Raw genomic sequence first — 230,616 nt, 5'->3', positions numbered from 1 at the left:
GTTTATTCACTCATGTTTATAAAAATAGTAATCCTCTGATCAACGCAGCTCAATCTGAAGCTTTAAACTAACTTCTGGTTAGCCCCATCTGGCCTTAGTTGCCCGACTGTACAAAGAACATTTTGCAGGATTGTTTTAACTTCCTGCTGCTACAAAATGCAAAATGCATCTAGGAGGCGCCAACTGTAGAACATTTAGGGAAACTGTCGCAGCAAAAAAGTACGACACATCAAACAAATCATGCAAATATATGCTGTGTACCAAATTTGGGGAATTTTGGAAGAGGAGGGATTCAAAAAACTATTTTGTAGGAGTTTAAAGTCGCTGCTGAGCTGGTTGAAAACCTCCTGGTCACAAGCTTAGAGCTGCTTTGTGCTTGAAGGCAACAAACACAGTCACCCAACACCAGAACACACACAAACAAAATGAAACAGGACACATCACGACTTGTTCAACTGGGACTCTAACAACATGTTGTGTAACAGGCTAAGATGTGTGTTCATTCAGTCTTTGTGCAGACGATCACAAGTTATATATTGAACCAGGTCAACTAAGTGATAGTCATGCTGACTATAGATAGTTCACATTTTCAAAAGCTCGGGATTTCTTTGAACAGATAAAATGTGTATTCAGTTGCAGGTCAGGCGGTTTGTCTTGCAGCAATGCTCAGGAAACTCCACGACATCAGTGTGTGAAGACATCGACTGGTTAATAAAAGCCGGCGTCACTCCTCGGTGAGACCAGAGAAGCGGCTCTGTGGTCCGGAGGGAGTTAAAACACTTTATTTGCTGAGTCAGAGCAGCCGCCTGCTCGCTGCAGCGTGATAGCAGAGCTTTGTACTGCGTGGTAGGAAACAGGCCTATGGGCAGCAGACCGCCCTGACCTCAGTTTACACTGCATGAATCAGCCGGCCTTTTTACATGAACACCACAAACAAGACGGAGATTACCTCCAGCAGAGACTAACAGCATGCTGAGGGTGTTTCTTTGTGCCTGGCAACCTGACTGTTGAAACAAATGGCAGGTTACAGCTCGACGACTCGGGACTCAGACGGGAGCGGCTGAAATTTAACTTACCTCAGTATCACCCAAACATGTTGTAACCGACTACAAACTTATCTATAGCTGAGCTGCCCACAATAAATCATTTCTGCTTAACATCCATACATTTTGTCAGTTTCATAGTAAATGTTGGAACAACTCTGTGTTTGTGTGAGCTAATCTTGAGTTTGTCAGAAGGCTGTGAAAAAACAACCAGGCCATCGTGGACATCACGGGATCTTTGAACCGACCTCGACCACCAGGGTTGTTTAAGGTCAGTCTGAGGCTCGGTCATAGATGAATCTCTGATAAAACTACTGAACAATTACACGAAGAGATAAAATAACTTAGTGGGTTTTAAGAACGGCTCTCACTGAGTCACACTGGACCCTCCGTGCAGATGAGAGCGCAGAGGAGGGCGTGGGCCACATCTGGATCAGAAAACATGAAGGAGAAAAGCAGCTAAAGGCAGAAATCAGGATATAATATATGAGGAAAACACAGGAGGCTGTAACAACTTAGAGAGATACACATGTACTGTCCACACACACACACAGAGATATTCACCTGATAATAAACTTTTTGTTGTCAAAAGCCAAACAAAGACAAATGTCTCTTTCAGTTAAAGAACTTTAATTTGGATAAAAATCTTTAAAGAATCTGATCTGAAACATAAAAATGTCTTTAAACAACTTTTCGTCAAACAGATATGGTGATTACAAGTAAACTAAGAACTTAAGAAATTATGTGTTTATCGAGTAACTGAAGCTTGTGATAAACATTGATGGAAAAAGTTTCATAAATACCTTAACTTCAGTAAAAGTACTGCGGGGAAAAGAAACAGCTACAAGTAAAAGTCCTGCATTCAAAACTTTGTTTGAGTAAAAGGAAGTAAGTAAAATCAGCAACAGTAGAAGCAGTCAATGTGCAGAGAAGTGGAGAGAAACTGGATAAAATGTGTAACTCAAGTAACTACAGCTGTCAGGCAGATGTAGAGGAGCACAAGTATAAAACACGCTTTTTCCAGGAACCAGGACACACTTCAGGACTCAGAGCTGAACACACCCTCCTGGTCCGACTGTGGGAGGAGGATGCGTTGACGAGGAGGGTTCAAGTTCAATTGGGACGGCCCCCCAAAAAAAGTCCCCACACAGGGAGGAAAAGAAAAGAAAGCAGGCAGAGAGAGAAACTCCGGCCGGTCAGCAGCTCCACTGATGTTCATCCACGACTAAAAACAAGACATGCATTCTGTAGGCAGGTCGTGGCTGCTGCTGACGGGCTTCATCCTCTTTTATATCATCTACCTGCTGTTCGGAGCGCTGGTTTTCTCCAGCATCGAGCGGCCGGTGGAGGACAAGCTGCGCCAAGACATGGAGGACCTGAAGCAGGAGTTTCTGAACCAGAGCTGCGTCAACGCCGCGTCCCTCGAACTGTTTCTGGTCAAAGTGCTGACGGCCAACAAGTACGGCGTGTCCGTCCTCAAGAACTCCACCGTTACTACGAACTGGGACCTGGCATCCTCCATGTTCTTCGCCAACACTCTGGTCACCACAGTCGGTGAGTTCACACCAAAGTGCGACAGAAGTTTTAGCGAGAGAAAGTCACCTGGTGGCGTCTTTACGCACGACGCAAAGCTCGCCTCAGCTCACCTCCTGCTCAACAATAACTTCTACATCACGCTTCTTTCTCTGTAACATCACAACTGGGAACGATGAACGAAACAAGTTTGACTTTTATTTAAGATAAAACGCTACAATGGTCGAACGCTGTCTGTCATTTTATTGGTTATTTGGTGCCACGTGTCACAGACTTGAAGTCAGTTTGGATCAAAACGCAAACAGATGCCTCAAAAAGACCCGCAGCCTCGGGGGGGAACTCAGAGTTACCTCATTTCCTGCTCATTAATCTGAGAAATCCCCCAAACATGTTCCACAGTCCAACATGGAGGATTCTGTAGCACTTTTTAACTTCAGGTTCGGGGGCTTTTATTTTGAAGTTATAAGACAAACGTTAAAGAGAGCAGAGAAGCTCACTGACAGTCACTGAGACTCTGCAGCGTCTGCTTCAGTCATGGTGTGTGTGTGTGTGTGTGTGTGTGTGTGTGTGTGTGTGTGTGTGTGTGTGTGTGTGTGTGTGTGTGTGTGGTTTGATCTGAACTGTTCAGCATACAGACACCTGACCTGGATGTGACAGGAAGTGAAGTGTGCAGCTTGGGTAAGCGCACGGCTTTCATGCATAACAACAGGGTTTTGTGGTTTGGTTATTTACAATAAAGCTCAGCAGACATGCAGAAGAAGAAGAAGAAGAAACTTTATTTGTATCACATATTCTACAATGTACAACCCAGTGAAACTCTTAATGTCACCCGTCCTGAGGGAGCCGGGGGAAGCACACAGCCCGGGCACCGACTGGAGCGTTGATCTAGTGTACATGTGTTGATGCTGGAGAGGAAAACCATGCAACCACAACACAAACACACTGTAGTCCTGACCTGTTCACTCACCTCCATATCTGCACACCAGGCTTCACACTCATCTTCTTAATCTGACGACGAAGGGTGCAGGAAAAAAGTCTGCGCTCATTCATCTTGTGCAGACTTCTGTACGAGACGTCTGTGCTGAGCAGGATCAAACTTTCTCACTCTTACAAGCACCGTGTGGGCGAAAGTGTAGCGATCCAAGATGAAGACCGGATCGATATTTTAAGACTTCTTTGTTCAAACGTCAGCAGTAAAATGTTGCACTGGTGGAACAACACAGTGACCGAGACACTTACAGCAGGTCTGTTGTCAGTTTCACTCTTGAATGCTCAGTAGTAGGATGAGGGATGCACCGTCTTTAGTCTTTGCCCAAAGTGACGTCTTTGAATTGCTTCTTTTGTCCAACAAACAGTCCAAAACCCAAAAAGACTCTTCATTTACTGTCATGAATGACACAGACAGGCTGTCAGCTGGTCTGCTTTGCTTTGATTTGAAAATGGTTGATTGCTCCTTTTCAAGTAATCATTGCCGCTGTGATTACGGTGCGATATCTCAGTAAAATCCCGCAGAGGAATGACGGACTCATCAGATGCAAAATGTCCTTTTTGTTGCTGTGGAAGCAGCTTCCTAAAGTCTGGAGAAAATAACCCTGCGGATGTCACCACGCTTATTTCAGTTTGGGGAGTTGGGTTTGAAAGACGTGGGTTGCACTGTGGGAGATGTAGGATCCAGTGTCTCTAGAGTTTAATCCAAATGTTGGTTGCTGTGCAGCTGATTTCAGTATTCCAGTGAATCAGAGTCGATGGCCGTGTCTTCAGTGTGCAGACTGACGTCCTGAGGGTCGGTGGTGTGATCATGAGATGAAGAGTTTATTTTTTGTGTTTCCATCGTCTTTTTCATCGTCTCTTACGTAACAGTGTAGGACATATTCCCAGATATTATCCATACCTAATAAGCAACAACACTCACATATTTTCAGATCATGAGACAGTGAACACACCGTCTTAAACGACTTCCTGCTTCACATTTAATCCCACAAATTAATTTGTGGGAACCGTCCAGTACAACAAATTCTCCTTGCAGAATTTCCCAGCTGATTAAATTTGCTCAGATGATGTTTTGACAAAAAAAAAAAAATGCATCTATGGCAACATGAACTAATATCCTGCATCCCTCAGTGAATGTTTCTTGCAAAACATCTTGTCAGGGAATAAAGGCGGACACAGACTCACTTATCTTCTGACCAACAGCAAAAACATTTTAAAAAAAAGTAAAAATCACGCTTTGTTTAGGCTCTTTTTGCTTGATGTAAGAACAATTAAAAGCCTCTTGTTCTGGGACGGCTGCTTTGTCTGGTAGAATGGAAACAAACATTTTGTGAAAGAATGACAAACACCTGAAAATTTAAGGATTTTGCCTTTGAAATATATAAGAAGGAAAGATCAGAACGTACAGGAACATGATTAGAGGATGGAGAGAAAAGACCAACAAGGTCATAAAGGCCTGAAGTTGTTTAATTGATGGACTCGTTAGTCTTAAGAATGAACTCCTATTGAACGTGGTGTTTGTCTTTAAATGCTGTGTCAGTTTATTGGCCCGCAGTCAGAAACCAAGAAGACGTAACCTGAGCTGGACTTTTCTCAAAACTAAGTAGTAAAATCCTGCAGCATCATCATCACTTTAACACCACAGAGAGAAGCTGGCCAGTCGCTCACATGGGCACTGAGGAAATGCAAATGCGTGCATGAAGCGGAACAGAAGTGACCCTTGTGTTCAGGAGAAGTTTGCGATGCATCAATTTCCTTCACAATGCGGCATGTGTTTCCTTACGTGACACTTCCTCAAACGCTTTAATATGTTCAGTCCAGGTCGACGAGCGCGCGAGAGAGAACAAGAGAAAGGGCACAAACAGTCAGATGATCACAGGATTATTATCTCAAACTTCAATCTGGCAGTAAAACAAGAAGTGCACTCACATGTCAGTTCTGTGTCATGTTATAATTCCTCATCGTGCAGAATAACGGAACATTTAAACTGGAACCATGAAGTTGTTCTGCAGAACTAGGCTGTGACAGTTTAAACTGATGGGTCGGGAAGGAAGTGTGAAAGTGAGTTTGTTCACAGCCGTTTTACTATGTCGCAGACTGATGCTTCAGCAAAGCTTCATATTCAGTTCGTCACAGTTTATTTCCTCAGAGATTTGTGCTGTAGAGTTTTCAGAAATTCAGCATTTGAAACTCAAAACTAGGGCTGCAGGATATGGGACTATTTTAGCGGATGATTGTAACATGATTCCAATTAGTTGGAATTTTCATTTCCCCTTTAAAAATGATGTGACATGTGTCTGGGTCTGTACCAGACAACTGTCACTTGAATTAAAAGGGAAAGTTTCCTTGGAAATTAGTTCTTTAGCTTTCGCTTTTGATTTGATTTTCCAGTTTATTTCAGAGATGAATGAGAGAACTGAACTTGCAGTCATTACTCACTTTGACGATTTGAGTTACATCCATCTGTCAGTGTCTCTGCTGCTGAATGTTGGTGATGATGAACTAGAACCAGTTGGCCGACTGACAAAGAGATTTTTGTACTGATCAAATGACATGAAGTCCTTTTTCTCTTCTCTGGCTCCAATGACAACCAGGCTAAATGTTATATATTGAAGCTGTTTTCAAGCGTTTGTCGAACCTGCCGGGTGAAAGCAGCCAGCTCGAAGCAATTTAACTCTTCAACTCACCAAATTAAACACGTCTACAACTCTGCTAACATTACAGTGTTTGCACGGATGTTGTTTGCCAGCTCTCTGTGGAGCCGTGACTTCTCGTGCAGACTGGATGGACGGATCTATGCGACATCTCAGTTGACTGGGACGTTTCTTTACTCTGACATTTTAATAGTGTGTTGTTACACAAAAACACTTTCAGTCTGAGGAGATGAGCTGAGATCTGGTGCAGCCAGAGGCTCATTTCAGTCACGATAGTTTCAGTGCTACCTGGTGAGAATGCCTCCCTGTTGGCAGATATTCAGTGAGCAGTTTGTGTTGTGAGATGAGGATGTGTTTTCTGCCTCTCTGCATCAGTTCCCTGATACTGACCACAACTGCTGTTTTTCGGTGCTTTTGAGCTGAAGAGGTTGGCTGCAGACCAACTTCAAGAGCTCATCATGTTGCTGTTGCCGCTGGTCTTACAGGAACAACACCTGGGACTACTTCCACTAATTCTTTATCCATTGTACTCATGATCACATTGGTTATTTGTATGTTAAGCTTTGAGGAAATGTTTCAGCTTCTGTGCGGTCACCATGATTCAGATAAGGGAAACTCCTCAGACTTGCCAGAAACTGTCCCTGTGTGCACACAGTGCAAAGCTTAAATGACAGAAACATGTTCTCACTAAGCTCCCATAGTATCTAGCTCGAGTTTTTCCTACCAGGCAGCACTTCTTCTTAGGCTGTGAAGACCCATCTGTCAATGGGGCTTTGTTACAGGGAAATACAGTTGAATAGAAAACAGCTATATTGTCCAGATGAGTGGAAACTTCTATTTATCCCACCAAAGCAAGAAAACAGAAAGCAAGACATGTAGAACAAATGTGTTTTTAAAAAGAAAGAAGAAACTTTTTAATAAATCTTCGTCCTTTCTGCTCCTCATCTATCTCCTTCTGTCCTCTTCCTCGATCTCCAGGTTATGGTCACACCACTCCTCTGTCTGACACTGGAAAAGCCTTCTCCATCCTCTATGCTCTGATCGGCGTCCCCTTCACCATGCTGGTGCTCACCGCCTGCGTCCAGAGGCTCATGTACCCGCTGGTCCTCGCTCCCGTCAGCCTCCTGCACCGTTCGGGGATGGAGCCTCGTCCGGCCACCATCGTCCACTTTGTGCTGCTGGTGGTTCTGGTGTTGTTGCTGTTCTTTGTTGCGCCGGCGGCCGTGTTCAGCGCAGTGGAGGTGTCCTGGTCGTTCTTGGATGGCATCTACTTCTGTTTCATCTCGCTGTGCACCATCGGACTGGGGGATTTTGTTCCGGGGACGCAGCCTGGGCAGACGTACAGGGCGCTGTACCAGGTGGCCGTCATGGGTGAGTGCAGCTGTTGTTACGTTCATCATCTTTTTGTGTACTTTCAACTTGTTTCCAAAAAACTGCTGTAACTTTTCCTGATCACGTGGTAGTTCATGTGTCTGCTTGAGCCTCATTACTCTGTTTGTCTTTGTCCCTGTCACATTTGCCTCTTCATACCTGCATTTGGATCGTAAACAGTCTCTCAGTCACAGTGCTCGGCACACACACTTCCTCCTTTTTAAGGCTCGGTCATCTGCAGTATGTGTTTAATAAGAAGGTGGTGTCTCATTATGGTCTGGGACACAGTGACGGATGTACACAAGTACATATTTACTGAGCCTGGAGTCAGACCAATTAGTTTTACTGCAGATGAGTCTCACTCACACTTGAAATTTAACATGGCCGTGTTGAAAACTTCTGACGCGTGCTGCCTTTTAAAAGTTCTCACTTTCACTACCTTCCCACTTATGAGTCAATGCACACAAACTGATGAGAGTAAATGGAAACCAGTGACAGTTCACAAGAGGCTGGCTAACTAAGCTACCTCAGCTAGCTAATATTTACATCCTGCACATCACAAGCGCGAGTCTCTCGTCCATCTGCACGCTGACAAAACAAGGGAAAATATGTATGATGGGAATACACAAAATGTAAATAACATGTGCTGGTTTACAGGTAAACTCTGCGGGGCACCTGAAGCAGGATACTCGGCAGCTAACCAAACGTTGAGCAGCTGGAGCTAAACTGAAACACTTGTAATCTAAAATAATATACAGATAAGCAGTAAGACTGTACCTTCTGGTGCAATAAGGAACTTTTTCTGGATTAAAATAAAATCCAGCTAAATATCGCAGCTGGTTTTCATCTTTTTGAGGTGGAGAATTAGGAATTTGTAGGAATTTGTAGGAATCGTATTTATTCAGACAGTTTATCACTTTAAATTGGATCATATATTCATCATTGTGTATACGATGATGATGATGATCCACAAACCTACTACACATGGGAGTCACATGATTGAGTCTAGTGTGGTTTTTCTCCTGTGAGGGTCACACGCAGCTGCCACATGCCTGCAGCGCTGTACATGAGAGCAAGTCCACCACAATACTTCTGTCTGAGTCGGCAGCGTGTTGACCTGCAGCGTGTTGACCTGCAGCGTGGTGACCTGCAGCGTGGTGACCTGCAGCGCGTTGACCTGCAGCGTGTTGACCTGCAGCGCGTTGACCTGCAGCGTGGTGACCTGCAGCGCGTTGACCTGCAGCGTGGTGACCTGCAGCGCGTTGACCTGCAGCGTGGTGACCTGCAGCGTGTTGACCTGCAGCGTGTTGACCTGCAGCGTGTTGACCTGCAGCGTGTTGACCTGCAGCGTGTTGACCTGCAGCGCGGTGGCCTGCAGCGTGTTGACCTGCAGCGCGTTGACCTGCAGCGTGGTGACCTGCAGCGCGTTGACCTGCAGCGTGGTGACCTGCAGCGCGTTGACCTGCAGCGTGTTGACCTGCAGCGCGGTGGCCTGCAGCAGGGTGACCTGCAGCGCGGTGACCTGCAGCGTGTTGACCTGCAGCGTGGTGACCTGCAGAGGTGCAGCGCTGAGAGACAATCTCACAAATCTAATCGGAAGATTCTCGTCTCTCTGCTGCAGTAACTTTTCCTCACCATCTTTTGAAGAGAAGGAAGACGATGCAGTTTTTGTGTCTACGTAAAGAAAGCATCCCTGCTGATGGCTACCAGGAAAAAAAAAAAACTGTAGTTCCTTTGAAATGATTTCTTGAGGGAATGTAATAGAAAATAACCCTCATATATCCAGGATGACTGTTCAGCTGTCCTGCTGTGAGGGGAGAAGCTGACCTGTCCAGGCCTCATCCTCACCTCTGATGTGAGAAGTCACACCTCTCACTGCTTCTCCTCTCTCAGTAGCACATCTAGGTTGACACATCAGCTCTTTGTAAACAGAGCTGCTCCCTGAATGCATCTGTTAGCTGTGAGGAAATTTAAACTCCCTCTTCTGTGTTGCTCATTGTTTGTTGGTCCGACATTGTGGAGAGTTCCTTTTTAAAACAGAAGTAAAATTATCTTCAGAGCGTTCGTTAGATAGAAGTCTGCTTTTTGATGAGCTTTAGTGGAACAGCAGCCCGACTGTAAGGTCAGGTTCAGTGTGTGTGTGTGTGTGTGTGTGAAGAGGTCGATGGTTTAGATGAGAGAGCAGTTACCATCTTTTTTCTTTATTTATGTCGGTCTGTTAGTTCAGTCAGTCCAGGACCCTGGTCCACATCTGACACCGACTTGGACTGTTATTTTCCTTAATGATTAATCTGCAGATGGTTGTAGGTCGTAGATTTACACGAAAAAAGAAAAACACTTGACATATTCTTCGAGATTATAAAGTCATACATTTGCAAGAAAAGAACTCTAAAAACAGTGTGTTTTATTGTTTTTTTTCGTGCATGTGTCACATCACAGACCAGATGAGCATGTTGACATCTTTACATTTCTCCTTTTCTTCACCTACAAGTCCAAAACCCAGAGATGATCAGTTCAGAATGATTTATGAGGGAGAAAAGAAGCAGATGTTGCCACATAAAAACATGGAACAGGAGATTATTTGGTATTTTTTTTCACTGTTTTGGCAGAAAAAAATGACTGAAACGTATTATTTTGATTATCAGAATAGTTGCCTGTGATATTTATAGTCTGTATCTCCCATACAAGAAAATTAGTTTTGGGCAACAAAATCTTGTGAGTCATCTTTCATCTTTTACCCGGTGACTCGTGGTGTTATTTCACTTAAGTTCATTTCTGCTGCAAAGCTACATCTAGAAATTTAAATGAATGTGTGTGTGCTGTTATCAGTAAACTACTGGGAGCCTCTAAAGAAGTTTGTTTAATAAGAAATATATCTGTTTGACTATGACACTTGTTTTTGTGTGATCTCTAAAACCATAAAACAAGCAAGAGAATAACTATGTTGCACCTGCAGCTGTACTGCGGTTATCAGAGGTGCGTCGGCTTGGCAGCTCGGACAGGAAAACCATTTGGGATCATTCCCAATAATGTGAGTCAGCTTCTCCATAAAGCCTCAGACTGGATCCCAGTGTGTCTTTGTTCTTGTTCAGCCGGAGACGCCGCTGTCACATGACGGAGGTTATTTTCATAGTCATGCTCTTGTTTTTCACTTTCTGCGCGGCTGTTTTCTCTGTAATTGAATCAGTGCTGGAATGACCTTTTTGTCTAAAAGTAGTCACGCTGTTGTTTTGTTCCGTCGCGGTCTCAGTCAGAGACTCTGCAGTGAATATCTGAATAACACTCAGAGCAGCTTGTTGAGATAAATGTGGTCTGCTGCATTCAGGAGTGAAACACTGGTGAATGTTGTATTTTCATGCACTCTTATTTAGTTTTCGTCGTTTCCCCTGCAAGAAAAAATCCCCTTAAATTACTTCACGGGCTTTTTTTTTTTTTTTTTTTAGAACAGCTGCTGGTAATTAACATATAGATAACCACCAAACCCAAGGTTAAGTATCTTTCTGTGTAACGGTTACTGTTACTGGACCCATGTGGACACTCTTGACTTCAGCCCAGCAGCTCGTACGGAGCAGCCGAGTTGTTTCCTCGTCCCACAGGCTGCATTATATAATGATGATGTAGGTCGAGTCAGATTAACCCAAACAGTCCCTGCAGGTCCTGAGGAGGATTAGTGACCCACTGCAGGATGTGGCCCGTTCTCACAGCCCGATGATTTCACTTGAAACTGGTGCTTTAGTGCTGCATGTTTAAAATATGTAAATGTGTGTTTATAAATAGACACCAAGCTGCAGTGCTAAATGAAGACGAGGGCCAGATACTAGACAGGGTTTTTCTTTTTGTGTCACAGTATTTCCTGTTGAGGTGTGACATTGTTTCCTGAGACGGAAGATTTTACCATCTAACTTTATTAATTGCATTCTGTTAGTCAGGGTTACTTCTGAATGTGCACAGTAGAGTTTCTCCCTCTCGAGGTCCAGCTCTGCAGTCCAGCTCTGCCCGCAGATTCTGAAATCTCCTTTACAAAGATAAAAGCTGCATGTACCAAATATCCTGAATAGAAAGAGTCGTGATTGACCTTATTTGCAGTTAAAGGTCTCCAGTCAACATTTCTACAGACGGAGCAGAATTTTTCACTGCGTTACTGCAAGTGGCCAAACGGCAGAATCACCCCGATCCTCTGCAGATCTGTCACACTGTGGGGTTTGCAAACTAGAGAATACATCCGGCTGAGTGGCCAACATCCAGTTTCATCTCGGGCTAATTCGCATGAGGATGAGAGGATTTACTCGTACTACTTGTCTCCACTTTTCAAATACTATCGGACAGAATGGATTAAAATCTCGTAATGAAACAGTATATTGCACGGGTTGTTCACATGATGTAGTAACAAGTTTCAGTTAATGGACCTTCTGTATTTGCAAGTAATCTTTACATTATCATCATATACAGTGTCGTCTGATTGTGCAATGCAAAGGTCCCAAACACGGTGCAGCTCCCTCAACATATTGTTGACCGTGCAAAGTTCAAAACTGCTGCCTCAGGTCTTTTCCACAACAACAACACAGCATTTCCAGAGCAAATATTTTTGGAAGGCGCTTCAGAGTTTGGACAGTCGAAGTCCATTAACTCATCACCTGCGTGTTTTCACCTGATGAGTGCTTCTTCACTGGTGTACAGTGTTATACAGGAGCAGTGTGACATTAAGAGAACGACAAGTTGGCAAGTTCACTGATTCAAGTCCAGTTATTTATTAATCAGTTTATTCATCATATGTTGTTCTTTGAATCTATTTTGGTTAGTTTGCATTAAGCAGTCCTACATGTTCTTCCTGTAACCTGAAGGCAGTAAAACATTCAGGACCAAAGCTAATAACATGCACCCAGCAGGTGCTGACCTGTGTGCATTAGGCTCCACTCGCTGTATTTTCCCACAGTAACAGTGAAGTTACTGAGGCCTCTGTAATCCCACACTGTTTTTCTCCTGGTGTTGGCCTACTTGTACAGTGAGAGACCATTGTCCAGGACTTGAACTCTGTGGTTATGTGAGGCACTTCAGCGCCCACATGTGACAGAAGAAAAGCACATGTCTTTTCTTTAAGGCAAACACAACAATCAACACATTTCATTTTTCACCTTCACCACCAACTTCAGGGCATGTTTGTCTGTTCAGCTGAAGTGGATTCACTAACATGGTTTCCTCTGTCCACGGTCCAGAGTGTGTCAGATTGCACGTCACTGTTAATTCCTCGGCTCTTTACTGGCCACATTTTCAGAGGTGGAGTCGACTGTGAGAACTAGCTTGTCTACGATCATCTCTTTGTTTTTTGGTCCTATTAAAAGTAACCTGTCACCGGGCTGAGAAGCGTTGATCAGGTTATAACCTCACATCACAGCTGGCTGTGGTCAGAGGGGCTCTGTGGGTGCACATCTGTCTGACACTGTGCTGCTTTGAACCAGATGTGGGCAGTTTCCTCTACATGGTACATAAAATGGCACACATCATTGAAATGATGTCTCTGTGCACATCACATGAACCGACAGCATCGTGACCACAGACTGTTCATCACCTGGCTTTCTGTGGCTGAATTCAAACGGGGAAAGTCTCTGCGACAGTAATAGCTGTTAATCACAGATTCTCTGTAATCTGCTGCCGTTTGATTATCACCTGATGGAGATTTAACGTCTGTGCTGCATCCTGGTTCTAGCTGCTACAGAACAGGGACACCAGCACCACTAAAAGGAGCACAGTTTGTTCCATGTTCAACACACTGATTGTCTGTTGCACTTGTGTGAGACTGTAGTCGTTGTTGAACACCAGAAACTCTTATTATCACGACAACCATATCCTATTAATATATTCCCAGTCTTATTATCTGGTCTACATCCATGAATAGTGAAAGGTCAGCTGCAGCTCATGACCTCTGACCCCTGTCTCTCTGCCCTCCTGCAGTCTACCTGTTCGTGGGTCTGATGATGATGTACCTCCTGCTGCGCACCTTCCACAAAATGGCCGACTTGCACGGCTTGACCACCTTCCTGCAGCTGCCTCGCTGCGAGGAGTCCGACCTGGACGAAGACAGGGAGCCCATCGTGGATGACCAACGTGAAGATCAGATGCCTTCTTGCCAAACACAAAAAGGAGCCAGCAAGCCCCTGGAGCCGGGATCCCAGCCCTCGTACAACACCATCAACAAGGGCTGAGCTGTGGGGAGGGAGAGAAGAAAACAAAGCTCTACCTCTGGTGGCCCCCTTGTGGTAAAACCTCCAGCCCGGTGGGCTGAATCTGAATTCTTGTCTTGATTTTTGTCATTTTGTCCTCTCTCGTCTCCTTTGTTACAAACATCCAGAGGATGATACTGGTGAGGAATCCAGATGAGTGTTGAGATTCAGCCTTTATGAGAGGACCGCCAAACTGTTTGTGAATGCTCTCTGCTTTCACATACAGACGAAGAACTAATTTTACCTGACTACGACAACCCACCTGGGCTAAAAGACATAGATGTTCCTTTTCCTCCTCCGCACCGGTGTTGTAGCTGTGGTGTGTTCACTGTTCGGGCTCGGCTACTGCACACACTCTACAGCCTCAGGATGACACATGAAGGGCTCAGACTTGTGAAATACAGTTAGTTGTTTTTAGAGAACTTTTTTTGTATATTTTTTTCATGCATTGTCACATTGTGCGACAGGTTTGGAGTTGCTAGTTGGGGACTAACACTTATTGTAAAGCCTATAATTGTGCTGAAACTTAAATCAGGTGGCAAGCACGACCTGTGGATGACCCTCCCATGTCTACTTCACAAAGATCTTTTTACACCTTTAACCACATTTGTTTTTTATTTGGGTGTTTTGTTCAGCCCCTGTTTATACTTCACATCAAGGCCAAAAACACCTCCAGACTTTTGACCAGAACGTCCAGTCATATTTGTAGCCTCGACTTACTTGTACCTCGATTTAATGCATTCTCCTGAGTGATCACGACTGCAGTGAAAGGACGAATTAATCTATTGGACCTTTTACATCACCTCCTCAAATAAGGTCGAATGTGGTCGAGCATTTAACACACTGGGGACATCAAGTGGAACGTGTTCAGTCAGATTTCCTGTGTGAAATGGTAATTTTCCTGTGTCTGGGTCAACCTAGAAGAGTTTAGACGAGCTGTGTGTTTGCCCCAGGAACACAGGTTGTCCTACTTTATGGTGCCTCCCCCTGGTGTCCACATGTATGTAGCACGTTACTACACCTCCAGAACGGCAATAAATAGGGTCAAAGGGTTGGAATAGAGGGAACGAGGAAAGGAAAACATTTAGAGTGTTTTATGGTGGTGACTGAGAAGTGATGTTTTTCAGTGGAAAACCAAATGTTACTTGTCAAACTTGTTCTGTTTAATCCATCATAATGAACATTTAAAACGCACTTTAATGTTCACATCATTTGTCTTTTACCATGACAGTTGTAGTTGAATGAACAGTTTCATTATATCCTGATACTGTAAGACAAGTTGCGTGTATGTTGTTGAGTAATGTGTTTAATGTATTCACTTTGGATAACTGTAAATTAAAGGATTATTCTGTATTATTTAGTCATTTGTTAACCATGTCATCTCCTCCTCTTCAACTCCAAAATCAAAACTTAATTCTGCCGGTTTCGTGTAGTTTTGAAGCCCTTTCAATCCTGAAATGTTAAAGATAGACATGCAGGTAGAGCTGCACGGTATAGTTTCATCCTTAGGACTGTCGTTCATCTGTCCATTTATTTTTTTATGAACTGATTAGCTGTTTGGTCTATAAACTGTAAAGAAAAAGGTGAAAAAATCTGATCATTGTTTCCCAAAACTGAAGATGATGATCTCAAATGTCTTGTTTATGTCCACAACCCAGAAATATTTGGTTTATGATCAGAGAAGAGGAAAGAAACCACTCTAGTGGTGACGCTTTTGGACTGTAACATGAATCATGTTTAAAAATGAAAACACAATGATTTATTTTCATATTTTATTAAAAACTTCAGTGTAAGTAAACAGATATTTGCATTTTGAGGGGAAAAAAACAACTAAATTCATAGTATCTGGACATTCTGCCCACAAATTCAAAACAAACATTTAAAATCTTTGTAGCGATAATGAGTAAATAAAATAACTGCCATGATGGTACATTAATATACCATTAGTGAATGGACAAATGTTATGACATAAATTACACAAACAAAATGTCATTTATAAATAGTTTGAGACTGTAGCCCAGCTATTCACAAAGGACCTTTGCATAGAAAGCATCTGGATCCATGAACAGGACAGAATAAACAAACACCTAACAAACAGGCATCATGTGCTTCCTCGAAAAGTTTATCTCAGCGTTTCCCCAACACACATTTACATTTACAGTTTAAACACCTAACAAGTGTTTTTCTTTTTAACAATACATTAAAAGAACATTTAACAGAACTCAGGGGTTCAAAGAGAATCATTTGGCCACATCTCACCTGTAAAACCACTGCTTACTAAACAGTCAAACACAAACCACATGTGACTGAGACTTTAAAATGCATATGATAAACAAAAGTGCAATAATTCAGATGTGAACCACACAAAACAAGCAGAAACTGACAGACTGATGAATCAACTGTTCACAGGGTGGAAGTCAGCTCCATCTGGACTCCATCAGCCAATATGGCTGAAAGCGTGATGCTGAACTCCCACCAGGACTGATCAATATTACACACACACACAACAGAAGCTGTTGCTGTAGGTTGTGGTCGTGACTTTAGCTAATGTGACACCTACAGTGGTTTGAACTGTCACATGAGGATGGTCGGTATATAATCACAGTACTGTAAAGGCTCTCTGAATAAAAGCATCTTTTAGAAGACAGTAAATGCTCTTTCTGAGCTGGACTGTATGTCCTGATCTACAGCTGCACTCGGACGTCTCCGTGAGGAAACGTTTCAGAGAATCATAGTTTAAAGTCCAGCCGGCTGAGAGGCATTAAGAGTTTTTTTTTGTCTTGCTGATACAAGATGCATTCATGAAATGTATAATATTACTTATGATAAACTGAGGAATATACACAAGAATCACTCTTCTGGTCAAATCAACCTGATATAAATATGCAAATGTTTCAATGACTAGAAAGATAATTTTCCTGTTTGAAATCCTGATTTGATCTCTTAGCACCTGATGTCATGCCCCTGCTGTAACTCATTGATAAATATGAGGGTAAAAGATTTCTTCACAGAAGATTTGACCTATAGTATTAGTGTTTCAACCGTCCTCCTTCCAACACCAGCCAAATCACATTCTCTCAGAACTCTCATTAATCTTGTACACTTGATTTATCTCATGTCCCACCTAATGTTGCATCAATCAACACCAGTGCATGACTGTCTGCTGCTCTCCTTTCTCCAAATAAACCAGGATGTTCAATGTGAACGCAGGATTACTTGAAGCTGTGACACATCTGACAGCCTTTAGGACAACACTGCCGAAGCCTTTTTCTCTCCATCAACAGTAAATACGTGTCATGGAGCATTTTCTGTCTTAGACAGCAACCATTTTTACATTTCTAGAGCATTCTTACTACTTTCTAAAGCCCATAATACACTATATTTAGCAACATATAATAATAACAAAGTGAATATTCAATGTGTTTGACAACCCAGCCCTTGGCTCTGGGAAGTCAGTTTTTTGTCCACTAAGTGAAAACTGTTCAGGTTACTTCCTGCTGAAATGGAGTTCTTACAGTGTGATGTCTTTAGGCTATCAGGACTCCACCAGGATCTCCATCAGATGGTCCAGCTCAAGTCCCTCTCTCATATGGTTCTGACTAGAGAAGGGTGGTGAGGAAAGAGATGGCAAAGAAGAAGATGATGAAGACAATGGGCTGAATGAGGAGAATGAAGGCAGGCACTTCTGGTTAAGAGAGAGGGAGAAAGGGAGCAGTGGGGAGGAGGAGGAAGAGGAGAGAGGAGGTAGGTACCGTAAAAGGTCATCCCCAGCCGGATACCCACCTCCACTGCCCCTGAGCCCCAGCACACCCATTTCCTTTTCAAGCAGGGACGTGTCTATATCCTGGAACAGATCCTCCACAGTGACATCACTGAGGTAGCTTGACCTCATCACCTCCATGCTGTTCTCTTGCTGCTCCCAGCTTCCCCCAGAACCTCTGACTCCTTGTTTCATCCACGCCACAGCTCCCTCAGCGGGCCCAGATAGGTTCTCCAGGGACCTGAGAGGTGTCCTCTGAGTTGCCTGTGGACTCCCGTCAATGGTAGAGTCCAGTGCCGTTAGAATGGATGAGATGGCAGCTGAAAGGGAGAAATCAGGATCCATGGACATTGATTCCCAGTCCTCATCTTCATTTTTTGCAGACTGAGGGACATTTGATGCACTTGAATGGCAACTTACTGGTGACCTACTCACAGCACAATTTGACAAATAATTTGATGAAACCAGAGGGCAGCTGGAAACAGCGGCTGAGTGGCTGTTGGTAATGTTCTCCTGGAGGGCAGGTGAAGAGCTACAAGGTGGCTGTAACACCTCCATGTCCACAGAGGGCGCCACACCACCCTCCAGGCTGACCTGCCGCAGTGTGTTGGCTATGAGAACAGACCGCCGCAGGCTGGGTTCAGGTAGCTCCTGACCCCGTTGATACTTGTTCAGGGAAACTGAGAACACAAACTGTCGCTGGCTCTCCCAGAAAGGGCTGGTCCTGTCAGAAACCTCCACCTCCTCTGGTGGGAGTTTGCGCTTCTGCCCCTTCATGATCATCTTTAAACTGTGGAGGAAGGCACAAACCATTAATTTGACTTGCCTGGGGCTAAGAGAATATCTACTGTTGACATTTTGTAGATGATGAGTTTCCAAGTTTTGTCTTTATTCAAGCAAAGAAAGGTTTTGTTGTTTTTTTTTCAAAGGCTCATACTACAGAAGAAGAATGGACTAATGTCAACATGCTGATGTGATTAAACAACTAGCCCTGTAACTAACAACTATTTTCCTTATCAGTTTATCTATTGATTATCTTCACAAACAAACACTTAATCATTTAATCTATTAAATGTCAGAGGCTGTGAAAAAAGCTTGTCACAGTTCACAGAGCCCAAAGTGATGTCTTCAAACTTGCTGTCTCACTCTTACTGTGTGCAACATTTGTCTTGTGTAATATATCTTCTCATCAGTAATACAACATATTGAATGCTGTTGTCACAGTCTGAAACTGAGGGTAGAAGTACATATTAAGCTGCTGGTGGTAATAAGTGAACATCAAATGTTTTTTTTTTAGTAATGAACAATTGAGGAAATGGCTGATCAGACTGGTCATTAGAACCTAAGTTGATTTTCAGGGTGGCTAAATTGATTTACAACTTATGTTGATTATTACAATCAACACAACACAAGAAAACAATTTATAACGCATTAATAGAGACTGAATTTGCTTTGGATAACTGTTTAAGTACGAGTGTGAAACCTTTAAAATTAAACCAACCGTGTTAGCTAAAACTGCCAATAAAACTGCCCTTTCTTAAAGTTGTTAGTCAGTCAGTTAGCTAGCTGAGTTAGCCTGAATGTGCGTTGGGGGTTGTATGATTCATCGTGTAGGAGGGAAAAAGAAAAACTTCACGAAGGAGGCCATTAAACTGCAACGTGATGCATTTTAAACCGACTTGAATCAGCTCCTTTAAGAGAGAAAAAAACCTCAACTTACCGTGTTTGAACCACTAACATGTATAGTAAACTTTTAACACAGTTTAAAAGCAAGAATACCGACCTGTTGAATCACTTCCCGTCTCTACTTCGGTTAGTTCTGTCGATTACGTTGCCGTTGGTCCGTTATCTTGTCTTCTCTTCGACCCTAAGAAACAAATGCAACGTCTAAGTTTTTTACTCAACTCATTCAGAAATAAATCGGCGATTAAAATCAATTAAAAACAACTCATTCTGTTCGAAGCTTACGGCTCAGTCTCGCTAACCGACTGACTCGGTCTGAGCCCGCCTGTGATTTGAGTTTCACGCCAAAACGTTTACTGTTGGGGGGTTGGAGGGTCGAAAGGCATTATGGGTAGTGAAGTTTTTTGTGATACATACCATCACATCAACTTGGCGTTACAACACCGCATCAAACACGCTTTAAACTATTTATATGGCGATTATAATGATAAACTCATGATCCGGATGAGACATAGCCATGTAAATCTACTCCCGGCCTGCTTATTAACGCCTGGACCGGGTAGACAGGCTCGTTATTATGTAATTTGCATAGCACTAATTCCTAAATGATTACATCACCGACAGAAGAGGGAAGCCCATCCACACAATGTCTGCGAATACAAAGTACGTCAATGTGTTACTAAGTTGGGTGTCCGGTCAACATGTCTTATCTAATGTAAAGTTACTGTATGAAAATACCAAACTTCTGAAATTATATTAACCCAGGCGACTGAAGCGATCAATAAATCAAAACAGTCAGCGGGATTTAAAAATGCACGCATTTCACTGATAATGTCTATACAATAACGACAGAGCATAAAGAAAGTGAAAGAAAAGAAAAGGCCTGGGCTCTACACACGTCCAAGAAAGTCAAATTTCAATGTAATAAAAGGTAGACTTGGTTTATTTCCGGCAGAGACTGAATTATTTACCTGATTCGTCAAGAGTAAAGCAGTCAGTGCACACAGTGTCTACTGTTGTAAGCCACCAGCAGGTCAGAGTTTACGGTTTCGATTTAAATTCCATCACTCGACTTTTCGCCACATGAAGAACCAGCGAGTCATCTTTAAAAAACAGCTTCAGCTCCTCTCAGCCACCGTACAGCAGACACAAACACCAAGGTACCGGAACATAGTACAACTTCCTGTGGTGCCTTTCAAAATAAAAAGATAAATAATCACTACTGTTGGAAGTATAATGTAATATAACTCTGACTGATGTGTTATTTTCCACAGGATTGCTCAATTGCTCCTAAACTTAAATATCTATCTTCCCTCGTAAAAAAAAAGATAAAATCAGAATCGACGAATTTGTGATTTACTTTTCATTTCAAAAGTATAAACCACCTGACAGACGATGGTTCCTCCTTGATTTTGAAGTTTAATTGTAGATTACGAGCACTAGATATTTTCAAATTGCATGTGGGACCATGACATTTGTTGTGATATTATACATCTGTTGGTATATACATTTGTCTTAAATTCATTTGTATTTCTGCAGATGCAATGTGAAAACAATCTCCTAGTGTCAAACTTTGCACATACACCATTCTGCACAGGGAAGGTCCAGGTAAAGTCACAATAGTCAAAACACTTTTCTTACTGGCTTTCAGAGATAAAAGAAATGTGCAGTAAGTCATAGGAACAAAGACTGGAGATGCTTTATTTAAGTGTACTGAGGAATTACAGACTGACTGAGGGGGAAAAAAACATTATTAAACTGTTGAAGTGGTAGCAACTTAATCGGATAGTTGGACCTGGTCTCTACTATTTATTTTTCTATAAACCCTTTTATTCTGAAGGAACACATGTTAACTTCCGGGATCTTGCTGCCTGCCCTTCTACACTTGCCCTTTCTTTTTTAGCGGGAGTTGTGCAACAGCTACACATGCCACTCATCTGACTGACTGCTTGTCCTTCTCACAGGACACATTCACATGACGTAAACTGCAGGAGACCGACAGACTTGACGAATTGATCTAAAATATTAATGTAATTTCTATTCTATGTATCTTTTAAACCAAAATGTACAAAATGTCCCAAATCCTCCATACCTGTTAGATAATGTACAGAATGTTCTTTACCATCACAAACGGTCACCTATATTTAGATTCACATCTAAGGACAGATATAACTTCTGTTCATGAATTACCTGGGAACACTACTTTTACATGCTTGAGCTTAAGTGAACGTTTTGATAAATTTGTCAGGTTGAGAAATGTAGTCAACAAGACAAACTCATTCACAACATGTATGATGGTAAACACACCTCTAAAACTGAATCCAATAATATTCATAGCTACACTGTGACCTTGCTGATTATCTTGTCTGAATATATTATTTCAAAATAAAGGCACTCTTATCAAAATGTCTAAAACATTTTTCCCCACGTGCCCTTTTCTTTATTCCTACAATCATTCAAACTTTCATGAAAGGTCTTTTTTTAAATTAAGTACTCAAATGCTTCCAGTCCAGTTAGTTTAAGATGCAGCCTGCAGCATTGCTCAGTCACATGACAATTCACTTTTTCAGCACATTTTTTGTTTTACAATAAGGTCTTTTATTTTCCACAGCTATAAAAATGGGCCAACTGTAAAACACAGCAGCAACCAACAGCATCACATGACAAAAAGTAGGAAATAAATCATCCATTATGTAAGCGCTGTTCATGTAGAAAAGATAGAACTGATGCAAAGTGATATAACTAGCTAAAACTAAAGCAGCTGTTCAGGTTTGGCTTAAAATGCATCCTGGTGGCGATAACAGTGAAATTAGTATAAAAATATAACAGCGGCGATTAAAGCTGGTCAGTTATGATCATAAAGGAGAGCAAAGGAAAGCATTTTTGTTTTTTCACGGCATACTTGTAGTTAAAACAAACATACAGATATTTTTTTTCTCTTCATTGTATTTGGAGGAAATAAAAAATAGTGATCAGCGACAGAAAGACATTTAAACTCCTTCACTTGCTGGATGTGGTGATTCGTTCAGGATCATTTATAGTCTCCCCACACTCCGACAGCCTTGCCGTCCCATTCTGTAGTGGACAAACATTTGACAAAGAAGTGTCCCAGGTCGTGTTTAGAGATGGCTCTTCCTTTCAGCATGTTCTCAGCCGCCATGTAACTCTCCGTCAGAGGAAGATCATCTGCAGGAGGCCAGACAGAGACAGAAAATATGAGACGGTAAAACAAAAAGGGAGAATTGAGCCTAATCCCAACTTAAACTGCTTGGAATAAAGCTCTTAGTTTCTACTTTCTACTGACCAGCGATGTGAGGAGGCATGACGGCCACGTAGTCCAGCCCAGATGTTTTCAGCACTGTGTACATCCTGTCGTGGTCTTCGGTCACAGGAATCATACGAGCCGGGACTTTAGAGCGGTCCCACAGCAGGAAGGCTGGAAGGGATGAGAATGAAGATGAAGATAATGAGTAGCGGGTTTTTAAAAAAAAAAAGGAAAATGTATTCACTAATTAACAGAATGAGTGGAGGAAGATCTAATTAAGGTTTCAAGAAGAAAAAATAAGTGCAGAATGAAGAGAAAAGTTGACGAATTTTCTCTGCATAGAAGTGTGTCAGATTTAATCTTCATTAACTTACTTTTCCTTCTATTTCTAAACAAGCTTGCATCGTCACGCTCATCAAAAAAGAGCAATTAAATAAGTGACAGGTATTTGGATATATCTGATTTTCAGCTTTCTGATTGCACTGCTCATCTGAAGCTGACAGAAGCTTAAACAAGGCGAGATAAAGTGTCTATTTCAAGGTACTAAAAAAAAGAAAAAGATCAGTCTCTGACCACTTCATCCACTCTGTTATCTTTTGACCGTGAACTGTACCTGACATGCAGCCGACCACCTTGCGGATCCCACGAGCCTTCATGGATTCAACGATGTTCTTGGTGCCTTCAGACATCAAGGTGGTCGGGCCTGAAGAGCACAGATCAGATCAGTCACACTGTGGTGTAGAGTTAATAAATCTTACAGCACTGTATTTAATTATAGTTTTGAGATGCTTTACTAAACAACAGCATTCATACTATAAAACTTGAGAATCTTTTTATTTTAGTAAATGGAGAATTTAGAGCACAAGTAAATAGTTAACTGAAAGGAAGTGCTCTGTTACTGAGACATTTTATTTATTTTGTATAACTTACAATATTTCCATTTATTTGTGAGGCCCAACATGTTTTCCTGTTGCCAGCAAGTTGCTTTTTGCATACAATGATGTCACTTATGGTTGTGTGTTATATGTTGTAAAAACTCTATGGTGACCTCTAGTGAATGTTTCATGGTATTACACCATTAAACTACAATCCTCCTTGTGGAAGGTTAACAGGGACAGTTATGTAAGGAAACGTGATTTTACCAATCAGTGCAAAGAATTATCAGATATGTTCCAACACCCATACTATCATACTATCAAGTATACCAGAAACAGATTTATAGATACCAGGATGCCAAACTGCATTCAGTTGTATTTTACAGTATGCAAGCCACCATGCTTTTCTTACAGTTCTGACCCACAATCCTCTGTGTAGCAGCAGCTACGTCACGTTGACTGAGCCACCGAGAGAGTACAGACAGATGACAGCTCATTGACAGATGACGGAAGATGAAATGACAGCTGACAGCAAGAGGGTCAAAGTTCAAGGCTCGATGTTGTGACTGGTAGGATGTCCCAAAAGTATGCATACTGCATTACGTGCTTTTTTTTTTTATGCCAGCTGCCGTACTTACTAAATGTAAAAAGAAAAAAAATGTAATTTGGAGTTCACAACTGTCAAATGACCAGTCTGTGCGAACATGTGAGAAACTAAACTGTGAATTTGATTAATGACATTAGTCTAGGTCTACATCCAGGTTGAAACTATGAAATGTGGATTTTTCTTTCTTGTAATGTTTGCTTGGTTGTGTGTCTGTCTTCAAACTGTGGAGCCTTACTGAGGCTGTTATTGGTGCCTAGGATGATGATGACAGCGTCCTGGCCTTCCAAGGTCTTCTTCACGTCCTCTTTGTTCAGAACGTCTCCCACCACCACTCTGGACGCCTTGTGGTCGTCAGGCAGCCTGGCAGGGTCCCGCACCAGCACGGTCACATTGTACCCTGAGGAAGAAAATGAAACAGGTCAGCAGCAGAAACAGATGTTCATTAAGATCAAACTAGTTGTGTGTTGCATCTATAATGACATGCAGCCTCATGTCATCTCAGGCAACATGCATCAGCGTAACCCTGTGTTTCTATTTCCTAAATTCACAGGATTTCTCTTTTATATCCTGCAGGATCTTGTTACATTTTCCATCAAGGTCATGAAAAGTGGAAGGAGAAGTGGGCGAATGATGAGTGTTGCTGACATGTGACCATTTCAGCTGGTTGGCAACCTTTGTACTCAAACTGTCACTTGGCTGTAGTGTTGTCATGTTGTATACGTGGCAAGATGTATATTTATATTCAACAGGATGACAAACTGGAGTTAAAATGAAAGAGTCTCCTCCAGAAGCTGCTGAAATTACTTAGGGTGATCCCACCCCTCCTGTGAAGACCAGATAGTGAACATATTCTACTATCAGCTGTGTGTCACAGGCAGCTGTGACTCAGCAAATGCTGAACTGTAACGTCTAACATGACTCAACAGTTTCTCCCCGTGGTGAGAAGGAAGAACATACATGCTGATAAATAAAATTACACATATGATCAACGTGTTTGATTTATTCGTGCGTATCAGTCTGTCTGTAGTTCGTGTCTAATGCATTTGATAATTACAGCAGGGACTAATGTTTAAGCTTTATTCCAATGTGAATAAGAGAAATGTATTTAAATCAGATTACATTTGCTAAAAGATTCTAATGTGTAAAATAAAATAGGGCTGGAGAATTTTGACAAAATCAAATATCACCATAATATTTAACAGATATCTTGATAGCGGACCACCAGTGTTTACAAAAGACATTTACACAAAAGGAATGCTTTGAGATAAAATAGTCTTGTGATCACTAAGCAAAATATTAATCAAATATTTGGTACTATGTTGATTTACTTCACATTTAAAGTCATAGCAGACGTAATGTGTCAGCTTCACTCTGAAGCCTAAACTTAAGGGCATTATGAATAATTCAGGTTATCATCAAACAACCCAATGTGAAGCTTTTTGGTTATTAGAGCTTCAAATGACACGGATCTCATGAACTTGTATAAGTTTATGGCTTCTTTTAACCTCCATGAGGCAGCAGAGGCGCAGATCAAAGTCAAAACAAAACAGAAAGTAATTCTCCTCTCTGCGCTGAATTAACACTGTAATGTCAGTACACACATGGGGACAATCAGGGGTCACTGTGTGTCCCTGCCACACAGTAAAACTACTGATATTTAATTTTATTCTGTTATATTCGGTTGTCAGTCCTCACCTGCAGCCACCGCGAGCGGAAGAGTCGCCTTCCCGGTCATTCCCGTGGCGCCAAATATCGCGACGTTTTTGATAGTGTCCGACATAACTCTTAATATCCCTGATGCTCGATACAGCAACAGCCTGACGACAAACTGGGACCCTTACAGAGAATACTTTCACTTAAATGTTCACTTTGACATATGTAGAAACGCCTTCTGCGGGCTACAGGAAGTCAGAGCTGACAGGCCCCTCCCCCCACAGCGACACCTAAAGGAGCCCGGCTGATCTCAGATCTGTGTGAAGTGCAGAGAGGTGAGAATAATTCTAGGCGTTCATTTTACATCTGTTTACACCCCTATCATCTATAATTCTCATCTTTTCACTAGAATTATATCAGCCCTTGAAAATGTTTGAAAGTGTTACTAGAACTAAGTCTAACTGACTGTTGTCAATATGCTTAAATCCAAGGCCGGACCAGGACCCCCACCGTGTGATTCACTTTTTATTGCTGTTGTTTTGTTGTTGTTGTTGTTTTTTTGTTTTTTTTAAATAATAATAATATTAATAATTATAACAATAATGCATTTTATTTAAAGGCGCCTTTCAAAACACTCAAGGACACCGCACATAAGAACAACAGTACAACAAAAACAGGAGACAATTTAGTGCAGATGAGGATAAATGAATAATAAGAAGAAGCAGTTACATAGTGCCAGGAGCTCGGCACAGAATTCATCCAGGAAGTCAACCGGGCCAGGTTAGGCAGGGTTGAGCTTCCAGGGTGAGAACAGTGTAATAGAGTGGAATAAAGAATAGGCAAGAGTGTGTTTGTATGATTAGTCTTATACAGAGTAAGCCACTATATATTAGACTAACTGTTTTATTGTTTGTGTGTGTGTGCTGATGTCTAACAGTGTACTGAAGTCAAATTTTTTTAGGCTACTAAGTGTCTGTAAAATGGTGGATACATTTTTTGAGTGCAAAATGACTTGTTTCACAGCTATTAAGATTTGCAACACACAACTGAAATATTATTTTATCGCCATTGAACTTAGCTTGGCGCTTAACTGTATGTTAGCCTGCTCGATCGGCAGAAGTCTCTAGAGTGCACACTCTATAGGCCCCACAATGAGGAAGCTATGTGAAAGACATTCAAGTCATTTTGGCAGCTTTCAATAAAATGAATGAGACTTCAAGGTAGGTCAAGGTATAATTATAACATCCTTGCTTCAGACACTGTACAGATATGTCCCTTTACAGAAAACGACAGTCCTGTTTTGATGAAAATATGAAGATACTCACATTAAGTGTTTGAATTCAGGCCTATATCTGAGATCAGCATACACGCAGTTTATGTGTTTGTCCATTATTTATCCAGGCTGAATATCACTGGAGGAAATGGGAGTGAGAGTTGATTCAGGGCAGAACTATGGCGGATGTGTCTTGAGCAGCAAATGGAGAAAAAGGTCAAACCTATTCTTTACTATGAACAAGTGCTGCTTGTAATCTGGTGAACACACAGAGGATGCTGACATGCTTTTATACTTCTGTTTTTTTAATACGTGTCCTCAGAGATTCCAAAAAAGAATCACTTAGAGAGGCCTCAAGTGTACTCAGCTCTTCTGCTCCCTTTTTCTATTGAAAACATTGGAGCACACTGGAGCAGGGCTGTGAGGTGCCTGCTGTTTCTGGTTAAACTTTCTGTTCACTTATTTTACTAACAAAAACACCTATAAACATTATTTTTTCATATAAAGATGTCACACTAAATCCTGCTGTGCTTCTAATGTAGAAGTTAGGATTTAAATAACAACACTGTTTCCAAGCTCATCCTAACCAATTCATAATAAAACATTACCAACAAGAAATGAACAATTCATTGATTTTGGAAGCACAAACAGATGTTAACAATATAAAAAAATAAAAAGAAAACAGGTAAAGGAAAATATTCTTTAACCAGTGGATGTGTGTCTGATGACAATAAGTGGTCCTGAATACTCGAAAATATGAATACTGTAGTAGAAATGTGTCTATTTAGGCCTTTTTATCATTAATATAATATAAATGTAATGGTGTAATTATGATACATTTATCATAATTACAACTTTACACCACTAAAGATTTTTGGGATAGCATGGGGTGACCAGTCAAATCCCCCCTGCCACCCTAATGGATCAAGACCATACATTTCTCCTAATCTGCAGTCTGTACCTGGAAAAATGTAAATTGCTTTGGACACTGTCTGCCACATGGTGCAATCTGATAAAACACTGTTTAGTCATTATTTTATAACCTCCTGACCACTTTTAATATTAAGGAGAAGAAAGTCTGGGTTGAAGCAAGATTTGTAAAAAAGGGCATATGCTGTTTGTTTCTATTAATCAAATCAATAAACCTTATATATGGGATTCTGTCTGTGTGCATGTGATTTTTATATTATAATCTATAAAGTGTGGAGAGACTCTCAGGGTGTTTTTTTCTTGGTATCTGGCGGTTTTAGCAAAATGATGGTAATTGGACTTTTTATATACTGGTATTTAAATTTGACTAAAATTAAATCAATGAACACAAACACCATTTAGATGTTAATGCTGAGAAAATAGTAATATTTTCTTTTGAGAAACCATGAATTAAGAGAGACAGCGCAGTACCTGCCAATGCCACTGGGAGGATCTTGGTGCTGCTGTGAATTAAAGTGACCTAATTTTTAAAGCGATGACCACATTAGTAAGAATATATTAGCATACATAAAACACACCTGTGATCACATTACACGATTTTTTTGTTTTGTTTTTGTTTGTTTGTTTGTTTTTCAGTAGTAATTGGAAAGAAATTGCCAGAAATCAGTGGATTTTGATTGGCTTGACAACCGTAGCCCCGCCCACTTCTTCTTCGTGGATCAGAAGCTGAAAAAGATGGAGGACGAGACTTTAGCTAATTATCTCCCCAATTTAACGTAAATCACCAAGAGATATTTAGTGAGTAATAAGTCAGATAGGTAGTTAGTTGGTGAATTGCTACACGTCTTTAAGGACAATGTATAAGGTATGCTAAACTCTTGTCACGACAACTACAAGGTAGTTACTTTAGTTAGCCGTAGTTGTAGACTAACATCTTTGCTAGCCAAAAGTTAGCTAGCAGTTAACGTTAAATAAGTTACGGCTCAAAATGATTTACAAACAATTAAAAACGGAAAACTGGTCAAACACATTATATATCTTTTTGTTAATGATTTCTTTTTCTAGCACTTGGCTTTAACATTTTAGAAGATTTGATTTCTGTTGCCTCCAAACCGCGTCTGCTGCTGTAAAATAACCGTAAAACACGTCCTCTTGTGGCTTCTTAAATGTACCGCTGACAGTCTCTCTCTCTCTCTCTCTCTCTCTCTCTCTCTCTCTCTCTCTCTCTCTCTCTCTCTCTCTGCTCGCCGCACTAATGCTGATATTTCTCTCCAGCATCACCAGCGGAGAGGAAGAGGAGGAGGAGGAGGAGGAAGGAGAGGTTGTGTCAGGTGGAAACGGGGACCTCTATGGATATCATCATCTCCCTCCACCGGCTCGCATCCTCAGCACCGACAGCATCTCCCGGCCGGCGGTCACCGCTGCAGGCTCCCAGCGCCTTTTTCGTGCGTCAAGGCGTTGTATTTCCACGGTAGAGACTCGCCGGGCTGCTTCTGTAATTACCCTGACAAACCGCTTCTTCCTGTTAAAAGGACTTACCGAGGGAAGACCCTGCTGGAATAAAAGCGGAGCGTCAGTCTCCTCCATTGATAAACCGCTCTTCTCATCGATTTAGCCCAACGACGTCTTGGTATAAGAGGAGGACAAAACCAATCCAACAAACTGACAGCGAAGCTGAAGGTAAGGCCGATAGAAGGACGACAGAATGATTGCTTTCTCCGTGGGATGTCGTTTTATTTTGTCGTTCCGTGTGTGAACGCAAGAAGCCGAGGTGCACGGTGTTTTTTTTTCCTTTTTTTTTTTGCAGAGACGCCGGCCTGCATTTGGGTGCAGGGTACCGCAGTGATCGGACTGGAGGACGCGCTGTTTCATGTCTTTTTTCACCTGCATGTGTTACATGATGCATGCCTGGAAAAGTGTTTGTGATGTCCGCATAGCCGGTTGTCTATTTTGAAAGGAGGAATCTAATAAGAAGCAGAATAGCGGCCTAGTGTTTGGGTTATACATGTTGTTGCATGTTATACCGGATCAGTTTAGACTTCTTCATAACCAATAACTTTAAATTGCAGATGGTTACGTTGGGCTCCGTCGCTTTCTGGCAAACTGCGCCTCAATGCATATAGCAGCATAACTTCCCAAGCGATACATCTCTTCAGTAATACCACACATCCCTGCAGGAAGTTATCGTGTGTCTCTGGTCGCACGGTGTGACCTCACATTACTTTTTCTGCTTTTCTGCCCCTTGTGGTATCACTTCTTCCTGAATCCGGGGGGGATTTTGCTTTTCTGTATGGGGTGAAAAGATTCTGATTATTCTTATGCTTTAGTGAGATAAGGCCAATAGCACCATCGCTTGCTGTAGCAACTCAAGAAGCCTGTCAAGTCGTAATGTGGTGTGTTTGATCACAGCTGCAGTGAAAAGTGACTACATCCTCAGTTTTGCATCGACACTATCATTGCCTGCTCAGTATGGTCGCTACTAGCAGTAAATGTAGAGCTACTGCAGGAAGCTAATACAGGGCTGAGCAGGCAGGTGTAGGCTAGTTGGTTAGCTTTGGTTTGTTGGTGCAAGGTGTGTGTGTGTGTGTGTGTGTGTGTGTGTGTGTGTGTGTGTGTGTGTGTGTGGATGGTGCTGTTGGAGGGGGGTGAACAGGAGAGGAATGAGGAAGACAGGCAGAATTAACAGCAGTCACAGTGAGCAAAGGCTGTAGTCATATTCAGTAATTTCATCACTGATCAAATCAAACAGCTACAACGCTGCCGGTAAGTTATGTGACATTGAGATGGTTTGATCCCCTCACTCTGATACTCCTCACAGTAGCAGTAGTTCATAGAAGCCTGTGGTACATTACAGAATAGTGGGGGTTTTTGGTTGTTTTTTGTTTTGTTTTTTTACATTTTGAATCCTATATTGTCACTAATCCACTTCTATAATACATCTACAGGGGTTGTATTGAGTTTGTAGTGCTCAGCAGCAGTTTACTATATAGTGAATTTATTACACACTATGACATTACATTGTGTGTTATTGTACATGATGTTACTAATACTAGTTATATAATATATAGTTATACATATACTTATATGATAAAGGTTTTTGGAAGACTTAGGTGCACATACTCAGTGGGTTTGGGGAGTTCATCCCCGAAAATATTTTATTTTTCCAATGTTATATACGCAATTTCACATTGGTATGGACAGTTATTATTACAATAATAGTGTACCAAAAGTCGAAAAAGCTAGAACAGATAACCCAAAAAACAATAGAAGTTTGCTGGACTAACTACTTCTATTAGATCAAGAAAAGGTAATTTAGTTAGTTTTGATGCTCTTCACATTGGTTATACATTATTCATCTTAGGTATTGCCCAAAACAGTTTGGGTGCTGAGCCTAAGCCTTATTATGGCATGGAAAACCTTGACAAAAATAAATGCAATTATTGATATTAGTGTTATTTTAAGATCATTTTATGCCACTGATAAAATGATGATATAATAGCACAACAATGAATAACATCTTTTGAAAGAGCGGTGACCTTTGATTGAAGGAAATTAAGACTAAGTCTTTAAAGTTCAGACATTTGTGACCACAACACAACCAAACCAAAACAATAGGGGCCCTGTTAACAAAAAATTACATTTAGTCATCTAGGACAAGGGTATAGTATTTCATTCCTTAACAGGAAATATTCTGACAATAACATAATTAAAGTGACACGCCAAACATTGACTCCTTGTCCTCAAAGGAAAATTAAAGATGTCCACATCATAATGCTATAATATATGTTACTATATTTGGTGCTTACTATATACATAAAACTAAGAGTATAGCAATCATAGTAGCATTTACAGTGCTTTATACTATCTTATAGCATATACTGTACCTACATACAAAATCTGTATATAGACCTGTAAATTCATATTACCAGATTATTGAGGTCAACATTAAGAAAAAAACAGTGGTATATCAAATTATTTATTGGTGTGTCTCAGTTTACAACATATTGCCCAGCTCTGTTACAAGATGAAGTTCTTTTTGTTACCCTTCTTGTTGTCCGGTCCTGGTGATAGACAGCCTCTCTGGGACACTGAAGCTCTCTGCTGCTGCTCTGCTGTTTATCGGACCACAAGGTGACTGTTTTGATTAAGACTCATGGTCTTGCAGACTCAGAGCTGGGCGTCGGCTGCAGCTCCTGCTTGCAGATGTTGTTTCACTCTGCTGAGGTGAAATGAGTGGAAGTGACTCAGTGCAGTGTGTAAAGTGCGTACTGCGTGACGTCACAGTGAAGGATCCAGTGTGAATGTGAGAGAGGGAGGGAGAGAGTGTGTGTTCATCCCTGTAAGAACAATCTAGGTTTCAGATATTTTTGGAAAGTGAGATCATTCTGGACAAAGATTATAATAGATGCTATAGGTTAGATTTGGGTCAGAATAATGGTTACATAAAATTCAGTGTTGTATTCAGTTGGCACTGCAGAGCATTCAATGTACATTTCACTCTTTGGGCTAATGGCTACATCTAAATTTGAACAGTTTTTTGCTGTTTTCTTGTTGACGTATTAGCCATAATTGGCACAGGAGGACCAAACTTCAGCACAGCTTTAATAGTGAGATGAACAGTAAGAGCAGAAAACATAGATACATAGCAAAGCTGTTAACAAAAGTGTATTCCATCATGCTAGGCAGTGTTTCTCAAGAGTTTATCACCACATGTAGCGTAGTAACACCCTGAAGGTTTACTATCTAGGAATTGTCGGTTACTGTTTGTAAAGACAACATTCAAACTTGTCACCTACCTCTACACCACCAGAAGCCCACTTGCAATGCTAGATTTACAGTTGAAACATATATGTACAAATTTAAAAAAACTGCTGCGAGCACTGACTCCAACCTGGTAAATTTGGTATTGGTTTGCAGGGTTCTCCCCAGAAATTTTTTGTATAGTGGCGCACCGCTATCCCGGGACCGGGGGACAGGTGGAGAGACGGTCGCAATCATCAGACCAGGGGCGGTGGACGGACGCTCACTCATCACCCTCACCCGCTACAAAGCAGCTAACATTGAAAATTAGTACAGTGGTGCTGAGCTAGCAGTATAGCGGCGCTGCACCACCGTTCCATTGTCTGGGGAGAACCCTGGTTTGGACTTGTTGTGGTTACTGATTTGGCTTGTGTGTCGACCTGAAGTAATTTTCACTTGCTTAGGACTTAGTGTCTGCTTATACTCATATACATACAGTGCAAGCTTCTAGTTTAGGAACCTTGCAGTTGTTGTAATGGAAAAGCCAATAATTTAGCAAACTAACTAGGCTAACATGCCTTACAGAAAGTCAACCATCTCCATGATGCTCTTCATCCAACCCCAGATTATTTCTATAAGGTATTTAAATGTATCACAATAATGCAGTTTGTTTGCTGGCCTCAGTCTCACCAAAGCAAATAAAATAGATACCTGATCATGAAATCTGAAGTCGAGCATGCGCCTTACACTTACCCACAGGCAGATGCAGAGATAGATAGCAGAGGTCATCAGAAATGTCCCCCAGACTTTTTGATCTGCATGTGACAATATCGATTAAGACTGGTGTGTGCGTGTGTGTGTGTGTGTGTGTTTGTATAGGAGGAAAGTACACTGAGGGTCTGGTCCCCATTAAGCCTGAGAGAAACAGAGACACAGAGCTGCTGCCACTGACTGATTAACTCTGGCAGCTGTCTCTCTCTTTCCTTCTCTGGCTTTCTTCATCTTTCTGGCGATATGCTCTCCTGTCTCTCTTGCTCCTTCGATTTCTTTCTTTTCCCCTAATTCTTTCTATCTCACCTCTTCACTTCCACGCCAGCTTTACTGTTTATTTGTAACATCTCTCTTCTATAATGTCAACCATTATTTTTCTCACTTTATGTAGGCTAGCTTTCTTTGCTACAGTTCTCCTCTACTCTATTTTCTTGATTATGAATACCTGCCACTCTCAATCACTCAGTCTCTTTGCCTCTAAATCGAACCTCTACATCAAAACAGATGGACAGTCAGCCATCGGTTATCTGCATTTGGCATTAAATCTGTAGTATTATGAAGTTTACAACTATTACAAACATCAGTTAGAACTTTTCAATAAACAATTACTTAATAAAGTGATAATACAAAATAGATAAATGCATTTTCACCATATACAGTAGGAAACAATATGAAAGAAAATAAGTAATAGGCAATGCAATAATGGAATCTTGGTTTATATTTCATCAGCACTGCCAAGTAGTTTAGGAGTCTTTTTTTTTTTCCTGTCAAAGCAGCACAAGATCATTGACACGCATATTCAGTTCTGGAACATGACATATTTTCTATTTACAAACTACTGCTAAGGTGAGTTGTTCAAAAACTTTCTTTTTAGTAAACTCTGTACACAAACAATGTTCTCAATGCTGGTGTTCATGTGTAGAAACCCTGGTGATACTACGAGCAAAGTTTGTGTTGAGCCTTCTTACTAGTTTAAAAATAGAGATTTTGATGCTATCGTAAAAGTGCCCGTAGCACTCCCATTGAAAATGAGCTTGACCCGAGAACGAAAACACAGTAAATCTTAAAAGTGGCTCTTTCGTTGTAATTATGCTTTTACACGAAGGTTTGACTCGGGTACATTCACAAAAAAAGCCTAGGTGGCATTTTGGCGAGAGTTTCGCTTTAAGTGCTTGTTTCAAGGGCACATGATGTTTGGCATCCCATGTACTGAAAAGATTAGAGTATTGTCAGTCTTTGGTAGTATCAAGGCATCATGCCAAATGCTAATAGCCAAAACAGAGGTTGCGGAGGCCAGACAGAGGGGACTGGAGGTTAGGACAGGGGGATGAGTGGGAATAGAGGGAGAGGACAGTTGAAAAAGTGTGAAGGATAATAAAAGGAGAGAGCAGGGAGGCGGGGGGCTGACGCTTTCATTACACCATTGGTGTAACGTGATTTATTGTGGTTACCAACAGCGACAGCGTAGCTGGGGAGAGGGGGCAATAATAACACTGAGTGGTTTAGAGGAGAAAGCATAACGACTAACTGCACACACACACACACACACACACACACGTATACAATAGTGCTGACACTACTAGGTCACTGATTGAATAATGAATCAATAGAAAATTAATCTGTGGTAATTTTTATAATCGATTAACTATTTGTTTAAATAATTTATCATGCAAAAAATGCCAAATATCTCTGGTTGCTCCCTTTGCTGCTTCTCTCTTCTTTTAAGTCATTATTGAATGTCTTTGGGTTTTAGACTGTTGGTTCAATACTATTTTCTGATGTAAATAGATGAAAAATTGATTAGTTAAATGAGCAAATAATTGAGAGATGAAAGGGTGATGACAATTACAATTTGCAGCCCTTAATAAACCCGGAAAATCATGCTGTGTAATTCAAATGCTTATTTTTAAATCTTACTGTAAGACTACATCTATCAAAACACACAGTAATGTACAAGGAAAGCTGAACTGCAGTCTCACTACTTACAACTGTGTCACTAAAACAGACAGGTTAGAGTCTGGCTTATGGAACTTCAAAGTAAAGAGAATAACTGCTGAAGAGCAGTGACAGAGCTGAAGTAGACTCACAAACACTCTCTAACCACCTGGGGAAAAAAAACAAAGATGGCCACTCTGAATATAGAACATTTCTTTTTAGATGCTGTCCTATAAACCATGGTGAGGTTGTGGTTTCAAGTCTACCTGGATAAAAACAGGGTTGTCTCAGATGATCTAGATTCTGTCCTAAACATGAGCGATAGGAACACATTCGTGGTGCAAAGTGTTCATTATTGCCATCCTTTCTTTAGTAGAATTCAACTGTCAATCAAACAGTGTGGGTGCGACTGTTTCCTTTATTTTTTACAGTTTAAAGTCCTGCTCATCATTTGTTTTAAGGGCTGCAACAATTATTGATTTATCTGCTGATTAATTAACATTTTTGTTTGAGAAATTATCACTTTGGCAAAAAACTATGATACCTACCAAAAAGGAGTGTTTATAAATTATTGAAATAAAAATCATAATGGTAATTTTCAATGTTATCATATCATCATATGTATCTTTAGGTGAAGCAGCTGTTTTTTTTTACTGCACTGTGTGTGTTTAAATGTTTTTTCACTGGGGTCAAACAATGTATGACTTAAGCTAGCTCAAGGGATGTTCACACACAGACACAAACATGAGCACATACTTGTACATACACATGCACACACACACACACACACACACACACACACACACACACACGCATACAAAAGTGATACTGCTCTTTCTCTCAGCTCCATGGAGAGTTCAGAGAGGCTGCTGCTGTTTAAACGTTTGATCCTTCAGTGGTGCATCAGTCAACTCTGTATCCTGGACTGACTGAAACATACAAACTCTGTAACCCCGTGGAGTCTAACTCTACACACCTCAGAACCAGAACTAGATCTCTCTCTCCAGGTCTTGGAAATAACAAAAAGACCCAAAACCTTTAACTAAATCCACACCTCTTCATGGTATAGTTCCCCCTACTTTTGTGCTTCAGGTTTAGTGTTTGAAAACTATTTTTTAGTGCTAAGATGCTCTTTTTAACGCCGTGAAGAGTGTCCTTTGAATTTACAGATCTCAGCAGATTTAATGAATGTAGCGTGAAACAAGACACTGCACTGCACTGTCATCATTTTGTGATAATAAACAATATTCATGGATCAGATTCACTGAAGACATCTTAGTGCATTGCATTTATTAGCAGTATAAAGGAAGCTGGGAAATGTAAGCATTCTGCAGTTGATGTACTCTAATTACTTGCATTTGAGTGCAGCTTTGTGGTTTAAGGTGTCACTTACTGTTCAACTTCCCATACTAGCTGATATGAGAGCAGCAGCATTACTCAGCACTTTATTTTGACACCGATGTTTCCAGTCCAGTCTCTTTTGGAGCCTTTATGAAAGTAATTTCTGCCTGCAATTAATTTGTGTGGAATTCTTCTGATAATAAATCCTCAGTTTAGCTTATGATCCAAGTTGATTCTGCCTTAAATCCACGATAGGTGTTGTACTAAAATAAAGTGTGTAGAGCCCAAAACTAAAACTTTTTAGGTTGGACAACATGAAGCACATCATTCTGTCAGCCATTCATATTCTGAAGCACAAAGAGTAGCATTGTCTGAGCTTTTAAATAGATATTCTAACAATGTTAATGGCGTAGGCTGATACTTGTCAGTCATGTGTAAATAGCTTTTTAGCATCCTCAATGTTATTATTATTATTTAGAAACATTGTTTTCTTCATAGAAAAACAGATATTAGGAGAACTTTTTTAACCCTTAACTTCTGTGTAAAATGTACCTTTTATTTCTAGAGAGAAGTTTGCCACTGATTTAAATATTCTCAGTGTTATTCAATCATGCATTGATCAGATATTTGAGGAAATGCAACTTAAAGGAGTACTCCCACTTTTACACATCGAGTTAAGTCTACACATCACAAGGAACACTATTACAGCCTGTAATAGAAGTTGTTAAATGTCTTGTGTTTCACTAGAAAGAGTCTTTTAAAAGACTGAAAAATAAGAGTTTATAAATAAGATGTCATCAGGGTTGTTTTGGTTTGGGCTTTAAATTTAGTTTTGAAACATAAAGCATACATGCGTTGTAAATGGGGGTGATACGAAATACTGGGATCCAGCATTTTTGGATCTCAACTATTCCTAGAGATGAAAAGTCCAGACATTGCAGCCTCTGCTCCTCAGATTTCTACCATTCATTTGAGCGTTAGCAATACTCAAACAGTCTAATATGAAAATTGCTGGAATATGCCTTCAAGGTACTTTCATATGGACCACAGCATTTGGTGATGGCTGCTGATGTTCATGTGAGACAGAAGATCCCAACTAAAATATCAGACTGAATCTACTAACATTGAAACATGCAGGTTCTGCATTCATACTAGTCTGAATGCAGATGAAATAATTGTGAGCTCAATGTGTGGTCATCTTTTCCTTTGTTTTTATCTCCACCTTCTGATATTTCCTGCAGGCTGCGTTCAGTCTCTGGAGGCAGAGCATGAAACATCTCACTGCTGCTGTTACATATAGAGCAGAAAATGGATAGCCAGAAGCGTGTGTGTGTGTGTGTGTGTGTGTGTGTGTGTGTGTGTGTGTGTGTGTGTGTGTGTGTGTGTGTGTGTGTGTGTGAGAGAGAGAGAGAGAGAGAGAGAGAGAGAGAGAGAGAGAGAGAGAGAGAGAGAGAGAGAGAGATTGCCAGACATAGTATCCACTCTCTTGCCTGGGGCTGGCTGGTTCCTCAACAGCTGAGTCTGGTTATTAGAATAAAGGTGATGATAACACACACACACACGCATACACACACACATAAATACACATGATTGATTGAAAGACACCAGGTGGTTGAGGTTAGGCAAGGATCACGGCAAGGATAACATAGGACACCACAAACACACGTACTGTTTTGACAGACATGACAGTCGGGGCAGTTTGACTGATGTAGACTTGCTGTTGTGGTACAGCTATTGTTTCTGCTCTTTAATCCAATGATAGGTGTTGGTACGTTTGTTTAGTTTATTGTGAATTAAATGTCTCTTATAATATCTGTCAGCATCCCTTGTTTTATTCTTTTGTTCTTGTTGTTATTTTTCACTATTTTCTGTCAGGGATTAATTGAGAAAGTATTTGGCAGATTATTCTTGAATGAAATCATGTATTTAACATTTTATTAATTCAGAAGAACTGATATCTGTAGGTTTCACTTCTGTTGAGTTATGAGCAATACTCTGTCTGCTTCATCTCCACAAAGCACTGTAATGTTTTGCTGCTATCCTCTCAAGGGAGAACAGCTAAGTGCACAAATACCCCTCCTCTCTCTGGCTTGCAGGGCAGGCTGACATTTACTCGATATGGCTACGTAGTTTTCCAGTGGTTTAGGTATAGTGACAACTGTGAGCTTAGGCTTTTGTTGCAGGGGAGCGGGAGGGAGAGGCCAGAAAAGTGGTGGGGTGAGGAGAAGACAAAGAGAGTTACAGCAAAAAGGTCAAGGAACAAAATGAAAGAGAAACCCTCAATTGCACCTCAAACTTTTAATATTTTACATCATAAATAATAAGTTAGTCATTCACATAATATTAAAAAATCTTGAATGCAGTTGCACTTGATGCGCAGCACTTTAAGCAACTTTGGAGAAACAAATGGTATGTTCTTTGTCCTTTGGGCACATCTGCTCTTTACTGGAGGAAGCCATTGCATCTGTAACACAAAGAACGATGGGGGAGGAGCAGGTTAAAACTAATATGACAGTGTATTCATCAGGACTCAGGTAATAGATATTTTTTACGACCTTGACCTATTAGGACTGACAAACATCTAATGTGTCTGTTTTCAGTGCTCGACATAAACGCAATCTAGGCTTTAATGTTGTCCTAAAATTGTCATCCATCAGTGGGAACAGATAGTGCCTGTGGTCAGCTAGAATTCACTTCTGTTTCACTGGATTCTGGTACTGAGCTTTTGCTGTGGGGAAAATGGTATCAAAATGTTCTCAGCATATACTGCCTTTCCAGTGTTCACACTCTGCTCTGAGTATTCACATTTGATGCTAAACAAAATCTGTCAATGTAGTTTGGAAACTATAGTTACCATCTACATACAATGAGCAGTCAACATACAATAAATTAACATTGAATTTGAGGATAGAATGACTAAATCATTGTCAAATTATCTGACCATGAAGTTATTTTTACCTTAAAAAAGATATCTTAAAATAAGTTGGTTCAGTCCAGAAATAAGTAGGCGCTCTGATGGAGTTTAAATGTTTGAAATAGATGACAAATGCTTTTAGATTAAATGACTTGAGCTCAGATTTGCTAAAGCACAGTGATAAGTAAATTACATTTAATAATGGCAAATCCAGTTTTTGAAAAGCACAGAACTATTTGCAGTATGAAGCTTTTGGAGTTTCACCTATTTAGGAGAAACTTTCATCCTTAGGTTGTTTTGCAAATACGGCTTCAGGTGGACTTCATCAAATGTATACTACTGATATTGATTAATCAGAAATATTGATCAGAAAATGTATCTGCCTCCGAGTCTTTTCATTATCATTCTGATGTTTTGAACATTTCTGTTCCTTACCTCTAACCCTGTGTTGTGTGATTTCATGGTGAAGTTTCGAAGTTATTTTTATCCTCTGGTTTCCAGCTGTCAGCGGGAGAGATAAGAGAGATGAGAGAGCCAAATAATTTCTACTCCCTGTCTCCCACCATCCTTTGAATCATCAGAGAGATTTTATTTTGAGCTTCTCTTCTGTAAAATGTTCTGATACCAAAGACAGGTACTGCATCTTTCATGAATGGAAAGGAACTGTTATTTATGGAGTTTATGGAGCTGCAAGTCTTGTAAATACTCATAGTTAAACTGGGACGGTGTAGTGACTTGTAGTTTCATATGTTCCCCCGTGTGAATCTGAATCTGTTGCGGTCAAAATCTGTGTGGTTAACTAGGGGTTAAAGACGTGAGATGAGGTGTGTGAAGTTAGTCAGAGTTTAATTATGAAGTGTGATCTGCCTTTCACCTGTCAAGATGTGTTCGATGGTTATATCGGACAAGAGCACGAAAGCAGAGATTGCACCTGTCTGCATCACCTTTCTCACTTCCCTTTTCGTATGTGTGTGTGGGGGTCTTTACTGTGTGAGTCATTAATATGCGTGCATGTTTCAGGGCGTCGGGCGCGATGGCTAATGCCTCCCCAGACCTGGACAACGCGGAAGCCCAGCGCCAGCTCAACAACAACAACCGACCGATTGGCTCGGGGTTCTGGGAGACGGAGTGTACCAGCTCCAAGCTGTTCGAGTGCTCCCGCATCAAGGCCTTGGCAGGTCAGAGGTCACAACACACATTCTGTCTCACACGGGCAAAGACACTTGCATCAGTAGATGCTGTTAAAGCAATTTGATTTACTGCAAGAGTTAACTAATGCTGTTTAGGACAATGTTTTATTTAATACTGTCTCGTCTCATTTGAGAGAAACCAGTGTGTTTAACCAGGCACTAGATTATTCTTCCAATTCCCCTTCCCCTTTGAAGTAAAGCTGATTTTTCTATTTTCCTCAGACGAACGTGATGCGGTGCAGAAGAAGACTTTTACCAAATGGGTTAACTCCCATCTGTCCAGAGTGTCCTGTCGCATATCTGACCTGTACAACGACCTGAGGGATGGATACATGCTCACCAGACTGCTGGAGGTCCTCAGTGGAGAGCTGCTGGTGAGAACACATGCAGATAACAGCAATTTTTAATGGGCAATGTATCCATTTCTCCTCATTGTTCCATAGGACGTGGAGTGTTAATACTGCTGTTTGCAGCATCTCTGAACATTATTATATTTTTGTAAAATTTGCCCTGTTACCTAGCTAACTGACTCCGTAGCTAGTCATTAAATGTTGCTAGTTGCTGCTTCAGTGAAAAGGTTTGTATGTTACAGATATTTAGTAATTTTATTAGGAGTTGGGATTTGAATTGATTTTCAGAGAAAATCTTTCCCCCAGTGCATTTTTCTACAGTACTCGACAGAATGGAACTGGATGTTCTGATACACTCCTTTTTTCTTTTTCTGTTTTTTGCGTTGTTTTGCTGAGGAAAATAAATATGAAAATGTTTTCATCCCAAAAACAGCTCTAATCCTTTTTTTAATATTTAAACTTGAATTATAGTAATACAGTGATGGCTGCATATGTTTGAATTATGCTACACAATGCCGCACGTTGTATTTTTATTGATCTTATATCAAAAATACTAGTCAATCCCTCTAATTTCCCCTCAGCCGAGGCCTACACGGGGTCGTATGAGGATCCACTGCCTGGAGAACGTCGACAAAGCCCTCCAGTTTCTTAAAGAACAGAGGGTCCACCTGGAAAATGTTGGTTCCCATGATATCGTGGATGGAAACCACCGCCTTACCCTGGGCCTTATCTGGACCATCATCCTACGCTTCCAGGTAAATACACTTATAAAACACAGATGAAGTGTTAAGATATTGTATGACATTTTATTACAGCTCAATGTTGTGGTGGCCTGGTGTGGGAGTCGCCTATTGGAGTGTTACAATTAGTGGAGTCATTATTTTCTTTGGCAGTGAGCAAATGATTTTTGTGGTTTTAGAATTAAACGTGACATTTGTTTTCAGCATCGACGTTGAGGAAATATGTCTGACGATAAATAATGCTTAAGATTTGAGTCCTTGAGTCCTGATTTGACTTAATCTGCGGTTTCAGTGGTAACAGCAAGTGAGTTTTAATACTGCAGCTGACACTCCTTGAGAAGCTAGTTTGTCAGAAATACAACAGTGGAGCAGCTGGTGTATATGGTTACAGTGCAGCCAGAAAACTCTTGTTGTCATAGTCAGTCAAAAATAATTGCATGGTGTGAGGAGTTTTTCATGCAACTGGAGGACGTGGTAAAGTTGGTGACCTTGCTGAGGGGTCCAAGGTGTGCAGCTTGTTGCAGTGTTTTATCTGACAGCTCACTGTATTAGATCATTGTTATTGCATTAATCTATGGTATATTTTAAATGGAGTACCTCTCAAAAAATCCTGTAACCAACTAAGTCTTTTTTAGTTTGATAGATGTATTTTTTGATGAATTGCAGTCTGCAATAACTTCTGTGACAAACATTGGGTTTCTTGTGTCTGTTTAACAAAAAAAAGAACCTTTAATTTGAAGCAGCAGCAGAAAGAATGCACCAGCAGTAACGTATTGCTCTGATGTGGCAGCAGGGGAGTGAGAGCTGGATTACTTGCCACTGTATATTGTTTCCTGTGAGTGCTGGTGGTGTGGAATGGCAGACTACACTACATATAAGATGTGATTATTGAACGTAAAAATATTAAATGGCTTTTGATTGAAAAAATGTGAACCGTAGATACGATCGAAAAACAGAATTTGATTTCATGATAAGACTTAATGATTGTAACTCAAAGCCTGTCTGATATCAGCACTATCTCAGGGGTGCGTCAAACTAATGAAAGTACATTAGCCAGAAAGCAAAATTATCAACTGACTGTCAAATATTTGATTCTTCCCGTGGGACACTGAGGCTTAAATCTGAGCTTCTTTGTTGCACTGAGATGCTGGCACGTGTTCCTATGCTACCTACTGAAGCGCAAGGATGCTGTAATCAGCAGTGGCTTCGTGGAGGATGAGCTGCCAGCGGTTCTTTTTGGGAGAGGCTGTCACAGCTGCAGCATCATCAGTGTGCGACAGCGACAGCAGTGTTTGGTGGAGAAAGCCTGAATGTCACTTAGGGCTCGGCAGCCCAGAGGTAGCAGTCGCCTCCCAGTCTGCTCTTGCACAAGGACGCAGACACACTCATACCCACACTGCACCCGCTCTCACTCAGTCCATCCATCAAGTCACGCACACACCTACATACTCACATCCTCACATGCACATTTTACCAGAAATACACATACACAGGTTTCCAGGCCTTAGCTGCAGTGATACAGGATCAGTTCCTGCCATGTAAGTACAGCAGAAGCCCACGGCTCCTCTTTATTACGCTTCAGTGCTACAGTGAGGCTTTGGCACACAATGCTTGTTTAGCATTATTCAGACCCTTCTGTAACATTCGCGCTGCACAGTCGCCTTGTAGCTGTCTCCTGGGACTCAGTATTGTCATGCTAGGCCTGGCTACCTCCACAAAGCACATTTAACTGCACGGCCAACAGACTGAGGTGTAGTATGTTGAGTTATGCTCTGCAAGCCAGGCTAGTGAGACATAGCAAAGGATTGTTCTGAGTGTGCCATACTGATGGACTCATAATTTCAATGTAAATGTTGAAATGCATTAATATTTCCTGGGTAGTTACTATTGAAAACTAGTTCTTAATGAATATTATTGATGATTAAGTCTTCTTTGCAAAAAGTGTTTTTTTTTGTTTGTTTGTTTTGTTTTGTTTTGTTTTGTTTTTTTGCAGCGACGTGTTTTTCTTGTCTTTGCAAACTAAATTTCCCCAAATTGGATTTTACCTAATTCAAAGTCACGTTTCACAGTTTAATCTGTACGACGTGTTGCAGAATAAAAAAAAAAAAGATTTTAAATGATTTAATGGCTGCAGTAAACGCTAAATAAACAGAATGGGTAGTATGTCAAATTCAGCAGTGCCTGCTTTGTGTTTTTGCTCGTGTTTTGAACAAAACCAAGCAGCTCTAACTGTAAAGTTTAGAATACAGTGGTGTTAGCTGACTACTAGCTTTGCCACCATTAACTGTGAGTTTGGCTGTCATCCCGCTCGCCTGCTCCCAAGAGCCACCAGACGATGGCCTCTTCAATTTTGCATGTGCTGAGAAAGGAGTGTGTGTGTGTGTGTGTGTGTGTGTGTGTGTGTGTGTGTGTGTGTGTGTGTGTGTGTGTGTGTGTGTGTGTGTGTGTGTGTGTGTGTGTGTGTGTGTGTGTGCAGGAGATAGAGGGTAATTATGAAAGAAGTGGGGATGGCGGAAAGGATTTTTGGCTGATGGGAAACAACAAGCAAAAACAAATGGGTGGGGCCTAACTATGACCTTCAGTCAAGTTTCTGATGATTAGGTTAAATTTAAAATCAATTATTGGGTCTACACACATTATAGCACTCTCTTTCCTCCTGTCTTTATTATTTGGCCCTGTTGATAAACCTTTTATAATCTTTAACGCTTCTGTCATTCCTACTGGAAGTTATCTTGTCAGCCTTTTTACACACCTACTTTATTACTTTATTCTTATTTACACAGGCAGTTAAGTTGATAAAAAAAAGGTCTGTTTTAGAATGATAATCTGGCAAAAACAAGCCTTTTGAGGTTAGGAGACAAAACAGAAATGAAAACAAATTAAGTACAATATTAAGGGACCATGTTGAAAGATTAAATATTTGAGTTTGAACTGAGAAAAGGCAAAAAAATAAATACATTGATAAAACGGAGCTGCTCAGCACACACAAAACTAATCAGTACTAAATGTATTAATCAGATTAATTTTGCTGATGTTTCAAACTAGCAATGGTGCCTATGCAAATCAAAGTTAACGTATTTGAATGTTAGGACTAAACAATTTACAAAAATCGGAATATGGCCAAGTGAAATATTCCAGGCGCTTAATTTTTTGATGAAGGTAAAATGTGTCACAACATATTGACATAAGATAAAAATTGTGGTTCCGCTACCTACAAATCATATTCTCCAGATGTTAGGAACATGCTTTATACGTAGTTTGCCAGTGATCCTAACTGTGGGCCATAACTGAATCCAAATTTGAACACATGTACATATTAGGTCAGTAACTTTATTTAGCTAAACATTTAAAATCTAAAAAATGATGTCAGCAGGGTGGAGCATCCTCCTTGGTTTACTGAGATTTATGTTTTCTGACTTGCTTCCAGTTAGCTTTCCTTCTTGCACTTTGTCTCTCCTCGTCTCCGCCTCTTTTCCTCTTTCCTCTCTGGTGAAAGTGAGAGTTTGCTCTGTCCAGTCAGCAGGTAGGGCCAAACCACTGCAGTAACTGCACACGGGCAGAAAGACATAGAGAGAGAGGGAAAGAGAGAGAGAGAGAGAGAGAGAGAGAGAGGAGACAAGGGGGAGGCTTGACAGGCAGAGGACGAGGTAACCCTTATGTATTTACAGAAACATATACAAATAATAACATATTGTTATTATTTGCAGGGACTTAAATTACAGTCTTGTATCTGGTTAGCTGAGTGTCCTTGTGTGACGTGTGTGTGCGTTTGCTTACTGTGCCTGACAAACTGCCGGCTCACTTGCTGTTTACAGTGAATCTGGATCGAGACACATTGATGCAGTTTAACTCTATGTTTGGCAAGATATACCAATTAAAAGTTTAACGGGATGCATATGGTATTGTTTTTCACTTTTTTACAGGGTAAGATGTAGATTGTGTATTCATTATGGATGTTCACAACATTTTCTTCATCTTTTGTTTGGCAAATTGTCTACTCCGAAGCATCACAATGTTGTCTTTTCTTGCACTTTTTTAGTATGTTGACAGTAAAGAAAAAGCAGTTAAGTTAGAACAGACACATTTTACATTATAACATTCAAACTAATCATGTTGAAATGTGAATCCTACTCATAAGTACAAATTTAGGTGAACATGCAGACCCCCACAACAAGAGTTTATTTGTGTCTCCTCATATTCTCACTCGCAACAACAGTTCTCTGGTAGAAGTGATTTTTAATGATTACCAGTTACCAATTTTTTAAATCAGTATTTTGTTTAAGTAAATTTAATTGTTCAATCATGATAAAATTGGATTTATAGTTTATTATTAAAATATTTTCTGTTAACTAACAATCAAATACATTTAGATAGATCTTCACACAGCTTTTTTATTGACATTTATTACTAAAACCTGTACAGTCAGTGTGATCTGTATATACATGTGTTAATCTTCAGTCATGTTCATAAATAGGCAATGTGTCTGTTTGTGTGTTTTTATATTCAAGACTGTGCCTGTGTGAGTGTGTGAGTGTGTGCGTGTGTGCGATGTTGTGCCTAACAACATGGGTAGCAGCTGATTCCAGGGTGTCATGTCCCCAATTACCTTGGATCATGTCACTGTGATGTGATTGGCTGAACGGCTGTCACTGTCACCTATCATCAGGCGTTGTAATGGCTCTGAACTTTCTTGCACTAAAATTCTCCTTCGTGGGGCATGTGTTGAGGGTTCAGGAATAATGTCAGGGCCATATGACACTGACCTTTGTTAAAGACTATTTATTTTACAAGTGACTCAAATAGGGCTGTTGGTCTCATGGCTGAATCAATTAGAGCTTTTGTGGGAAGGACTGAAGTCAGTGACACAGAGTTTGAAGTTCAATACTTCGTTCTACAAAGTTATACAGATATAGGTAGCTAATGAATTAGCTAACTGTGCTAGCTAGCTTGAAAATAATAGCCAGGCAGCCTCTGACACTCTGCGTCTTAAATCACTTCTTCATTCACTTATTCACTACACCCACAATACTGTTACAGACTATAGTCACTATAACTCTGTAGTTAAATGTAAAGGTTAGAGTTTTGGATACTGAACAATCATCATTTTCTGTGTAAAAAAAACACAATTGTGTGAATTGTAAGCAGAAAGGAGCGACCTTGGCCAACATTTTTTCACCATCCAGTGTGGAAATTTATAAGGGCACCATATTAGAGCTGAGAAAAGATCAATTAGTTGATTAATTGAGGAATCAGATGAAAGACAGACAGTGCTAAAAGATGTGATAATTAATTACTGAAGACAGTTTTCAAGTAAAAAAATGAAACATTTGATGGTTCCAGCTTGTTAAAGGATTTGCTGCCTGTTTTTGTCACTTGTGACAGTAAATGAAGAGTTGAGAGGTTTTGGGGATTCTTGGTTGGATAAAATTTGAAGATGTGACTTTGGCCTGAAGGAAATTGTGATTAGCATCTTTCAACATTTTTTGATATTTTATAGACTGAACAAATAATCGATTAATTAATCAAGTATTCTGCAGATTTACTCGGATCTTACTCGGGCTGTGCCGCAATATTTCTCCAAACACTGAACTGTTGCCTTGCTGTGTTCTTTTTCAGATCCAGGTGATCAAAATAGAGACGGAAGACAACCGAGAAACTCGCTCTGCCAAGGATGCCCTGCTGCTCTGGTGCCAGATGAAGACCGCAGGGTGAGCAATGAATAAAGAATACAAGAAACTGTCAACTACAGCAGTGAAATTCATGATCATTTCTGTACCAAGAAGGAATGAGTGTTAGTGATTTGGTGCCCATTGGTTTACATTTAAAGTTAAAAAAGGTTTCTCCATGCTCCAGGTACTCTGAGGTCAACATCCAGAATTTTACCACCTGCTGGAGAGACGGCCTCGCCTTCAATGCCCTCATACACAGACACAGGTAGGTAGTTTTTTTTCGAACAATTCTCCATAGCATATTACCATGTTTAGATTGCAAAATTGTACAGGTCAGCTGCAGCTCGAAATAAAGTTTTTAATTACACCAGAAATCTTTTTGTAGTTTTCCTAGATTTAAAGTTATGTGATTTCGATGTGATAACATGACCAAAAAACAATTGCAACAACAAAAAAATCATCATGTGCCCTCCAGACCTGACTTGATAGAGTTCCACAAGCTGACACGATCCAATGCAACTCACAACCTCCAGCAAGCCTTCAACATCGCTGAGCAGCACCTGGGTCTCACCAAACTCCTTGACCCTGAAGGTGAGAATGGTTTTGGATTAATGTCAATCAAACCACATTACAAACAGAAATATCCTAAATAAAAGTGGCCTGTTTTTTTTCACCTAAAGTCAAGCAGATGTTAACTTCTCTGATTTCTGTCTCTGCCACCTCTCTCTGATACAGATGTAAACACAGAAAACCCAGACGAAAAGTCCATCATCACTTATGTGGTCTCTTACTACCACTATTTCTCGAAGATGAAGGCACTTATTGTGGAGGGCAAGAGGGTTGGCAAGGTAACAGTTACACATGTGCAGACTGTTTATAACAGTTGAAGGAATAGCAGTGTTAGGAAGTTGAAAGACAAGTCACAATTCATCAAAATATGGTGCTTAAGATAAAATTAAAATAATGTATCCCTCATTTCCTGTTTCTGCTCAATTCCTCCTGTCTGAATCTGCTCTGAACCTTCCTCCATCTGTCTGACTCAGGTACTGGACAACTGTATTGAGGCAGAAAACATCATCAACCGCTATGAGGGTCTGGCGTCTGACCTGTTGGACTGGATAGAAAAGACAATCGCGGTCATCAGCAACCAGAAGTTCGCCAACTCATTGACGGGCGTTCAGCAGCAGCTGCAGGCCTTCACAACATACTGCACTATAGAGAAGCCCATCAAGTGCGTTTTTTGAGATTCCAAATGACGTTTTGATTTTTTAGCACTAATTTACCTTCTCATGCAAGTGCATATGTATTTAAAATGCATGTTACAATATCTAGACTTTGCCAGTTGTTTGGGTTTCCACAGCTCAGGTTTATATAGAAGTTCCACCTTGATCTTTGAAGGCAAGAGTCCTGATTTGTGTTCTTAAAGCTAGAATGGACTGCCCATTTTTATTATTTGTCAAACTAAGTCTCATCGTAGGTGAAAGGTGTGCAAGTTGATAATGTCTTGCTGTTTGTATATGCAAACATGCATGAGACATGCTGGAGCACAGAGCCACAGAGCCTTGAGCCTTTTGTCCAGCATCATCAGGATCAGCATCAGCATCAGGCCAGTGCTACACTCACAGCGCCACAGTCACTGCAAGTACACTGACAGCTACTTTGAATTCTCAGGTTCCAGCCTCTTTAATGTGAGGATGCACAGTTTTTTGTTGTTGTCATAAATGTATATACTAAGTGTATCTTGAGGATTTGGACTGTTGTACAGAAAGAAAGTCATCCCCTTGGATGTCAATGTTATGCAGAGAAACCAACTGAAGTTAATCAGCTAGCTCCAGCTCATCCTGCCTCCAAATAATACTTTTAAGCTTAAATTACACCAAGACTCCCCTAGTGCTCCGAGCTACCAGCCCGGGCAGAGTCAGCAGATTGTATGACTCTCTCTAACTGCATGGTTAACAGAGCTAAGCAGCTAACAGCAGCTGTAGCTGGCAGCAGTCAGCAGTTACTCTGGTGATAGGCTGCTATATTTGTTTGGAATCTGAATTGAATAGGTTGCTTATTCTTACTTATCTGCTCTTTGATAAGAACTCATTCCAGCCATAGATGACATGCTTCGACACAAAAGCCAATGTGAACATTTGTATTTTCACGAATTAAGGTCTTAAAAGTCTTTCAACCTGCACTTTTAGAAAATAAACATATCTGGTAGAAAAAACATATTGGTTTGAAGTAGTAGTAGAAATAACCAGCTGTTCATGCAGTAGATTCCCCTACATTGATGGATGGCCATGACACTGGACAGCAGGGAAGCAGAGTGAGAAGGGAAATTGCCCTTTACCAGGAGTCCTCAGACCTCCTGTCAGCAAACATTCATGCTGCGAGTGTCCTTCAGCAAGACACTGAAGCCCTGACCAACTTCTGGCTGCAGCTTGAGTGTTTCCTTTGACCCCAATTTTTTTTAGCTTATCTTTGAACAAAGTTGAAACTACCTTGAGTGTGTCCTACACTGGAGGGTACAGTTGAAAGAGAAGAGGCTGTTCTTGGGAACAGGATCCCTTTGTAAAGTTTTCTGTTTCGTGCTCAGGTTTCAGGAGAAAGGGAATCTCGAGGTCCTTCTCTTCACCATCCAAAGCAAACTCAGAGCCAACAACCAGAAACCCTACGTGCCTCATGATGGGAAACTCATCTCAGACATCAACAAGGTCACACTTCCTTCAACTGTGTTGTTTTTATTTGATAATCTATTTCACCTTTAACTTAACGGTTAAGTGCCAACTTTTAGTTACTGATAAGATTTGAGTTAAATGTCACCATCACCCTTTAAGAAAACCTGTAGTCAAGCAATGTTTTTGAAGTTCACTCCTTGCTATTTGACCAGTTTTGTTATTCATTACTTTTATTTTTTTAATATTAAACAGTGTGTTGTCCTTTTCTGTCCAGGCCTGGGAGAAGCTAGAAAAGGCGGAACATGAGCGGGGTGTGGCTCTGCGCAAGGAGCTGATTCGTCAGGAGAAGCTGGAGCTGCTGGCTCAGCGTTTTGACCACAAAACCACCATGAGACAAGCGTGGCTCAATGAGAACCAGAGACTTGTATCGCAGGTAGGGATACACTACGTTTAAACTCATTTAACCGTATGTAATATAAATGTGCTTGTAAGTGTGGCAGGCTAGTTTGTTCCAGCTTATATTGTTTTCCTTTTTCCATGGACGCAATGGTCAATGGTGCTGATAACCACTGACATCATGATAAATAGGTGAATTTTTAAAAATGTAAAAGTAAAACAATGAATTTATATTTTACCTGAGGAAGGAGTGCAATTTAAGGTTCTTTGGTTATCAGTGGTTAATCTTCCTTCAATTAGTGCTCTCTTCCTCTTTGTCTCCCCCACACACTGATACCCTTTTCTTTTTTATGTTTTTATGTCATCTTCACCCACCCACAGGACAATTTTGGCTATGACCTACCAGCAGTCGAAGCAGCAATGAAGAAACACGAGGCCATTGAGGCGGACATTGCGTCATATGAAGAGCGAATCGGTGTGGTGGTGGAGCTTTCCGCAGAGATGGAGGCAGAAGGATACTATGACATCCGGCGCATCTTGGCACGGAAGGAGAACATCTTAGGCCAGTGGAGTCTGCTGAAGGAGCTGGTGGCTGGGAGGAGGACCCGGCTGGAGAAGAATCTGGCCCTGCAAAAGACTTTTCAGGACATGGTCTACATGATCGACTGGATGGAGGACACACAGGTACTGGAGAGAGAGAATTAGGGAGTAGGAGAAAAAAGTTGAACTTTGAAAAAGGAAGACACCCTGATGTATGATGACATCGCCCTGTCTACCCCCTCCTTTCATCTCCTGCTCTCTCTCAGGTCCAGCTCTTGTCAAAGGACTTTGGGAAACATCTTCTGGAGGTGGATGACCTGCTGCAGAAACACAGCCTGCAGGAAGCTGACATTACAGTGCAGGCTGAGAGGGTCGAGACACTCAACACTGCTGCACTCAAATTCACTACAATAGAAGGTATATACACACTCACATGTGTATTATGTTGTATTTATATAGTTTCCACAGTAATATTGGTACATATTAGCAAATTATGAGAGACATTTGGATTGTAAAGAAGATGCAGCATTTTTTTCTGAACATTTGTGTGTTTCTGTCATTATCACAGACTAAATGAACTAAGGTGTAAGCAATGGTCCAGTATTGATTTTATTTAGTCAAGTGAAGATGTATTTGACCTTGACACAAGTGGAAAAATAGATTTTTGGAACTTGATATTAGTAAGGTGATCTGTTCTGTGCACTCTGCATGTCTTTTTTGTTTGTTTTTCTATGGTATACTACTGAAATGACCGAGGCACTGTATCTCTTGCGTTTTTTGTTTTTCATGGTCATAAATCTCATTCTGTTGACTTTCAGGTTACCAACCGTGTGACCCACAGGTGATCTGTAACCGTGTCAACCATGTCTCTTCCTGTCTGGAGGAGCTGAAACAACTGGCAGCTAAAAGACGCTCTGAGCTTGAGGAGTCGAGACAACTGTGGGCTTTCTTTCAGGTAGGATGGTTGATGGGATGTGACAATATCAGGATTATGTCCTCAGAATTATGTTATTTTATGTTATGATCCACCAAGTGCTGATTGGATGCTTCAAAATGCTGCATAAACCAGCTCCCACCGCATATTTTTGATGTCATAATTGGGGGGGGGATCTTTCCTTCAGTTTCTGTTATTTTCTAAAACCTTCAATCTGACATTCACAACTACTTCATACAGTGACTGGCCAGTTTTGTGGAGGTATAAAGGAAGGAGAATACGAATTTGACCATGAGAAACAAGCAGCTTTCAAGATATAAAAAAACAAAGATTCTTAGATTTGTGTTAATTCAGGACCTCAGTGTGTCTCACAAACATCACTGGCCCATATTTTAAATATACATTAATGAATAATTTATACTATAATCAACCTCTGTTTCTAGCCAAGGCTTTACAACAACTGTACCAGGTTGTAAGCAGACTTAAAGGTTTCCACATATTATTACAGCTGAGTAAGAGAGCTAATTAGAGGAGAGCTGTAACAGAAATGCCTGCTGAAAAGATAATAAATCACAGAGCAAAACTGTAATAATAGTAGCACTTTGTTCTTTGCTCCTTTCCATGAGAACAAAATGTTTAGCAGTCCTGGTTCCTCCACATCTGAGCAGATTATATTGTGTTTTACAGCATATCTGTACCACAGCATTAATTAATAAAACAGCTGTTTCTCTTGTAGTAAGGGAGTTATTCATATACAAAAAGAATGCAGAGTCAAATCAAAGTCAAATTATCCTTTGGAAGAATGACAAGTACAGAATTGGCACATCATTTTTTCATTTCTTGACCTTTGTCTGTCTCCTGACTCAAGCTGTCACTTTGATAACAGCGAGGTGATGAACCAGTTGTTAATGTTAGTGAATAAGCTTGTAAAATGAACCTTGAAAGTAATGAGTTTATAATGAGAATAGCGGATTACTTTGTCCAATGACTCCTTGGTTCATATTGTGGAATCATTAATGACCTCACAATACTGATTAATTTGACTAATTCCCCTTCTGTCTTTTGGGACGCTCTCAGAAACAGACTGCGATCAGTGTTAGATGAACTGTAGGGATTACAGACAAGGGCTGTTCTACATTTATGAACTTTTTTCTGCACACATTTTTTTCTCATCTCTTTTTTTGTCCAATAAATGTATCTTGTGTTTTTCCAAATTATCAACAGCTTCACCTCTTTAAATCTTGTTTGCCTGTTTGTTCTTCTGTTAGGAGCTGGAGGAGTCGGAGGGCTGGATCAGAGAGAAGAGCTCCATCTTGGGAGCTCAGGGTTATGGGAAGGACCTGAGCAGTGTGCTTAAGTTACTACAAAAACACAAGACTCTGGCTGGAGAACTGCTGGCTCACCGGTCACTGCTGCAGGTGTGTGTGCATGTCTGTTTTTTTATCTGTGTGTGTGTGAGAATCAGCACCTGGGACACCTATACCTACAGTACTTCAAGTTCCTGTTCTGAACTTTGTGTACTTACGAATTTATGCAATAGCATTTATAAATTAGTTTTTCAGCTCGATGACAAAAAAACTTAAACTTGAGTCATTTTGAGTAGTGCAACACAGTGTTCTGTAGAAAATTGTACCATTCAGCCTGTTTTCAGTACGTTTCATTTGTAGAATTCAAACTATTTTACAATTTGAAGTAACAGTGTTATGGTTCCATCCTGCCCTGCTCCTCCAGAACACCATGAAGAGAGGAAAGCAGATCCTGAGTGAGAAGAGCTTTGGCACGGCAGGTATCCAGGAGCACATCATGGAGGTGAAGGGGGAGTGGAAGAGGCTGGAGGACCAGGCCGCGCAGCGTCTCGGCCACCTGCAGGAGGCACTAAACTTTTTTCAGTTCTCCACCGAGACCGACGACTTGGTGGCATGGCTGCAGGACGCTTACCGCCTGGTATCCAGCGAAGACTTCGGACATGATGAGTACTCCACCCAGTCCCTGCTGAAAAAACACAGAGGGGTCAGCGAGGCCATCGACAAACATCGTCTGCATGTAGTGGCACTGCGCAAACACATGGTGGCGTTGCCTTTGCAGTACCGTGAACAGGAGGTGGGTAGTGGGAGCAGAGACGGGATGAATAACTTTTTGATAGTATGTGCTCGACCATTTTTTATTTTCTGTGTCCTTTCTTTTCATCATTGCTCTCCCCCTGTCTGTCTGTGTCCTCTCATGTCTTCTGCCCTCCATTCTCTGCAGGAGGTACAGATGCGCATGGGAGAGGTGGAGCAGCTTTATACCGAGGTGATTGAGGTGGCTGTGCTCAGACAGCAGTGGCTTCATGATGCTCTCGCCGTCTACCGCATGTTCAGTGAGGTCAATGCCTGTGAGCTGTGGATTGATGAGAAGGAACAGTGGCTGGACAAGATGGAGATCCCTGAGAGACTGGAGGACGTGGAGGTGGTGGCTCACAGGTGAGGAAAAGGGAGAGGAGAGGAAGGGGACCGAGGTGTAGTGGCCAATTCCAAAAAACTCATAATGAACTGACTGTATCATCACATCCCACAATGCCCTTTCTTGCAGGTTTGAGAGCCTTGACCAGGAAATGAACAGCCTGATGGGAAGGATTTTGGACGTTAACCAGATAGTTCAGCAGCTCCTGGATGGAGGTCATCCTTCTTCTACAGAAGTCAGAGGCTGTCAGGACCACCTCAACTCCAGGTACTGAAGCAAAGCTGACCTCCCACTGCTAAAACAAGCTACAACCACTGTTCCTGCTACCAAAATGTGAATACCACTACTGCTATTAATACTCTGACAAGGATGCTATTCTATTATTAGAGTTTGTTTGTTTAGCACCTTTCAAAAGCAGATGCAATTCAAAGTGCCTCATCTGAGAAACAGAAATGCATTAGAATTCCATTTAAAACACAAAGAAGGATAATCTATTGAATCAGACTAAGATAAAGGTAATTGACATTTTGGAGTGCCTTGATAACTGAATCGTTACAGCACATGGTCAAAATTGTTGCTGGTTTGATTTTAGCCAGAGAGTTTTTCTGCATGTTTTACCCCTCTCTCTCCTGGTTCTCCTGCCCTGACACACGTTTCAGTGCAATGACTCTGCAGTAGTTTCCCAATCATAATTAAAAATCTAATCTGTTGATCATCGTTTCAATTACTTGACCACTTTTCAGGGAGTCCCATCGAAATCTCATTATATTGTTGTCTCTCACAGCCGTACAGTGAAAATAACGTTATTATTGACTTATAGCTACGCCTATTGATAATAACAGTGTCCACAAAGCGCTGGATTGTAATACTAACCTACATCTACTTACCCCGTACAGACAGCGATATGATATGCTTTAACAGACTAATGCGAAATCACTAAGCACTGTTCTTCATGTCAGTGACAGGCTAGTAACAAGTGATTACTGCTGTCAAAGTGTTGATAAGCAAGGCACTGAAACACTTAAAGAGTAGTGCTGAAGGACAAGTTTCAGCAAATACATTTTTTCAAATATATTATCAGAAATTCACTTAATAATGTTCATATGCTTTACTCTATGGGTAGAGCAGCCTGTGAGCAGACAGCCCCCTGTCTGTTAAATAGTGCATTGGCTTTTTGGAGCACTGTCCTATTTACTCCCAGGAGGGGGGGAGGAGCAGGTGGGAGGAGAGGGAGGCGGACTGACATGCAGAAGAGAGATGGCAAGGAAGAGAAATATCGTGGGCTCATTATTCAGAGGAATTCATACTCAAGCAGTGTTTTGTAATTGTCTTTTGACAAGCGCCTTGTGTCCTGTCAGTCGCTGTCTTCATAACAGGATGAACTCCTTCCTGCTCTTATCTTTGCAGAATGAAATAAAAGCAGACATGGCCGACATGTTTATTTATACTAACATGCCGGCAGGTTGACCCTGTGATGGGATTGTTTTTTTTTTATCGTGCCATGTTCACCGACCACTGTTCTGTCTGGCAGCAGAGTCCATGATGGTTGGGTGTCCATGAATCTTGTGACCTTGGCACACGGTGTCGGTCTCAGGGTGGCCATCTGTGCTGGCTGCCTCAGCTAAGAGGAGGCCGGCCGAGAACAAAAATATAACATCAAGCATAACAAATAAACACTTATTCTGTGTCAGTTTTAAGACCATAACTGCATAATGTCTTACCTGCTTTTCTCAGATATTGACCGTGCCTACAGTATCAGGGTTATTGTGTGCGAATCCCCTTTAACTTAGTTACACTGATACTGAAAGAGATTTCATCCGCATTTGAACAAAATACATTAATGTAGTTTAAATGGCCATTTCAAATTATTTTTAACAATATTTTAATATTTTATTTGGTTAAGTTAAGACAACATGTATAACATTAGTACATAAATACTACATTTTGCATGTCTACCCAGATTGTCTGCAAAAATTCAATATCTTATGGACCCAAAAAAGACTGTGAACTATTACCCACGTTGCTCTTGAAATCAGACCAGCATGTATCAAAGAGATGTGATTTTCTTTTGCAATTGAACATAATTTTTCTGATCCCATGTGCAGGCAAATCTTTTTAAGCCACATGGATACAGGGGGAGGATCAGCACTCTTGTTACTGTTTCCTAAAGAAAGCTATTAAGCACTTAAATCAAGACTATAATCAACATTTAATAACATTTTAGATACAGGAAATCCGAGAAAAGGTTTTACTGAGATGAAAGACGCCTTACTTAAGTATTTTTACTTAAAGTCAGGATTTATGTTAGCATATATTCATGTTTCTTTTGAGATGTATAAGTAAATACACTTATTATGTTTCATTTTCGTTTTTGTGAAGCAGCGACCTCAATCACACACACACACACCCCTCAACAATCACCATGACCACATTTCACCTGTAAGACTTTAGCAGCTCTGAGGTCAGTCAGTGTCACTGTGCTGTTTTCCTGCCTGCCTGCTGAGCGCTCTGTCTCTCTCTTAGCGACTCTGCCATTACCTCATTACAGTCACAAGGATCTCTGTGTGTGTGCATGTGTGTGTAAGTGCGTGTTTCTTGGCTGAATGGGTGTGTATTGAGACCTGCTGGTCTGGAACAGAATCAGGAGGTCATATTGTATGACGATATGGTAAGCAGACGAGGCCTGAAGAACCACAGCAGAGCAATAGAAACAATTCATATCAGGTCATATCAGGTCATCATAATAAGGAGTTTAACATGTCTGGTAATGATAATGCAGCTCAGGTCTTCATAAGATTAATATTGATGTTAACCATTCATGTTACAGACATTCAGCTGTCACAGCTCAGTATTTCCCCAAATAGAGCTTTGGATGATCTTTACTATTCCACATTTCACCTTCACTCTACTATACTCTCCTCTCATACACTTTGATTATGACCGTCTTGTCTGTCACATGGTACCAGGTGGAACAGCATCGTGGAGCTAGTGGAGCAGAAGAAAGATCAGCTGGACTCGATGTTACGCTTGCAGAACTACCTGCTGGAGTGTGCTGAGATCAAGTCCCAGATCCAGGACAAGAGAAAAGCCATCGATGCCACTCAGTACATGGGCAGCGACCTGGGAGGAGTCCTGGCTCTGCAGAGACGCCTCTCCACAATGGAGGGAGCCCTATCCGTCCTGGAGCCCAAACTACTACATCTACAGGTAAGGAATTATTGGTGTTAACATTGACCTAACAAATGTAATACGAAAAAACATGTGTTAAGATAATGTGTAGGAAAATAAACAATCAATAAGAGTTTAGTGTTTCAAGTCTTGTTAATGTGAACTTATTGTTTTTCTTAACCATTTTTTTACAGTATTTATACATGTTTTTCTACTCATGGAGAATAAACTTGGTGCTTCAGGAAATGTATAATCTATAAGAAACACCTAGTTGGCATTTATTTCGAGAAAAATATCACAAATGTAAGGAGCTACAAAAAAATACAATTATGTGGAGGTAAAGATGATTTAATATTGCCATCTGTGCCTATGTAGGAAGAGGCGGAGCATCTGGCCACTGTCCACCAAGGTCGGGCCATGGAGGTTCTTGTGCCGTTCGATGGCATCAGTTTGGAGTGGGAAGAGCTGAAACGCACCCTGCAGGGCTGTGAGGACTCGCTAATGGTAGCAAGCAGGCTGCAGAGCTTTATACAGGTATACAGGGATAATCCATGCATCAGGAAGAAATCTATCACTCTGATTATAACTGATGATCAATAGAAATTGAGAGGGCCAACAGATAGCATAAAAGTTCATGAAAAGTGTGAACCTCAGGTAAAAAAAGAATTCTGTAGTTGAAGAAACAATTTGAGTATTTTAACATAAAAAGATTAATGTGAAATGTCTCTTCTTTGTGAAAAGTTAAGAAAGGTTCAACCTAAAGAAGAGCAAGGGGACATCAAAATTTTAATCTTATCAGCCAGCAAACCACAATGTCTGTGAGGCTACATTCCTACTTTTCACAAAAAGGACACAATCCTGGTGGAGAAATTTGTTGTTTTAAGAATTACATTTTATCTACTAAATGTTTCTGCTGCAAGCCAAGCTAATTTAATTTAATTGCAAATATTTCAACTGCTGTCTGATTGAACTTCTGTAGTAACGGACCAACAGAGGATCTAATCAAATGTGAGTGCATCATTCTGCTCTCCCTGTCCTGTCAGGACCTAGACTCGTTTCTCACCTGGTTGGTCCAGACTCAGACAGCGGCCGCCTCAGACCAGCTGCCCAACGACCTAGAGGAGGCTGAGAAACTCATCAACAAACATGCTGCCCTAAAGGAGGAGATCGGACGGTGGGTTACCAATAGCCAAGAAAAGGCTTCTCTTGTTTATACATCATGATCTTATCTTTAAAAAATCTTCCCAAAAGATCTTAAAAGACACACCAGGTGTTCAGAGAATATTGAATAGGTTACTGTTGTTTTCCATGCAGGTATGAAGAGGACTATGAGCGCCTCCAGGCCATGAACGAGCTGCTGGAGTCTGAGGAGGCTCCTCTCCCTCAGGCTGCCCTGCAGCAGTGGCTCCAGAAGCTTGATGTCGGCTGGAACAAGCTGCTGGAGATGTGGGAGAGCAGGAGAGAGGTTCTGGTCCAGGCTCACATTTTCCACTTGTTTCTGCGAGATGTCAAACAGGCCGAGTCCTTCCTCAACAACCAGGTGAGACAATGACAGTGACTCTCGGTTTATCAGTCCTAAAACCTTGGTTCAAATCTGGCCAACACCAGGTGACATGACACTGCTGTGTAGATGACCATACATTATTCTTGATTACTTTGCTACCTTTAATCATCATCTGACAGTCTTTCTATGTCACTAATGTATTCCATCATCTGGGAGCAAGCATTCTTTTTTTGCTCAAACCCCGTTGCATCATACAAATCTGCTTGACTTAAACATCTGAACAGTTTTTTTATGCAACACTAGAGAAGCTAAATGCCAAATGAAAGCAGCTGCTGTATGCAACATGCATGATGTGCTTTTATGTTGCAGTTTCACCTTTTAGGTGACTTTTCTTTGAGCTTGTCTGTGGCTGAGGCAGAGACAAATCCTGCCTCTCTGTGCTCATTTTTCCCTTTTCATCTTATCTTTTCCTCTGATGGTGGCAGACCAGAGGGAGCAATATACTGCACACAAAATCAGAAGGAAAAAAAATATGCAGCTAAAACAGCTGTCAATTAGATTTCACTTTATATTTAGATGGTTTTCTTTTGTATATATACATATACAAATACATGGGGATAAAACTTGTCCTGCTTTTGTCCTGTAGTCGGATCACATGATAATGATGGTGACAAAGGATGAGTCCTATTACATCATATAAACATCCTGGTGACTTCATGAGCATCTGAACTGGTCAAATGCTGCTTTCTGACTGCAGCAGAGCATCAACTGGACTGGGTGTGGTCGGCTTAGCCCGGCCAAAGTCAGCTCTGAGATACGGAGAGAGGGAGACAGAGAGAAACAAAGAGTGAGAGAGTGAGAGAGAGAGAGAGAGAGAGAGAGAGAGAGTGTGTGTGTGTGTGTGTGTGTGTGTGTGTGTCAGCAGGAGACTTTTTGCAGAGTGTCCCTATGTTATTTGATATTAGAGCAGGAGCTGTCAAGGCAGCAGCATCCAGTAACTTTCGATCTACATTGTGGAGGAGGAATTGTTGGCAGCCTCCTGATACTCAAGTCTGTGTGTGTGTGTGTGTGTGTGTGTGTGTGTGTGTGTGTGTGTGTGTGTGTGTGTGTGTACATCATGATGGTATTTATAGGCTTGTGTAAATTATACTAGCCTCTTATTGACTAATTTTTTTCCGTGATTCTTAAGTTACTGTGCAAGTATTTGATCTGCAAAGATCAAACCTCAGATCTTATCTTGATTTGAAGAATGCAGCAGTGTAATTAATTAACATTTTAGTGCCATGAATAATAAGATGATTAAATCCAGTTTTTAAAGGAGTATCCCATCTAATTTTCAAGTTAGGAACACTATTCAGTAACTTTTCAAAACAAATTTAGATATTGTCAGTAGTTTTACCTGGAGTGATTATTATAAGCAGTATGAATCTTCACTGGCCCCACAATTTGATTTGATTGTGATCTCAGTGGATGGCATCCTAAATTCCTGTCCTCCACCGTCAAACATGACGAACAGGATCGTTGCACACATCTCACTCAGAGATGGATGACTGAGTTGACCACGCCTCTTCTATTCTTGCTGACTTGCTGGGCTCGCTGTATTCTTTATAGCTGCAGATGTTAAAGTAAAAATGGCTAGCATGGTCAGTAAACGTTGTGAGGCAGATATTACACACGGTGTGTCTCCTCTTTGCTCACTCACTGCTGATCTCTGCCTCCCTCAGAAATATCTTCTAACATAAGTACTGGAAGCTTAATGTCCGCCCCCAATTCAAAGCCTGAAATTAACGTTGCAATGAAACTTCATTGTCCAGCCGAGGCCAGAAAATCAACCATCAACACAGACTGCAATCTCCCAATTATGCTCTGCATGATTATACTTTTTATTTGATAATGTATTAAAGTATTTCTCTTTTTATTTTCTCTTTCCCATTATACATGCTTTGGAATTTACTATCAGCGTCTTTCATATTGCCATATAAATACGATTGCAGCACATTTCCAGCTCTACAGTTTACTCTCTGTCAGACCCTGATCTTGTAGTCTGCATTGCTTTATTAAATCTCAGTATCACATGTGCAGAGGTTTGTTATTCCTATCTGAAATGTCACAGGCAGAGCTGCCCTCGACTCCTGTGTGTGCGTGTGTGTTGACCAAAAGGTCCCTTTGAGTTTGATATTAGATCTTTACCAGGGACAGGCTCTCCTTAGCAGCCTGGGGCTTGATTTAGAGAGAGCAGCATTTCTTCTTCAATAAGCATCAAAGACGATGCAGGCCGTAGACCTCTGTCTGCCTCTCCCTGTTGTTTCTCACTGATTTTAATTCATTTTCTATCTATCCAGAGGCCATATACATTTGTAATTCTATTACTGGTTTCGGTAGTTTTGTTTTAAAACATCATCATTTCACGTTTTCTGGTCTCAAGATATTTATAGATTTTTTTTCTGGAATACTGCTGCTACCTTCCCATAAAAGGGCAAATGCAAAATAATAATTTAACAGAAAAATTGATTAATAATTTTGTCTATTAAAAGAGAGACAATTGTGAAACTTCCCCTGGTAATCTTCTAAAGATCAAGGTAATGTGTTAAAAGCAGATTTGCTGTTTAATATGGTTTAATAGATGAACTAACCAATATCAGGCTTAAATTTCAAGAGTTGTCTTAATCTATTCAGATATCTTGTTGTCAATTGTTGCTCCTTTTTTTTTTAAATTACCTTACTGTATCCCATGTTCGTTCTTTAGGAGTCAGCCCTGGCTCACGTGGAGCTGCCCACCACGGTGGAAACAGTCGAAGCCGCCATCAAGAAGCACAAGGACTTCACCACCACAATGGAGCTGAACCTGCACAGGATCAAAGCGGTGATCGAGGCCGGAGAGAGTCTGATCAGCCAGAGTAACATCTACTCTGAACGCATCAAGGAGCGTATCGACACCCTCGCCAAAAGGTACCTCATACAAACAGAAAAACAAAAAGGTATACAAAGAGAAACAAAGGAAATTACTTAGAGCACAAATTAGCTTGAGGCCGATCACATTGACAATTGTGAAAAAGTAGTTTTTCTTCTCCTTTATGAATTTTATTTAGAGGACATTTATTCAGTGTAAGCATATGCCATGTAGAGGTTATGACAAAAATAGTATGTGCTTAGTAATAATGGAAATTTCTTATTTACATAAGACACAATTCACCTTGCTAAATACAGTTTGACCACATCATAGATCAGCCTGTCTGACCTTCAGTAATCTCACCTCCCTTTATTAAATGTCGTATATCTTCATTTAAGATTTAGTTTAGTCTCTGTTCAAACAGAGTACAAACTGAAGCATTCTGCACTGTGCTAGCTGTACGTTGAACTGATTTTAAAGCACAACAGTCTAGGCAGCTGCTTCCCAAATACAATACAACAATAATAAAAAAGAATACTGAAAGCTACACAATTCAGAGCAGAGGGAACCCCAAGTGTAAATGAAACAAAACACTGAAAACAGAGCTCGGTCTGCTAAGTCCAGAAGTGACATCTGACCATGAAATCTGTGTGATAGCTGAGCTGGTGGTGTGTATGTGTGTGTTTGGAGGGGGGTGGGTTATTGTGTGTGTATGTTTCCAACAATAGCCATGTGAAGACCCATATGGTTTTTAGATTTAATTTACATGAATTAACTCATTGGACATTTATTTTCCATCCATGGGGACACATTATTCTTAATTATTATTTTGATATATTACATTCTGGTTCTGTAGTAAACCAAACAAATGAAATGACTCCATCCATCACTCTTTCAGGGGAAACCAGAACCGAGAGCTAGCACATCAGTGGCTTGAAAAACTGAACGACCAGTGGGAACTTCAGCGGTTTCTTCAGGACTGTCACGAGGTAGGAGGCCAACGGACTGCTTGTACTTGTTGGTTGAACTCTTAGAGACTTGAGAGGGTCTCATGTGGGAGAGGATTAAATCGGTTCAAGAGAAAAATAAGGATGGTAATCTCTTTGTTCCTTTATGTTACCGTAGCCAATTTCACATTTTGGTGGCCTCTAGTGGCAGCACAAGATAACTGTTGTCATCCCTCTGAACTTCAATACCCAGAAGCCATCGTAGCTGCGTCACTGAAGTTTGACCTCCCTTTCATGCTCTTTGTTGCTGATGAGAGAAAAAAGTTTGTCAGTAGTATTTTAATGTTCTCAAGTCTATTTTTTAAAACTTTTATTTTTAAAGATTTAAATGTCTCAAGGCTTAATTTGGACTGGACTTTGAAGTTAAAGGCTTGACTGCAGACATGATGATTGAAATGACTTTTTCTGTGTTTTTATGTTCTCAGTTTAGTTTTTTAGTTTTTTTTAGTCTGGCTGTCTATTTCACTGTTTAAAAGTAATGGGGAAACAAAACTGCAGTTACAGCTGCCTCAAATTTGTTCTTGACTCAACACAACCTGTGATTTGATCTGACTTAATTTACTCAAGAAGAAGTGACTTCGGACTTGCATGACATTTGGACCAAACTATGACTACTTATATACTTATATTTATACATACCGTTTTGCTCACGTGATTGCATGATCTCTGAGACGTTCTGTATTATGAGGCTCACCACTTTCCTTGTTGGAACTATCATTGATGTGGTCCACAGCTCATGCGTGTCCAACCGTGTTGCACGTGGCTCACCTCTGATCGCTCCTGCAGTTATTGCTCTCTCACCCTGCGGAGTCTCGGGCTTCTTTCTGGGCCAAAACCTTGTTTAGTTTCAGCAACTTTCTCTCTTTGGCTTTACTGAATAATTCAGCAGCACAGCTCCTCATTACTTATTCAAAGGAGGAAGAGCGTATCTGACTGTGTACGAGTGTCTGCATGTGTAGGTGTGTGTGTGTGTCAGCCATATCCATCTATCTGTCTGCTCATACTGTACGTTGTGCGTGTCTGTAGAAATACAGTATGCATGAGGAGTTTTCCCCTCGCTGTGTATGTGTGTGTGTGTTATGTGTGTGTATGTGTGCGTGTGTGTAGCCTTCAGTGGGCGAGTGACACTGCGTCAGTCTGTAGGAACCTGAGCTCGCAGCTCTCAGGGTGTGTTCTTGCGTTCAGTCCATGCTGCATCCTCGTGTTTCCTGCTACTAACTGCTGCTCTCCATTCACTCGCCAACTGTTTTACACTGAGATTTATGCTGCCAAATAATTTTGTTGAACACAAATGATCACATCTAGAGTTTATATTCTTTCGGCTGATCTTTATGGGTAGAATTATAGCACACTTTTTAAAAGAAGTTCTGTATTTCAAATACAAATTCATGTTACCCTGATTTAAAATGTCCATTTTATGCAACTTGATACTTCTGCTCCATCAAACCTCAAACTGCAGATTTTTTAAAACTTTTTACTCCACTACATTTAATTAACTGCTTAAGTTGCTAGTGACTTTTATATTAAAATGGTTCATTCCTGTCTGGTCTAAAAACCCCTTTATCTACAAATTGATGATTTTTAATGTTAATGTTTTGTAATATATTGAGAGATGAAGTCTTTGTTTATGTGTTAAGAAAATTCTCCTGCTACCAATATACTTACCTTACTCATATAGCATTATTTCTGTTAAAATAGACTCATTAGCAGATCAGTGTTGCTTATTACCAAATACGAAACCACATTTCTGGATGGGTAAACAGACTCATGGCCTCTCAGTTGACTTGGTGATTGGACACAGTTTCTTCACAAACTTTAATCTTCAAGCAATTCTATCTACTGGTGTTTTGAAAAAATAAAAAAGGTCTTTTTTTCCCTCTCTTGTATAATCTTCATAGTCCTTCTTCAGCATGTCGCCATCTCAGTACAACTCCATCTTCAGGACCAAAGGGCACTGAACAGGTGAACTCAGTTAGAGATCATATTGTAGCTTTTTACCCGGATTTACCTCCTGGTCTGTTTCAGGAAAAGAGCAGGTGTATGCCCAGAGGCTGCTTGGCTAAACCCAGTGTGTCTTTATATAAAAGATGTAACACATGCAAAGTCCCTCTGTATGAATTAATCACAGTTTTAAGCCCGTTTGTGCTTTTCTTCTGTCTGGTCAGACATCACAGAGGGTAAACAGTGTTAAGACCATTTTCTTTTTTTGGATATAGAGTCAAATGATAAGTCTACTTTTTAAACCATTTTTTTTTACCATGTAGCAGAATAACACTTTTCATGAACTCAACAGGTCACTTAATTTAATCATTTGTGTGTACATTCATGTTGAAGCTGGTTTAACAGCTTTATGAATGGTAGCTTGTGAGCTTGTGTTCCCCTTCAGGGTATCAATACAGTTTTATCTTAATGTACAATATTAAATCAAAATGTATTGTTTGTATCATATTGTGTAGTAAATTAAATCTGCAAAATATCAAGCACCTTAATTTGTCATAAAAATGTAGTGGAGTAAAACGCACAATAATTGCACTTGAATAAATGTACGTAGTTACTTTCCATCATAATTGATTAATCAATTAAATTATGTTTTGATTTACTACTTGAAGATTTAGTTAATCAAATGTCAGAATTATCCATCGTAATTTTGCAGATTTCAGTGTGATATATTGATTTATAGTAATATGAAATAAAAAAGAAGAAGACAAAGCTTGTCAATACATTTTCAGTTATTTGACTAAATGATTGGATACAGTTCCCTAGTTCCACACATTCACCACAACTTTACTGAATCTTGGAGCTTTCTTCAGCACATGCAGGGTTTTCCAGCGACGTGCTCTGAAACCATTGGCTCAAATACATGAGGTCTGATGACGTGATGATGAGGCTACAAATCCTCCCTTCTCCCTCTTTCATTGTCCTCTTCTTCCCTACCCACGTCAGACAAACTTCTCTATCTCCTCCTCCCCCTCCCTCACTCATCTTCATTCATTCTCCACCACCCCTCAGCCCCCCAACACACCCTCCCTCCCTCCTCCTTTCCCCCCCTCATTCAATTCATTTACAGTCTCAAGGGGGGCATCAGGCTGTGACCCTTCATGACCTCTGCAGTCATCAGACCTGTGTGTAATGTATGTGTGAGAGTGAACTCGTGTATTTCTGCACATGTTTTTATAAAAATCCTGATAAGTGTGAGCGTACTCACCGCTGATTCTTGTTGGCCTCTGCATGTAGGTGTGTGTGAATGTGTGAGGCATGTTTGCTCATGTTAGCCGGCATGTCCTTACCCGTCTGTGATGGTGTGTGATAGCTTCGGGAAGAGGTGACAAGGTGACAAACGGGGGGCGGGGGGGCTTTGGAGAGAAATCCAACTGCAGTCCTTTAAGGGAAAGAGGAGCAGTAAATCTATCAAACTACAAATACATCATTCAGGATAAATCACTGCGCTGTCCAATCCTCTACTGTCTGTCTTCCCACTGTCGCCCCTCCTCTGTTCTTTCTCTTTTGCTCTTTCCAAACCTCTTCTGTCTCCCTCTCTCTCTCTCTCTCTCTCTCTCTCTCTGCTTTACCACTGCAGCAGCGTCAGGCAAGCTGGAGACAGAGAGTACAGCTGCCTGGGACTGCTGCAGAGAGGAAGAGAAGGATGGTAGAGGGGGTTGGTGTGTGTGTGGTGCAGGAGGGGAAGGATGAAACAAAAGCAGCTGTAGAGGAGTCGGGAGCTTGGCTGTTGGTAGAGAACGGCATGCTTCAATCCCCCCCCCCCCAAAAAAAAATATCTGATGTTTTTCAGCCTTTCTTTCCCTTCACACTCATTTTGACACCATTTTAAGCCCACCTCCCCCCTCCAACTCCTCCAGCTCAGCATCATTAGCCGTGACCGGTGAGCCTGGAGGCGCTGCCTGAATCCCCTGCCCCCAAAATCCGAGTCTTTCGCTCCTCCCTCTCCTCTCCTCTCCTCCTCCTCCACTTCATCTCTCCTCCAACCAGCCAGGCTGCCTGCTCACCCACTTGCTTGCCCACTCGCTGAAGGTGTGAAGCAGGGGAGGGGCATCCATGCACCGGCTCGGCTACCAGCCATTTTATTGTTTTAGGGAGCATGATTTTTTTCTTCTTCTACTTGTTCTTCTCTCACTCATCCTCATTCTTGCCCTCTTGCTCTTCACTGATCCGCCCCTGCCCCTCCTCTCTTTCCTGGTTGAGTGTACAGCGAGTCCTCGGCAACACAAGGAGGGAGAGAGAGAGAGAGAGAGAGAGAGAGAGAGAGAGAGAGAGAGAGAGAGAGCGCAGCCTCAGTTTGAAGTCTCCAGTCTGTCTCCTCAGCCTTCTGTATTGTTGTTATTTACCCTCCTGCTTGGCGTTTTCCTTTCAGCAAACCTTTTGTTGCACTGTCTCCAGAAGGCGCTTCTCTTTCTGTCTAGCTCTCTTTTAGCTTCCTTTCCTCATTCTCCCTCTCTCTCCATCTGACTCTGCGGTGAAGAGCGTCTTTGCATGTGTGTGACGGCAAACCAGCGAGGATGCGGATACCAGCGGCTGCCTGCAGCTGCTACAATCCCGCGGGCTGTTCCAGTTAAACGCCGCCGGTAAACGGGTTACTCGCTTTCAGTTGGGTTAGGAGAGAGGGACGGAGGTGCAGGTGGAAACGTTGCATGCAGGTGTGAGGATGATGATGATAACGGAGAAACTAGGGTGCTGATGCTGACCTGAATTTGTTGGTGATGCTGTCAGCGCAGGCGTGAGGTGTTTCACTGTGTGTTTGCCTCACACAGACAGATTTTACTCTTTGATGGATAGTGGAGGTGTGTGTGTGGGGTGGGGTGGGGGGGCTCTCTACTGTGTGGGTATGTGTTAATGCTGAGGACACTGATCTGTTGTGTTGTGTGTACATGTGAATTCTTGCGGCCATGCTTGTTGGTACACGTGTGTCTGCCTACATGTGCCTGCTGTGCGTCATTAAATATTCATGTCTGTGTGTTTGACCTTGCATTTCCCACTGTATGTGTCACTGGTGTGTTTATCTACAGTATTTCTATCCTATCAGCTTAGCTTTTCCTCATCACAGAAGCTAAAGAAAATGTTCATGTATGAATTATGATAATGTAATGTGAGTGTGTGTGTGTGTCTCTTATGCAATCAAACAAATGCGTCTCAGTTTCAGTGTGTGTTCAGTTGGTGTATCCAAATCTTTTACAATGAGAATTCAGTCAATGCACACCAACAGTTATTTAGGGCAATGTATCGATAAATATTATCATCATGATGTAAGACTATATATCATTATAGACTTCAGACAGTATGATTTAGCAAGATATGGCATTAGCGTTGTCTTTTCCTGGTTTTAAAAGGCTGCATTACAGAAAAGTACTTCCCACGTTATCATTATATCCACAATACTGAGGATTTTGTGTCAAATATGTCATTGTGTTAATATTTTGTGAAAACACCAATAGTCATCCTATGATATTATCGATATTGAGGTATTTGGTCAAAGTGCTATTGTGCTATTTATTTTATCGTAGGGTCCTAGAATTTATGTAATGCTTTTGAGGAGATTTAAGAATATTGAGATCTATCCAGCTGGTTTTCTGGGGAGGTCACTGGGGTAACAAGTATGGCTGATACTTCCTCATAATAATTGGTATACCAGCAGCACTGTCAAGGCTTTAAGCAGAATATATTTATTTTGGTGAAGTGACTGGACATGCAGGAAGTCACGCCGATACTGTGAGTTATTTACAGTATGTACACTCATTCAGTATTGACACCTCTCTCTCTTTCCATCTCCTCCTCTCTGCCTGTCTCACTTGCACAGCTGGGGGACTGGGTGTGTGAAAAGATGCTGATGGCGCGGGACAGCAGCCGAGACGAGACCCAGAAGCTTCATAAGAAATGGCTGAAGCACCAGGCCTTCATGGCCGAGTTGGCCCAGAATAAGGAATGGCTGGATAAAATTGAAAAGGTGAGTGCTGTTTTTTTCCCGTCCCCTGAAGACGCAGATTTGGTTCTGTTATTTCTCTTGCTTGAAAGTTTAAAGGGTCACTCTGATGTTCAGTGAGTTTTCTGCTCTTTGGCTTTTTGGAGCAGGAGAAAATGCCACTGTGGAACATGGAATAATGCCCATGTGTATTTTATTATATAGTATTTGTGATTCTTGTGACAGTAAGCAGAGGAGGAGGTCAGGATATGAAAGGAATGGCATGATATTTTGGTTTTAAAGTAAAATCAAACATGTAATTTATTCTGACTTGGACCCAGTGACATTATATGATAATTTTTGTAATGGCTTTGTAGGCAGTTCATAGTGAGAAAGGACCACAGAGTTAGACAAAAATGAACACTTTGTCTGAATGGTCAATCAGCAGTATTTGTCAGACATATGTGTAGAATGTTCCCCTCAGCAAATGACTTAGTTTGTAGGTTTTTTCTACTAATACTTTTGCAATATGTGCACAAGTGATTTGGCTCATCTGAAGTTTAGTTTATCATATCTTGCTTCGAACAGTCACATGTCAAAATGCTGACTACCTGGCTCTTCTGTGGAACACGATATAAAGTGTCTGCGATAAAGTCCATACACAATACTTATCAAGTGTTCACATTATTATATCAACGTTCAACCAGTTTCCTTTCAGTTAAAGTCTGCAGTTAAAAAAATACTTAATTTCAAGAGGTAGATAAAAAGCTGAAGAATAGATAAAAAGTTACATATCTTCATTTGTAAGGTATACTGTAAATGCTAGCTAGCCTACTGTGCTAATCTAAGATTTATTTATCTAATTTTAAAGAGAAAACTGACCCGATGTTCGTTCAGGCAGGAATCAGTGATGTAAACAAAGCCTGGACATCAGTCATCAGAGCTCCACATCCTGTCTCTACCCAGTGTCCACTGTTTTATACAACTGCCCTTGACTAAACAGCATTAAATTGACTTAATCAATGCATAACAAAGCCAGTGGCAAGGGCAAAAAGTATTACAGAGGGTTTTTAAATAGAGGGGAGCTCTGTAACCTTCACCACTGCTCTGTCCCGATAGGATCTGTTTCATATTAAGGAGATTTACACAGCGCAGCAGCGTCTTGTCTAAAGCTGCAGTCGACACAGACATAATTGGGTTATCCAGTGTTTCCCCAGCTACACATCCAGGTTTCTCTGGGATGACTCTGGGCTGTTGTGTTCACACGTCTGACTAGCTGCAGTGAATCTGGATGTGTAAGATCATTACTGGTTAGTAGAGCTGTAGTTCAGTGACAAATTCCCTCAGGCCATCTGTAACTCATCGCTGATCTGTGGTCTTGTTTTAGGCAGTCTCACTACATGGCGTTGTGTGTGTGTTGTGTTTAAATTCTGCAAAAAGCCAATCAAACTAAAGCTAAAGGTTTTCTGATGCTAAAGCTAAATATGTCTCATATTCACACCCATGCTTGACAGGTCTATGTTGTTTCAGGACATCAGCTAATGTTGACAATTGATGGCTAGCATTCAGCAGTCTCTCTGTGCCAGTCAGTGTACAAAATTAGATATAATATGCGATGACCCTTCAAAGTGAGTAACAGTGAGTGGCTGCTGAGAGAGTTTTGACACGACACATGGTTGCTAATGAACCCATGTGGGCTGCTGGAGAAAATGTGAGTGTGAAGTTTAGCAGGCTGTAGTTTTGTCTGAGCAGGATATATGATATACACACATCATGGCAGTGCATGTGTTGTGAGGGAAAGCCAAATAACTACTGTATTTCTAATGAATATACACTACAGTGACACTACATTTATTATCATAAAGCATAGCACTCACAAATCTTAAGTATTGCGACACTAAATGCCAGTTTTCAGTCATGACATGCTGCAGACAGTCTGTGGCATAATGACTCGATGCTTTGCAGTCTCATCCTGGGCAGGGCTCAAACTGAACTCCCCTGATGGGAGCAGAGAGATGGAGCCAAGGCACTGTGTTGTGTGTTTTCTGTACACATACTGTTGTTACTTACAGTTATCAATTAGTTGGAATTTAATCAACCTCTATTTCAATGATCAGTTTATCAAACAAAAATGCTAGTCGTTTGCTGTCTGTAGCCTGCTTTGTCATGTCTTACACTAAAACCAAGTATAGTCTGAGATTGTGGGCCAGTTTGCACTGACTATTGCTGTAGTTAAAATGCTATTTTAATGTAACTTGTACAGTGAAGAACATCAAACATCGACCCTTAGAAGAAGTGGCAGAAAAATGATAATGATGATGATAATCATGAAGGTAGATCTGCTTCAGCCACTAAAATATGACAGTTATTGTTTTCAAAACGTGTTTTGGGTTTTCTGGTCATCTCTCTGTCCTCCGCCAATCAGCTTGCAGATCACTTTAATATTATGACTGTTAGATATGCGGGTAGGCAACTTCACCCACTACTGGCCTGTAAGCTGCTCATTATGTCTAATTACTGTAAGCCTGTTGCTGAGAACCCAGTGATTTAACTTTTTTTTTACTCCTATAGTGGGCACCCGGAAGTTGGTGTGTATGGGTGTGTGTGTAGTCTTGTGCATGTTAGCAAGTGCGTGCTTGTACTGTTCGCCTATATCAGGGGCATATGATGTGTAGGAAATGACTGACTGATGTGTAATGATATACGCACAGTGATGTAATATAGTAGGACCAGCACAGCAAGGCCTTAGAGCACCGAGCTGTTTCCATTATAGATTCATAGGTTGGCTGACAGGAAAATGTTTATCGTAGGAGAGAAAGGGAAAGACGGAGACAGAGGAGAGCGGCAGGAGGAGAAACACTGGGGTGTCTTGTTGTATTCTTGCAGTGTCTGTAAATGATAACAAAAGTTAGATATAAGATAAGACAATAATTGTAGGGTCCTGATTGGCTAAATAATGAGTCAGTTTGAACTGGATTAAATAGCAATAGAATAACAACACCATCTGTGTTTAGCTTGGTTCCCTATAAACCTCACTTTGACTATTGTATTCTGTCTGCTACCGGGCATGAAATGTCCTGGGGAAATGAAGGCTGACTGGTGACCCGGTCAGGCTGGCAGCCCGGCGCCTTTTCTATCTGCTGTAACATCTCCATTGTGGACTAGATGAATGAATAATGTCACGCTTTGTCCTGTGTTTGTTCATAGCTGTTATTCTGAATAAAATGGAAACGATCCATTTGTTCAGTTGTTTAAGTAAAAAACATTTAATTTTTACTTGTTGTTTACATTACAGTTGATATGAATGCATGGTTTGTATGAAGCTAAATCATGGCTCTTTAGTTATTTTTCTTTATTTGGGCAAACCCTGTCGACCTATCAAAACAAAATTAACTTTGTTAAGGTGTTGAATCAGAAGACGATGCAGCATCCTCGTCCTCAGGTTGTGAGACTCTTCAGTTCACCTTCAGCACTCTGCTGTAAGAGGTAGCTTTCATTTTAGGACTTTTCTAACCTGGATACGTCAGAATCAGACCTGGTGATAGAATAGCTTTGATAATTACCCAGATATAGCCAGTTTTCTCTCTGATGCATGTAGGTCATATGGAGGAATCAGTTTCACATTTAAAGTCTTTTGTAACAAGTTAAAATTTCTTTGTGGCATCTTTAGATAATGTAAATAAATGGACTCATTATTGGACAACTGTTAAAAAGCAGCTTTCGTTGTCTGTAAAAGACAATCTGCTTTTGCTCTGAAAAAGAGTCTATTGTTGTTTTTACACCCACAAGCTGAAGAATTATTAGAATATTGTAACGTGCATGCCTTTGTTTGCATCTTTACATGAAAGACTGTAACTGGCAGACAATAAAAAAAAAACAATAACAACCTACTCAACACTTGTCATACCATACACTGCTCAAGCTAAACTTAAAATACTCTCCTCTTTTGGTTTATTTTTTTATATTAGCAAGCCCCATTTGTTCTACAAAAAAGCCCAGATTGAAAGACAACAACAAAATCAAAGGTGTCACGAGTGTAGAAACTTCCATGAAGCATGTTCAGACTGCAGGACAGTCACAGTAACCAACTTGTGCTGAAAATATAATTTTGAGGTTTGATGTAATTGACAGCAGAGATGTAGATAAACATGTATCTGAATGTTACCAAGAAGAAATTCTGATCCTGTGTGATATGGAGGTGTTAAAATCTGAAAAGATGATGATTAAGACAGCATTTTTATTTTCAAGAAATTAGCATTATTACATAGGAAATTGCCCATTAAGACATTTGTGGCAAGGAAAAGTATTTGTTTCTTTACTGTGTATGTTGAGCTTTGTGAGGGCCAATTTTAGGTGTTGACAAGGAGAACATTTTTAGAAAGTTTGGCTCATCATTTTTCCTTTTTCATAAAAGTGTTCAAGGGATCCAGACCTAGTTTTAGCATTAAGGATAAAATTAGGTTGCGGTTGGAGTTAGACGCTGGGTAGTAAATATATCATGCCTGTTTGATCCTCAAGGGTGTAGAAGCACAAACGTGTATTGGTGCGTATCCAGCTCTCGTGGTCCCAGCTCATGTTCTTAGGTAGCAGACTGTAGTCTCACCAGGCCGTCGAGCTGTTGGCAGACAGACAGAGTTTAGCTTTTAAAGTCGTACATGGCAGCCATGTTCACCCCACAAGCCTGTTCAATGACCGTTGCTAAGGAACTTGCATTTTTTTTTGGAAGGTAAAATTAATAGGATTTGGCATCTTGTTATGGTAATACTGATACATATTTGTTCCCATGGCTGGCTACTGTTAGAAACATTGCACTGTCCAGTAGCACTGAGATTTCATTAAAACAAGATTTTAAAAAAAATTGCAGTTTTACAGTCAAAACACAATAAACCGATTAATGGAAATCCCATCTTTTAATCTAATTACCAAGATGGACTTATCTCATCTGAGTAATTATATTTCCCTGAAGAGTTTTGGACAGTTCTCTTTGCAATCACAGGACTTTTATGTGTTATTTCTACCAAATGTTCGAACAGACTGTGAAAAGGACTTAGTTATTATGCACCCTCAGACTGGAATATTCTGCAGACTGCTTTAAAACTCCATGATCTGATTCACTTGTATGCTTTAACAGAGTTGTTGGTAATTATGTGCATGTTGTTCCTTAAGGTGTGATATATTGTAACACAATGTTCAATGGGACCTATCCTGGTTAAATTATAGTTAAAAAAAATGTAACAAAATTGGAAACATAACTTGGTTGGAATATGAATATAAGTTGAAAAGTAAAAATCAGTTGTCACTGTCTTATTTTAGAGCTGATTGTGGTTCTATCCTTTGTGATACTTCCTGTCCAGACACTCTCGTGTCCTGGTTGTGTCTTTCTGCTTGTGTCCTCTGAGAGTTTCCAGTCTATTTATGCAAGAATCCCTCTCTGCTGTGAAGGACGCTGTAAAGCCTGTTTTTAGAGTAGCGTCAGCCTTTTGTAAGGGTGCATGTTTCTGTATTTCACTCTGTACAGTATGAGTAAACAGTGTGCAGGAGCTTCGTTTTTAGTCTTTGGTAGTTACAGAAATGTGCTCATAGTCGCATAGTTTCTTCTGCTAGTCTGTCTCCCCCTCTTTTCTTCATCAATAGCCTCCTTAAGCATACCTGTATCTCCATCTCCATCTCCGACAGGATTCTCGGTCATAACATTTTGCGATTTACAGTCTGATTTTGTCTGCATTATCCTAATTTGCTGTTTGGTTCTGCTCTTCATTGACAGACTGTTAGTTATGTGAGTTAGGTCTGAAGCCACCCATACCTGACATCCTACAGGCTATAAGAATTTTTTATCCAGTTTCACATTTTCCATTCAGTTGATGTAACCTGTATGAGGAGCTATTAACAGTGTACCCTTGAGTAAGACACCATCAACCTGAATGACGACTAAAACCTTCAGTTTTCTGGTGTAAGGGGAGATCCCTGCAGATTATGATGCACCTTGTGTGCTGTGTCACTTTCTGTTGTGACGTCGAGCAGATGTCAGAGGCTTGTGCAACTAGTCTCCTCTTCCTGTGCTTGCGGCGGTTGCCAAGCAACAGCTGTCCAATCCCCTCTCCTTCCTCCTTGTCTTCCCTCCTCTCTTCATACAGCTCATGTGTGAAGGTCATCCCTCCTTCCTCCACCTTCTCTTTCTCTCTCTCAATCTTGATTAGCGTACCTTTAAGCAGAGGACAGGAAACATGTCAAGATTTAACAGGAAGTGATGTTAAGATTCAGCCCACAACATTAAGTATTGTTGTAGTGTAGTAAAGAGGGCCAAATTCTAATGAGCTGAGGTTTGCAGTGTTCTGAATGTGTAATGTATGTATTGTATAATGTATTTAATCAATAACTGCTGTTCTGTAGCTGCAGGATGACTGGGCTTGCTTCATGGGCCAGATGAAAATTTCTGAATACATTGTGGACTATATCTGTAATATGAAGCTGTGATAATGTTTGTGAGTGAATGAATGACCTGAGTGAAAACCTCTGTACAAAACTTAAAAACGAAATTCCCAAATGCAAGAATATTGTTGAGCCACTCGCAGGTTTCTGGTTTCCGACTGAAAATTTAACCTGAGTTCTTTTTTAAACATGAAGACATGATGGTTATAAAGATATGCCACATGCCTAGTCATTCTGCAATATCGCTCTGCAGCAGACCAACAGAAGCTGGTGGCTGTTATGGTTGATTTGCTTCAGTTGCAGCAGATTGTGTTTGTTTGTGTATGTGAGTGTGTGGGGGAGTGTGGGAGTGCACAGTGAAAACAGCTTCTTCCCGATGCAGTTGCTCGCCTAAATCCAGCGGGCGTCTGATTCCGTCCCCTTCTCTCCTCTTACTTTAGATAATTAATTGGCCTCATTAACTCATTAAGAATAACAATTGCAGCCTCTGCTGTCCCAGTCCCACTCTCACTCACTCTTTCCATGTTATAACACACACTATTAAAGAGATGGATAATTTGAGGTTAATAGACTGTGGATAGACTTAATACTTATTACTTTTCATAATATTTTAATGTTCTAAATATCTACTAAGCTGTGTCTTAAATCCTCTGTCCTCTGTGCATTGGGCATGTTTTATAGCTTAGCTTCAGTTTGCCAGACTCAGCACTGCATTGTAAAACTAAACTTTTATCAGTTTTTGCTCTACTTTAGTAGAGCAGCGCTTAAAGCTGGCATGCTAAAGTTAGCCATTACATCAATGCACAGTTAACCATGGCAGTGCAACATGACAGATTCCATGGAAGAGAACCTGCTCCCTCTGTTGCTATTACGGCTACTTTTAAGAGAATATGTATGCATAGATATTTCCATTTGTTCCAGATTGATTCCCTTAATCCTAGACAGTGGACCTTGAAGCAGATGGGCTTTCCAACATTTTAAACATTACATGCTAAAAGTTTCCATGCATACATGTTATTATGGTCAGCACAGTAATATGTGGCGACCAGCATCATCGTGATTTGTCCGATATATACCATGAATGTTGGCACCGAGTTTTATGGCACAGTTTTGAGATTTACTGACAGAATTACTGCTATTGCTACCAATAGGGCTGAATAAACATGATTTTAAGTAGCACGTAACATCTTTTGCTTAATGAATTGGCAAAACCTGAATTATAAATGCATTTAAGTGCACCTATCTCCTGCTTCACTCACAAAGCTCTGTGTGCATTAAGCTTTGACCTGTGGTTTAGTGCTGGCTCTGCAGTATGTGAGATAGTGTGTGTGTGTAAATGACGGAGCGTGTGTGTAGGTGTGTGTGTGTGGGCGGGTGTGGAGGTATGTGTGGTGAGAACATCAATGGAGCCGTGATGATACCAGCACTCTCACTGAGAACAAATGTTAAACTGAGACAGAGATCTGCTGATATATTTTTATTCTCTTTCAGTCAATTCCAGATTTATTTAGATACTCTGGCAGCACTGCTCATGAAGAATTCACACCGATACTGCATATAGAGTTGGACTGAACTGAGGAAGACACAGAAGGCTGAAAGTCATGTTGTGCTTCAATGATTTTAAATTGATTTTAAGGCTGTAGTAGCCGTCTGAAAAGCTGTCTGTGTGTTATATGATTTAATTGAAACCACTCAAAGTGAGTACATTTTCACAGACAATGGAATTCAAGGTACTTGAGAGGTTGTTGCATTTGTTGAGTCCATAGAGATATAGTGGAGTCCACCCACAGAGAGCTGAAGGCCCATCTGCCCCCTTGTTTCACAATATATTTCCCATTATTGTAAGACATTATATGAGGCTATTCTGTTTATATCCACAGTTAAATGTGTATCTGCTGCTTTATTACTGCTGAAATCTGCACCAGGCATGAATTGGATCAAAGACAAAACAGTTATTATGCTATTGTGAGTGCTTCCTTAAAAACAAACAAAAACAATGTTATCCACCCACTTCTCATCTTCTAGTTTCTGATTCTGACCTCATTATGTCACTCAGTGATACTATACAGGAGCGTCTTCTGCCAGCACTGCAACCCTGTTGTCAAGACTCTAATCCTCCTAACCAAGGTCCCGTCTGACTGGCCTTCATGAATACTCGAAGGGTTTAAACTTAAATCTCTTTCCTTGATTTGTCAGCTAAAATCTTACTGTTTTTTTCTCGTTTACTGTGTTTAAACTTTGTTGGTATGAGTTAACCAACTCATGGTGTCTTTATGTCTTTCTTTACTTACTTTAAGTTCATATCAGGTAGGAAGGTGCAGTGAAAGTGTTTTGTCCTGTACCTCCCAAATCCTGGAGCACTCTGAGCTTTCTGAAGCTCTCAGTACAAAATGTCACTCAGGGGGTTGATAAAACAAAAGTAACATTAAAAAGGTTTAGTCGTTCTCTTCCTCCAGTCAAATAGATGCTTTTAAAGCAGCGCAGAGGAGGACAGGAGGGCGCTTTTTAGAAAGATGGACAGCGTTAATCTCTGCCTCTAGCTGGGCACCTTCTGGAAAATATGTCATTCCTGTCTCTGTGTGCAGGTGTGTGAGTGCATATCTCTCAAACCTCTACTCTGTTAGCCAGACCGATGACCTACAATTGCAACTAAATATTATTATTGTCTTGATCCATTATTCTGCCACTGATTAATAGTTCAGTCTATAAAGTGTCCAAAAAATGTCCCACTCACAATTTTTGCTTGCCGAAAGTGACGTCTTTCTATTGTTGCAGTCCAAACCCCAAAAGATACTTGATTTACTTTTATAAATGACAAAGATAAAGCAGCAAATCATCATATTTAGGAAGCAGGGTCCAGCAAGTGTTTTACATTTTTGTTTTAAAAGGAAATCATGACACCAGTAACTTCTGTTGTATGTAATGTGGATGACTACCTTTGTGGAGAAGAATATATACAGTAGCTTGAATCTGAAAAACGGCCCCTCTTATTCTTGTAAAAACTGAGAGTTATTACCTGGAATGTACTGAGCAATTGTTTTTGGTCATACAATTTGATTTCTCACACGTGGAAGAAGTATTGACACAATAGCTGCAGTGGCCTGAGTGCGACAGACACAATGTCCGTCAGAGTGTCGGCAGTGATGCTCAGCAGCAGATGTCTGCTGTAATATACAGAACAGACAGCAGATAGAGGAAGGCCCATCTGTTGCCGTTAGCGTCAGTGTCCTGTCAGGAGTCCTCGCTCGGTCCTACAGGACTCTTTTCTTTCTAATCTTTTTCACCTGTTTCTTCTGCTTGATTTAGTTCTTACTCATTTTATTTGGATTAATATATTCTCTCTGAACCCCATTCAGATCACTGCTGTATATCTTTTTCTTGTTATCATAATTATTTGAAATAAGGTGGTATTATTTATTTCATGAGAAGCTCATTTAGAAGAACACTTCATCCGATTTATCAAGATTTTTGAATCCACAGTTAGCGCTTTATTATGAAGTTATGTGGTACCTTAACATGCTGTAACCATTCATTTCAATACTTTGAAGTTAGATATGTATTTGAGTCATTTTGTAATACACTTCCATAAAGCTGTATAGCCCCTCTCTCTGCAACTTGATAGTACCGCTCATTAGACCCTCCAGTTTTTACCGCAGGTTTTCTGTTAAAGTTGGATGTGCCCTTCAAACTGAAACCATGATACCTCTGAAGACAAGATAAGATAGTATACTACTCCTTTCACAGGATGACTACACTTACCTTCACGTGTGAAGTCAGCTGATTGCCACCTAAACTTTTAGAGAACATACAGCAGTGATATGTTGGACATGGATTTTCCTTCACATTGTCTTGGATCTGTTTTGCTGTGGGAACTCAGCAGATATTGTCAGTGTAAGCAACAGAAAATCATGATCCTCTTTGAAATGCAGACTGAGTATGTGTGAGTGTGGAGTAGCAGCTCTGAGCCCGTGGGTGAAGCTGCTCCGAGCCCACGCAGCTCTCCCACTTACCGCAGAGGACAGCATGCATCAGCAGCCAGGGAAACGCTTCACCACAATGAAAGCTGACGTAACGCTGGAAATTACAGGACTGTGAGTGGAGAAGTGAAGCCTGCTGTACAGCTTTTAATTCCTCTCAGTGTTCGATGTGTGTCATTAAAGTACCTGCACACATTAACAGCTGAGAGATGACCCATTATACACCCAGTCCTCTTGAGTTTGTTTTAATGGAACAGCTGGGAGTTAACTGTAGTTTTACAGGAAAACGAGACAGTCTGTTATGTTGCCTTCCTGATAAGCCTAGCGCTTATCAAATAACAAGTAAGACTTAAGTTAATTGTTGGGTTTACTCATATGTGCCTTGTTCTCAAAACAGCACATTTCATATTTGGAGTTTTGCCCACATCCTTTTATGGCAACAAAACAAAACTCCTGTTTCCATTTTTTTATGCAAGCCTGATTAATGCTGTCCGTGAACAACTCTGACAATCAGAGAATGAAGTGCGATGACTCACTCCTTCACTGCTTCTATCATTAGCTCCAGAAAAAAAATCATGCTTTTCATTCTTTTCTACCAAGAGTTGCTAGATTTTCTTGCCCAACGTCCACATGTTAGATACACCAATGTTTTTATGGTGTTGCTTTAAATTTGCGTAAGTAACATGGCTGAAACATGAAAAGTATGTAGAGATTTGAACAAATAGTTAAAGGGTTCTTTTTGTTTTGTGTGCCAATGTAAAATGAATTCATTTTCTTCATTTTCAGCTTTTTTAGCTGTTACAGTAGGATCATACAATGTGTTTAAAGTTACACAGTTATGCAGTTTGACAAAGAAGCAAACAAGCCACCAAGTCTTTCTTCATATGGTTGTTTTTATTAGATATGTTTCCTTGTTTTCTGTAACTCTCTCTCTGTCTTTAACACTCACACACACAGACACAAACACACAGGCTGCAAAAGATGAATTTCAATTGAACGGGGGAAGGATTTCACTGTGGGGGAGGCTAAACTGGAAATAAGGGAGCAGGTGTACATATGGAATATGGTGGTGGTGCTGTGTGTGTGTGTGTGTGTGTGTGTGTGTGTGTGTGTGTGTGTGTGTGTGTGTGTGTGTGTGTGTGTGAGAAAGGGGGGTTCAGAATAGGATGAGGTACAAAGGGGGGGCAGAATTATGAAAAAGAGAGTCCAGGGAGAGGGAAGGGGGAAGGGGAGTGTGAGGTAATTTATGAGGCATTCAAATACGCCGAGGTTTAATCTCTTCACACACACACACACACACACAAACAGACAAATGCACACCTACTTACCCAGTCCCACAGTGTGTGCACATAATAATGGTAACATAGTGAATATTTGTGGATATGATGGAACAAAGAAAGAAAGACTCTGACCCAGATTATGCTTCCTTTATATTTTGACCTCCATTGGTCATGAATATATTTAGATGTGGTCTGTAAAATATGTATAAGATATTTAAAAAGCAAATAAAGGAAAATAGCTGTTGCACATTCCCAGAGGCAGAAGTGTTTCTGATTGTTGATCAAACAAATGGACCAATTAACGTTATATAAGATTATGAATAGAAAAATCATCATCACGTTTATTGATAATGAAATTGATAATTAATTGCAGCTATAAATTTCATCTCTGTATTTGTAACAGATGATGTCATTTTCCTCTTTGTCTGTAACTCAAGTATGTTACACCTTCTAAAATTGTTTGGTTAATTCTTTTATTGTTTGTGTGATTTTCTAATTCACATTTCTTGGAATAGAAACGGTTAATTTTCACTTAATTCTTGTGGACCCCAACGCTTAAGAAAAACACATCTTTATTCTTCTGGCCTAAATCTCATGAGCTCATGTTATCAGAACAAATGATCTAATTAGATGTTGGAGTATTTTTTGGCATAAATTTGCATAGTAATAACGGGAAAAAAGTGGTTTACTTGAAAATGATAGATGCTTAAAGATTGTGAATGTATGTTTATTCCTTTGCTTTGTAGTAACGTGCATTCACTGATTAAGGTGGTAGTTATCTTAATTAATGACCTTTTTATCATAACAGATTGTGTCAAATACAGCGTGGTGATTATGGTGTGACATTTGGTAGCTTAAATATGTTTAGTTTTCAGTATTTACCAGAAGTGTTCCATTTGTTGCTTAATGTCAACTAATGAGCTACATTCTGTACATCATAATCCTCCATAATAATCCCTTATTTATTTATTTTTTGCGATCTAAGTCTTTATTTTGTTTTTTAATGATCGTCAACAGAAATCCAAACAGCGCAGAGTAAACACAGAGGCATAGGATCATAGCTGCTGTGCCCATAACATTAATAATTTAAGAATCCACCAGTCCCAAATCATTAATTTACCCACTCTAGAGATCAAACTTGGAAGCTAATAAAAAGTCAAGATGAATAGATAAAAGCGTTGGGGTTAGGGCCCTTCTTCCAGTGATCCCTTCATATTAAGACATGAAAAGCTTTACCTCTGTCTCAGCTCTCCATCTGTGTTTCTTCTTCCACCCGTCCATCCAGGAGGGGCAACAGCTGATCCAGGAGAAGCCGGAGCTCAGCCCAGTGGTCCGGAAGAAGTTGGAGGAGATCAGGGAGTGCTGGCAGGATCTGGAGAGCACCACCCAGGCCAAAGCCCGTCAGCTCTTTGAGGCCAACAAGGCAGACCTGCTGGTACAGAGCTACGAAAGTCTGGACCAGAGACTCGGCCAGCTGGAGGGTCAACTGGCCTACGTGGACCAGGGACAGGACCTCACAACTGTCAACAAGCAGCTGAAAAAACTGCAGGTACGTAGTATTTGGAAACGTTCCTCACACATGTCCCTCAGCCATTTGACCCAGAAGGCCTTTCTAACCTTCAGATTATTCATCCTCAGACTCTTCAAAGGCTGCAGAGCGTTGATGCGCAGAGGCTTAAAGCTGCTCCGTATTTAATGAGAAAATAAAAGGATGGGACTGAAAAGTTCTATATTTGTAAAACAGTCCCATAAGGTAGTCAGCTCTTTTCCAAAATAAATATTTGTATTTAAATGTACAGGAAAGAAATTCAAGGAAAACCGAATGAGGTTCAATTATGAATAATAAATTATTCTCTGTTTTGCCTATTGGTTGTTCTTTAATTGTAGGGATTTTTATCTGGTTAACATGTGAGCAGAGAAAAATCAAATGTCTCTTTTCATTATGAATAACTGAAGCATTATTCTTATTGACTCTGTTGTCTTTTCTAATTTTAGCCATATGCAAGTATTTTTTCAGGTATTTGTGCAGTTTCAGGGTAACAACATAACGGGATACAGGCTGAATTCTAATGTTTTACAACCAGATTGACCTCAATTGTGAATATCATTCACAAGGTCTGCTTCTTTATTCTACATGTTAAACTATCTCAGAATGAGTCACTGTTTTCGTCGCCACGCAGCGATGGCCTCAGCTCATCTCATTAATATTTAAACAAACACGCTGTTTGAAAATGACTAACAACAGCAACATTTCTCACCGTGACTGTTACACTTTCCTTCCAGCTTTTCATCTCATTTCCGTCTTCTACTTTCACGACAACATTAATTTTTTATGTTTTTATGGTTTTTTTTTTGAAACACTATAAACCATTTTGCATTCATGCCAACCCACCAAGCTTCCGTTAAGAGTTTCATCCCAAGATCATTTTACAAATACTGATGATTGGGAAATACTGATTGGTCTATTTTTTAATTCAGGTGCCAACATCATGTTGGATTTAGCTGTTGTTTGCAAACTCTATCTACATATTTTTATGCTAATTCTAAAATACTAAATACTGAGCAAGTAGCTCATGTACTGCTTTACTGAGAGTGATTGTGGACAGTGAGGGATTACGTCTTTGTAGTGGTTCATCAACACTGTTTAAAAACAGGAAACGATCTCTGAGTTTCAAGGGCTTTTCCTCTGAATTTGCAGTTTAGTGTTTTTGCAATAACATACCTTCAAATAGAGGCTGAATCTATCTATACAGCCAATGATCTTGCCATACAAAACTACAACATGGTGACAAAACAATACCCCTAAACTGACCAAAATGAAATATTAAATATAGGTCAATTCTTTGTGCACCTGATATGTTGGGATGTAACTCTTGGACCTGGAAGAGTCAGATTCTTTACACAGCCAACAGCAGCCTGATTGACGCACAGATTCATCCTTTCATTACTTCATCATTTCACCAGACATGTCTCACTCTCCTCTCCCACAGCATGCCGCTTACAGCTTCCTTTAACAGGCTGCCATTAGCTCTGCTTTACCACATCATCCTAAAACTCCACTACCCAGCATCCATCCTGGCAAGGGGTACAGTAAACTTCACTACACTTCATGTCTATCCATTATTCTTTCGCTGTTCTGGGTTATTTTTCAGTCTCATCTGTGTTTCATGTCCATCTTTTATTAAGTGATATTTCAGTGAACTGAATACAGGAGGTATTTCAGCGCATGTTACAACATTTAAAAAACTTGATTAATACAAAGACTACAATAATGGCAAATGGCATTTTTGACTTATACTAGTATAATTTCAGGTTTTAACAGCAAAAATTTCAAAATAAGTGTGTTTGGTGATTCTCATCCTGTCTTTCTAAGCCATAAACGGTGACACAGTGTTTTTCAGTGCTTTTCCTTTATGCTTTAAACTTTTTACATAACTTACTTATTTACACTGAACCTATATAATGTATAATAGAATGCCTATGGAAATTAAGCAGATTGAAATAACTGAGCGTTAAAACAACGACAAACTTCTCATTTTAACATTTCTATCTCATTCTTCACATCTTTCTCATCCCGTCTTTATCCTTTGTCCCATAACAACATGTTTCTTGTATCTACATCCACCCAATTATTCTCTCTTCTTCTAACCTACCTTTATCCCTCTTCTGATCAACACATCCTCTTTCTCTTCATCTGTTTGATAACTCTCCCCTGTCTTGCCCTTCCACCTCCTTCTCCCTCGTAGACCATGGAGACCCAGATGGAGGAGTGGTATAAGGAAGTGGGGCAGCTCCAGGGGCAGGTGGCCACTATCCCGCAGCAGACGCAGATCAAGGAGACGGTTGCCGGTCGTCAGGCTGCTGTAGAGGCCAGGATGGTGCGTCTGATTGAGCCGCTGAAGGAGAGACGACGCATCCTGCTGGCGTCCAAAGAAGTTCACCAAGTTGGACGAGACCTAGAGGATGAGATTGTGAGTGTGAAAAACATTTTCATTTCAATTTTATGTAGAGGAAAGATGAATTTTGTATTCAGGCTAAATGTTATTTGTGGAACTTGACACATTTTTTTTAATCTCTAAAATCTAAGATGCACACTCACATACAGAAACATTCATGTAGATACGGTAAGCACACAGATAAACTCGCCCTCACTGCTTTGTGTTATGTTGTTGCTGTTGTAGTTGTGGATCCAGGAGCGCCTCCCGATGGCCATGTCTCAAGAGCACGGTTCCACTCTGCAGGCAGTCCAGCAGCTCATGAAGAAGAACCAGGTGAGAACCATCAGAACAACCAGTGATTTTAACTGAAGCTTTAACCTCATACAAAACAGAGTTTGACTCCCGCCGTTGATGCACTTTTACCATAAAGCAAAGTCAGAAGCACACGAAAAAATAGATGATATGAAATGGATAGATATGATGTGGAGACCCCAAGTCCTAATTTATGCCTACACTTTATAAAAGATCTACAAGTCCACCTTGACTTCACTTTTAATGCCCTCTGTCTCTGCTGCAGACACTTCAGAGGGAGCTGCAGGGCCACAGGAGCAGGATCGACGACGTCCTGGAAAGGGCGGGAATTATCGCATCCATACGCAGTCCTGAGGCCAACTGCATCAGGGCGGGCCACGACCAGCTGGCCCAGCTGTGGGGTCTGCTCTGGGCTGAGACTGAGAGGAGGCAGCTCATCCTGGATGCTATGTACCAGGCCCAGCAGTACTACTTTGACACGGCCGAGGTGGAGGCCTGGCTGAGCGAGCAGGAGCTGCACATGATGAACGAGGAGAAGGGGAAGGTTCGTGTGCAGTTGTTCAGCGTTTCTATAAGAAACAACTAAAGAATTGCTAATTATTTGTTTAAAAAAATGCATTTAGTCTGTTATCATCTGTGAATAATTTCCTCTGTCCCATATATTCATGTAATTTTGTTGGATACTAATCCTCTTTAGTTACTGTAGATTTACATGCAGAGGCAGGACTGAGCGTTTGTGCTGTGTGTGTATTATTTTTAAACTGAAAATCTTCCTTGCGTGTGTCGTTTCCTCCTCCCACCAGGACGAGCCGAGCACTCTGCAGCTGCTGAAGAAACACTTGGTCCTGGAACAGACCATTGAGGACTACGCTGAAACCATCGGCCTGCTGTCACAGCAGTGTCGACAGCTGCTGGAGATGGGACATCCGGACTGGTAAGCATGTAAACATACACTCCCAGAACCTAACAGAGATTATCTGTCACCAAAAAGAGACAGGGAGTGATGAAACGAGAGGACAATGGTCAGTCTGGATCAAACTGGCAGGAAAGGGGGATAACAAGAGTGCTATACAGAAGAAGAGCATCTCTGAATGCACAAAACCATCGAAACTTGAAGAGGATGGTCTATGAAGGCTCACCAGTTGTGGACTGCAGAATATTGAAAAAACATCATCTGGTTGTGATGAATCTCAATTTCTGCTGCCACTTGCAGATGGTAGGGCCAGGGTGGAGAGTCCTCTCCAGTATGAAACAGGTGTATAAAGTGGTTTCTGGGTGTATGTTGTGATTTCAGAAGCATCATCGCTTACATCCTTTTGACTCATCCCCGTGGCACACTATCTCTTCCTTTTATTCAGCGAGCAGATCAGCAAGCGTCAGTCGCAGATCGACCGTCTATACGTGTCTCTGAAGGACCTGGTGGAGGAGAGGAAGAGCCGTCTGGAGCAGCAGTACTGGCTTTACCAGCTCAACAGGGAGGTGGATGAGCTGGAGCAGTGGATCGCTCAGAAGGAGGTGGTCGCCAGCTCGCCTGAACTGGGTCAAGACTACGAGCATGTCACTGTAAGTGTGCTGACAGATGGAATGTGCAGATGAATAATAGATTTAAGTTTTTTTAAACATGGAGAATGATGGCTGTTCATTAACTTACAATATAAATCAAGAAACATGTGAATCATTTCTGTTGCTATTTATTTCCTCCACTCTGCAACGCCTTAAGGTTCTTCAGGAGAAGTTTACAGAGTTTGCATCAGAGACGGGAAGTGTGGGGCAGGAGCGGGTGACGGCCGTCAACCAAATGGTGGATGAGCTCATTGACTACGGCCACTCGGAGGCCGCTACCATTGCTGAATGGAAAGATGGGGTGAATGAGGCCTGGGCCGACCTGTTGGAGCTCATGGAGACTCGGGCACAGATGCTTGCTGCTTCACACCAGCTTCACAAGTTCTTCTCTGACTGCAGAGAGGTAAGAAAACCTGCGGAACATAGCTGAGGCACAACACATAGCTAATGATTGATAGTATATTGTTTAATATTAAATGATGCAATTATACTACTTACCATAGCTTCGGAACCAGACTGATCAACTGAGAAGACCTGGTATCAATTTTTCTAAAATGAGGAGATTGATTTAGATTGATTCCATCCACATTAATTGCCTTCATGAGTATAAAGTGTCAATTAAGTCTACTATAAATTGTTTGAAAGTGGTAAAGAAATAAACTGCAGAAAATGTACGGTGTGACAGTGTGTCTGCCTGTCAGTGATTATGCCTGTTAGCTGACTTAATTTCATAGGAATAAACGTCCAGCTTGTATTGAAATCATAACTCTTACTGGCAAAATGTTAAATCCTGTGCGACAGGAGAAGTTGCTCAACTCATTGATGTAGAATGACAGCAAGTTAGAAAACTGGTGCTGTCTACTTTCCTCCAGACATTTAATAAATAATTCAATTCACACCCACAAAATCTGTAAGGGACTGAAAATGTACTGAAACATAAACTGATGAGATGTTTTTGTGTATGTGTCGTTAAATCTGCAGGACTACTTATCATACAGAAGAATCTGTACCTGAATAATATATAGTGTGCAATGTACTGTACATCAGGAACACTAAATTATTGTAGCTACAAATTTTTTTTGTTTTATTGTTTTGACAAGATGTAATAAACCCAAGAGTTGTGTATTTCTTAACCTACAGAAGGGAGTGTACTTGTTTCACAGTTTGGTTACATCTTTACCTCTACAAATCCACACAGGCATTACATGAAATATTATATTTCATACTGGGATCACACATGAAATATTCTGCACTGCTTTATGTCCCTGTTTTTTTAGGTTTTGGCCCAGATAGAGGACAAACATCGAAGGCTGCCGGAAGTTCGGGCTCGGCAGGGCAGCACTGCCAACACCAGCACCCTGCAGAGACTCCTGCACAGCTTTGAACAGGACATACAGCTGCTGGTCACGCAAGTAAGGCAACACGAACATGAACAGACAGCATATAAAATTACCTGCTTCAGAATTCACTGACCTCAATTTTCATGCAGTGCAGAATAACAACAACTAACCTCAATGATATTAACCCTGTAAAGGCAACTTAAACATAAAAACTGTCATCATACCAGAGAAATAGTTTGTTGTATCTTTAGTGATGTCCTCATCGACGATCAACATGATAATGTATGTCGTGTATGACCAGTATTTGTCTGTGTGAATTTTTTCTTTTAATTCTTCTCACCTTTGAAAATGTTTGTAAAAACAAATCTTTCAGGGTTTGTTTGTTTCCCTGTGCAACGTACACCAGTGATAATTTGTATATCCAATATCCGTCATCTGAAGCTGCTGACACAGCTGGAGCATGTGGCCTGGCAATAGTGTTTACAGAACGATATTTCATCAGTGTGGATGCTCACACTGTTGTCAAAATATTTGTTGTTGAATTTATCATCCTTGTTGTGGACTGACCTTGAATTTGTACTTTATATAATTTTAAAATTAACTTTAAAAAACACTGAAAACTCAGTCTGAGTCATGGCAAAATTACCTTCTTGCTCTGCATTTAATGTAGCTTCATCTAGTCTCTGTCATGCACCTAGGGAGCAGGAACATAGTACATATTTTACTGAAGATGATGCAAAATCACAGCTGCTCTTTGTCAACTCCAGTGACAGAGCCTGTACCATTTGGCCCTGACCAAACCCAGCTGTCAGAGCAGCTGTGTTTTGTGCGTCATCTGGAAAACAAACTCTTTCTCTTTCCATTTTTTAACTTCTGTTTCTTCCTTGTTCAGCTTTTGGTTTCCTAAAATCTGCCCCCCCCCCACAATCTTCCAGGTGCGTCAGCTGCAGGAGAGCGCGGCCCAGCTGAGGACAGTGTACGCTGGTGAGAAGGCCGAAGCAATCGCGTGCCGCGAGCATGAAGTGATGCAGTGCTGGAAAGAGCTGCTGACATCCTGCGAGGAGTGTCGATTACAGATTACCACTGAGACAGACAAGCTAAGGTTCTTCAGCATGGTCCGAGATCAGATCATATGGATGGACTCTATCATCTGTCAGATAGGGACTGGAGAGAAGCCCAGGTATCTACACTCCAGGAGCAAAAAAACAAAATATCTGAATTTTATAAGTCTCTCTGAGTAACATACCAGTCCGAATGTTGTAACGTACAGTATGTGTACAGCAGCATAGTTGATATAAGGATGGACTAATTTATTTCATAAAACATGCAGTAAGGAAGGACCATTTAAGGTGGTGTGGTATAATGTGGTAGCTATTTGTGTTAAAAAATCTGTGGTTCCTGCAGGGACGTGTCGTCAGTGGAGGTGCTGATGAATTATCACCAGAGTCTGAAGAGCGAAGTGGAGGCTCGAAGCCGGAGCACCCTGGAGTGTATCGAGATGGGCAAAACGCTGCTGGCTGCAAGAAACCCAGCAGCTGAGGAGGTGAGATGAGAGATATGATGATTATAACAAATGGTGTTTTATTGTTTGCACTACATGTTATTTACAAAATTCCTTACATTCACTCAAGATGGCACGGGTTAGTTATTTTAGCACTAATTTTGATTCTGACCCCTGTGATGCTATATTCCTGATCTTGCTGATTTTGATTCTCAGATCAAGGAGAAGCTAGACAAGGTGGTTGCTAAGCAATATGAGCTGTCTGAGAAGTGGGACAAGCACTGGGAATTCCTACAGCAATGTGAGTACACACACACACGCAGACCAAAAATTAGACCACTTATACACATAAATGACAAATACATATATAAATACATTTAATATTCAAGGATAAGAGAAAAATAAAAGAACTGTTAGAATTTTCTTATTTGCTTCTGAACATTTGTTCCTGCTTCTGCTCAGTGTTGGAGGTTCACCAGTTTGCCCAGGAGGCGGTGGTGGCGGAGGCGTGGCTGACTGCTCAGGAGCCGTTTATCAGCAGCAAGGAGCTGGGCGGGAGCGTGGACGAGGTGGAGCAGCTGATCCGGCGACACGAAGCATTTCGCAAAGCTGCCGCCACTTGGGAGGAACGATTCAGCTCACTGCGACGACTCACCACGGTAATATCATCATCATCGTCATCATTGTGTAATATATACATGTAATATATACATATATATATACAATATATATATACATACCATGGCCAGAATAGGAGAAAGTTTTAACGCTAAAAAGGCAAAGTGGTAAATTTCTGAAATACTATAATCACTGGTTTAAAGCTGAGTATTTCCAGTAAGGAAAAATAAGTTTCCATAAAGTTTTCAGTATATTTTAATGACGTCGAAACCCTCAAAAGTGGATTTTAAAGTTCTGTTTTTTTCTTTCTGCAGGTAGAAAAGTTGAGAGCAGAACAAAGTAAACTACCCCCGACCCCTCTGCTGGGTCGTAAAGTCTTCCTGGACCCCCAAGATGCCTCACCCAGTCAAGCCGTCCTGCCCCGACTCCCGATCTCCCCCGTAACAAGACAGACCATTTACGAACAGAACGAAGCCAGCTCTCCTCCCTCGCCCTCACCTGCCACGCCTACACCCTCTCCTTCGTCTGTGGCTCGCCGGCTGGGCTCGACAGTCGCTAACTACACTCCTGTGATGAATGGCTCCAGCTACCGACACACCCTGGAGGCGCGTCACGGTGGTGTAGTGGGCGTGGCTGCTGGACTAGGCGTGCCCTCACCTTCCTCGATTGCCTCAGTTGCCACAGCGGCCATGTTGGTCTCAGCCAACCAGGCACGAGAGAGCACCAGTGTAATGAAGGATCAAGTAGTAAAGACAATGAGTCATCTCCAACCAGTACAAGCAGCAAAGACACTGGAGGCTAAATCATCCCCGTATCTAAGGCAACCCAAGATCAAACACTTGGATGATGCAGTGACACCTCTTCTTGTGGCCAGCCGGCTTGAGAAGGCGAGGGAAAGGGGGAGGGAGAGAGAGATTATGATGGGAGAGATAGGCACAGAGAAAGCGGAGGTGGCAGTGATGGCTGAGGTGGTGCTTCAGGAGCCGAGGGAGCGCCTGCACAGCGAGCCCACCAGAGGGCCACGGGGGTCCAGGACTGACCCATTAGGCCACGCAGAGCCGCAGGTCCAGACCCACACTCACCACAGGGACCACAGGATAGAAAGGCAGCTGTCGAGCGAGCAGTTGATCCAGGCACGCAGAGACGAGTTGCCACAGGAGGTGTGGAGGGAACACGCCGAGAGGCGGGACAGACGGACGCTGGAGAGGCAAACATCCAGTGAGCAGGAGGGCCATGGCAGCCATGAGGGCCGGCGGAGAGAGAGGGACCGACACCGGCTGGAGAGACAGGAGTCCAGTGAGCATGACACTGGGAAAGAGCACTCAGACAGACGTTCAGCAGGAGGGTGAGACTTTAAGTGTACTTACTTGTTTTTCAGGTTCTGTTGTCTAATCACAATCACTTCATCTGCTTTCTGTCTAGCACATGTAGTGGTCGTCTCGTTTTAATATCCAGACAGCAGCAAGATGTACAGCAGATAAATAGATGTTTAGTTAAAGATACTATTTGATACTTTTGAGATTTTATTTAGTGTATATTTCTGCATAGCATTATAAATCATGAATGCTGGGCATTGATTGATATTTTAATCTAAAACTTCTGATGTGAACTCTTAAGTGATTCTCTAAATTTCATTTTTTGTACAGAGAAAAGAGATCCACGCTCGCAGAAATTGTAGAGCAGCTGCAAGAAAGAGAAGCAGCACAGGTCTGAACATTTGTTGATTTTGTATTCCATCCAAATACAGTGTTTACTAATAGTCACAGTATTTATTTGAGTCGTATATTAATAAAAAAAACAAATAATATACAACAATATTTTTTCTGCAAAAATCTTAACTTCTTGATGAAGATTTCTGTAGTTTGCAAATGTAAACATATTGAACTTCTGACTTCATGCATGCTCTTCAACAATAGCTTTAGAAGCTTTAAACTCAGAAGATGAAGAGAAACCTCAAGAACAGTTACGTTACAAAAGGCCAGATCAAAGACTCACAGAGATTTTTACTGACACCATCATCTCCACCCTCAGGCCCGTGGTGAGGTGCCCCGCCTGCCTAATGGGATACCAGAAAAGTCTTCCCGTCCCGATCGGCCTCGAGCTCGGGACAGACCCAAACCACGGCGCCGACCACGACCCAAAGAGCCAGGAGAGGCAACGACGCGGCGATCCAGGTCTGCTCCGGCCCAGAGCAGCCCGGCAGTGCCCCAGCCGCCGACACACACCGCACACCACGAGGGCTTCCTTTTCCGCAAGCTGGACATCGAGAGCCTGAAGAAGAGCACCAATAGGTGGGTGTTCAGGGTCATAATGATGAGCGTAACATCTGGATTAGCAGATGATAGTAACCAGAGAGAAGGAGGATGCAAACTGGTGTCACGAGTATTTAGTGGTCACTTTAGTGGTCAAATAGTACTTGAAAGTAATGCTTACAGTTTAATTTGGTATTACAGGAAGGTTCCAACCTTCTCAGAGTAGCAGGTGGAAGGTGTTTAACACAGTACACGTTGTCAAGTATAAATTATTTTTCACTAAAATTGATACAGACATGACTTTTACATCCGAACTGTTGTTGCTAAATCAAAACTTTTTGGTTCTTACATTGGACTGTGGCATACCCTGAACTTAAGGTCTGCTGAAAAGTGTTTTCAAATACTATTTGACAGCTGTCTGCTCGTCATGACATCACTGCCCCCCTTATTTACTGAATTATGGCAGGGGCATGACTCTAGCATGCTAAGCTAACAAGCTCACACACTGTGCTGACACTGCGTGTGACATGGTGCATGACTGTCACCGGTGCAAATGACACGTGATGCCTCATTGGTTGCACCAGTGTGTGGGTCAACATGTCAGAAGAAATACTAAGCTCTAGATTTTCTCAGCAGACATACTGCATGTCTCTATAGCCGTGCATACATTAAGGTTTACACATGTTTAGATTCAAGGGATGCAAATTAAACATTTACTTTTGTTGACTAGATAAAGATCAAAGATGTTCACTGTCAATGAAACACAATTTTGTTTGGCAGCAGCATATCAGCAAATCCATTAAGAAATGAAAGAAATTAAATATATATGTTAAGTTTACTGTAAATAAGCTGCATTTTGTCAGTCTCATTTACGGATTTGTGGCACATCTTGCTGTTTCCTGTGATGGACAGACATATTTAAGTCACATTATTAACACTGAACACACTGAAAAGGTTTAGAATTGAAGAAGTAATATATCCCTATTTGTTGTGTTGTTTGTTGTTTGCTCTCAGCATTGTCCTCAGTCTCTAATATAATCCATTATGATCATTTTTTAACCTCTGCCAAGTTATGTTTTCACCCGTGTGTGTCTGTTTGTTGGTGGGTTGGTTGGTTGTTAGCAGGAGTTAAAAGAAACTACTGACTTGCATTTCCATCAAATTTGGATGGACGATGGGTCAAAGCCAGAAAAGACCCCATTCACTTCTGGTGTGGATCCAGATGAAGGGATGGATCCAGGATTCTCTGTCTCACATTTATTCATTTAGTAATTTCCCAGGGAGGAAAACAAAGATCTCGATGACACAGCTCACGTGTATTTAGGTGGCTGGCATGTTTGAGTTAGTACAATTTCATGTAGATCCTAATAAAAAAAATTTAAAAAATCATTCTTCCTCAACATGATGGAGAAAATGATTCCATCTGCATGGTTTTGTTGTCCTAGTGGTTGGTTGTTGCACATCTTGGTGAGCTTTAATTCTGGTTCAGCCGCTGAGAGCTATTTAGTTTGATATTGTATTACTCTTGATTGAATCAGAGAGGACTTTTGGGCTTTAGCAGAGGTATGCATTCTACCAAGTGCTGTTCTAGTTTTAAATGCAGTGGTACTGCTAATTTATTAAGTGGCACTGCTAGCTTTTAAGCTTGTGGTTGTGTAGTTTCCTCCACAGCAAAGTAATCACTATAAAATAAACGTACAGTAGCAGAAACATTAGAGTATCCCATTGATAGTTGCACCAGGACACACTTCATTACTCTCATATCAGGCTGGTGCTTCTGAATATTTGATGTGTGTCATCTCTGAACATCAGCATCAGAATGTGTAGTCATACGAAATTAAAACAGCAGCCCGCAGAAATCTTCCCAGCATGTGGAAACACCATGCATGACGCTTACGAAGCCTCCTGATCCAACACAAGCCCACAGAATAAAGCAGTACTGACTGACTGGCTGGCTGATGAATGAGAATGGAGGTTAGATGGAGCTGTTGATGTCCTTAACACACACACACACACACACACACACACACACACACACACACACACACACACACACACACACACTACCTAGCTTCCACAGATGACCGCCCTGCTTCCTCCAGAGAGACACCGAAGGCAAAGTCTCTCTCTGCACTGCCCTCTAGTGGCTGAGTTGACCACGCACAGCTAAAAGCTCATCCCCTTCCAGCTGTGGATGAGTCCCACTCACGTGCGCACTCAAGGCAATGGATGAATGTCTCGTATGTACATGCCCTGTTATGTACATGGCAAGGTAAAGCATAATACTGAATGGCTTAAATCTGCACAAGTGTGAATCTCCAAACAGCTCCTTGTTTGGCTCCTCAGTATGCTCTCTTTAAGCTTTCTGTTAAACTCTGATTGGTGGAGAAGATCTGTGGGGGGGCGGGCCTTCGGACCTTTTTCTCCAACACTGAGAAAGAGAGGATACAGTTGGTCTATGAGGAAGGATTGAGATTCAACCTGTCTCTGTTATAAAGCTACATGAAAAAGGCACTGAGATTGTTTATGTGCACATTAAGATTCTGGTATTATTCAGGAAAACCAAGTGCCCCTTATAGTTGGATAGGGTGCATGTGACTGGTGTTTACTCTTTATATTACCTGATGAACTAAATTATATTGTGGAATTACGATTTGTCAGTCAGTAGCTTTACAGTAAAGTTCTTGTGGTGTAAAGCTGTCATTGCTCAGTTGCTTATTAAAGATTTATTTCATCAGCCGACTGAGGAGATGAAACATGCTACAATGGTTTTCTACACATAATCTAAAATAGAATAATATCTACTATAGTAGACAAAATGTGGAGAATATTCACCTCCTGTTCACTTTAATTCTATGTGAGGAAACTTCTCAAATAAAACATGAGTCCAGCAGATATGTCTAGTTCCTGGGCAACCATAAGATGAGGAATGTTTGAGGAAAAGATTAAGAAAGTGAAGTCTTTTTTTAGTCAAACTGTGGTTCAGTGAGTACGATGTGAACATTTGCAATTATGAGTCTTAAAAAAGAAATACGGTCCCTGAAAACTGAATCTTGTTAGTATTGTTTTTTTCATGAACATCCTCTTCCTCAAAACATCTGATTTTCATTTCATCCTTTCTAAAAGTTGAATCATAATAACTGGTAGCGCTGATATCAGCAGTGTAGACACCTTATCACATGCACTGTTTTCAGTTCAGAGAGTTATTAGAAATCGGGATATGAAGCTGCACAGACAGCAGGCTCTGAATAATACCTACACTTCGGTGTAAGCCAATAATTTGAACGCTGTGTGCATGTAAACACGCTCATACTAGGACAAGAAGCATGACCGTGACTTTGACGTGTGTTGTTGCCAAAATGCCATTTAACCAAACTCTCCTCTCTTTTCTCCTCTCTTCCTTGATGCTCCTGGCTGCTCCTCTCCTCTCCTCCAAGGTAAGTCATATATAAACCCCACACACGCAGACACCCAAACTGTACGTAGCCTCCCTCCGCATCCCTCCATCCCCCACCTCCTCCGTACGTCCGTCTGTCTGTACGTCCGTCCGTTTGTGTTTGTTCAGCAGTGTGTTTCCTCCTCCCTTCTTGGCGCCGGTCCATCCCGCCCACCTACCTGTCTGCTCTGGTCAGGTGAGTGAGGTGTTAGCTTAGCGACAGCGACTCTTCAGCTCTTCCTGACTCCTCCCATCTCCCCCCAACCACCACCTTCCCTATACTCCTCCCCTCCACCTTCCCCACCTCCTCCACTCCTCCTACCCCCTCACACCTCCCCCGCCTTCCCACACCACAGCAGGTCTTGGGTCAACCTGTACTGCGTGCTGAACAAGGGGGAGATGGGTTTCTACAAGGACGCCAAGAACACCACCACGCCCTATAACAATGAGCCACTGCTCAACCTGTCCCACTGCCACTGCGATGTCACCAACGGCTACAAGAAGAAGAAGAACGTCTTCACGCTCAAGTGAGGAGCTTTTTCCTGTTTTTGTGATTTATTAGATCAAATATCTTCCACTTAGCATTAGGTTTCACCATTTATGACCTGTTCTTACCTACTCCTCTTACTTATCACACGTCTAGTCCAACTTTGATCATCAGTGACTCATGAGTTTTCACTCTTGACAAACAGCAGCTTGAAGGACCAGTTTGTAGGTTTTAGTGGCATCTAGTGGTGAGATTGCAGATTGGAGCCAGTGAAAAATTGACTGCTTTCACACCAGCCCTAACACTTCAGTTGTGACCCATCCGTTTCCTAGTCTGTTTCTTGTGATTCTTCCAACTTTATAGAAGTACCAGAGTAAATCGTTGAAGTATCCCTTTAATTGTAAACAGCATTTCAGCCAGCGCATCTTTTCTAAAGTTATTCACCAGACATGTTTTGTACTGCGCTGTTTGTAAGCTCAGTTCTTCTCCTCTTATTGCAGAACGAAGGACGGCAGCGAGTTTTTGTTTCATGCAAAAGATGAGGTGAGACATTCCCGTGTTTTTATTTACATCTCCAAAAAGCTGTGACTTTTTTTTTTTTATAGGTAACTTGTGTGACATACAGAAACATCAGCTGACATCTGTGATCCCCCTTTTTCTTGCAGGAGGACCTCAAAGCGTGGGTGAACAACATCACCGCCAGTATTACGGAGCACGAGGAGATTGCCAAATGGGGTCAGCCCCAACCAACTACCTCATCCACTGACGAGGGCACGCGCCGCGACGGCAGCAAGGCGGACAACCGGTCAGAGCGAGGCGGCTCAGACCGGATCGAACGAGCAGACAAAGACAAGGAGAAAGAGAGAGAGAAGGAGAAGGAGAGGGAGAGAGGCGAACGGTCGGAGAGGTCAGATCGAGGCGGGAAGTCAGATGCGAAGCGCTCTGAAAAGTCGGGTAAGAAAAAGTGAACCAGGTGACGGATTGGTCAGGAATGAAACGTATAAACTCCGGATAGGAGGCGGGGCCATAGACTGGTAGTGAACGCCCCCCTCCTTCTCTCCGCCTCCAACACTGTCAACTAAGTGGTTGTGTTCGGATGGAAAGTGACACACAGGACAGAAGGATTGAACCAGGCTCGCTCATAGGACTGACAGGACGGATTTGGAGCAGGAGACATCTTTCTCTTTCTCTCTCTCGCTCTCTCTCTTCTTCTGTGTCTCTGTGAGAACACACAGAGTCACTGACGCTCCGCCTGCGTCCCTGGTGGCTGTTTCAGAGAACTGCAGAGAGTTTTGTGCTGCTGAACGCCGGGCAGCGTTAACATGAGAGAGAGACAGGACATGTTAACTCAAAGGCTGTTACTGATTGCTGGTAGTGCGATAAAAACGTAGCTCATTCTGTTCCATGTTTGTTTTTTTCTATGAGATGAGCTGTATCTGTATGTATTTCTCGTCTGTCTGTCCTATCTACTGTATCTATCTGTCTGTCTGTAAGTCAAAGACATCCTACACTAATGTCTTATTACTCCGCGGAAATCGAAAGAGAATGAAATTATGCCAAAATGTTTTACAGACACACAAACTTAGAAAAAACCTTTTTGTTAACTGTTTCCTCCACTTTTGTCCGATCTGTCTCGAGGTCTGGCCGTGAAAAAATGTGGAATTTAAAACTGGTTTTACTTTGTTATCTAACACATTCATCCAAACTCACCATGGATGACTCAACACTGATGAACAGCTTCAGTATTGTGCTGATTCTAGGAAGGTGCGAACATGATGATTTAAGACGAAAGAAGAGTAGATGGCCGACCAGGGAGACAAACTTTAAAATAATCAGGTGTACAAATCCAAGTCGAAATTATTGTTTTGAAATTAATAGAAGCTTGACATTTTGACATTAACTCTGAAATTGTGTGGACATTTTCTTACATTATAGGTTGAAATCTGTCAACGAATAGCAAGCGGAGCAGCTTCTTTTTGTTTATAAGGAGTTGATTTAGGATTTACTTTAAGACAGACGGATCAGAGGATTCGGCGTAAAGACTACAGGAGAGTATGGTCACTGCAGCCACTTGGACAAATGTATATTATAAAATCATATGTACAGTTCTTGGTTCAGTGATCAGGGCACGATTTTAATAGATCTGATGCTAGACTCTGGTTCCCAGGGGCCTCATTCGTCAAAATGTTGTTTGATTTAATTAAGATAAATGTTCAAAATCAGAAGAAAATATAGCATTATTTTTGGGTAACTGTACAGGCTAAGATTTAGGTTTTGATATCTCAAAGGAAATTTGTGAAATTCATTGTCAACTTTCAGATTTTACCATCGAGATCAGTTGTACATAAATCCATAAGTTACATGTTTTGGCTTTGGTCACAAGCACAAAATCACGCGCCCGGCACGCTGCTGATGAATGAGGCCCCTCAGGCTGAAAACAGGCCGCGTCTACTCTTTTATTCTCTTACAACATCAAACCGCTCGTCAGATATTCTCTTTGAGTTATTTACACAAATATGTTGCATCTTTTTTTATATATACAGAATTCAAAATATTTAGTTTTTGTGTGTATGTGTGTGTGTTTGTGTGTGTGTGTGTGTGTGTGTGTGTGTGCTGCTGCTCTCCGCTCCCAGGGTCTCCATAGCTCTCAGGTTATTTATGTTAGTGTGTGCTCACCGTGTGCTTCACATGTCAACGTGTTTGTCCCCTCAGACGCCACCTCAGTCTTCCAGACGTGTCCGATCACACACACACACGCACACACACACACACACACGCACACACACACATATATACATGCACATACACAGAGGAATATAAGTCAGCAATGTCAAAGGTCATCAAACTGTCCAGATCAACATCCCATCGGTGTTAAATTAAAAGGGAAAGAATGAATGAATTTACAGTGAATGGACTGACACACTGTTGAGAGGCAGAATATCAGACTGACCAAATATTTAGTAAAAAAAAAAAAAAAAAGAAGAAGAAGAAGAAGAAGAAGGGGGTTTAAACTGTCTGTGAGTTGTCAGATTGCATGTTTTGCTTGGAGAGAAATCACTCGTCACACGAAGCTCGTCTTTGCAGCCCGCTGACTCGGCATCCACACATCGGTTTATGTTACATTTTCCTGTAAACTCACCACAAAGCCATAAACGACAGGGCAACAAGGGCGAAAGAAAAGAAAGGAGAGAACTGTCTTATAAACTTATAGATGCAGCTGGGGAATTTGGGGAAAACTGGTAGGAGCATCCTGGTCACTTACTGGGTCGGATAGCATTTAAAATCCTTCTTAAAATCCTTTCAAATAGGAATTCTGTTTCTACTGCTACTGTATGAAAAACTTCATTTCATTTCAGTTTATTCTTTAGTCAAAGTCCAGCTGAAACTACAAAGTACACATCTGCTCTTTAAATGGCCTCCTGTTTTCAATCAGAAACCAAAGGTAAACATTTATATTTTGTACATTTTGGTTTCGTCATAGTTCTTCTCAGTTTGCATTAGTTTGTTGAACTACAATTGGGGTTCCAGTCTGTGGAGATGGAGCACTTGTTTCCATATAGCCGGTAAAAATGTTTCAACCATTTGTTAAAGCACAAGACAATACAGGAGCCTCAGGCTCTGAAAATGAAGCTCCATTCAGGACCGTCAGACAGACCTGGAGGGGCCCCAGTGAAAAGCTCAGGGAAGCAGCTGTATGGTGCTCTTACATGGAGGTGGGCAGACAAACACTGACAAAACCAACTAGTTTGCCCTCATTTTTGAAGTCTTTTCTCTTATTATAAACAGAAAATACAGTTTGAAAACACTCCTCATGAAGTATAAATCATATTTGAGCTTGTCAGAATATGTTTTCTAGTGCAGGGATGTCACACTTTGGTTTGTCGACTGCTGTTTTGAAGCCTCAAGTTTAGCATCAAGCAACAAGTGACACACAGGTGAGATTTACGCTTTTCTCAGAAGTGAAAAGACTTCAGGGATGAAGATTAACTGGTTGGTTTGACAAATTTGCATCCGGCTGACTTCCTCTTGTCTCCATTAAAGATCAGGGTGCAGCATCTTCTCTGGGCTTTTCTGTGGTCCTGATGTTTCAACACATTGTCTCCTGTGGCTCACAAGCTACTGTGATTTCAGTCGGACTTTAAACATAAAAGTTGACATCTTCCACTATGAGCAGGATGAGTCTTTATTTGCCAGGTTAATAATTTCTCTGTTCCCTAACAGTGTAAAATTGGAGTTATGACAGTGTTATTTTAACCATCTGGTTTATTATTTGTACTTAATTCACTTAAGGATTTTAAATTCTGTCCTGACCTGTTGGTCCAGTTTGTGTTTGTCATACAACATGTCTTCAGATCTGCAACTTGTTTTTATCTTCTTTTTTTTATTTATTTCAACACACTTTATGCATCTAAATTGAGTGTGAATGCCAGATCAATGCAATCATTTACATGCATGTTGGACACAACGAACAAAAAGAGTTAAAAGAGGTGAATTTTGGTCGAGCGAATCTTCCACGTGTAAAGTGACACAGTAACAGTCCTCAGCGGGATGAACTGACACACTTTGTTACACACTTGACAAAACGTGCAGGGTACAGCTTACAGACAACATCACAAAATATGTTAATTGAACCATTTTACACAGCAGAAAAACATCCAGATATGTGCAAGTCAACATGGTTAACATCGAGACAGACTGAAGTTTCTGGGTCAGATGTTCAGGTTTGATGGTTTGGATGAGCTGGTCGTTACCCTGCCTGTCTGTGTGTGTCTGTGCTGTTCTGTTCACATCAACCTCAGTCTGTCGGCCGAGATGAAATGACGAATAAAATACCTTTTGGTTTATCATTAATGTTTTTATAGTCAGTGTTTTCTTTTCTCACTGGAAATGAATGTACGTCCCTAATCCCCCCCCCCCCCCCCAAAAAAAAGTTGTGATGCTGTTTAAATTAAAACTGAATTCAGTTCCTGATAAAAAGGTTTTTCAATGTCACGGCACTATCAACCTGTTTACCTGTGATATGTTCCCTCATAGGTGTTTTTGGAGCATTTCCCAGTCGTTTGTTGCTCCTGTCCCAACTGGTTTGAAACAGGTTGCTGCCATCAAATTGAGATTGACAACGTGCACAGCATCCCAACTTTTTTAGAATCGGGGTTGTTGAACTTTGTTGTTGAAAATGTGCCAGTTTGGATGCAGACTTGTGTTCGCTCCCGCTCTCTAGAAATCACAGCTCGTAGATTATAAGATAAACCTTTATAGTAAACCAGGAATAAGATAATAAGTCTTCTGTTGGCAGTAAGAGGGTGAGATCTTTACTTTGATAGAGGGAAACAAAGACATTTCTCAGTCTGATACCATTCAGTCATTCATAGTTTCAGTCTTTGACATTTTGCATCTTGTACACCAAAACCACACAGTAGTATGCAGTAATATGGAGTATAATTTATGAGTATTGTTGAGGGGGTTGTTCAGGATTTAATATTGTTAATGTTGATGATGATGATGATGATGATGATGTCCATGGTAGCAATGAACTGAGACTTATGCAACTTCTTCTTTGCACTAGGGACGCTAGCCTGTGGCAGAGTCGAGGCCTGGTGGTCAGTGGTGTTTGGGATCGAGCAGAGAAAAGAGTTATCAGGTTAGCAAGAGGAGAGTTTTATTTGAAACTGCTGAAGGTCGGCTGCATAAATGCATAAATAACTTTGGGTTACCAAACAGTCTGTCAGATAAAATAGGACAATATAAGACATCAGCTTGAGCTCCATGACAGTTTGATTAGGATTTTTTAACTTTCTTTTGACCAAACAAATAATCTCTGAATCAAAAAAATTTGACAGCTGTAAATCCATTTGTTGATGTTGCCCTGTCATCCATCAAATTAGCTGCTGCTTGTGTTTAAATTGAGCGTTAGTTTAAATGTTTCTGAGGACGATCAGGACCACTAACACACTAATGAGAACTTCTTCAGGCGAAGTCCGAGCTCAAACTCGGAGAATGCCGTGTACAAAAAAATCAATTATCCTATGAAGCATTTTTAGAATAATCTCACTCTTCACTGATGACATTAAGTTTTAGGTGGTGCATGTGGACTCTATCTTCAGTTTACTACATTACTACATTTCTGTTAATCTCTTCCCATTTGCAACAATCTTGACTGTCAAAATCTGCAGCTTTGCATAAGTGTAATTTAAAAAACATCAGGATTAGTTCAACATTTGACTTAATAATTTTATGCATTTGGCATCATCTTTTTTTTCTTTAACAAACACAAAACAGGACCAGAAAGTCTGAACAAATCTACTATTTGTTTTACTGTACTGAAGCTCCAGATCACTTAACATCAGTACATCAGTTTTCACTTGAACTGCAGTAAACAAACCCACTCCACGTGTTCTCAATTCAGATTTAAACAACCTATTGTCAAACTTCCACCAGTCAGAGATAATCCAGTGCTGACGAGTGAATACAGAACATTCACTGCAGTAGTTTCTCTCCTCTGAGGACCCCAGAGCACCACCGTCTACCTGCCCTCAGCCTGTCTGTCTCTCTGTATGCCTGCCTAAAGCAACCTGATGTACAAATGTATTTGCTCTGAAGTATTTTCTGTAAAAAAAAAAACAAAAAAAACAAAGACGTGTATCCATGGTGACACTGGGAAAACTCCCCCTTTGTCTTCATGTTTAACTTTGTAGAGTCTGTGTTGAAATGAGGTTTGTACCATAAGCCCGGTTGAATCCACACCTCCTCCATGCAAACACATCAGGACAAAGAGGTTGCATGAATGATATAGTCTCTATTATGGTACTGCTGTGCATGTCTTGAGTCCCATTCCTCCACTATGCAATCACTGTAACATACCAACACAAACTACCAACATTGAAAAGGGTGAATGAGTGAACCAACAATGTATAAAATGATCAGAACCACTGGCTCTGTACAGTTGTTTCTTTGACTTGATAAATACAAATTGTGATATTAAAGGATAATGCGTTTGTGTCCTTTTGTGAAGAAGATAATTGAGGTCTGGGGTCTTGCAGGGAGTCTTTAGTGAGCTCCAGGGAGGGCTGCAAAGAAAGGACCACATTATTGTTTCTTGTATTTCATTTGAATGTTAAGGGGTTTGTTATTTATTTGAGCTCTCTGGAACTTTACTGTTGTAGTAGAAGCCACTCATTTGTTTATGTCTGCGATCTCCATTTTTAAACTCACTCATTACTGACTAAGTCCATCAAAAAGAAATCCACAGCCCAGCTGCATTTAACAACTCAAACAAATTTTCACAGGCGTGTATAGGCAACAGAGAGAAATAGGGAACGTCTAATCTTTGCTCACATTTGGAAATAAAAAAACTCAGACATGTAAATTGCAATTAATATTCTTAGCTTCTATCAATAAGGATTAAGGAGTAGAAGTAGGTACTTTTTTAAAGATTGTAAATATTGTAATAGAACTTTTTGTGGCACTAATTATTATTCAGTACAACATTTAATCATTAACTTGAAACACTAAAAATGACATGATAGTAATTAAGTCTAAATAATATTACAGCCCCTTATAGAACAAATATTGAACAAATATTACAACTGTGTCATTTCTTTCTTGACAAAATACCGTTATTTACCCTATTTTTACCTCAAGTGGGCTGTCTTTCGATTTTACTTTGAAATGTACGTGACACCGGAAGCGGATATGGGAGACGGAACCTTTTCAGGAACGCACCGTCCGCCATGTAGGACAGCGAATACGTTAACACGGAAGAAAGACAGTTGTTGTGGTTCAGCCCGTCGGACTCTTGATTTAAGTTTCTGTTTTGTCTTTAAAATGCGCCCCGAACCTTCAGACACAGCGGGCTGAGTTCATCATCCGACTGGATCAAAATGGAGGCGAGGTTCGGCAGCGAGGTGGCGACAGTCGTTGAAGTCGCCATTCAGGCGACGGTGTCTGTTTTCAGGGATGTCTGGGCGAAAGAGGCGCCAAATACGGAGTGGGACGAGGCGAAGGTGGGCGAAATCCAGGAGATAGAGAAGTGTCTGGTGGTTCAGATCCACAAAGTGTTCACGGAGTTCTCCTCCGAACTGTTCGAGGAGAACGAGGCTCTGCGGGCCAAAGTGGAGCAGCTGGAGGATGTGCTGCAGAGGAAAGCCGGGCAGCTGGAGCAGGAGCTGGAGGCCAGAGTGGGTCAGCTGGTCCGAGAGATGGAGCAGCTGGAGAACGAGCTGAAGAGCATCCGTGAAGGCAGCAAGCCGGGGTCCGGCCCGACCCACATCCTGCTGCAGGACGGGTCCATGATAGGTGAGGGGCCAGTCATCAATCACCCAATCGATCTCTCTGGTGACCACATGAAAACTCAGACCTCACTCAGCCTGAGATGAGAAACATCAGATGAGAGGTTTTATCTCCCAGCTCTAAGATTAGTGAACAAAATATTGCAGATTAATGAAAATACTCAGTTTATTACATCTGATTTTTTATTTTCAGCCATTCCCCCCCCATGTTTTTCTACATAATCTTGATTTCTGCAGATACAATATGTGAAATGTCTTTCCTTTGTTTGTGTGCCAGTTGATCACTTTCTACATGATCAGATCAGTCATTAGTTTATGTCTCTGTGTCTGGAAACAACTCAGGATCACCAGAGTTTTCTGCCTCCACTGATCAAGCTGCCCCTCAGCCTCCTGCGAGTGAATCCACCTCGGACCCTGCTCCGATTTCATCAGGAAGCACAGAAGCAGCTCCCAGCTCCACAGCTGCATCCGTGACCGTCCCCAGACCTTCGACAGCTCCGATGATGTTTGTTGGCGCAGTCGGCTCTGCTCCCACCATGTTGTTGGTCGGTGCCAGCCAAGTCGTCACCCAGGCCCCCAGGCCACCGACATCTGTGTCCGATCCAACGGGAGCAACACAGCTCGTCCTCAAACCAGCAACCTCACCGGGGTTTACGCCTCAAGATGCCCCCAGTCCAGACTCCAGCACCGCCAGTGGTGTCGACTCGACACAGGTGAAGGTTTGGTGTCTCTGGTGTTTTAGGTTTAACTCTGTAGATTTAGATTTGTGTGGAAGCAAGAATGTCGTAAATATCTTTCAGGCGATACAAGTTTGGACCTGTGAGAGTGTCTGTGTACTTGGCAGCTGCAGTCACAGAGAATAACATGTTTCTTTATATACGCAACTGTGACGCTGAGGAAACTATTTACTGTTCGGGTTCTGATTTTATTCCATTGCATGCAACCAACTTTTTCACAATCCCAATTACTTCTTTTTGCATCACAGAAATCTGTGGAGGAGGCAACTCCAGGGAAATCAAAGAGGATCAGGAGACCAACTTCTAAACTTAAAGAAGGTATGATTAGCTTTCACACTCTTTCTTCTGACAGGGTGTGACCATCACATCAGGGAAGGAGAAAGAACAGGTAGAGGGCACATTTCACTTCAAAAACTGTTACATATTGAAATGAAATCCTCAGAGTATGGTGCGCTAATTTCATAAATGTCTTCCCTCTGTTTCCAGTTTACACTGACAACAGCACCCAGGAGAACCAAATCAAGTCCGGTGGGGCGCAGAGAAGACGGATTAAAAATAAAGAGTCAGAGACAGTGAACCGGTTCTCCTGCGAGTACTGTGCTGCAAGTTTTCCTTGGAAAGCTGAATTGAAGAAACACGCGAAGCTCCACCAGATGCCTTTCCCCTGTGAGCAGTGTGGCAGAAGTTTCCTGGAAAAGAAGTCTCTGGAGAATCACCTTATACGTCACGAGACACGTAAAGCCCCGCTGCCCTTCCCCTGTCCTCGGTGTAAAAGATCGTACAGAAAAGAGGAGTCGCTTCAGAATCACCTCAAGCGTCACCAGAGGTCGAAACCACCAAAGCCATTTGCCTGTGATCAGTGTGGGAGAACATTCAGAATCCAGCAGTCTCTGGAAAACCACCTCATGCGCCATGAGAAGTGGAAGCAGATGATTAAGTGTGAGCATTGTGACCGGACTTTCAGGACGTCGGTGCTGCTGAAATGTCACATGTCCGTGCACTCTGAAGAAAGGCCATTCAGCTGTACGATATGTGGGAAGGAGTTCAAGAGTAAAGACACCCTTCGCTTCCACCAGATGGTTCACACGAACACCAAAAAGTACAAATGCACGATGTGCGAAGAGACGTTCAAATACGCCCACTCCCTGACTGTTCATAAGAGGAAACACACAGGCGTCACTCCGTTCATCTGCACTGTGTGCAACAGGTCATACAGGACTGGCACTGCTCTGAAAAGACACAGCGTGGTCCACACCGGGGAGAAACCGTTCACCTGTCACATCTGTGGAGCGAGGTTCAGCCTCAACAACAACCTCAAGAGACACATTCGCATTCACACAGGAGAGAAGCCGTTCATCTGCCAGGAGTGCGGCAAGAGCTTCTCGGACAACACCAAGCTCAAGTCCCACATGCTGATCCACGGTGCCAGAAAACCCTTCATGTGCGACCTGTGCGGGAAGACTTTCCTCTTCAACTGCAGGCTGCTGATACATCAGAGGTACGTGCATTCGAACAGGGGCGAGGAAACAGACGACACGCACAGATTTTTACAGACTAGAAGGCGAAACAAGTCTTTGGTTAAGCCATTCAGCTGCAAGATCTGTCTGAAAGGTTTCAGCACCGCAGGTTCTCTCAAGCTTCATGAAAAAGGCCACAGTGAGCACAAGGAGTTCAACTGCGCCATCTGTGCGAAGTCTTTCCACAACAAGTACTCGTTCGCTTATCATCAGAGGAGCCACGCAGGGGAGAAGCCCTGCGTTTGTGAGGTGTGTGGGAAGAGGTTTTTCCATACTGGCAGTCTGAAGCAGCACGAGCGGATTCACACCGGCGAAAAACCGTACAAATGTGACCAGTGCGGCAAGGCCTTCAGAACAGACGGAAACTACTACAGACACCTGCGGATCCACACGGGAGAGAAACCGTTTGAATGTATGTACTGTCACAGGAAGTTCCACCAATCAAATCAGCTCAAGTCCCACATGCAGATCCACACTGGGCAGAAGCTGTACGCGTGTCCGCAGTGTGGCCGAGGCTTCTCCGACTCCAGGCAGCTCAAGAAGCACAGCTGTGACGGCTCGTAGGTGACGTGATGCTGCGGCGTGTTGTCCACCAGAACACTCAGAAATGTCGCTAATATGTTGTGTTAAGGGAAACTTCAGAGCGCTCAAAATATGAAAAGCTGATAGAATTCACTTAATTTCCTAGACAGAAAAATGTGTCTATTCAGATGAAAATATGCTCAGTTTTTGCAGTCATTAAATGGAAAAAAAAAACAAAACATTTGCTCGTGATGACTCCAGTGGAAAATAGATGCTTGTCTTCATATTAACTTTTAGCTTTTGTTTGGACTGTTGGTCAAATAAGGAGATTTAACACAGAGTTAAGACATAAATCAGACGTAAGTTTTACAGTATTTAATTGTAAACGTAGTTCAGGTGTGTTTTTCTTCTTCGGCTATTAAAAACATTAAAAACACAGATACTACTGCTGGATTTAAAAACAAATTTAATTTGAAAATCATAAAGCTACAGATGAAATGAGGTATTGAGAGAACGATACCTCTATAAAAGTATTGAAGGTAATAAATGCCTTATTGTTAGGTTCATACTTTGAACACTTGTTTTAGGACTTAGTGTCAGTTGCTGAGAGAACTTTTTTATTTCTCTTCACCAGTTGAGTCAGTATTGACTGAAGTCATTTTTGATTACTTTCCATTTTATTTTGAAAGATTTCTGGTTTACAGCTGTTTTGTATTAATTTATGTTTTGTGAATTCAAAATAGTCCTTAAGAAGACCATAAACATTTAATTACTGAAACTGTTAAAGGAATACATAATTTACAGTTCTGTGTAATATGGAACTGTATATACATATTTTTTTTCTTCGTTTGTTCTTGCAATAAAAGAGTATTTGCAACCGAAGCCACTTCAAGAGTTTTATTTTGAAGTCGGATTTTGCCTTTGTGCTACTGGTTCCACTTCCGGGTTCGATGGCGGTTGCGCTGCTGTTACTTTTCTTCGCTTCTGTACGAGTCACTTGATAACTTTAAAGGTAAAATGTCAGCGAGCGTGGTGTTTTATTCGGAAACAAAGTTAATCGTGGAGACGGCCATCAAGACTGCTGTCGTTGTTATCGAAAATGCCAAAGAAGAAACTTCACTAAAGAAGCCAAATGTGAGACGGAAGGTGAGTGAACGGTTTGTTTTATTGATGATGCCGCTGAACGCGTCATTCAAACGGCCGTGATCAGAGCGGAGAAGCGGGTCAGAGATACTGTGGACGGAGGAGATTGTGTCGGCGGAGGAAAGACGAGTAGAGAGGCTGCGTAACAGTAAGGAACCAAGATGGCGGACTGTCAACACAGACGAGCTAGCTTAAATCGTTTTAGGGGAAAACAAATGTTCTGACGGGCTATAAGGTGGAAATTGCTGAATATATATCATATTCATTCTATAATTAGGGGTACATGTCATGTCCATCGACTGTATTTATCAATTTATTGATTTATTCACTTCAAGCAATGATCAGTTTTACATCAGGGCACATTTGTCTTCTGTTTAATACAAAAAGTCAGCAGATCCCATCATTTATTCAGCAAAAAATGCATATAGTAAACTGAAATTGGTTGTTCTTGTGGTGTCCGATTTGCTAAATATCAGGTTTTGCTCTTCAGATTAAAACTAAATTACGTATTTTTAACATTCTCATAAATATTTGTTCAGAAATAATTATTGAAATATGATAAAGGCATTTTAAAATCTATTTTGCGAATTCGTGTGCATTAAATCGCCCTTTTTATGGTGTCCGAGAAATACCTGTCCACTTTGTTACTCACTGAAGTAACCCCCAAAAACCAGCAATGGTTTGCTCGTGCCCGGCATCACTCGACGTCACTTCCTTTTGGGAGGGAGATGTGAAGACGTTGTGGTAAGTTTCTTCTTCTCGTCAATATTTTATCAGTGTTACGGTGTGCACATAGAGTAGATTATTGTCAACTGTGTTATCAGTTCATGTGAACTTGCATTAGATGTTATATTTACAAATATGCAGAGAAAGTGTCGCCCCCTTCACACAGAGAAGCCGCATTAACGCGCATCGTCCGATCGCCAATTCTCCGCCATTGGGACATTTCTCTTTATTAAGTTGAGTGAGGGACCTGTGCTGTTATCAGACTGTCTGATGGACACGCCCTCAATACAAGCAGCTGGCCTATCAATTCACGCTGGTGCGGTTCGCCAATAATGCGCCTCCAGAGGCGCATCAACGCCAGAGCAAAATTTCCCTTTTGTCACAGTTTATGTGTTCATATTGAGAAACTGACAGAGTGATTTGTGTTTTAGGGAAATGGGTTTATCTGCTGCTGAGCGGCAGCGCCAGTACAGGGCTCGGCGTAATGCTGATCCTGAGAGAAGAGCTGCATATTTACAGAAACACAGAGAGAAGTGGCATGATGACAAAAAACGTGGGAAGGTGAAGAACGTGAAAGATCTAAGTGAGAGGGAGAAGAGAAAGAAACAAGCTTACTGGAGAAGAGCCCAGCGCCGGAGCAGAGAGAGAAAGAAAGTGACCGAGTGCCTGCTTACTCCACCTCAGAGTCCTGAAGCTCATCCACAGCCTCGGTCGTCAAGGTGCTGATATAGATTCTATCATGAAATGGTGATGGAGTAACAAGTTGTCATCTTTATCCTGTTCAGAAAGAATAGAACACATGAGTAATTAATAATGATAACACGATTTTGTGTCATTACAGACAGAGAATTGCTGCAAAGAAAAAAGTTGAAAGGGAGTCCGAGTTATACAGGGAGCTTCAGACTTTGAAGGAAAAACTCAAACAGCAGAAAAGAAAAACGGACAAATTCAGAAAAAAATGTGAACGACTGCAGCAAGATTCAGAGTCACGCAGATCAAAATCCAGGCACCTGTCAAGAAGGATTCCTGTGTCTACAGAAGTGCACAAAACTTTACAACTCTGCAAAAAGTGTGCCTCCACCAAACACAAACATCCTAGACGGGTCATTGCAGCTCTGGTGTCAGGACGGATCTTGAAAAAATACAAATTCAAAAAAAGAATTCAGGAGACGCTCGCGATTTCAAGAAAACAACAGAGTCACAGGGAGATATCCATCCTCTCCAACAAGCTGAAGTATAGATCTCTATGCTTTACACTGCACAACAAAGTTCTGTCCTTCTTGACAAGGGATGAGAATAGCTGCCTCGCAGCTGGGAAATCGCAAACAATAACAAGAGGGAAGATAAAGAAACAGAAAAGGTTCTTGAACGACACCATGAGAAACCTGCATAGGAGATTCCTTCTTGAGAGTTTTGATTGCAAAATCTCATATTCTTTGTTCTGCCGTATGCAGCCGTTCTGGGCGGTCCAGCCGTCCATTGCAGACAGACAGACCTGTCTTTGCAAGGTACACGAGAATCTCTGCTTTCTTGTTGAGAAGCTACATTCACTCCGACTCATTCGGGGAACGGACTTGGAGAAAATGGCAGAGTCAATATGCTGTGACTCAAACTCAAAGGGCTGCATGTACAATGAATGCCCTGATTGCAAAGATAGAGACTTTCCAGTAGTGAGTGAGGGGGATTTGCAAGCAGTAGTTTTTTTCACACAGTGGACAACAGAGACTGTTCTCAGAGAGAAGAACAAGGAAGCTAAAAAAGAGAAAGTGTCTGTCAAAATCACAGCGAAAAAGAGGACAGAGGCGACTTTGCAGAACCTACTTGAGCTCTTCCAGCGCCAGCTTACAAACTTCAAGAGACACCTCTTCAACATACAACGTCAGTTCACCTACTACCGGGAATTAAAGAGGGGCATGACAGATCGTGAATGTTTAATTCATGTAGATTTTTCAGAAAATTACACCTGCAAGCACTCCTCCAAAATCCAAGCTGAACATGTTGAACCAAACCAGCAGCAGGCGACGCTCCACGCTGGAGTTCTACATGTTGGTGGAGTGGAAGAACATGTGTGCTTTGCCACAATCAGCCCATCAAAGGAAAAAGGCCCCGCAGCCATATGGAGCCATCTATCGCCAATACTTGACCTGGTTAAGACTTCCTGTCCAAATGTGACCGTGGTGCATTTTTTCAGCGACGGGCGATGCACACAGTACAGTCAGAAAGGCAATTTCTATCTGTTCTGCACTAAGCTGCAGCAGTGTGGGTTCCAGTCAGGCACTTGGAACTTTTTTGAGGCGAGCCACGGTAAGGGTGCTCCAGATGTGGTTGCAGGCCTCCTGAAAAGGACAGCTGACAGGATTGTCAGCCACGGGAAAGACATCCGTAGTGCTGAACGCTTTTTCAACGCACTGGTGGAAGCTCAGACCTCAGTCAAACTGTTCTACATCAGTGAGAATAAGATTAATGAAGCCACAAAGAGCATACCAGATAGACTCCCGGTGGTGCCGTCAACCATGAGCATTCACCAAGTCGTTACAGTTACCTCGGGACAAATCAGCTACCGTGACGTGAGCTGCCTCTGCTCAATGAGACCGACCCTGCAGTGTCAGTGTTACAACTCCCAAAACCTTCACTTTCAACACTCGGGCAGCAGCGCCCACACAGGAGGACAACAGTCGGAATCCATCTGTAATTCCTTGGCAAAGCTCAGCCATCGTAGGCCAGTGGTGTTGTCTGAAATATGATGGTGACATTTATCCTGGAGTGATTCAGGAGGTGAATGAAACGCATGTAAATGTCAAATGTATGCACCAGATTGGAGTCAACCGCTTTTTCTGGCCACAGCGGGATGATGTCCTCGAGTGTTTGCATGGAGATATAATCACAATGATTCCTCCTCCAACTTCTGTGGCCGCAGGTCACATGGAGATCAACCGGGACATATGGTCCAAGATCTCAGACTTGTGAACTGTCTGAAATCAAAAGGAACATGAAAGAACAAAAGAAAAATCTGTTTAAATCTGTTGAATCAAAATAAAGATTTTTTCTTGAGAAAAGGTTTCTTTTGTTCTCCTGTCCTGTCAACTGTGTTACATGTGGTTTTTGTATCATAGATCTTTTAAATGTTGGATGAACTGTAACAAAAAAAGACAAGTAGTATCTCTGGAGAGGGAAGTCTTACAGAAGGATGATGAATAACTCTAAATTCAATTTAATGTGGATTTCTGTTGAAAGATAACAGATAACCTCAATGTTATATGACAACATTTGTCTGTAACACAGTTGACAAAATAAAGAATCAAATGTGTATTTTCTTAAAAAGTTATTTGACCCTAAGCTTGCCAATGAATGACTTAAGGGTGTATATAATGGAAACATCTAGTTTATCTATCAAGAAAGAATACTGATATTTTGACTTTTTGGTTGAAATGAAATGTACCCCTTATTATAAAATGACTCAGTAGCGACGGCTTCATTTGGGTTTTTTTTTTAAAGTTTTGTGTTTGTTTTAATGGCGTCTGATAGAAACAATAATGATCTATAAGTTAATTTAAGGTAAACATGGCAAATTCTATCAGTACACAGGTCACAGCTGCTTTTAATGGGTTTTACTGTTTCTTCTTCTGTTTCATGTTAATATTGATTATGAAAATTCAGCATGTCTTTCCAGTAGCTTCCATGTCATGTGACCCAGTGACTCCTAACAAATGCCAAATGGTATTAATAAAAAGGACAAATAAGGCACATCTCTATTTTATTAGAACCAGAAAGTATCTTTAATTTGCCTCTTTTGTCCAACAAACAGTTCAAAACCCAAAGACTCTTCATTTAATGTCAGTGACAGAGAAAGAAAAACAGCAGATCTTCACATTTAAGAGGCTGGAACAGACGAATGTTAGACAGAAAGAGTTACTGAAATGATTAATCGATATCATACTAATTGTGTTTTGATAGACAAATCAATTAACTGTCAAGAAGTCACTGCAGCTCTTGTGTCCACCATTAATAAATATATCATCAGATGTTTCATTATAAGTTGTGACAACTGCTTTATTTTCATCCTCACAGCCAGAGTTGGACGACATTGTAGAGACGTTGGCACGGGAGGTGGCGAGGAAGATCAACGCCATTTTCTCCCAACTGTCCTCAACGCTGCTCAGTGACAACCAGACTCTGAAGGCCAGAGTGGGACAGCTGGAGAGTGAGCTGACGGCGGTCACTAAAAACTTTGAAAATGCCAGAATGTGGAGAGAAAACGTGCTGAGCGGCTGCCCGGTGCTGTTCGAGCAGAGCGGGCTCATCTACACCTTGAAGCCTTTCGGGGTGTTGAAGAAAAAGACGGATCAGTTGACGGAGGGAATCACCGAATCATCTGCTGCTGCTGGGACGCAGAGAGGACATGATGCTGGTAATTTCTATTAAAGGAAAATATTATCCCCATTAAAAACGTATTTTAAGTCCTTTTTGGGAAAGTAGACAAAGTGTGTGTGGAGTTCTAAAATAAGATCTGGGATGTAGTGAATGTCACAGAAATGTTATTGAGAGCAGTGGTCAGTGTTAATATTGAGGACATGATATTTACAGTTGATTCTAATAATGTGTGATGTGTCTTTGTTTGCTTTCTTCAGCAACAACTTCTTGTTCAGATGGTGAGGAAGCAACAGAGCAGCTGAACTCTGAAGCTGAGTCCTCAACAGTCGGCAGACAAGGGGAGAGTTTAAAAGGTAAATGTGGAAGTGAACCTCATAAACACACAGGAGTGGAGACATTTTTGAAGGGTAAATTCTGTGATTTGTGGGACGAGATCCAGATATAATATAAAATATCTTTAAAATCTGTCACTAAGTCAGGGATCATCAGCGCACTCACCGACAGGAAAGGAAACTACAGTCGAAGTAATTGTTTTGTTATGTAACATTGAGATGTGAATTATTCAGCTGCTTGTTATGATTTAGAATAAATCAAATAAAGATTCATGTGTGACATGATAACTGTGACATGTGTGGTAACGTTTTATATTTTCCCTTCTGTCTAGACGCTGCACAGGATGATTCCACGACCAACACGGCAGAATCCCAAAACACCGACAGCCAAAACACCCAGAAAGCAGAAGCCAGTAAGAAAGCGAAGGTGTTTGTGTGTGACGTCTGTAACAAGAGCTTCAACCGGCAGCTTCACCTGCAGAAGCACATGAACACTCACAGGGAACCGTTCGCCTGCGACCAGTGCCCCAGGAAATTCAGGAACGCAGCGACTTTTGAGCATCACCTGCTGCGACACGAGGAGAGGAAGTCTGTTACCTTCAAGTGCCAGATCTGTAACAAGACGTTCAAAACCAAAATGCACCTGAAGACTCATCAGCTCGTGCACACGGGCACGAGGCCGTTCGTGTGCTCCACCTGCGGGAAGGGCTTCAAAACTAAACGCAACCTGCAGGCGCATCAGGTCGTTCACACAGCCGAAAAGCCGCACAAGTGCTCGGAGTGCGGCGAGAGTTTCAGGTACGCGTTCACGCTGCAGTGCCACAGAAGTGTTCACACCGGTGAGCATCCTTACAAATGCACAGTGTGTGGCAAAGCTTTTACGAAGAGGAGATCGCTCAGGGCACACCAGTCGGTCCACAGAGGGAAAATATTTACCTGTGAGACGTGTGGCGCAGGCTTCACCCTCCAGCACAACCTGAAGAGACACATTCGTATTCACACAGGTGAAAAACCTTTCAAATGTAAAGTCTGTGGGCTGAGTTTCATCCAGGACAACAAGCTGAAGGCTCACATGCTTCTTCATGGTGCCTCAAAGTCCTTCATGTGTGACCTGTGTGGGAAGACTTTTCTGTACAACTGCCAGCTGCAGAAACACCAGAAAGTTCCTCACCATGAAAAACACGGGTCTGTCATGAGAAGGCAAGCTCGAGAACGAGGGAACCGCAGAGTTATCTACCGACGGGACAGGACGACTGTCGATGTGACGCCCTTGAGCTGCAAGACCTGCCGAAAGGGCTTCGACACCCCGTCTTTACTGAAAAGACACGAGCTCATTCACACGGGAGACATGCAGTACAACTGCGACACGTGTGGAAAGTCCTTTTTCTACAAAGCTACATACGATTATCATCTGCGGATCCACTCAGGGGAACGGCCTTTCGCTTGTGATGTGTGTGGGAAGGCATTCATCGTCCATCAGGCTCTCAAGTCCCACAAACTGCAGCACTCCGGAGAGAAACCACATAAATGCCAGCTGTGCGGCAAGGCCTTCAGGATCTACGCCAGCTACCGAAGACACTTACGGATCCACACAGGGGAGAAGCCCTACGAGTGCGAAGTGTGTGGAGTGAGTTTCAGGCAGCTCGGACACGTCAAGGTTCACATGCAGGTCCACACAGGAGAGAAACCGTTCTCCTGTAGCAGCTGTGGACTTGGATTTTCAGACTCGAGGCTGCTCAAGAGACATAACTGTAGTGAGAAACCACAGAAACTGTTAGGGAGCACACTCACTACGTCATGAAACTGAGAGAACTGTGATAATAATGACAATGCAGCAGCCATTTTTTAATTATTATTCTTACCTGTGGTAGATCTCAAAATGTTATTTCCTATCAGGACCAAGCACAGTAATTAAATCAGTTTAGAAACCTGAATTGTTGCATTGTTGTTCTTCACTGTCAGATTGGATTTTTCCCAATAAACTGCACTTGAAAAATATTTGCTTCGAAAATGTTACCTCATCTCATTATGAGAGTTTTAACTAAACTGAGGACAGTCTTAAACTAAAGGATTAGTTTTACGTTCTGGGCATCTAGTTTTGTCACTTTTATTTTGAAAGTAAGTAGCCGGACGCACACCTATGTTAGCATGTCTAACTTGACGTTTTTGGTTGCTGTAGTTCCTGACTGTGGCCACAGGAGGGCAGCAAACACCCCAGATCCTACATGCTATCGTGTCGCTAACTCCAGCTCTTAACATGATACCCAGGAAGGTCAAACTGTCATTGAACCAACTTTCATTAATGCATTTTAATAACAAGAATGACGTAAACATCTCATGTGCGTTTCGCCACCTAGGATAATTCTTTAAATATTGACTGTAAGTTTTACTGTTATTTTGTCTGAATTGACAGGCTAATCGACAGACATCATGATGTTCACGACACTAATAATAACGCTGTAATAATTAAACCAGGTGGCTTGTATGAGCAAAGTAGCCATGAATTTGTGTAGTATTGTAGTTTCTCACTGTGACCACTGGGGGACAGTCTTTACGTGTTTTACCAGCGTCAAAGCAGACACAATGTCACTCTGATATTTCCGGTGGAATTCTAAAAATTCAAATAGTTCAGAACCTCCATATATACAGAATAGATGTATCAATATAGTATAGTTGCATTAGCAATTACAGGGTAATCCCAAAGGTCCTTTAAGTCCTTGAGAACTTGTGAATTAGAGGGATAAAACCAAGACCTTGACAGACAATCATAAAGAGACACGTCGTGACAGTACATTTTATTTTGTATAATAGAAAGTGAAGTGTGTTGTTGTCTGTAGCTTCTGTGAAACATGCCAGGTCTCAGTATAAAACTTCTCTCACTCGAATTTGAAAGAACTGGGTCTGGAAGGTCCTTGAAGAATCATTTAATTTGATTTTTAAAACAGTGTGGGAACCATACCGTGATAACACTCACAAAAACTACTATCTTGTTTAATTTAATTCATGTTTAACAACCACATATTATTCTCAGTGTGAGGAAACTGTGTGATTTTGTCTTCTGATGAGTGCGAAAATAGAACAGAACGTAGTGCGTGCTTTTATTTTGAAGAACATGAACCGGGAAGAGGAAGTTGGGCTCCGTGTTGTGAGCGGCACGAGTTTTGTCACCATAACGACAATATTGTAGCATCAAAAAAGCTGTTGGTTCCATTTTACAATCACAGAAGTGAAACACAATCCCAGCCGACATTTTTATTTATTTATTTATTTATTTTTTGCCAGAATGTCAGATTTGGAGGCGCAGGTGGGCGCCATTTTGGAGATAATGGTCAACGCGACTGTCTCAGAAATGAGCAAAGTTATCGGCGACTCCGATTCAACAGATCCAGAAGTGTCATCCTGTGAAAACACACACGGGTCGTCGGCTGACACGGTACGTTAACGCACACCTGCTGCCGTGTGTTTGTGTGTGTCCGTGTGTGTGTGTTACATCTTCATCTGTGTGTGTGTGTGTGTGTGTGTGTGTGTGTGTGTGTGTGTGTGTGTGTGTGTGTGCGTTGACGCTCCTTCCTCGTCTGGCGTCTAAACAACCAGCTGATCATAGAAATAGAAGAGCTAGCTAGCTGCTCCAGTTAGCTTCCAACGACCAAACTCACGTAACAGCTCATTCCGGGGCTGTTCTGCTGAGTGGAGCGTATGTTCAGTTCACGTTGAGTTAAACTTATATGTCTGGATGAACAAGGTGGCACAACTTGCGTGAAGAATCCATCTTTGATCGCCATTTTGAGTTGGCCAGCAGGCCCAGGCGCATCTATCTGCTGTATGTCTACAGACGGCTCAGCTACAGGTTTCATCACCTGCAGGAGCAGAAGCTATCGATCACTTATCAATCATTACAGCCGGTGGGGAGGTTTATCTATGTCCATTTAGTCAAGTACTTGACTTCAGTACAGTTTTGTGGTACTTGAGTATTTCCATTGTACATGACTTTTTACCTCTACTGAGCTACATTATCTGTGATTTTCTTTTCACTATATTAGAATTACTTGATACCAAAGTTACAAGTTACTTTACAGAAACTGATAATCAATGCAAAGTAGAACACACAAATGAATGATCAGCGATGAATTTAGTCTACAATTTTGAGCTATTTGTCCTTTACTTCCACTTCACTGTATTTTTACAAGTATTACTCTGTTTTATTATCTGCAACAGTCAGTAGATGTGTCTTTGCTCTGACACTTGCTGAGTGTGTGTTCAGTGTGTGTCTGCCTCTCACAGTGATCCATGTTCCTTCCATCAGGTGATCCAGTTCAGCGTCTTCATGACGTCTCTGGCTCGAGAAGCTGTGGAGAAGATCTGCCAGCTGTTCCACGAATGTTCCTCTGTGCTGCAGTTAGAAGTACGTCACGTTACTGCGTCGGTACTCTGGATGTATATCTGAACGTGATCGTTGTCATCAGTCATTGTCAATTTCTCCTGATTACAGACTTGTTATTGTGATCAGGAACAAGGAAAATGACAGGCAATAAAAATGAATGTATTGATCAATTAAAAGGAGCGTTAAATGGAAAAGTAATTAAATAGGCAAATGAATTCAAACTTAGATAAATGCAGATGGACATTAAAACAGACAACAGCAATTGTCCAATTTTCTAAATCAATTAATGCCTCTGTTTACATTTAGTATTAGTAATATTTTGTGCTTTTCATAGCGTATAAATTGATTTATTGAGCCATTTATTTATATCTTTATATATTTGCCGATATCTGAAATGAATACTGTGATGCACAGACAGTCTTCGTTTTTACTGGTTAATAAGTTCAAGGCTACAAATGAGCAGTAAGTTCAAATGGAGGGAAAGAAACTGACAATATTACAAGTGTTTGTAATGTTTTAACAAGAATTACAACAATGTGACGTTTCTGGTGAACAAATATTTAGCCAGCTTGAGAAAATATTACAATAAAAACAAAAAATATGAACATTAAAGGCTTAACTACCACTGGATAATGTGACATTTCGCCAGTGTTCATGATCTCACTGAATGTATCGTTATATCATCCAACTGTAGTGGAAAACCAGATGACTCCAACATTGTCAGCACTGCCTTTGTGATGATTCCTGTATAAAACAAATCTTCTGTTTGCCTCTGCAGGTGACCCAGGGTGCTGCAGAGACTGAGGACATGAGGAGGAAACTGGAGGCGGCAGAGACGGAGCTGAAGCTGGTGCTGGAGGGCCACAGAGGACCGAAGGAGGCGGAGGAGCAGACGGAGGGAGGGAGGCCTCCGAGCAGTGGAGCAGGAGGAGAGACCGTCCAGAGCCAGCGCTCAGGGAGGAAGAGTCGCAGAGGTGATGAGTTTATCCTCTAATTGTGTTGTTTGTCTTGATCAAACATCCAGCGGAGAATGATGGGCTCTGTCGATCAGAATGTGCTAACAGCTTTTTAAATGTTTACAGTCGGGGCTAGTGGTGATGCTGCAGTGAAGAGATCACCTATAATTCATCTTTGGAAAGGCAGAACTTATGAGGTAAAGTCCTGTCTCGTCCTCTGCAGTCTGGCATCCCTGCTGAGTTTCATACTGTTCTCTCATTCCTGCCTCCTGTTTTCTTTCTCATACCGGGTAAGATTTCTAAAGTTATCTCACCAACTACAATAACTGATGTCTAAGAATGAGATTTGAATTGTTTTTAAGTTTTATTGGTAAACTACTTTAGTTTATCTCAGAGGTGTTCTAAAACACTTTCACGTGCAGTCGCATTGAGATTTCTCCCTTATTAAAAGGAACTGAACTGAACCGTGGAAAACAGACGTAGACCAAAAGTACTTGGCAACCCAGTCGCTGTGTTGTCTGTGTTCAGACTCTTCAATCTGTCCTTGTTCTCACTTCTCTCAGGACAGCATCCAGCCTGTGATAATAAAGGAGGAAGGACTGGAGGCGTTCGCTGACCAGGCGTCCTCTGATTCTGGACAGTTCAGAGATGACCCGAGCCAGGACGATGGTGACGACCCGGACTACCAGGTTGATCTCCCAAATACCTCGACTCCGTAATCTCTATCATTGTTTTTAGTTTTGCCTGATTATGTCCCCACCTACATTAAGAACTGAACACGCATACTTAACATGGTCTGCGTTTTTTCTTAATTAAGGAATGTGTCTTAAACTGCCTCCATGTAAGAAGAGGTGAGTATTAGCAGTTGTTTTAAACAGTTTGGAAAATGTTTCCATTAGCTGGAGCCAGAGGACGCAGATGACGGTGAGCCAGGTTACACCACCAGACCTAAACGTGCTGTGAAGCCAAAGATCCTTCGAGGCCGAACAAAGAAGGAGAGTCAGAGTGAGAACCAGCAACCTCTGAGCTGCAAACACTGCAGGAAAACTTTCACCAAGCTGCTGCAGCTCAAAGCCCATCAGGCTGTCCACGGGGCCAACGCAGAGAAGCCTTTTCACTGCTCGCAGTGTGGCAGAGGCTTTTCATTCCAGCGAAGCCTCAATGCACACATGCTGCTTCACACAGGTGAGTGCTCAGCTTTAAGGCAGAATTTCTCGCATCGTAAATGAAAAAGAACAGCAGCAAATCCTTAAACACGGACCTGCTTGAAAAATGACTGAAAAAGATGAATCAATGTGCTTTCGTCCACAGGTGAGCGACCACACACCTGTGATGTCTGTGGGAAAGGTTTCACCCTGAAGCAGCTCCTGAGGAACCACCAGCGTCTCCACGCTGAGGTCCGGCCATTTCGCTGTGAGCAGTGTGGAAAGAGTTTCTACCGAGCTCACGGCCTGAAAATGCATCAGATGGTCCACACAGGAGAGCGGGCCTATAACTGCCAGTACTGCAACAAAAGCTTCACAATACAAGGTAACCTGCAGCGCCACCTGCGCATACACACAGGGGAAAAGCCGTTCAGGTGCGAGACGTGTGGTAAAAGCTTCAACCAGGCCGACACGCTGAAAGGCCACCAGAGGATACACACAGGTGAGCGTCCCTTCAGCTGCGAGACCTGCGGTAAGTGTTTCATCCAGAAGAGCGCCTTGAAGATGCACCAGAAGACCTCTCACTCAGGCGAGAACTCGCTGGCATGCATAGCATGCGGCACTACGTTGGCCTGTGTGGACTCCCTTCGGAAACACCTCCAGACGCATGCGGCGACTATTCCGTGTACCTGCGTGCTGTGCGGGCGGAAGCTCAGCTCAATCACTGACCTGCGGTCGCATCAGCAGCACCACACGGTGGACAGGCCTCACAGCTGTGGGCTCTGTGGGAAGAGCTTCAAGTCGTCCAGTTACCTGAAGATTCACCTGAAGACGCACAGCGGGGAGAGGCCCTTCTCCTGTGACATCTGTGGTCGTATGTTCACACAGCACAGCAGCCTTAAATCACACCAGGTGGGTTTGAATCAATCGTTGTTTTTTTGAAAGACAGTTTCAACAAAAGATTTCATCATTCCTGTTATTTGCTGGTTTGAATAAGAATTGATAATCGATTAATCATTAAAGTAATTTTCTTAACAAACTGGCAGAAAATGAAGTTTCCAACCTCTCATACGTGGAGATTTCCTACTGTGAAAATTATTTACTTGACAGTTTTTCCCTTTTTTGAAGGTGGTCCACACAGGAGAGAAGCCGTTCAGCTGCGACACATGCGGAAAATGTTTCAGCAACACGGGCAATCTGAACCGACACCAGCGTATCCACACGGGAGAGAAGCCGTTCAGCTGCGACACCTGCGGCCGCAGCTTTAACCAGGGCAACAGTCTGAAAGCCCACCAGCAGATACACACCGGAGAGAAACAGTTCATGTGTGACAAGTGTGGGAAGAGCTTCTCCTACCTGAGGAACCTGAAGGACCACAAGTGCTTCTACATCTGAAGCTGGTCTGTGAGGAGACACCTGCCCTGGTGGCAGAGTGGATGGAGTCAGCGTCCTGCACCTGAGTGACTGGATGATTCTAGAAGAGTTTGCAGTGAAAGTAGTTTTGGTGATCATAAGTGAGCAGCTTGTTGTGTTTTAAATTGAAGGCATTCACCTGACAGACTGGCACTGAGTGAAATAGGTATGAAAGCTTGAATCTGGTACGACAGTCAGAACTAAGAAGAGCAGATTGAGGTATTTGTTTTGTTTTAAAGGTATAAATTTCGCCCCAAACTGAAAAAATGGACATAGGAAATCAAAGTGTGACATTTATTTGTGGGATGAACTGACAGTACACATTTCCAAAACATCATAGTATCACTAGTGGCTTCTTTTTTTTAATATAGATATATTTGTAAGCGGAGTTTGCTGGCAGATGTCTGGCTGAAAGTTTAAGAAAATTACTGTGAGGAAGTCCCAAAAGGTGATTTTTTTCTTTTAATCTCCTGTGCAACAAATAGATCTTGTGGGTTAAAGAGAAGGAAAAAAAAGATTTTTTTTTTTTTTTTTTAAATTTAACACCATAATGGTAAGAACAAATTCCTAATTAAAGGTCGGCTTCTAAACTGACTGAACTCAAACTCAGTTAAGGGACAGTGGCCAACATGGTATTAGATTTAAAAGTTTACAATCTATTTTCATTACAGTCAGACTCCCAGTCTTACACAAACGATCTGAAATATGTAAAATTACATTTCTTATCTAAGACTGTAAAATCAAAGACTGTAAAGCTATGACTGATTTTGCTGTGTGCAGGATTGAAAACAACCCTGTTTAAGTTGTGAGATTGATATTTATAATGGTTTAACCAACTTGAAAAGAGCTTTTCTGCCTTTTTTCCCCAAACATAGTTTAAAAACTTGTGATCTCCAGTAGATACACGACATGCAACCGTTGCCTTGTGTGTTTAAATAAAGCCAATGTGTTCTTATAATACTGAAACAGTCATTTTGTCAGAATGTTTCATCTGTAACTTTTCCTGTGAAGTGTATGATTGTTATATCTCAACTTTGTGACTGAGTCAAAATATAAACACTGAAATTTAAATCTTGTGATTTTTTTTTCTTTTATTGTCTTTCAAAACGCATTCAAAGAAGCTTAATAAGCTTAAAAGTTTTTTGTTTTTTTGACTGTTATCCTGCAGTGCACACACAAACACACTCAACAAGTCATAAACATGTAGTCAATCCATTTATTCACAGTTTTTATGAACACATGCTCGACATTCACAGCCTCATAGTGAAGCTCTTAGTCTCTATGTAATTGATACCAAGTATTTGTGCTCCGTTATCCGAGAATGTGATTATTTTACAGTTTTGCAAGAATCCTCCTAATAGAAATCCATCTTGCTCTTTTGCAGAATCACAATATTACAGTCTGGATTTTCCCTGGATGAATCGTATTGAATGCATCTCTAGAAATACAAACTTCCAGTACCCAGATTAGGGTGCAAATACTTAGAAACCAAAGGCAGACATAAAAAAAAGCGAAGACAGGAAACATGGTTAAAGAGGACCAAACCATTACAGAGGATGTAACAGTGTGCTGACCACTATGAGAAAAAGCTGATTCAGCATTTCTAGAGGAAATGAGGGTGATGGGCCACTGGTGACACTTGTAATGCAATGATCTCTTAACAGCATTGGAGACAGAGCTGCCTGTGGGAGTGGAGTATCCTGGTGAGACAAAGAGGAGAAGAAGCACACCGGCTGGTCTCCGAGCTTCTCTCTGTGCGTGTTGACCCAGCTGCTGACGTAAACTATACGTTTACAGGTGCAGTCCCACAAATTACCTGACAGACAGACAGCACTGAGGTTTCTCAAGAACTCAAAAGTCCCATTCTCCACTCTTCTGAGCTGGTTGGACTTCAAACTCAGTTTCTGGAGGTTTGTAAGTCCTCGAAACACATCAGGCTGCAAGTGAGTCAGCTTGTTTCCATCCAGGTTGAGTTCTCTTAGCTTCGAAAGTCGGGCAAAGAGCTGAGAATTCAAAATCTCCAAGCTGTTGTTCTTCAGCAGAAGCCTGCGAAGGTTGTGCAGTGGATAGAAGGTGTTGAAAGGGATGTCGTGCAGCCGATTGGAGCATAACTTGAGCTCTTTAAGGCGAGTCAACCCTGCAAAGTGATCAGGAGACAGATCTGAGATACGGTTCCTGTCCAGATCCAGTGTTATAAGATGACTTAGATTCCTGAGCAGGCTTGTGGGAAGGTTACCAATGTGGTTTCCATCTAGTCCTAACTCTTTTAAACTGACAGCGTCTCTGAACTGGTCCGGGTGTAGAGAGGAGATTCGGTTGCGAGAGAGCTTCAGAGATTTCAGTCTCACCAAACCGTGGAAGGCCGAGGCATGGAGGAACCTGATGTGGTTGTTGTGGAGGTGTATCTCCCTGAGGTCCCTCATCTTGTGGAAAATGCCTTTGGGAAGGTGTGTCAGAGTGTTGTTCTCCAAGTAGAGGTTCTGTAGTGACTTGAGCTTGTTCAGCAGATCAGGGTAGAGCTCCAGGATGCGGTTGTTGGACAGATGTAGCTCGGTGAGTGTGGACAATGAATCGAATACTCCGGCTCCTACGTCAGAGATCTGATTGCTGTCCAGCTGCAGCTCTTTCAAGTTGTTCAAGTTAAAGAATACATCTGGAGAAAGAGCTGTCAGTCTGTTCCTGTACAAATCAAGTAACTCAAGGTGTCTGAGGTCATGGAAGACTTTTGGGGGAAGAGAGTGGATGAGGTTGAGACTGAGGCCCAGCTCTCGTAGCATGGTCAGGCCTCTCAGGGATCCCTCGGACAGAGTGGTCAGGTTGTTGTTGCTCAAGTCTAGATGATCTAACACACTCAGCGAGGAGAAGCAGTCATCTGGGAGGCTGGTGAGTCCGTTCATCCGTAGATTCAGATGTGTCAGCCCGTTTACGTCCCTCAGCGCCTCAGCTGGGGCAGTGACCAGCAGATTTCTACTCAGGTCAAGGTGTCGGAGACCTGTCGCTCCTCTGAAGCTGCCGTCATCCAATCTTGTGATTCTGTTCCTAGACAGAACAAGTTTCTTCAACACAGATGAATTCTTGAACACACCTTCTTCTATCTTTGTCATATTGTTATGGCTAAGATGGAGCTCAGCAAGGGAAAAGGATCCTTCCAATGCACCAACCTCTAACATCTGAATCTGGTTAAAGTTTACAGTCAGTGTTGTCAGGTTAGCTAATCCACGGAGGAATCCGATTGGAAGGAATTTGATGTGGTTCTCACTCAGGTCCAGTAAAGTGAGAGCAGGGCAGTTCTGGAACTGACCGGGGTGAAGAAACATCAGGCCATTGTCACGTAAGAAGAGCTTAGAGAGCCTCGTCATGTTGGGCCAAACTGCATTGAGGGACAGGAAGTCATTCAGATGATTCCTGGTTAGGTCCAGAACCTGACAGACGATCCGGAACAAGGAAAGAAGTCTGGTTAGAATAATTCTTTAGAAATGTAAAAAAAAAATGTATATATATGTATGTACTGGAAAATGTGACCTGGGTTTTTCCTGCTGTTGGAGTCTCAAGCCAACAGAGCACAGTGCTGCATCATTCTCAGAAACCTCACACACAAAGTTTCATACCTGCAGCTCCTCCAGCCCACGCCGTGGTATTTCCTGTATGTTGTTGTAAGAGACGTACAGCTTCTCTGTGCTGTCGGGCAGCTCAGGTATCTGGTTCAGTTCTCCCTGACACACAACAGAGGTCAGGTTGTGGAGACACTGGCAGGTTGGGGGGCAGAAGTTAGACGCCCACACCGAGAGGCTCAAGGAGGCCAGAGTTAAAACTGCCAGCATGGTTGGCTTGAGCTGAAAACAGACATGAATCATGGAGGACAATATTGTAATATTATTTTCAAGTTAAAACAGTTTAAAATTCTCATTACAACTAATGTTTTCTTTCTTTTTATCCAGACGTATTCTCTGTTTGTACCCACATGAATTCTGAATAACTTCTATTTTCTTCATTTTGCGTGTTGTTTTCCTTGAACAATCATAATTCTGACTTGTGAAGGCCTCATATCAGTTCAAGAGAGATAAACTTTATATTCCTGAAGGAAACGTTGATATTACTTGTTCTTGAAAATCATCTTTTTTCTATTTTAGCCAAAAGTTTCATACAATTGTCTTTTCAGGAAATAAAAATTCAAACAATTAACAAGTGCATTGATAGGCTATTGCATTTGTGCTTAAATCAAAACTTACCGCTGATGTTAAGGCAGTGCTGAAGGTGCGTTTTGCTGCAGTTTTTGCTAAACACTGAGACTGTAGACTGACTACACAAGCTGCTCTGTATGTTGTGTGTATTTGTCGCAGAGGAAGGTGTGGTTAGAATATAGGACCAGCAGACTTCCAACCAATGTGGTTACACAGTAAGTTTGCATTTCTGACAAAAGCATAACTGCACGACGCAGTTTCAGACAAAAACTCCCCAGTGCACACTGACAAACCACAGACATACACCTGTCATTTAGTATCTTTTACCTCTGGAGAAATCGAGAATCAACACAGAATGGGCTTATGATAAATAAATAGGATTATTATAGATAAAATAAATATTTCTGAATGTTTCTTGCAGATGCCATCTCAGCACACATATCTCTTTTCAAACATTTTAAAACCACGACTTACCAAACCAGATATCAGGAATGCAGTTTACTAACTTTATTTTTCTTGGAGAAATATTCAAAGGAAGCAGGAATTTGCGAAAATCAAACTTGTTAGATTCAGTGCATCGATTTTTATTTAGGCCTTAATAATCTAGAAGCATTCATGATTACACAGAGAGCTAAAAGAGAGAGAAAATGTTTTGAACCTGAGGTGGAATATTTCCATTTTAGCTTTGCATGATTAAAAAAGATATGAAATGCCATTTCAGTAGAGTCAAAGCTGAGACCTGGTCCAGTCCTTTAACAGGCAAGTTCAGGTTTATGGTTTAATTCTTTCAAATATTCAGTAAAATGACTCTGTGTGTCTGTTATTGTACTTTTTATCCTTGCGTGGACTTCTCCTGATTTAGACCTTGAAAGCATTTTTGGAAAGTGATTTTGTCTCTTCCTCTCTCCCTCCAAGGGCTGTTGAGGGTCGATCCAGATTTTAAAGGCAGAAGAAGCTAAATGTTTGTGTGAGGGCGAGGTCAGGCATGCAGCTGTGATGGTTACACTCAAGAAAGTCGATGGAGGTGCGCACAAGTGTCAAAGCACACAAATACGTGTTTGTTTGTGTGTCGATGGCTTTAGGGTCAGCATGAGCAACAGGCCGGATCGATTCCTGCTGACGTGCTCAGAGCTGCAATAATCACTAGCTTTGGTACACACACACACACACACACACACAGACACACACACAACTCTCAAATGCAGAGAACAACTGAGGCAGATTCACCTCCCCTTCCCCATTAGATGTATTGATGATTCCACATCCAGTGTTTTTTTCCTCTAATTGGTTTATACACAGCTGACCGGATAGTGATGACATGATGTCGGTGCACTCTGTAACACAGTGTTCAGAACAGCCTCTGTAATCCGTGGAAATATGGACCGCTGCTCCGGTTGTTCTTTCCAGCATCGATTCTATTGCTGTTTCAGCAGCAGCAGCAGCAGCAGCAGCAGCAGCACTCTGCTCTCCTGGTAAACCTCTTTCTTTCTCTGCGTCTGTGCAGAGGGATGACAGTGAACCTTCTTGTTCCAGCATTTTCCTCTTAATCTGCAGGGCTTCCGGTCACTGAAGGTCTCATTCACAACAAGGAAGTAGGGGTGCGAGGGGACGATGAGGCCCTGGGTTCGCTCCAACAGGTCCCGATCAGTCCAGGTAAGACTTGTTTCAAACATGAATCCAGTTACTCAAGGATGTGATTCCCTCTGCCTTGAATTCTTCACAGCGTTTATAAGGGTGCTTTTCTTTCCTTTTCTACCTTCTATAACACAGTAAGTAGTAAATGTGACATAATATAATGGTGGCATCTGTGTGCATCTCATCCTGGAAACAGTAACTCAAACAAAGCTGTTTGAAAAAGACAAACAATTAACTTTAAAGCATTTTAAAGGTCATAAGCAAAGAGTTGCATCTATGTTTCATTTCAGAAACCTAAATGTCATTAATGATAATACTTAAAGGTGTCAACTTCTTTAACAATAATACTTTACCTTTGCAGGAAATGTTTTGAGTTAGTTGGACAGAATATATAGAAATTAAACTGCACCTTCCCATTACAGAGCAGCTCATTTGCTTCTGAATCATTTTTTGGTATAAATATACGTGTGTATAATTTGTCAGTGTATTAAAAAGTAGAAATTAATGGGTTTCCAAAATCCTCTGGCTTTCAATTCTGTGTCAGTCTTTACATGAATGTCTTTGTCTCTCTTCTCCTGATTTTCTCTATAGTGTGAACAAGCTGATTAAAGCTTCAACATGGACCTTTTTTGTTGTCGTTGTTGTTGATTGTGGTGCCCCCTGCAGACTAAAGATGACGCTTGTGTACCATCAGACTACAGAGCAGCTTCTTCCCTCAGGCTGTGAGACTCGATTCATCTTCAGAACTCAAATGAACGTGAAAAAAAAAAAAAAAAGTTCAGACTTTATGACGTGTCCAACCCAGATAAGTTGGCATCTGACCCAGCGACAGGCTATAAGAATAACTAATAATAACACAGAAATCACCATTTTTGTGTGCAGAATTTAACCTCATAACCTCAGAACTGATAGTGACAAAAAACTTGACTTGCAATATTTAAAAATAAATAAAAAAGACGAGAGCATGTTTTCACAGTTGTATTAATGTGTTTCAGATGGGGAACAGAGTCCTCATATGCCAGGCTGAGTGGCAGTTTAATTGACTAGCAAGTCAACTGCAAACTGATATTTCTCTTTTTTCTGCTTTTCTGTTTTTTCAATATCTGACTTGCAAAGTTTAAATGAAAAAATGGTAATAGGAGCTAAAACAAGGGATAGTTACAGTCGACTGTTGCTGCTCAGAACCGTGTTGATTAGGCTGCTGCTGCTGTTTAATTACTCTTCTAAGTTGTGAATAAGTATTTGGTTGAATTGTCTTTAATAGGCTTAATTGTAATCCAGAAGCCAACAAACAGCGGAAGCAAAGGCAGATTTCCTGGTAGGAGGTCTCTACAAACTTCTGGTAGCATAATCTCGCTCTCTCTCTCTCTCTCTCTCTCACACACACACACACACACACACACACACACACACACACACACACACACACACACCCTTACAGACACTCACACACCACCGCATGTCTGAATGAATGGAGTGATTGTGCTTTTAAGAACATTGGGAGAAGGTCGGGTGAGGGATGGTGTGTTTTGCTGCTGGTGGAAAAAAAATCTGTTTTCTCTTATTTTATTTATTTTTTTAAAGTAAAAAATAGAAAATAAAAATCTAGTTTTTTGACAGCTGCACTTGTCTGGGTGCAAATATCAACATATATGAAGAGCATCTTGGATCTTTTTCATATATATTCAGAAATATAAAGTATAGTATTTAATGCAGGTTTTCACTTTTAGAGGGATTAAACACCTTCAGTATTCACTAGGTTTGTGTATTATTCAAAGTCTTAGCTAACAAGGTGAGTTAGTGGTGTAGTTTCTCTTTATTGGACATGAATTCACCTCATTGTGCTAAATTCTGTGACTACACACAGTTTATATCGACATCTCAGTTTTTTAATCTTTTCCCCTCACATGTAATGGCCCCCAAAGTTACACTGTCCTGTTGCAGTGTCCCGTTTCTTACCTCTGTTCTTCTTCACATTGCTTTCTTTGGGTCTTCTGCCTAGACACACACAGAGAAGTGACTGTGGCGTATTGGAGTTTGGATTGCAAAAGAATAAAAGAGTGGTTGTTCTCCAGATTCTGGCCAAATGTGTCAGTCATATTTGTATTGAAATGAAACACACTTGTTGATCAGGTGTATTACATGGTTGGTTTTCAAATACAAGAGATTTGCCTTGGTAATATGGTGCAAAACACTAAATGAAAAGCTCAGAGGTACAGTACATATATAGAGCAATACTATCAGTGGGAGGTTTCAGGGAAAATGGATTCATAAGTACTTACACTCTTCCATACAAATGTTTAAAATGAGGGAGTTAAGCCAAGAATTTAATTGTAGAAAAAAAAACACATTTATTTCTTGAAATAAATAGATTTTAACCACCAGGGGGCGATAATATCTTAGGAGAAAGTCACAGACTATGTTGTTTTCCTTGAGATGAAATATTTTCTCACAATAACATAATATAAATATATATTTATATATATATATATATATATATATATATATATATATATATATATAAATATATATTTATATATATATATATTTTTACATGTGTCAAGTCATCCCTCAGTTAATTGCGACTTTAAATCACAAGCAGACGTGAGCTACGACTACTGAAAGTCAGATGACCGATTTCAGGAGGAGCACCTGAAGGCAGCAGGCGCGAGAGGGGCGAGAAAGTCGCGCGTGAGTGTGCGCGTGCGCGGGCCCCGACGCAGCAGCCCTGCCTATTCTTCCCGCTGACGTCCCTCTGCCTCCCTCTTTCTCTTGTCACTGTGTTTTTCGGGAGGAGGAGGAGGAGGAGAAGAAGAAGGAGGAATCCCGGTTTCTGTCGTTTTTTTCTTCACAGAAAACAAACGTTTCCGACGCACCGGGGACATTTTCTTCGGATCCCTTCCGCTGCTCGTCCGACGCCGGTTACTTTTCGTCCACCGCTGAAGGCACTTCAGCACAGACCGAATGAGAGGAGCGAAGGGCGGACTTGACTGGGAGGAAGGACCGGAGACTTGACTGGGAGGCTGCACATCCGCCGCTTTCTTTAATTCAACCGCAGTTCACCGTTTATTTTAACCCCACATGCTCACTTCCTACGTGTGTCCGTGTCTTTGACGGTGTCCGATGGTTCCTGCTTCTGTTTCCGTGACCGTTTCTTCGTTGGGAGACACGTATTTTTTTTTTCTTCCTGACGTTTGTCACCCAGAAAAAAATCACATTAGCTAGCTAACAGGAAAACAGAAACTCCCCCCTTTTTCTCAACTCGCGGTGGTCGCAGGGACTCCACAGAAACCACGGCGGTGTTTTTCTCTTTTTAACCCGGCTTAGCTGCCTCAATGTTTGCGCTTTCTTTCATTTCATACCAGAAGACGATGCAGCTGAAAGTCAAGCAGTGGCCACCGGGATTGTTTTATTAACGACCCCAGCCGGTGTCAACCGAAATGGTACGATAGCGTCTGAGAAGGATCGGGGGAAAGTGAAGTGGGGAGGGGGGGTATCAGTCAGTCTGGACTGTGTTTTTTTTCCCCTTCAGATGAGGCTGTTTTGGTACCAGGCAGCCATGAGGTGGATGTAGCTAACCCGTTTGTTTTTTGTTTTTTTAAACGTATCAATTTAAGCTGGATCACTGTCTTGGTGATCTGTGCTGCCTTCACGGACTGTGACAATGAGGATTGTATGAAAAGTGGGGCTGTTTTTTTTGTTTTGTTTTTTTCCCTCCTGATACACAAAGCCTGGTGTGACTGACAACCAAGCTAATCTTGGGTGTTTTATTTTTTTAAACCCAGTGTGAACACAAACCCACAGCCCACTTCTTTCTTCTCTCTTGGACGGCACTCAGGGACGAAAATGTCTTTACGCACGGCACTGCCTGGGAACGAGCGGAACCCGGACCATGTAAGTAGATAATTAAAACGCAGGGTGTCTGTTTGTCACCTTCAGCAGCAGGGAATAGGTTGCCATTAGGGTTTTAGTGTGCTTTTGAAGAAAATTATAATAATAACCCCCTCTAACCTCAGGCCCTGAGATTAGTCTGCCATGTGCAAAGAGCAGCTGCAATCAAGCAGGGCGACACAGACGCGCTAATCTCCCCAAGCTCATTTGGGACGGGTTGCAATTGGACACACGGGCTGGTCAGGATGGGGATGGAGAGAGGTGAGGGGTGGGGGAGGTTTGAGGTGGAGAGTCGTGTTTGTGTGTGTGTTACATTGATTACACACATGCAAAAATGCACAGATGTAATCAATAAACTACCTAAAAATCTTCTTAGACTCTCACCTCCACCTCCTTCACCCACCGGGGTCTCCAGTGCGCATGTTTGCCTTCTCCCAGCTGATCAATAATTAATGCATCTGATGCAAGGCCACCCGGCCCTTCCACACCCAGCCTGCCCTGCACCCATCCCTCCCTTTTCCCTCCTCCATCACCTTATTTCTAGATTTCCACCTTCTCTGCACCCCTCCTCTCCACACTGGCTTGTCTGTCGAGTTTCCCCCTTTAATGAAACTGTGTGAAAGGCAGCTCAGTGGGCAGCACAAATCTGCTGTGTCAGGCTAGCCAGGTTTGTCCTGCCCATGTTTTCCTCTGTCTCTGGCAACGTCTGGGTTTATTGGGAGACCGGGCTTTGAGATAAATGGGCTTCTGAACCCTCTTACATTTCTATGTAAAGGTTCTTGTAAGGATACAAGCTTCTCTTTAATATCCATTCGCCAGACATTGATGCCAGTAGTGCAGCTGCACTGAGGATCCCCACCTTTATCTCAAGGGCACCTAGCTTACCCCGACCTAGCAGCCTGAAACATCACTCGCTCCTTTTGATTTAAAGCTCTCACAATGAGTCACGTCCTTTAGCGGCATCAGCCAACAGCTGACAAAATACAGAATACTTCCACCCTGTTTTTTTTAAAAGGATATTTCGTCACTACCCCAATCCCTGGAAGTCTGGTGTTAGGATATTGCGCCAGTGCCTCATGTGATATAAATGACAGCCAGCAGTAAATGCTGATTCACAGTTAGCTGCTTTTGTGGGCTTTCACACAGACCTTTCTCATAATGTTGAATATACGCAATATTTTGGTTGGGAGACTGTAACCAGGCTGTAAGTTTCGAATGTCTGTGGGCATGTACATAAAGATTACATTGCTCTGCTCAGTGGCACTTACAGTAGACATTTTAAAGGAACAGTTCATCCTAAAATAAAAATTCAATCTTCATCTTCTCACCTCCAAGTCAGGTGAATTTTCGTAGTACAGGAAACATTTCTGGAGCATCGCAGTAAAACAGCATTGATGTAATCTCATGAACAACTGAAGTACCTGGAGACTTGTTTTAACACTTAAAAGAGAAAACACAGAAAATGGCTGCATACAAGTCCAGCGTAAACCAGAACATTTACACTTTCAGATATACCACTTCAGATGGGATGTGTGCTAATGCTTTTTCTTTGCAGCTACAGTAAAGTTTGCATCTTAAGAAAGGGTATAAATAACATTTACAATGATTTTTTCTTTACTTTTTACAGCAAGTCTCCAGCTACTTCAGTTTTTAGGGAGAATACTGCAATGTTTGCTGTAAAGCTCTTGAAATAAGTTGCAGACTGCCAAACTTCTCCCATCTTGCCATCAGCTTCACAGTCAGTAATTAACGACTGAATTTTCATTTTTGGGTGAACTGTCCCTAAGTGCTGGCTGTACCCTCTTGAGAAAAGCTGCCTTTCCTCATCAACCTGCTGTGGCATCTTGACTGTGCTCCTGACTGATTTATACAGATAGGTGTTTATTTCTGGTAGCCCTTGCCACCAGCAACCAGTAACACTTTTAGTGGTGGCAGAATCCAGGAGGTATTTTGATCTTTTTATATGAACCTGCTGTGGACGGTTTAGACAGTTGGATCAAGCTTTTTATTCCAGTCATTATCAGAGTAAATGCTGAGCCTTGACCACAGGAAAGTCACTTTCCATTTACAGGATCTATTATTATTCTACGTATGAGCAAGCTTCAGATTATTTTTAGTAGATTTCACATAATAGAGGGTGTCACTGGTGGCTCCATTGTCCAGTTTAGTGTGTACAAGAGTGATAAACATTTCCTCCTGAACAGAGCAGTAAACTCATAATTGGGCCCATAAAGTGCTTGCTGCACCTCTGTTTTTTATTTTGTGTGGATGAATTTCGCAACCCTTCTCTCTGACTGCGATAGTGCGATAACTGAATAATCGCGTTAGTTACCAATCACGTAAACACTTTTTTCGGAATCGTCGCCTGTTCTGTTGTCTTAACTTACTTCACACTTCACACTCTACACTTTTATTATGGTATCATATTTTATTATTACATTGTAAAAAAACAAAAGCAAAACATATGTGGTGACCAAGCTGGTAGGGATGGAATCTGTTCAAAAAAAGCAGCGGAGGCAGCAAACTCATTGGCTGTGAGCTGGAAAACAGAATGATTGCAGTGCTCGCTCAGTCACAAGCCACTCGTGTTAGCAACCTCACCATGGTAACCACAGGGGGTCCTCCAAAACCCTCCACTTGCCCTCAACAACTGGGACAAATAACCAGTACATTCTCTTTTGGTTATGTTATCAACACTGGCAGTTCAACGTCTTGATAATGTTCGTCTGTCGTAAATTATGCATTGTGTGCACTCGGACTGCACTTTAATAAGCTGTAATGTAATTAAGATGCTATAAAGTGATATGAACTTGATCCAACAAGCCAATAGTTTGTCTCCTTTATGTGAGGGCAATTTGTCATGTTATAACATTACATAGCACTTTGGTTTAGGCTTGTAACAGTAGGCTCCATTGAGGTACGGTTAGCAATAGTAGCTCTCAGTGTAGCGTTGGAATACAATCAGTGAAGGTCCTTACAAGAATAACGATCAGGTTTGCTTGTAGGTCTGTGCTTTTTGTCGTTGCACTGTGGGAATGGACAAACCATTTTGCTTGGGGCATGTCACGAGGTTTTATTCATGTGTGAGAGAAAAGGAAAGTCCTACAGTAGGTATGCGTGAGTGCTTGTGCGCACATGTAAAGCTGTGTGTTCCTACAAAAAAAAAAAAAAGCTCATGTCTTTCTATATGCCACTGCAGGGCAGAGCAGGGCTTTTGTGTTCTCCATACAAGCCAAAGATTCATGAGCTTGCTGTCCTGACTTGTTACCCAAAAGCTGGCACCCACCTCTGATGCCTCGGATGGCATTCGTTTTACCTAGAAACACACCAGGCACAGTCATAAACAGCTCCAGGCTTTTAATCATCTGGTCCGCTGCGGCCAACTGAACCTCGTATGATCGGTATAAAATTAGGCAGGTTGATATTAGATGACCTATATTGGCCACAATGCCTCGCTGACGTGTGCTGCTTTGTACCGTCGCCTGCTTGCAAAACTGAAATGCGGTTTGAGTTACGGATGCAACAGTAGCCCAAAGGTCAGAGAAGTGGGCCGGTTACGGGGAAATTTCCGGCTTAAACCCCTGAGAGACAGAGAGCTGATTGCCTTACCAACTGTTAGCATTAACAGTTACTACCATGGTGCCCATGAGCAAATCACCGTGCTCCCAGTGGCCATGGTGACCGGCAGCGGTGGCAAGCTGTTGTAGTGCTGAGCTGAATCAGCTTTGAAAGTATGAATGTAAAGCAGGGCAGTGCTGGGAAAACAGCTTAAGAGATTTAGCAGACAGTCAGGCAGACTTTCCTTACTCAGATTATTATTCTTTGCTTGTGTTTTTTTAAAATTCTATTTATTTATTTACTGCAATTTCCAAGTGGCTCTGTCCACTGTGGCTTCTTCCTCCTTGGAGTGTATAGATGAGTTGGCACTAATTTGTCAGTGCTTTCACTGATCAGGCTCAGTACTTACAGAAGTGCTGTATTTACTTCAAATAGTATTCATTACTACTGTTGTAAATGTTTAAACAGAGGACAGTTCGTATAGAGAACTGACTGCAGTGAAATGTTCGCTGTTGGTTAAATGAGTTAGAAATGAGTCGTCATTTAGGATTAGTATATTAGGATTACTGAACTGCAGTACCTTTATGGCAACTGCCGAATTGCTTAATGCTATCAAATATTTACTGGCAGATTAATGGAAAGAAATACACCTGAAGTTGACAAAGACAGTTGGAGGGCTCACTCTGCCAGCAACTGCACAGTCATTCCCTTTTTATTCTACTTTGGATAAGGCAGATTAAATGCTACAATGGCTGATCTTACATAATGTATCTCAAAGCTAGCCTGTCTTCTATAAGCAGTTCTATATAGGTGTGTCTGAAATCCTGTAAGTCATTTTGCAATCCAGTTTCACCTGGATGTTAAACAAGCAGCCAAATGTTAAAATAAAAAAATCAAACAGGTTTAAAAGAACGGAAGCCAGTATCTGATGCAATCTGATGATATGGTAGGCAAACATATTAAATCAATATTGTTGGCATATAATGCAAATGTAACTGCCATGGCTTTCTGTCAGCACAAGTTGTTTTGCTGCCAGCTATTATGTAATTCTAGTTAAGACTAGCGCTGAACAGGTGGCGTTTTCTGGAGATCAGGCTACCGTGTGAAGAATGACACTGTTCACAGAGCCCCTGTTAACTCACACACACACACACACTCACACTCACACTCACACTTACACACAAACCCCTGCAGACAAACATATTATCGCACAGATACACACAATTACAAAAACAAACTGGCAGACGAGCATAAAGGACCCTCAGACACTCACAGTTGGAGCACACAGTCGGTCTGTTGTATTCATTGTGTAATGGGGCTCTTCTGCTGTCGGCCTCTCAGGTGTCGGCTTACTGTGTCTCTCCTCGGGCCTGAGCTGTTGCAGTTAACCCATGCAGATACATTATCTGCTCTTCCTGTCCTCCTGAGTGTGTATGTGCCCGAGTCTCGTGTCAGTATCTTGTTCTGCAGCTCCGTGGAGCTCATAGAGGTCTGCAGATTTTGTGAGATACGAAGAAAAACATTGTGTTCTGTAGGATGAGGGTATGTTATTTTCATTTTAACGACAACGTTGGTTAAATTCACGAGTTTTAAACTTTTAAACCCTGTGTATGAAGTTCTACACACCTTCTTTCCTTGCGTGCCACCCACTTGTTTTGCATTCCATATGCATAGATAAGAGTTATGAATCCATATAATACCGCCATTCATTTCATCAGGGTTTGTTTTTTTTCCGTCTTTCTAAAAGCTACTGCCTGATAACTGGTTTGTAGTGGTGTACTCGTACTCTAAGCTGTATGTGATAAAGATAGTATCATGTGATCTATCTACATGTGTTGTAATGTTCTTGTTAACCAGAGGAAATGTCGCATCAGAAACAGCTGTCACAGTTCCTGTCCATTAGCTGCTGCAGACAGGAGCTGCACGACAACAGAGAGTCCTCTAATTGTGGCCGTGATGAGGCTGTTTTCACAATACTGGCATTTGAGGGTTTTTTTTTAGGGGTTGGGCAGAATTTTGCTTTGCTAAAATGTCCATTAACAGACAGATAATGGCACATTGCAGGTGCTGTGGACTGCTTCGTCATGACTTCCTGTAATAGTGGTGTCCTGATGGTTTCCTCTAGCGGACAGCATCAGAAAAACCTTCTTGGTCAACTCTGTAATGTTTTTGTTTCATAAAGGCATATCAGTAGTTTTGAACTAAAAATATCTAACAAGAAAATTCTTTGGTTTGAACAGTCACAATACCCGCACTAATCTTTATCTGTGAAGCCAAACCAACCATTACTTCTCGTTTAGCAAATACTACAACGCAGGTCAGGTGTCAGCTTATCGGCGCCCCCCGTAGCTTGACATCTCAGGAAAATTGCTTTGGGCATGAGGAAGCCAAATAATCATGGTGAGAGGTTGTGCAGACCTTGTGATTTTGAGTCAGACTGAAGTGGCAGAAACAAGGACTGTGAGCTTGGGGAAGGTTAAAAAAGGGAGTGGTTGGAAGCTGCTGAGCAAATTATGCACTGAAATGTGAAATGAAATGAGAGGAATTGACTCAATGTATGAACAAATCGGACACAGGGAGAGAATGTGAGCAACAAGAGAGTAAAAATCTAGAAAAGCATAAACAGGCACTACTAAGAACATGTTAAACATTTGCTACTTATAGTTTCTTCAATGTGAGGATTTGCTGCATTACTTTGTCATGTATTAAAGTGAATGAAGAGGCTTAAAAACGATCAAATGGATGAAATTTTGGTTCTTAGCTGTTGTTCGGACAAAAGAAACATCCTGAAGATGCTACTTTGGCTTCTGGGAGATTCTGATGAGCATTTAAAAAAAACATTTGAGAGAAAATGATGCATTTTAGGAACACTCACTTTCAATATTTTCAGTATAAATAAAGTACTGGAGATAAAATGTCTAAACTGGACTCTTTCCTGACCTGTCTGCTCATCTGCTCATGTTTCCTGCCCCTGGTGCTGTGTTCCTACATCTCTTCTTCATCTGAGTTCAACATTATCGTTACCAATAGAAATGATGGCCTGAGGAAAAGCTTGTCTCTGTTTGCATTTGTGGAGACTTTTTAAAAATGTATCTCAGAGGCTGCAGTGACACAGCATTCAGGAAACGGATCATTGCAGAGAGAAGAATCAGTCTGTGTAGAGACGGAGAGAGAAACCGAAGTCTGGCCAAGGAGTGACTCAGCTCTTTAATCCGCTGCTGCTGTTGATCCAAACAGAATAAATCTGACCCTTACTCAGCCTGGTCCAATGATCACAGCCCTGCAATGAGTGATATGCTGAGTAATATGGCAGATTTCCCGAAGCAAGCAGAAAGTGTGTGTGTGTGTGTGTGTGTGTGCGTGTGCGTGTGTCCTGCACTGCCCAGACTGAGGAATCCAGTTACACTTTGCATACTGGAGCCAGATAATGTCAGACTGGAGGAGGACGGCTGCCTTTAACCCACGATGTCTGGCGCATGTTGGCAATAATATTTAGATGTTAATCACCGTGTGTGCTGAAAGAAGTTAAGAAAATCATGACGTTCTTGTTTATTCTATAAGTCCACTCCATGATTTTTCACTGTTCGCTGAGGGTAGTATACTCGACAAAGGTGGTGTCATTATGCAAATAAGATCGGCATCCTTTCATTAAAGTCTCCTAGGTTTGCAACTTCATTTTATTGTCGTGATATATTTACTCTTAATAATCACAGTAGATGAAAACAAATATTCCATTGCGCACCAGGACACTTGGATTGACACAACTTTATTAATATTTGCATTGATAACAGCAAGAACGAAGCTCTGGTGTGCCTTTTTTAAATAATCATTTTCTGATTATTGGAGAATCCAGCAGGTTCACATTGCCCAATACAACTGCACTACTGGGCCATATTAAAAAAATGAAATTAAAAAAAAAACTCCTCCCCTCCTTTATCACGAAAGTCTTTGTAAAATCGTTGTAAGTTTTCTGACCAGAAGGGCCCAAGAAACCCATTCTGAAGCCTTGATAAAATTTCAAAAATGTGCACTGAGGGAATCCAATCATTGCTCTGAGGGAAATTCCTGGAAAGGGATTTTTTTGTTGTTGTAATGTTTGCTACTCATATGGTATTTGGCGCATGGAATAAAAAGAACAACACAGTTCAGCCTGCCCTGGGGAAATATACAGGACATGTTAGAGAGAGGCCTCAGAGCCAAACTAGTCTGACTCACAGACTGACTAATGGGTATTGGTTGGAATATGATTGAGTCTGGCAGGAGCTGAAGAATGTCCATCAGCTGCTGTGTTGCTGAAATCGTCCAGAAATGTTCTGAAATCAAAACCAGAAGTAACGTCAGTAAATTCAAAGGAAGACATGTTAGTTATGTTTTCTTTAATTATCGGCCATTTACATTGTTTAAAAGATGTGGATTAAAGCTTGTCTTTATTCCTCACAGTGCAAAATCATTTGATTTTGGCTTGTGGGACAGTATGTGATCTGCATGCCCTGTAATAGAAAGTCAGTTCTGGCTTTTAACCATTAATTATTCTAAAAATCAAACGGATTTTGAGCTAGGGAACTTTCTTATATTCATGTTCTTCACTCCCACATGTCCTGCCACTCTCTGTCTTGTTTGCAGCAGAAAGTGCCCCAAAAATAGTCAAGAGAAATTTCCATATCACATGGAAAAATCCAGATCACATAACCATTTAGAGGAAAGAACGACTTGAGCGTCTGATGGAGCCTCAACTGGCTCCAGAGTATCAAGACAGCCTGTCTGTCACGGTCACTGACATGTTTTTCTGGCAGCTCCCTCTTCCTTGTCAGGCCTGCCAGGAAATGCTCCCTGAGTGTTGCATTGCAACATGTGACATGTCTGCTGTCATCGCAGTGACATCTCAGTTTCCAGGACAGGAAGTGACGCAGGTTGAGTTCATGCAACTTCCTGCTGCTCTTGACACAGAGTTCTGATCGATGACTGAGATGTGAGAAGTTCCCCCAAGGATTTGATATTTAGAGAGGATAGAAAAGAGAGATCTCTTGACGAAGCAAATATGTGAATTGGGTATTTGCTGTCTATCAAATATATGACATTTTTAATGCATTTTTAATAGATGACAGTAGAGAAGCAACCTGAGAAGCCCTGAGACAGACTGTGGTTGCAGTCCACCAAGATGCCTTCAGCATTTCTGTGCAAAGGGAGCCACAGGTTTGATTTTTAAAAAGATTAGAGCTGGGTTAGATAAGAGCCTTTTCCAGTTGTTTTCAGTAGTGTAGATAAAGCAGGTGCATGTTGCTTTTCAGTTAGGATCTCTTTTGCTTGAGCATCGTGCTTCCCCATATGACATCATTTACACCAAAAATAGACCTTTAAATTTGCTTTAACTACTGCTCTGGGACATGATGATTTAATCTTCTGACCTTCCTAGTTAGATGTCATTGACCAAATCGTTCAGTTCAGACAGTTCACAGTTTGTTTTATTTAATAAGACAGAGTGCTAAGTACAGTTTCTTGCCACAGATAGAAAGTAACTGTACAGTCGTGTGTTGAGCTCATGACATCAAAGTTACATGTTTTGTAATTTTGTCAAATGAGCCACTGGGGTGACTCCTCCTTTTTTATTTATCTCTTATGTGTTGTTGTGTTCTGTTATTGTGGAGACATTGCGTCTGCTGTGGAGTGCGATAAACGAGGTGTGTGTGTCAGGAAACACCAGTCCACGGCCACAAGGCCGAGAGCCATAGCAGCTCGAGAGAGGAAGAGGAAATTGGACTGGAACTGTGTGTATGTGTTCGTCAGGATGGTTCAAGGTTACGCCATTGCTCTGCTAGGGACCAACGTCACACATCCTGTCTTTATGAAATACCACCCCACAGGCACACACACACAACCTCACACACATCCAGATCTACAGTCCATCCATGCTGCAGCAGCAGGACACCTCCCTCAGGGCGTGGTCCATTGTATGGGAACTTGTTTGTGTTTGTCATGCTGCGAGTCTTGACGTTGCTGCTGTCTCCCCTCCCCTCCCCTCAGCACTTCTCCAGCTAGATTTAAAACCAGAGCAAGGAAGAAAGACATTTATTCATGTGTCCAATGACAGAATAAGCACATTTTCTTACAATTATAACAAGTGATATAATAAATATACTGGTTGCTTGAAATATTTCATGTATGGCAAAGACACAAAAAACCTGTAGGTGACGGATGTTTTTCAAACTGTTCAGTGAAGATTTTCATGAGTTCTTATGAAATCATTTGAAGTATGAAAGATAAGAATTGTGTTAGGTTGAATTAGGCGCATTCAGAGCGGAAGAACTTGTAGCACATGATTCAAGAGTTTCCATTCGTCTATTCACATACTTTATTGTTCAGCCTACACACAAGCACATATTGAAGATAACTGCTGTATTGTAGAACAGTTGATGGAATGACAGACATGCAAACATGCGTGCCACCACATAACCCTCTTTTATACTAAGGAGGATGTAATAATTAAGAGTTCCGTCTCATGATTCGCAGCTCTAACTCATGATACCTCTGTGATCCGTCTCATGGTTTGTAACCTTCTTAGTTCACATATAGTATGAGACCAGAATGCAACAGGTCAGTAATGTTTTATGCAAAAGAAAAGTAAACAGGAAAGCGAAAACATTAACATCTGGCCTTTCGTCTCATTTTTGATACCATAAAATTTGCAGCTTCCCTCGTTGCCTGTTTTTTTTTAGTCATTGTTGAAACAAGAATGGCTGAAACTTGTGTTTGGGGCTCTTATTTTGAAGGAAACTGGCCCATGTTTTACTTGTTTTAATATCAAACGTAGCACAGATGTGATTTTTATCTGGTTGGCTCACACATGATCATGATCAACACCCTGCAGACATGTCATGCCACCCTCTGGCTGGAGTTCAATGTTTAGAGCAACACAAGAAGCAGATATTTATGACTTTACTGGTGTTGAGTACAAGATTCTATACTACGCATACAGTACAGTATGTCTTTGTATATGATCTGCTGGCAACTTAAGTGAAGTTTAAAAAGCAATTTTGGTTTAATCTTTTTTTTAAGGTTTTGAACGGGTTTCCGAATCTCTAAGCTGTGTTAGAAGTGCATCATCTCTCAGCTGAATTTGCCACACAAAGTGCCGCCACAAAGTTGTTTTTACACGTCAACATGTACATTCATGTCTTTTAAAGATGTGATGTAACGATGATAACGCTGCTGTTGTTGACAGTTTTAATTGTTTTCTGTTTTGTGAACGATCATCTGACAATCATGCTCGGAGCATTGTTGTTGTTGAAATGACGTCAAGCTGTCTTTCTTATCAGCCACACAGGAATGTAGAGGAATAAATTACCTATTGACTGTCGGTGACAGGAGCCAGCCTGGCGACAGTAAGCCATCGTGAGTTGATGCAGATGAATATGCTCAAAATGGAGCAATCACCACAAATAAACTTGAACTTTCACTGTGAAATCATTCCCATTTTTATAATCGCCATGCTTGCAATAAGGGTAAAAGCCTGACATCTCAGATATTCATAATGACTTAAAGATATTTGAGATGCGTCACATTGTCGCCAAGAGTTGGATTTCTCTCATTTTTGCAAGGCCGTGGTGCAGCTTGTTTGCTGAATGTGCAAATCACACAGTTAGAGGCCACATCCCAACACACACACACACATGCATGCACACACACACACACACACACACACACACATACCTAATCACCCACCAGCCCTCCATCCATCTTCTACACCAAATGTCACCCTACCTGTATAATGATCTTGGGGGGGGGTTTCATCAACCCTACCCCCCACTCAAATAGCTCTGCCTGCCCCAGTCTGCTGGCAAGAGACCCCATCACACCTCATCCCGCCAAACGCACACACTCACACACTGAACTCCTGACTGAAACTGCGTGGTAATCAGAAGTAGCGGGTGAATCAATGGACTGCGCTCCTTGAAAGGAGTATGTGGAATGGGGGGGAGGGGAGATTGGTGGTGGTGGGGGGTGTTATGGAGGGCGGCATAAGGCTCAAATTGATGTGAGGTCGCTGAAAATGAAGATAGCGACGCGAGACAAAAGAAAGGGCGGGTCCAGGCATGGAGGGGAGAATAGAGAGAAGGGAGGCAAATTGATTTGTCTGGGGGATGGTATGAGCCTCGGGAGAGAGGAGCAGGGGTGAATAAATGGGGGAAGGGTGAGAGGAGGTGAAAATGAAGGTGCCAGGAAAAAAATGGTGAAGGAACATATTCTGCTGGGTGGCTAGAGTGCTATGAACCTCTGTAATCTCTCAAACACTTCACACCTAAGATCCTTGAGAGCTACTCTGGTGTTTCGGTTGTGTTTGAGATGTCCTTCACGTTCAACCCTCATTGGTCTACTTTGTATAGAGAGATGAAGTGTTGACAGATTAAGTAGATTTTGGATGTTTCTTGGTGTACTTAAAATAAATCACAGTTCACATTCTATGAGTGCAAGAAACCAAAACATTTTTCTCTAAGCATTGAACTCACAAATGACTCAAACACAAGTATGTGTAACACACAGTATGTGGCTACAGATGTTGGCTGCAGCTCAGCTTTTAATAACATGGAAGCACATATATATATATGGCAGTAGACACGTTCCCCTTTTTCTTTCTCCAAATAATAGCTCTGATGCCATGCTTCTTGCTTAATCTGTTTAGTGGAAATGTACTGTAAACCCTCTGATTCAAAGGGAAACTTTTGGGGTGAGATGAATGCTTTTTTTTTGGAAGTATTTTTTAATTATTCCTTTTTATTGTTTTGTGTGTGTGTGTGTTTGTGTAGTTTCAGCAACACCAATTACAGTTCTGTTATACAATTTTGTGTTGTAAACAACTGAATAAATCTTGAATTAATGAGAGTTATATCGGTATTACAAAAAGTCCGAGGTTGTGCACTTTTTCACGTGTGTGCTGGGAAGTCATTAGATCTTGTGATCTCACCACTGTGTTTACCACATTAGGTACATTTCAAGATGGTGTGGTTTTATCACACTTCTGGAGTGTGTGTGGCCTTGTGTAGTTCTCATAGTGGGAAAATAAAGAGATGCTTGTACTGAGGGCTCGTCATGAGATACGGTTTTTCATAGAGCTCTGTATTTGCCTTTTCTCACAACAATACAGACTCTTTTCATGTTTTCACTTTTATCTGTCCTGTCTGAGGCCTTGTGCATCATTGTGCTCCAACAGTGAAACCCAACTATTGGCTTTGTTAAGATAATGATTCGCTTGGTTAAAGCAGGAAGAGACGGGAAGGGCTGGGCGAGTGAAGTGGGACGATGTGCTACAGACAGTTGTTCCTTTGTGGTTCCCAACTCAATTTGAACTTAATTCTTAGATTTATTTCCCTTCATTGACATTTTGGCATTTTTCAAAAATGCTGTGCTTGGACAGAATTCAGGTGACATCTCTCATTTTTTGTAATCAGTGTTGTTAGATCTGTTCACTCTCTGGAGAATTTAATCTTTTATTATGGTTGATTTGGTCCATTGACTGTATTGCTAGTCCATCTCATGTTACACTAAATCATGGGTCTAACTGCACTAATCTTTCTCTTCTAAGTTAAGTAATTAACTACATCTGAGTCTAGGTACCATTTTCCAACCCCTTGTTCCCTTGTAAGCTTGCTGTGTGCATCTGATGCTCCCTGTTCTTTCTTATTTCCTTCTTCCTCATGTCATCTCGACTCAAGATGAAAAGTTCACACTAGTTTGTTTCCGTGGGATATTTCTGTTTCCGCTCAGTGCTCTGGGGAGAGCAGATGGAGGGATTAGAGTTTGATGTTGATGCTGCTAGACCTCGGACCTCATTTGACCTAAAGAGGTTCAGGTCTGGTCGGGCTGAGCGTCTCCATCCTGAGATACTTTTGGAAAAGCGAAGAGTTGGAGTTTATTTTAAAAATGAATTTATAGTCTTTTTCAACAGCAAATTTGGTAAATGAAGTAGTTCAGTTGCCCTTTCTGCCTAAATCATAACAAATATTTATGCTAATGGTCAATAATTAGGCTTCCCAACTAATCTTGCTCTTCTGTGTTCTCTGAAAGTTGCATCGTTTGAATTTCAATGACTCAGGGAGTTTGTCAGGCAGATAGCTAATATTCAGGCCTTTGCTAAACTTGGTAAATGCTGGTTGACTTTGAAATACAGTGCCAGGCATGTAGTATTTTAGTTTACATGTCACTGATTTGTCACTATGATTCTGCTGTTCTGGCCCCCTGATCAGTTCAAGTGATGAAAGAAATTTGAAATCATCAGCAGAGTGGTGGGCATTCAGGGCAGATCAATGTGCCGATGTCATGTTGTACAGCCACAGAAACACGTGTCCTGTCGCTGGTCACCTCACAGCCACACATGAATTTGAGGAATGCAGACTGAGTGGTCTGATGGTGTTCGTAGGTGGCCTGGTTTCTCTCGCTTTTCACCTTCGGGTGTCTGGTACCAGGCGGCAGTCACATGACTGCAGGACCGGGGTCAGGGTCACAAGGTTTTTATTGGCCGCTCTGATGTTAAATGACTTTTTCGCTCATTTTTTATTTGTATAATTACTGTAATAATGTGTAGAATTCACAACATCTGTTCATTTTAAGAATAAAGCTGGTATTAACTGCTTTGTCTTCACTTATATGTATTACAAGATAAAGAAACTTGAATCTTTTTCCAAGTTTTTAGGTTTGGACTCATGCCGGTTACTAAAATAATTCCTCTCAGCTCATTAGGTCTCCGATTTTCTTACTCTTCCTTTTAATGCAGTTGTATTTCACAGTGGGGGAAAGACTGACTATAATCAAAAGTAACAGTGTGAGGTATTGTACAGAAAATGATGGTTCATCTGTCTCTCTCTTTCTCTCTGTCTCTACAGCATACCTCTCTGTCGGCCAGCCGTTCAGAGAAGGGTACCGGCTGGTCGAGCCGCTCTCTGGGTGCCCGATGTCGCAACTCCATCGCCTTGTGTTCAGACGAGCAGCCGCATATTGGAAACTACCGCCTGCTCAAAACCATTGGCAAGGGCAACTTTGCCAAAGTTAAACTGGCACGACACATATTGACCGGCAGAGAGGTGAGTTTAATCAGAATCAGAAACTGTTCATGACTGCGCTGGAGGTTTCAATAATGCTGGGATTGATGAGGCTGAAGAAATAGAGCTGAGGAGTTGAAGGAGACTCGTGGGTAAATACTGTGGTTTGGGAGCCAGAACAACAACAGCATCCTGTGACTCAGCCACACAGATGGAGTTTTAAAGGGCTCCTTCACCAAGTTCGGAGCACCTTCTGTTAGCTTTCACAGCCAACAATACTGTCTCATCCCACAGTCAAGGCCTTAAAACCCTTTTGAAGAGAGATGACGTGTTTTTAGTTTGCGTGGGTGTGTGTCTTTGTGTTTACATACACTCAAGTCTTTCTTCTCTTAAAACCCTGACCTACATTAGTTGAGTTGATAACACCATCAGGGTCAGTAGAAACTTTGTGTGTCTGCTGCTGGCTCGATCATGTGAGAGACGTTGTGTTCCTCCCATATAAAGCTGAATACATTATATATTGGAGGTTTACAGTGGTAGTTTGAAGCAGTCTTTGACCGGGTCGCCACATGTTGTTAAGCCTCTTATGCAGCCCCAGTTTGTTTAGTGGATATCTGCTTCTGTGTTCTTTACATGCTGTAATACACAGTGTAATTTACACTGTTTGTCCTCCCTACAGAGTGGTTTGACCAACATGCCTTTTCTCGTTCAACTTTGAATAATTGATAATGTTTTATATGAACGCATTTAAATAGTCCGGAAATTGGACAAGGCACCAGAGTGCAGTTCAACAGCCACCACAAGTAGTTAACAATTAATTCATACATTTCAAAAGAAATTATAATCAATTATAGATAAGTTCCAGCTTCTAAATACTGGAGATTTGAGGCTGCTCTTTGACGTGATTTGTAGTAAATATAATATATGTTGGTTGGACAAAACAAGGTATTTGAGTTCTTAAGTTTGGGATATAAGAATCTTATAAACCAAATGATGAATCACAGAAATAGTCAGATAAACAGCAAATTAACTAGACCAAAAAGTGAAGTGCAGTGAAAAGCAGATTTTGAAATAGCCAGAATTTGATTTACTTGAGCTGCAACCACTAATCAGTAAATAAAATGTGTATATTTTATATAATTTGTTTGTTGGTTGTTTTCTCCTCATTTCTTTTTATGTTGTTTCCTCCCAGGTTGCCATAAAGATCATCGATAAAACACAACTTAACCCGACCAGCTTACAGAAGGTGAGTGACGTGTGTGTGTGTGTGTGTGTGTGTGTGTGTGTGTGTGTGTGTGTGTGTGTGTGTGTGTGTGTGTGTGTGTGTGTGTGTGTGTGTGTGTGTGTGCCTTTTGTGCATATAAAAACAATAAATGTAAAGAGTAGTTCATGAAGCCGCCACAGACCCCTTAAACACACACACGGTTTTTGTTGTTGTGACTTCCCGGTTGATTGGATTTTAAATCAAACTCGTGGGTTGATCCCTTTATTTTGTTTGAGCAAAAAACTGCTCATATTGTATTTTCCTCGTTTAGTACATCATAACAGTTTATGTGATCTCCAGCTACCTTATCTTCTTAACCGAAACTGTGTGATCTACGTATGACCTTGTTTGTCCTCTTTTCTTTTTTTTTTTTTTGAGGGATTTAACAGTAAGTAACTCACCACAGGTCATGAATCCCAGATGACCTATGCATGCAGCAGTTGTCTGAACTTTGAATTTTGGTTATGTGAAGCTTAGTGTTTGGGAAGCTGCTACTGGCTGCACGCTCAGAGCTGAAGTTCACAAGTGGATGCAGTGAAAAGATAATTTTTTTCAAATTGAACTTGCGCCAGTGTTTGATAAAAGGGCTCGTCTGTCCAGTTTTATGGATGATTTAAATCTTTTGTTGTGAACTGAGTATAGTTTCATACAGACACTTCTTCAATAAGCTGCTTTGTGTCTGCATAATGTAGCCATCATTTGTCCTCTAAGTCCACTGGAACTAACTAGGTTAAAGGCTTGGAGTAATGTACGTCACTGTATGCTTGTCGAGTGACATCTAGGTTCATGTATTACCTACATGAGTTACATTCATCGCCCTAATGAGATTAAGCTCCGTCCTGTCTGAATCTGGCCTGCTGCAGCTATTGGTGTGTGTGTGTGTTTGTCTGTGTAGGAGTTTGTGAGTGTGATGCATGTAATAATTGACACTGATCTAATGAGACAAAATTGAGTGAGAGACCTAGCCTCAGGCTAGCTGTTTTCAAAGAATTTGTTGCAGTGTTTTCTCATCTGGCTATATTGATAGAAATAGTTACTTCTAAAGAAATAAAGCAGTATTGAAATATTCATGGCTGTGCTATCTGTAATGAAATTGTGGTTAGGTTGCAACAGGTTTTTCATTCCATTTTCTGCATATACTTACACTTCGCTTTAAGTGGATAATCTTTTGCTGTTTTTTGAAAACTATTCCATCTTTCAAAGAGCAGATCCAGACTGAATCTTTCGCATTAGCCGAAAATCTATGATGATAATGAGAGTGGTATAGGTAACAAAAAACAATCTAACATCCAGATATTTGTTTAATCCTACAACATTAACGAGTGATCATTGTGAAAAAATACAATATTGGCACCAGTGTTTGCGGTTGCAGCTAACTTGTTGAATAATTTGCTGATTTTTTTAAAAATCTTTTTTATTTGTCAACCAATAATTATTCTGTCTAATACAAAAGTGAAAGAAGCTGGTGATATCTCCAAATATCTTATTTTATCTGACCGACATTCCAAAACGATTATTAAAGAAATGAAAGAAAGTACTCAGTAAACGCTGGTACCTGCAAATATATTTTTATTTTTTTATTTTTTCATTTCAGATCTCCGACATCATGCTCTTTGTCATTACACATGGTTTTGACCTTGTGTGTAGTTAGTGTGATAAACTTGGTTCTCACAGTTAATACAAGCCACTCATTGTTCAGTAGAGTCTCTGCTGACTAAACTTTGGCCTTGAGTGATTATGAGTCTTCTTTATCAGGACTTCCGCTATAACAAATACACTCACTTCATCAGGATCGATAATGCATCAACAGGCACACACACATACACAGCCAGCCTATTGATGAATGCTCAGCTGGTTAGCTAACCAGTACAGGCTGGGTGTTGACTCTATTGATAACCCAGAGTTGGATTATTGATGGTGTCTGGCTTTGTGTAATAGTTGGTCCACTTGGCCTAGATACTGGCCAAGACAGCCGATTCATCACTCTGCAGCTCGCACTGTTGACGTCAACACAAAGTGAAAAAGAAACAAAAACACATGCTTAGCTAGCCAAATCTTAATATTGCATTAAGTGTAGTTTTGTTTTGTTTTTTTGCTCTCAAAGTCCCTTTTGTATGAGCTCTTGATTTTAGTTCTGAGTCTAATCCATTTTCACAGTTCTTGGCAACGAGAGGGCAGTACTGTAAAAGAGACTACGGATGGTGTTTCTGCAAATTACACATTTGAAGAGTACTAACATATGTGTTATGCTGCAGCCTAGCTTCTTTTAAACAGCTCTGCTCGGTGTTTTTCCCTGCCCAAATTATTCAACTGGAAATCAAATCAGATAACGGCATGAATGCAAGAAGATACAGGCAGAGGTTTTCCCAGTCAGATATTGTCACACTGCATGACCTGCGTGTCAAACCTAGAAGAGGTTTCATTTTGGTCTGACCTCAGTCAAACCTGTACAAAGCTAATGTAAACAAAATGTTTGTCATTCTGAAAGTTGATAAAATGCCTCAAAAGTCTCAAATAAACAGATTCAGGTGGACAGTACCTGCATTCAAACTTCTTACATCTATCTATTCAAAACAAAGGATTAAGACCGATCCTTGTATTGAACCTTGTTAACCATTTCAATTCCTGTAGCCCTTGAATTATAGTTACTGTGAGGAAATAAATACAGATGATATGAAGGGAAAGCATGTTCTGATCGTTATTATTCTTGAGTGGCTGTGAAATCTGAAGCTCTGTGGCAGCTCTAGAACAGGTTTCCACCTCGTACAGATTCTTGTCAAGTCAAGAAATAGAAACTGGCAGACTGCTGCCATGCAACATTGCACATAGATAACAAAGAATGGAAGTATTCCTTGCCAAAAAGCAGCATATTATTTTTGAGACATTCATTCATTCATTGAGTCATTGAATCTTATAAATACACTTAAAACAGACTTGTCTCAATTTATTAAATACTATCATAATGCCAGGAAACTCATTTTTCAGTTATATTCCAGAAGAATGCACTTTGCAGTACAGGTGACAGTCTGTCAGTGTTATCACCACCTGATAAACTATTGACTCTGTTTTAACAGAGGTGGAGCTGGGTGATGGATGTTTGTGTGTGCATTGTGTGTGAGGTTGTCTCTCTGTGGGAATACAGACTTTCTCCATGGGATTTTTCTTTCTGCACGTCATTTGCCTTCTGTTCCAACAGTGAGATGCCGACTTAATGACACAATGCGTCTGCCGTTTTTATCCTTAAGCAAAAACTTTGGTTTTGAACATAGCTGTGGACAGTACTGTGTGTGTGTGTGTGTGTGTGTGTGTGTGTGTGTTGGTGTGTGTATTCTGCAGCAGAGTGGTAATGGTCTAGTACTGCATAGCGCAGCGCGGGGGCTTCCAGTTGCATCCTGTCCTGTCAGCATTATTGCAGTTAGTGTAGGACACTATACATGCTGCCAGGTGACACTCTCTCTCTCACTCTCTTTGTATGTCTCTGTAACCTCTCTCACCGCCTGTCGCATTTTCCTGCAGAAGAAGTAAAGCTTGTAATCAACAGATTAATTCAGAATGAATTTATTTAACGTTTGCTTTTGCTTTTTTCTTCATTTTCCCATTAAGTCTTCAAATTGTTTGTGTTTGTTCGTTGTTCATCTGGCTTTTTTTTTTAAATTTCATAGATTTATTTATTTGCTTCAGTGCAGCATCGTTTTCATTTTAACAATGATATTCAAAAGCTGTAGTATTAACAGTTGGGTTGAAATGGAAGCACACAGTAGATTCTGTCAACTCTCCAAACCTCAGTACAGAAGCTCTGTGCTTCCTCCCCTTCTTGCTCTCTCTAGACTTTATGCCTCAGTCTATATTCTGTCAAGTTCTTCTCCGTTTTGTAGTTTTATGCCCCATTTCTCTCTCCCCCTCTCTCTCTCTCCTCCCCACTCTTCCCTTTGTATTTTCTCTATATCAACTCTTTATTTTGTTCTCCTTACTGTAGCACTGTCCCACTTCTCTATTCTTGCTCCCCAGGCGTCGTGTTGCAGTAGTAGTTCTACTGTTATCACAGCTGTACTCTCTACTATCTGTAGCACTACAACTCTGTCCTTAAACTAGTTCAGGGATGAACTGTTATATTTAGTCTTTTTGAATAGATCTGATTTAAAAAAAAACAACAAACAAAAAAAAACAAGGACTGCCAAAATGCCACCGTGCAAGTTACTTGCACTCCACTCATTACTTTGCAGGGAGACATAAAAACTGATTGCAAACGATGCGCAGGTGTCTTTCAATACAGAAATGGCTGATCCTGCCAAAAAACAATATCACTCTCTATTTAATCTCATTCATTATCAATGATCTAAATTATGATTTTGAAATACCAGTTAACCCTAACCCTAAAATATCTGATTTCTCCATTTGCATCATTGAAACACAATATTGCATGAAAGATTTTTATTTATTTTTTTTGAGCTCCTCAACCGTAATAGTACTCACTATCACTCACATTGCTATGTTTATAATACTTGACCCAAGGAAGAACCACATGAAGTCATTTGTCCAGTCAGCGTAGCCATCTTGTTGGCTACATGACGCTCTTGGTTTGGTCACATAGTGCAGCTTTACTTGTCAACACGTTTATGTAAAGTTTGAAAACCTAGAATGTGTGGACACCTTCAAGATTGATCATGATCTAAAATTAGCCCCGTTGTGTGTTTCTCCAACCTCTGCAAACTGTGTATTTTTGTTGGATGTTTGATTTTCTTAGAACTGAATAATTGAATTAACCTGCAAAGCTGTTCAAAAGCTGATTTGGATTTTCTCATGTCAGCGTCTCTCACTGTCAGCCGAATGCAGAAAAAGAGTCGCAGACAATAGATGTTGTCAGAAATACAACACTCATGTCCACTGAATCAGAGTTGAATTTCTTGTTTGTTGATAATACCTTCATAGAATATACTGCTGTCCTGTTTCATATCTTAAAATTTGATAAAAGCACCACAGGACCGAGGTTTTTTTTTTTTTGCGCTCTTCCCTGTAGTGTGTGTTGTCGGATAATCTGCCAGAATATGCAGGGCCCCATAAAAAGCCTGGTGTTACTTTGAGAACAGGAGAATTTTGTAGGCAGCCATCCAATGTTGCGTATGTGCACAAAAGTAAAAGTGTATGTGTGTGCACGGAGGATGGTGTTTGTGTGTGTGTGTGTGTGTGTGTGTGTGTGTGTGTGTGTGTGTGTGTGTGTGTGTGTGTGTGTGTGTGTGTGTGTGTGTGTGTGTGTGTGTGTGTGTGTGTGTGTGTGTGTGTGTGTGTGTGTGTGTGTGTGTGTGTGTGTGTGTGTGTGTGTTTTGTCCCTTGCCCAGGCCCCCTCAGCCAGAAGCTGAATTCCAGACAGGCAAACAAAGGGGGCGCTTGAGTCTGGGTGGAGTGGGGGTGTTGTTGGGGCCTTGGCACAAGAGCAGGGACCCTGAGAAAGACAAGATACAGAGCAGAACCGAAAAGAACAGACTGTGTGCATGCTTGCGTGCATGTTTGTGTTGGTGTGTGTGTGTGTGTGTGTGTGCGCGTAGGCCTACAGGCAGATAAACTCGCAGCCCGACACGGTCTTTGCGCTGCCTTTGTATGCACGTGTAATGCCATTATCTGCATTGCTATTGTGTGCAGCATATTGTCCCTGAGTGGGTGTCTGTGCATAATCATATTGTTGCTGCTTGCGTCGTTGTTATTGAGCCAGCGTGCAAAGGGAATAATTACACAATAAAGGGACAAGAGGGCGGACAGAACGAGAGCAGAAGGTTTTCCCACAGGCTCAACTTCAAAACAGTGTGACTAGAACAGTAGAAGAAGAGAAGTATGATGCCTCTCTCTCTCTCCGTCTCCTCTCTGTTTCTTGTTTGGCTAGCATTTGTAGGACTATATGTAATTACCTTTATTTAATAAAGCTGAGTCAGGCTTCTTATGATCTGGGTCAAACGGCCAGCTATAAGAGGCCTGAATTAAACTCTTCATTAATGATTCAGCTCCTCTCATTGAATGGCCTGAAAGCTCCAATTACTGCTGTACATGAAGGGAATGGAGGGTTTGGGGGGGATTCATATAGTAGCTGTTTTTTGGGAAGCTCTCCCAGCAACAGGCAGCACAAAGCGTGACAGCGTCAAAAGTCTGTTTCCTGGTGACAACCAAGCGTGTGGAGGCGAATCCTTGAGTAATGTTGCTAAATAGCGTTCCAAAACATTCTACAGGGCGCCGACAGTCAGCCAGATGCCTTAAAACCTGCTAAGGCACTGGCATGTCCTGAAGTGGCCCTCAGACTGTAGGATTATTGGATATTGATAATGTGCATTTGAAGAGTTGGGTCTCCAGCAGTGACAGTGTTGTGTCAGTAGATAGAACATAGATTGACTGACTTCTCAGAGTAACTTGAATGCATCAGTTTTGGACAAATTTGTGTGGAGCTGTTGATGATACCAACTGTTCGTAAGCTCCAGATAGACTTTATTTAGGACAATGGCGAGCCGACTTCTCTGTGGGGAAAATCTGATAATAATTGTTTCTCGTGTGCATGAGCATGTTTTGATTTAGAGGGGATGAGGTGATATTCACAGATGGGTCCGTTGTAAAGAGAGAGTGGGGAACTAGTACCTACAGATGTAACAGAAATGCAGTTTACAGTGAGTCGTTGCTGCACTGCTATAGTGACTGAAGTGGCATAAAATGTTTCATCTCAACTGCAGTCAGTAATGGACTGTCTCAGTCAGTTTACACACACACACACACACACACACACACACACAGAGGGTTATTCACAAGAGGTACTCTGACATGGGAGTAGAGAGAGACGCCTGTGTTCATTCGTCCCTCTCATTCTGTCGTTCTTTGTCTGTCACGCTCTTCCCCCCTTTTTTTCCTCTGAATTTATCTGAACTCAGGAATGGCTGCAGCTGATGAGGAAGTGTGTGTCACATTGTGTAGTTTGCTGTCATGTTTTTAAAATGCAGTGCGGTAGAGACACAACAGTGACGTCGATTCAAATATTTCAGCTACACAAGCATTATCAATTCCTCTTTTCTCTGTTTCAACATCAGTGTTTTTGTCACTGCCCGCCCGCCCCCCCTCTGTGTTTGCTTGATTGTACTGAAAAAAAAAGAGGAAAACACGGATACACCGCCAGGATAAACAGGTCAAAGGTCCAGAGACTGGCAGGCCAGACACATGAATCAAACCCACACAGCACTGCTCTCAAAGTGGTAAAGAGAAAAGGGGGAAAAAAAACTCAGCGGTCGGTCATTAAGTTGCTTTGTGTAAATCCTTGTACAAAAGCAGTCAGAGCTTGGATTTAGCAGTTGATTAATAATTCCTGGAAAGGATAGAGAGAGAGAAGGGGGATGTAAAGGCTCAGAAGTTGATTAATGCTGTCTGAAGGAGGAAAAGATGACGAGGGGGAAAGTGAAGGATGTTCAAAAATGAACCTGCCACACTGATAGTGAATGTTCAAACTTTATGAACCACTCATTTGATTACCATCTGAACGTGACTTTAAAATGTAGTTTGGAAGAATAAGTAAGCATTCTCTAACCTTAATAGTTATAGCACAGAGATTAAAGGCTAGATATAATCTTTGTAAACATGAATATTAATATATCGTATGATACTCTACATACTTTACGAGACTCTACATGATGTCAGTAGGCTGTGTGTCTGCACGCAGCTCCTTCCACTTGCCTGGCGTTCCATGACTGCCCACCACCTCCCCCTCACCTCCGAGGATTATACCTGGGCTGGCATGGCAACTGTGACACTGCGCCATCGCCAGGGGAAAGAACCAGGAAGAGAGGGTGAACATCAGGAGGCAGGAGAGTGAAGTTATTCTGTTGGCTCAGTGGACAAACCACTGCATTTAGATGTGATGGGGAAAAATCCGACATTTTTGTTTTGTAATCTATAAAATGCACCAAGAGTCTAATAAGGTGCCCCGCTGCTCAACATCCCAGCAGGATGAGCAAAGGATTGATTGTACTGTTGATCAATACCTGTGACTCAACAGTTTCTTGGCCAGCTGCTGAGGCCTCTGGTGAAAATGTGAGAGAGGAGGAGGTGAATGAGTGCAAGGGAGAGTGAGAGAAAGAGAGAGGTGAATGGGTAGAGAGGCGAGAGAGGAGAAGGAGGAGAGGTTTAGCCGATAATTCTTCCTAAAGCTCAGATGAACAGCTGATGCACCATGCACTTAATTCAATTACACACACTCCCAGTGGACTTGTGTATGTGTTTATGACGATGCAGCTCCCCATTTTAAGAGCACTGAGTAGAAAAACTAACAGAAAAGAATAGAAACAAATGAGCTTACGATGACTATCAGAAGCACAGACTGTAGGGCCGGAGATTAAATGAATTTTCACATGTATACCCAGTAGAGAAATGTATATAAAATATACATATTTTTCAAGAATGTAGAGAAGAAGAGACAGTAGAGAAATGTATATAAAATATACATATTTTTCAAGAACATTTTTGATAAAGTTCATCTAATGAGCAAGTTTTTGTGTGGCTTGTTATTTGAGTGTCTCTTGATGTCTAATATTGACACCAGACTTAGTAAGGCTGTCAGTGAAAGTGTGTGGGAGGATGAGTTTGCATTTGCGAACTAAACTGGTCTTTTTTTCCCTCAGGGTCTGTTGAATACCAGGAATCTGTCTCCGACTACGTGTGTGCTTTAAAGGGTGTAATCATACACTCATCGCCCCAGGCAAATGTAATGTTATGTCATCAAGAAAGCAAGAAAATGCACATTCCATGAGCAATCGTTTCAAGGAAAACCTTGTTCTTTATTTAATAAGAATAATGACAAACAAAAGAAGCAAAACATATTTTTTCATGAGGTGCTGCTGCTGTCCTAGACTTGTCAAACTCAGCTGCAGTCAGATCCGAAATGTGGTAGAATTCTTTCTATTCAGGATAAATGAGGCAGCCCTTCCTGGATGAGTAGGATGAATAAAGGCAAACATGTATGTCATGTTTGGCAAGTTATATTCAGAGTACAGTAGGTTGCTCGTGTTTCTGTAATACAAATGCAATTAGCCGAAGTTAACTATGTTACCCCGTCAGTCTATATAATGTCTCCTGCTGTTTTGCTTCCTTGTTGAACACAGTTTTAATGAAATGTAGGTTCAGTGTAACTCATCGCATCAGCAATACTAAATCTTAGCAGACAGTGAAAAGAAGGCTGCTGCCTGGTTCATCACACAATGACTTCAGCAATACAGTCTAACATAGCACACTGTAATCTAAGCCTGGTGCATTCTGGAGCATAGTAAAATGGTCACTTTACTCACGTCCATATTTTTGAAACATGGTTTAAAATCTTTTTTAAAGTATTTGTGCTTTTTTGTCCCATGAGCGTCGTGAATTGGTCGTAAGACTCCTTTTGACCCACTGACTGATAGAACTGCAGAAAACAAAATGTGCAAAGTGGAACATCACAGTGTAATGCAGTGAGCTTCAAATGAGCTGCAGGGAAATAACAGATTCTGTCGTTGTACAATAATAATGGATTTGAACTGATAAAAATATGAGATGGGGATTGTATCTGGCTTTATAGCAACAGAGATGGAGAGAGATGAGGGAGGAGTGTGTCTCCCAGGGCAGCACAGTGTCGGCCACAAAAATGAAGGAATCAGTGAATTCCTGCTTTTGAATTCTTGTTTTCACTGTCTCCTCTTTCTTTCTTTTTTCTGTGCTTTTCACATGTGTGTAATTTACTCTTAAAATAATTTTAAACAAGGCCGAGGAGGTTTATAGAGCAATAAATGACACCAACACTACTCATACAAAACAGCTAATACCAAAACATGACATCTCATTGTTTTCCTATATTTTCTTCCCTCTACGCCCCTCAGCTCTTGTGCATTGTTAATACGCCTCACTTTCTATTTTTATTTCAGTTTCCCGCTCCTGTAACACACGTTTTGTTTGTTTGTCATGCACTCCACAGACGCCCTCTTCCAAGTTATGTCACACTTCCCCTCCAGGGTCAGAATGTCTCACTTTATCACTAATAACCAAACCAAAACACAACCAGTGATGGATGAGTGGCTTGACTGTATTTGTATAACTCTGCTCACAGGCTGTATGCAGACCCTTTGACCAGACCCTGCAATGTTCAGTGCATAATTTAAATTCTCCTTAAAACTGATTTGAGCTTTTACTTGATATTCTTTCATTTTTCTGGTTTAATCACTGTTAAATTTGAAACATCTCGTAACTGCTCATCGACACTGTGCTACATCTGGCCCTGCTGCTTTCCCTCTGTAATCTTTCAAAATGGTTCACATACGAGATACATTACTTTAATTAGACAGGGAGAGGGGGAGAGAGACAGGTTGACAGGATGAGGCAGCAGTCTCGAGCTCAGTGATGGATGAAGGGGGGTAAAGAAGGAGGGCACACTCAAGGGAGGAGGCCCCGCTGTAATACACTCCCTTGGGTGGCTTCGGGTCTGGAGGTGGTCGAAAAGATGAGGGAGAGTGTGTGTGATTGTGTCATTGTGTGTGTCTGAGAGTGAGAGGATAAGATGGATGAAGGGGAACGTGTCCATACACCAGCTGTGTATTGTATGAATTATCTAAAAGAACAATTCATTTGACGACTGAATGAAGTATTATGAAAGATGCACTATGTAGTTTTGGGGAAGACATTTTAATCAGAAGAGAAATATCTTCATCAATGATTTTTTTGTTTTTGTTTTACTGTGTTTTGGAGGATTTTTGGACCCTGCAAACTTTTTAGCATCAGTGTTCTTGGACCTTTTTTTCCTTTGAGGACAGCTTGTTTATTCAGTTATAGAATTGTTTTACGCTGTCTGTATTTTTACCTCATTCATATTGAAAATATTACAATTCTGAGTGTGAATTTCTTCTCTAAAACTCCATAGTGCTCCTTTTAAGATGAAGATGTGAGTCTTCATCTTAAAAGGAACACAAGCTTATTTTAACTCGTAACTCATCTCTGAAATATTCCTAATAGACCTACAGTGTGTGTAATCTCATAACTGACACTTGACAAAAATACTGGAGAATATTGGACTGATGATTAATGTTCTCCTTTTTATTGTTATTCTTTTTCAGCTGTTTCGAGAGGTACGCATCATGAAAACTCTTAACCATCCAAACATAGGTGAGTTACACTCCAAAGGATTATCTTGTGTGTGAATTCGGAGGCGGTGTGTGTTTCCATACTGACCTTGGTGTTAACATCTCTTCATCTGTGTGTTACAGTGCAGTTGTTTGAGGTGATTGAAACCGAGAAGACTCTTTACCTGATTATGGAGTACGCCAGCGGAGGTAGGTGACATCGTCACCACTCTCATCAGTGTTACCAATTTTTGTATGGTGCCAATAGATTGATTACTGTGACTGGACTTTACACGTAAACTAAATAAGTTGGGCTCTAACGTTTAAGATTAATCTTTGTGTCTCATTTTCATCAGTGAGTCTGTGAAAAATGTCAGATCGCTTTGCTGCTCAACTTTTTTGTGTTGAACTGTTTCCCATACTCTCTTCTATATTTGCAGTCCCTCTGTTTTCCTTTCTTCTCTCCTCATGATCTCTTGATCTATGTCTGCTATTCTCTGTATGTTGTGTGATCTCGTGCTTCCAATACCTAATAAGGATGTTGCTGCTCTCTTTAACTCAACCTCACCCAGCTGCTCTTTTCAGGATCTATGCGATCTGATGTTTAGCTGGAACACACAGAATATGTATGGGGACTTGCATACAACAACATTTTAAACTTTGAGTTTCTTGAATATGATTTAAGTGTTAAAGGAAGGGATATCAAGCAATTAGTATTGGGAATTTTTGAATGCAAAAGGTGTTAAGAAATAGTTTTTATACATATATTCCACTTGATGGGAGTGCAGTTCTCAACTGTTCGTCGTTTACTTGTATGAGCTGAAAGAATTCAGGACATTTTTTAAGGAGCCAGTCTTACCTATTTAAAGTCATGAATAGTTTTTTCCTCCCCACATAGGCCATGTACTGTATGCCTTTACTCATTTCAGTCAGTTAACTTACTCCACTTGATGGAATTCAGATGTTGGTAAGCTTGATGCACACCTGACCCTGAATTCACTATCCCCTGACTGAGAGTTAAGAGTGGCACAGATTTTATTAAGGAAAAAAAAGCTGAAGGGGGATTAAGTAGCAGACATGCAGTGCTGTGCAGAAAATGTGAGTGCTTGAACTTTGTTTCTCATCCAGGCGAAGTGTTCGACTACCTCGTGGCTCACGGCAGAATGAAGGAGAAAGAGGCCAGAGCCAAGTTCAGACAGGTCAGTTAAACCTCAAACCTTCTCTGTCTGTCTGTCTCTACACAACTAATATCTGCTGTTATGCTTTTAGATTCAGACATAACATATTGAGTTATTCCCCACTCTTCCTATTCATCGTTTCACTGCACTGTGAGCCTAAACTGATTCTTCTGGTCAGGGGCAATCAGTGTCAAGGAATCTGCAGTCACATTATGATCTGAACGAGGAGTTATGTTTGTACTGTAACAGATGTGAACATCAGACAGCCAGGAGTTCCTTGTGGTTTGACAACTGAGCACAACAAAATAAAGTCTTGGACTGATTTAAGAAGAGAGAAAGAAACATTTGAAGAATTATGGTTGCCAAAAGTTACAGGCGCTGAAATATGAGCTACTTAAGAGTTGATGCAAGTCGTTTTTTACAGTTCCTGCATGACTTGTTACTGGCCACTGTGAATCGAAATCATGCGATAAACTTTTCCACAGTGGTGGAAAAAAAAACAGTAGGTGTGATGATTCACCAAGAAATTCAGTTCTGTGTAATGTTGCGTAATGTAGTTGCTCAAGGAGGGCGTATGAATTAAGGTCCTATCTTGGCTATCATGTGAGAACAAACATTAAGTGCAATTATCCTCCTTTTCTTTTCTTTGATGTCTCTTTTCTCTGTCTCTCCTCAGATTGTCTCAGCGGTGCACTACTGTCATCAGAAGAACATTGTTCACAGAGACTTGAAGGTGATTACACAGTGTTAGAAGAAAAGTAACAAAGAGAGTCTTTGAACCTTCTTTAAATAACCAAAATTCTGAGAAAGTAAATCAAATGTCTGTCTTGATCAGTTACACTTCTTAAGCAGGCTGCATATATGGCTGCATATATTAATTTAACACGTAGTCATATAAGTTAATCTTAACCTGGTAGCTTCCTGTTTTTTCTGTTTTTCGATGTTTTACTCTGTGTGTTGTTCCTTGCAGGCTGAGAACTTGCTATTAGACGCAGACTCCAACATCAAAATAGCTGACTTTGGCTTCAGTAACGAGTTCTCTGCGGGCAGTAAACTGGACACGTTCTGTGGCTCCCCGCCCTATGCTGCCCCGGAGCTCTTCCAGGGGAAGAAGTATGACGGTCCAGAGGTGGACATCTGGAGCCTGGGCGTCATCTTGTACACGTTGGTCAGCGGATCCTTGCCCTTTGACGGACAGAACCTAAAGGTGGGTGATGTGGAGGCTGTTTTAGTCTGTAAAAATGTAATTTAAAGTGACTAAAGTCTCCTAGAAAGGTTTTATTAAGTTCTGACTAACTGCGGTCAGTTCAGTTAAAGTGGATGCAGCGTGCAAGAACCACAGCTTTATTTGTGCTTTGTTGTTTTCCTTCATGTATTATTGGTACTATACCAAAGTAAATTAATGCACCTGAGAGAAATTCATGTCATATACGATCGCCGGTCACAACACTGAGGAGCACACCAACAAACTGAGGAGTTTAATACAATTGTCACAATTCTTCCCAAATCGCTTGCTGTTTATCCTTGTGGATGTGTTGAATGCTTTTCCTTTGTAGTGAAATTAACAAAGCAGATTAATTTAAGTACTTTTAAATCCTGTATTGTGTACCAGCTTGCAGTCCTCTTCTTCCCTGTCATTGTTGGCACATTGTAGCACATTATTGGGCACCTGTTGGTCAGTGGATTAGTGCGATTAGCTTGTCATGCACGTATGCATGCACGTGCATGTGTCCTCGTGCAATAAAACTGCTCTACAGCACTACCAGAGGTCAATTATTCCACAGGGAACATTTTAATCAGATAACTGAGCATCAGAGTATCACAAAATATAGGATTTTACATTTCACAGTATTTATAAGTATCTAGTCCTGTTATTTTGTTGATTCAGTGTCTCTGTGAAATAAACTGATCATGTAACAATGTGTGTTGTGTTCAGGAGCTGCGAGAGCGTGTTTTGAGGGGGAAATATCGTGTGCCCTTCTACATGTCTACTGACTGCGAGGGAATCCTGCGTCGCTTCCTGGTCCTCAACCCTGCCAAGCGCTGCTCGCTGGAGGTGAGGAGGAAACTTTACAGCAGCATGGAAAATATTTAAAAGCATGTTCAGCAGGACCATATTTGTGTCTAAATTTTGAGCTGGTCAATGCAATCTGTGAAATAGTCCAGGTATAATTCTCTTCATCTTTGATGTCTGTCATGGATCTTTTGTTTCGAGGATAACAATAATTAATTAAAACCTGAAGATGAACACATGAATTTGTGCTTAAAATAGTTACTACAAGTAAAACAAGAACACATGAACATGGACTCAAGTATAAAAAATTATGATGTTGCAGATGTCAAAAAGATGTAATACAAGAAAAAAGATAAATAAGAAATATGTTTACAGTGAAAGTTGTTTGGGGGAAAGAAACATCCTCCAAACATTTTTATAGTAGATATCATTTTTTTGTATGTATCCACACTGTGTAGCTGTATTTGACAAGGCCTTTCATTTTTCCATTTCCCTCTCCAGCAAATAATGAAAGATAAGTGGATTAATGTTGGCTATGACAGCGATGAGCTGAAGCCCCACACGGAGCCGGAGGAGGACTTGAATGATACCAGCCGCATTGGTGAGAAAGACAAACCTCTTACTTTTCATTTATTAACTTAATCTTTGTTCAAATAATGATTGATAGCCATCTTGTAATGAGTTGATTGTTGTGGAGGGTTACAGTAACTGCAAACAGTAATATTCCCTGGGAACAACTTGCCTAGGGCCCCCTGGCTGCACAGTTGAGTGGGTGATGTTTTCACCTCCATTACAGAAGGGTCTGCAGTTGTGGCAACAAAGTCATCGATGCTTGTTGTGGTGACCTTTTTGTTGGTGTTAAAGAAGGTCTGGGGCACTGTTTGGTCTCTCAGGGATAGCTTCTGCCAGAGTTCTTGTATATTATGTCACTCAAAGCTTTGTTTACCTGAATGTCCTCAGGTATGTCATAATGTAGTAAAAATAAGGGCTTAAGCTGACCCATTGTACAGTTGTTCACCACAGGCACAGCAGTGAGATCAACCTGCGTAACTCCTTTGTAACTTGTCACTGGATATTGTGAAATAACTATTTCCGTTTCAATAAATCGTGTTCCAGACGTGATGGTTGGGATGGGCTTCACCAGAGAAGAGGTCAGAGACTCGCTTGTCAGTCAGAAGTACAATGAGGTCACTGCCACATACCTGCTGCTGGCTCGCAAGAATGAGGTAAGTGGCTTGTCTTTATTTTTTTGTTTGTTTTTTCTACATCTGTGTTTAGATGAAATATAATGTTGAATGTTTTATGGCTTTTTGACAGTGTATATTTCATCCCTTGACAGACAAGCTCATATAAAATACCAATAATCTAAGAAATAACACAGTATGGGAATGGGTCGTATTCAGAATGGAACAGTTTATCACTAGTTTATTAACAACCAGAATGCTAATGTTACGTTTTTTACAGCTGTGGAGGTTTTTTATTGGGCATTGTTTTTCTAACTAGGCATAACTTGTGTAGTAATTGTTCTAGCTCTTGGAGAAGCTGTAAACAATATAATAAATTTAACACAACTTTCTTAAATAGAGCTGTTCATGCAAACACGCAGCCCAAAGTGTTTCGCTGAGTAAAGAGTTACGTGAAAACCAATGAGCCTGCTGCCAGTCGTATCGTGAGTGTAAATCTGTTTGTCTGTCTCAGACGGAGGGCAATGAGTCTCGGTCAGGCAGCAGTCTGAGTCTAGCTCGAGTCCGACCCGGTACCATCACCAATGGAACCAGCAAACACTCCACCTCCTCTTCCTCCTCTGGTGCACCTTCTTCCTCCTCTGCCCACAAGGCACAGCGCAGCGCCTCCACCTACCAACGCCAGAGACGACACTCTGACTTCTGTAAGGCAAAATACTGAGACCAGTGACACAGTCCAGCTCGTTTTGTGATTAGTTGGTTGACTGGAATAATTCTGAAATGGTGACTGAAATGGACATCTTTCAAAACTCTGTTTCATATCTCTCAGGCGGTCCAGCTGTTCCAGGATCAACACATCCCAAGAGGAGTCCCAGTGGTGTAGGAGAAGGGACGGGACTTAAGGAGGAGCGGCTGTCAATCCGCAAGACGAGCACCAATACTGCCGGCTCCCGTAGCATCCCGACCCCCTCCAGCCCCATGGTTAGCTCCGCTCACAATCCAAATAAGGCAGAAATACCGGACCGGCGCAAGGAAGTGACAACCACAGTAAGGCTAAAAGGATGTTTTGTTGATTGATGAATCATCCAGTCTGTCATTTAATCCCTTATCAATACCACAGGTACAGATGGCAGAAGCCTCACAGTTCTTCTAATCCCATTCCCTCAGATTACAGCTCACTAAGGTTACACTGACACAGATATAATAGAGGCTGTGAACAATAGCATCCTCCGTGGATTAGAGCTGAACAGTGAAGCATTTACAAACTTTGAGATGTCCGGCAAAGGATTCACCCAGGGGGGATATGGAGATTATGGTCGTTCAGTGAGATTAGCAGGAGAGAGAAACAGAATGTAAGGAGTTGAACAGCGGACAGATTAACCTGAGATTAACTCCTAAATGATCCGCACAGCAAATACAGGAAGAAGTCATGAGGTCAAACCAGTCAAGGCAAGGAAATCTTCAAGTTTTTAACCAGTTCGGAGTACCAGACAGACAGGGTTCAGTCAAGGCTTTGTAAATGGTGTCACATAAATGTTAATTATATGTAAACAAAGGGCGTAATAAGGTTGTTTCTCTTTTGAAGCTCTTTGCAAAGTGTTAGATCAAAGCATATCCGTCACAGAATGTTGTTAATTTCAATTAAATGCTGATTTTTATTTTCTGATTTCTTTTTTTCTGCAGAATAACATCCCTGCAAGTGCCATGACTCGGAGGAACACTTACGTGTGTACAGACCGATCCAACACTGATAGACACTCACTGCTGCAAAATGGCAAGGAAAACAGGTGAGAGGAGAATAGGAGTGTCTGTCTGCTTATCTTTTACAGTATATATGATAACAAGGTGTACACATAAGACTGTCGTCTTTGATATTGTGCAGATTTTCTTCTTATTTTTGTGGAAGTTTTAACCACAGCCAATGGTCCAGGAGGGATACTGAAGGTATCACCATCCTGACTACAAGTGAGATTGCCAGTTAGGCAGCCTGGAGCCGATATTCTATCAGTCAGAATTCAATTCTATCAGTCTGCTTGATGCCATATTTGACTTTGTGCCAGCTCTAAATTTCACCTCATCTTGTAAGACCTTGAGGGTTCATTGAGATTAGAATAAGATTTAGGTTAGGAAAAGTGGGAAAAAAAAAAAAAAAACTCATTACAGATTCAGTTTTATGAAACCAATTGTGCTGCACTGGGTATTGCAGGAAAATGCTGGCTGGAGCTGCTGGTTGCCTAATGTCAATGCAATGTAAAACCACCAGCAAGGCAAATATGCAATCAATTTCAGCTTGACCTTGAATAGCCCTATTGTATCTATCTTATTTAACCTAATCTATAAAATCAAATCATATTCATAGTACATGCAATGTGAAAAGGGTTGGTGTATAGAAACTGGTTCCACTGGTACAGCTTGTCTCTTTCTGCGCAGATCTCAGAGAGTGTTTTGCCCCGGGTGTTTGTCTCACACACATTTTGTCTCTTCAAGAGAGGATAAAGGGATTAAACTGTGCTCTGCGTGTGTGTGTGTGTGTGTCTGTGTGTGTGTCCATCCAATATGAACTGTCTGTTGTTGTGACAGATGGTTGTCTGCTTGTCAGTGTCAGAGCATGGCAGCCATCATCCCCTTCTCTCTCGCTCTCTCTGGTCACTTTCTCACTTTCTGGCTGACCTGTTTTCCGTCCTTCTGTCTCTTTATCACTCTGTAATTCTGCCAAAGCCAGGAAGTTCCTGTCTGCCGTCTGATCTCCAATGCAGTTTTTTTTTCTGCACAGTTCAGGGGTTGAAGGCAGGTCAGGAAGAGTGTGTATCGAATGAGACTAAGACTGATGGAGAGTTTTTCAATCGACTGAAACGCTACCACAGGCAATTAAGTAAAATAAACTGTGTTAAAGCTTCATGAAAGCATAGCATTAAAGAAAATAATAAATGATGTTATGGGACTAAAATCGTCATTGATTTACACAAACATGCCCGTATTTGTCAACCATGATCCTTATTTAGAAACCAAACAGAAAAGAAAAAAATAAGTGTTGCTCCGGTTGGATCTCCCAAACTGTCTCCTAAGCGCCAGTTAATCAAATTGTTTACAAGTAAAAGCTCTAATGTCACAACGTTGAAATACTCCTGTTTTAAATCAAAGTCCTGCATTCATTATAATCATAAAAATATAACTTAAGTATTGAAAGTAAAAGTACCTAATGCAGAAACATCCCCCCTCTGTTATACTATCACATAACATTAGACTATTTTTACTCACAACATTTGAAATTAAATTGAAATAATTTTAACGAAAACTGTTTCATGTATAACAAAACATCATATTGAATCAGCTCTGCAAATGTTTTGAGTGCAGAAATCTTGGAGTTGGACAGTAACTTTATAACTGTTAAAAGGAGTATAAAGCACAATATTTCCCTCTGAAATGTAGTGGTTTAGAAGAAGAAAGTGGTATGAAAAAAGAAGAGTAAAGTACAAATACCTGAAAATATTTACTTGGGTATGGAACTTGAGAAAATTAATTCAAGTGACATTCCACCTCTGTTATGATGCAGCTGCTACTATTACATTCAGGCATTACAATGAAGCAGCATTCTCTACTGCAGCTCCATTTTGTGATTTAACAAGTGGGGATGAGGGACGTGGAATGGAAGCAAAGAGCGACAGGTGAAGGGGGAGAGAGGGGTGAGGAAAAGAGAGGCAAGAGGGTGAGGAAGAGATGGGTGAGGGGGGGAGAAAACAGGGGGGTCAGCAGTAGAGATCAACAGGATGAAGTGAGGACTGGCATTGTGCCAGCGTCACCCTCCACTTGCCTTAGAGGCCTTGTCAATGTGATGCCATGCCAGAGTGGTTGATGGGACAAACACATGCATGGACACACACACACACACACAGAGTCACATTTAGTAAAAGTGTACGTGACAAATTGTGCCGACTGAAGTGGTGAGAAACAGAATTCACTGATCATGTTTATGACAGTAAATGTGTGACTGGTTAGTCACATTTATCAGATAAACGACTTCATGCTCAGACATGTTGTAGATACAGATAAGAAAACACATCATGAAGCTACAACTACAACAACATAACTCTAACCCTCATTTAAATGTCCCAAAAATATGTTATATACAGTGTTTTGTTGAGTTGTGTACTAACATTGTCCTGAGTGTTTCGAGCAAAGTTCAAACCATAGAAATCTGCAATATTACTCAAGGTAATGGTGTAATCAGTCCGCTGTTACTGTAAGAGTGAGGAAGGAAGTTGCAGAATGTGACTAAACTTAATGTGGATAAAACTTAAATAAAAAAAACTTACCATTTGTGCCTGCTTTTTTGTTTTTGTCAGCAGTGGTGGTTGTTTAACAATAAAAACTCATGTGAAAACACTACTTAATTAGTAATCAAATTACATTGTTTTATTTCATCATTTTAATTAATACTGTACATTGAAATTTACTTATTTTGAAAGATATCTTGACAAAGAGTCACATGTTTTTATCGACATGGTGTCGAACTTAAACTGTTGAATCATGTTTGTTTGAATATGTAAATAGATTCTTTTTGAAGGTGAATTTAACCTCACCTGTCCTATTCAAGACAGTAATGTTAATGATTCATGCACTTCTACAACCACCATAGAAGAAAAAAAGCACTAGTTGAGCATTGTGAGCCTCTCTAGTCTTTTCTATGTTGTTCTTCCACACCTTTGTTTCAATTCAACCTCTCCTCATCTTCCTTTTCTCCTCTCCTCGCCCTTTTTTTCACTGTTCAACTCTTAAACGTCTCTACCTCTCTATCTACCAGTCTCCTCTCTCATCCCCGGTGTGCCCCCTGCAGTAAGCTGCAGTGGGCCGCTAGTTCACGGTGATGTTAAACAATTTTGCTCTGCAACGGCTGCTCTTCAACTTATCACGTCTAATGGTTGTGGCCCACTTGAGCCCTGTGTGTGGGAGTTATCTAGAGCGTTATGAAAAGCAGCCTCAGGCTACCAGCCAGAGTCAGGGGCGGAGAGGTGTGTGTACAGTGTGTGCGTGTGCGTGTGTGTGTGTGTGACAGAGTGGATGAAGAGAAGGGAAATGGACAAGAGGTGGGGGGACATGCAGAAAACTGAGAGGGTCTGAGTGGGGAGTGAGAGCATTTTGGGTCAATTGTCAGACATTACGAGAGTAATTGTTGGTCATCATGTAAAGGGCAACTTGCCCGCCCTCTCACGCTGCTTTACCTCTGTTCTGCCCTTCTTAAAGTGCCGATTGTCATCTTAAAAACAACCAACACAATTCTTTACACATATGCAAACAAATATAATTTTTATCTGATTCTGTCGTCCATTATTAATCACAAATGCAGTTTGAAAATGGCTTTTTGTGTGATTATTTAGGCTGTCTTTGGTATTGGATCTTAATTAGATTTGCTTATGCACACTAAACATAAATATACCTTAAAGGAAGAGTAATAATGAGAATATATAACACAAATAAAATTAAAGTACTTGTTGTAGTATATTGAAGTTTAAAGAGAAAATCACCTTTTCAATCATGTCAGTATTCACATCTATCCAATTCTGTTAGGTCCAACATGCATCATCCATCATTTGGTCAGAGCCTTTTCCCTGCAGCCAGCAGCACATCCATTAAATATCTGTCAATACCCGTTGCTTTCTCCTGCACAGTTCTTGCACTTTCCAATTACAATGATCTTGATTGTTACTAACTCTTGGTTTTCCTCCTTCTCCCTCCAGTTCCTTATCCCACCGCCTTCCCCCCGCCTCGCCCTCAACCCACAGCATTGCTGGTGCCTCTGGAGCCTCCTCCTCATCCTCCACACCCTCCTCCCGCCTCTCCAGGGGATCCACAGTGAGGAGCACTTTTCACGGAGGGCAGATTAGAGACCGCAGGCCTCCGTCACATGCTCCTCCAGCTTCACCAACGCCGTCCCATGATTCGAGCCCACTGCCCCACGCGAGGACCCGGGCCACGACCAACCTGCTAAGCAAACTCACCTCCAAGTTGACTCGCAGGTAAGGGGAGGGACTGGGAGAAGGCCTTTTTTTTTTTACTTTTGTTTAGAGGCGTGATTAAAAGTAAAACACGACAAGAAAGGATGATAACCTTGAATATCTAAGTACTATCAAGGATTGTATGTGTTTGATGATTACTGCTAACCATCCAGATGTGGTGAAGTGATAGCAGACTATCTAGGCTTGTATCATGACAGTCTAACTCATTTGCTGTAAACCGGAGATCATTGAGCTAACCTTGCTGCCTCTCACCGTCTCTTTCTTAACCAGTACTAACCTGCAGCCTTCCTCTTCCTAATAATGAATCTTTACAGGCTTCAGAACTTGTCCTACCTAATCTCAGACCTGGGTCAAATATTGTTTAAAAATTATTCCTACTTTGTTTTACTTGCTAAAACTAGAGGCCTGTTTTTGTTTTATTTACTCCCACGCCTGCCAACAGCCGTAAAATTCACACTCATTATCACCTGCTCGCTACAACATTTGGTGTGGAAGAAGTGTCTCACATCCCAAATTAAATATAAGAAAACAGTCCATATCTAATTGCATTCTCTTGTTTCATAACCTGTTTTCATATTGCGGCTAAGCCCACCTAAGAGCTACTTTAAGCTAGTACAAACAAACAATAACTTATTTGACCCAGGTCTGCTGGTCAGGTGGACATACTGTATGTCTTTCAAAGTCAGTTGTTCTTAGCTGCTTATTGTTGCTTTATCTGTTTGTTTGTTTGTTTGTTTGTTTGTTTGATTCTTTAACAACTTTTGCTTTCCTTGCCAGTCACTTGTTAATCTTCTATCCTTTTTTTCCCTGAACAACTGTACAGACAGTTTAATTTGTTCTATCTCTGCCTCCTCCTCTACCTGTGCTTCTCTCTGTCGTCTCTGTTGTCTTCCCCCTCACTTGCTTTCTCTTTCATTCGATGGCTCTCTGACTCTCTGCTGTCAATTTTCCCTTTTCCATTCCTCTCACCCTCTCTTCATCTCTTCCTCTCTCCTCCTAGGGTCACTCTTGACCCTTCTAAACGTCAGAGCTCAAACAAGTCCATGTCGGGCTGCACCCTCCCACAGGGGACAAAAACAGTTAGTAAGTCTTCCTTTCCCATGTTTTCTGGCTGCTTCTGTCTGCCTGACTGTCTGCCTGCTTGCCAGTGCCCTGTCATCCCCTCTACCCCTCATTCACTGTCTGTCGCAGGTTGGAGTTTAGTTATAAAAAATCATGTGTCTGAGGCAAAGCTACTCTATGGGCAGGAATTTAATTAACAGTTGAGTTCAATTAAGCCTGCAGGGTTCTTAAAGCATGAAAAGTCCATTTGTACGTCGGATACTGACACTTTGAGTCACTTTGCTTTAACCCATCAGTTCTACTAGTGAATTACGTACAAGCAAGACCTCACTTAAGAATAGGGAACATATTCAACACATTAAAACTTGTAGTTTTGTTTTGTAAGATGAGAACAGAGAATAGGAAATTTGACTATTTTTGTGTTACTACCACCTTTATATTATATTTTCACACTGAGCTTTAGTGACTCCTGCTCACTCATCCTAACCCAGATCCTCACGCCATTTGTTCAAGTTTTACAATTTTCTTTCTATAGTAACAGACAAAAGTGTGTTAGGGTTACAAAAACCCAAAACTTCCAAGTTGTAAATTAAGCTCTGGTCCAGTTTAAACCTCATCTTATTCCACGACCAGAGATCTTATCCAGAAAACTTTAATTTTCTGATACTTTTTCCTTCAAAATTCAACTCAGTTGATGTTTCTTCCCATAGAGAAGCTCTATCTCACTTCAGTTTATGTGACTAAAACTCTAATCAGCAGCTGTCTGCCTGAACGTCTGTCTGTCTGAACGTCTGTCTGTCTGTCTGGACTGCTTGTGTCTCTGCTGGCTGGGCTTTGTCCTGTAGCACTCGGTAGAGGCTGTAGGTGGAGCAGCACCAATACCTGCTTCTAACAAAACGCACAGCAATTACTATATTGATTTTCTGGAACAAAAACAAGTGATGTTAGGTCGTTCAAGTTTGCAACTGTTACAGTTATAGACAGTCGTTTTGAATGTTGGCTTTGTTTGATTTAAGCACACACACTCAGTCACACTACTTTTGTTTTTAGAATAAACAACCCTGTGAGGTTGTGTGTGTCTGTTTGTGTCCCCAACAGTATGTGAGTTTGTTTGAACTCAGCTGTACTTGTGTGAGTCATGTAATCAACACCATATGTTTGCCCGTGCTGTTAACAAATCAGCAGTCCTACAGCAGGACTGTGGGATCCAGGACAGACAGGAAAGAGGGGGGTGGTGCTTTATTGGTATTTTATATGAGAGAGAGGGAGAGTGGGTGAATGATGAGAAAGAAGGAGAGTTGCAAAGAGAAGAGAGAGAAGTTATTTCTATTAAATGCTGGTAAAGTAGTGTGCTTTATGGTTTGTAGGGGTTTGTGTGATTGCACAAACTTTGTCACAGTGGCAGCACTTTCACACATTTCTAAAAATCTACTTTATTTGCAAAAATATCTGCAAAACCTTCAAAAGTAGTTTTTGGTCCAGAAGAATAGTAAAGACTGTTTACTGTAGTCAATGTATCACACAGCTGTTAAACAGTCTTACAAGGAGTAAACCTACAGTCAAAGACTCATGCAAACTAGTGTTTTATACCATTATTGAGACTAAAATGCAGTGTATAAAGACAAGATGTTGTGTTTTTGATTTAACATTTGCAATAAGGGCTTGTGGGAACACTCACAGCCACGCATTGTCCACAGACACATATTTTCTTAATTATAAATTTATTGGTTGGTCTATAAAATGTAAGAAAATGTTGAAAGATGCTCATCATCATGGGCCCAAGGTGATCTTCAGAGGAGATTTTCTTGACTGACAAGGCGATAATACATAGAAACCACCTAACATGAAAAACCTAAACAATTTTATTAAATAAAGACTCATGTCTGGGTAAAAAGTGACACTGGGTCAATAGAATTTAGTCTGCATCATTGTAGTTTTGAACCGATGGCATTAGGAGTACATAGGACTCCGCTTCCCTTCCAGGAGCAGATGCTTGTAAGAAGAATCTCGTCCTGCACCAGTCATCTTGACTGAGACCCAGCCTTACTGCCGTTTTAAATCAGGATTAGTTATGTAACCAGGATTTATCCCGCTCTTAAACAGGGATCTTACACGGCTCTTCCTCAAGATACAAGCAGATTGTCCTCTTACACTGCTGCTAGCTTCTCTGTCTGTCTCTCACTCTGCTTCTGTTTCATTTCTTCTTCTATCCTCTCCCTCTGTTACTTTGTTCTTTCTCTGATTCCCTCAATTTCAGCCATCACTGTCTACCTCTCAGCCTTCTATACAGATCGCATAATCTGAGACATATAATGCAAAGTTTACACACACTCTTCATTTACAAATTCCTCGTATGTGTAAAATCGTACTTGGCAATAAAGCTTTTCTGATTCTGAAAACACTTTCATGTGTTTTTCCCACTTTTATTCTACATTAAGGAGGCGATACCGCTCATTTCGCTGACGGGGATCAGTAGGCATCAGTTTATGAGGGAGGAGCGGAAGTGTTACTCATTTTCTTTCTTTGTCCAGACAAGAAAGCAAAGCTCATGAATGAGATAGGACGCCCTTCTTTAGTCACAATACAGCTACATAATTACTGCCATTCAACACAGTGCATGCATGGACTGATGCAACATTTAAAAAAATATGCTTTTAAGGTTCAAATTATCAGAACAGAGTTGGAAGAATAAGGTGTTATGTTCCTAATCCTACAGAAATTATCCTCCTCAAATTTGCTGGATAATTATTTGGATTCATTCAAAACTGCTGAGGTTTATTCCAGTTATTATCTGTGAAAGTCAGAAGGGTTTGTCTCCATGTATTTTAAGGTGACTCATTAGACTGAAGCACTGAAAAAGCTTAGAAGCACAGTTGTATTGACTTGTAGTTTTACTCACTGTCAAGTTGTATTTAGATCTAAAGCCCTGCAACAGCTCCACCCTCAGAGCCAAGAGCTGAGTCAGTTGTATTTCCAGAAAAAAAGGAATTTATCAATGAAATTTCACTGTTGGCTCCTTCAGACCACCCCCAGTTCCTGGAATAGAGATCAGGTTGCCAGGTTGGTTGGAAAGAAGCCCTTAGTCTTCAAACATGAATAAGCAACAGTGGCCTCTTGTGGCCATGAAAGGAAGAGCAATATTTATTCACAAACAGTCACATTATTCCAGCATACCCCCCATCAGTCATGAGCTGCCTGGCTGTTCAGTGTGGCTCATTAAATGGAATCAATTAATCTCCTCTATAAATCAAAAAAAATGCTTATCTACATAATATATAATCAGAGGATGAGACTTGTCACCATCAGCCTCAAGAAAAAAAACACTGCAATGGAAAATAACCTACATTCACATTCAGTTAAACTGGTCAGTGTAGTGTGGGATGTTGGCAGCAGTAGGAGTGCATGAATGAATGAATGAATGAATGAAAGATGAGCTGTGAGAGTTTGGTGTGCTGCAGTAAAAGTAGAACAAAAACAGGATCGCAGGAAAAATGCAGACGACTAACAAACACCAGTTTATGTAGCCTGGTAGTAGAATCCAGCACAATAAACTAGAGGAAGCCAGAAATCAGGGGTTTATAATCTGTTTGGTGTCTGTGTATATCATCAGTATATATAATTACTGGATCTTGTGTTCTATGTGCTGTAAGCTGTACATATAACAGACGCCATATGTTTAGTGTTTTACCAACAGTTGTATCCTCATCCTATGAAAAACATGTTTACATGTAATTCCTGCATGGAAAAGACAACATTAAATGTTGTTTCTGAAAAGGAGGCAGCTGTTCCCTTTTGTCTGTCTGTGTCTCTGTCTGTTGAGATCTTGAGTCTCTGCTCTCTGGAGTCACTCCCTCTACATTTGTTTAACCTTCTCATTTGTTTTTTATTTGGTGATTTTCACATTTTGTGGTCTTACATCCATTCATTGTCCCGGTGTAGTGAGTGTAGGTCAGTGATGATCCATGTGTGATCGAAAGATGAGTTTTCGTGTTTGTGTTGTGATTATTTGACGTGTACTGACTGGCATAGCCATGCTGCTAATTAGTGCATTTAAAAAAAAAAAAAAAAAAACAGGAAGTGGGGAGGGTTGGTGTGAAAGCATGATGAGCTGATCCTAACAGATACGTTTGTCTTCTCCTTGAGGGTCACAGACGAACCTGAGAGAATCAGCAGATCTCCGGTCACAAGGTGAGTACTCGTTTCCATTTTTCCAACACTGACAACAAAATAATTGACTAATACAGACAACCTCCATTTCATTAGTTACTGATAATTTACCATGAACTTAAATGATGTTACGTACTTGTACACTTCTCATGAACGACTGTGACAACTGTTGTTGAAAGAATAGTTCAACATATGGGGAAATGCACTTGTTTGCTTTCTTGCTTAAATATCTTGAGTTAACACATGAAAAGGTTAAAGTTAGTACATGTGTCTCCACATGCATCGATTATGAATTGGTGTAACCGTTTTGCAAGCTTTTGAAGTTTTTCCTCACAACTCTCAAATTGTCCTGAGTTAGTGTTATTGGTTCTCGTAGGCAGAGTTAGTTGTCTCTCTACACAGGAAGGCATAAAGAAAACTAGCTAAACTCTCCGACCTCTAGCTCTGTATTTGCTGTACAGATATGACAGTGGAATCGCTCAACAAGAAAGCAAATGAGCATATTTCCCAAAATGTTAATCTATGTTATAAGTCTTTGCCTCACTTATAAGTAATTTGATTTCAGGACTTACATGTATTCCTTTTAAGCTGTAAATAAAATACAATGACAGGATTTATTTGTTTACAGAGAGTCACTGTGTTTACACTGCAGCTGTAAATGTTTTTCATCCTGAGGTGTGACTGAAACCTGATGTTTTTAATCTAAATATCAGAAGTCTGCACTTTGTCTTCTACGCAAGTCGTGCTTTCACATGTGAGCCAACATGGGAACTGTAATAACATGCCTAGCACAGACCCAGATTCAATCTGAGCACTCAAATCAAAATATTCTGCAATTATTTTATATAATAAGAAGAATTTTCACGGTTGGTGCAGCTAATAACCTAGATTACACTGATAATGTACCTCAAGCTCTCATCTTATTTATGCTGTTTTCAGGGTTATCAATCTCAGCTGATCAATAAGATACTAAGGTCTTGTGTACTTCCTCTCAGCTGCTTCAGCCCAGTATCAGTCTCAGTCTCTGGTTAAAAGAGACAGCAGGTAAACCAGCAGGCTAACATTAGCCAAAAGATTGTGGTTTTGATTGTAGAATCAAAGCACTGCTCTTTGTGTTAGAACAGCCCTGTGTGTAGAAACCCCAGTTCAAAGGAAAGAAAGAAAAAAGAAAGTCATTCTCATTGTGTCTAACAGCAGTTTACTCCCTGAGACCCTCCACAGCAGAACCCTGATGTTTTAGGATGTTTGTGTGATAGATGTTGTTTTGTGTTAGTCTAGAAAATTGAAAATAAGTTTTTTTTTTACAGCAAACAATCCATTAAAAGCAGCAATTGTTATTGTAAGAATTCACCTGTATAGCATTTTATCAATCACATATAATTCATTATAAGCTCACATTAAAGAACAAGATAATATGAGGGATCTTGATAAAACATGTAACTATTCATTTGAGGTGGGTTTCATTTGCTTATTGGTGTATCATATTCACCCTGTAGTATAAAAAAAGATGTTGTTAGCTTATAGAATTCATATTTATCTATCTGTGACCTAGGTAGCAAATGTGCATGTAGGAAAACGTAATTCCAGTGCATGATATTAATCTTTTTTCTTCTCCCCCCTCCCCCCACCTCTCATACGTTTCATTTCATACAACCGCACACTCACTCACCAACACTTTCCTCTTCACACATACATCTCACTTCAAATCATACACACATTTATTCATTACCATTTATCCTGGAATCTGTTCTTCCATGTTTCTACATTTATGTTTGGTCTCATTCCCCCCACCCCTCCTCCTGTGAACATCTCACCATTCTATGCCCTGTCCTTTTTGTTTTTAATCTCCCTACATTTTCCTCTTCATTCGTCTGTCTGCATCACCCCTCCCCTCCTCCTTCTCCTTCCAGTCGCCATCTATCTGGGCATCAGAAAGCGGCCGAGCCCCGGACCCCCCGATGCGGCTGGGATGTGAGGGTGCGGAGCCCCCGCGACCCAGCCGAGGTGGTGCTAGCACTGCGTGAGGCGGCGCAGGGCTGCGGCTGCCAGGTCCACCTGGCGGGGCCTTTCCTCCTGTCCTGCACCCACGGAGCAGCCGGCGCACGAGTGGCCTTCGAGGCCGAGGTCTGCCAGCTGCCCAGCGGGCTGGGCCAGAGCAGCGGCGTGAGGTTCAAGCGCCTGTGGGGGGCACCGTTAGCCTTTAGAGACATCGCCACCAAAGTGTCCAAGGAGCTGGAGCTCTGAGGGCGACAGGAGGCGGGGCAGGTTGATGACAGACAGGACAAGTTGATGAATGAGGAGGGAGGACGAGGACGAGGAACAATGAGGCCTCCTCTTCTTCCTCCCTGGGCTCCACCTCATCTGATGCGGCTAGCGATGCCTCGCCTCCGCCAAAGACCCTCTTCTTCTGATGCCACCAATCACAGCCAGACAAACGGATGCACAGACACGGATAGACCGCCATCGGCAGACTTATGATGACCCTTGACCTTGGAGCTGTCAGTGACCTACAACCCTTGCTTAAACACACCACCACCTCCATACTATGTGAGCCCATGGAGTCAACCAGTTTTTTTTGTTTTTTTTTCATGATATGTTTGAACATGATGAGGATGGTGTTGCTGAGAATGATGGAGAATGGTAATATGTTGTTGTTTACTTTGTTATTCCTATTGTATCATATTTGTCATCATTCCTTTTTAAAGAGCTGCTATTTAAAGAAATGTTTTAATTTTTTCGTGTATTAAGTTTATTTTCTTTCTTTAATGCTTTTAAAATGGGCAGAAGTTTCTCGGAGGCAGACGTCCCATATTTAAGAAGTGAGAGCGCAGTCTGACCTCCGGCCTCTAGAGGGAGACATGCAGTAATGCAGATACCTGTGACAGACTGAATGACGCATCACAGCCTTTCTGCCCATCCAGTCATGTGACCCACTTTACTGCTCAGTTGGGATTCTTCTTATGTTTGTTTGTACGTTTTGTTTCTCTGCCTGCTATCCATACTGAATTCAGTACTTTGTATTGATAGCAGGCATGTGAGCTGACGTGTAAAGCTGCCTAAGCATACAAAACTATGATGATAATTTGAGCTGATGCTCTGGCCCTTTAAAATACTAAACATTTCCACAGTTTTCTTGCCCTGCTACCTTTTATTAACAGGCAGTTCTTTCAAGAAATTTAAAAAAAGGAGAATGTTTTGTGGGTTTAAAGGTTCAGTGTGTAGGATTTAAAAGGATCTATTGACAGGAATGTAATGTAAATTTCACAATTATATGTAAATTTGCACATAATCACCTGAAAATAATCTACAAAAAAATCTACAGAGGGTGCGAGTCCACTGTGTGCACCTCCATGTTTCTACAGTAGCCCAGAATGGGCAAACCAAACACTATCCTAAATCTCACACACTGGACCTTTTATAGTACAAATGTAGGATGAGGCAAAAAAGGGCCATTTAACACAATTTAACCAGAATTTCTTCAGCACGTTTAGTTTGTTCAAAAAAGAAAAGCAGGTTTTTTTCCTCCAATCAGAATCCATTATTCTGAGAGCTCATTTGACTACACCTGAATTAAGTCAATTTAACTAAGCATCTACACCTTTCAGCACATATCTTGTGCTTTCAGATAATATTAACACATTTACAAATTGTAAAAAATTCTCCAAGACCAATGCCGACAAAGACAAAATACGATGCTAGAAAGCGTTTACATGTTGGCTGTTTTGGTCACTTGTTACAAACTGCTTTCAGCTTTGAATCCCAGTGAGACGGTGTATTTTTTAAAGGACGACCTTCAAGGTACATGATTACAGTAGCTCATACCGGTTTAGAGTAAATGGAGGTCATTCTGGTAGCACTTTGACGTAACAGTATCATAGTCTGTCAGAACATCATCGCCATCACTTTCCTCACATGTAGTGCAATACAGCCAAAAAGCCAAGAATCAAGACTTAAATAAGCATTGATTAAAACTTAATAGGGCTCCTTGTTTTGTTTATCGTTTCATTTTTTTTATATTGCCGATTTGTTTTTAAAATACATTGAGCACTTTTTTTTTTTTTTTTTGCTTTTTAGCCAGGTTTGCATCGTGCTGTACTGGCAGTTTTTAATTAATCTGTATTTTTTTTCTTTTTTCTTTTGTAAATTCTCTTGTCTCACACATTTAAAGCCACTGAAGTGAACAGAAGACATCCTGAATTTCTTTGTTTTACATTGCCTACACCTCTTGGCATCATTCACTTCCTACTGTAAAGAAACCTGCCGGAGTGATGACTTCAGGTTTACAGGTGGAGGTAGCGTTTGGTTTCACTGATGCCCAAAAGTCACGTGGTACAAATGAAATGCCACATTTTTACAAACTAAATTCAAATCATGATCTGTCTCCATAAAGTTTTGTCAGATTTAGTTTTCTTTTATCTAATGTTCTGGTGATCAAAAAGGTCAAGAACATAAAACTTGAATGTGACAGCTCAGTCATCTGAATCAAATGTTGGCATTTTACTTTTTGGCAAATCACGGATGCGTTTAAATTACCTGTACCTATCATACGTACCGTACCGTACATTTACACAATTCAGAATACATTCATGGAAAAGTAGAACTTCTTGAGGAGACATTTCCAGCCATGAATGTGATGCAAAAAAATTGTATCTTTGCTAAGAAGTCGGGGCATTTCCATCCATGTTTGTGGAGACAAAACTGGATATTTGGATAAGATTTAAGGAAAAAAATGAGCAGAAAAAAAAATCTATATCTAAATTGAGCCTAAACAAAATATAAAGATGCTTAAAGAAATGTTGAGTTTCAAAATATCCGTGGTTTGCAGAAACCTGCATTGCCAACATTTATTCTGGGGGCGGGGTTTAATAGAAACTGTAGAATTTGCCCTTTGTCGACTGTTGACCAATCAGATTCCGTTATTACTTTTAGAGGTTTATGACTGTTAACCTATCAGACTCCTGTCTCGTCATGTCATGGTATAATTTCGAAGCATGCGTCTGTGAAGTGATGAGGCAGAATGTAAAATCAGAATGTGACCTTCAGTGATCTATTGAAAAATCAGACAAACACTCAACTAATTTCAAAACAAAGCTGTCAAGATTCAGACGCTGACGACTCCAAAATCAAAAGGTTGTTGTACTTGTATTGTAACTCTATAAAGCCAAGCAAATATAACTTGTACTTCTGAAGTATGCAGCATCTAACACAACAGATTTGTCAGAGGAGAAGTTACGGCAGGTTTGTGATCTTTACGGCTGTAAGATCTACTGGAATTTGTCTGTTAAATGGGAGATTTCAGCCTCAGCAGGTATCCACCACTGTCTGAAAATGTGAAGCTGTGATTTAGGGCTAGTTTTTTTGTTTGTGTGTGTGTGTGTGTGTGTGGGTGTGTGAGAACAACTGGGCCTCACTCTCTGAACCTGTTCTGTAGATACAGTTAGGGCCATGCTTTAAGGCTACAGTTCTGTTGTATAGTGTGTTTGAAGCTGTCGCTGTTACCAACATAACTTAACTTATGGGCTGAAATTACAGAAATGATCGACCTGCAATCCTGCATGTCTCCTAGGAAATAATGTGTGACACAAAAATAAAGACTTTCACCCTCTTTCATATTTTATGTCAATTTCTTTCCCTCTGATATGAGTTGTTGTCTTTGACGTGTCATCTCACCAGTTTCTGTGTCTTATTGTCTAATTGTTGCATGATATGCGTTATTAGTGAAATCAGATTTTAAGGATTTTGTTTATTTGTTGGTCGACTGATATGTTTTTTTCAGGGCTGATACCGATTAGAGAGAAGGAGCTGAAGTGGGTCCAGAGGAGTCACAATTACCACATAAAGAAAACATGAGAGAGAAGGTTTGATTGTTGAATGGGGCATAATTTAATTGTCCAGTTATAATTTACAACCAAAAAAAAAACGTTTCAGTGTGTACATAGCCACGACCAGACTATGTATGGATTGATCCCAGGATGTTACAGAGAAAATGCGGGAGAGATGAATGGAGTGACAGGAAATTATAAAGAGGAACCAAAGCAGAGAAGGAAAAAAAAAAGATGAGTGAGATTTACAGAAGTAAGAAAAGAAGGAGAAAAGTGGAGCGTCTTCTTGATGGGAAGAAGTAAACAGGAAGTAGCCAGTTGGCCGAAGCCGGTAAAATAACTTCACAACAGTGCTACCTGTTCATTTTTTTTTTTCCATATAAAAAAAAACAAACACAGACAGTCATTCAATCATTGGTTGTCTGTCCAATTTACTTCTGGGCGGGGATCATGCCATCGATGGCCTCTCCCTTCTCAAGCTTCTTCTCCATCTCAACCATCAGCTTGACACCGTCAACCACGAGCTGGACCTGTTCCACCTCAGAGGAGCCCAGACGGTCAGCGTTGGAGATGTCGAACACACCACCGACGGAGGCTGTGTCCACACCACCTGGTGGGAAAAGAAGCAGAGTTTGTCAAGGTAACAGTAGGTGAAGAAACGCAAGATATCTGGGTATTCACTTAAAGAATGATTGAGGGTCAACAGATTTTCTCTGGTTGAAGAGAATCAAAAATCATTTCTACCATGAGTACTTTTTCTTGATATCTTCAACATATTTTGGTGAAATTGAGCCATTAGGTAAGAGAGAGGAGACGATAAACTAATGTTGCAAATCATACAAAACATTTAATATATTTGTTTACTTCTTACTTTTGCTGTTAACTTTACCTCATGCGACTGTTATTTTATAACCAAATCTTTCGGGGTTCTTCTGATAATACTTGACAGCTCCTTTTTTTTTTTTTTTTTTCGTCTTTTAGTACCTGTGCCACGCTTCTGCAGACGCAGCCTGGTCAGGATCTCCTCGAACTTGGCGTGTGTGCTGAGCTTGGGCAGCTTGACGTGCACGCCACCGCGCAGGCCGGTTCCCAGGTTGGAGGGGCAGGTCAGGATGTAGCCCAGATGCTCGTTCCACATGAAGCCGTGGTTGTGCTTCTTGAAGATCTCCTCAATCTGGCCGGTGAGGAGGAGAGTGAAATAAACAATGCATGATTATCAGAGTATAATTAGATTTATGTCACTGAATTCTGAGTAGACCTCTGAAGAAAAGACATCATATAGTTGTTGTATGTATGTTTCAGTGCATTACCTTCTGCAGGCCAGTGCAGAAGCGTCTGAAGACCTCCTTCATGTTGCCTCCCTTCTGCATGGAGATGACACGCAGGTGATCCTCCTCGTTCACCCAGACCAAGAAGGTCTTTTGGTCGTTGTGCCTGGAGAACGAAAATCAGGCTCAGTTTCACTTCATTCACGTTAGACAAAATAGTTCATGAATGTTACGTGGATATAATTCGCAATTTGTTAGCGATGTGCCTCACAGAAATGTGAAAGGAAACACTCGACCGTGGTTAACACACTCACACTGATCATGTGACTCATGTGAGGTGCAAAGTTGTGGATTTACAGGATTTCAAGCCTCTGTAATGGGCAGTGTATGCTGCAGCTGAACACACTGTTATTTGATATACATGACACACTTTCACAGATGTTTGAAAACAGAAGGAATCAGACTGTCATGTTAGGGCTGTGAGAGAAAGAGACAGATGGTGTTTAAGGTTGGCTTGGGAGTGGCAGATGGGAGATTTAAGCCCAGAGGGGGTCGTTTGTTTACAGAGTGTATATTTTGTTAACAGAGGCACAAAATCTGCTGCTCCACTTGATGAAAGCACATATCTGACCACCGTTTTGCCTTTCAAACTGTCTCATGTTGAATGAAAAGTTCGATTTCATTTGCATGTGTCTGCCCCTCACCAGATGCCTCTGCCGTCGGGCCAGTCACGGGCCATGCCAGCGCAGGTCAGCAGGGGGGAGACGGGCTTGTCGAACAGGAAGTGATCAGCGATCAGCTGCTCCTGCTCGGCGTCGGTCATGCCTGTCAGGGGGTAGTACTTTCCCTTGAGCTCACCCTCCAGGTTGGCCAGGGCTGAGAGGACAGAACCAAGAACATATGGAAAGAGGAAATGAGTCAGTTTTTTTTTTTCTACAAGTGATTGTGGTAAATTGGTAGATTAGCCTCACTGTGATTATTTGAACACTCACCCTCAATGGACAGCTTCTCAATGGCTCTGCGCTCTCCACGGCTGTTGTGGGGGGGCAGGGTGAATCCCTTGATGCTGCGGCCAGTACGCACACGGCTGGACAGCACGTAGTTGGGGTCCAGGTCATCACCACCCTGAGAGAAGAAGAAAAACATTAAACATTACAACATCTAAATCTACAGCCTCCTTTCTGCCGTTGCCACGTGCTGATCTACAACAGTTCTACCACTGAGTGTCTTGACTCCTCACCTTCAGGTTCTCGAAGTTCAGGTCAGTCCTGTGCTTGTCGGTGGGTTTGTATCCACCGTGACGGTCGGAGATGACGGGGTCCAGCAGATCCTTGAAGACCTCATAGGACTCCTCATCACCAGCAACACAGCCGACAGTCATGATGAAGGGGTGGCCTTGGGGACAAAGAGGAAACATGACAAGGTTGGTCACATTGCTAGCCAGCGCAACATTAAAATATTATGTATGTGGTTTTTTTCAGGGATACTGATGTGTCTAGCATCTTCCTGTTGTCTTGAATGCAAAGTTAAGTGTAACATGGAATTCCTGGACATAACTATTAACTTGGTAGAACAGAAAACCTGCCAGACATTTTGCCCGGATCCAAAAAGATTGCTAACAACTCCTGTGTATCAGAAAAATCACATATAATCATAACTCATATTTGTATTATATATCATGTTTGTCTCCTCACACACTATCTTTGCTGGTGAGTGTTAATCTCGATGCTGATGACTTGCTCCTTCTTACCGGGGTTGTCAACACCAGTCTGGATGATGTCATCCAAGGTGAAGCCGCTGGGGGTGGACTTGCCCCTCAGCTTGCCGTAAATCTCCTTGGTCAGCACCTATAACGAATTACACCCAGTGCAGGTCAGTGATGATACAGTCACATGATTTCCTCCATGTTTTATGAAACGTGGAGTAATTTAGCGTTCAGAAAATCCTGTTCTGCCAAAAGCAATGTATATGTGTTTTTGTTTTAAGTGCGTTTCCTAGAAAGCAGTGTCAGAACAGCGATATCAGCCATGTTTGGATGTGTGTTTGTGCCAGAGAGGGATTTGTACCTTGGCCATGTGGTTGTTGTGCTGGGAGAGATCGGGGAACTCATCGTCCAAGGAGAACTTCATCTTGTAGTCATTGTGGCAATTCTTTGCCATGGCTGCGATTCTTACTCCGTCTGAGAGGAGGAAAAAAAATAAATAAATAACAGAGGACATGTTATTTCTGAGAATCTGCATTTGGTGATAGAACAGTAAAAGAGAGGATAAGTTGGAGCTTTTTTATAAACTCTTTTTTTAGCTACGTGTATTTTTCAAACATCATTTAATGTTTCTTTGTTGCGGTGATGTGACAACGAATACCGTTTTTCTTTTCTGGCATTACTCCAAGTTTTTCAAGCGTTTTGTCCAAGAGTCTCCTGGCGACGTGGAGACACCTTCTCATTCTGTCTCTCTCCCTTTCTCTCCCTGTCAGCTGTGCTGTCCACGTTTGTCTCCCTGTTTTACTGCCTGTCCAACTGTCTCACCACCTGTCTTCCCCTCACACTGCAGATTATTAATAGCGTGGTTCTCCACCCTCCCATCTCTGCAGAGAGCTACAGTTTCTATCACATTATAATGAATGATGTTTTCCTCTCTCTCCATTCAGCCTCAGACTAATGCAAACTTAGTGGATGAGCCATGCCGTGATACGTATGTAGCAGAGAAAGAACAGTGGCACCAGAAGTATTCAAACTTTTTAAAGAGATCAACATTTTAAAGAAAGAAATAGCGCCAGAAATGCAAATGGAACTCTTTCAATATTTGGTCTATTTCCATACAGCAGCACAAACATCTCAAATTCACAACTTAATGATCTCGAACCTAAACAGAAATAATTTAATACATATTTCTAAATGCGGAGCTGGAGCCCAGAGAGCTGCAGCTATAGAATGTGGGGTCAGAAATAGATTTACAACCTTCATAGCGATCGCTCTGTATCTATTTACATGCTGGTCTCCTTCTCTGTGAGACAGACGACTCCTTCAGTTGCCTGAGTTGTAGTTGATTGATGATATACTGAAAGGTCAAAGCACTGCCTTCCTCTTTTAGATGACTCCACAGATTCCATGACCAAACTGAGTGCTCCTAAACTATTCAAAGTCAAAGTTGAAGCCTGCCCCGCTAGTGTTGGCAACAGCTGACACGTAGTAGCACCTGTTTAAATGACACCAACCTGCCCCCAATACCTAACTATCCTTTATTAGCAGACTAGTGCTACACAGAGCAAAGTCTCCTGAAAAGTTTCACTACAGTGTGCACCAACAGAAGAGCGATCAGAGTAGATTTTAGCAGTTTCCATATCTGAAGGAATACGTGCAAAGATTTAGAGGAATCCAAGACAAAAAAAAAAAGTTATCACAGCTTCAGAGTTCACCAATGGAGGAATCTGACTGACAGATATTTGGTTAAAAATTGTTTGGTCAGGGAGGAGATTTTTGTCCATACTGACACGGAAAAATCCCCCAAATCTTTCCCATGGATTTATCAAAAAGGATGACTAAAGCATCGCTTTGCTTTTTTTTACCTGCTTAGGAGAAAAGAAAGAAGTAACAGTTCCCGGGATCAGGTCCTCTCCACCGAATGTAGGTGTTGCCCAACTCTATCAGGTGATGGGCTTAAGCTTTTATACTCAAACCTCGGTCCCTATTGGCTGACTAGATGAGGGGTCCCCTCATTTGATTGGCCACAGGGGGTCTTTAGTGGCCGGGTGAGTTTTCTAAAAGGAAAGAACGAACATCACACTACACTCGAGACGAGAGACAAGGCAACAGCTGCAGCTGCTCGGCCCACCCTTTCACCTTCCACCTGCTCGTAGCTGCTTGGTAGTAGCCTGCAGGACCGAACAGTTGGGTCGACGAGGGAACAGCAGCACACACATTCATTAGATTACAGCTGCATGATATGGGAAAAAAAGCATATTGCAATCATGTTTGAGTCATAATCACCTTTGCACCCAATTTTCACTGACAAAAATAATTAAAATCATGACGATTCGTCTGTCTGTCTGTCCCAAACAAACATATTCTCTCAGATCTTGACAACAATATTTGGCCAGGAAAATCTCACATTTAACAAAAACTGCAGCTTCTGAAATCTGGATATTTCACTTACAGCCACATTGCTATTCTAATAATTTTCAGTGGATTGTGCAGGCCTGTAATAGATAGATTCATGTCATAACTGCTCTGCGGTGGAAAAACACACCCAGAGTGATTTTCAATGAGAGTAAATGGTGACAATGATTTTTTTTTTCCACAAGTGTAACATCATACCAAGAGTATAAATTAATGAATAATATATAGAGAGTTAAAATGTCAAAATCAGAATGTCATGCAGTCTAATTAATATTCCAGTGTGCATATTGCTGTGATACATGAGTGAGAAGGGTCTGTATTGTGTTTCACTAACATGGAACTTGGATCCATTTTTATTAGTTGCTTCCTGTCTCATTGTTAATGGCTGATGTGGGGTGAACTGTAAACCCAGATCTATGTTTTGTGAAGCCCCTCTAACATTGCAAAATCAAATTAGTTGTTTGCATGTATCATGTTATGCAGATATTACTTAGTAAGTTAAGTTTATGTTATGAAAGGGAAGGTCAGTACTGCAGCAAATCAGCAGACTTCCCAGCATGCATTGTTAAATGAGAGTAAAGACTCTACTGAGACCTTTCTTTTGTTATAATTTTAAGAAAAACATACATACATTTCAATATAAGCCAATGTGACAGTGACATGTGCAGTTATATGTTGATATGTTGGTTTTCACCTCGTCAGTTTGGATAAAAACAGGTCGCTCTGACAGTTTTAACGTGTAGCGCAGGTATGAATGCGTGCACATGTTCTGCACTGTATCTGACCTCCATGTTTCATAAGTGTCCCCGGTGATTCACAGAGTAACTGCCGTTCTCTCTGTCATCATATTCAGGAGTTAAAATAACCACTTTGTCTCAGATTACATCATCGTCATATTCAAGATTACAGATTAGATTACAGTGAGCGGCGGCCCTCTCAACTACCAGTTTACTAAGTGGACGTATCTGAATGTGTCAGTTTAAGATATGTGTGACTGTGTGAAATATCCTGTAGTGATGCATAGTGTCAGGCTGTCCAACGCCTGCAAGTCAGAGGAGTGAAAACATTCATTTTGCAGCATCATATCTGTGCAGCTTCCTCAGCTCATTTTGCATGTATCGTCGTCCTGCCTGGTGTGTTTTAGGTCAGAATCTCTTTGTTTCTACTGCAAAATGCCATCAGACAAGTTTCAGCTCACAGGAGGTTTTACATCAGTCAGATGTGACTGTAATTGTGAAACCTCAAGTCCAGCTCTGTTCTGTATGAATGCCAATGTTCTTAACCCTCCACCAGTAAAGTGATAGTCTCCGATAATCTACCCGCAGACAGATATTAAATCACACACACATCATGTGACAAAAATTAAATAACAGGGTGGAGCTCAGAGACACTGTGACGCAGACGGCAGATCCAGGCTTCCCTAAGAACCAACAGGAAACTAGAGGTCAGTTATTTAAGGAGATTTTGTGAGTATTTTCATTGCAACTCGTTTTTTTTATTCAATTAATTTTTTAAACAAGAGATAAATATTAGAATGATTATTTATTTTCACATTTCAACTTTTTAACAACCCCTCAACCCAACTAAACAAATAATTAACACTAAGAATACAAAGTGAAAATATGTAGATTTAAAAAACCTGGTATCTGCTGAATACCTACAGAAGAATTTACAAAAGACGTGGAAGACATAGAACTAGAATTAACATATAATGACAGTGGGTTTAATAAGACAAGTATAGTGAGTATATATTGTATGTTGAGTGATTATCTTATTACTGCAGGTCCTCTTATTTAAATCAGGTGCTCTGGGTCTCAGCTCCTCCACTTTAAATTCAAGTGTCAAGCTCCAGTTTCACAGCTGTGGCATGACCATCCACAGACATGACGTTCCACATTAGTCTTTCTCCAGGTCGCTTCATGTTGCTCAGTCGCTCTGAACATGCAAACACACAGGAAGTGACTATGTAGTGCACGAAATGACATAGAAACCACATTCACATTACCTTGTAATTCATGTGCAAACTATGAAATCCCTGTAAAGTAAAAAAAAACTATAAATAATGCATCTTATGCATGATGTTCTCTATTATTATTGCAAGATTAAAAATGAAATGACCCTACAAGTCTTCTTTAGACAATCATTGTGCATTTCACGTGTGCAGTAGCTCTGAATTACCCTCTATGACTTGCAGCAGCCTGACGGGGTGTGTAAACTCTACTCTAAATGTAAAATAACAGTTTTACCCTCAAACACATCCTTCAGCACAAACCCCAGTCTATAAATCCCAAAGGTCAAGCTGACCGATGTGCCGTGTGTCTTCTGCCCATTCAGACCAGTTAGTTCTGCTGCTTGTATACCACCGTGGCACATTTCCAGAATCCCAGTTTAGACTGTCATTCTATCCCCCAGCACTCCCCCCAACACACACACACACACACACACACACACACACACACACACACATACGCACCCATACCACCACCACCGCCCACCCCCAGCAGCCCCAGAACCCTGCAGCTGCCCCGAGGAAACAGGCACCAAGGACAGTTATGTAACCAAGAACACTGTGTGAAGGATTTTATAATTATTCTTTCTGCATCTCAGCAGAGTGCACACAAATTAGATTATTGAGCCTTTTATGCAGACTAAATTGCATTTAAATGAATGTTTTAGTGTTTTTTGCTGATGTCTGTGTGAAGGTTATGTTGTCAGAAGAGACGATCCATGTGAGGCAGCACGACTTCATCCTGCTGGGCACCAACTGCACAATCTCATATGTGCGACGGGTCACATGTGAGATTGTACAGTACAATTTGTGCGCGTGCCTTTGCAAATGTATGCATGCACACGTCGTATAAACTAACCGAAAGTTTTCCTGCAATCTTCCGCTGCAGTCTTGCGTTAAGTACAACCTCTGTGAATCTGATGTTGTTAGATTTTAGTTCAAATGTTTATGTTTTTTGTTATTATTGCTGTTAAAGTTACATGTGCACTAAATAAAACTGAAGTGTTTCCATGCATTGTATGTGTGAGAAACCATTGAAAAATGCAGAATCTTATGATAATATACGTTTGTGTAGTTTTAAAGATTTCAAAATAACATTTATCTGAATGTTAAACTGCTGTTAGTTATTTCATATTTGCGTCTTCCATGTTACATGTTAATGTTTTGTGTAGAGGCCGGAGTTGTATCAGTTATGCAGCCTGATTCCGAGTGGAGGTGCAATTGATGATAACAACGTATTAATAATCCATCGCTTCTTTAATTGTTTACTTTTCTTTCTGTTCTTGTGTTGTCATAATGGATGACGTAGTGCACCTCAAAGCTTGTTGCCATTCACCATAAGACTGAGAAAAGACAAAGATGTAGGACTTCTTAGAGAAGAGCGAGACCCTCTACTGCAGTCTGGATAGATGTCAAGATAAAATTGTAAGTGTAATTATTTTGGTCCACAATAATCAAGTAGAATCTGATATCGTGACAGCCCTAATGTGTAGGTAACATTTTAAGAGTCACTGAGACATACATATAATGTAACTTATCAACCTTGTTTGCATTGGCGTGCAGACTGATGGCAGATTCTTATTCACAGCGAAGGCCTGAGGGAGCAGTTGAGGGTTACATGCATTCACACATTCACACATGGGTGTTGCCAGGAACAACTGGCAGTCTTGACCACTCAACGACTTCCACTGACGCACATTTGGGAGGATTCTACATTATAAAGCTTATAACCCCTCAACTTGTCCTTGTGGTTTCTGTACTGAGAAGGAAGAGAGAGGGAGTAAAAAGAGATCTGGACTCTTATGAAGCAGCAGCGGCCCTCACGCTTTCTCTGGACTAACTATTTCAGACATACGAGTCTTGAGCCAGCGCAGGACAAAATCATGTTAACAGCTCTAGGAGCCCACAAATAGATGCAGGCATGTGTAAGACGACTCTGTCGATTTGTGCATGTTCAGTGTTGCAGTGGAATGAAGCTGAGGGAGGAGTGACAATGTTTTTTTCCATGGAGATGTGAGCGGTTTGTGTTTGTTTGTACACAACACTGAACAAATCGTAGGTGATGGAAATGTTTCACATGTGCGGACAGTTTCTGTGTTTCATCACAACATCACGTATATTTGGAAAAAGTAGTTTGAGCCTTTTCGTGGCTCCAGAGGAAGCTGAGTAAAGTCGTGATCAAGTAGTTCCAGTGTTGGACGGGTCAGAAGACCTCAAGTCTGGCAACAATGAGCATCTGGAGGTGTGGAGTTAGAAAGAACAGAGCTCAGCAGACATCTGTAGCCCCTCTCCATCGCTGAGTGGCATTGTGGGTAATCTGGGTATCAGATTTTGAAAAGAATAACGTGGGAAGTAAAAATATATTTCTGCCTTTCCATCTTGTTTTAAACCACAGTGAGTCTAACAATAACGTAGATAATTATCAAGTCGCCAGGATCATTAATAAATGACAGAATGAGATGATTTGTCGTTTACAAACCCAGTATGTTGATAGAAAGTAATCTGTGTGGCATTACACTTTCTATGAAATGCATTTGCTAATGCAAATTATGTTTATATAACTGCAAAGGTCAACATGAATTGGCTTTAGAGGTGCATAGTGCAAAAAGTTCAGAGTATATTTAGCAGCTGATCAGTGATCAGTGTTTCACCAGGTGCTGAATTTTCTCACAGCCCGACCTGCTTTTATTCTTCACTGTTTGATAGCAGATGATGCTGCTGCATGTATCTTATTTTTGGATAATAGTATTGAATTCCTGTCGGTTTTGTGTGTGTTTGGTGAAGGTGATCGTGGTGAGCTTACACTGAAACGTGATCTACCTGAGTGACCCGTGAGGGGGGAGGAGAGGGGGTGAACTGTGGAGTCTATCTTTAGTGCTGCTCACCAGGTCCTCTGATCTCCAGTAGCAGTTTTCCCGATTGAATTGCACCGACTCAGCTGTCAGTCTGTCTGTAACTCTGTCCATCCTTCGTTCATTCATCTGGTCATCCCACCTGACCAGACTGACAAAACTCGCATTTCTTTACCGAAGCAGCAGGATCGAAGTGAAGAGGACAGAATAATGGACACAGAACAGCTGACCGTTGGGATGAATCCATGACTGAGTCAAAGCATACACATATTTATATTCTCACATATGCACAACTTTATGTCTTGGGCCTTCACTACTATCACAAGTGAAAGGGCCCAGAAAAAAACAAAACACACTGCTCTCTGGCAGTTTGACCTTTTGTCAGTCTATGGCTGTTTCACATTGTAATGATGGCACAAGTTGCAGTCAGTGTGAGTGATGAAGATGCACGAAGACCCCCGGCACTTTTCATGAAACACTGTGAACACCCAGCTTTTCACCCTTTTAGAGGTATTTTGTATTCTTCAGGTAGAAAGATATGGTGATGTTTTGTGAGACAATGGTATGTGTGCTGTGTGTGTGTGTGTGTGCGTGTGTGTGTGTGTGTGTGTGTGTGTGTGTGCGTGTGTGTGTGTGTGCAGACGTGCCTGTGTGCCATTGTTCCAATTCATTCTGTAAGTCATTCATTTCTAATTTTACATCAGTGGGAGGCAGCTGTAATATTGTTCCTCTGCAGTTCTCCTGTGTGTGTTGCACAATGGTGTCTATACATACATACATATATTTATATATTTCCATACACACACACACGACTGCAGGGAGCACTGTCATTCCTTCCTGCTGTCGTCTGTCTGTTTGGCGTCAGCAGCAGTGTTGTGTTGCCGGTGTGAAGTCCCGTCGCCCGTCTCATCTCAGCATTGATCGCATTTTGTGTGCTTAACAGCTTCTAACACAACTCACACTCGGTCTCTCTCTCACACAGACACACACAGAGATAATCACACAAATTCAAGACATAAAATATGCATTGAATAGATATTGTTTCTTTAGTTTCCGTCTTGGCTGCGTGGTGTAAATACCACGGGGGGTACAGAGGGTGTTAATGTGTGTATACTTTTGCCACTCCTGATTGACGGCTGCATGCAGCAAAACTCTTCTGTCATTAACTGGATCTTTAGTGTGTTATGTGTGAATTGAAAAGGGACAAGGCTGTAGATCAATAATTAAAGATGCACAGCCATGACGAGGTTAGCGTTTAGCTGTTAATGTGTCCTCAGACTGGGACGCTGCAGCTCTGACTGCACAGTGAGACAGTGAGACGTGTATATAATCATGTCAGTCAGAAAGAAGAGCTGACACAATAGGTGTGATTAGAAATAACAAACAGCTTAAATTATTGTAATAACGTTTATAAGTAATGATGAAGAATACATTTTCAGAACAAAAAAGAAAGAAAAGAAGACAAAAAATGGGTTTACATTGAATGGAGTCAATAGGTAATGAGGCAATAATAATGTTCTTAAGAACAAAGACTTAACAGTTATTATAAAGGTCAGTGGGCTTTATGAAGAGATTAAGAGGGCTGAACTGATTTAGAGAGGCTTAGCTTTACACTCCAGAGATTTGAATCAGTTTTCGTCCTCTCTGGCCTTCAGTCCAGACAAACTATGTGAGAAAAGGAACATCGCAAGCAAAACAAAACACATTGTTGAGATGCAAAATCATGGCTAGAAGTGGTTCAGTTCAGTGCTTAAACTGACATAAACACCGCAGTTGTGTGCTGTGGAAATAAAGGAAATATAATTATTTTTACTGCAACTGATGAACAAATAAAGCGGTTTCTATTTTCTGCAGCGTGGTCAGAGGTTGAGGATTGAGTGAGCTCTGGCACACAGAGCTGTATGGGAAATATGTGGCGTCCCTGCAAAGTGCAGTGACATTAGTGAGGAAACCAAGTCCCGGAGAGAAACAGTGCAAGGAGCTTTTAATCAGAAAAGTTTCTTCTCTGTCGGGTTCATGTGCACACAGAGTCACTCTGTAAAGCTAAGTCACGTGTGTCTGATATGTCTGGGTGAGTGGAAGGTGACTGTTCCAGGTTCTGGTTTGTTCTGAGTGAAGTGTAAAACAAACTTCTCGCCTCTACACCTCACCGCCTCAGCTGCGTATGATCAGGACTGATGTCTACTGAGCTGTTTGTTTCACCTATCAGCACTTCTCCAGTGGGTAATGACAAATGTAAGTAACCGTTTACAGTTTGTCCTTTAATTAATTAAAAAAGTATTTTAAAATGTGAGGCGTATTGCTGTCGTCAGCTTGTGACCTGCATACTTTTGATTATATCTCAGTGGAAAGTATGCAGCACCTGTCTAGCAACAGTCAACCTGTTGTTTATATAGTCAACTGTTAACATTGATTATCTGTTTAAATAAATCCCATGTATGGCTTGTTAGTGAGACTCAAGACCTAAAGACTGATAACATGAATGAATGAAAGGTACAATTTCTAAGTTAACTTAAGCTCAATTTATTTCCACTGTCCTTGTTAAAGAAGATAAGGGTGTATGCTGAAGTCAAGCCTGACAGATGAACATCTTTGCTACCTGATTGTGTTTTGTTTATCGTGATCAGCTGTTTTCAGTAAGTAAGTAATAAGCTCTGGTTTTTCTTACAACCTGCACTTATTGACTGTATACTAACAGAGAGAGCTGGTGTCACATTCAAGCTGCTCTGGTTTGAAGTGTGACTTTTCGAAGCTTAACGACAAACGTATATTCTGACCCCTGTCCTAGTCTTTACCCTGACAGAGCTGCACGCAGGGTTGTTTGTAGGAAGCACAGAGGCCTGGAGGAGTTTCCCCGGGGGGCCGGTGGCCTTACATGGCTGGGCTGCACGGCCACCGTGGTCAGTTGCTGTGGCTCCTCTGCCCACCTGACAGCTGAGCCGTCCATCAACCTGCTCGTATAACTGTCACACACAGGCACATGCAGCACAGCTCGCACACATCCTGGTAGTTTCTATTTGTTGAGCCGCTCACTGACTACCACCCGGTGAATATTTAGAGTGAGAGTTTAAAGTGCACCTACATTTTTTTTCATTACAGACCTTCATCTCTGATTCTACCTGAATATGTTTTAAAATGTTTGGAGAGTAGATGAGAGAACAGTAGCTCCTCTGCTTTTAGTATAACTCTAAAGTAAGTAGCATTAGCAGCATGCTAACGCTATAACCAAATGAATAAAGGAAACGGCGCCCTCTATAGAAAGTCAGACCTCACCAACAGTAGCTCTAAAGAAAAGGAAGTCACAGCGTGGATGGACCACTGAAGGATGTCGCAGACACAGGGGCCCAGTCAGGAGTGTGTCCAGGGAGTGGACGAGGGTGGGTTAGGGTGGAATCTGAGATCCGATTGGTTTCCCCAGGTTCCACCTCATTATCCTAAATATGATTGGCTAATTGCCCAGTCAGAATCAGGACCTTAGTTTGTACATTCTTATCGTAAAGTTAAAGTTTTGTACAATGCCCTTGACAAACTGAGATGCTTAAATTAATAAATAAATGAATCAGACAGAAAGCAAAAACGTTAACCTCTTGGGTCAGTTGGGTGGTATATAAATGGTTATAGGCTAAACAGTATGTGATTTTAATAATTGTATTATCTTTCATATCTGTCATCTGTTTAGATATCTACTAATTGGTGGTCATATTAAAAGAAATATGATATTTAGATAACACATTAGAACTACACAATTTAGTTTAACTATTTGAAATTAAAATAAGACTGTCGACAAATGTACCACACAGAGAGAAGTGTAAACAGCCAGTTCCATGGGGATCAAACACAAACTGTCAAACTCAAACGTCAAAAATCTGTCATCAATAATCTGTCATCAATAACCTGTCATCAATAATCTGTCATCAATAACCTGTCGACAATGATCTGTCCCTCCTCCTGCAGGCAGTTCATCTCTCTGACAGATAGGTGGCCTTGTCCTGGGCAGGACATCACGGCCAGCCCTGGAGCCGCAGTGTATGGTGGGAAATATGGGATCAGGTAAGCTGCTCAGCTGCGTCAAGACACGCAGACAAAACTGGACAAATGCAGGAAGTCATGATGCTGTGCCTTCAGAATAAAAGCACAGTGTTTTGATTTTATTTTAGGTGAGAAATGTTTCCAGTTCTGCCTATATGAGACATATTTATTGGGTTTGATACAATACTTTAGAAGCTTATTTTAATATATCCCATTTTTTTCTCATGCAGCTGTTATGCTGTTGTTCATACTGTTGTTGTAGATACTGTTACACACAATTTTCATATTACATTAAGAACTAAAAAATAAAGTAGAAACAAAAACTTTGACCACAGCAACAAAACATTCTCTAGTATCTAATTTTCATAACTTAACTACTTCTTGACATTACTTTAGTTGGAGGCAGACAGTGATCAGATGAGAGGATAAGATGCACACGTTATTCCCATTGATGTGTGCACAAATAAAAATTGAATCCTCCAGACTTGTGGCTAAGCCTTTATCCCAGTTTAATGTGATAAATATCTGTTAAACTTATTTCAGAGGAAAACAAAAAGACTGCACAGTTTGGTGTGTGAGCATCTTATCCTCCTGTCTGATCACTCGCTGCCTCCAACTAAAGTAATGTCAAGAAGTAATAAGTGATAAAAAGTGATGATATGCTTGAGAATATATTGCCGCTGAGGTCAAAATTGAAGCCTCACAGTCCAAGTATTTTAAAAGCAGCCATTTTATTCAGAAAACAACAAAATCCTCATGGTAACCAAATCCATTTGGTACATCATGTATATCAAAGTTGAGCCTGTGCAGACAGCAGACAGATCATAAACATGGAGGATGTGCTAACTCTTCATACAACTCTATGAATAATCAGGTTTTCCAATGATTTACATACCAAACTTATTCTATATGTGAGCAAAAATTGGAAATAACTGAGGAGCATACTAAAAAGTTGTTATGTATAATATTTAAATCCCCCAATCTCGCGCTACACCTGCAGCGACGCGACTTTTACTCTGAAGGTTATAACCGGAAGTTTGATGACGCTGCTGCTAGCTTGAATGCTGGTGAATCCGTGATGACAGGCGGAGCCGATGAGGCAGCAGGTGAATCATTTACATTTTGTAGTTTATCTCCTCGTTCCACCTGTTTAACGCAAAACAAACCGAAAGATACGTTGAGCGGAAATGTTCGACTGTATGTGACAAGTTCCGCTGTCCAAAATAAAAACAATAACATCCGCTCAGAGTGGACAAAAAGACGAAACCACGCCGCCGGAGCCTGGACTTAGCAGGTAGGCTATAAATAACTTTGTGTGGATCTGAATTGTAGCCTGCGTGTTTTTGTCTCTGTGTTTATGTCGTAATGAAGACCACAGTTATCATAATTATGCGTTCTACAGCAGCCGACGATGTTGTTTTTTTACTATGATAGTAACAGAAATGTGTCGTGATGTGACGCAGTCGTCTTCAAGTCAGCCGTTTGTCTTTAGATTTAAATTTACTTAAAAAATACATTGAACCTGGCGTGTTGGAAAACTGACCCGAGACCAGTTAGACCAGTTACACCGACACCGACAGACTGCATGGAAACAAGTTCAAGACTGGAAAATACACACAAAATGTTCAGTTGAGATATATTTTATACCAGCTATAATATGTAAAATATTAATGAAATATGTCTGATTATGAATTCTGTCACAATACTGTGAACTATTTTAATATTCAATTCCAAATCACTGATTTTGATTTGATTCTGATTTAACATAGTTATATTTTGTTTCATATGTACACTATATTTTTTTGTTTGTATATATTTTTTTTCATGTCCATATTATATGTTCAATTTAATATCTTGGGAATGTTTGTGCACTTTGTTATGTGCAGGTTATTTGGGACTGACAGAATTAATCCAAACCTGCAAAACTGTCTGTTGCACATGTTATGTATCATTTGTATCTAGTTCCATATTCCCACTTCTCCTCTCAGACTCAGAGACGAAACTGAAAACCCTCAAATGTAGTAAAGTTGCTGACAGTTTGTGTTTTCTTCACCGTGTTCTCGTACGTTTCAAATTTAATATCAATACATGTTTTTCACCAACTTTCTCCTACAGCTCAGCTTCATCAAGTTGATTTAATCAGTGAAAGTACAAGATATTGCAGCTTCTGTGTAGATTCAACCCTAAAAAGTGAAACGGGTGCTTGCTCAGTCAGTTTCCTCAACATTGGATATCAAACTTTATTAAATTATAGTGTAACATCATTACCAGCCAAGCAACACGCAGTCCAAAACCCCCAGAACTCTTCATTTACTGTCAATCACATTAAAGAAGCTGGAACCAACAAATGTTTTGTCTTTCTGTCCCCCTCTGTGCTGTTTCCAGGTCAGTTGTTGTGACAGGAGGAACCTCACAGTTGGAGCCATGTTGTCAGGGGAGGAGATTCTGTGCAGCACGCAGCAGGTGATCGCCGGGCTGGAGGCGCTGAGAGGAGAGAACCGGGGCCTGCTGGAGAGCCTGCAGGAGCCGCTGGAGAGTCGGCCGACGTCAGAGAGCGGCAGCGTGGAGCAGGAGAAGAGCGGCATCGTCCTCCAGTTACTGGAGAGGATAGAGCTGGGGCTGAGCGAGGCTCAGGTACGAAGAACAGGAAAGCATCATGACATATTTCTGGTTCTTCTGATGTTTCTACTTTAAGTTTTATTGGCTATCAGTCCAAGTTATTACATTGATGTCTGTTTTATATCTGAGGTGTTTTTCTGGCCTCTGCAGGTGATGATGGCGTTGTCGGCTCACCTTGGTTCTCTAGAGGCAGAGAAACAGAAGCTGCGTGCTCAGGTGAGTTTCTGCAGGAAGTGATGACAAAGATAAATTCTTCCACTCTGTCGCTCTTTCCTGTCTCCCTCCTTGTCATTTTACCTTTTCTCCCCCTCTCTCTTCCTTTCTATTTTCCTCCCATACATCATCTTCTTCCCCCTTCCCTTCCTTTCCTTCGCCATCATCTCTCCTTTCCTCACCCTTTCGCTCCACCCACTTCCTTTTCATACTGTCCCCCTCACCTTTCCTCATCACTTCCTTCGTGTCCTCCTCAGGTGCGTCGTCTCTGTCAGGAGAATCAGTGGTTGAGGGACGAGCTGGCTGGTGCTCAGCAGCGGCTGCAGGACAGGGAGCAGGAGGTGGTGACGCTGGAGGAGCAGAACAAACACCTGCAGTTCATGTCCTCCATACGCAAATACGACCTGGAGGAGCCGCAGCTGGTGAGGACAAGACAAACACAAACGTGTCGGTGTTTATATTCAGAGAGGGTTTGTCATCAGCACTACACCAGGCCAGTGTGTGTTCAAGTAACAAAGGCTCAAAAGTAGAAAAACAGCCAGACAACATTCAATATAATTTAGATTTAGATATAAATAAAGGGAATAAGCATGTTTTTTTTAAATATATTTAAAATATGGACATCTTTTTATGTGGAATGGATGTGTAATCACAACCTTTTTACAATCAAATAACTTGTTAAGTCAAATGTTGTTGCGCTGAATTATGCTGAATGTGTTTTGTTCCGTACAGGATGACAAAGATCCGTCTTCCACCAAGGAGTCTCTGGACGACCTCTTTCCTACAGAAGACGAGGAACAGTCCCAGAGTAAGGCTTTCCTTGGGTTTGCGAACATGTTGTCACAAACCTTTTCTCTCAGCTGGTAGCATACAGTCGTAGGGCAGAAGTCTTGTGTTTCTCTAAATGTAGCATCATCACAAAACAATCCAGTCACCTTGGTGTCTGTTAGATCTCTCCTGTTTGTATAATCATAATGAGCTCAACATCCTGCACGTTTACCTGTACAATTATTGTAAATACTCTTTTATGAAAAGAAGGGCTTTCTTTATCTTTGCTGCTCTTGATAGATAATCTTTGGATGCAACCATGTTGCTGCAGCTCATGATGTTTTTGAGTAACAACTCTTCACGCAAAGCAAAGACATTTCAAGCTCTGATGTCACATTTTAGCATCTACATCACATGCAGAGTTAATGAGTTTACAGCCTGTGAAGGAAAATCAGCTTCAGACAAGCATATCAGGGATCTCTTCAAACTGGAACAAGATGATATTCTGATTAGGCTGGTATTCAGATTATTAGTGGAATACTGGAATACATCTATGTGAAGATTTTATTAAGGTTTAATCTTATTTAATGTCAGCGGTGATAAACTGAGTCCAGACTCGTATCACATTTCTTTGCGTTTGTCTGCTCAGTGTCTCAGCCTCATCACAGCAGCGCAGCAGCCGCTGCTCAGCAGGGCGGCTACGAGATTCCCGCCCGCCTTCGGACGCTCCACAACCTGGTCATCCAGTACGCATCCCAGGGACGATACGAGGTCGCTGTGCCACTCTGCAAACAGGTGAGAGGGTTTGTTGCTCTTCTGGTCCGACAAAAACGATCTGAATCCTGCACCGGCTTCACTCTCCTGATTAAAATAATGTCTCAACAGGCTTTGGAAGATCTGGAGAAATCCTCAGGCCACACACACCCAGATGTTGCCACCATGCTGAATATCCTGGCGCTGGTGTACAGGTGAGGACTGTTACCGTGGCAACAAATCACCACAACATGCATAAAGATTATCCCGCCCAAAAATGATGATGTCCTCCGCCCTGTGGTCACCTTCAAAGACTTTTATATCAGTGTTACACAAAGCGTCAGTTCATTATTATTTAGATTTGTGTGAAGTTTCTGTTTACCTTCTTCTCAAATGTTTTTCTGAGAACTCTTGATCTGTTTTTCTCTACAGAGACCAGAACAAATACAAAGAAGCAGCAAACCTGCTGAATGACGCGCTGGCGATCAGAGAGAAGACTCTTGGAATAGACCATCCGGCTGTGAGTCGCCCTCCTTTTAAACATAATACAAGATGTTTTTAACTGGTTATGAAACAGTTTCATTTTAATACTGATGCTTCTATATGACCAACATAAGCAAAGAGTCGATCAGAAAGAAGATGTTTATCTCTGTATGGTTCATCTTAATGCTCAGACTCAGATTCCAAAAATGAAACCTTCTTTTCTGGCTTGAGGAAATAAGTTCCTCTGTAGTTCTGATGGTTCAACAGCAGAACTACAGTTGAACTGTAAAGACTAAACATTACAACTTTTTCACTTTTAGCTGTAGCTAAACAGAATCATGATTATCAAGTAACTAAATCTGTTAACTGTTGGATTACTTGTAACCTTGTTGACTTTGTTCCACTATCATTAAATTACACTTATAAATTTCACATAGCCACAAATGAACAGATGTTGTGTTGTTGCTGTGCATCCTGCAAACAGCTGTGTTTTAAGACAGGAAAGATTATTTTAAGAATACCTTGTGTCTTTTCTTTCACTTGCATCCAAAACAAATGCACTTGTTGTAAACCTGTTTGGAAGGGCCACATGTTCAAACCTGTGTGTCATTGTGTTGCTGGGAGCACTGCCTTCAACATCACATTGTGTGTATCTTGTGTTATTGTTCACACAGGTGGCAGCAACGCTCAACAACCTGGCGGTGCTTTATGGGAAAAGAGGGAAATACAAAGAAGCAGAACCGCTGTGTAAAAGAGCTCTGGAGATCAGAGAGAAGGTGAGAAAGCATGCATATTACCACACTTTGAGGATTAGAGTTCATATATTTTAAAACTGAATTTTACTTTGCACTTCTGCAGAAGTTAGATTTTGAATGCAGGACCTCTTAATAATTGGACCCTAACACACAATCCAAAATGAACACAGAACATTTGCATGTTTAATCTCTTAAATATTGTCATTGTTATGGAAAGAATAATCAAGTTTTAGTCCTCACAGTGCATTTTTTGTCTGAACGCCACCTCAGGTTCTGGGCACCGACCACCCAGATGTGGCCAAGCAGCTGAACAACTTGGCTCTGCTGTGTCAGAACCAGGGGAAGTACCAGGAGGTGGAGCAGTACTACGAACGCGCTCTGCACATCTACCAGAGCAAACTGGGACCAGACGACGCCAACGTGGCCAAGACCAAGAACAACCTGGTAAGTATAAATGTGTTGTGTCATTTTACATTTACTTTCTTTTTACTTTTGTACAATATTCAGTCTTTTATGTCTCCCAATTACCAATTCCTGAAGACTGCAGATGGAAGTAAATCAAATTTCACAACATTTTTTGTTACCCTCCTCTCTCAAACCATTCTACACTCAACCACTTTCCCATTTCCCTCTCAGGCATCGTGCTACCTGAAGCAGGGGAAATACAGACAGGCTGAATCACTTTACAAAGAGATCCTGACCAGAGCACATGAAAAGGAGTTTGGATCTGTAGAAGGTACAAAACAGCAGCAGATCTCATCATGCATTCTGTTGTGGACTTGCCATTTCTGTAGCACCATGTGGAAATGACCACGAGGGTTGTGTTTTTACTACATCATGTAAAAATCAATTCATTGGTTCTTCAGGTGATGGTCATCCCAGCTGGTCCGGTGCTGAGGAGGGCGGCTCTGGCGAGGACGGACTCAGTAACCTCAAGCGCAGCGGCTCCTTCACCAAACTCAGAGAGTCGATTCGCCGGAGCAGTGAGAAACTGGTCCGCAAGCTGAGAGGTGTTGGAATGGAGGAAACGAGCCCGAGGAATGCTGGGTAATAAAATATTCTGTTAGAAAAGGTGTAACACCTCCGACTGTGGGTCTGGTAACAATCCCCCAGATCAGTAAAAGTGATTTTGTTGGAGTTGCGGGTGTTTCTTAAAGTGACCACAAGGAACTTTTATGTGTTTATGAAACAGTCTGCTGGTTCCTCTGATGATTATAAATGACCTGTAACAGCAAACGACACAATCAGCGAAAAGACTGCTATTTTTATATAGTGATTATTAACAGCTGAGCTCAGGTCCGATCACGTATCACCACATTAATCACATTAACCCATCACAGTCCATCCAGTGGTCTGTCACTCACTTCCAGAACAGATGAGTGTGCTGCCGAGATTTGGCCCCTTTTTTAATAAAGATTTTAGAGTTTATGATGTTCTATTTTCAGGATGAAGAGGGCGAACTCTCTGAATGTGCTGAATGTTGGTGCCAGAGAGAGTCAGGACAGCGTCAAGGTGAGGAGACTGTTGATGTTTATGCAGTAAATCTGGTTATCATAGTTTTCAGTTTAGTCGTGCATTTCTAGCTAAATTCTTATTACTGTGGTCACTCTCTGCAGAACAGTGTAGATTTACTTACCATTCAAATTTTGTTTATTTTCATAAAAGAAACCATTTTTTGTCTGTTTTGCATTTGTCCCAATCTTTACAGATATCGTATTTACACTCCTAATACTGACACAGGCACCTTTTTAATAACTTCACTCATAACATGCAGTCACTGAAGATCTATTGTTTGTGTTTTGTTCACCAGTCAAGCCGTCTGACAGACGCTCGAGGTCTGAGCTCCAGCACGCAGAGCCTGACGAGACGAGGTTCACTCGGTGGGGCGAGCTAACACACAAACACACCTTCTACAAACAGCTAAAGAAAACTGGAAAGATGTTCACACGCAGCTCTACGCTGATCGCTCCTGTCAGGTGTCCTACACCAATGTAGATTCCCCACTTCGAGTCAAAAAATGGCTCTCATTAATGGAAACTTTATCAAAAAATATCCATTGCAAAATGGAGAATCACACCTCATTTAAAAATTAGATTCAGGTAAGAGGAAAGTCAAATAACAATAAATACGACATGTTTGTCTCCGGTGATGACGTGTCTCCAAAAAGTGGTTCACAAATTATCTACATCGCACTGGAAACTTTCCTTCCTGTTCACTTGAAACTTAATATCATTCCTTCCTGGATGTAGATTAGAAACAAATTCAGTTTCGTCATTACAGATCGATTAGCTCGAAATGGAAAACATATTGTGAAACGCACAAATCCTTTTAAACCTTGAATAACACCAGAATCTACCCTGTCAGAGAAGTTGTCATGATGTTTTTGACATTATATTTGTATGAAAACACCCCACATCACTTGCAGGTTAACAAAAAAATAATCTGTTATACAATTTTATATTTTTAGGTACATTTTCTATCAACAAAAAGTTATTTATGTTTTAAAGTTTCTAAAAATGAACAGGCACATTGACATTAAAGATAATCTTTTTTAAATGTTATAAATTATCTCTTGCGAAGTACAGGGATGTTAAGTTGTTTGCACAATTTTCAAATGTAAATGTTACATTTGGTTTACGAGGGAGAAGTTAAGCTATCGATTTGTACTGTTACAGAAGTTATTTTCATGTGTTTTGCCTTTTAAATGTGCAGGTAATTCTGATTAATATTGTCAAATCTAATGATAAAAACACAAATGTGTTTCTCAGCTGTGCTGTACCACAGTTCTGTCATTCCACTTTATGAGAATAAGGACCAACTTTTTTAAACTTAAATTAAAAACGTAACACTTGAAAGAGAGAACTCTTTAATAAAGATATTTTTGCACATTTATATATTACTGATTAATCAAACTACATTAATTTATTATTGAATATTAGCATTCCTTAAATTTCAATAAATTGCATTTTTCAAATATGTATTTGTTGCATTGTGAATTTTTAACAACTGATAAAAATAGTTTTGAAATACCTGGGGCCGGATGTGTAGATGATTTATACTTTTACATATAAAAAACATGCACATGTATTTTTTTCCCACCGTACCGTACGTACAGCGTCATACATCTGACAGTATGTGTTTGCATGTTTTTTTGTGAATCTATAGTTTTATACATCTGGCCCCTGGAGACCCAAAGTTATTGTTGTGTGCCTGAGCCGGCGTTGTTTTGATGATTTTAAACTGGCTTGGACTGAACTGAGGTCAGTCAAGAGAATCAAAACATCCGGCAGCAGCGAGTGCAAACCAGAGAAACACAGAGTGAATACTGGACCTGTAGTAAACGGATGGACATTTGTCTCCATATAGCAGCACATGCAGGGGATGCTTAAACCCAAAATACTTGTGTGAGTGAGTATGTTTTGGGGTTTGACCCGCTGTGGGAAAAGTAGCATCATGTAGCAGAATTAAGAACAACTTTGAGGAACAGGTAGCCAACTGAATCATGTCTATTTCATCTTGTAATGTCACGTCTTTGCTTATTCACTGAAATGCCTGAAATCAACAACTATTATAGATGGTAAACTATCTTTTGTTGACGTGTAGATTTATTTGTGGTCTTTTTTTAATATGTTAGAGCGAAAATTACTTGAACTAGTAACTGAAGGCGAACTCCAGATTTGGTGACTTGACTATGACACTGGATGTCCTCAGAAATCTCGACTCCCAAATACTTTTCAAATACCAGCTGATGCTCACAGGTTTTATTCCAAACGTCGTCTTAGGGCTCACTTCCATTTCTTTACTCAAACATATCCTATTTTTCCATGATGGAGAACTACTGATTGTACATTTGCTGTGGTAGAAGATGTTGTTACTGCTGTTTGATTACTGAGTTACTGTAAAAACTACAGTCTGTAAGAATGTTATATACAAATATGTAGAAAAGGAACTTCTCTGTTTATTCTGGTAAATATGAGTGTTTGTATTTTATATTTGCAAACGTGAGCTGAAATAAATTACAATAATATCCTTGTATACTTTATCCTTTTGTGTGAATGCAAATAATGTTGTAATTGAATATATTTTTAAATATCTAGTCCTTTTTTAAATTTGATATTTGAATAATGTATACTTGTTTTTGTAATGAGGAAAAGGCCTCGTAAATAAAAAGGATTAACTGCCCGTCCTGATCAAAACGCTGAAAACTGAGTTTCAAAACATCTTCACGTTGGAGAAGCAACTACAATTTCCCAAGAAGAGACAAACAAGTCAACAGTTAAATACAAACATTTATATTCCAACTTCCTGGGTGTAAAACGGGAAACACAAATATTCATGTTCAGTACAAAACGTGACTATTTACAGCTGCAGTAGCAAAGGAAACAACAGTAGTTGTGCCTGTATGACAGACACTATATGGACCCATGTTACACCCACAGATGGAACAACATTTCTGTAATAAATGCAACACATTGACCCGCTGACGACTGTTTAACAAAACATGTTACTTATCAAAACAAGTTTCTAAAATCACAATGTCTTAGTTTCGCCACGAACTACAGCACTTTGAAAATACTGTGAAATGTCTCATCCATCTTTAAAACTTTAATGTCAAGTAAAGTTTCATTACTGTTGTGGATATTTCTGTTATCTGTAACACTGAATACACTGAGTATACAAGATGTTGTAACTGTCTCAGTGAAATCCTGAATATGTTTGAAGCTGATTGGAACTAAAAGCAGCGACAGTGTGTGACCTGAAATTATGAACGCTTGTACTCAGACGTTTGATCCATCATACAAAGAGCGGCACTTATCCAGTCAGAAATCATTACTGTAACCACCAGAACTGAGTCAACGTGTGATTTAAATACTCTTCATATTTGTTCACCAGATAGGTGGAGAAGAAAGGCTCCTTTGATTAAATTGTTTTTTTTCAGTGATGTCTAAACTTTCCTAATCAGGTAAACTTCCGTTAATCACAACAAAATAAATGTCACCTACTATTTGACCCAGTTCTAATTGTCGCACAGTGATGATGTCACTGTAACGGTTGTTGACCCAGCGGCAGTGATGACATCACGCAGCATACGTCACTTTCAGGTTTGATGAGCAATCTTGGCGATTTTCTGCAGCATCTCCTCCGACTCCAGCTGCTCCAGAGTCAACAGAGACAGACCCAGCTGGTCCTCCTGGAGCGAGAAGAGAGAAGAAAGATGGAGGTGAAGCGGTGAAATCAACCAGCTGAATTATTCACAGACTACCTGGCCAACTATTTTTAGTGACTAAATGACACTTTGGCCAGCTGACACTGCTGAGGACTCAAATTCATTTTGACCACAAAGCGATAAACTGCACCACTACTCATAAATAAACCACTACAATAAATAAGAAAAGTTTTTATCACGTATCGTGGTGAGTAAAAAAAAAGTTTAATGAGTCAGAAAATGTTATTTTACTCGCGACACCTTAAAAAAATGTATGATTTTCTTTTCCAAACTAATTATCTGATCCTTTTCATGAAAAAGTCAAGTACAGTGCATGATTAAATTGTTCATTTAATACATGTGCAACAAGGCCAGTAATTATTTTTCAATCATGATTAGTGATTTCAGCACATTTTCAGTCTGGAATTCTTTTTTTTTTTTCAGCTTTTGATTTTTCACACATAAATATGCTGCAATAATTATATTGCATAAATTTTCACCCAAAAACGTATTAATTATCAAATTAACATAAGACTTAAAGCCAACCTAGTAGTAAGATCATGAAATAACTGAATTGTCATGAACTAAATTTAAACAGCTGTGCCGACAGCACAGATGAAACTTCTGTTTCAAAGTCATTTAATTCTCTTTTTTGCTCCTGATGACCTTACGCCTGGTGAGTCATTACATTTAAGCTTCCTTTATTTGGCCGAATAGCAAAGTTAAAAAAGACGAATCTGAAGCACACATTTTACACGTGTAAGGATCGTACCTGTCTGAAAGGCTGAGCCATCTGCCGAAGGAAGTGCTTGGAGAGCTGGATGGCCTCGTCCACGGTGAGGTTCAGACTGCCGTCGCTGATGTGCTCCTGAATCCAGCGAGGAAGCTTCCCGCGTTTGTCTGCTCGGGCGTAACGCTGAGGACGAGAGAACCGACCGTCACATACCAACTGATCAGTGGAGACACTTTAATGGGGTACTGGAACATACCAGCAGTTAATATGAAGCAAAGAAATTGTAAATTGTGCATAAAATAAAAGCATGTTTAGACATAACTATTTGGACTGTGAAGAAACATCACACACCTTGTCAGCAAAAATCATGAGTCCGTAGTCGGTCTTGCCTCTGATGGCTCTGCCCACACACTGAGCCGCGTGACGCATGGCATCAAACGTCAGGAAGTCGTTCTCTCTGATCTGAAAGTGATCCCGCAGGTACTCCAGACGAGCCTGAAACACGACAGACAGACAGGATTCATGTGAAAAACATCTTTCCCTTTTATCGACATTGTGAACATTTAGTTTAATCTATCATAGGTTGCATAAGTTGAATGAAATAAAAACATTATTACAATCAATCGTATTTTGCAGTTTGTATATTAATTTCACATGCTTAACTCAGACAAAGTGGCGGCGGGTAAATGTGGTGCAGTGAGTCAATCTGAACAGACGGTTCTGACCTTTAGGATGCGGCTCTGCGTGTAAACATACGGCACTCCAAACATGATGACAGCTCGGCCAAAATGATGCACTGAACAGAAGACAGAGCAAGTTTCATAGTTATTAAGATGAAAATCTCAACTCCACACACACCAGAGTTCAGCTGAAAAGGGGAATGTTTATAACCATAAAGAACTCTGTTGTATTGCTTTTACTGTTTGTATATTTCTACACAGACGTTTCCTACTTAGTATCCAACATTTACCGAAATCTATTCCTTCGGACACCTTTCCCCTGGCCACAGACAGCAGGATGGCTCCTCTCCCGTTCTCACAAGCCTGAAGAGAAAGACAAAGGTCAGAGGTTAAAAGTCTTGGATCCAGCAGGAGATACAGTATTACCACGAGTGTGTTTTCACTCATTACAGCACAACTAATGCTCGATCTTCATTTACCACCATGCCTGCTATTATTATCATCTAGTTATTTACAATACGCATGAGAAAAGATGACAGGTGCGTCTCTGACCTCCTGATATTTCTCCAGGGCCATGCTCGTCTCTGCAGCATCTGGAGTCTCAATGAAAATCAGCTTGTTTCTCTGGATATTCTCCAGGATACCCTGCAAACAAAAAACAATAACACAGAACTATTGAGTTAAACTTCTTGTCATATACAAAGAGATGAGGAGGAAACAAGGTTTTGTCACACTGACCTGTTCATACCAAGACGCCACTATGTTCTCCATGTAGATGTAGCTGGTGAAAAATGCCACGATGCCATCGGGAACGATCGCAGACATTTCTAGGAGCAGGTTGCCGTAGTTACGAATCACAGCTGGAAACAAAACAAAAAAAGATTAATACTTATATTCAAGAAACTGAAGAAATTGTATAAAATGTCATAGTTGTAATTCTCATGGACGGACGCTTTTCTACTCACCAAAGTCTTCTCTGGTCTCGAACTTTGAGCTCAGAGCCACCTGATCATTTCCTCTGCCGACAATCTGTGAGACAGATCAGAAAGAATGAAACATAAAAAACTTGGATAAGCTTCAACAATTCAAGAAATACAATTTTAAAAAGACAAATTATGAGTTTAATATGTTCCAGCATGCGAGTGTAGTTACACACCAGAGGACAGAGGCATGTCCGTGCCAGCGTCATGGTGAAGGACGCCATGGTAACCGGGCGGAAGTCGAGGATCCTGGGATAGATGTCCAGCGGAGAAAGAGTCTAAATGACAGCAGACATTTTATCAGTGTATGTTAACAATCATCTGTTTGGTGAGCACAGATGTCGGGACTGGACGTGACACATGAAATTAACTCATTATGTTTCCAGAATAAAAAGAAAGAATGGATTAAATATTCCGGACATAATTTATAATAACTAACTTCTTGTGAATTAAACTGCGGGAATATATTTTAAGTAGCAACTGTAGATGAATAACTGAAGTGACAGACTGCGAACTGAGCAGAGAAGAAAGAGGCAGAGTGAAAACTAAACTTACCCCCGAGGTGATGACGACTGACTGAAACCTTTGGAAAACAGGTTTGATGGCGATAGACGGATCCATACAGCTGAGAGAGGAACAGAAACAAAACACCAAGATCAGCACAGTCAGCGTTTCATTTCTCATATCCACACAGGTTCTGACATACCTGATCAACTGTATCTTTTAATTTACAAAAAAGGGCTCAGATCCACCAGAAACATCTAATAAAAGATCATTATCGGGTAAAATTGTTTTGGGTTTCAAAATAAAGTCCTCGTAGCTGACATAATAAAATACCACATTTTATACAGACAGTCAGATCCGGGTAAGGTCATGTTTGATTACTGGGATTCCCAGTAAACGTGTGTAATAGCTGAATGTTTTTACATTAACAATGCTACATCTACCCACCTGAAGTGGAGCACAGGGTTGGCGATGGTTGGAGTTCTGTCTTCAAAAGGCTCAATGATGATGGTGAAACCTTCACAGAGAAACAGAACAAAAGATTAACAATGATAACATGAAAACAAGAGTCAAGAAGATTTTGAAGCCAGGTTAAAAAAAGGAAATCAGTAGATTACAGTTACTACAACTACAGTGTCTGCCACAGTAACATATCTGACACTATCTGGTTTCAGTACTTGAAGATGCACTGAGGGGTTTTAGTACCTTGGCTGTAGGTGCTGACCAGCGTAGCAAAGTTAGCGATGAGAGTAACAGCTGAGAAGTCTGCGATGTCTGCTATTTCCAGAGTTCGCAGTAACGACTGTAACCGCTCTGCACAAAACCTGATCAGACAAACAGAGAGGACACGAGCTAGAATCAGAGTCAGCAACCAAGAGTGTATTTAAGAGGTTTGTGATTGAGTACGAGAGATAATAAAGATGTGAGGAGGTGACAGAGTCGGCAGGAGGCTGCTGGAAGAAATGAGGGAACAAGAGAGTGAGGAACTGAATGAAGAAGGAGAATAAGTGACTGAGCAACTGGGAATGTGAAAGATGAAGAAAGTGAGTAAGTACATGGTCACTTGAGAGCCACAGTGCCATCTAAAGCTCGTGTTTCAGGATAAAAGATGAAGTTATAAAAAGTCCACACTGACCTGAGAGGCTTGCGGTCGATGCAGACTTTTTCGAAGATGTCTTTGAGGAACTGTGGCGTGCTCTCCTGTACAACATGGTGGACCCTCAGACGGGACTTCAGATACTCCATGAAACGTCTCAAGAAACCAACAAAGTGCTCTGCAGTGCGAATGGTACCAGGGACCGCCTCTGAGAGGGACGAAAAGAGGGCAGTGGAAAAGCAACATCGTCAAACTTTTTTCGACTGAGTTTCTTGTTTTTAAGTCTAAACAGAAGAAAAACAAAAAACAAAAACATTTAGTGTTGATGCCATTATACCTCGGAGAATTTCATCTGGTAACACAGGATTTGCCAGGTAGACGTCTGTTTCCCTGGCAACATTGGCCTCCTTCAGTCCCTCCACCAGTCGCCTGTACTCCTCCTTCAGTTTAGCAGCATCTGTTTCCTTTATCCTATCAGACAGCAGGGGAGGCGGGGCAGAGACGAAAACAGGAAGTTAATCCTGATGGAAATATTACAGTTACCTAAGGTTAAGTGTGTTTAAATCTGTGTTACCTTTCTGTGTGATTAATAAAAGGAAATAAAATTACATTTATCAGAAAAATTTCATTTTCACTTTTCTTTGATTTATGGAACTGAGATGTACTCGGTGAGTGTTTCAGTGCGCTTGCTGCTGATCTCTGTTGACTCTTACTTGCTTATGGTGTTCTGAAGTGTGTCCACGTTGTTCTGGCAGCGGTCGAGTGTTCGTCTGGTGATGTTCACACTCATGGAGTCGATACACACATTGTCTGAGGAAGACGCGAGACACACAACATGAAGACAAACATGACTCGACCGGACATTAACTCATTTAAGATCGTTCCAAAAAAAATTATCAGAATGACAAAAGTAGTTTCAGATTTTTGTTATTATCACGTAATAAATTCATGTAAACCTCCTCACCTATATTATGAGCCTCATCAAACACCACTACAGACTTCTTGGCCAGCTCTTTGGACACCAGATCAGCTATCTTGGGGTCCAGCAGGTAGTGATAGCTGTAAACCACAATGTTGGCGTGCAGGATCTATGAGGAAATAAAGACAAGAGACAGAAACGCTTAAAGACAGAGTAACAACCGGTGTGTCAAATATCTAGACAGTATTCAGTATAATGTGACTGTGGTTTGGTCTGAGTATTTTCACATCGACATGATTGCTCCTGATGAGAAACATTTACAGACTTCATTATAAACCTCTTTGGTTCTCTGATGTGCAGAAATAAAAACCCATCTATTCAGCTTTAATGCTTATGCAACCATAAATCAATCCAGTAATAACTTTTCCCAAATACTAGGAAAGCGTTTTTCACACCAGGCAAAATATTTCATGTTTGCAACAGTCTGTAGAGAAACGTACTGAGTATCGTGCCAGATAATATGGACACCAGCCTTTCCTCCTGCCAAAGTCTTTCAGGTCATCGAGGTTGTAGATCCCGGCAGGAAGAGGCACCTGTCGGCCGACTGAGTCAAACTCCTACACACAAACATGTGAGACAGAGGAGGTTCAACAACACTGCAAACATACACACACATATTCACTGATGCTGACAACAAGCAGGAAAATCAACAATATCCTTAACATGGTGTGTCGTGGTCTGAACTGGATGAAAGCAGGTGACTTCTTACCTCATAGAAGCGACATGAAGGCAGGTTTGGGTCGCTGTGGCGTTGTGCACGAATGTAGGATGCAGTCAGACTGTGACACTTCCCATCAACCTCCTTACCGAAGCGCAGAGAACTCACCTGGACACAAGCACACAGTCGCTGTTACAGTCAACGTAGGCTTACTTTTAGACATATGGCAGAAACAAAGAACATAAAGCTCAGTTCTGAATCTAAAAGACAATCAAATCGCTGCTATAACTCTCAGTCAGCTTGTGTGCGAGGTCCTGATCTGTCCTGGCCGGTGGCTGTTCGTACCTCTGGGTGGATGCAGAGGTTTTTTCTGGAAGAAAGGGCCAGAGCGAGGAAGTTGTTGCTCTCTCCAGTTTGTTTGCAATAAAACTCCATCAACTTTCTCAGCTCCTCCACGACCTAAACAGACGGAGAAATATATTACACAAGTTCTGGTGATTTAAAGCAACTCCTTCACATTGTTTAAATTGAATTTTTACTGATTGATTTTAACTTTACAAATGGCTGAGCTGTAGGAACAGTTTGACAAGATAAACTGTTACAGCTGAGATTTAACCTGCAGGTCCAGTGAAATAGACTTTAGTGACTTTTTGGTGATCATGGTTTTTGACTCACCTTCTCGATCTCAGGAACAGTTCTGGAGCAGTATATCAGCTTGGTCACTTCCAGAGGAAAGGCCTGACAAAGAGAGAACCAAACATATGAATGTGTTCACTGGCTGATGGGAAGCCACATGCACACACAGCTCAACTCACCTTCTGGTAGGCAACAATGAGGGACAGCAGCGAGATGGTCTTCCCTGTTCCTGACGGCATCTCCAGGACTCCATGACCCTGAACACACACAACAAGTTACCTTTGTGTGGCCGCTCTGTCGCTGATGCAGCACAAAATAAAAACTGATGATGATTTCAACTCCACCCTGGACTTGTGTTTAATCAGTCAGACACAAAGGGGGGCAGGTAAACTGTGTCTCCATCTCACAACACAGAAACACAAAAGGGAATTGTTTATAGCTTATAAAAACTATAAACTATAACTTATTTATAGTTATGAAATTATCTCGTACGTTCAGCACAGAGAGGAGGAATAATTACAGCTACCTATACCTAAAAATACAAAACAGGCATAAGCGCAAGTCAGACAGAGAAAATAGTTGAACATATCATAATTATTTTCCTTCTGATGGAGAGGCTGTAACAACAGTCTGTATTAGGTCAGTAGAGCTGTAATGATCAGGAGATAAATCAATGAGTGGATCGAAAGAAACATAGTTGCAAACTATTCTGACTAACTGATTAATCTAATATTTTGCTAGTTCCTTATTTTTAAATGTGAGGATTTGCTGCTTTTCTTTGTAATTTATGACAGTAAATGAAGAGATGAGTCTTTGGGGTTTTTAGACTGTTGGTTGGATGAAACTCTAAAGCGATCTGAAGATGTTCCCTTGAGCTCTGGGAGATTTGATGGGCATTTTAAAAAATACATTTCATTATTACAATTATAGGCAGATGTATCTGTACTCATGTATAAGGATATGATGCTTAGATCTGACAGTCTGTTCTGACACACTCAACCACCAGCAACAGTGTATGACAACATGCCACCCAGGCACAACAATGATTTTAATCCCTCTGGATTTATTGTCCACAGATCCTGTAGAATAAGCTGAGAGGTATTTTAATAACACCCACCTTGGCATCCAGTGTCCTCTTCAGCTCCAGCATGTAGGAGTACTGCTCAGGATATATGTAATCATATGGAAAATACACCAACAGACCATCAATGTTGAGCCTGGAATAAAACAATATTGAGTTAACACATTGTTTGAAACTTAGAACAGCCAGTTCTCCGTGTTTGTTTAGGTAACACAGGTGTAACAGCACCACACAGATGTTAGCTTCAGAGGCTACATGATGGACTTACTTAACAAAACATGTGTGAAGCTAAGCTAACGTGGACGCTGGTTGTGTAACGGACAGCTAATGACGCGAACACACAGACGTACACTTCATTTTTGAGGATAAGCCGAACAAACTGCAGTTTAACATTATCTTAGCCTGCTAACAAGGTATTATTACAATTAATGCAATCAAGCTAGCACTAACTCTCAGTAGAGTCTACATGGATAGCTGTTGTTTTGTTCATTTCCGTGTGGACAAAAACACTCACTTCATCTTGTAAAACTCGCAGCAGCAGCTTCTCTTCGTTCTCAGTCACTTTCAACTATTTTAAAACAATCATTGACAACTTTAGTATCAGTTTAAACACCAAACACAACGATGAGAACGCTGATGCTTTTTCTTCTTCTATGGTTTTCGCCGGTCCCCTCTGACACTCATCACTACCTTTCAAAATAAATTACTATTATCACCATTTCTACAAATGAGGGTAATTCGTACAGTCTGCAGTGGGACACGAATGACTACCTTTTTTCAGATACGTTTCCGGTTACCACGGATTGCGTTCTTAGAGCATAATTTTCTCAATTTTCGAGACACAGTGTGTATAATCACGTTTGCCTATTTTAAAAGTTTTATTCCCAAAGTCTGTACCGGAAATAGAGTATGCTAGCCTGTCTGCATTGACGCTAGCTTGACGGTTGGATGCAGTTTGTACCTGTGGCCGCTAGAGGGCAGTCATGTAGCCGTTATCTGCCCCCACACCAGCGGAGATAACGGTTATGAAAAGTGACAATGACGAGTCTTTACTGCCCTCCAGCGGCCGCAGCGTGTAACTGCAACACATTACATTAGTAAAGGCAATTCTAATACTTCCGGTGAACACTTTCAAAATAAAGTGACGGGACAGCCGCTGCCCCGGAAAAAACAAAAAAAATAATAGAAATCAGTCATTATAGATTATTCCTTTGGGGTCAAATCTTCTTCACCGATATGATAGGAACTTAATGCAAAGACACACACGGCGGGGGTCAGGTGTCGAATAAAGAAAGCTGTTAGCTAACGTTCGTCTTGCTAACATGCTAATGCTAACGGAGTCCGAAACTACTCTGTGCTACCTTCGTGGATCATACGGCCCTGGCTTTTCACGCCAGAGCGGCTGCTCTGAACAACTGACACGATACGTTAACTTCATGATATATTTTTTATATTAATCATTTAATTTATAATTGTTTTAGTTTGGTCCCTATATTGTCAAAGGATTGACCCGGAAGCTGTAGTATGCTATCACATCCGCATTCACGTGAACTTTACTAATTTGATGTTGTTGCAGTTTCACACTGTGGCCACCAGAGGGCGACAAATACATGTACATCTAGTGGGGCAGTCATACAGAAACTCGATAGATGATCATCAGTAATAAAGCATTTTTATGTCCCAGCGACAGTTAATTAAAACATTCTCAGAGCAGAGATTGTGTAAATTAAATCCAAAAAACATGGACAAATGTTAGTAATCAGAGATGAAACGAGATATGTTTTAATGTTTTAACTGATAGCATTTAGCTCCTATAACATGATGTTGATAATCTGTATTCTTATTATTGTTGGTCTTTATCTAATTATTATCATTGTTATTCTCCTTCCTCTTTCTTCTTCTTCTTCTTCTAATTATTATATTCCACTTTTCACTTGATAGGTAATATTATCTACAACAATAATCAATATTATATGTTAATATTGTTTTTACATGATGAACATCTTCACATTATCACAAACTGACTGACTTAATCCATTAGAGTAGAAATCATGTTTGTTTTCTGGGACCTGCAAATACTTTTCATAATGAAAAATACCCATGAACACCATGAAAAATACAACTGATGGGACTCTTTAATTACTATTAAATAAGTAATGTGAGTTTGTGAGTGAAGAATCATCCAGGAGGCCTCAGTTTTCTTCATATCAACATTTTATTCTTACAGTGAGATATATATATATATTTATATATATACACAGCATAGATGACATTTGAGTAATAGGCTACTGTGATAATGCAGACAGTGAATGTTCGAGGGAGGCCGACAGCCACAACATGGAGGAAGAGCTTTCTGAAAAAGTCCAGTATTTGAAAATCATCTATAAGCAGCACATTTCTTACATTTTGTTAGTTGAAGTACAAGAAGAAGTTTCCTCAGTTTCAGTCTGACAAGAAAAGAGAAATCTGCCGCTGAAACATCGAAGCACAACAGAGAGACTGTTTATCTTTCATTTGTGACAGAAGGACAGTAAAATAACGAGTTCTTCACATTTCATCTGGTGCTGAAGAGTCGCAGCTGAGACGAGTCAGGACACAATCTGGCCTTCAGCACTGAACTGCAGTGTAACTGATGTTTACACATGTGTGGTTTTAATTCTGCTGCAGAAATACGCACTGATAAAAGTTGTAAAAATGAATGTATTAATAGCTGTGGTTTCCGTGTGAACACATGCTGAGTCCTGACAGCTGCTGACTTCTCTCTCCTCCTCCGGGTCAGTCGACAGACGTCTGTTAACCATTAACCAGCAGAAATCTCTCGGCACAGGTCGGATTAACAGACTGTGTGCTGCAGGTGGAGGCTGGTATGTCGTCTGAAGAACAGAGGAATGTGTCGTGATGAGTGCAGTTCCTCTCTTTGTTAGCTTACAAACAGTTTAAGTGTTTCTGAGTCTGAGGTCGAGCTCTGATAAAGGACCAGCCTGTTGCCTCTGCTGCCGACACGTCCAGCAGAAAAGTTTAACGTCAACGTGAACGCAGCTGCTGAGTCGACGAGAAAAAGACATTTTCTCCTTCGTCCCTTGTCCTCCTTCAGTGTCTTCCCAAGGTTCTTTTTTTAAGGATTTATGAAATCATGTATAAAAGGGACAGTTCACCCCAAGACTCAAAACTACATATTTTCCCCTGCAGTTGTTTTCATCCATGTAGATACTTCTGCAGCGAGCTGCAGAGTTTTGGAGATATCAGACGGAGAAAAGTCTAAAGATGATCCGAGATAATCCACAGTCTCACAATAATCCTGGAAGAAAACATGCAGGCTAGAAAACTGAGCTAATGTTACAGCTCAGGAGGACAGCAGTGGTGCTCACATCCTTTGAGACCTGGCACGGCAGATTCACAAAACTTGGATGGGAAAGTTGTGAAAATTTGTAAAAACTTTGTGAACCACGGAGGAAGCTGGGAGATGTAAAATGGGATTCCCCCTGGAAAATCAGGAGAGCTGGCAACGAGCCGCTCATTCACCAGTAGATGCTCAGAAAGAAAGTGAAACAGCTCATAAGATGATCTGTGGATTATCTTGAGTACTGAGTCATGATTTCTGGGAAGAGACGTTGTGTCATCGACCTCCATTTTTCTGTAGAAATGGTCGAAATCTCTCCAAAACTCTGCAGCTCATCAGACACAAGCGCCGCAGGAAAATATGTGTTTGATTTTACGGTGAACTCTTCCTTTAATGTTCCATTCTTCAAAGCTCACAGCGGTTGTCCTCAGTCTTGAAGCGGTCCATGATACTCAGGACATCCTCCAGGATGGATGGACCCAGATCCAGGTCCAGGTCTAAACCCGCCATAGAGTCTGAACGCGTCACATTGGATGAGACCGTGAGGCCGGCCGGCTGGAAGGCGGCGCAGGGCGAGTCGCTGCGTTCGCTCCTCAGATCCTCGTTACTCAGGCCGGCGTCAGAATCCAGGCTGAGGCCCCGGCGGACGTCCAGGGGCCCGCAGATCTCTGACATGGAGTCCTCAGAGGAGACCTCCGAGAAGGATCCGGAGGACGGGACGAGCCTGCGGATGTTGGGGGAGATGGAGATGTCTCGGCACGGCTCTGAAGCCAAACGACCAACAACGCCGTTGTCAAAGAGCGACCGGGTCGGGTGCTGCTGTCTGTGGCCGTCTGCGTGACCGAAGCCGTTGGCCTGTTTGTGGTTCGTCTCCGCCTGATGGTTCTGGAAGTGGTTCTGCTGGGGGGGCAGAGAGGCAGGCGAGGGGTCGTCCAGGTGGAGGCGTGGAGGTTTGGGTGGAGCCTGCTCGTGGGCGATGAACACGGGCATGGAGATGGTGGTCTTCAGCAGGCCGGAGGACGAGTGCTGGTAGTGGTAACCGTTGTAGGCGTAGCTGTGTGAGTCCTGTTTGGCGCTGAAGCCGTCGTCCGGGCCTCTCTCCACGCTGTGCGAGCGCGAGTGTCCGTTCTGCGTCCGGCTCAGAGACGGCAGCATGCTCATCTTCCCCTGCAGGAAGCCCACGTCTCCGAACATGTCGCCTTCACCTTCGGGCCCCACGTGGGCGCTGTGACGCACGTCGCCCAGCGGGGGGCTGATCATGTCACCTGAGAGGACGTCACGCAGCTTCAGCTTCTTCCCCTTCTTGGGAGTTGTCGTTTTCAGGTACATTGGCGTCTTTGCCGGCATTTTGCTTCTGACAGATTGTTGTCAGGTGGTCTTCTGTTGATCTGAGAGAGGCTGATCCTCCTCTGGGTGAGTTAAAGTCTGTCAGCAGCTCACAAAGCAAACTCACTTGATAAGAAGCTCTTCAGGCTCTTCACAGTCCAAACAGACCGATCCAGTCTGCGCTGCTTCTCCAACTGAGTATACAAGTATTTGGGTCGGTCAGTGTAGCGATAGCAACCCCGGGGGCTGTGCCTCACGCTGACATGTGACTCTGGGAGGAGAGGAGGAAGGCCGTGACCTCAGCTCAGCTCCCTCTGTCTCTCTCTCATGCACAGGAAAGCCATATCCAAGCAAACACTGGGTCCCTCTCTCCTCCAAACACGCCCTTATCTGCGCTCAGATAAAGAGGATGAAGGGATGAAGAATAAGATCTCTGGCGGCCTCGCTGTCTGCTGCCGGGTCGGTCGCCTCACTTCTCCAGAAACTTCAGGAATGCGACATCAAAACGTTGCAGATCTGTGAGGAGAAACGAGAAGAGGAAAAAAAAAGAGTCAGGAGGAGATGAAGAGAGAGGGAGGAAGAGCGAGGGGAGATGGATGGGGCGAAGGAGTCGGGGGAGGTGATTTACAACCTCCTGCTCAGTGAGCCGGAGGACACATGATGGAAAACACTCCAGGAATCCTGAGTGTTGGCTAAGAAGGGTCCGCCTGCCCCAAATTATGTGTAAATGTGAGACTGGAGGTCTTGTGGGTGTCGAGGCCTCTCTTACAGTCAATCAGGGCAGAAAATTGGTCACGCATTCCCGACGACCCCTCAGCTTCAGTCAGTGGAAACACAAATTATCGCAGGGAAATTGTTGGTTTTGAAAAGCTTGTGGCCGCACGGCTCTGCGTCCTGTTATCAGGGGAAAAGTCTCAAAAGTCTCTGTCCGACACAAACACTGTGAATTATGGGACGACGCTGTCGGCTCGGGCCTGAGGGCGACGTGATCTCATGATCCCATCAGCATCCTGAAGGCTCCTCTGGTATTTAACCCTTCAGACGTGAAACGCTGAACTGTTTCATGTCACAGTTTACTGGAAGTTTACACACTAATGCGAAGAAGTTACAGAGAACGTGTTTCATGATCACTTTACTCATCTGAAGAATATAACTCGTGCTGCAGATGACGATGAGAAGCGACATTAAAGAAAGAACAACAGCTTCTTCAGAGGGAGCAGCTGCACTAATCATGAGTCAAGTTTTATCTCATCAACAACTCAGATTCTTCCTCTGGTACAACGTTCGGATCTTGTGACACGTCGTGTGTCTGAAGGCTTCACGGATCAAAGTGTGAAACGTCTCAGTGATGATGTTCGTCCTGTGACGGCCGGTTCAGTTTACTGAGGAGATTCATGGAGGATTGTGTTGACCGTCGTGTCAGTGACGACTTGGACTCCACAGAAACCTGCAAAACTGATCACGACAACTAATAAAAACTACACTATACTAATAATATATTTGTCCCGTGTGTGTCTGGGAGCCTGTTTAATCTAAAAATCATCTTGTTACCTGTCCTACAGCTTCACTTCAAGACCGACAACAATTTTCCTGCATGTTTTAATAGTTTTTTTATCAGTAATGGGATGTAACTCATTACATTTATTCAAGTATTGTTTCACAGCACAGTTCTGAAGCGCTTTTATTTTATTGAGTATTTTAATTTCTGCATTTCAGAGTCAAAAAACATTTATCTAACATCTTTAGTTACTGACGGTATTTCTACTTACAACAATCTTTACTATTACTGTAAATTACTAAACGCTTTGATTGTTTCTTTAGTTTACAGAACTGAAGTGAAGAACGTCGTCATCTTCACATGAAACAGGACGATTATAAAACATTTTGGACTGATGTCGACATTTCAGTAAAATATTAAAGTGTCCGGTTTTCAGAGCTGACGTTTGAGAAGTTAAAAAAACAAACCATCTCCATCGTATCATCACCACGTTGGCATCTGAAGTGATTGTGTGAACGTTCACACAGGGTTCATATTAACATTAGGATGCATGTGTGAAGGTCACAGAGACAAACCTGAGGATTTCTCAGGTGTAATGATTATATTTTTGGGGGCTTACGTACAAAAGTTGTTTCTTAAGATCAGTTAAGAAAGAGACTTGATTCTGCTGTTAATTCAACAGGTCTCCCAACGAGCTGAATGTTGTTTGTCGTCCAGATAAACATGAATGTGATCAGCGTTCACTCGTCGTGTTCTGGGACGATCTGTCGTCAGTTTCACTTGAGGAAACTTTATTTTTTTAGTTTCACAACCCAAACTGTCGGCGCTGCTCCTCTGAGAGCTGACCCGTCTTCTCGCTCTGAGTGACGTTTGCTGCCCCGGGGAAATATTTCCACCAGCAGCTATCAGGACTTTCACATCTTTAAAAAAAAACCTCTATGAGGACAAAACAAGCGAACAGAACTTGAGTCCAGTTATATAAGTAGGACAAACTGTGCGTTAGTGTTAAAAACATGACCAGAAATAATATTGTTACATAAAAAGAAATCTTGTTTTTGATCGCTGCGATCATTGATCATGGAAGCAGCTGTTCAGTGACTGTAGGTGACACGACGCTCTGAGTAAGTAAGTCACTGTGGGAGTCAGAACCTGAGATCAGCCGTTACGACAGAAACATTTACTGTCCGCCTGCTGAAATCAACTCAAACTGACTCATCGGAAACTGAACTGATGATTTCGTCATCACCACCGTGCAGCTCAGACACCGACAACACTTCAACACCAGAGACAAGAAGAGATCGATCAGAAATGTTTTTTTTAACTTTAGTTTTTAGCTCCTTGACTTCAGCGTCAGTCTGTCAGTTCAACACTTTGACTGAAATATATCAACAACAACTGGACGGATGAATAAACATATAATCTCCTCCATCTTTGGTTTATGACCTGCAGATCTGACGACCCTCAGCTGCACCACGTCTCTACTGACACACACCAGTTAACAGCCCTCCGGTACCGATACTCAGAGAACCAGTTCTGTCCAGGTCAGCCATTGTTAGCAGAACCAGTTGATGCATTATGTGTAACCTGAACACACTGAACGACAAAGCAACACGTCCACAACGAGAGGCTGAGCAGGACCGTTTGTCAGACTGATTTAATGAGACCAGCGTGTGAATAAACTGTAGATTGTTGATGAAGGATCTCAGTCCTGCAGGTTCTGGCAGATATCAGTGCTGAATCATAAACAACCGGACTTGTTTCAGTTTGTTGGTGATGATTCACATCTCAACCAAGAGCTGCTTCAGTTCTAACTAACTGGAGGAGCTGCAGGCTTTTAACTCTGTAGGGAGCAACTTCACAGAGTCGTTAGGACCACTTGAAGGTCGCTGGGTCCAGGTGAGCCCAGGTGAGCCCAGCTGACCCCAGGTGAGCCCAGGTGAGCCCAGCTGAGCCCAGGTGAGCCCAGGTGAGCCCAGGTGTGAAAGGTTGTTGAGCTGTCTGGGCAGAGAACTGTAGGTGGGTGATAAGTAATGTCGTAGTCCAGCTGCCTGATCGGTGATCAGCTAGATAGCAGAGTAAAATGAACTGCACTCGAGTGTAGTTCTACTTGTAGGCGACATGTTAAGTTAAGATACAACATGTTCAGGTTCTGGATAAGTTTGGGTCAGATGTTCAGGTTTAGGTGAAGGATGTGGGTCCATGAATTAACTGATATCTTTAAGGACAAAATAACAGAACGTAACAAAAGCAGCCAACCTGAAGGCGAACTAACCCTCAGTTTATGCTTTTAATGTGAAAATCTTCATTTGTAATGTTGTATTTAACTTATTTCTCCCTCCAACATCACAATCCAAAGAAAACAGAGTCCCTCCATCCGACTGCAGGAACATCCAAACCACAGATATATCAGAGATGAGCTCTGAAACAGAACCGGCTAATTTAATCCCCTGAGAGTCGTAAAGAACGAGACATTAACGCGTCTGCTTTCATTTGAAAAAACAGAATTCATGTCACTGCTGCACAGATGGAACAAATGAATCAGACGAACTGTGGCAACAAACCTAATGAAGAGACGACGTGCAGCGTCTGCTCCATCACCCACACACACAACCAGACCGTCAAACAAGACAAAACTATAAACACAAACACACACAAACACAACAGCCGTGTAGAACCGAACCAGTCGGAACCGGTTCAGGAGGGTGGAGTCGGTCCTGTTGAAGAGACACTTTCTGATGGATTGAGTGTGATTTGCTCCACAGCTGCTCCTTTAAAGGAACAGTTCGTCCTAACAAGGTAAATTAAATCATGAATCTGTTGAAACCTGTAAACACCGTCATCATCGCCGTCCTCACCGAAACATGATGGTCCGACCTTTCTGACACTGTTGTCCGACCCAAACTCAGGCTGTCACTCTCTTCAGTTTGTGGCCCAACAGGTGCATTTTACACAAAAAGGTAAACAAAGTAAACACAGAAGACGATGCAGAAAATATTATACAACGTATGACATAAACTAAGCTGTCAAACATGAAGTTATTCATCAAATTAAATCTACTTATTGATCCCTTTTGGTTTATTTATATGCCCACAACACACACACACACACACACACACACACACACACACACACACACACACACACACACACACACACACACACACACCTATATATCCTACAAGCTCTCCAGTGAATGAGGCAAGATGTGTTTGTTTGTCCTACTGTTCAGACCTGAAGGTTCCCAGGTTTTAATCTGCCTGTCAGAGATTACACACACACACACACACACACACACACACACACACACACACACACACACACACACACTGCTACCCCTTATCATTAACCTGAAGCTAATAAATTTTGACCCGCAGGAGAAACCACCCTCACTTTCCAGAGAACAGCAGCCTGACGCTCTTCCTGGTGCGTCACCTTTCCTCTGAGAGTTTTGGGGCGCTGCTGGTGACGCAACCTCCCTCAGAGGAGCTGATCTGACATCTGTTTCAGCTCTCGGGCTCCACTAACCGGACAGAGACACCGCGGATGTCTTCAAACACGGACCTGACGCGCCTGAACGCACCGCGGCACCGCTCCTCATTGTTGTTATCGCTTGCGTCACGCGTAATTGCGCACAGCAGGGGACTGTTGACAAAAAGCCGTTTGCTGGTCTGCTAATCCGTTTGTTTGGACCATAAAAGTCGAGATGATTTCGTCTGTCATCCAGTTTACAGATGTGTTTGCCACAGTGTGTTACACTGTCATTCACACATTAAGTCTCCTGCTGTGGAAAATATATCACATCTCTTCATTTTCGCCCTGTTATCAGCCCAGAGACTGGAAACTGTGATTCACTGTGATTAAGATCAAATTCATCTGAAACTCTGGTGATGAGATGTGATATTGTGTTTCCACCAAAACTGAGAGCAGGTTTTTCGCCACTAGCTTCATCAGTGAACCAGGGAATAAAAACTAAAACAAGAACTGAGCGCAAAAAGATTCGAGAAAAAAAAAGAAAACTGCCAAACTCGCATCAACCTCCCTGTTCCCTGTTGTGTGTGTGTGTGTGTGTGTGTGTGTGTGTGTGTGTGTGTGTGTGTGTGTGTGTTATGTAACTGCAGCCTGTGAGATCATGTCTGTCCTCCTGGAGGATCTCCTGGTTCCGCCTGATTGGTTACCTCTCTCCGGCTCTGATCCTCGCTGTCAGTCAGATATTTCCAATCAGAGCTGATGGAGATGAAACTCTCGGCGGATCTGACTGGTTTTGGGGATGAAATCCTCATTTCTGCTTCTCTAATCCTGTCACAAACCTTCTAATAACTAATATCAGCAGCTGTTGTTGGTTGTGCAGGTAGCAGCAATTTAAAACTGTCTTAGAATTCAACATATAACTAATTTATCCTCCAAATTTTGCTGGTTAATGCTGCAGGACCGCTTCCACTTAATCTTCTTAGAAATTAGAGCACCATAATCTAGATTGTGTCAGATTGGATATTATAAGACTGAACTGTGCCGTGTGACACTGACGACACTCTCTGCTGGGCGATAAGAGGATAAAACTTCTCATCCAGGCAACAACACTGGATAATATTTCATAAAAATCTCATATTGTCGTCACGTTTGTCTATAAAATTCACACTTTGGATTTAAAAAACATTTTCTCTCTTGTGTCTGTGAGACCAGCTGCGCGCTCGTTACGCACGCTGGCACCAGAAGGGAGTGTCTCGCACATGTAACCGAGGTTTACAAAATAAAAACGTTTCTCTGCTCAGTGTTCCTTCTCTTTGTTACTCACACAATGGAAGAAAGAGAAAACAGAAGCTCTATTCAACAGGTAGACACACACCGACCACTGACCACTGACCGCATCCAAACCCGTGAAAACCCCCACAAAAGAATCCAGGAATCATCAGATGTGTGTGAGATATTTACCTGTCAGGGTGAAACGTGTCTCTGTTTCTCTGTTCCGGAATAAAAACTCGCTGTGGCTGATTCGTAAAATCCAGCGGCTCGGACAGACCTGAGCTCCGGGCAGGTAAACCTCTTACTGACGCTGGAGCGATCTGGACTCAGACAGAGGACCGGACCTCGGATCCTCCTCGGTGAAGACAGCGGGAGTTACCTGATAGACAACATCCGGTTAGGGAATTTCAAAATAAAACCGCAATCTGGCAACGTGCTGCTGCTGTTTTAACACCCTGGTGGTTCAAGAGTCATCTGTCTGCATTTGTTCACCAACTAAAGCTTTATACATCATAATAAACCAGACAAAGTACTTTATAGCTTTTATTTAGCAACCTGATCATAGAACAACATCACATTCAGTGTGAAATGTTTTGAAATAAAGAAGAAAAAGCTAATAATAGACGAATAAAATCATGAATAAATAAATCATCATGAGCATAAATTAATTAATGAATACAGGCTACAGATGTTTATATATGAATATGAACATATATATTAATGAACACACACATGCTAAAATAACGTTAATATTTATATATTTAAAATCTCATTTATTTGTGATTTATTTATTTATGATGAACACGAAGTATTTATTACCTAATAATCTATTTAGTCTCTATATTAATTCCTTTAAATTGAACTTTTAACCATACAGTTATTCAAGGTTTTAATATTTTTAATTTTGGCCCTTGAACCCTTCTATACATGGATGTCTTAATGACACCACGTGTATCATATTTCCAAATACAACATGTGCGTGGTTTTATTTTAAAAGAGAGAGTTCTTAACTTCCGGTTTTACTTTGGTGATCTGCTGTGTCTGGTTTGACACAGCAGATCTCAGACCAGCTGACCAATCAAACAGATCCTTAAACCAGTCGTGGATCAGATTCACCATCACAGTCAGAAACATGGTGATGGAGCAGAAACTCCTCTTTGGTCGACAGGTGTGAAGTCGTCAAAGGTCAGAGGTCAATATTCTGCTCACTGATAACTCACCTGTCACCTCACAGCAGATCAGAGATCAGCTCTCTGTTCATCTCTGGCTGCGACAGACCGGCTGGAGAGTTTGTTTCAGTGCATCACTTTTATTTCAGAGTTCAGGTTGTTGATTTCAGCTTCATTTCAAAAGTTTTATGTTTGTATTAAATACGGGCGGCATGATTTAACAAGTTTAACAAGAAAAACTTTATGAAGGTCGTTAAAGACCTTCCAGTCTGTTATAACTAATATATTTAAGATTGTTGATAGTTTAGTTTTGTTAAACTCTCTCACAGACATCCTCACATTCCTCAGCTGAACGAGGAACGAGACACTTTCTTTTTTGCGTGTTTGGCTACGAATGCAGAATTTAAAGCTTCACGGGATGGATTTGCGAGATCATGTGTTCACGTGATGTCGTGAATCCAGCTGCCTCAAGGTAAGAAAAGTACGGTGTCAGGAAATATTTCAGGCTCAGAGGACTCAATAAATTAAAACATGATGGGGATATAAAACGTGTCTCGTCAGCAGAACCGAACCAACACTCAGATTTTAATTTCTCTTGCCTTTCTCGTCCCTTTGGTTTTGTTTAATATAACAGTTTTTGCTTTGCTGTGAGTTTTTCTGATATTGAAGTGCAAAGTTTCAGATTTGAATATCTGACGTTTGGCTTTCAGCAGCAGCAGAATCTGGGTCAATCAAATCATTAGCTTTGTGCTCTCACAGTTATAAAGTCTCTACATTACGAGGAATAATTAAACATTTAAACGGGCCAACAAATTTTTACTGGTGGCTCGGTGGAGAGCTGCTGGAGCATAAAGTTTGAGTTTGGCACCGGAGCGTAATTACAGCGAGGTAATGAGGATTTAACAAATGGAGAATGCAGACGTTGGCTGTTCGCAGGTCAGACTGCAGACGCATCTTGTTTACAGCTCCTGTGGGAAGCCTGCAGGGCAAATTAAACCCATTCCCTCGTCACTCACCCACTGATGTGTGCTTTGTGCTCGTCTGCAAAGAAAACACACTTTTCCACTGGAGCAGCATCACAGAATAAGACTGCACACAAGCAGAACGACCTCCAGACTACATGAGGTGTAACTTTAAGGTTTTGGGTTTCAGAGACGAGATTTACGGCACAACTTCGGCTACTTTACCGTCACGCTATGAGCTTTAACGGTGAGACGTTCAGCTTGTGGCCTCCGTCGGCTCAGACAACACAGTATGCCAGAATAAAATGCTGGTGTTGGTGCGGTGACATATTAACTAGGTGAGACGACTGTTTGAGAGCAGTTTCCTGTTTTAACCGACAATTTTAGCCACCGTCTGGATATTTCGAGCCGTCTTTGTGGCAAGAAGTCGGAACACTTCCCAGCTGTGTTCGTGGTGACAACACCAGGTATTTTAAGCCAAAGCATCATCTTCGCTTCGCCCGAACCAAGTTGTTTTTCTGCCTAAACCTAACCAGATCTTAAAGGAACAGTTCACCCAATGCTGAATCATTATCTCAGGTGAAGTTTCTCCCACGAGAGCTTCACAGATAACTCCCAGAGGTCGGTGAAGAGAGTGTAAATTACGTCTTTGCATATCAGTTTGAGATCTCGGGGTTTCCACAGACTCAGATTAAATATTCAACACATTCGTGATTTGCAAAAACGTGCAATGTCAACATTTACTCTGGCGACTGAGTTGTTTGCTCTCTCCTCCCTCAGTTTCTCTCTTGCAGCAGTTTTACCTCTTTTGGTTCCTTCGGTGCTCATTGAAGTTGAACCTCGGAGTTTCTGGACAAACACGACGAGAACACAGACGCTTTATTTCACTCAGTCACTCTCTGTAAGTGCTTGGAGTGGACTGGAATGTGTAAACTAGATAAGCAGTGAATTAGTCTCCAAAGATGTGGTTATATCACACAGCAGGGACTGACTGACTTCAACACACACACACACACACACACAGATATGACATCACTAAGTAAATCAAGATGTAATCAGTGCAGAATGGGGAGGGTCCACATGAGGATCCATGAATGATCTCTCTCTTCAGCACACACTCCAGCAGGCCCCATGGCCGAGCTCCAGACCCCCAGGTGAAGCCCCATGCTAAGCCCCCCGGAGAGGCGGCTGTTTCTCCAGCTCTGACTGGGGGGTGGAGGTTCACGTATTCCCTGACTGAGTTTAACCTCACGAAGCAAGAACCGAGGCCCTGCGAGTCTTCAGTCTGTGTTCCTGAAAGGTTGCATAAGAGCAGAAGGAAGCAGAAAAACTGAAGTTAGAGGAATAAGGAAAGGATTAGAGGAAGAAAGAAAGAGATTATGTTTGTTCGCTCTTTGTAACAGGGCACCATCTCGGTGGTGTAAACCGAGCCTGGCAGCCGGGACGACAGCCAGAACCAGTCTGTCCTCTCTCATTGTGAGTCATTACGCAACCGGCTCACTCAGCCAGGTGGAATTAATTCGTCCCCATGAGACGTGCAGTCTCACAGATTTCACAATAAAACAATCGAGATTAGGCAAAAGTTCAGGCTGCTGACTGATTTCCAATCTCCTTCCCAGAACGTTTTCTGACCTGCTGCCTCAACCTTGTACACAAACTCAGTCAGCTCACGAAATTAAATATTATGTGAATCTAGTCAGAAGAAACAACGTGTTTGTCACTGTACAACTGTTTCTATAACAATATTAGGCTGCAAAATATTCCATATCTGCTTTTACCCACATAATAACTAATATTTATATATGTATATGTACTTTAAAAGGTGAAAAATCATCTCAATAACTTTCTTTTCAGTTTGCTGTTGTGAAGGAGTTACGTACATACGTCAACAGTTTGAAAGTGATTCAGCAAAAACTGTAAAATCCTTTTATTCTCAGAAAAGCAGACAGGTAACAACAATACTTCTCAGCTAAAGAAGACGTCATGAGTACGTTTATTATTGTGACATTCCAGATGTTTTAAAGGTTAATTATCACGCTGAGCATTTAAATCTTTAATCCTGACCACAAAATTAAGACGATGTCACACCAGATGAAACTTGGTTGAAATTAAGGACCCAAAAATCCAGGAGGACTAAAGAAATCAAGGACTTTCAGCTGTAAATTTGATCATGAGAATTTGTGTTAGTTGAAATAATGAAGCCCACATATTGTCCAAATCTCTGTTTCAGTGTTTGTGATGATCGTCCGCCCCCTTGTAGCTCATTTTTGGGAACTCTTTTTGATGTCTTCTTATCCTGTGAGTCATTCGTCATTAGGATTAGTGTTCTGACGCACTTCAAGATTAACCCTAAAATCACTGTCTACATAAATCTGAATTCCAAAATCACCATAAAAATGCTCTCGCCTCAAAAGTCCTGACCCACATAACACCCGGCCCACGGAGGTTCCTGCGCTGCATTTCCATTTCCGAGCAGTGAAAGTCACGAGCGACACATAGCTGAGGCGCTGAGTGACCTCATGGCCAAGAATTCTGGGAATCTGTGAGTAAATGAGCCTTCACGTGTTTCCATTTAGTTCGCTTTGATCGAAGCAAACTGCAGAGCCTCGGGGCTGATCGGCTGGAGAGAGCGGAGAGAGAAAGGAGGAAGAAGAAAAAAGTCCAAAAAAGGAGAAGAAACAACAGTTTTAACAAGCCGTTCGCTCGTGTTTACAGCTTTTATTTGGGCACGGAGACACGAAGCTAACAACTACCAGAGAGAGAAGCCTGAGGAGAAGAGAGGCCCTCTGATCGGAGGGGAGACCTCGGAGAGGAAGAGAAGTGGTTTCCAGCTGTTTTCCTGCATCACCGTAACTTGACTCATTCATCAACACGGAACCACCCTTCTGTTGACTTCTGACCCTCAGTCATCAGTCATCCCTCTTTCCAACCGTCAGATACAAACTAAACTTATCACGAAACATTCCTGATGAGTGAAGAGTCCTACAAGAACCCCACGCAAGATGCAAAAAAGATACAAAGAACTCATTTAAATGTATAGAACAGAAAGTTTAAGGTGAATTATCTCTATCTCTCCTCAGCAGTTTATAATCTTATAGCAAGTTCCTAAATATTTATATGCTTCGAGATACTTATTCATGTGTGCTGCAGGCAATACATGTGATGGGATTATGTAGTTAGGACACAGAAAGGTAAAGTTACAGAAAAAATGATGTAATTAGATTACACTTACATGCAGTAACAAAGAGGGTTATTAACTGTATTACATTTTGAAATAAAGAATGACATACCTGTCTGTAACTCTGCACATGTGCACACATGGAAACACTTCACATAACGTCACTCTGGTTTGAGTGATATCGAATACACCAGTGTGTCTTTTTATATTTTTATATTGTTTCTTTTCTCAGTGTTGGGTGTTTGATTGTGTTTTTGTTGTGTTGTTGTGTTGCACAGCAGTGCAGTCTCTTGAATCTTGAAGTTTCAGTTCATTGTTTTGTTTTTTCCAGTGTTTTTAGTGAAAAAGTCCCACTGTACACGACCTGCTCTGCACCACACTGCAGACAGACACAGTCAGAGACTTGCTGCAGAACAAAGTGGAGCGTTCAGCAGCTAAAGGTCCAGATATTTCCCTCAGGAGTTATCAGAGACGGAGCTAAAAGGAGAGTGAATATGCTATTATTACACAAAGAGACCCTGAAGGAATGCTAACGATGCTCTGGACGTGTAAAAGCTCAAAGCTCAACTCAATAAGCTGATAACATGCAACTGTCTCCTGGAAATTGCAAAAGCAATCTGGAGCGTTCCCTTCCTGGATGATGTTCACACATTTTCCACTTACTTAGTTACCACAACGGCACTTTTTGCACACTCAGGGTGCAAAAGACGACCCAGTAATGTTAAAAATCTAGTTTTGTACACATACCTGTGATGATGTATAAGGGAAACTGCAGGTAGCTGCACCTGACAGTCAGAAACTGTTTTCTCTAACCAGTTCTGATTCTCCTATTTATGCAACACGATATTTTATTTTATAGTTTAAGTTATAGATAAACAATAGGTAAATGGTAACAGCACAGGTTATTTTATCACAGTTTCTCTTTGTGCCACTTTGCCTCAACAAAATACTTTCTTTCCTTTTACTACCCTGTGGTTACATAGTCAGAATCAGCCAAACATCTCAGTTTCACAGCTTTCAGTGGCGACCCACGAGGGAAAGTTGAAGTGGCCTCTCAGCTACCGGCTCTCCTTCCAGACTGAGACCGTGAGTACAGATCAGTTCCTCGTTTTTCCAGCAGTGTTTTCCAGAGAACGAGCGAGCGAGCGAGCAGTCGGAAAGCAAAACAATGAATGATGTAAGAGGACCGAGGGCAAAATAACACAGGACACCGTAAATGTGTCATTCCAGCCTCAAAATACAGAGCTATTAACATCCACACACACACACACACACACACACACACACACACACACACACACACACACACACACACACACACACACACAATATCACTTCCCTGAGTGCTATTACATAAACTCTATCACAGAGCAAGAACACATGGAATAATGCATGTAAACAAAGGTGCAGACATACACCTTATCCACCTCACTCACACACACACACACACACACACACACACACACACACACACACACACACACACACACACACACTCAGTGATGCACAGTATCAACATGTTTCCCCATCCAGAGCTGATCCTCCTGCTTCTGTGCCTCCTTCCGTTCCCACCAGTCCTCCCCTCCTCTCCTCTGGCCTCCTTGTGTTCCCTCTAACTCTCCCTCTCTCCTTCCTCCCTTCTTCCTCCTCCTCTCCGTCAAGGCTCAGAGGTCGTCCGGAGGGTCGGGAGTCGCTGCCCGCCTGGAACAAACACACAGAAATAGACAAAGGCAGAGAAAGAGAGGAAGGGATGGTCACCTCTTTACTTATCGCTGAGCCCGAGTCAAGCAGGGACACAGTGTGCAGATCTGCATCCAAACTTTCAGAGAGGACACATTGTCCACTTCTCAGTCCTGCACAGGACTGTTCGAAGGTTAAAGCAGTCGTTACAGTGACAATACATTCATTTGTTTCTTGCAGAAGGTTAGCTACGAAGACTGATGGCACTCATGTTTGCACGGTAAACATGAAGCCGCCTCCTGCAGGAAGCTAACTCAGCTGAGCGCATTGATTGGAAACGAGGAAACTGCGAGTCTGATTCTGACTAAAGGTCACTAAATCCACCAACCAGCAGCTTGAAAGCTCATTAATTAACATGTTGTATCTCGTTTGAAACAGCCCGGAGATCAGTGGACACTACAGAAAGTTACTGGTTCTGACCAAGAATCAGTTTAGCACATAAATAATATACCAATACACCGACTAAGAACCTTTGAGGGAACACAGTGGATTTCCACCTCAGGGACGATTGTTAACAAA

General features: G+C 41.4%; 13 protein-coding genes across 38 annotated transcripts; 7 read left to right on the top strand and 6 right to left on the bottom strand.

Moving 5' to 3' along the window:
* Nucleotides 1-1,694: 1,694 nt before the first annotated feature.
* On the top strand, nt 1,695-15,162 carry kcnk6 (potassium channel, subfamily K, member 6). The gene is made up of 3 exons (XM_037122715.1): nt 1,695-2,597; nt 7,199-7,591; nt 13,541-15,162. The coding sequence occupies exons 1-3, from the start codon at nt 2,282-2,284 to the stop codon at nt 13,789-13,791; spliced, it is 960 nt and encodes a 319-aa protein (XP_036978610.1). The 5' UTR covers nt 1,695-2,281; the 3' UTR covers nt 13,792-15,162.
* Nucleotides 15,163-15,567: 405 nt separating this feature from the next.
* sertad3 (SERTA domain containing 3) lies at nt 15,568-20,426 on the bottom strand. Of its 2 annotated transcripts, none has more exons than XM_037122698.1 (3): nt 20,224-20,426; nt 19,353-19,436; nt 15,568-18,359 (listed from the first exon to the last, which is right to left on the bottom strand). In XM_037122698.1, exon 3 carries the CDS (start codon nt 18,350-18,352, stop codon nt 17,345-17,347), a length of 1,008 nt encoding a protein of 335 aa, XP_036978593.1. In that variant the 5' UTR covers nt 18,353-18,359; nt 19,353-19,436; nt 20,224-20,426; the 3' UTR covers nt 15,568-17,344. The 2 variants fall into 2 exon arrangements, with proteins under 2 accessions (XP_036978593.1, XP_036978598.1); XM_037122703.1 differs by lacking the exon at nt 20,224-20,426 and adding an exon at nt 19,538-19,653.
* Nucleotides 20,427-21,654: 1,228 nt separating this feature from the next.
* Nucleotides 21,655-25,922, bottom strand: blvrb (biliverdin reductase B). Its single transcript, XM_037122727.1, has 5 exons — nt 25,695-25,922; nt 24,235-24,396; nt 23,131-23,220; nt 22,557-22,688; nt 21,655-22,438 (listed from the first exon to the last, which is right to left on the bottom strand). Exons 1-5 carry the CDS (start codon nt 25,777-25,779, stop codon nt 22,284-22,286), a joined length of 624 nt encoding a protein of 207 aa, XP_036978622.1. The 5' UTR covers nt 25,780-25,922; the 3' UTR covers nt 21,655-22,283.
* A 2,659-nt stretch (nt 25,923-28,581) lies between these two features.
* Nucleotides 28,582-103,079, top strand: LOC119005480 (spectrin beta chain, non-erythrocytic 4-like). Of its 12 annotated transcripts, XR_005070522.1 has the most exons (45): nt 28,582-28,720; nt 29,131-29,535; nt 40,577-40,734; nt 40,969-41,120; nt 41,678-41,851; nt 47,453-47,544; nt 47,690-47,770; nt 47,981-48,096; nt 48,241-48,353; nt 48,549-48,736; nt 50,090-50,207; nt 50,446-50,604; nt 50,949-51,251; nt 51,374-51,524; nt 51,926-52,062; nt 53,310-53,459; nt 53,773-54,141; nt 54,289-54,503; nt 54,613-54,750; nt 57,450-57,690; nt 58,027-58,185; nt 58,695-58,825; nt 58,966-59,191; nt 61,902-62,104; nt 62,944-63,034; nt 68,862-69,008; nt 81,935-82,198; nt 84,396-84,620; nt 84,831-84,920; nt 85,165-85,443; nt 85,703-85,833; nt 86,258-86,462; nt 86,620-86,865; nt 87,740-87,874; nt 88,738-88,982; nt 89,207-89,345; nt 89,520-89,604; nt 89,766-89,962; nt 90,236-91,266; nt 91,568-91,628; nt 91,953-92,212; nt 95,742-95,805; nt 95,966-96,136; nt 96,597-96,639; nt 96,762-96,861. XR_005070522.1 is itself a non-coding variant. In XM_037073137.1 (44 exons), the coding sequence occupies exons 3-44, from the start codon at nt 40,590-40,592 to the stop codon at nt 97,062-97,064; spliced, it is 8,058 nt and encodes a 2,685-aa protein (XP_036929032.1). In that variant the 5' UTR covers nt 28,582-28,720; nt 29,131-29,535; nt 40,577-40,589; the 3' UTR covers nt 97,065-103,079. The 12 variants fall into 12 exon arrangements, 11 of the variants coding, with proteins under 11 accessions (XP_036929032.1, XP_036929025.1, XP_036929016.1 ...); XM_037073137.1 differs by lacking the exon at nt 95,742-95,805 and having other exon boundaries at nt 84,831-84,890; nt 85,186-85,443; nt 96,762-103,079; XM_037073130.1 differs by lacking the exon at nt 95,742-95,805 and having other exon boundaries at nt 95,969-96,136; nt 96,762-103,079.
* A 701-nt stretch (nt 103,080-103,780) lies between these two features.
* Nucleotides 103,781-107,778, top strand: LOC119005521 (oocyte zinc finger protein XlCOF6-like). The gene is made up of 4 exons (XM_037073224.1): nt 103,781-104,391; nt 104,727-105,097; nt 105,370-105,439; nt 105,608-107,778. Exons 1-4 carry the CDS (start codon nt 103,977-103,979, stop codon nt 107,200-107,202), a joined length of 2,451 nt encoding a protein of 816 aa, XP_036929119.1. The 5' UTR covers nt 103,781-103,976; the 3' UTR covers nt 107,203-107,778.
* A 299-nt stretch (nt 107,779-108,077) lies between these two features.
* On the top strand, nt 108,078-115,730 carry LOC119005523 (gastrula zinc finger protein XlCGF26.1-like). 6 transcript variants are annotated; one of them, XM_037073264.1, is made up of 4 exons: nt 108,078-108,306; nt 113,098-113,437; nt 113,658-113,753; nt 114,065-115,730. In XM_037073264.1, exons 1-4 carry the CDS (start codon nt 108,178-108,180, stop codon nt 115,531-115,533), a joined length of 2,034 nt encoding a protein of 677 aa, XP_036929159.1. In that variant the 5' UTR covers nt 108,078-108,177; the 3' UTR covers nt 115,534-115,730. The 6 variants fall into 6 exon arrangements, with proteins under 6 accessions (XP_036929159.1, XP_036929141.1, XP_036929176.1 ...); XM_037073281.1 differs by lacking the exon at nt 108,078-108,306 and adding an exon at nt 108,318-108,451; XM_037073272.1 differs by lacking the exon at nt 108,078-108,306 and adding an exon at nt 108,556-109,047.
* A 1,122-nt stretch (nt 115,731-116,852) lies between these two features.
* Nucleotides 116,853-122,698, top strand: LOC119005555 (gastrula zinc finger protein XlCGF26.1-like). 2 transcript variants are annotated; one of them, XM_037073306.1, is made up of 8 exons: nt 116,853-117,165; nt 118,036-118,134; nt 118,892-119,087; nt 119,196-119,266; nt 119,633-119,758; nt 119,969-120,254; nt 120,381-121,126; nt 121,343-122,698. In XM_037073306.1, the coding sequence occupies exons 1-8, from the start codon at nt 117,016-117,018 to the stop codon at nt 121,607-121,609; spliced, it is 1,941 nt and encodes a 646-aa protein (XP_036929201.1). In that variant the 5' UTR covers nt 116,853-117,015; the 3' UTR covers nt 121,610-122,698. The 2 variants fall into 2 exon arrangements, with proteins under 2 accessions (XP_036929201.1, XP_036929209.1); XM_037073314.1 differs by lacking the exon at nt 116,853-117,165 and adding an exon at nt 117,306-117,634.
* Nucleotides 122,699-122,843: 145 nt separating this feature from the next.
* Nucleotides 122,844-125,940, bottom strand: si:dkey-182i3.11 (leucine-rich repeat-containing protein 15). The gene is made up of 3 exons (XM_037073297.1): nt 125,857-125,940; nt 125,236-125,460; nt 122,844-125,049 (listed from the first exon to the last, which is right to left on the bottom strand). The coding sequence occupies exons 2-3, from the start codon at nt 125,446-125,448 to the stop codon at nt 123,175-123,177; spliced, it is 2,088 nt and encodes a 695-aa protein (XP_036929192.1). The 5' UTR covers nt 125,449-125,460; nt 125,857-125,940; the 3' UTR covers nt 122,844-123,174.
* Nucleotides 125,941-130,030: 4,090 nt separating this feature from the next.
* mark4 (microtubule affinity regulating kinase 4) lies at nt 130,031-179,514 on the top strand. 3 transcript variants are annotated; one of them, XM_037124019.1, is made up of 18 exons: nt 130,031-131,337; nt 145,767-145,964; nt 147,115-147,168; nt 158,280-158,328; nt 158,430-158,495; nt 159,414-159,484; nt 160,140-160,196; nt 160,434-160,670; nt 161,400-161,519; nt 161,979-162,078; nt 162,594-162,703; nt 163,176-163,365; nt 163,491-163,708; nt 164,345-164,448; nt 168,397-168,675; nt 169,676-169,758; nt 173,881-173,925; nt 175,815-176,016. In XM_037124019.1, the coding sequence occupies exons 1-18, from the start codon at nt 131,290-131,292 to the stop codon at nt 175,877-175,879; spliced, it is 2,094 nt and encodes a 697-aa protein (XP_036979914.1). In that variant the 5' UTR covers nt 130,031-131,289; the 3' UTR covers nt 175,880-176,016. The 3 variants fall into 3 exon arrangements, with proteins under 3 accessions (XP_036979914.1, XP_036979922.1, XP_036979905.1); XM_037124027.1 differs by lacking the exon at nt 169,676-169,758 and having other exon boundaries at nt 130,034-131,337; nt 173,889-173,925; nt 175,815-175,882; XM_037124010.1 differs by lacking the exon at nt 169,676-169,758 and having other exon boundaries at nt 130,036-131,337; nt 175,815-179,514.
* Nucleotides 179,515-179,763: 249 nt separating this feature from the next.
* On the bottom strand, nt 179,764-184,611 carry ckmb (creatine kinase, muscle b). Of its 2 annotated transcripts, XM_037088429.1 has the most exons (9): nt 184,562-184,611; nt 183,061-183,173; nt 182,745-182,841; nt 182,235-182,389; nt 181,987-182,119; nt 181,699-181,870; nt 181,037-181,160; nt 180,711-180,900; nt 179,764-180,336 (listed from the first exon to the last, which is right to left on the bottom strand). In XM_037088429.1, the coding sequence occupies exons 2-9, from the start codon at nt 183,151-183,153 to the stop codon at nt 180,158-180,160; spliced, it is 1,143 nt and encodes a 380-aa protein (XP_036944324.1). In that variant the 5' UTR covers nt 183,154-183,173; nt 184,562-184,611; the 3' UTR covers nt 179,764-180,157. The 2 variants fall into 2 exon arrangements, with proteins under 2 accessions (XP_036944324.1, XP_036944316.1); XM_037088421.1 differs by lacking the exon at nt 184,562-184,611 and having other exon boundaries at nt 183,061-183,210.
* Nucleotides 184,612-192,542: 7,931 nt separating this feature from the next.
* klc3 (kinesin light chain 3) lies at nt 192,543-203,626 on the top strand. Of its 4 annotated transcripts, XM_037075350.1 has the most exons (15): nt 192,543-192,611; nt 193,926-194,021; nt 196,386-196,634; nt 196,770-196,835; nt 197,090-197,254; nt 197,565-197,640; nt 198,250-198,395; nt 198,486-198,568; nt 198,786-198,873; nt 199,511-199,612; nt 199,862-200,035; nt 200,228-200,327; nt 200,458-200,638; nt 201,037-201,103; nt 201,402-203,626. In XM_037075350.1, the coding sequence occupies exons 3-15, from the start codon at nt 196,425-196,427 to the stop codon at nt 201,483-201,485; spliced, it is 1,542 nt and encodes a 513-aa protein (XP_036931245.1). In that variant the 5' UTR covers nt 192,543-192,611; nt 193,926-194,021; nt 196,386-196,424; the 3' UTR covers nt 201,486-203,626. The 4 variants fall into 4 exon arrangements, with proteins under 4 accessions (XP_036931245.1, XP_036931226.1, XP_036931234.1 ...); XM_037075331.1 differs by lacking the exons at nt 192,543-192,611; nt 193,926-194,021 and adding an exon at nt 194,823-195,106; XM_037075339.1 differs by lacking the exons at nt 192,543-192,611; nt 193,926-194,021 and adding an exon at nt 194,833-195,294.
* Nucleotides 203,627-203,860: 234 nt separating this feature from the next.
* ercc2 (excision repair cross-complementation group 2) lies at nt 203,861-212,825 on the bottom strand. Of its 2 annotated transcripts, XM_037075316.1 has the most exons (24): nt 212,659-212,825; nt 212,181-212,280; nt 211,243-211,320; nt 211,103-211,165; nt 210,773-210,886; nt 210,479-210,595; nt 210,210-210,326; nt 209,755-209,878; nt 209,504-209,600; nt 209,128-209,261; nt 208,830-208,998; nt 208,400-208,518; nt 208,142-208,211; nt 207,746-207,815; nt 207,367-207,468; nt 207,176-207,239; nt 206,949-207,070; nt 206,763-206,855; nt 206,501-206,573; nt 206,256-206,326; nt 205,882-206,025; nt 205,570-205,713; nt 204,668-204,782; nt 203,861-204,629 (listed from the first exon to the last, which is right to left on the bottom strand). In XM_037075316.1, the coding sequence occupies exons 1-23, from the start codon at nt 212,661-212,663 to the stop codon at nt 204,690-204,692; spliced, it is 2,283 nt and encodes a 760-aa protein (XP_036931211.1). In that variant the 5' UTR covers nt 212,664-212,825; the 3' UTR covers nt 203,861-204,629; nt 204,668-204,689. The 2 variants fall into 2 exon arrangements, with proteins under 2 accessions (XP_036931211.1, XP_036931200.1); XM_037075305.1 differs by having other exon boundaries at nt 203,863-204,782.
* A 1,512-nt stretch (nt 212,826-214,337) lies between these two features.
* On the bottom strand, nt 214,338-223,393 carry zgc:154093 (uncharacterized protein LOC777623 homolog). The gene is made up of 2 exons (XM_037084483.1): nt 223,238-223,393; nt 214,338-217,326 (listed from the first exon to the last, which is right to left on the bottom strand). The coding sequence occupies exon 2, from the start codon at nt 216,829-216,831 to the stop codon at nt 215,890-215,892; it is 942 nt and encodes a 313-aa protein (XP_036940378.1). The 5' UTR covers nt 216,832-217,326; nt 223,238-223,393; the 3' UTR covers nt 214,338-215,889.
* Nucleotides 223,394-230,616: the final 7,223 nt, after the last annotated feature.

Source organism: Acanthopagrus latus, chromosome 2 (genome assembly GCF_904848185.1).
Source record: "Acanthopagrus latus isolate v.2019 chromosome 2, fAcaLat1.1, whole genome shotgun sequence".
NCBI classification, from domain to species: domain Eukaryota; kingdom Metazoa; phylum Chordata; class Actinopteri; order Spariformes; family Sparidae; genus Acanthopagrus; species Acanthopagrus latus.
The sequence above is the reverse complement of the archived record's forward strand: the minus strand, read 5'-3'. Positions and strand labels throughout refer to the sequence as shown.

Bases quoted from the DNA above. Each gene is read 5' to 3' on its own strand.
- kcnk6 (XM_037122715.1), top strand. From the start codon at position 2,282: ATGCATTCTGTAGGCAGGTCGTGGCTGCTGCTGACGGGCTTCATCCTC. The intron at 2,598-7,198 runs GTGAGTTCACAC...CTCGATCTCCAG, and splicing joins CACTCTGGTCACCACAGTCG to GTTATGGTCACACCACTCCT. The intron at 7,592-13,540 runs GTGAGTGCAGCT...GCCCTCCTGCAG, and splicing joins GTACCAGGTGGCCGTCATGG to TCTACCTGTTCGTGGGTCTG.
- sertad3 (XM_037122698.1), bottom strand. From the start codon at position 18,352: ATGATCATGAAGGGGCAGAAGCGCAAACTCCCACCAGAGGAGGTGGAG.
- blvrb (XM_037122727.1), bottom strand. From the start codon at position 25,779: ATGTCGGACACTATCAAAAACGTCGCGATATTTGGCGCCACGGGAATG. The intron at 24,397-25,694 runs GTGAGGACTGAC...TTTCTTCCTCAG, and splicing joins TCCGCTCGCGGTGGCTGCAG to GGTACAATGTGACCGTGCTG. The intron at 22,439-22,556 runs GTCAGTAGAAAG...GGCCTCCTGCAG, and splicing joins CATGCCTCCTCACATCGCTG to ATGATCTTCCTCTGACGGAG.
- LOC119005480 (XM_037073121.1), top strand. From the start codon at position 40,590: ATGGCTAATGCCTCCCCAGACCTGGACAACGCGGAAGCCCAGCGCCAG. The intron at 88,983-89,206 runs GTATCTACACTC...TGGTTCCTGCAG, and splicing joins GGGACTGGAGAGAAGCCCAG to GGACGTGTCGTCAGTGGAGG. The intron at 91,267-91,567 runs GTGAGACTTTAA...TTTTTTGTACAG, and splicing joins GACAGACGTTCAGCAGGAGG to AGAAAAGAGATCCACGCTCG.
- LOC119005521 (XM_037073224.1), top strand. From the start codon at position 103,977: ATGGAGGCGAGGTTCGGCAGCGAGGTGGCGACAGTCGTTGAAGTCGCC. The intron at 104,392-104,726 runs GTGAGGGGCCAG...GAAACAACTCAG, and splicing joins GCAGGACGGGTCCATGATAG to GATCACCAGAGTTTTCTGCC. The intron at 105,440-105,607 runs GTATGATTAGCT...CTCTGTTTCCAG, and splicing joins AACTTCTAAACTTAAAGAAG to TTTACACTGACAACAGCACC.
- LOC119005523 (XM_037073237.1), top strand. From the start codon at position 108,980: ATGGTTTGCTCGTGCCCGGCATCACTCGACGTCACTTCCTTTTGGGAG. The intron at 109,048-109,460 runs GTAAGTTTCTTC...TTTGTGTTTTAG, and splicing joins GGAGATGTGAAGACGTTGTG to GGAAATGGGTTTATCTGCTG. The intron at 109,749-109,870 runs GTGCTGATATAG...GTGTCATTACAG, and splicing joins CCACAGCCTCGGTCGTCAAG to ACAGAGAATTGCTGCAAAGA.
- LOC119005555 (XM_037073306.1), top strand. From the start codon at position 117,016: ATGTCAGATTTGGAGGCGCAGGTGGGCGCCATTTTGGAGATAATGGTC. The intron at 119,088-119,195 runs GTGATGAGTTTA...AAATGTTTACAG, and splicing joins AGGGAGGAAGAGTCGCAGAG to TCGGGGCTAGTGGTGATGCT. The intron at 119,267-119,632 runs GTAAAGTCCTGT...CACTTCTCTCAG, and splicing joins GGAAAGGCAGAACTTATGAG to GACAGCATCCAGCCTGTGAT.
- si:dkey-182i3.11 (XM_037073297.1), bottom strand. From the start codon at position 125,448: ATGCTGGCAGTTTTAACTCTGGCCTCCTTGAGCCTCTCGGTGTGGGCG. The intron at 125,050-125,235 runs GTATGAAACTTT...ATCGTCTGTCAG, and splicing joins GTGGGCTGGAGGAGCTGCAG to GTTCTGGACCTAACCAGGAA.
- mark4 (XM_037124010.1), top strand. From the start codon at position 131,290: ATGTCTTTACGCACGGCACTGCCTGGGAACGAGCGGAACCCGGACCAT. The intron at 147,169-158,279 runs GTGAGTGACGTG...ATTCTTTTTCAG, and splicing joins ACCCGACCAGCTTACAGAAG to CTGTTTCGAGAGGTACGCAT. The intron at 164,449-168,396 runs GTGAGAGGAGAA...TTCTCCCTCCAG, and splicing joins CAAAATGGCAAGGAAAACAG to TTCCTTATCCCACCGCCTTC.
- ckmb (XM_037088429.1), bottom strand. From the start codon at position 183,153: ATGGCAAAGAATTGCCACAATGACTACAAGATGAAGTTCTCCTTGGAC. The intron at 182,842-183,060 runs GTACAAATCCCT...AATTCGTTATAG, and splicing joins ACAACAACCACATGGCCAAG to GTGCTGACCAAGGAGATTTA. The intron at 181,871-181,986 runs GTGAGTGTTCAA...CTGTCCTCTCAG, and splicing joins TGAGAAGCTGTCCATTGAGG to CCCTGGCCAACCTGGAGGGT.
- klc3 (XM_037075331.1), top strand. The intron at 200,639-201,036 runs GTAATAAAATAT...TTCTATTTTCAG, and splicing joins ACGAGCCCGAGGAATGCTGG to GATGAAGAGGGCGAACTCTC. The intron at 201,104-201,401 runs GTGAGGAGACTG...TTTGTTCACCAG, and splicing joins AGAGTCAGGACAGCGTCAAG to TCAAGCCGTCTGACAGACGC.
- ercc2 (XM_037075316.1), bottom strand. The intron at 210,887-211,102 runs GTGAGTCAAAAA...CCGTCTGTTTAG, and splicing joins CTGTTCCTGAGATCGAGAAG to GTCGTGGAGGAGCTGAGAAA. The intron at 209,262-209,503 runs GTAAGAGTCAAC...GCTGTCTGATAG, and splicing joins CTTCAGAACACCATAAGCAA to GATAAAGGAAACAGATGCTG.
- zgc:154093 (XM_037084483.1), bottom strand. From the start codon at position 216,831: ATGCCGGCAAAGACGCCAATGTACCTGAAAACGACAACTCCCAAGAAG.